The following is a 288,358-nucleotide window of genomic DNA, read 5'->3' on the forward strand; positions in this document are numbered from 1 at the left end:
ATGTTGTTTTTTCCTTGCCTGTTAATTATACTGCAAGATTACCGGCACGTTTATTTAGCATAAATAAGAGACTTTCTTTTTTTTTTTTTTCCTTTTTTTTTACACAATGGTCACCACTTATCAAGGCCCGGAAGCCACTCAGGGATAAGGGTTATTGCAAGTACATTACGTTAGTGTGGAGATTTGATGAAGTGTTTACTTAAGGGGGCGGTTCATTAGGAATTTGTTAACGTTGGACTTGAACACATCCAAGTTATAGTCAGGTGGGAAGCAGGCAGACGGAACAGAGTTCCACAGGCGTGCAGTTTTAAGAAAGAAGCTTTGTTCATGGAATCCACGTTTTGATTTAGGCACAGATAAAGAGTGGGGGAAATTTTTCACAGTGGATTCAGCTAGACGGGTGTTTTTCGTGAAAGATTGGCGAGGGGGGACCAGAGATTGGAGTTCAGACGAGCACCTGCCATGGAAATAACGATAAAACAAGGATAGGCTTGCAACATCTCTTCTGTGGGAGAGAGGTTGCAGGGTAGAGAAAAGGGCATCCCCCACTAAGACACAAAGTCTATTTTGTACTCTGTCAAGGCAGGATAGGCTGTTTTTAGCAGCTCCTGCCCAGATATGGCAACAGTATTCCATCCTTGGACGTACTTGGCTTTTATATAGATAGAGAATTGCATCAGTAGTGAGATATCTTCTGGAGCGGTAGAAGGATCCCAACATCTTTCCAGCGACCTTGGCAACAGACTTGATGTACGTGTTCCATTTCAGATCAGGAGTAAAGGTCAAATCCAGAAGCTTGTCAAAAGCCTCTCCCAGACGAGAGCCATCCATCCCAATTGATGCCAGATGGGGATCAGAGCGTTGATGATGTAAGGATAGGAGTTTGGTTTTAGATGCATTAAAGGTAACCAGCCATGTCTTCCCCCACTGAACCACGCGCTCGAGATCAGAGGAGAGAGAATCAGAGAGAACTTTGTCATTTACAGCCTTTGATGTGTTGCCATAGATGGTCGTGTCATCAGCAGAGATGTCACCGAATGATTTAAGTATGTGTTTAGGGAGGTCATTGATGTAGATCAGGAAGAGAGTTGGGCCCAGGATTGACCCCTGAGGGACTCCAGCATTAATACTGCAGGCCTCTGATTTTTGTCCATCGACCACTACTCTTATAAGCCTATCGGAGAGAAATGATTTAATGATTGAGAAAACATTTCCAGTTATACCGTAGCTGGAAATCTTGTAAAGTAGACCCTTATGCCATACCTTGTCGAAGGCCTTTGATACGTCAAGCGCAATTGCCCTAGAAAGGAAGCTTTTGTCAAGAGATTCACTAATCCTGTGAGATATAACCGTCAGCACATCTGCGGTAGATCTTGCAGAGCGGAAACCATATTGTGTGTCACTAAGAAGGTTGTTTCTGCTGAGGTGGTTGACTATTTCTCTATTTAATATGGATTCCAGCAACTTACTCATAACACACAGGAGACTTATTGGTCTGTACTGAGAGGGGGATGAGCGATCACCTGAATTCTTAAATACAGGGCAAACTGATGAGATCTTCCAGGGAGTCGGAAAACACTTCTCCTTAAGGCAGCGCTTAAACAGTTTCGTAAGTATGGGAGCAAGTTCTGGTTGAAGCTTTTTAAACACTATAATTGGGATGCCATCAGGGCCAGTTGCTTTACTGGAATCAAGGTTCTTGATTAGCTTGGCGACCTCATGCACGGATATTTGTATGTTACCTAGCATGTTCTGTGTTATAGGAGGAAATATGGGAGTTGATGACATAGGGTAGAATTAGCTGCAAAGTTCTTGGCAAATAGTTTGGCCTTGTCTGACGTTGACGAGATGACCTCTGGTCCATTGATAATGGTTGGGATAGAACGCACACTTCTGTTCAGGTTCCTATTTGTTATTTGCCAAAACTGGTGGGAACCAAGTGATTTCTGTGCGCGATAGCAGCAGCACATTCTGGGGAGAACCATGGCTGGCTGTTAGGTTTTTGTTGGAATTTTTTGGATGGTATGAATTGGTCTATGCCTACAATTAACCATTCGGTCAGATCTGATACTATAGAGGACTATTTTCATTTTGTGGTTTTCAATACTGTTGTTAGAAGACTTTGGTTTACAAACAACGAAACAAAATTAAATAACTAAATGGTCATATATATGTTAAAATGCAAAAAATTATACATTTTGTAAAAAAAAAAAAAGAAGAAGAAATAAATAAATTAATAATATCTTGAGCACGTGGTACAATGGGGAAAAAGTGGCTGGTTACTTTTAATGCATCTAAAACCAAGTTTCTATATTTGCATCATCAATGCTCTGATCCCCATCTGGCATCAATTGAAATGAATGGCTCTCGTCTTGGAGAGGCTCCATGTTTTGACAAGCTTCTGGGCTTGACCTTTACTTCTGATCTTAAATGGAACATGTACATCAAATCTGTTGCCAAAGTCGCTGGAAAAATGGTGAGATCCTTCTACCACTCCACCACTGTTGATGCAATTCTCTGCCTATATAAGAGCCAGGTACGTCCAGGAATTGAGTACTGTTGCCACATCTGGCTAGGGACTGCTAGAAAAATTTATCCTGCCTTGACAGAGTTCAAAATAGATTGTTCAAATAGATGCCCTTTTCTCTTCCCTGCAACTTCTTTCCCACAGAAGAGACTTGCGAGCCTGCTCTGCTTTATCGTTATTTTCATGGCGGGTGCTCGTTTTGGGCTTTAATCTGTGGTTCCCCCTCGCCAAACTTTCACAAAAGCCACACGTCTAGCTGAAACCACTACCAATAATTTTCCCCACTCTTTATCTGTGTCTAAACCTAAATGTAGATTCCATGAACAAAGCTTCTTTTTTAGAACTGCACGCCTGTGTAAATCTTTTCCGTTTTCCTGCTTTCCAACTGACTACAATTTGGTAGTCTTCAAGTCCAACGTAAACAAATTCTTGATGAACCCTCCCCTTAAGTAATCCAATTTACCAAATTTTCACTACTAACGATTACTACGATGTTGTCCCATTGACTACTGTGCATTCATTAACCCCTATCCTCGAGTGGCTTCCGGGCCTTAATAAGTGACTCTTATGTAAAAAATAAAATAAAATATATCAAACTTAGTGCTATTAAACTACTATTAACACAAATAATCTGTGCATGACTTGTACAAGAAACGTAACTCCGAAATTTTCTTTAAATTCTTTGAGAGTTATTTCCCTTGCAGTATTTTTACAGCTACCTATAACACAATTCACATGGCGGGAAAAATAGTCTCTAACCCTAATTGTTTTATTGAAATATATCTATTTTAAGCAATCGAACAGTTTAAAAATTATTAAATACAAATCATATCGTTTCCTATAAGCAAAATACACAAAATGAAACGGAAAAATTTATTCAATTAAAAAGGCAAATAAAAATAAATATTTTGATAATAGATGTAATAAAATTAAAACATTAACGTAATCAGTTTTAATGCTGAAAAAAGAGTAATAATAATTAATTCAATATATATGTTCCGGGAATTTAAAAATTACGGATTTTAATATGAAAAAAACGAAAGATTAAAAATAGTAAATAAATGAAAGTGTCCCTTCTTCGAGAGTAGGAGAGCTCTCTCACAATCTAAGAGTAGATAATTATTTACCTAAACTTACGACTCTCCTCTTCTCCAAAATGGTCACCGATCAAGATGAAACTTCTTCCGTCGCTAGACGTAAGAAAGTTAAACCAGTGACTGTGATAAGTGATGTTAAAACAATCGCTGATGAGGATGATGCTGGCTTAGTTGTTGATGGTGCCGATGCAACTGCAAAAAAAAAGAAAAAGAAAAAAAAGAAGAAGAAGGCCGGTATGTTAGCGAGACTATTAAAATCACTTTTTTTTTTAATATAAATCAATGTATTTATTATTATTATTATTATTATTATTATTATTATGGTATCGCCCTATAAAAATATTTTCTTAATTTTATTTCTAAATTGATATTTACTTGTTGGCTCTTATAAAATGTTATTTTCGTTTTGCGCATTCTTTAGTGTCCGCTTTAATTAGGCGGTGCTAAACTATATTGTAGTCTTTTTTTTTTTTTTTTTTTTTTCCATCTAGAAATTAAAAATAAAACAAACTTTTATTTAATTGTTTTGTTTTTTCTTAGAAATTAAAAGTGAGTTGGTCTGTTTTGAAGAGAAAGTTTCGCATGGTGTTTTCGTACGTATATCTCTCCCCTCCATGTGGTGACCCTCGTGAATGCTAACACGAGTAAAGTAAACGAAATTGATCGTTTAAATTTTGGTAGCGTTAATCTTAATTAATCTTAATCTTAACTCGGCATTTTCTAAACAGTTATCCGTTATTAAAACTGTTGGTGCTTCTACTGAATTTTGCAGAACTAAACCTAAAACTTGGTTTAGGATCTAAAAAAAAAAAAAAAAAAAAAAAAAAAAAAAAGTACTTGTCTATTTTAACTTTTTTTTTCATTTTAAACAAGGGAAATGTTAACAAAGTCGCGCCGCCTCTCTGTTATTTCTAAAATTTCACTGGATGTTAAAATGCACAAGTGCCAAAAAAATACACTTCAGTTTAAAACGCGGTACTAGTGCACTGACTTATTGATCTGTGCTGAAATAACATTATTACTTAGAAGGCTATTCTTAACATGGGGAGTGTTTTGTACCTATTTTGTACTTTAACCTTACAATTTAATAAAAACGGATTTAAAACTTTATTTAAAATTGAAAATACTAAAAAAAAAAATAGCATGGATCAATAAGTGGCACTTAAGTGAGCACTTAAAACGCTTGAAGCTAAATATTATTTAATTCAAAATCGTTTTAATTTAGTCAAGTCCCTATTTACTTGCCTCTCCACGAGAGCGAAATGATACTCAAGGTCGATTTTTAATGTAAATAAAAATCAAAATCCCCAAAAATGACACTCTGGGTTGAAATAAGTAAAATTGCCTTAAAAGTCTCTCACCGATCCAGGACAGAACATATAGTACAGTTAGTACACTTTGATTTATATATCTTCTTCCGCCAAACAAGTTTAACAAACTTAGGCACAAGGCCAATTAGGGTCGATGGTATTTGGTATGGTCATCCTTGTCAATGTACTTTGGATTTGAATCCTAGCTAGAGTTCTCAACCACAAATACAGGTAGATTCCCAGATTAAATCGTTTGTTTGTTTTGGGGGTTTTTTTTTCTTTTTTTTTTTTTTTTTTTTTTTTTTTTTTTTTTTTTTTTTTTTTTTTTTTTTTCGTTAATATTTTTACATTTCTAATTTTCGGAAGTAGCGCCAATTTAAATTCTGACCATGTGGTACGAAATCTTCGTACTCATGCGGAGAAGGTGCCGTACTATTATCATTTTCAAGTTTTATGGTATCTTTTGTTGACTAAATTGTTAGGTGAAAGTACATAAGTTTCAAATCGCCCTCCACATGTTAATGAGTTTCTAAATGTTATTTCAATACGGTACCTTCTGGTGGGATAGGGCTGTCTTTTCCTATATCACCTAACTTATTAAAATAACTAAAAGGTCTGTGATCACTTCTCATGTGTCTGTTGATTTTCTGTACGTTTCTTGCATATTTTTTATTTACTATTGATTAGGTAATCCTATTTAAAAAATAATTTTAAAAATGCATCGCATAAATATACTAAAACGTCATTTTGATCTTTTGTTAATCAAAAAAGACCATGAATTAATTTTTTGGGGACCCTCCGAAACTCGTTTTGGTGCACATATGGAAGGCGTACTCCCCCTCCCCCCCCCCCCAATTTTTTAGCGGATTATTATCGAATAAACACTTCCATCATATTATCAACAAAAATTATATAAATATCTAAATATTTGTCGGCGTGCTCATTTTCTAATGTAACGATCTAGTAAATTGATCACCCATTTTAGAACCACTTGATTTTTTAGGCCAAATTTCGCGAATTTAGCATTTTTTTAAAAGCAATTTGACCTTAAAAAATTCATTTTGGCCTTTTTTTTTTTTTTTTTTTTTTTTTTAGAATTTGGTTTCCAATTTGCCTAATGGATAAAGCTTTACAATATACTCAATCCGAAAGATTAATTGCACAGACAAGTTGTTTATGTGGCCATGATGCCACCATGTCCATTCAAAAATATTCAAAAGTAAAAATTGATAAACTTTGCTGGAAATGTAAAAAGACTTACCTTTTAAGAAATTAATTATTAGAGGTATTCGGGTCTGTATTCCTTATTGTTTTCACTGGTCGCCTTTTATTTTAACGCGCGAAAACAAACATGGCGACCCCTATAAAAAATACAGAATACAAACACGAAAATCTCTAAAAATCAACTTTTTAAATGTAAGTCTTTAGTTGATACTCTAACGCACATTCATTGCCCTTAGATAGCAGTGTCAGAAGTCGCCATTAAAAATGCGTGATAAAAAAAACTTGAATAATTAGACTTACTATCTTTCGAAGCTTATAACTACTTGAAAAATGTAATTTAAACCCTCTTTTTTTTTTCAATAAAAGGAAACAAGACCAAATTTTAAAATAGTAACAGGTTTAATAGCAAATTATGCAATATTTGTTTTTTTTTAATCGGTTTTCTTTAAAAAAGATTTCAAGAAAATCAACAAATTTTAACTTTGAATATAATAAATATATATAAATTCCGAAAAATCACTTACCTATAAAAAATACTAATCGGTGGGTACTTCCATTCTTCATTGTTAAGAATTTATCCATATTTATATTTTATATTCCATGTACTTTTTAAATAAAAGAATTTTTTAAGCAAATATTAAAAAATACTGCGACTTTAAATTGTCATATCAGATGGTAACAGAGCGGGTATGTCTCCCTTTCTTCCAGTTGAGAACTACGGTGGCGTAAAAGTGCCATAATTAATCTCCCCTTTCTATTTCTGACATGTGTTTGCTGTCAACAGTTAGTCAAGATGGGTCACCGTACTTCAAAAATGATCATCTTCACTCATAAGTAAGTTTACTTTTATAAACAAACCCCTCAACATATTTTCCTAAAGAAATGCATGAGTTTTTGATTTAAAATATTTTATTTCTTCTTTATGGAATAAATATTTTTTTAAATATCTAAAATAAAACAACAGAATGAAATAGAAAAAATTATAGTAAGTGCTTAATATTTACTGGACAATATTTTCAAAATATGAGGTTCCACTTAAAAAAAAAAAAATCAACATGTTTTTTTTTTGTTTTTTTTTTAAGAAAGGTTTTCAACTTTTGACTTTACAGGTAAATTTGCATATAACTATTCCTTTGTTTTTATTTTAAATTAGATTATTTTATTTATTGATTATTTTTATCTTCAATTTGTGATTATAAACCTTAGGTGAGAAAATTATTTTAATAGACATTTCAAAATGGGAAGAGGTGAATTTAAAAAAAAAAAAAAAAAATTGTGTAGAATATTATATTCGGTTTATTAGAAAGGGCATAAAATTTCACATTAAACCTGCAAATATCGTAAAAATGGAACCAATAGAATAATTTTGATAGATTTTTAAAATGAAAAAAATGAAAAAAAAATTAACTCGTAAAATTCAATTCATTTCATTACGTGGAAAAAATGGCTGCATGAGCGTGCGCATGCACTTTGTAAACACTTTTTTTTTTCTTTTCTTTTTTTTTCTTTTCTTTTTTTTTTCTTTTTTTTTCTTTTTTTTTTCTTTTTTTTTTCTTTTTTTTTTTTTATAAAAAATCATATTTCTATTTTTTAAAAAACTTTAATAGTTTATTTTGGAAGTATAAAGAAATTAAACAAACCACTTTAAAAGGGGAAATTACGAGTTTTGTATATTTTATTCACAGTTTTGTGTTAGGGGTGTAAAAAATTCCCAAATTTCTGACACACCTAGCCCTTAGATTGTAAAAAAAAAAGTTTTTGATAATTTGGTAGAATAGTGTCCATTCGATAATTATCTGCTGAAAAAAAAGACGAAAATACAAATACAGACTGGGATACTGCTTCCATACATACGCGTTATGTAGGCAACGTGTGTATGTATATATATATATATATATATATATATATATATATATATAATATAAACTTATGAAAAAAGAATTAACCATTCTTCACTTAATTGTCAAAACAAACGCTAAAAATACAAGGAAATTTACAGGACTAAACAAGTTTGTTTATCAAGGCTATCATAGTTTCTTCCAAACTATCATTAAATTTTAGATTTTTTTTTTAATTTCGCCACACAAAATTTATATAATAAAATAAATAAGATAGAATTATTTGAAATTCAGGTACTTAGTCATCCTAAATCTTATTTAGACAAAAAAAAAATTGATTCAAAAATCTTTTTAAAAAAAATATTTAAATGTTTTATCCATCGAGACAAAAATAGCAGTGACTTTTTTTTTTCTTTTTCTTTTTCTTTTTATAGGAAAATTTACAATTCTATTAAAAAATAGAAAAGGTTTTATATTATTCTGCTTTTCATATGATAACATTCAGGCTTTTATCTTTCTGGAAAAAAGTTACTCAAGAATAATAGATTTTAATTTGTTTTAAAAACGACAACTTGGTTTTTCTTTTTTTTTTTTTTTTTTTTTTTTTTTTGTCTATGCCTATTCTATTAGTATTGTCAAATTCCACCTCAACAAGCAATACTTGTCAAGCAGTTAAATATGTTAACTTCTACAGAATTTGAACTGAAGTGATTTTTGATGGGTGGTCGGCCTATTACGAAAAAAATATTGATTTTAGTAGGAAAGGTAACAAAATAGTAATTCGTTCTTACTAAAATAATAACCATGTAAAATAGGTACATATGGAAAAAAAATAAAAGAATTAACAATTTTATTTCCTTTTAGTAAAAAAGAGTAACAAAACATTTTAGTAAGAAAGATAACGAAATAGTAATTTGTTCTTATTAAATTAATAACGGGAAATATGTCTTTTCTGGTAATAATAAAATAAATTTCATTTCATTTTTGAGTTCCAGTTCGGTGGTTAAGTTTGATGGACGTGGACGATTTTTTTAGTGGTGATTTGGCCAGAGTATTCCGACTTTTCTGTATTTTCTTTATGTAAGTGCCAATTTGAATAAGCACTGATTTTTTGGAATATGACGTCTTCCTCCCGTGACTAGTACATAAAGTATTTTTCCATATTGTCTTTTTTTCTAAATAAGCGTCACATTTTATATTTCTTTAGTAGAAAACTAAACAATAAAATAATTTCTTCTCCTCTTCCCCCTCCTTGGGCCTGAATATGCATCTCCCTTCCCCCCCCCTCCCCCCGGACCTGAACATCCTTTCCTTCTTGCTATAAAATTAATTCCTTTTCACGTTTTGTTATATTTTTGGCTGATTATTATTGATAACAGACTTAGGGAAAAAAATTTTAAGTTTATTCAATGACTTTTAATGTGGGGGATCACTTTTCAATTATAATGTTTGAATTTAACCTGAAAAATAACTATTTAAAAGTAGCGCGATACCAAAAATGAATAAGCACTATTTTTTTTTTTTTTTTTTTTTACAAAAATATTTGATTTATTTCATTTTATACCACATCGAACATGTGAAACCTTAATAAGGAGGGGTGTGCTGGACATAAAGTGGGGTATCAATTTATTAGAACGTTATAATTGAAAAGTGATCCCCCATGTTAAAAGTCATTAAATAAACTGAAAAAATAAATTTTTTTTTTTTTTTTTTCTGCTGTGAAAGTTAAGTTTGTTATCAACAATAATTCGATAATCCGCAGAAAAAAATAAAACGTGAAAAGGAATTAATTTTATGACAGGGAGAAAGCTTGTTCAGGTCCAAGCAGGGAAAGCTTGTTCAGGTCCAAGCAGGGAAAGCTTGTTCAGGTCCAAGCAGGGAAAGCTTGTTCAGGTCCACTATAGACTTAAAGTTTTCGGCATATTGTGATATCAGTTTGAATGTTTGGGTTTACTTTGCTGCTGTAAAGCAAATCAGAACGTTATTGAAGTTGTAATCTTTACAACCTTGAATAATAAAATAAAGATCATAACTGACCCAGATTTTTTATTGTCGAAGATTAGTTTAATAAGTTTTAAGCTGTATGTTTTATTTTTAGTTATAATAAATTTGAATTTTATTCTTGAAGCGATGATTTAGGAAGTTTTATATTGATTTTCTTTTTTAAATGAGATGCGTCCTCTTTTGTCTTTTTAAGGCCTTTGCTAAAACTTGGCAAAAACAGCGCTTTTAGCATAATTTGCCAAATGGAATTTTAGCTACACTTTTTAATTGATGTTTTTCCTTGAAATGAATGGCTAAATTTATAAGAAAGTAATAATTTTTGCTAATTAGTTCGATTCTTACTAGGCACAGCTAAAACGCAAGTAGGGACTAAGTATTTTTTTAAGGATTCTCTTTTTAAAAATCAACCAAAAATCAAGTAATTATCCAATCAATACAAAATTTTCGTCGATTGTTAAGTGAAGAATGAACTTTATAACGGTGTACTTTTTTTTTTTTTTATAATCTATATTTATATATATATATATATATGTTTTGGTTTACAAAAACTCCCTCCTTCCTTATCAAATATGCTTAAAATAATCATCCGAAACAAAAACGTACCATGTTATATAATAGTTTTGTATATTCTCATAGCAAATCGTCCTAAATCTTGTTTAGACAAACAAAAAAAAAAACTAATTGGTTCAAGAACCCTTTTTAAAAAATATTCAAATGGTATATCTATCGAGATAAAAATCGGTGAATAATTTTTGGGGAAAACTGAAAATTTTAAATTCTATGAAAAATAGAAAAAGGTTTATATTATTCTACTTTTCATATGATAAAATTCAGGCTTTTATCTTTCTGGACAAAAACAAGTTGCCTAAAAATAATGAATTTTAATAGATTTTAATTTGTTTTAAAAAAAAATTATTTTTTTCTTCCACTTTTTTGACCATGCTTAATTCTAACTTTTAAGTACCTATAATGGAGGAACTTTATCAGATTAATAAGAAAATTATAAATAATAAATTTTAAGGGTGATTCAGAGGAATAGGCGACTCGAAGTTAGCAGCAAACAGTACCAGCTAAAAATTTCGCATTATACTTAAAACTTTTGGCAGACCTGTATGAGTGTACTCATCCTTTAAAAATGCGTGTTTTACAATTTTTTTTTTTTTTTTTTTTTTTTTTTTTTCTTAAAAGAAAAACGTGCTTGCACGGTGAAATAATCACACTTGTTTAAAAAGTTTGATTACCAATAAAATAATCGTATTTAAAACGGAACCATTTCAGTTTTTTTATCATAAACGTTTCCCAACACCTGTAATTTGGCAGATACAATGGCGGCGAGCCCAGTCTTGCATAAGTGGCAAAAATTCAATTGCATTTGTTTTTTTTTGTTTTGTTTTTTTTTTTTTAATCAATTTAAGAAAATTTTCAATTTTATTTGCTTTGGTTTTTAATTTTATTTTCTTTATTCATTTTCTTTTTTTTTTTTTTTTTTTTTTTTTTTTTAATTTTATTCATTTTCAGATTAAGAAATACATTCTTTTCAAAATTTATAACTTTAATGTTTATTAAAATAGGTTGGGAGTAAAATATATTCTTTGCTTTGCTACAATAAGTTGAAAAAAAGAAAATGGAACTAATGACTCGATCATTTACATTTTCTTAAGTGACATCACAACAGTGTAATGTAAAAAAAAAAACAAAAAAAACTCCCTTTTTTTTTTGTCATGCAAGTGTTATCTTTACAATCTAAACTGCACATCTGCCCGTAATTTTATCGAAAAGACAATATGCAGTAGTTAAAATAAAGAATGCTTAAATTCAAGATAGATCCTCCATTTACAAACGATTGTAAAAGGATTTTTGCTGGCCTGTCGGCTACCTAGTGAAATAACCCCTTCTGTTTTTATTAGTTTTTTTTTGGGGGGGGGGGGGCAATGAAATGAAATAACTAAAAAATAATGTAATCTTCCAGAATAGCAAACAAAACAATTTCAGTGTCCTTTTTTTTCTTTAGTTAAGAATAAAAGTAGTGTGAAAAAACATTTCTTAGTTATTAGTCGTTGTTATTAGCAGTTGAGTTTTTTTTTGTTTTTTTCTTGCTAGGCTGTACAGTTAACTGCTAATTTTGTTTCGCTAAAATTTGTATTCCTATCCACTTTTTCCATCCATTTAATAAATAAAGTCAACATTGCCGATAAAAATTCAAATGTTACCAAAGGCAAGATAATCTTCTACCTACCTGGATAAGTTAATGTATGACTGATCATATTTTAAAGTGTCTATTTAATTAGAATGATGACAGGATGACTGACAACAGGGAACTCGCGATAATCGCTTAAAAAGTCATGAAAATAAAACAAAATTTGCCCAGTAAATGTCACATTGACACTTATTGGGTGGGTTTCTATCAGTCTTTTGTTTATTTTTCGAGTTTTGAGCTGTTAATGATATCCCAAAAATGTCATGTTCTTGTCAGCTTAATTTACCAACTCGACACTGCTTGTTTTTTAAATAGAACAAAAGCTTTAAAATATGTTAAAACAAAACTTATCCTAGTAGTTAGAAGAGTACCTTATCTTATATTTATTTGTTACATATTTATTTTCTTTTTAACCTTTTTTTTTTTTTTCGTTTGTTGCCTTCTATGCTGAATACCCGATTTTTGTTGTTTTTTTTTTTTTTCTTTTCTTTCCCCCACCCCCCAATACGTTGGTCAGGACACTTTAAGACAGAGGTTGTTGGCGATTAAGCCACGCCCTGCCAACCATTTGATTATACTTAACGTCTCTGATATTTCTTTGAGTCGCTGGTGCCTTTTTGTTAAAGTAAAAATCGAAATATTAAATTTCGAGTAAAACCAATCATATCTCCTTAATTGACATGTTGCAATAATGAACATGTCCAAAAATTTCAAAAAACAATGAGATAGAAAAGTAATTATTAATGAAAACAGTTTTCAAAGAAAACTAGCGAAAATTGAGTTAAGCTAATATATATATATATATATATATATATATATATATATATATATAGTTCAAATCATAATGGGGAGGGGGTGTAGTTATTTCTTGAAAATCCTAAGCCAATTTAGCAAAATTTGTGAAAATAGAGTTTTGCTAAATTGGCTTAGGATTAGAATTGTCTTGGAAATTTTTTCTACCTTATCGTTTTTTGTAATTTTTTGGATGTATTTATTACTGCGGCATGGTAATTAAGTAGAGATCATTGGTTTTACTCAAAATTCTATATTTGGAATTCCGCTCTAATAACGAAGCACCAAGTCTTTTAGTTCTATGTTTGTGAAGCACAGTTCTGTTGCTAGCATTACCTCATTCACTAATTTGTTAATGAAGTCGGGGTATGTTAAAAGGGAACAGGAAATTGCATGAAAAAATCTTTCATTTTTTTTTTTTTTTTTTTTTTTTTTTTTTTTTCCCCCCAACATTAAAATGTAACAAGTTATTTATTTTTTTCAACTTACATTTTTTGAATAAATAAAAAAGAATTATACATAAAAGAATCTGTTTTTTTTTTTTTGTTTAGTTTTTTAATTTAAAAAAAAAAAATGTTAAAGTTCACCTCGTTTTCATAACACCTAGTTTCATTTTAATATTTGAACACAAAAAAAATCTCTGATAAAAACAAGACTTTTTCAGTCTTTACTAGGCAGCTTACAGACCCGCAGAAATCCTTTTACAATCGTTTGTCATCAATGGGGGACTAATTTTGAACTTAACCCAAAAAATTGGTTATACCCAAGGTAGTATGCTCTTCCAGTGTTTGTTCTGCAAATGGGATGGCGATGATAAACAAGATATCGCCCCTTCTTAATCGCATGTTGTTTTGACTTCTGGTTTTTGCTGACCATTCTGCTACGTGATGAATGCCCAAGAAAAATCTCTTTTGGTTACTGTTTATCCATTTTTAAATGTTATTCTGAAAAAAAAAACAGCAAAGTTCATTTGCTTATTTTAAAACTGGTATACATTAATTAAAAGGGACTTTTCTAGGGCATTCATCACATAGCAGAATCGTTAGCAGGAACCAGAAGTCAAAAACCATTTGAGGATAATCACTTTTAGCTTCTTTATTAATTTTCTTCCTCTTAGAGAATGTAATCCTCACCCCATGTTAAGAATGGTTTTCTTATCCGCTTGACCAGGTCTAATTCTCCAACTAAATGAATAGTAGAAACTGGAAGTCAAAAAGAAGACAATCTTGATTATATATATGTGTGTATATGTATATATATATATATATATATATATATATATATATACACACACACACACACCCTAAAAATTATTATTAAACATATTGATGTTATAATAAATTTAGCTTTGCATATTAAATAGTAAAAAAAAAAAAAAAATGGTTTTTAAAATTTGTAAATTAGCTCGCAACTTTTTTTTTTTTTTTTTCGAATGAATTAGTTTATAAGTGAATCCTGTGTGAACAAAAATATTAACATATAGCTAATTTTTTTATTTATATAAAAAAAAAAGTAGCTATATGTTAATATTTGTATGTGTGTGTGTATATATATATATATATATATATATATATATATATATATATATATAAAGCTGTGTGTGTGTGGTCACGAATAGGCTCCTATATGGTTGACTATTTTAAAAAACTTACATATAATAATAGAAGATGTATTGAGACACAGGAATGGGTATGTTTGATCTGGCAGAACAGTGGTTCATTAAAATTGTGGAGTCTGCGTTCGCGCCTGGTCCACAAAGTATGGAAATAAAAAATTTAAAAAAAAAAAAACGTTTACAAGTGTTTTTGATATAGATGTACATAAGAATACTTTGATAAGTATGTTTTAACTTAAATAGGGATGGTATAATAAAATTGTGGGGTCTGCGTTCGCGCCTGGCCTCCATAGAATGGAAATAAGCACAAACATTAATAAAGACTTTTCATATCTATCTGCGTAAGTATACTTTGATAATTATGTTTCAGTTTGAAGAAATATGGTATAATAAAATTATGGGATGTTCGTTCGCGCCTGACCTCCATATAATGGAAAATGTCACAAAGTTTAACAAGGTTTTTTAATATAGATCCACAGAATATTGTGATAAGTGTTTCAGTGTGAACAGGTGTGGTATAATAAATTATGGGGTTTATCTATTTTATTTTTACTTTCATCATATTTTGCTTTGGTTTTGATACCCCCAAATTCAACCCAAATTTACAACCCTTCCTTTTCATAACCTATCATACTTTCATAAATCAGAGTCCATTTTCTGTAGGCTGTTTTTGAACCCAGTCAACGACGGGTACTTTTGCTAATATATATATATATATATATATATATATATATATATGAGAGAGAGAAAGAGGTTAGTTAAGGATGAATTAACCATACCATTACAATTTGTAATCCTTTCAATGATTTGAAGAGGTAAAAGGAATTAAATACTTTTGTGTGTTCTGGCCTTCTCCTCCCTTCTCATCTGCAGCAGAAACAGTACATTCTTTCTACTTCACTGTTCATCACATTGAATTTTTTAGCCAGCTTATATTATGTTTAATATAATCTCATTATTTTTCACAATCTGTATTTAGTTTTTCTCTTAAAGCCAGACCTTTTGACAATGCTCAAGGAAATGTTGCTTTGTTTTTTTTTTTGTTTTTTTTTTTATGCTATATTTATTTCAAACTGTATAACTTGGACAGAAATGTAAATTTAGCATAAATCTTATTTCAATCGCATAAACTCATTCCTGGATTTTACAGAACTTTGAGATATATATTGTTCTCAAATTAATGATATAAAATTTGTGCATGAGAAATGGAAGATGATAAAGATGGATGAGAACTTGGATGCAGAGAAACAATATCTGTACAGTAAAACTATTGAAATTGTTGAAATTTTATTACCATGGTGATACTATTGGGGCACAAGGTAGTGCAGGTGTTAGTGTGATTGCAAACTTTAGGATTAGGATGGAAGAAGTTCAGGAACTCCCTATCACTCAAGGGAAATAGTCTATCGGCATGTGTATGTATTGTGATGAATGGAAGTGAAACCCAGCCAGTGAGAGTTGAGGACATGTATTGCATGGAGAGAAATTGAACAAGAATGATACAATAAGTTAACAATGCAAGTCTTGAAGGATCTACTCCTAAAAATCTCTTTACCAAACACCTTCGTTGGTTCGGTCACGTCCTTCAACGACACCCAGGTAACTTCATCCATGAAGTCATCGATCTAGCTGGACCTTCACCTTTGCAAGGTCTGTCACTGGAATTGCAAATGACTTGCACTCATAACAGAAGCAATCTTGAATCAGTGTCCCTGATCAGCCAGTGTTCAGGGCATTGTGAACTTGTTAAAGAGTCAGCCCAACCAACCAAAAAGACAGGCTTAGATCTGATGACCTCAGAGGAAGATTAAATCTCTACAGTGTAGGGAGATGTGTGCAGAAAAGCAGGCTTTGATGGTTTGGTCACGTTGAAAGAATTGATACGAGTTCTTGAGTTAATCGATATAGAACAGTTGAAGTGACAAGTCCAGTTTACAGGAGAGAAAAAAAATAATAATAATGAAGTGATGACTGGATTTCCAAGAAAGAGTAATAAAAACCTAGCCAGAGATGTTAGTTTGGAAGTCCATTTCTAAAAGTTGTCAAATGCAAAATGAACATTTAACTAAATATGATGACAAAAACAATCTGTAATGAGATGCTATTAAATGTTGACAAAGTTATTCAAATATTTATAAATTCTGAATTTCTAATGGTTAAACATTTTTCACTATTCACCACTTGGCCTTCGGGTCAAGATCAAAGTGTAGTATCTGTTCTTCAGATGCTGCACTTCAATTTCTTGTTCTGTCAGTGGAGGAAAAATCCTTCACGACTGAGACAATTTTTATTTTTGTTCCTTTTCTCTACATTAAAAAACGACCCTGGTGTCTAATTCTGTCTCGTGGGGAGGCATTGTAAATAGGAACATCCAGTGTGAATACACCTGAAAATGGGCAGAGGTTACATCGGACGAAACGTGAAAAAAAAAACAACCAAGATGAGAATAATAGTCCAAATAATAAAAAAATAATTTATAAATTTTGTTGGGAAAAGTGATAAATCGAAATTATATACAATTTAACGTGCATGACAAATTTTAAGTTTTCACGTCGGTTAATTTTGCCGAAAAAGATTAAGACAAATACTTGAAGATTAACAAACGATGCAAAATAATTTTACTCACAACTTTTTTTTACACCAGAAATTTAACAATCTTTGTATAACATTTATTTTTTTATTTAAAATTATATTTTTAAATGATTTGCTCTTTTATTTTTATGTGCCTTTTGTGAAAATATATTGAGGAAAAAAAAATCTGATTGTTTTTTTATATATATATATATATATATATATATATATATATATATATATATACTAGCAAAAGTACCCATCGTTGACTGGGTTCAAAAACAGCCTACAGAAAATGGACTCTGATTTATGAAAGTATGATAGGTTATGAAAAGGAAGGGTTGTAAAGAGATAGCTTCGAATGGGGGGGGGGGGTATCAAAACCAAAGCAAAATATGATGAAAGTAGAAATAAAATAGATAAGCCCCATAATTTATTATACCATACCTGTTCACACTGAAAAACTTGTCACAATATTCTGTGGATCTATATTAAAAAACCTTGTTAAACTTTGTGACATATTTCCATTCTATGGCGGTCAGGTGCGAACAAACATCCCATAATTTTATTATACCATATTTCTTCAAACTGAAACATAATTATCAAAGTATACTTACGCAGATAGATATGAAAAATCTTTATTAATGTTTGTGCTTATTTCCATTCTATGGAGGCCAGGCGCGAACGCAGACCCCACAATTTTATTATACCATCCCTATTTAAGTTAAAACATACTTATCAAAGTATTCTTATGTACATCTATATCAAAAACACTTGTAAACGTTTTTTTTTTTTTTAATTTTTTATTTCCATACTTTGTGGACCAGACTCCACAATTTTAATGAACCACTGTTCTGCCAGATCAAACATACCCATTCCTGTGTCTCAATACATCTTCTATCATTATATGTAATCAGTTTTTTAAAATAGTCAACCATATAGGTCCCTATTAGTGACTAGACACACACACACACACACACACAGCTTATATATATATATATATATATATATATATATATATAATGGTAAAACTGGTAATTAGTAAAAACCTGCAGAGAGTGCTCAGTACTATTGCAGAGCACATATGTGTTTTATTTTTTATTACCGTTTTATCTGTTTGGTTTCAGATGTTGGACCATGTTTACGATCTAACAGCCTCGTCAGACCTTACAGAAGTGGTTGTTACGTAAACATGATCCAACACCTGAAACATATGTAACCAAACAGATAAAACGGAAATAAAAAAATTTTATATATATATATAAATTATTCTAGGTTAATATTTTCTAGAGGTGAAGCAACCAATGAATTTTTTTAGCAAAGTAACAAGGTTTATACAAGAGTGTTCAATACCGAAGTGAAAATGAAAACAGTGAATATCCTCAAAACAAAGTAATTTTCACTCTTTGTTATACCAATTGAAGACAAATTGCTCTTTAACTCGTTTTTTGTGCCACAGTGATGGTCGCCTCACATTCCTTTTCTCTCCGTCCAACTGACTGTATATTAGGATTTTTTGGTATCCTGTCATCAGACATTCTCAGGACATGACCAGTCCACTGCAGTTGATATTGAATGAGGAATGACTCAATTCCAGAATATTGCACTTTGTGAAAAAGTCAGCGTTGGATACTTTGTCCCAAAGGGTAATGCCACAGATTGAGCGCAGACAGCTCTCATAAAATACATCCAATTGGTGAATATGATGCCTGTGTGGAGTCCAAGACTCAGAACCGTACATGAGGATGGAAATAACAGCTCGATATACTATGATTTCTGTGTCCGGTTGAATACCTTGTTCATTCTACAAGCGTGTATATATATATATATATATATATATATATATATATCACACACACACACACGCTTGTGGAATGAACAAGGTATTTGACCAGACACAGAAATCATAGTATAGACAAGGTAACATACATGTTACCTTGCCTGTTGTGGGCAGAACAGTCTCTACCAAACTACTCTGTCAATTTTCAGTCTACAGACTTGAAACTTGATGTACAGGGGATTTGGACCTATGTAACAAATTCAAGTTATTTCTGTTATTTTTATACATATGGACTTAAATCGGATAGCAGCGAATAATGCTAGAAAACTATATGTTTAGGTTTCGATTCTAGCTGATGGCAGCCAATTCATATACTCTTTAACTTTTGAAAACATTACTATTATATATTGGGTACAATCTAATAATAAATACGAAATTTGCATGCATTAAAATATATTTAAGTGTATTTTATGACCAGGCAGCATGTTAGTATTTTAAAAAGTGTTTTAACAATATGTATTTAATATACATTAGTATATTAAATGTTAGTATTTTAAAAAGTTTTTTAATGATATATATATATATATATATATATATATATATATATATATATATATATATATATAATTTAAAGGAGATTAGAATAATAGTCTAAAGAGCTAAGTGTATTTTAATGTAATAGTGAAATTACTAGTTTAATTAAAATACAGGAAATGCTCGTTGTAATTTAGATATATAATAAGCTCGATAGTTAAATGTCCTAGAGCTAATTCAATATTAAGTAATGTGATTTATAATTTAAAAATTAAAAAAAAAATTTTTTAATTTAAAAATCAAATTTTAATTAAATTAAAAATCAGTTTCATAAGAAGGAACAACAACAAAGTCAATTATCTGTACGATCGTTTCGGAAATCCGTGCTTTTTATTTGTGGTATACATGAAGTCACGTAGAACAATTATACATAGTTTTTTTGGTAAGCACGGTCTCCTCATCAGCAAATTTAGGAGGATTTCTATTGAATTGAAAAGACACCAAAAATAAACCTAGCATTAAAAGTAAGGCAGATGAATCTTTTAGTTTTTCTTTTTTTGAAATCAAGAACTGTATTTAAAGTAGTCATTTAGATGTTTGCTATAGCTTTTTATTTTATTGAATTCAAATAAATAAAAAGCTATAGCAAAACATCTAAATGACTACTTTAAATACTTGGCCAGGCGGTTGCGTTTCAATCGGTTTCGCTTTGACAAATACTGGGAATGACTGCACGGCGGGAATTTTCTTTAATTCGGTCAAAAAAAGATAGAGACAATGTCCGTTTGCAAATGCGTGATATTACGATCTGGAAGAGGTTTTTTTTTTTTTTTACATAAGTATCCCCCTTATCAAGGCCAAGAGGCCACTCGAGGATAAGGGTTAAGAGTTTACAGTAGAAATTGGACAATATAGTAATCGTTAGTAATGGAAATTCAGTAAATTTGTTAACTTATATGGAACAGCTCATCAAAAACTTGTTTACGTTAGACTTGAAGACAACTATATTGTAGTCAGCTGGAAAGCAGGAAAATGGAAGACAATTCCACAAGCGTGCAGTTCTAAGAAAGAAGCTTTGTTCATGGAATCTACGTTTAGGTTTAGGCACAGACAAAGAGTGGGAGGAATTATTAATAGTGTTTTCAGCTAAACAGTTGTTTTTTGTAAAAGTTTGGCGAGGGAGGACCACAGACTGAAGCTCAGTCGAACACTTTCCATGAAAATAACAATACAGCAGAGACAAATTCGCAACATCTCTTCTGTGAGATAGAGGTTGCAGGGAAGAAAAAAGGACATTTCCCACGAGGCTACAAAGTCTATTTTGAACTCTATCAAGGCAGGACAAGTTCTTTCTAGCAGCTCCTGCCCAGATGTGGCAACAGTATTCTATCCTTGGACGTACCTGGCTCTTATATAGATAGAGAATTGCATCAGCAGTGAGATATCTACTGGATCGATAGAAGGATCTCACCATTTTTCCAGTGGCTTTGGCAACGGATTTAATGTATGCGTTCCATTTAAGATCAGGAGTAAAGGTCGAGGCCTCCCCAAGACGAGAGCCATTCATTTCAATTGATGCCAGATGGAAGTACTTCTCATGGAATCTAACCGACGCGAGAAGCCCGATGTGAAAAGCCTTTCATGGACAAACACAAACGCTCACACCCATTTTGCCTCTTATATATTAGATTGCAAAGAATTATTTGCCCATTGGACTAATTTGCAAAAAAATTTTAAAAATATCATTCATCAAATTCTGTCTGTGTTTGTTTACAATATTAAGTCAGCTGATATTTTGCTTTGATGATGAATGCCCTGGAAAGTCATTCTGATTAATGTTTAGTTTTAAAATATGCAAAAAATGATTTGTTTAAAAAAAATGCAAGCAAATGATTTGTGGCGATTTTTAAATGGTACCTCTTCTTTTATTGTAAATTGAATTCATTAATAAGAAAAAAATTAAAATAAAATGGTAAGTTACACTCAGGCTTGAACAGGGAGGAGATCATTCAATCTGTAGTCAAATGCTCCACCACCGAGCTGTGTGTCTGGGATTGTTCTTACATAGGCTTCGTCTTGGAATGCATTTGATAAGTATCGATAATTCAAAAAATCCAGATAAAGAATGAAGTCCAATTTGAACTAAAGTTAACACTTTTATACAACCTAATATCACAAGTGCAATTGAGAAATTTTATCACTGCACAAGCAGAAAGGCCGAGCCTATAAAATCAACTGTAGATTCTTTTAGAAAACTGGTGCGTTTGGATTTCTTCTTTTTTCTTTTTTTTTTTTTTTTTTTCAGAACACAATTTAGCCATGATATTTGACCTTTATATGTTTAGCTTTAATTAAAGTAATTATGTGAAAATAATTTCATGAAATCAGCAGTTGATCTTTTGTTAAGACGGGCATGTTCAACATAAATGTTTCAGTTTAGAGCACAACTGAACCCTATTTCTTGGCTTTTGGATTTTAAACTTTAAGTAAAGCCATTATTTACACATAATTTTATATATTGGCAAAACACAATGCAGTCTCGGCATGAGAATATAGGATCATAAAAGTAAACATTTTTCCCCCCCACATTATAGAGCATGACCACCATTTTGATTTTGAAAATGCAAAGGGTTTTTTTTATATTTCTCTGCACTTATGTAAAATAATTATCCATAAAAATAATTTAGACACTGGTTAATTTTTTAACACATATTTTATATACACATGTAAATATATGGCATATACACATGTAAATATATGGCATATACACATGTAAATATATGGTATATACACGTGTAAATATATGGTATATACACGTGTAAATATATGGCATATACACATGAAAATATATGGCATATACACATGTAAATATATGGCATATACACATGTAAATATATGGCATATACACATGTAAATATATGGCATATACACATGTAAATATATGGCATATACACATGTAAATATGTATAATGTACTGTCACCCCCCCCTGTCCTTGTTGCAATTTTTTTATGTAGAAAGTGATTAAAATGTAAGGCTTAAGCTTAAGGGGTCTTAAGAGACTGAAATTCAAGGAATCTTGCTTAATTGGTGTCTAATAACTAAGGATCAAATTTAATTAACATCTGAAATATTTAGAAATTATAGTTTCCCCATCCCCACCATCTGGATATTACCAAACAGGAATTTTAATCTACAGATTTCCATTGACTTTCCCTACTTATTTGATATTCTAGAACTCTTTGTTGCTATAGTAATTCCTATTTGCTATGCAATGTCAAAAACTTATGCAAATATGTTAGTATTTATATTTTGCAGTTTTATTTTATGCTTGAAACAGTATTTTATCATTATATTGTGCTATTTGTTTTTTCTTTGAGAAGTAGGCATACTTTGAAACGCCGCGGTTTAAAGATTTTTTAATTTAGTATTACTTGTCAGATAATAAAATTTCTGTTTTTTTTCCTTGTATGCAGATCTTTTAAATTTTATTTTCTTATATTTAAGCTCTTCTCCATTTTTGGATAATTGAGCTTTTTCATCTGGTTTGGATTGTTTATATAAATATTAAAAATATATCTTGTTTTAAAGTTTTTCATACTAAACTTATTATAATTCTTTATATATACGAGCAAACAGTTAATAAAACATGTTAAAAAACATTTTGAAAAAGTTAAAAACATATTTAATCTGAAAAGGAAACACTTGATAAGTGGATAGTCCTTAATCCGCAGTTTCGAAGAAATACTTTCCTTCTCATCAGAGGGTAGGCATTAGCAAAATGCAGGATCGGATTTTGCATGCAAAAGTATTTGATGAAACAACAAATGAGTCAAAGATCTTACTTTATAACAAAAAAGTGAAGCAGAGGGAATATGGCGAAGAAAAAGGTGATTACACGTGAATGGATAGTCTGATGGAAGATAAATAAGCTCTATCTCCTATTTGGTTTTATCGAGCTTTTACATCTGGCTGAGATAACTTTATAAATATTAATTCTTTAATTTTTATATTATACTTTAATTTTACCATCTTGGATCATTTTGTTAAATTTAATTGTAATTTTATATATATATATATATCTCTCTTTTCTACCTACAGACACTAGTGTTTCATGCTTACGCAAGCAATCAATTCCTGCCGGTTGGCAGATTCGAAGCCACCTTTGTTTCTATTAGCTAAGCCTTTACTTCCAGGTCACCAAACAATTGCTATGGGAATAAAGGAAATGCTAACATTAGACAATCCAGAGTGTTTGAACAAACAGGAGTCATGAATGCTGTATACATGCTAGTTGACCGCCTTTTAGTTTATTTCCCAAACTGCCCATTTATAAAGCGGATTGATAATTATAATTAGATAATTATTTTATATCTACAGATATATGCAATATCTTAAAATCTTGTATCCTAGAATTCAACGAGCGTAAATTGTTTTGATGTTGATATGGATAGAATAGTTGGAAAAAAAAACTTGTTTCTTTTAGATGTACTCAAGAAAATTTTGTGTTTTTCTACAGAAGACGGCGCGACTGGTACTGAAAATGAAAACGATGTTGAAAAACTTGCTGAAACGTTGGCAGATACTTTGAATGCTAAAGATGGTAAGTAATTGATTTCGCATTTATCATCAGTCACTTTGGATTTCTTTTTTATTCTAAAGGAAACTTCATTCTTTAGTATGTAAAGGAATTTTATCTAGCAGCGAATTCTCTCTACAAAGCTGCATGAAGGCATTTCTTGTTCCTACATATGTCATTACCTTCCACCCTCATTTATTTTAATGAGATCATCCAATTGCCTTAAGATGAAATACATTGCACGAAAAAATTGAAAATGCTTAAAATATCTCAACAGAAAGAGTTTGATAATCTAAGAATCTTTTTAAATTTTTTTAAACCTGACAAAAAACAAGGTAGTTATGACTATTTTTGTGCTTCACACGTTTGGATATTTTTCTTTTTATAACCATATGCATTTTGTCATGTTTTACACTGCTTTTTCAGTAAAAATGTTATTTATTTGATAAAAAACAAGATTAAAAAAATTTGCCATATAAATATAATTTTGTACACAGAATCTGAATATGCCACTGAAAAACAAAACACATTAAGCAATGAAATTTGCCATATAAGTGTAATTTTGTTCAAGGAATAAGAAAATTTCTAGAAATTAATGGCTTCAAAGTAATCTATATAAATAAAACTGTATATGTACGTCTGTGTAAATATCTAACTGATACACTCTTAAATTACAAGTCACACAACACTGAAATTAACAGGAAATAGTATTCATGCACTAAGGATGGTTTATAATGAATAAAATCTTTGTTTGGATGGATGAATAACGCGTACAGAAATGTCAGCAAGTTGAAATGCAAAAATATGCTGCATATTTCTATTACTTTTGCACATGAATAAATTCATTTATAGCTTGAATTGGCTTAATTTTAAATCTTTCTTATCTATTGATAGCTCAATTGGTAAGCAACGCAGCTGGAGTGCTAAATGTTTTGGTTTCAATTCTAGCTGATGGCACACAAGTCAATTTTTTTTTTTTTTTGTTATTAAATTTTGGAAATAACTATATATTAGGTATAATATTCAATAGAGAACTGGCTCTAATAATAAATGCAAAATCTGCATGAATTAAAATATATTTAAGCGCCCCCTGCTAATCTGCAATAAATGTACATACGCTGCAATACTATAAAAATATCATGTATCTATTAAAAGAAAATGAGTTAAAGAACTCAAAGTTGAATTGTAATGCATTTTACCGTATATACTTGTGCATAAGTCGATCTTTTTTTTTCACTTTTTATTTGTTTTTCCAGTATTTGTACAGTTTAACCAAGACATTAAAAAAATGAAAATATCGAGAGAGGAAAAAAAGGGGGTTTATATTGTATGTATCCATTTTGGACTGAAGATCTCCCCCAAAAAAAAAAAAAAAAAAAACCACTTAATTTGATAGTAGTGCTTGGGGGGGGGGGGGTTACAGCAGAAAAACACGTTTTTATGAGAGCCTGTTGAAGTTCGCTATCTTGGAATTTTTTTTAACACACCATGGGGAGATGACTCAATGTAAATCACCGACACTCCCTCCCCATCTTTAATACTAGCTTTTCTTCCTAAAAATCGAACCTTTTGCTCAGTATCATAAATTGTTTTTTTGCTGTTAAAAAAAAACAAAACTTTTTGATGAAATTAAGTGAAAAAATTTTCCAGAGGACTTCGTTCCATAACGGATATGTACAATATAACATTTTTTTCGATATTTTCGTTTTTTAATGTCTTGATTAAACTGTACAAGTACCGTTTTTTCTTTTGGTTTTTGGTTTTTTTGTTTGTTTTTTCTTTTCTTTTTTACTCACTCTGAAGAAGAGAAATGAACAGTAGAAGATAAGAAAAATAAAAAAAATAAAAGGAAAACAAATAAAAAGATCAACTTATACATAAGTATATACGGTATGTACAATAAACTAAAATCTAATACTATGACTGTTTAAAAATGAATGTATTGTAAGATTTTTGTAGTATTATTGTACATTAACACCTTCCACTAACACCCCCCTCCTCAAAATATAAGATTCTACCTTTTTAGGTAGTTACATGTGAACACCTTGAAAAACTTGGTAGAAAGAAAGATAAACAATTTATTTATTTATATATATATATATATATATATATATATATATATATATATATATGATGAATCATGGACTTTTTTAAAGAGTCTTGGGGTTTGTTACTCGGATTTCGGGTTAGTGGTAAGCTTAAGGGCAACTATGTATGACATCCTGAAAATTTGATGGTGAACAAAAAATAATTTTCAAATTAATTTCACATAAATTTAATATAAAATAATCTACCATTTTTGGTCCATTCTAGCGATTTAGTGTAGCTAACGTTTTTTTTTTTTATTATTTTTATTTTTTTTCTATGGGAGATAACTCATGTGTTTTATGATTCTATGGTTTTAAGAGGGTTTTTGAGTGTGACTACTCGAACTTAGGGTTAGTGGTAGCATTAAGGAAGGGTGTGGGAGGTTTTGTCGCTCATATCTAGGGTTAGAGGTAGGAATGTTTTTAAGGGGGCGTTTGTTACTCAGATGTAGAGTTAGATCATACGGTATCACTGGTAGAATACTTAACGTAATTAAATCCTTCTTAGAATAGATCCAGGTTGTCCTCGACGGTCGTACATCTAAACAATATGATATAAATGCGGGGGTGCCCCAGGGTTCTATCCTTGGACCTCTATTGTTCCTGATATTCATAAATGACTTCCCCGACAAAATTGCCTCTGAGATGGGTATATATGCTGATGACACTACACTCTATGGCAGGCACAGGAAGACGAATGAACACATTTCTAAAGAAATGGCAGAAACACTAGAGGAAGACCTCCAATCTGTGGTGGAATGGGGACAAAAGTGGTTGGTCGCGTTCAATGCTGCTAAGACTAAACTAGTTTCATTCAATAATTACAAGAAACCTTCTCTACTACCTATAGCAATGGCCAACGACTCTTTATCTGAGAGTACATCTTTCAAATTCCTTGGCCTAACGTTCACAGGAAACATGAGTTGGAACAATTACATTGAAGGCATTGCCAGGGCCGCAGCAAGAAAGGTGGGCTCTCTCTACCGTGCTAGAAAACTACTAACACCCGAAAGTATCCTGTACCTCTATAAGGCCAACATTCGCCCATGTATGGAGTATTGCTGTCACATCTGGGCTGGTGCATCTGCTACTAGTCTCTCGCTCCTTGACAAGGTTCAAAAGAGAGTCGCAAACCTGATAGGCCCTGAACTGGCATCTAAGCTTCAGCTTCTGTCCCATCGACGAAATGTTGCATCCCTCTGCCTTTTCTACAAGTATTTTAGTGGTGAATGCTCTGACGAACTGCAATCACTTGTGCCCCCACGACGTGAGCACCCTCGACAAACCCGACAGGCTGCTAAATCCCACCCCCACACTGTAGAGATCCCTAGATGTAAAAGGTCTTTTTACTCCAATAGTTTCTTCCCCAGAACCACTAGACTCTGGAATTCCATTCCAGGTCCCTGCTTCCCCAACAGTACTGATGTGCAGAAGTTCAAGTGTAACGTGAACCGACAACTTGCTGCCCAAATCCCTACATAGTACTCCAGTAATTGTTGCCCCTGATAGTAGCCCCCTACACCAAAGTGGCAATGTGCCTTGTTTGGGGTGAAAATGTAATAAAAAAAAAAATAGTGAGGAAGGTACTTTTAGGAGGTGGGCATGTTAATTTTTGTACTAACTTTTCAGCTTGACAAAATATCAAAATTATTTGGAGGACTAACTTCCCAAAAATGGCTGAAAAAATGAGGGATCATTTTATATTAACTTTATATGCAAAACTGATCCCCTATTTTAAATTTTTTTTTTTTTTTCTCTATTTTTATTTTTTTATCCCAAGATTTTTATAGTGTGTGCATGTAATTGCCTAAAAAAGTAGAATCTTTATTTTTTATTTGGCTGCTTCTGACTACAATTAAAGTTTAAGAGTAGAGTATATTTGAAAAACAGTATTTCTTAAAGGATCAACTATTTTATAAAAGTACCACAAACCATATTAACTTAAATTTTAAACAAAAAAAAATGTATTCTTTCTTAAGTGTGTAAACAAAATATTTTCTTTCTATTTTTTAAGCATGGATATTTCTTCATTAGAGCGAAATCGGTATATTGAACTTCACATAAAACCTATGGTTAAAAATAAAAAAAGAAACTGGAGAGTTTGACTCACAATAAGAGATAATTATTTTCTGAAATCTTACACAAACTCTATTTTCGCTAATTGTCTTCAAAAACTGTTTCGATTAATAATTAATTTTCTACCTTATTGTTTTTCATAACTTTTGGATATGTTCATTACTGTGACATGACGATTAAGTAGATATCATTGGTTTTGCTTAAAATTTAATATTTCGAATTTTGCTCTAATGACGAAGATTCTTTTTAAGTGTAAACAATGTAGTTGCTGCTGATGAATTATCAGCGTTAAGTTTTAGTAAACAGTGAAATGAATAAAAAAAAAAAAAAATGCTTCAGATAGTGTAAAAAAAAATGTTACTACAAAGGGAAAACAACATATAATTAATGGGTAAAAAAGATTGATTTACTTGATAGGTAAAAAAAAGATATTTTTTAATATTCAATACTTGTCATGTCATCTTATCTTTTTAAGACAACAAAAAATGGAATAGGCCGGTTTATTTTGTACCTCGACAAAGATAGTAATGTTTCTTCTGATAAGTTTCCAAATTTCATAATGAAATTTTTACTAGTGGAGTGGTAACAAGCTTTTTAGCAACATGGAAAGTGAAAATAAATCTTACGCAAATAGTCGTTTCATAGCATTAACAGTTTCATCATTAATTTGTTAAAAATTCTTCAAATATATAATGTAGATTATTATTTATTAATGTATGTGAAAAGATATTCATTTCTAAACAAAGTAGTGGTATTTTGAGAATTTAAATGCTTTCATTTTTAAAATATGGATATTTAGATAGAACTACCTTGAAATCTGATTATCCAAAGCGTTTGATGGTTAGTAATTGAAAATTTATTAAGTGATGGCCTCCTATGTAAAAAAAAAAAAAAAAAAAAAAAAAAAAAATTACAATGAAATTTCTGACTTTACCCATTTTTTTAAAATGAATAGTTTCCAAATCAAATTCTGTTGTCCTATTTTAACTTAAAAAAAAAAAATGCTATTTTCATTCTTTTTTACTTTAATGCCATTTTTGATACATGTCAAAGTGCTAAAATTTTAAATAATAGACATTTGTTTATTTAACTTTTATGTACAACAGCAATTATTTTTACAGAGGGAGAAATATAAAAGTTTTTCTGTATATTACTAAACCTTAATTACATGTACTATTTAAAGAGGTGTATTCAGAATAAACAGTAATTTATGCCGATAAATTGGGTGTGGAAGCAAAATAATTAACAATGTGAACTGATAACACAGATGTGCAATGTTCAAATCCAGTCGATTCCATAGCCTCACTTCCACTAATGTTGGCAACATTCACCACAGGTCTTTGTAACTTTGTAAGTGCTCCATTCTTTTTAAAAAAAAAAAAAAAAAAAAGCAATGACAACAACAAAATCAAACTGGTAAAAAATAAAACGTCATACTATATTGATCCATACAAATTTATTTTCATAAAAGTAGGTGAAGAAACTGAAACTTTAAGAGTAAAATAATCTTATTTTATTAATTTGTTTTGAGTTTGCGCATTAGTCCATCATGCAAATTATCCGTCGCAATAAGTGTTCCATGTTTTTAGCATCATGAGTGATATAAACCAAGGCTTCAAATTGAAAAAGAAAAAAGTTTAAGTAAAGCAGAAGACATGGAAATCAAACAGATCTCTACAAAATATAATAAAACTAAAATAACAATTCATCAACTAGCACAAAATATGAAAACAAAAAATGAAGCAGTAAAAATGAAAACTGTCGGAAGTATAAGAGCTGAAGTGTTTTAAAAAGTCAAATGTGTCTTGTGTCGGCTAAAATTGAATCTTTGTCAAAAAACGTCAATTAGTAAAAGTTCATTTTTATATCTTATTTGAGTCTTTTTAAGCTATTTCATAGGTTTAATATAAATCTTTTTTTGGCTTATATATTTACTGATTTAAAAAAAATATATATGTATAGTTTTTTTTTTTTTGTTTGTTAATAGCTGAAATTTGGATGGGATAGAGGCATCCCCTTCCTCAGACCCTTCAGTAAAGTTCCACATAATCACCACTTTAATATCTATACAAAATATTTTGGGGGCCTTTTTAAACTTATCACTTTCATTTATGGTTGTTCTTAAAATAAAAAAAAGCTAATCTGTCATTATTCAGGATATGTGCGAAAAGAACCAGTGTAACAAATATTTTGATGCGTCACTGCTTACAAAGTTAAACAAAATTAATCTCTAAAACTTGACAGGCTTCAATATAAACTTTCTGTTACTTACAGTTCTAATGTTTTCATTTGCAGATATTGAAACAACTGGAGATGCCAGTTCAAGCAGCAAGAAAAAGAAAAAAAAGAAAAAACGTTAGTATTTTAATTTCAAGCATCTTTGTTTTTATATATAAGTATTTTAAGTAAAATTATGTAAACATCAGAAAAACACGGATTAATCAATGTTTTGATGAAGTTACTCCTCTCATCAGTGATTCAATAAAAAGATTCATGAACCCCTGACGAGGCTAGTAACTACCTTGAAATGTTGATCAGTCCTCAGAGGGTTTTTTTTCTGGTGTTTTATATAATTTTACTTATAATAGCTCTACATATGTGTCGAGCACTTTTGAAAATATTGTTTTATTATTATTATTTGAATACATTTGAACTTGTTTAATATATATATATTGGTAAAGAAAGAAGAGGAAAAAGAAAGAACACGTCTTATGGAAAAGAAGTGAAGAATTTATTTCCAAATTCATTTCAAGTAGGATCATCTGATTTGCAATTTGCTTTCTCCCTACCACTAAATCATTCTGTTTGGCAAGTTTTTTATTCAGTGACAAAATGGAATAAAGAGAGAAGTATATTTACTTAAATGACTGGAAGGAAGTATCTGATTTGTATTATACATAAATTTAAATATACACTACTATCAAGGTGGAGGATTATTATTTTTATTATAAAAAGAGAACATTGCGTGTGTATGTGAATTCATTCCATATGTGCCTTTTTTTCACTCAAATGTAAAATATTCTGCAGTTTCCAAACAATTTATGTTAACTATCCTTCTTCTTCACAATTCTCAGTATCAAAATTCAATACACGGTTGATTCTCCTTCTTCACAATTCTCGGTATCAAAATTCAATCTACATCTGACAAAAGGAATACTCTTCTGATCAACAGGCTGTTTATTGAAACTGTCTGCCTTTCATATGCATGTTAGATGGCCTGAAGTCTCTTTTCCTCATGAGATCACCAGCCTATAAGTAAATGCGGCAGCCATTTTTTTTTTTTTTTTCTTTATTCTTCTTGCATGACACAAACACTGGATGCTGTACAAAAATTAGGTTTGTAATAATTTTTAATAATAGCGCCTGCCAATGAACCTATCTAACAAAGATATTTTTTTTTTTATCAGAATGTCTTTTGATAATCAAAAAAAAATGAGAAGGGCAGGCCATTTTAACTAAAGTTAGTGCTTTATACAGCCTAACATTACCAGTGCATTTGGGAAGGTTTATCATTATAGAAGCAGAAAGACCTGGCATATGAATTCAACAGTAGGTTCTTTAATATGACAGGGGTGCGTTTGAAATGAATTTTTCTGTTTAGAGCACAATTGAACCACAAGACTTGACTTTTGCATTTTAAACTTTAATTCAAGTCATCATATAAAATAATTTTATGAAATCAACATTAAGTTCTCCTACAGTGCAATGTAAACTACAATGTATTATGGACTGTCACTGTAGGGAGGTAATCAATTGATTCGATTGAAAAATGGGTGATTTTACCAATTTTGATGACAATATAAACTATGGGAGGGTGAAACATTCATTGATCCTTGTTCAATCTCGGGCAACATCAGATCTCCTTGCTAGTTCTTACATAGATTTATTTTGCCATTTAATTTATAAACGTGTACAGACACATATGTAAATTAGATGACTGTTGAAAAAAGTCATCCTTTCTCTAAATATCATCAAAGACCTTAAGGAAATATTTGAGTGGTTGAATCAATAGAATGATAGGAATGGGAGAAACACACAGAAAGCTTAGAGAGAAATTAATAGTTTGTTCAGTTAATTATAAATTACGGCTATATTCTGTTTTAATAGATGACATCTTTGTTACTTCAGCATCTATTGCATCATACAGGTTCGTTTCCTGATATCTTCAACCTGTTTTACTGGATTATATCATACTTTTGTGACGTTATAAAAAATTTGCCTGGTTTTCGTTTCCATTTCATGAAAGTCACAGAAATATCTGTACCTCTTATTCTCTTAAATAATTTGTTACCGTATAAAGAGAAGTACAATTTGAGTGCAGAATCAGAAAGAATATCAAGTTCTATCAAAGAGAAGTGTACAAAGTCATAGCACTCCTTCTAAAGGCAAGCTTGGGTCTCTTTGAACTTGTGGGCCAGCGCAGAGCCTGCTGACACACCCAGCGTCTGCCAGCGGCCATCTGATTGCACCAGGGGATCGTCACGCTCTTCAGCACATCCAGATATACTTTGGTGTTGACTTGCAAGCCGACTTTAAAGATGTGAAGTGGCATGATGTGGCCCTCACTTGAAACCATACCAAAATCCATAACCGTGTCTGGGAGAAACCTTGTTGAGCTGTGCCTTCATGCATTGAACCGTCCAGATTTGCATGTTGAAGGTGCTGGCAATGGTCCTGTTGTCATAACTTGGATCAGTAAAGAGCATGAGTTGTACAGCGGCGCATCTAACTTCACTTGTTGAACATTGCGTCATTTTCAGACATGATGAAAAACTCCTCGTTCTTGGGTTTTGTACACAACTGGCCAACTAGTAAATGCTTTTCAACAAAAAAAGAAAACTGATTTTCATCAAACAGAAATGGGATTATATCGTCTTTTTCTATGGCGACAATTTTATCGTTCCACCCTTTAAGTAAAAAAAAAAAAACTACTTGATTACTTTACATGAATTTTGGAATGTGACATCATTCCATGACGGGTATATACATCATAAATTTTTTATTTTTTTTGCTAATTCAAGTTCTACATTAGAAGCATAAAATAAACTGGAAATGCCACAACTAGTATATGTGTGGAGAAACTTCTAAACTAATGAACCGATCATTATGAATCGTGCTGATCTCAACTAGTGTGTGTGTGTAAATCAAGCAGAGACATTTGGACAATGTCGAAACTAAAACATCGTTAAATTCATTAACCACACAGCAGCAACAGTATAGTGTAATGGTGAGAAGCCTTGACTGTCATTTGGGCGGTCAGGTTTCGATCCTAGCTTGAGGCAGTTGCCTGTCTAGCCGCACTGATGAGCTGTGAAACAGCGAAACCGTACCGTATGTAGATGATATATAACCATCAACGGTTTAAGACCAAGACTCTTCTTCGCACCGAAATTATTCGCGACTTGCTCTTCGCTGACGATGCCGCACTGGTAGCCACGTCCTTTGAGGAATCCCAGGTTCTTCTTGATCGATTTTCAGCCGCGTACGAGGCCTTTGGCCTGACAATAAGCATAAGGAAGACTGAGGTAGTGCATCAGCCACACCCTACCCCAAAACAAGTTGAAGGCGTAAAGCAAAATCCACCAGAGTATAGATTTCCTGCGCACAAGCTGAAAGTCGACGGTCATGATATCAATTATGTCAAGTCCTTTCCTTACCTTGGTAGCAAGGTGAACCAGGGTGGTTCTCTTGATGATGAAATTGTCAACAGGATTGCTAAGGCCACTTTTGCCTTTGGAAATCTCCGCCATCGCTTGTGGAACGAAAGGGGTATTCGACTAGACACAAAAATCCTTGTCTACCGTGCTGTTGTTCTTTCCATTCTTCTTTATGGATCTGAGCCATGGACTCCATACAGACATCACATTAGTCAGCTAGACGTTTTCCACAAAAGCTGTCTACGCTCCATATGTGGTCTTAGCCTCCGCGACAAGGTATCAAATGCCGAATTATTCACAAAATGCAAAATATCTGGCATTGAATTATTCCTTATTCAATCGCAATTGCGGTGGGCTGGTCATGTATTGAGGATGCCCGATGACAGAATTCCAAAAATTGCGATGTACAGTCAATTTGAGGGTGGTAAAAGAATTGTCGGACGTCCTTGGCTTAGGTACAAGGACAAGTTGAAGAGTAACTTGTCTGCAGTGAACATACCATACAGGAGTCTTGAAGATGAGGTGAATGACCGAAAAGGATGGAGATCAAGGTGTTTTGAAGGTCTCCAGAGGTTTCAATCTGAAAGCTTAAGGCAACTGAAAGAAAACGGAGTAAGAGCAAAACGACTACCAGTCGAACCAATATCTGCAGCATTAAATCCACATTCATGTTCTATTTGTGGCCTTGTCTGCAAGTCCCTTGCTGGACTAAAAAGTCATCAGAGGCAAAAGCATAAATGAGTTTTAGAAATATGGGTTGTTCTGAACCTCATACGTCGAAATCGACGGGAGAGTCCATCATATATATATATATATATATATATAATTTCTTAAACATAACCTTTGAATTTCAGAGAATAGGGATTCAGACCTAACATATGAGAGGACTTAATATCTAATATATTAGTTTATCTGGAGGTCAAAAAACTGAATGCATTCCTAGATATAATATTAAAACAAGTGTTATGTTAATGGAAACGTATAAAAATACTTTTTTGTTGTTTCGTTTAAAATAGCCACGGCAGCCGCAGAAGGAGAGAAAGCATCTACTTCAGCTCCACCTGGGGTTAAAAAACAAACTGTGCCTCCTTCTATTCCGATAGTGGAGCTCTTCCCTGATGGCAATTTTCCCGCCGGAGAAGAAGTTGAATATCCAACACCAAAGCATCCTCTTGATTCGTAAGTTGATTTTTGTTTTGCTTTTTTTCTAACACTTCGACAAATGATGACTACAAATTAGGTTGTAATTTTTAGTATCCAATCAGAACTTAAACCTTTGTTTAAGATTTTCAAATCATCAAAAAGTTTTTGTATCCAGTTACGGAAAAACGTTTCTGTACTGTATTAAAAATGGTTTATGCTATAATTTATTTACAAACGTTTAAGTTCTTAATTAGAATTTAGTTTGTTTTTTTGTTTGTTTTTGTTTTTGCTTTTTTTAAGGAAATAAAAATTTACAATTTTTAGCAATTGAAGTTTTAATTATTTTGAATACAAAATCTTGGCAGTTGAATTGTTGTTGCCATTTCAATTTACTACTTAATCAATTTACATAATTTTTGGAATATGATCTCTTTATTTAGTGACGTGTACATACATCCTAAAAGATTTTGTCTGTATTTTTGTTTAAGATGAATTCTAAATAAGAATCTATTTGTCAAACACTGTCCAACCTGTCAATAATCTGTAAGCTTTTGGATTTGATTCTAATCCCCAACTTTAAAAAATTCTTAACAAGCTTCTTCAATTTTACCAAAGATGAAACAATTTATGGACTGTATATTGATGCAGAAGAACTTCTACCTTGTCCAATTATTTTAATGCAACACATCATTATTTTTACTCAACCTAGTATCAGTGTATCACCAATTTTTCAGCAACTTATTGTCCGTCATCTCTTGTAAATTGGACAAAAATCATAAGAGAGGAACTTTATGATTTCATTATTGCCAGACTAGTTTACTGTACAGCCATAGCTGACTCTGTGTGTAAAGTATCATCAATTTGATTGTTTATCCTGCACCTGCTGGTGATAGTCTCTTATTTTGCTTACATTTAACCTTAGTTGTGGTTTCGTAGACAAATTCAAGTTGCAGCTGTAGTGTTAAACAATTCTATTTTCATCAAACTCTAGCAACTTATACAGACTTTTGAACTGAATCTCTTGTTTAATCAACAGGGGAAGAATGTTTTTGTTCTATCAGTCATGACTGAGTAGAGGATACTTGGCATAATGGATATCAGCATGGATTACCCATTAATTCTAAACGACTGTCTTTTAGAGGTTGAAGATTGTTTTTACTTCAAGAAATAAAAAGAACTAGGAATAATAAATTAACACTTCACCATGATCATAGATGAAACAAAAGCAATCTACCCTAGTGGATTAAAGGGATCAGGTTGGAAATTTTGTTCAAGTTGGGAATGGGACATCCTACCAGATACTAAGCACTCACCCACTATCTTATATATTCCAATCGAGAGATCTTTTTAAGCTTCTGACTGTCCCTTTGAGTGCAATTATTTGAATCTCTAGTTGAAAAAAATCCTGGTTGAAAACTTTAAATAATTAAATTTTTGCTCTATTTTGTACATATTTTTTCTATCGATATCGGTTTGATATAATAATTACTGTTAACATAATTTTCATCTGCCACAAGATGAGATTATATTTGTAAGAACTGTTCGTTTGTTTAAAGCCTGCATTTTGAGTCGTACACTGAAAATTGACATTTGGACTAATAGCACACAAGATAGCACTCCTCCTCCAACAAACTTGAATGGTCATAATTCCATTGCTAATTTTGATATCATTGTTTTGCAAAGATCTATTGTGGCGACATAAAAATTAGATGCAATAAAAATCAAAATTTGGCCTGGGATGCCTACTTAGGATAAAGAAGACAATTCAACGACCTTATGACTAGAGAACAAATGCTTGAGTCATACACTACTAATCGTGTTAGCTAATTATATCAATCAATTTACATATTATGATTCTCATAGGCACAGCGAGAGATTTAAGTGCATTCTCTTTTAGATAAAAAGTTCGTTCATTTTAACACTTTGTCTTTTGAATGCTTCTACCAAAACTAAGCAAGATTCTCTGTTTCTCATAGCTGACATTATTTCCGTTAATTTGTCTTGGCTTCCATTCTCCCGAACCAATAGGCCATAATCCTATTAAACTTTTTCTTGGTCTCTTGTTTACACCGTTTCTTTCTTGTTCTCAACTAATCACTAAGTTATGAACAAGCATAGTAAAGTTATCAATTTCCAAAAGTCATTTTTCACTTTTATCTGAATATATTACTAAAATATTCGTGTTAGAATTATGTTAGTAATTACATTTTTTTTATATATAATTTATCATTTCTGGTGAGTTAAAGAATATAAAAAATCCCTTGGCTGTTTACTAAAGAGTAGAATATTTCTTTAAAAATTCATTTAAGGTTGCTGGATACATCTGAGGTGACTACCTGACTTGCTATTTGCTTTCATGCTCCCACTTACCAACTGAAATATTTTTTTCTGATTCTAGGAAAGGGGGGGGGTATGCATTTTTTATGATTATATTAACTTAATTTTAAAAAAAATTTTTCTTCAGTCGGACAGCCAAAGATAGATTTACAAGTTTAGAGAAAAGAACGCTAGACAGAGCTCATGAGAATATTTACCAAGAGATTCGTACTGCAGCTGAAGCTCATCGGCAGGTAAGACAGAACATCTCATTTCTTTTCTGCACATTAATTTAACTTTTTTTTTTTTTTTTTTTTTTTTTTTTTTTTTTTTTTTTTTTTTTTTTTTTTTTTTTTTTTAGTTGCCAGGTCATAAAATATGCTTAAATATATTAATTCATGCAAATTTCATATTTATCATTAAAGCTAATTTTCTATTGAATATTATATAGCTGATTTCAAAAGTTGTTTAAAAAATGACTTTCGTGCCATCAGCTAAAATCAAAACCCAAAGCCACCATAAATAAAATTGATCCTTGCCTCCTCTCTAAAAAAAAAAAAAAAAATACTTTTGTTGCATGGTCGGAACTCTCCACTGGTGAATTCGCCACCCACCCCCCAAAAAATGTAATAATTGAAAATGAGGACAGCTGACTCAAAAAAAAAAAAAAAAAAAAAAAAACAGATGACAGCCATCTTGGTTGGAAATTTAAAAACTGTAAAGAGTTAATATTTGAGATGAAATAAAAAGCATTTAAAACTACTTCAATACACCTAAAAATGATGCAGGTTGCAAAGTAACTGTTATTAGCTATGATAACATTTGTTGCATATTTGATTTTAACCACTTTTTCAAATTACTGCAGATTGTAAAACAAACCCCAAATTTTGTTTCATAAACCTGAATTTTGTCTGGAGAAGCCTTGAAGATGGACATTGAAAATCTGTACTAACCCTGTTCAATTTATGTTATTACCAAATGATAGTCAATTTCCTCTATCGTTACCAATCCTCACGGTGTTGTATCATTAATAGGGCTGTGACAACAGCATATTCTTTTCGTTGTTTTTACTCTCGAGTATATATCCGACACAGACACAAGTAATCAACCGAGGATCACATCACTCTACATAAAAACATAAGATATCAATGGATATATACCTGAGAATTAAAACAAGGAAAAGAATATGCTGTTGTCATAGCCCTAATCATTATCCACCTGACAAACTCGTTAACCCTTCACCTCAAGTTACCTTTCAGCCTTGAAAAGGGATGGCGTGTTAGTATATATAAAAAATAATTAATTTTTACAAAGTATCTTATTTAAAGCATGTTGCTAGCACGCAACATTTTTTTATAACATGTCTATTTCGTTGTTAAAAGAAGAAAAGGTCGTCAGCATCATTCAGTTTTGTGATGAAAGTGTCTCAGACTTTGGTGAGGGGGGGGGGGGTCAACACCAGGCAACGTATCCATGCAGTCTGATCCATTGAGCTGATACCAGTCATATTTTAAGCAGTGTAGTCACTTTGTATGCATAGAAAGCCAAGAAAAAAAGGTTTTTCTTGGCTTTCTATGCATCTTCATCCCTCAGGCATCCATGCATGTTAAGTTGATGAAGGGGATGGCATGATGTACATAGCCAAACCATCTAAGTTTTTAAGGGCTTCCAAATCCCACCAATACTAAGTGGCAGAGGGGATTTTTTATTCTAGATTGTTGCTGTATATCTGCGTGATCATTGCATAGTTATTGCGTTAAAGCCTTTGTTAAAAACATTTAGAGCTCATGTCTTGCTGCCATGCAAGATGGTGAAGCGAATAAAGACTGAAAAGACCTTGCCCAGAGCACTAAAGAAAATTTAGTTGAAACCACTATTAATAATTTCCCCCGCTCTTTATCTGTACCTATACCTAAATGTAGATTCCATGAACAAAGCTTCTTTCTTAGAACTGCACGCCTGTGGAACTCTGTCGGAAAGCAGGAAAATGGAATAGACTACAGTATGGTTGTCTTCAAGTCTAATGTGAACAAATTCTTAATGAGCCATCCCCTTAAGTAATCCAATTTACCAAATTTCCATCTACTAACAATTACTATAACATGTTCTCTTTGATCACTGTTACACTCTTAACCCTTATCCTCGAGTGGCCTCCGGACCTTGATAAGTGGTGAAAAAATGTAAGGATTGGGATTTAAATTTTTGTAATATTTCTTATTAATTTAATTGCAAAGCTTCTTTAAAACAAAATAAAAGTAAAAAAAAAAAAAAAAAAAAACTCTTATGCAATGCTGGGTGGATAACTAACCAATGATTATAAATAAATGCTGCTGCTAAGTATAAGAGGTCATGATGTTGGCTATATTTAGTTTAATTAATTTTTATGCAAAGCAGACAGAAGCCCTTCATGAAAATACAGGTATCTCAGATTTTCATAACATTTAAACAATAACTATAAAGCATCAATTCATAAATATTCCTCAAATTTTAGTTGCTTTGGAATATTTTAAGGAGTTTTTAGAAAACACAGTATGGGTACAATCTCCATTTGAAAATTGAAATATTTCAGATTTGCATTGAATTTGATCTATAGTTGTAAATTGAGCCTTAAATTTAAGACATTTTTCTTGGTCTCTTTCCCCCTCCATCTCTCTCTCTCTCACCTACCGTTCCTCTCTCTCTCTCTCACCTACCGTTCCTCCCTCTCTCTCTCTCTCTCACCTACCGTTCCTCTCTCTCTCTCTCTCTCTCTCTTCCATGTCAAATCATCCAGGGTTTGACACCCATATCCATAGATCTGGCTATAGTTTGCACTGCAGATAGACAAGATAGGAGCTAAGAAATCCTGAAAATTTGAGCACATAACTCCAAGCGGTGCCCAATTTAGAGTTTTTTTAGTCACATGATGTGGCATCCAGGTGACAATTTTGTGATGTCATTTCTTTGAATATTTTCTGATTGAAAGTTCGTAAGGCCCTGAAAATTCACCCATGTGCGCATCACTGAACTTGTTGCCATAATAATGTAACTGACCTACTTTAGATTTTGCGTATCACAAACCAGTCAGTTCAGTGTGCAAAAATATAGTGAAATTCCTTTTAATTTCAACTTAAGCTAAGTTACTATTTTCAATGAAGGACGATTTTTTAATGTTGATGTATTTCAACTTCATGTGCATAATATTGTATGTCGCTATGCATATAAAAACAATCCTATCTCAAAGAAAAATGACCACTTGTCAATAATGGCTGACAATATCGTAGCCTTCAAGTCCAATGTAAACAAGTTCTTGTTGAACCGTCCCTTTAAATGAATTCTACCCAACTTACACTATTAACGATTACTAAATTACCACTTTACATTCATTAACCCTTATCCTCGAGTGGCTTTTGAGCTTTGATTAGTAATGACTTTCAAGTAGAAAACAAAATCAATATAGAGTTTTAAGTTGTCTTTAAAAAAAAATCCTAGTTGAAAACTTCAAATAATTAAATTTTTGCTCTATTTTGTACATATTTTTTCTATCGGCTTGATATAATAATTACTGTTAACATATTTTTCATTTGTCACAGAAAATGCGAGTGAACGAAACAAGAACTTTTAACCATTTTTGGTCCAGAAACAACTTATTGCGTCTAAAATATGCAAAAAGTAATACATTACCATGCCAGCTACACCCATTTTTATTTGATTTGGAGGCACATGTAGAAAAATCCGAAATATCTCTATAAGGTTTCATTTTTGAGAAAATCTGATGCCATTTTTGGATTAATCTAGTCAAAAAAAACTTACCTGTGTGAATTTTCAGGCCCATACAATCTTTCAATCAGAAAATATTCAAAGAAATGACATAAAATTGTCGCTCAATCGTCACATTATGCGATTAACACCAAAATGAAATGATGCACTAAATCAGAAACCGCTTGGAGTTATGTGTTCAAATTTTAAGGATTTCTTAGCTCCTATCTATTCTATCTTCAGTGCAAACTACAGCCAGATCTGTGAATATGAGTTTCAAAATCCCATACTTCTAGATGAGTTGACACGGAATGGCCCTCTTCTCTCTTTCTCTCTCTCTCTCTCTCTCTCTCCCCCTCTCTCTCTCTCCCCCTCCCACCATCCATCTCTTTCTCTCCCCCTCCCACCATCCATCTCTTTCTCTCCCCCTCCCACCATCCATCTCTTTCTCTCCCCCTCCCACCATCCATCTCTTTCTCTCCCCCTCCCACCATCCATCTCTTTCTCCCCCCCCCCTTCCCCTCGTCCATCTCAGAAACGCAATAATGTTGAAATTTATGATGAAGCAATAGTTGCGAACTCATTAACCAACATATATGTATTTATGTATTAATTTGGAAATCCTAATGATCCATGGGAAGAGAAATTATTTCATGTATGTTGTACAATACCTGTTGAGAGTATGTTAAATTGTTTCATATATGTATATAAATTACCCATCTGAAGGTAGGTAAACATATTTTAAATATGTGTTGTAAATTACCCATCCTCAAAAGGTAAAATTATTTCATATATATTCTGTAAATTACCTGTCCTAGGGAAGGTACAATTAGTTCATAGGTAGGTAAAATATTCTTTTGCTCGAAATATCAAATGATAAATAGACATTAAAAATTCATTTCTCCAAAGAATAACAATTATATGCAAAATCAACTTCAATTTTCTCATTATGGTCCCGAGCAACATCAAGTAGCCCAGCTAGTTTTAAAATAAATAAAACAAATATTCTGATCCAGAATATTATTAAAATGGGAGCTTTTTTCAATGATGTAAACGTTTTGTATTTGTGTGTTCAGTGTAAGGAAAAAAACAATATAAAATCAAAAATAAAACCAGAAACAGATATGATGTTTCTAGCAGATATGAGATACGAATCCACCCGTGTGCCCGACAATGACGGCCACTATGCAAGTCTACTAGACCTTTTTCTCACAACTTGCCCTGAACTATGTTCAGTTTCTGTTCTGTCTCCTCTTGGATCTTCCGACCACTCTATTGTATCGATTAAGATAAAAATGAAATGTAATAAGTCCCCAAACGTATCTCTCCATCATACAGTATATTGATACACTAAGGCTGACTGAGATAGCTTCCGTACATTTATATCGGATCTACCTCTGCGTTCCATGTTTAAAAAGTATGTGTCATCTATAGTATCAGACCTGACGGAATGGTTAATTGTAGGTATAGACCGTTCATACCCTCAAAAATGTTCCAGCAAAAACCTAACAGCCCCCCCACCCCCCCATCGTTCTCTCCAAAATGTGCTGCTGCCATTGCGCACAGAAATCACTTTTTCCACTGCTTCCAACATAATAGATGTATGGTAACTTAAAGCCGCTTTCAGGACTGCCAGCAACCATTGTAAGAAAGTAATAAAGAATGCAAGAGAGTTGTATGCTCAGTCCAACAAGTCAAAAGTAGCTGAGCAACGGCTTGGTTCCCACCAGTTTTAGCAAAAAGCAAACAGAATCCTGAACAGAAGCGTGTGCTCTATCCCAACTATCATCAATGGACCTTAGATAATCTCGTCAGCATCAGACAAAGCCAAACTCCTTGCCAAGAACTTTGCAGCTAATTCTACCCTTTGTGACCAATACCGCCAACCCCCAATATTTTCTCCTGTATCAGAAAACACGCTATGTGATATACATATATCTGTATGTGATGTTGCCAAGCTAATCAAAAACCTTGATTCCAGTAAAGCAACTGGCAACTGGCTCTGACAGTATTCCGATTATAATACTTAAAAAAAACTTCAACCAGAACTAGCGCCCATACTTACAAAACTGTTTAAACATTGTTTTAAGGAGAATTGCTTCCCATCACCCTGGAAAATTTCATCAGTATGCCTTGTATTTAAGAATTCAGGTGATCGCTTATCCTCCTCTTGACATATCTAAGGCCTAAAGGTTTACTTCAAAAGATCTCAAGCTATGGTATAGCTGGAAATGTCTTCTCAATTATTAAATCATTTCTTTCTGATAGGTTCATAAGAGTAGTAGTTGTTTGGCAAAAATCAGAAGCTCACAGTATTAATGCTGGAATCCCTAAGGGGTCCATCCTGGGCCCAACTCTTTTCCTGATCTACATTAATGATCTTCCAAATCACATCCTTACATCATTTTTAGACATTTATGCTGACGACACTACCATTTATGGTACCACATCTAAGACAGTAAACGACCAAGTTCTCTCCAATTCTCTCTCCTCTGATCTTGAGCATGTGATACAATGGGGAAAGGAGTGGCTGGTTACTTTTAATGCATCTAAAACCAAGCTTCTCTCTTTACATCATCAACATTCTGATCCACATCTGGCATCAATTAAAATGAATGGCTCTCATCTTCAGGAGGCCTCAAGTTTTAACAAGCTTCTGGGCTTGACCATTACTCCTGATCTTAAATGGAACTCGTACATCAAATCTGTTGCCAAGGCCGCTGGAAAAATGGTGAGATCCTTCTATCGATCCAGTAGATATCTCACTGCTGATGCAATTCTCTATCTATATAAGAGCCAGGTACATCCAAGGATAGAATACTGTTGCCACATCTGGGCAGGAGCTGCTAGAAAGAACTTGTCCTGCCTTGATAGAGTTCAAAATAGACTTTGTAGCCTCGTGGGAAATGTCCTTTTCTCTTCCCTGCAACCTCTATCTCACAGAAGAGATGTTGCGAATTTGTCTCTGCTGTATTGTTATTTTCATGGAAAGTGTTCGACTGAGCTTCAATCTGTGGTCCTCCCTCGCCAAACTTTTACAAAAAACAACCGTTTAGCTGAAAACACTATTAATAATTCCTCCCACTCTTTGTCTGTACCTAAACCTAAACGTAGATTCCATGAACAAAGCTTCTTTCTTAGAACTGCACGCTTGTGGAATTGTCTTCCATTTTCCTGATTTCCAGCAGACTACAATATGGTTGTCTTCAAGTCTAACGTAAACAAGTTCTTGATGAGCCGTTCCACTTGTTAACAAATTTACCAAATTTCCATTTACTAACAATTACTATATTGTCCCATTTCTACTGTACCCTTTTTAACCCTTATCCTCGAGTGGCTTCTTGGCCTTGTTAAGTGGTGATGCCTATGTAAAAAAAAAAAAAAAAAATTCTTTTTGTGCATTAGTCGAAAATGCCCACATTTTACCAATATTCCGGGTTAGAATAAGCTTATTTTTTGTTGGTTTTTAAGAAACCAATAAATAGTAACATTTTTTTATTGCAAAGAACATAGTGCAACAATAAATAAAAATTGGCTAGGCACAATCAAATATTGATTTGGCAACTACATTGATATATGGGTCTAAGTTTAATCATCCAGCCAACTTGGCATGCAATATAATACTTTTGATGGAGGCGGGGGTAGCATCAGGTTGTGCTCTTTATGGGTACTTACGGAGGATGTACCAGCGGAAGTTATAAGGATGTCTAACATCAGATTTTATATAGATGAAAATATTAGATTTTTAGGGTTTTTTTTCTTTTTACTTACTTTAAAAGGTTAATTCAGTTCAAAAATAAGTTGTCTAGTGTTACATGAGAACAAGAAAAAATGGTCATGATTTTACATCCACATCGTTGAAGTGTGGATGATGCATGAAAAATCAATATTATTTTATTTGATTTTTAACTCATTATCCAGACTTGAAGAAAGTTAGAAATCTATTCAATAAATGTCACGATAACATTTATTGGGTTTGTGTCTAACAGTATCGTGCTTTATTCTTGATTTTTAACTCATCTCCAGACTTCAATGATGTAAGTGCAAAATCGCGACCATTTTTTTCTTGTTTTCACGTAACACTAGACAACTTGTTTTCTGAACCGGATAAACTTTTTAAAGTAAGTAAAAACACACAAAACTTATCCAGATAGGTAGAAGAATAACTCATCTTGCCTTTGGTAAGATTTAATTTTTATATATTTGAATTTTTTACCCCCCCCCCCCCCTCATTGGTTTCTCTGCTAAATACTCAAAATATCTTCTGTCTTTTTACATGATTTTTTTTTAACCTAGCTATTTTTTGTGCCAATAAATTTGAAATACTCTGTTGCACTTGTAACACTAGCTGGCTTAACTGATGATTTTTATCGTGGGATACTTTGGAGAATTTTCCATGTTTCATATAACATAGTACTACTAACCAATATAAAAGATTGATAAATTTAATCTGACTTATCTAACGTACCTACTACCAAATTTCTTGTCTTAGTGATTCGTTAACATACATTATATAACACTAGCTGTATTTATAGAAGTTCTAATCACACTGACACACAGAAGTTAAGCAACATTGAGCCTAGTCTGTATCAGATGGGTGACCATTTGGATGTACCAGGCGCTATATGTAGGAGGACGTTGACACCTCTCAACAAACTTAACGTCATTTCCCCGGACCGGGATATACCTGCAACTGGGAGCCACTTTTGAATTTAATATTCCCTTGACACTTCCTCCTTTCGAGGAAGCTAGTTCAACCTGCAATGAGAATGACATCTACTGCAGAGAGCTGGGATACACATATTCAACATTGACCTGGAGTAAAAATAAAAAGATTTACTTGTTTATGAAGAAACAAAAATAAATTTTGTTATCAAATTATTTTGTAAAATTAAAAATAAAAAAAAACTATTCGCTAATCGATTAAAGAAAAAAAAAAATGTAATTAATGTGGAGGCAAGAAACATACAGACGCACACTTGAAGTCACATAAGTAATAGTGTGTGTCTGTGTGGATCAATCATGACCAAACCTGACATGATGGTCCCCCACCTAGGAATGGTGCATACCATTTTTTTCAAGGTTATATAGCCTATGTATATATGAGGGATGCAAATTGGCTGATTACTGATTAATAGGCCTTTCATAATTAGCTGATTAAAAGGTTTTCTAATGCTGATTTATCAAGTTTTGTTATAAATGATACTAATATTAAATTAGATTGTAAACAAAGATGAGTTAACTCCCTTTTTTGCTTGCCAGTGAAAATTTATCGAAGAAACATGCATCGTCTACACCATATTACCAAATAACAGACATGATGTGCTGTTAACATAGATTTATTTTGTGAAATAAAAATTTAAAAAAAAAACTATTGACTGATTAAAGAACAAAAAATATGTAAATTATGTGGAGGTAAGACACATACACTTGATATCATATATATATAATGTATGTCTATTTAAAAACTAAAGAGGAACAAATTCTGTATAATTGCACATAACTTTCTTCTAATCTGTTTTAGTAGGTAAGAGAAAGTGTCTCCATTCTAATAAATTTCTTAACTGAAAGTTTTTGTTTTTATTTTAAAACTGAAGCAAGATAAAATATTCATACCAATAACATAGTGAAACCAAAAATAAACTAGTCTGCATCAAATATCAATATATCAGGTACATTGTAATTTCAGTTTAACTTGAAACATTAGACAAAATAATGTAAAGGTTTAAAGATTGTAAAGGGGGGGGGCAGCGTTTTCTGTTTTTATGGATTTGTTACTTTCATTTCAGTCCTAGCAACCAATTTTGATTCTTGTCTAATGAGTCTAATTCTTTTGCAGACACGGTTATACATGCGAGATTATATCAAGCCTGGAATGAAGATGATTGATATTTGGTAAGTCAACATTGTCTAGCTTTTTTGTACAGAGGTATTTTTTCATGTTTTCAAAATCTGCTTAAGTAAATGTTAATTTGTATAAATTTGTCATTTTTATACATCAAAAAAATATTTTTTACCAAAGTATTTCACTTCTTAGTTTGAATCAAGACAACTTTTTAATCAAGCAGTTAATGCAAATAGAATCTTTTTTATTCTAATAGGTAAAGAATTGTCTCCTCCTTCCATTAAGAAACTGTAAAATGAAAATATCCACAAGGGTTCTGTGTAGCCATAAATGAGAACATTTAACTTTTATTCAAGTGATTATATAAAAATAATTTCATAAAATGAGCAGTTTGTTTAATAAGAGTGACTGTTTAGAACGCAATTTATGGAGAGTAGAAAGCGCATTGTGGAGGCGTTATCGGCAGCTCCTGTTACTCTCGCTTCTTTTTTGTCCCTCAGTCCTCATTTTTTAATGAGTGATTTTTCTGACAAAGGGAGAAGAAAAAGCTGTTTTCTAGGTTGGCAGTATTTTGCGCGAACAGTTGGCAGAGATGGCGGGAATTTTCTGTTTCTATGTCTATCCTTGTAGCCATGTCACTAGTAAGGGTGCTATACCATGAATCTCAAACTTGAGGAAATAAAAGGAGAATATTACAAAATGGGGGACAGGGGTTAGAAGCAGAAAACCTCACCAAAATGAGAATGCAGCTTTCCAGACGGATGTTAAAATTTTTTTTCTTTAAGTAATCAACCATCTCAGCAAAAATAACCTTCTTAGTAACACACAATATGGTTTCCGTTCTGCTAGATCTACAGCAGATGTGCTTACAGTTATATCTCATAGGATTAGCGAATCTCTCGACAGAGGCAACCTTTCCAGGGCAATTGCTCTTGACATATTAAAGGCCTTTGATAGGGTATGGCCTAAAGGTTTACTTCACAAGATCTCAAGCTATGGTATAGCTGGAAATGTCTTCTCAATTATTAAATCATTTCTCTCTGATAGGTTCATAAGAGTAGTAGTTGATGGGCAAAAATCAGAGGCCTGCAGTATTAATGCTGGGGTCCATCTTGGGCCCAACTCTTTTCCTGATCTACATTAATGATCTTCCAAATCACATCCTTACATCATTCGTAGACATTTTTGCTGACGACACTACCATCTATGGTAGCACATCTAAGACAGTAAACGACCAAGTTCTCTCCGATTCTCTCTCCTCTGATCTTGATCACGTTGTACAATGGGGAAATGAGTGGCTGGTTACTTTTAATGCATCTAAAACCAAACTTCTATCTTTACATCATCAACGTTCTGATCCCCATCTGGCATCAATTAAAATGAATGGCTCGCGTCTTGAGGAGGCCTCAAGTTTTGACAGGCTTCTGGGCTTGACCTTTACTCCTGATCTTAAATGGAACTCATACATCAAATCTGTTGCCAAGGCCGCTGGAAAAATGGTCGGATCCTTCTATCGATCCAGTAGATATCTCACTGCTGATGCAATTCTCTATCTATATAAGAGCCAGATACGTCCAAGGATGGAATACTGTTGCCACATATGGGCAGGAGCTGCTAGAAAAGACTTGTCCTGCCTTGATAGGGTTCAAAATAGACTTCGTGGCCTGGTGGGAGATGTCCTTTTCTCTTCGCTGCAACCTCTATCTCACAGAAGAGATGTTGCGAGTTTGTCTCTGCTTTATCGTTATTTTCATGGAAAGTGTTCAACTGAGCTTCAATCTATGGTCCCTCCTCGCCAAACTTTCACAAGAAACACTAGACTAGCTGAAAACATTATCAATAATTTTCCCCACTCTTTATCTGTACCTTTTGACTACTCTACACTCTTTAACCCTTATCCTTGAGTGGCCTGTCGGCCTTGATAAGTAGTGACGCCTATGTAAAAAATAAAAAAAAAATTTTAACTCATTAAATATGTAATTGTTAATACCAATTTTGAAAAAAAGAAAAAAAAATTTGTAACTCTTATTGATGATGTAATGCCAACTTTGAATCTTATTTTTTAGTGAGACCTTAGAAGGAATAGCCCGTAAACTTATCAATGAAAATGGTTTAAAGGCTGGTTTAGCCTTCCCAACCGGTTGTTCTTTGAACCATTGTGCTGCTCACTATACGCCAAATGCGGGAGACAATACGGTGCTGCAGTATGATGACGTGTGCAAGATCGACTTTGGAACACATGTTAATGGTAAGTTTGTATTTCACAACATTTAGCCATTCACCTGTCTATGGACAGTGCATTTTATATATATATATATATATATATATATATATATGAAAACTGAAAATTATGGAATATTCCGACATGATGAAAATGGAAAACGAACAAACCAAATTATATGCTCAACGGTTTGTTTTTATTTCAAGACTTCTTCGGGATGATTAATTTAAAGAAAATAAAATACCAGTACAATATTTGAAAATGTACTTGTGTTTATAATGTGAAAAGATGTCTTTGTTCTATTTCAAAACGAAAAATGTCATTAGCATTCAAAGTGTGTATAGCATTGTGGCATGGAGCATGTGAGATTTTTTTTTTTTTTTTTTTTAACGTCATATAGCCGTTAGATATTTAAAATATCATGCAATTTGTTTGTTTTTTTTTTGTTTTTGTTTTTTTTTTGTTTTTTTAATATAGTCATAATTAAAATGTTGGATGTGTAATTGTAATATGATCATTGATTTTTTTCCTTTTTATTTATTGAATATATACGTTAATTATTATAGGTATTATTTTCTCTGGTGTAAATAAGTTAATCTGTGTCTAAAATTAAGTTCTATTTAATATAAGTTTACTGATTGAAAGAGATAAACTATAAAAACCTTCATATTATTTAATTGTGTGAGTTTGCAATAAGTACTGATTCAAGAATGCTTGGAGATTTATCTAAAACTAGCCTAGGTGCCCGGGTGTTTGTGAGTGTAAAAAAAAAAGAAAAAGTGGTACTAGGCAGGCAAGCTCGAACCCATGACACGAAGGCGGAAAAAAAAATGAAAGAAAACCTGGCATCTTACCGCCACGCTATGACACGACAGGAAGTGAAAAGCGTTCAAATTTAGCGATGTCAATCAAAAAGTTGACTTGCAAAAATGGCCAGTTAAGTGAATGAGTTCAAGCAGGCGCAGAAATGAACGTCTGACATAAGTTAAGAATCATAAACTTAACTCTGGCTATAGGCCAGTTTCTGTCATATCTGTTTATCCACGATGTTGGGGAAAACCAGTCTCCTCCCCCCCCCAAAAAAAAGGGGGGGCTCTGACAACATCCAAATGAATAGCAGTTGTCTGATATGAAGGGTTTCGCCCACATTGATCAAAGCTAATTGCCTTTTTGGATGTCCCTGGCAGGAGAGCCAGGCATTGCTGTTTGCTACAATCAGTTTCGCTTTTATACAAAAGACAAACATTGGAAAGAATGGGACAGAGGGAATTTTTCTTTTTAAGTCGATCAAAATAAAGATGGACATCTGTTCGCAAATCAAAGATATTATCATCTAGAAAGTATAAGGAAAGTTTTCTATAATAGTAACGTCAAGAAGCCCGGCGATAAAAGCCTTTCGTGGACATACAAATTCGCACACACCCATTTTGACTTTTATATAATAGACTAGCAGAGGTATCCTGCATCACATAGGCGTTGAATTGTCTTCCATAAGAATGAATGTCTCCCTTGAGGATACTCAACGGGATTGGATTAAATTAATTTCTCCCTATGATATCGCAACAAAAACATACTCTTTCATTTCTCTGGAAATATGAGTTTTTTTGTTTTGTTTTTTGTTTTTTTGTCAAGTGTCAACACCCCTGATCACACCTATTCTTCATGGTTACCAGCAAGACAATCTGCTGCTGTCTGGGTTTGAAAATAGTATTATATTAAGTCCTACAAGAAAAAAAAATGAAAGTGTTAATCAGACCATTTCACCCAATCCAATGCCCAAGAAAAGTTAGACAGCAATCACTCGTTTTATTTTATGTTCATTTCTAGGAGGGACCAGCTTATAGTTCCTTTACTTTTCAATCTTAAATTGTTTAGATTTCCAACAGTTTATCTTTCAATGATCTCTTTGTAAATCTTCAAAATGGACATTGTTATTTTCTTGTTTGTCAGTATTTGTTAGTTCCTTTCCATTACTTTTGGTTTAATAGATAAGTAATTATATTTTCTTTTGTAACTTTTATTATTTAGGCATTTCTTCCATTTCGAATTTGAAAGTTTAAATCCTATGTTTCTATTTGACATTTTTAAATTTATATTATTATCCATACATTACATATACATGTGATATCCATTTATGATGTTGAAATAGAATTACATAGTTATTTAAGGCAGACCCTGTGTGAATATTCTGGAAACATATTCTAATCTGAATAATTGCAGGCAGTCTATTTTTGTAAATTTCTCAAATAATAGTTGTTAAAAGTATAATAAGAATTTTAATGAAATTGACTAATTAAAATTTAACTTGATTCTGAACCAATCCTTGTTATCTTCAAAAGGGATTTTATGTGTTCATAATTAGAGTTCTGAATTTTATTAGATGAGGTATGATGCATTATTTGGATTAATTGGACAATTGTTCTCATCTTGAGTGTTATCTGCACAATGTTTTGGTTGATATAACCTTCAACCTTCCTCGCATGTAAAAGTCACCATCGTATTTTTTAGCGGGAAAAGTGGGGAGGTTAACTCTGCACTCAAATTTTTTCAAATTTTTTTATCTTATTAAAAGTAAGTTAATTTAATTATCTTTATAATTTATATAATCAGAGAATCCTATTATGTATTATTTCATTTTTTGTTTGTTTTTGTTTTCTTTCTCTCTCTCTCTCTCTCTCTCTCTCTCTCTCTCTCTCTCTCTCTCTCTCTCCCCCCCCAGATATTTCTCTTGCTTAAAAAATTTGTAATTTAAATTTTATTCCAACTGAAACTATTCTTTCATAGTTATATTTGAAAACTTTTCTTATTAAAGTTTTTTTTTTATCTTTGTAAAATTTCTAGAATTTAATTGTCTCAATCATGAAAATTGAAATTTGTTTTTGTGTATTTTTCATAATTTGAATTAATTTTTGTCTTGTAGGTCACATAATTGACTGTGCCTTTACGTTAACTTTTAATCCCAAATATGATGACCTGATAAAGGCTGTTCATGATGCCACAGAGACTGGTATAAAGGTAAATCAGTCTTTCCTTTGTTTAGATGTATTTATGTAGAGTTCAAAGGTTTTTAATTTGTATCTTGAATGTGTATCATGTATATTAAGTTGAATCTCAAATAGGGATTGTCAATTATTCTTGAACATCTATCAAAATGTCTGTCTTTTAGTAAATAATTTTTGTGATTATTTCACTTTTTTTAAAAACAAATACAGAATAATCTTTAAGGTGTACATAATCATCACGGAATAAAGATGTTATATTCTAAAAATCATGTAAAGTGATCAAGTAGGTTTTTTTTTTTTTTTTTTTTTTTATCAAATTTTATGATTTTAGCACTTAAGTATTTTTAGCAACCGTTGATTTCTTATGAAGAAATAGATAAGTATTGATTGTCAAAATGCCACCCTTGAATTAAAATGCGTTTTAAACAAATATGACTGGCTGCTCTTCCATACAACGCATAAAAAAATTTTATTTTCTTAAATAATTTAAAACAAATACTACTTGATCAGTTTACGTACCTTTTGGATTACGATGTCCTCATTCCATGATGGATAACATCGTAAAGAATTTTCGATATATTGATTTTTCAAAATAATTGTAATTTAAATAAACACCATAATTTAAAATTGCAAATTTTATAAAAAAAAAATTTTTTTAATTTATCATTTTATAGGCATTTTTAGCCCCCTTAAGACACAAATCAGTGGGTTTTTTTTTTTTTAAAAACATTATCAACATCATCTTATTTCTCTCTTGATGATATTGCAGATTGGTTCTGTTTAAATTCCATTGTTAAAAATATATTGTTCAATATAAGTGCTATTACTACGAAATGGCAGTGGTGGCGCACATATGCTTTACATTAATCATTAGTTTTCTGTTTTAAATTAAAACCAAAATAATAAAAACTATGATGAACTTGTGTACCAAAATCAAAAAAGTATACTTATTTTTCTCTTCAGGAAGCCGGCATAGATGTAAGGCTGTGTGACATAGGAGAAGCTATACAAGAAGTCATGGAATCTTATGAAGTCGAGTTAGATGGAAAAACTTATCAAGGTATTACTTAAAAAAGAGAAAATATATGATTTATAAAAAAAATTTTTTTTTTTTTTTTTAATCTAATTTTCATTTTTTCTTTTTCGTTAGTCTTTAATTCTTTCACCTTTCTCCTTTTCCGTTTTTCTCTTTTTTCTTTCTATTGTATGTATAATAAGATAAAAGGGCTAAAATAGATTGAGCAAAATTCTTCTTCCCCTGAAACTCATAAGGAAAGAATCTTACAAGGAACGTTTCAAAATTAATGCCTCCTATTTTTATTCCACTCGAATGGATCAAAAGGGACTGCAAATTGCATTGTTATGATGACTGAACTTATGCATTCATGACTTGAAAGGTTCATCTCTCTGTTGCAGATATTGACAGTGTGAAACTCTACAAAAACACCTTCATCATGGAGTGCGTCAGAAGAGATACGTCATTGAATTTCTGGCAAAAAATGCATTGAGAATGGTGATGACTATGTAGAAAAATAAATTCTAAAGTGCAAAAGCTTGTTTGTGTTAATGCACCACAATTTTTAGCTCTTCAACTTTTTCAGTTTAAAAAAATAATAGGAGGCTTTACTTTTTGAATATCTATTGAATGGTTCACTCTTACTCTGATATCAATAGATATCACTTTTTAAACTGTTTTCCTGCTTTCCAGCTGACTTCAATAAGCTTGTCTAAAAGTCCAATGTAAACAAGTTCTTGATAAACCATTCTGCTTAACAAATTTACTGAATTTCCATTATTGACAATTACTATATTGTCCAATTGACTACTGTATACTCTTTAACCCTTATCCTCGAGTGGCCCCTTGCCTTGATAAGTGGTGATGCCTATGTTAAAAAAAAAAAATATGAAAGCTACTACAAACTTTTATTCAGCTACCTTCAACAATTGCGCTCCCAAAACAAAGATGGCGAGAATGAGCATAGTTGATGTAAATACAAAACTGAATTCACTAAGCATTAAACAAAATACGAAACCATGTAGAAATATTTTATTTCAAAAAATTACTTTAGTTTTTACATTTCTTATGTTATTTTTTTTTTTTTTTTAAATATATTTATATGGAAATATTTTATTTCAAAAAATTAATTTAGTTTTAACGCTTATTTCTTTTAAATCTTTATTTAAAGAAATGTAAAAAAAATAAAAAAATTTCTCTTTTTCACGATAACACGAGTGTTAAAACTAAAATAATTAAAAAAAATATATATATATTTTTGTATGGTTTTGTATTTTGTTTTATGCTTTCATTTCATATTTACATCAACTGTATCCATTTCCACCATCTTTGTTTTGGGAACGCAATTGTTGGGGATAGCCATTTATTCTTTGAAATTGTTATTTTTTGTAGGCAGCTTGACATAAATAAATTTATTTCTGATAATTTATAATTGTTGATAACGAGAAGTACACTTTTTTTTTTTTTTTTGTTGAACTGAAATATGTATATCTAACCTTATGCTCAAGGTATTTTTCCTCTGCCTCTTTCCCTCAGTGAAATCCATTCGTAATTTGAATGGTCACATGATTGGCCCATACAGGATCCATGCTGGCAAGACTGTACCTATTGTAAAGGGTGGAGAAGCGACCAGAATGGAGGTAAGTTGAATTTTCATCATCGGTTTACCATCGATTTTTACATGCTGACATGTGTTGGCCTGTTTTTAGAAATTGACTTCCAATTTATCCTATTTCTGGCCAGGTCTGTATTTATTCTTCTTTCTTTCAAATCCATCTTTATTACTTTTCCGCCCATGTTTTCCTCTCTTTGTGACGGGACACCGGACGATGCCGGGTGTCCCGTTCAGCTAGGTGAAGATAAGCATGCTTATGGCCGGGGGGGGGGGGGGGGGGGACAATTTTTGTTAGTTGCTGTTAATTGACCTAGACTGTAGAATTACTAATTTCGGAGCCGGCTTCTGATGCAGGTCGCGTATATGCCAATTATGGCTAATTGACAGGTGTAAGGGGAGGGCGGATGTGACGGGACACCGGACGATGCCGGGTGTCCCGTTCAGCTAGGTGAAGATAAGAATGCTTATGGCCGGAGGGGGGGGGGGGCGTGCTGATACTGTGTCAAAGATTAAGACAAGCGTTTATGAGATCCTCGGGAGACATATCTGTTTTAATGGCGAAAAAAAAAAGGAGATTATTTTTATAGTTGGATCTGGTGAGAATGAGTTTTTAATTGATTCGGACAGTCTCGAGAATTGGGCTCCAAAATGTCTGCTCGGAAATCGGGGACCCGTGGTGTTTTAACTCAAGAGACCACCAAGCTAGTTTGACAGATATGTTCACAAAACAATAGAGAAAGGGAAAAGTATAAGAAAATAGAGGGATAGAAAAAGAAATTCACAAGAGAAGAAAGAGGGGGGAATAGAAGATAATGGAGAAAAGGAAGGAAGATGCTTTTGATATAAACAACGATCGCCTACTCGAAAAAGGAGATATAGAAGGGTTTTGGCAGTCTTTGGTCAGCGAGCGAAGCGTACACATCGGCTCTCGCCCCGCCTGGGGTGAGAGGCAGGGGCAGAAGTCTCAGTAAGGACTAACTTAAAAAGTTCTTGTTCTTAGCTAGAGAATTAACCTGAAATCTCACATATACAACCTGCATCACGAAGCGCGGATAACGAAAACACGACGTTAAACAAATGTAGAATGATTGCAAATAATTATTTTATTTGGTTTAACCGAAAATGACCTCAGAGTTTTTTCTTTGTTTTTCGATTGCCGGCATAAGTGAAGATGCAGTTTATTTCAGGTATGCCCTGACGCCAGACGACGAAAACGCAGACATAAAACCAGAGTGACGGCCGAAGAGGACAATGTTGCCACACGGACTTGGGGTCATGCACGTTTAACGTGCCTTGAGCAGCGGAGGTATGTTTTCCAGGGACCAGTACGAGTCTGGTCACGCTGGAGGGGTCCACCACTGGACGACGCAGGCCCGGGACATCGTTCTCGTTACAACGTGATGCACGTGAGATGTCCCGTTACAACGTGATGCGCGTGACGCGTGCGTTACAACGTGGTGCCGATGACTTAGGATCATCACATCTGGAATGTGCACGAACGAGTTGCCACGAAAACAGTTTGAAGCGTTTGGAACTCAGTTCCCTTGAAAAAAAATATATAAAGGAAATGGAAAATAGCACAGAAAAATGTTTAGAGAAAGAAAAAAAAAAGGAAAAAAAAATAGGAGAAAAAGAACGATTGAAAAGAAAACTTATCGAAGAGAAAAGAAAGACTGACATTGAACGTACCGAAGGGAAAAGAAAGAGTGAAATTGAACTTTGAGGGCATAAATAGCCGTCAGAATGCAGAAAAAAAATGCAGCGAGACAGGGAAGTGGAGATATGGAAAGGAAGGAAGCAGACGAGAAAGGTAGGGGCAGATTTTTTTGGTTCCTATATGCTTCGCCCAGATTTTTTTTTTTAGGCGCTGTTGTCAGGGTGCTTTTCGTTGGTTACGTATTCTGTAAAGATTTTTTTTTTTCTTAATATTGCAAAGTATTGTTGATTTTATTTTGTCACCCCCAAAGAAAAAAAGTGAAAATGAAATATGTATTTGTTTAAACGGGTTGATACGTTGTTGTATTGGGGCATTAAGAACAGTCGCGCATATGTTATCACTGATATGAGAGAGAGAGAGAGAGAGAGAGAGAGAGAGAAACCGGCAATCGGGCACTCTGGCAGTACCGATGCCATTCTAAGACCGTTAAATAGACGGTGGGTGGGAGAATTTTATTAAACTAGAGAAAAGAAAGAGAAAGGAAATTTTTTTTAATTTGTTGACAATTAATTCCATTATTGAAATTTAGTTTTAAGTGTTTAAACTGCCGTATAGGAGTAGATTTGATCCAAGTATGTAGGTATGTGCAGGCGTGTGCGTGTGTATGCGCGTGTACGGGTGTATAGGTGTGGTTACCTAGATAGTTAAATAAATAAAGAAATAAAAGGGAGGAAGAAAGAAAGAAAAAAAAAAGAAGAGACGCCATTTAGAGGCATATCAAACGGGTAGCAATAAAAACCAGACAACCCCTGATAGCGGAGGGGGGAGATGATGAAGATGAGAATACCAACGGCCAGCCACGCGTAGCGCCCGGCCAGAAAAAAAAAAAAAGAAAGGGAAGGAGAGTCGCTAGTTAGAAGCATATCAAACTGATAGCAATAAAGAAAAAAAAAAAGGATAGACAAGCAAACAGAGGAAGTCATAAATTATGAGACACGCGCCAGATGAAGGGAGAGAGGCGAACAGAATAAAACAGAATTGTAGCACCCTATTTTTATTGATTGATGTATATCCTGAATCGTTTATTTTTGAAAATCTATTCTTGCCCTAGTCAGGTATTCAAATCTTAAATTAGTCATTAAAAAAAAAATAAATAAATAAAATAATAATAATTATTATTAATTATTGTAGTTAAGAAGAAAAAAAAAACAACTTAATGATTGAGGGATGTCCTGTGTTTAAGGGTCTCTATTGGTCGCTCGGCGGCGAACTCCATTGCTCCTACGAAATAAAAAAAATGGGCTTTAAGACATCTTAGTACCGAAGGGAACGGGTGGTTGGAAGACGTAAACCCAGTGCACGGTTTGCAAAATTATCAAAGGGAACCTGTGATTGTCAGGTATGGTAACACGAGAAAACATATTGTGAGATTATTGGAAAATATACTGGTCGCATAAGACGGCGTAAGTCCAGTGATGGGACACGAAAAAGGACCTGTGATTTTCAGGTGTGTTATACTAGGAGAAGGTAATTACTCCGTCAATTTTATTTTTTTTTTCTGCCTCGTTGGAGGGCGAGGCTGAGTACCCTCCCTGGTATTCGAAGCAGTATACCAGCCGACCAGGAGCCTGGCGGAAAAGAAAATGCTTCACAAGGGGGCATGGCATGGAGTTATTGTTCGCTGACGGCTGGGTGAGTACAGGATGCCTAGAAACGTTTGTTGTTACCAGTGAGAGTGAGAGAAGTAATAATCTAACTGATGGTAGTGTTAAATCATTTAATCTGTCGAGTAGAATATCTTAAAGAAACTACCGGTGCTGATATTGTTCTGTTTTGGAAAAGAGAAATTTAGAAACGCTCAGTCGAGAAGGATTTCTCCTTCACGGGACGGGGATTGAATATTGTTAGTGTAGCGTTGAAACAGTTGTTGCACTTGGTCTCTGACCAAAATGGCGCTGCGGGGACAAATTATGGGACTGAAGGGCAGGATCTCTCCTTCACTGGATGAGAATAGTGCATGTTGGGTGTGGCGTTAGGGCAGATGCTGTACCTTGTTCCGAGTGAGAGAATGCCTATGGGACAAGTGAAGGTAATAAAAAAAAAAAAAGCTTGGGTATCGTAGAGCTTAATGAAAGCTGTACAGGAAAGTGCAACGTTGTGTAAGTATGGTTTGGAAAACGTATTAGCTGTGGAGGAAACTTAGTCTCCTTGCACCGGGGTACTTAGGAGAAACGATATGCACCCTCCCCAGCTGGCACGCCTATGTTGTTTTATATTTGGGACCATGGGGAAGAAATTGAGATGAAAGATTTTGTTGCCGTCGGTTGGATCGATGCACTAAAAATGTACGTGTGTGTGTGTGTGTGTGTATCTGATTGGTGTGCCGGGAAACTTTTGTTGATCTCGTAGGAGAAAGAATTAATTGTATTGGGAATTCTGTATTATATTGTATTTGGGAAATTCTGGAAAAAAGAAAAAAAAAGAAACAGTTTAGTTGAGGACGGACTAGATTGGGAAAGGAAGGGGAGTGTCAGAAAAAAAAGAAAAAAAAGAAGACGAAAAAAGAAAAAATGGATATGTGGATAGGATTTGTTCAATGAGGTGTGAGAAAAGAAAAATCTGGAGAGTGTTTTTTAATTTGCAGATAGCTGGATAAGGATGTGAGTGGGGGTCAATGATGAAGAGACCTCCCCAATGTTAAGTGTAGGGAGAAATCAGGTGACCGTAAACCACTGACGGCAGCGCGCCTGGGCGGGGCAGGGATACCAATGAGTGCCCTCCACCAAAACCTGGATAGGGTGCATGGGCTGCAACTATCGACAAAACCCAAGGTTGCAGCACAGTCAATCCTTAAGCCATTATTAACAAAAAAAAAAAAGAATGGAAGAAAAAAAACAAATATAAAAAGTGCAAATATTTTTCTGATTGTTTTATGAATTATGAGGAAGAGAAAATGAACAAGTAGTTAAATGGTGTATGAGCCCTCCTTTGATAGTGGACTGAGCATGGTTAGCTTTCCTCAGTTGCATGCACATAGATTAAGGCATAGAGAAGGACCGAATATTGAAAAAAAAAATGAAAAGAAAAGAGAAACTGTTTTGCATGTACATGGGTTAGTCACCTTAAAAGGACTAGTAGAGAAAAAAAAATGAGAGTTTAACAATCGAAAAAAAAATATATGCATGTATACAATCTCATACACCGGGATAAGCAGAACCATTAGAGCAGAACATTTTTGCATACCAACCGGACCATTGATACAGGAACATTTTTGCATGCCGAATGGACAATTTTTGTTAGTTGCTGTTAATTGACCTAGACTGTAGAATTACTAATTTCGGAGCCGGCTTCTGATGCAGGTCGCGTATATGCCAATTATGGCTAATTGACAGGTGTAAGGGGAGGGCGGATGTGACGGGACACCGGACGATGCCGGGTGTCCCGTTCAGCTAGGTGAAGATAAGAATGCTTATGGCCGGAGGGGGAGGGGGGCGTGCTGATACTGTGTCAAAGATTAAGACAAGCGTTTATGAGATCCTCGGGAGACATATCTGTTTTAATGGCGAAAAAAAAAAAGGAGATTATTTTTATAGTTGGATCTGGTGAGAATGAGTTTTTAATTGATTCGGACAGTCTCGAGAATTGGGCTCCAAAATGTCTGCTCGGAAATCGGAGACCCGTGGTGTTTTAACTCAAGAGACCACCAAGCTAGTTTGACAGATATGTTCACAAAACAATAGAGAAAGGGAAAAGTATAAGAAAATAGAGGGATGGAAAAAGAAATTCACAAGAGAAGAAAGAGGGGGGAATAGAAGATAATGGAGAAAAGGAAGGAAGATGCTTTTGATATAAACAGCGATCGCCTACTCGAAAAAGGAGATATAGAAGGGTTTTGGCAGTCTTTGGTCAGCGAGCGAAGCGTACACATCGGCTCTTGCCCCGCCTGGGGTGAGAGGCAGGGGCAGAAGTCTCAGTAAGGACTAACTTAAAAAGTTCTTGTTCTTAGCTAGAGAATTAACCTGAAATCTCACATATACAACCTGCATCACGAAGCGCGGATAACGAAAACACGACGTTAAACAAATGTAGAATGATTGCAAATAATTATTTTATTTGGTTTAACCGAAAATGACCTCAGAGTTTTTTCTTTGTTTTTCGATTGCCGGCATAAGTGAAGATGCAGTTTATTTCAGGTATGCCCTGACGCCAGACGACGAAAACGCAGACATAAAACCAGAGTGACGGCCGAAGAGGACAATGTTGCCACACGGACTTGGGGTCATGCACGTTTAACGTGCCTTGAGCAGCGGAGGTATGTTTTCCAGGGACCAGTACGAGTCTGGTCACGCTGGAGGGGTCCACCACTGGACGACGCAGGCCCGGGACATCGTTCTCGTTACAACGTGATGCACGTGAGATGTCCCGTTACAACGTGATGCGCGTGACGCGTGCGTTACATCTTATCCTCCTCCTCCTCCCCCCCCACACTTATCAGTGCATAATTACGGTGTTTTGAACACCAAAAACTAATTGATCAATGTATAAGATTTTTTGAATATGATATATAAGCACTAAACAATTACTGGACAGGGAATGTTGTATAGGGACATTTTCAGAAGAGTAGACTTCAATGGTATGGTCATGCTGAAAGAATGGTTGATAGTTCTTGTGTTAGTAGATGTTGAGGTAGCAGGTTCGATTCACATAGGAAGGGCAAGGGAAAAAAAATGCGAATAAGTGATAAGGATGGACTTCAGAAAAATGGGTAAATAAAGACTTCACTAGCAGTTAGGAGGTCAATTTCTGAGTCATCCCAATGCATGCCAACATGTAAAATGAATGTTAAACTAATGATCATATAATAATATAATTATATATATATATATATATATATATATAATGATATTAATATAAATTTCTCGTGGAATGTTGGAGAATGCAAATTTTTACACCCTATGACTCACTAAACTTTTAAAATAAATTTCTTTTTTCATTCACCTAGGAACTTGAATTCTATGCCATTGAAACTTTTGGCAGCACTGGAAGAGGCGCCGTTCATGATGATATGGAATGTTCTCATTACATGAAGAACTATGAAGTTGGACATGTTCCACTTAGGTAAGCAGGAAGGTTTACATATTTTTCTATTATATTCATGTATATGTTGCTTGAATGGGATTGTGAGATAAATTTAATTACATTATTTGATCATTACATTATATATATATAAAAGCGAAAATGTATGTATGTATGCTTTTCCTCGATGTCCACAAAAGGCTTCTTTCAGAGAAGCGCTTGCTCGGTTCACAACTTCTTAAAACTTTTTATATCATCTATAAATTGTAATATCTCAGAGTTACCCACGGAGCTCGCCTGTCTATTTAATTTTATTGACTTTCAAACGTTAATTATTCGACATTTCCCACATCGGCACGCGTTACATTCGGTTTTCGGTATAAAAAAAAAGCGAAACTCGACTCTAATCACAGGCCGAAAGTCAGTTGTCTCAAGAGAGCTAAGTAACGTTTGTTCAATATCGACTTCGTCATATCAGACTAGCTTTTATTTCGCTCCTAATAAACGGAGTGGGTTTTTAAAAACAAACAAACCGATTTATTCACCTCATTCAAAACTGTTTTCTTTTTTTTTGGGGTTTTTTTTTTTTTTTTTTTTTTTTTTTTTTCACATACCCCGAAAAACACCCGGGTAACTCCGGGTACCCCTCGCTATTTAATTATAAAATCATTACATTATCTATATAAAGGGCAAAGTGTGTGTGTTTGTATGTTTCGTAAAAACTTTCGACAGAGGTGACAGATCCTCACGAGATCGGTATCATTTTAAAGCTCAACCTTTCGGACAACAACTTTTGAAAAATTGGCCAAAAACATTAATTCTTTCACTCTAAACTGCAGTTTTCTACAAGGAGGGGTTAGTTTTTTTTTTTTTTTTTTTTTTTTTTTTTCTTTTGCATCGCCATTTTCAAGCTATCGTATCAGTTGGATTGACTTTGCTTCATTCACTTTCGACTTCCAGAACATTGGTAGGACGTCAGATTTTCTTTCACTTTCTTTTCCGCCTTTGTGTCACGGGTTCAAGTCTGCCTTCCTGCTACCACTTTTTTAACACCTCTCTCCACCCTGGCTACCTACTGTTGTTTTCATTCCTCCTCTTCTCCCCCCCCCCCTATTACTACTTTATTTTAACGTATCTCTCCATTTGGACTTCATACTGTTATTTAAAAAAACACACACACCTCCCCACACCCGGGCACAGGTACCCCTGCTAGTTAATTATAGAATTTAATGATTACATTATTAATTATTTAAATTATCAAATGTGAATAGTATCCAAAACTTTCAATCTTCATAATAAGTGTGGATTTTAAGATTTTTTTTTAAGTCAAAAATAACTTTCAAATTTTGAAACGGGCACAAATATTTTTCTTTTTCTCCATACAACTATTATCTAGACTAAATTGATTAACTTTGTGAAATAACCAAAATGAATTCTAGTAGCTTTTGTTTTAGTACAATTGTTTATTCTTTCAAAAGATTGATCAACAACAGTAAATTGAAACAATTCAAGTTTGTCACGTAGAGACGAAAAATACAGACACAAGAAATGGTAACAATTTTATTAATACTGAGCTATTTCTTTATTACCATCAAGTGTTGCAAACAAATTATAGAAAAAAAGAAAACCAGTTTTAAAAATGACATCACGGTATTCAGTTACTAATTTTATTCTTCATAATTAAATTCTCTTTTGCTAAAAACAAAAGTGGCTTTTTAACTTTTTCTTTGTTATTGCTGTAGTGTAGAGTTTTAATCTGTTGAAAGTATGGTGTTCCAGTACAGTTCAGTCTGTTGCTTTATGGAAAATAGAGATAAAAAATACATGCTTTGATTAATTTTTTTAAGATTTTAAGAAAAAATAAGTTCATAATGTCCAAACAAATTGATTTAAACACTAGTACAGAATTGTATTATAAATTGTGCGTGTATCTCACCTTGAGAAAATTCAACAATCAAATTTCAAACTTGAAAATCAAATTGATTGTATATCAATGTATCTAACTTCATTTGCTACCAGCTTCCATTTGATACAATAATCTAAATCAAAAGCTATGAAAAATGATTCTTTAATAGATTAAATTCTTTCAAATCCTCCATGATTGAAAATGATGAATCCTAAAATATTGTCATGCAAGTAGGAAAAAAAAAAAAAAATGAAGATCATTTATGCTAAGCTCTAATAAATTTAAAAAAAAAAAAAAAAAACACTGTCACTAGTACAAATTGTTTTACCATTTTCTTTTCTTGACGATCTTATTTAAAATAAATTTGTATCAAAATTACAAAAATGTTTACCTATTTATAGCAATAAATGAAAAAGGGTGATTTTTCTTTGTTTTTTTATATATATATATATATATATATATATATATATATATATATATATATATATATATATATATATATATAATTTTTTTTTTTTTTTTTTTTTTTTTTTACTTTCAAATATTAAACATTGGTTAACATAGCCATTTTTTTGTTGTTGTTGTTCTTATAATGTCTTCTCTCTCTTTATAGGGTAGCCAAATCAAAACAACTGCTGAATGTCATAAACCAAAACTTCGGCACCTTGGCATTCTGTCGCCGCTGGCTAGATCGTCTTGGACAGACCAAGTATCTAATGGCCCTAAAGAACCTTTGCGATTCTGGCATTGTCGTACCCTACCCCCCACTCTGTGATGTTAAGGGCTGCTATACGGCACAGTTTGAACACACCATACTCCTCCGGCCCACCTGCAAAGAAATCATCACTCGTGGACCTGATTATTGAGTAACTGTACGGACCAGCAGACGAAGGTGCCAGCAATTTTGATGTGGAAGAATTTGTGGTGCCTTTTTTTTTTTTTTCCCCAGTCGATATTATTGTCATAGGGTCTCGGTGTGACCATTCCAGTTGAGGAAAGGAAGGACAATGCAGAATTATTTAGGTTTTCTTATTTTTAATTTTATTTGATTAAGATTTTTTTAAACAAGTCTTTAAGTGATCTCTTTTAACTTACCCTTTTTGTTGTTTTTTTTTGTTTTGTTTTTTCCCCCCCATCTTTATGCACTTTCTAGAAAAAATATAAAATACTCTTCCAATTTTCATTTCCACCCCACCCCAATATAGATAACTATTATAAAAAAATTTCTGTTCAATTTGTTTCATATTGTTTTTTGTTTTTTTTTTCACTAAAAATTTTAATTAAAAAAATATTTTTTTATAATTATTTAATGAATTGACTTTTTTTACCCACTTCTTTCCAAAATGTCCTCTTCAACTGGTAACTTGTTTTTTATCTAATGAACAATAAATTTGCTTGTAAAACATTGCATATTGACAAATAAATACTTTGAAAAATAAAAATAAAAATTGTTATCATTACAATGATGCTTGTGCATCTGCTGGCATATGTAATAAAGCAAAATAAACAATTTTCCATGATTTTTATTAATACTAACGAAAATCGTGGAAATTCAAATGTTTTTTTACATTAATCTGTATTATTTATGGTCAATAATTTTTATTTTTTTCAAATAATAAATGCTGTTGGGGTCAATATTAAAAAGAAATTAGTTTTTCTTCTTCTATAAAATGATTGACATTATCAGCCAAATATTCTCCAAAAAAATAAAACATGATTCTTTATTTAAAATAGTAGCATTTTTTTGTGTGTGTGTTTTTTTTTTTTTTTGTTTTTTTTTTCTTTAATATTTTGTGCCTTCTTGCAGCAAAAATACTTGTATGCCAAATATTCTTCAATTCAATGAAACGAATGACACTTTTTGAAATGTATTGATTTAAAATTGTATTGTTTTAGTTGACAGAATAACATAATTTTGGAACAGTTAATTTTGAAATATGTAAAATGGGATTTTTTTTTTTTTTAACAAGATCAGATTGATCATCATCTTTGCTAATTGGACAATCATGCTTTTAATGTGGGTGAAAAGTGATAATGTACATGCAAACATAAAATGGCTTAGCATATTATTCCAAAGATTTTATTTTTTTTTTTACTCTTATTCACCTCAAATAATACATATTGCCACTTGGATATAAAGGGCTACTATTTGGGATCATGTCTGCAAGAGACTGTAGGTAGTTGAGCAGCAAGATGTGTGTTTGCATAACATTTAAACTTTTGCATATTAGTACAATTAGAGAAGCAGGAAACAGTAAGAGAATTCCAAAGTTTAGCCATCCAATGAAAGAAACTATTAGAGTAGAAGGCTCTCAAGCATTTAGTGGCCTCAACAGTGAAAGGGTTGCATTTTACTGCTTGACACTTTAGTCAAGGGGGCACAAGTGCTATAAGTTCATTGGAGCACATGCCGTTAAAGTATTTATAATACAGGCACAAGGATGCAACATTTTGGCGATGGGTCAGGGGTTGGTTTGGTTAATATTGCTTCACCTTTTACATTGGAAACTCTTAAGAAAAATAGGCTAGTGGTAGATACACCAGATGTGGCAACAATACTCCATACGTAGGTGAATGGTGACTTTGTAGAGATATAGAATACTTCCAGGTGTAAGTAATTTTCTTGTATGGTAGAGGGAGCCCACCTTCTTTGCAGCAGCTTTGGAAGTGTATTTGTTCTAATTGTGTGCAACATGGGTATATGATAATACAAGCTCTATAACATGCATAAGGGAAGAACGGATGTACACAAATCCAAGACAATGGCTGACTCCTTAGAAAATGACCTCCATACCATAGTGGAATGAGGGCTGTAAATGGATAACATTTAATGCTAGTATGACTAAGCTGCCATCCTTTAACAATTACAAGAAGCCTCTCCAATCACCGATATCTATGACTAATAACTCCCTACCTCAGAATTCTTCCTTCAAACTCCTCGGCTTAACATTCACAGGAAATATGAATTGGAGCAAATACATTGAGAACATTGCAAAGGCTGCTGCAAGAAAGGTAGGATCTCTCTATTGTGCTAGAAAACTACTCTCACCTGACAGTATCTTGCACCATTCACCCATGCGTGGAGTATTGCTGCCACATGTGGGCTGGTGCATCTACCACTGGCCTTTCACTCTTGGATAGAGTTCAAAAAAGGGGTCTGCAATCTAATAGGTCCCACTCTGTCAGCTAGGCTCCAACCTCTGTCCCATTGCCACAATGTTGCATCCCTGTGTCTGCTTTACAAGTGTTTTAATGGCATGTGCTCTGATAAATTTATTGCACTTGTGCCCGCTTGACATAATATCCCTGACAAACCTGCTTACCAGCAAAATCACACCCCTTCACTGTTGAGGTCTCTAAATGTTAAAAAGCTTTCTACTCTAATGGCTTCTGCCTTAGAACAGCTAGACTTTCGAATTCCTTTCCTGCTACCTGCTTCCCTGACTGTACTGATATGCAGAAGTTCAAATGTAACATAAACCAACATCTTGTTAATATTTCTTAGACATGGTCCCAATTACATCTAAGTGGTGATATGCCTTGTTTGGGATGAAGGTAGGTAAAGAAAAAATTTGTGTTGCACGTTAATGTTAAGCTGAGGAGTTTGAACAACACGGGTTGTTACAGATTAGGAACTTACAAATTTTTTTTTTTTTTTTTTTTTTTTTTTACATTTTCACCTTGAACAAGGCAAATTGCCACTTTGGTGTAGGGGGCTACTATCAGGGGAAACAACTACTGGGGTACTATGTAGGGATTTGGGCAGCAAGGTGTCGGTTCACGTTACACTTGAACTTCTGCACGTCAGTACTGTTGGGGAAGCAGAGACCTGGAATGGAATTCCAGAGTCTTGCGGTTCTGGGGAAGAAACTATTGGAGTAAAAAGATCTTTTACATCTAGGGATCTCTACAGTGTGGGGGTGGGATCTAGTAGCCTGTCGGGTTTGTCGAGGGTGCTCGCGTCGTGGGGGCACAAGTGATTGCAGTTCGTCAGAGCATTCACCACTAAAATACTTGTAGAAAAGGCAGAGGGATGCAACATTTCGTCGATGGGACAGAGGCTGAAGCTTAGATGCCAGTTCAGGACCTATCAGGTTTGCGACTCTCTTTTGAACCTTGTCAAGGAGCGAGAGACTAGTAGCAGATGCACCAGCCCAGATGTGGCAGCAATACTCCATACATGGGCGAATGGTGGACTTATAGAGGTACAGGATACTTTCGGGTGTTAGTAGTTTTCTAGCACGGTAGAGAGAGCCTACCTTTCTTGCAGCGGCCCTGGCAATGCCTTCAATGTAATTGTTCCAACTCATGTTTCCTGTGAACGTTAGGCCAAGGAGTTTGAAAGATGGACTCTCAGATAAAGAGTTGTTGGCCATTGCTATGGGTGGTAGAGAGGGTTTCTTGTAATTATTGAATGAAACTAGTTTAGTCTTGGCAGCATTGAACGCGACCAACCACTTTTGTCCCCATTCCACTACAGATTGGAGGTCTTCCTCTAGTGTTTCTGCCATTTCTTTAGAAATGTGTTCATTCGTCTTCCTGTCGTGTCTGCCATAGAGTGTAGTGTCATCAGCATATATACCCATCTCAGAGGCAATGTTGTCGGAGAGGTCATTTATGAATATCAGGAACAATAGAGGTCCAAGGATAGAACCCTGAGGCACTCCCGCATTTATATCATATTGTTTAGATGTGCGACCGTCGAGGACTACCTGGATTTTTCTCTTATCTAAGAAGGATTTAATTATGTTAAGTATTCTACCAGTGATACCGTATGATCTGATTTTACTGAGGAGACCCTCATGCCATACCCTGTCAAAAGCCTTAGATATATCTAGAGCTACCGCTCTGCCTTCCCCCGCTTTGTCCAGTGAATGGTATATACGTTCAGAGATCACAGTGAGGATGTCTGCTGTGGAACGGGCTTGTCTAAATCCATATTGTTTGTCAGTCAGTAGTTTAGCATCTGTAAGATGATGGACTAGAGCATGGTTAATTATGGTCTCAAATATTTTGGCAAAAAGTGGGAGGAGGCTAATGGGGCGATAATTTGATGGGTCTGTCCTTTCGCCAGAATTCTTGAATACTGGTACAACAGAAGCAGTTTTCCAACAGCCCGGAAAGCAAGCTTCATTAAGACATTTGTTGTAGAGTTTGGAGAGAACTGGAGCTACTTCGGCTGAGCACTTTTTTAATAGCACAGCTGGGATAAGATCGGGTCCACATGCTTTTGAAGTGTCAAGGTTTTTTATGATAGCATGCACCTGAGCAGGGGTGGTTTTCAGATCGTCTAGTGTGGCGTCTGTCCGCATAGGAAAGTCAGGTAGGGGGTGGTTGGAAGGGTCCAGTGTGGAGTTTGAGGCAAACCGACTGGCAAGCATGTTAGCCTTGTCGGTTGCTGAGGAGACAACCTCGTGATTGTTGGTTAGTGGGGGAATTGTTGATTGCCCATTATTTACTACACTGTTGTAGATTTTCCAGAAGTCTCGAGTTCCTAGTTTTTGTGCTTCGATGCGCTTTTTAGTGGTTTCTGTAAATTCTCTCTTAGCTGTCGCTATTTCTTTCTTAACGTTATTTCTAGCTTCTATATACTTCAGTCTGTTTGAATTGGACTTATGTCGGTTAAACCTACGGTATGCATGCTGCTTTTGAGTAATGGCAGTTGCACAAGTCGACGTAAACCATTGGGGAGAGTGGGGCTTACTATAAAATTTCCGCATGGGAACATGCGCTTCGATTGCAGTTTTGAACCAGTCAGTGGTCTCGTTTGCACATTGTTCAGCAGGGAGAGAGAAAATATTTTTCCATGGAGCATCTCTAATTAGTTCCCTGATGGCTTCCCAGTCAGCCTTATTATAATATCTCGTTGTTTTGAGCACTGGCTCTTCAGTTTTGGGTCTAGAGTTTAGGGCGATTTCAACCATTATCACTGCATGATCAGCGTTCCCGAGTGGGCTGTGGGCCTTCGTTATGCAGTCATCGGGAACTGTGGTCAAAAACAGATCTAGAAGTGATGCGTGTTGTTCTTCCTGGTCAGGGAAACGGGTTGGAAACGTAACAATTTGTGATAGGGAGTGAGATATAGCGAAGCTATGGGTTGTGCTGCCCGCTGCATCTGTGTGAGTAGAGAATCCAAGCCAGTTTTTGTGGTGGACATTAAAGTCACCAAACACATGTATTTGTGCGCTAGTGTCGAGGGACAGTGCCGTGTCTATGCTGTCAGATACTTTGTTTATTATGGAGCAGTCCTGAGTCGAGGGAGAGCGGTAGAGAAAATAATAGTAGCTAATACTGTGTTGCACGTTTAGTCTAAAGCACATAAAGGCTTGATCATCTGTTTCTAGGTTTGTTTCTCTAGTCAAGGGAAGGGTATTACGAATGTAAACTCCAAGTCCGTGCATATGTCTGTCAGAGTCCTTACGGCAGAGTGGGAGATATCCAGGCATGTTAAAGTAGTTAGAGGGAATGGAGGAGTGTAGGTTAGTCTCACTTAGTGCTAAGATATCCGGGGTATTTGTTAAGAGAAATGCTTCAACATCAGCTAAGTTAGTTCTAAGCCCACGGATATTTGTGAATGAGAGCCTCAAGGGAGGAGGCAAGTTGAATTTGTTTGTCCCTAATCCTGGTTTAAGCTTATTTTTAGATTGTACTGTCGTCATATTTTTTTTTTTTAGAGTTTCGGTAAGGGGGAGCTAAACAAGAGGTTATGCGGAGCTTCAGACATGCATCACAAGTAGACCATCAGCTGACCTTTCTCCAATTAGGATTGTGGCCTCTGGAAAGCCCACTGGGGATGAGTGCAGGGTCCCTTTCCATGCGCGTCATGGCACTGCAAACAACCCGATATTATTCAACTGTTGATGGAGCAGCCGCTCTAAGCGCTACCAAAGAGTTATGGCACCTGTACTACCAGTCGGGAACAGCAGCCAGGAACTGTCAATCCGGTACCCTCAACCCTTTAGAAGAAGGTCAACCCAATCTAATCGCTCAGGCATATCTTATACTCAAGCACTCCCAAATGTTCAGTTTTAGGGGTGGGGCATGCTGGGAATGGGGAAGAACGGCGTTCATTGCCCTAGCCAGGAAACAAGATCTACCGCTGGGTGTTTCTGTCGAATCACTGAGATAGTGTCTCTGCGCTTGACTAATAGGCAAAGAAGGAGTATGGAAGCCGGGCGATAGACAGAGCCTATCTACTCCTTAAGCAATTTAGGTTTGCAAACCGGTGAATTTGTTTGAGTCACCAGCTCTAGGAAGGTTGTCATCCAAGACTGAAGAGGCCTCTCTCCCCTTTGGTTTAGTTTCAGAGTTTTCCTTCTCCTAGACGGATGATCTGGGAAGACCTACTGGGTCCGTCAGCCCTGAGAGGGTTTTCTCCGCGCCTAGGTTCTAATCCAGGTATTTCTGCGACCCCGCGTTGTTAGTGTTACTGGGTTAGTTTGTGGGGGATTATATCTCTACTGATTAGTTACACTCCTCAAAGTGATTTAGGGACATGCTATTTACTTTTGAAAAGAGTCAGATACATTAATTAGTAGAAAAAAACAAGTGAAGCATGCATGGTCCCCCGTGAGTGCACAGTGAACGAGGCATAAAAAAAAAAATAGTTCAGCGTCCCCACCACCATTTAGCCCCAAAAGTTCCCAAGGGACGTCAAATCCTGGTGAAAATGAACAAACGGTGCAATTTTAGGCCTTAACATATATAAATTTGAGTTCTGCACCACACAAAAAAAAAAAAAAAAATGACTAAGTCCATCATTTCCCCCCCCCCCCATTTAGCTCCAAAAGTCCCTAAGTCCTTAAATTTGAGTTCAGCACCATGCAAAACTGCTAAGTAGACATACACAGAAAATTTTGGACAAATATGGTGAAATAGTTCCAAAAATGCCCTAAAAGAACCCCTGGGGCACACCCAAGAATTATCGCGAAATATAGACAAACAAAATTATCTAGAAATCAGTTAGTTACAACTGTTTAGAAAGTTTTATAAAAATCCATAGCATTAATTTTTTTTATTTTTTTTTAATAAGCACAAAAGTGTCAATTTTAGCCATTTTAACCCGAAAGGCATCCCTGTTTTTCCTGGAAAATCCATTCTGTTACTTTTTTAGTCCTATCATGTTAAATGTTTGTGCAAAAATGCCAAGGCATAGTTATTGAGAAAAGTGCGGACAGACGAACGGACAAGGGTGAATTTACAGGTCCACCCTCCTTTGGTCAGGGAACCAATAAATTTTGTAACAATGAAATAATATCAAATATTTAGTAAGCAAAAAGAATGTTTGAAAACATCTTATGGAATAAACAATAACAGATCAGAACTTACTTTGACCAAAAAATATGAGAATATTTAAATTTAACAAAGTGTACGAAATAGGTTAATGATAACAAAGGATCACCCGTTTTACGTAAGGGTGACATATACCAAAAAACTTGTTTCTGTTTATCAAGAGTTCCCAGATTGGAAGAGAAGTCAGTTAATGAGGATGTGTAATCGTTTGTCATTGTTATCTCTTGGGAACTGATGGTCGATCTAATGATATAATCAACAAGTATGCAAACTGAGTCCTCTAGAAAAAACTAGCGGACAGAGCAACTCTGAAGAACACAACCGAAGAAATAAAGGTATATAAAATATAACCAGTTGTTATCGTGTTCCTTCAGTTTCAAGTCAAGTACCAACCACCAGAGAAAAGGAAGAATAAAATAAGGTATGTGTCTTTGTAAAGCAAATATAAAATGGAGAAAAATGCACTCATTGGTATCTTCACTCGGGTGCTCTACTCTCCATGTTTTAGATGGCCCAACCTTTTTCTGCATCTTTTCATCCCAATCTTACTACCATTGCCAGTACCATTATGATTAAAAGGACCCATCCCACAGGCCAAGCTATTGTACTAACCCTGTTCCCGCTCCTGTTTAAGTTCTCCCTGCCTACAAAACAGTTGAAATATTAATTGTTCAAAAGCTGATTTTCTCCACCAGCTCAACAATTCCGGTAAGGTAATATTAAGAAACTCCCTCACTATAGGTTTCCATAGCCCTGTCCATTTGCTCATATTAGTCTTGATTAATTTTAGAAATGTATCTTTAGTTTAAAATTTTTCCTCTCCCTGGTAATATGGTGACAAGGAAATCGATGCCCCAAAGGCTGAACATCCCATGGGTATTTCTATAATGGACAACGGAGGTGTAACTGTTAGTGTTTTTGTGGCCTTACTCTCACAGACTTGGGTGGCTACTGCCCAAAGCACATCGGACACTGCCATGTTGATTAACACTTCTGCACAACAATTTTCCATTATTCCTTTGCCTTTTTTTAAATAATTCCAATACTCACAGATCATAAGTGCTTGTCACGTAAATTGGACTCCTTAATCCACATGTCCCCAAGGAATCGGCTTGGCATCTACTTGCTTCTTCAGTTGTTAACAGTATAAATTTTGTTCTAGCCATATTTAGGGCCACAAATTCCATCTCTATATCTAGCCATTGCCCCCAGTTTTTGGTCAATTTGAGGGTATGGTATGGGTAAATTGATTACCTTATATATTTCAAACGCACTATCATGGTCCAATAACTGAATGGATACTAGCACCACAAGTCTTATCCCCTCCAACAGTGTGATGCATCCCAACACACTGTAGTACTTCTGCAACTGTTTAGTGGAAGCTTGGCGAATACTCTGCAGATGGCAGCGATCAGGCTGGCTTTGATGTTGTAGGAGGTCATGTTGGTAATGTTCTCAATGTATGACCAAATGAAGTAGTCCAGTGGGTTCCGGTCGGAGGAGCAGGTGGAGAACAAAATCATAGCACTCTTTCTGAAGTCAAGCCTGGGTCTCTTTGAACTTGTGGACGAGGGCCGAGTCCTGCTGCCACACCCAGGGTCTGCCAGCAGCCACCTGGTTGCACCAAGGAATCACCGCACTCTTCAGCACATCCAGGTACACTTTGGTGTGGACTTTCAAGCCGACTTCAAAGATGTGAGGTGGTCATCACTTGAATTCACGCCAAAGATCATAACATGGCCGGCAACGTGCTTGAGCTGTGCCCTCAAGCGTTGAACCATCCAGATTTGCATTTTGAGGGTGCTGGCAATGGTCCTGTTATCATAACTTGAATCCGTAGAGAGCATGAGTTGTACATCTCCAATTTAGTAGATGGTCTATAACAAAAAAGAAAACCAATTTTCCTCAAACGGAAATGGAATCATGTCTTCTTTAAATATCTGGGGAAAATAATTCCCTTAATCTAACTCTGTGGCTAATTTCACCCTGCTTTAGTATTGACACACTCTCTTACCACGTGTGGCAGCACTTTTTGATCCTTCTCTATAGCTTCCAATTTTCTCCTAATTACCTTAACATCACTCTCGGACACTGTCCCAAAGAATACACTAAGAACTTTTCCTACTATTGATCTCTTTTGCCTTATCTGCAATGACTCTATCCCTCTTAAATATTAGGTTGAGAAAAAAGTTCTTGCGGAATTTATAATTTTGATTTCAAATAATATATTTTCAAATAAGTTTTCATTATAATACCTTTACTTTATATATTATAATACCTTTACTTTATATATTATAATACCTTTACTTTATATATTCTAAAGATGTTTTTTGTTCTATTTGTTAAAATTATGCTCATTTTAAAACAATTGTCTTCTTGAATACAAGATGCAAAAAAAAAAAAAACAACAATATGCACAATTTTTTCATTTCAATTCAAGCTAGGCTGAAAAGCTGCTGAAATAGCTTGCGATATCAACAAAGTGTTTGTTCCTAGAACCACTACTGAAACACAGCATAATGGTGGTTTAAGAAATTTTTTGGCACAACGAAAGTCTTGAAGATGATAAGCATAGTGGTTGGCCATCAAATGTTGACACTGATCAATTAAGAGCCTTAGTCGAAGCCAATCCACGCACAACTGTTCAAGAACTTGCTTCTGGATTAGACGTAATGTGTACAATGATTTCCAACCACTTGAGAGAGATTGGAAAGGCAAAAAAAAAATTGATAAATGGGTGCCTCACAAATTGAGTGATAACCAAAAGAAATATTGTTATGAAGTGTCATCTTCCCTTTTTACGCAACAAGAACGACCCGTTTCTTGACCAGGTTCTGACTTGCGATGAAAAGTGGATTCTTTACGACAACCTCAGCTCTGTGGTTAGATGCCAACGAAACTCCACAACATTTCCTGAAGCCAGAGTTGCATCAAAAGAAGGTCATATATTTAAAAAAGAACATTTCATAAATATTTTTTATAATAATTCTATTTTAATGTTTGATTAAAAAAAAAAAGCGCATAAATATATTTTTATTATAAAGATTATAATTTTGTTATAAAAGTTCAAATAAAGACAGTTTGAATAAAACTTCTATTTTTATATTTGCTTTAAAACAAAGAAAGCTACATAATATAATACAGCGTTGGTCATCCTGTAAGATGTGAGTCAGTGATCACGAATTTTGAATCAGGATTTATCAATTTATAGGACTGAGTTTGTATGTGTCACAATTTTATTGAAATCGAAAGTAGGGGGTGTATCCGCGTGACTATCGAAGGTAAATTTAATGGGATCGCTGATTAATAGAAAGGTTTCACCAATCCACATCCTTATATAAAAGAAATAAAAATGAAATCTGGAAAATAACAACACTTGACAAAGAACACATAATCATTGTATTAGCATGAAATAAACAGCATTTATTTACGTGTTAGGAATATTAGTTTTAATCGTTGCAACATAAGTGTTTTCTTGTGCGGAATGTTCATAATGAAGGATTACTGAAGTGAGGATTTTGTGAGAATAGCACAAGGCTTGAAATTACTGATTTTTTTATAAGCGTGCAACATATGGACTAACGGTCCATGTGGCTACTTTTGAGAAGAACAGTCCATAAATCTGGAGGAAGGATTTGTATCATAAATACGGTAGTTCGAATTGAATTGTTAAAAGGAAAAGTCCTCGCTCTATGTAGTAAGTTTCCACAAGAGTGTTGAAGAGAAAACTGGTTGTTCTGTGGCATTCTTGGCCATGTTGTTTTCACATCTAAATAGGTGGAGTCTCCTCAAGCTGTTGTTGAGAATTTGGAGAGAAAACTGACTTGATTTTTGGAAAGCAAATCTTTGTATACAGGCCTTCTCGAACGTTCCAGCCTGTTTACTGTATTTATACGCAAGGGAGTGTAACATAGTTCCTTTTGTTTTATGTATGCGGTTATGGAGACAAGTGGTAATGGCATCTCCGCCGTGCTTAAGAAGCTCAGCTGGTATGCCATCAGGGCCAGTGGCTTTATTATTCTTGAGGTTGTTAACTGCACGGCTAACTTCATGGATAGTTGGTATTACATCCAGTTCTTGAATTACAGGAAGGTCAGGAAGATGGTCAAGAAAAGTAGGGTCGATAGGGTTCTGCCTGTTCAGTAAGTCTTGGTAGTGTTCAGCCCACCGATTGAGTATGGCAGTCTTCTCAGTATAGAGTATGGAGCCATCAGCACTACGGACTGGGCAGAGGCTATTGTTCTTTGGCCCATAGGCTGTCTTAAGGGCATTATAAAATTGATGTTGGTCCCCCATATCAGCTAAACCTTGGATCTCAGTTGCAAGATTGGTCCACCATTCATTTTGCATTCTTCGGGTTTCCTGTTGGACTTTTGACCGAAGCTCGGCTAGCTTGGCACGTGATGCTGGAGTTGGATTTGCAGTCACTGCTTGCTGTTGCCGATTTTTTTCTTCAATTAGTTGATGAATTCCATCAGACTGCTCGTCAAACCAGTCTCTATGTTTTCTTCTTGAGAATCCCAAAATGTCCTTGGCAGTATTGAGGAGGACTTCACAGATGCTTTCCCATTTTTCAGTTAAGAAAGCTGTTGTTATGGGATCTGCTGCAGGAATTGGTAAGGTAAGACATTCAGCCAGTTCGTTTTGTAGAGCAGCTCGTGTTGTAATGTTGTTGAGAGCTTTGAGGTCAAGATGTTTTCTGGGAGCTTGACGGCGAGCTGGAGGCCGGATCTTAAGAAGGAAAATAGAGTGGACAAGGCGATGAGCTGTCCACCCATCTGCTCCCCTCATGGCTCTGGTGATTCTCACATCTTTCATGTCATTACGTCTTACAATAACATAGTCAAGTAGGTGCCAAATTTTGGACCTAGGATGCATCCAGGTGGTCTTGAATTTGTTTTGGAGCTGGAACATGGTATTTGTGATGGAGAGATTATGTTGGGAGCAGAATATTAAAAGACGCAACCCATTATCGTTACATTTTCCAACTCCATGATGCCCTAGGACTCTCTCCCAAAGATGGTGACTGCTGCCCACTCTTGCATTGAAATCCCCAAGGAGAATGATCTTATCTTCTTTGGGGATTGTCAGCATGATCTCATGGAGTTGGGCATAAAATTGGTCTTTCAATTCATCAGCTGAATCTAGGGTTGGTGCATACACATTGACTAGGGTAGCGTGACGTTTATTTGATAAGGGGATACGCCAAGTTATTAGCCTCTCATTGTGACCCGTTGGGCTCTGGGGAATGCTGTTGAGTAGCCTGGTCTTGATGGCAAAGGCAACTCCATGGATGCGAGGAGCACCCCTATCCAGGCCCTTCCAGAAGAAGGTGTATCCCTCTCCTGACTCGGTGAGGGAGCCCTCATCCGAGAATCGGGTTTCATTAAGAGCATCGATGTCGATGTTGTACTTCTTTAACTCATATGCAATTAGAGCTGTTCTCCGTTTAGGTCTTGAGTTGTTGTCAAGGTCGAGAAGAGTACGCACATTCCAAGTGCCAATTATTAGCTTCTTAGTATTATTAGGACCGAGGTATGGGTTGCCACGACGAGGCTCGGCTACCTGTCCGTGGAGAGTGGAACAGACACTTGTTTGGGTCACCTTTTCTAGACCCCTCCCAATTCAGGGTGGGCGGTGTGGATCCTGAAAAGGGCCGCCCAGTCACCCTGGGAGCTGCCGAAGGAGGCTGCAGTTCCAGTCCCAGCCATCCAGTGACCATCACCCCGGGGCCGCCTCGCGTGCAGGGTTGGAGCTAAGGGCTGCCAGCAACAACCTTGCCTGCCCCCACCACTCCTTCCCCATCGCCGGAGGACTTGTATTTGTAGATGAAAAAAAAAAAAAATAAATAAATAAAAATAAAAAAATATTGTGTGGGAAATAAAGAGTCGGCATGGGCAAAACTAGTGCAGTGATGATTTGAGTGAAGATGTCTGGGAGTCAGGCTGCTGCCCACAACAATGGAAGGATGCAGATATCATCAGCATATATAAAAAGAAAGGTGACAGAAATATTTGTGGCAATAGTCGAGACATTTCCCTCCTGTCAACCTCAGGGAAAGTTGTCACTAGAATTTTACTGTCTCGTATTATCCAACACATTGTCAATCAAGTCTTACCTGAATCGCAGTGTGGCTTCAGACAGGAGCGCAGCACGATTGACATGGTTTTTGTTGCAAGACAGCTCCAGGAGAAAAGCGTCGAGCAACACCAAAATCTATATATGGTTTTTGTAGATCTCGCCAAGGCCTTTGACACTGTGAACCGTCCTTTGCTCTGGGAGGTACTCGTCAAATTTGGCTGCCCACCAATATTCCTGGGTGTCCTGAAGGCTTTCCATAATGGATCTATGGCTCGCGTCTCCAGTTCAGGACTAAAATCTGAGCCCTTCCTGGTAGAATCGGGTGTGAAGCAGGGATGCATCATTGCGCCCATCTTGTTTAATCTTTTTCTTGCTGCGGTTTCCAATGTTGCCAAACAGCAAATCATCCTGCTGATGGGATCCGCCTCTCATACCGGCTGGATGGCAACCTCTTCAATCTGCGTCGCCTCCATGCCAGATCACGTGTGACAGAAGAAGCAATCCATGAATTGCAATACGCTGACGACACAGCTCTGGTGAGCTCATCTGAAGAGGGTCTTCAGCGCACCATCAACACTATCTCCAACATTTACTCCCGAGCTGGTCTAGCCATCAACATCAACAAAACAGAGGCACTTAACATATGTGAACACCGTCAGGAACCACCAATGTTCACAATCAACCAACAGCCACTGAAAAACACTCAAGAGTTTACTTATCTTGGCTCAGTGCTCACTGACTCCTGTGACCTAACAAGTGAGGTCCAACGGCGCATTGGTCTGGCTGCTGCAGCCTTTGGTAGACTCTCGCACAGAGTTTTTATGAACCGTAACCTCACCACCAAGGTTTCTGTCTATAGAGCAATCTGTCTCTCCATCCTCTTGTATGGCAGCGAGTCATGGGTGCCTTATAGACGCCACCTGAAAAAGCTAGAAGCATTTCATACCAACTGCTTACAGCGTATACTAGGTTTAAAATGGTGGCACAGGGTGCCACATAATGAGATACCCAGGCGCACTCAAATGGACCCACTTGAAATAATTCTAACTAATAGACAACTTAGGTGGCTTGGTCACACCATCCGGATGCCAGCAGAAAGGCTCCCACGCAAGGTCCTCTACGGGGAACTTGCAGAGGGCAGACGCAAACCTGAGGGTCCACGTAAACGTTTCAAGGACCAACTAAAAACATCATTGAAAAAGTGTGGCATAGAATCCAACACCATCGAACATGCTGCTGCTGATCGGAGAAAATGGCGAAACATCTGCCAAGAGGGCTTGGAAACTTTCACCTCCATCTATAACGACCGAGCAGAGCGAAGAAGACACCAAAGGCATGCGGCGCAGCGGGCAGACGGCATCTTCCCTTGTGCTGCCTGCGGCCGTGTATGCAATTCACGAATTGGACTCCACAGTCACCAGCGAGTCCATCAGGCGTAATCTATCTGGGACTGTTAGGCATGGTGCAACGTCATCGTCATCAGCGACGGACTACTGAAGAAGAAGAAGATGTATGCGGTGGTTGCATCACGATGTCATGTACCTACATGTTATTCATACGCGTGGGTGTATCAAAGTAGTGATCGCTGTAAAATGTTCCTGCCGGGCATTTGTTTTGACCAGGTATAGCGATTGCTACAATCTGTACCTTAAAATGTGTCTGATGTAACTTCCGCCAAATGTCTTTGTAAACAAAGAAGTGTGACTCTTAACGAAAGCCTATTGTGCAAAATAAAAAAAAAAACAAATAACACATATAAGTCAAACAGGCAGTAATGAGAGACCTTTTCCCATACGTATAGTTAGTACTTAGATTAAGGAAGTGTGTGTGTGTGTTATGGCTAACGTTTGATTTTGAAATCGATTTAAACAAGAATAGTATTTAAATTTTAACTTAAAAGTCATAAACTTTAACTCTTTATTTATTTATCTATTTATTTTTATTATTATTACATTTTCACTCCAAAAAAGGCACAGTGCTACTTTGATGTAGGGGGCTACTATCTGGGACATAGTTTTCAAGGATACTATGTAGGGAGTTGAGCAGCAAGATGTCTGTTTACATTACACTTGAACTTTTGCATTGTGAGAAATTCCACATTCAACTGCCATGTTTCTTTTAGGCCACCTACACGATTTGATTGGCGGTTTGTGATTGGTTCAAATTTGAATGTGTCAGGTGATTTGACTTGGCGCCTTTTTTGTATTCATGCATTTATTTTCAGTCTGAGAAAAAACACGGAATGATACAGACTCAAACCAGCGGTTCCCTCACTAGGGAGCTAAGACAATTCCTTCATGGACACCAAGAGACAACTTATTTTGCTGAACCTATTCAGACCCAGGATGACATTCAAGAAACTCTTTGTCATGTTATTATCCAATTATAGGATCTTATCTTATTTCTTCTTGAGTCCCAAGGGGCTCACATTATGCCTGATTATAGGCGCCATCATTCCCGCTGTGTTCTCCATGATTTTCGTAGATCTTTCCAAAGGAACAATGAACTAACATTCCAACAATAGGAATTCATACTAAAGGCTCCATGCATATGGGGGCAAATCGGGCCACCGTTTTGCAAAAGGACAATACCAGAACCAAAGAATTTTCATTGCTGTTATTTGTGAATAAATTTTGAGTTTAAAGGTATGGCTTTTGTTTGTGGAACTCATTTGCTTCTGCAGGGAGAAATTTGAGTGTGTAAGAAAGAAATTTTCTTACAGCATGTTAGTACAGTCCGTAAAGTAGGAACCTGGAAGGGAATTCCAAAATCTAGCATTTCTAGGGAAGAAACTATTAGAGTAGAAGGCTTTCTTACATCCATAAGTTCGGGTGGCAATACGAAACAAAAAAAAAAAAAAGGGTTTTCCTTACTCTTTTGTCTCCCAATTTTTTCGTCTGCTAAAATTTTAATCACGTGATTAAGGTGTAGCGTAGCGTCAATAAAATAAGCCATTCGTACAAGTGCCGTTTGTTATGGGTTTAGCTGAATACAATATTAAAAATCACTTTGTTAGTACTTATGCACTTATGTTACCAGACTAGCGAATGTTTTGTAACTATTCTGTCCTTTCACATAACAAATTCATAAACAAAAAAGATATCGTAAACTTTAATTTATGTATATATAATCAAACGCCACTTGTACGAATGGTTTATTTTATTGACGCGTCGCTACACCGTAATCACGTGATTAAAATTTTAGCAGACGAAAAATTGGGAGACAAAAGAATAAGGAAATCCAAAGAAAGAAATGAAACAGTTTGCATCACGTCAATGTGATAGGATTGTTAAAATTAATTTATATGCTACAGACATGACATTCGTAATATGTCATCATCATCATCATTATTATTATTATTATTACTACTACTATTACTACTACTACTATTACTACTACTACTACTACTACTACTACTACTACATAGGGCCGTGTTACAGGATCCTTAAATCTTACTTTCATTTAGAATGTAATGACGAACGAAACTAAGTAAATTTATAGATTAACACCTGTCGTTAAATCACCCCGTTCAAAAAATGAGATTCTACTTTTTTCTTTTTTTTTTTTTTTTAGATGATTATATGTGAGTAAAACTTTGGGGGGAAATTGAAAAAGAAACAAAGGTGCTCGAAGATATAGTCGACAAATCGATTTTTAAATATGACATTTTAAACAAAAACAATGTTACGTACTTAATTGTCATGTCGAAAATAGTAACATATCCAAAAATTACGAAAATTTATCGAGTAGAAACACTGCTATTATGTTTTATTGCAACCATCAACAAGTAATCTAAAATATTCGTTCTGGATTATGTCCCCTGTGTATAGACTCTTACTCTCCTTTATAACGTCTAAGAAAAATGCAATTTTACCCAATTTTCCGTAAAAATTACTTTTAAATATAAATAAGTTTCTAACCAATGAATTTTCGTAAGTTTTTGGTATATTACTATTTTCAGCATGACAATTAAGTACGTGGTATTGTTTTTCCTTAAAACGACATGTTTAAAAAAAGAATGTGCTGATCTCATCATCTCATGTAGGGTGTTCAGATTTTAGCTGCATTTTCGCATCGCGAAAGACTAGCTCTGCTAGAAACTAGCGGCCGGTGTCGTACAAAAATAATCTCCTTTTATGAGCCGACAAATTTGTGTTCGTGTTGAAATATAATTACTTTTTTACAATTTATACAAGTTTTTATTCACATTTTTTGAGAACTTGAAAATCACTCCGTTTTGTTTTTGGAAAAAATAAAAAATAAAACTTATCTTTGTTCATTCGTAAAATTAAAGACGTGATAAGTTTTTTTCTTAAGTCGCAACTTATCAAGGATAATAAAATACACTCAAGGATAAGGTTTTTTGGCATAGGTCGATGTCGAAATGCCTTAGCCAAGTCACCGTTAAAATTTCCCTTAATGCTACCACTGTTCGAGTGACGTGACTTCATTTTATGTTAAATTTATGTAAAACACTGATATCCTGTTCAACTTTCTAAAATAAGTTGTTTTTTTTTCTTGTTTTGTTTTGCCTTAGTTTCTTTTTCCCCGTCAAGTTTTTCAAAGTGTTCCCACGTGATCGCATAAAAAATGTAAAACCTCATTAGAGGGAGGGATTTTATCTACAATAATACAAAAAAACTGAATTTTAAAAATTAATAAGGACAAAACTTTAAGACTGGATTAAAAAAAAAAAAAAAAAAGAATAGAATACGAATATCTAGTAGTGTTCACACGTGGTCTTGTATTTAGCCGGTGTAAGCAAATAGTCATTAGGAATTATCTCCCTTTAGTCTCTTTTACTACGACTTATTGTAAATGCAAGATTCGTGTTATACCAGTGATAGTCGTCTACATGTAAACTTTAAAGTTGAGCGAGCAATTTCAGCCACAAATGACGCTTTCCCAACAATTTGTAGGAAAATTAGTGAAACATCATCTTCTGCCCACGCGGCCATTCCTCTCAATTTTTTACTACCATAATTCATCTAGCAATAAACATCGGCGGAAACTTGAAAAGATTTTTCTCACCAACATGCCCAAGTCACAAGGACCAACGACAAACAAGGATAAACTCCGACATGTGCGCTACAGGGAACAAATCGGAGGGAAATTACCTGTGCCCGGGAAGATCGAACTTCAGGTGATCGGAAGCGGTGGTAGGGGAACACCTCGATCAATTATTCTTCAAACAGAACATCTCCGGTAAGTTACGAGACTGGCAAGCAAAAGTAACGCAATCTTAGATTGGCCAGGAAGGTTAGAGGAAGTCTGAAGTTTCTCTTGTAGATTGCCGATCTACAAGAGAAATTTCAGGCTTCCTCTGACCTTTCTACAGAAAACAAATCGTCGGCAAATTGCTTTACCAAAGTAAAAATAAATTGCTTTGGTGCTAATGTACTTACTGAACCGGCACGACTGCACGAGTATCATTGTTTTTAACTGATTTCCCAAATTAAACTAATTAATGTTTCTATGAGTAATAATTACCGATTTCTTTAATTAAGACATTAAAAAAAAATGAAAATATAAAAAAAAGAAGTCATATTGTATGTATCCGTTATGGAATGAAGTTCCCCTAAAAGAATTTGACTTAATTTGATCAAATTTAGTTTTTTGTTTGTTGTTTGTTTTTTTTAACCGCGAAAAAAGCAATTGGTCAGTTTTTACGACGTGCCCCGGCTGCTTCGCCCCAGAACGGCTTTCGAGGTTGGGGGGTATTCAGAAAGCCGTTCTTAACATGGGGAAGATTTGGCGTTTAGTTGTACAAATATCCTCAAACCAGGTAATCACTAAAAGGGACTCTTAAAGATCGACACCGGTATCGGCAGAAGTTTGTTTACATGTTTTACAAACTTTAAATAAGTAAAATATAATCACATAATTATTGAAAATGTGATCATCAATGTTATTAAAATTTGATTTAAGTTAACCACGTTGTTTTACAAATAATGCAAGATAAAGTTTTAAAACGATTAAATATATTTTATTTTATAATTTAATATTAAAAATATTGAACAATAAAAATAAAATCTTGAGTACTTATGCATTTTGTACTATTGTGCTGAAATAATATTTTGAAGGCCATTCTTAACACGAGGAGGGTGTTTTGTAACTATTCTGTGCTTCCAACGTACCATTTAAAAAGACATCGTGAATCTTTAATTTAACCTGGAAAAAAAAACTATTTAAAAATAGTGTGGTACCAAAAATGCATAAGCACCAAAATTTGGTTTAATGTTATAGTAGATATTGTTGTTCTCAGATGCATACGAGGGAAGATGGTATCACCCTATTTTTATAGTTTTTTTGTTTTTTTTTTCAGTTTAAATTCAAGTTTCACGATATCTTTTTAATTATTATTAAATTGTAAAGTGGAAGCACAGAATAGTTACAAAACACTCTCACCTCCTCATTAAGAATTGCTTTCAAAATAATGACATTATTATTTCAGCATGGCACAAAAAATACATAAGTACCCAAAATTTTATTTTTATTGGTCAATGTTTTTAATTTTAAATTATAAAATAAAAAACATTTAATCATTTTAAAACTTCATCATGCATTATATTTTTTAATTCGGTAAACATAGTTACTTTAAATTAAATTTTAATCACATATATGATCACAGTTTCAATAATTAAGTGATTATATTTTTACCCATTTAAAGTTTGTAAAACATGTAAACAAACTTCGGTACTTGTACAGTTTAGTCAAGACATTAAAAAATGAAAATATCGAAAAAAGTTTAAATTGTATGTATCCGTTATGGGACGAAGTACTGTTCTCTGAAAAAAAATTTCGGGTTTGTAGTGTCAGAAATTTCGTGAAAATAGTGAATAATTCCACCCCATCTTTCCAAGCTTATAACTCCTCGAAAAATGTAATTCAAGCCCTAATTTTTTTTTTCAATTAAAGGAGTAAGGACCAAGGTTTTATTTAAAAAAAAAAACAAAACAAAACAATGTGTTTTTTTTTTTTTAAAAAAGGTTTTAAACTTCGGACTTTACAGGTAAATTTCTAAAAAACTGATTTTTTTTTTGTTTTAAATTTGAATATATTATTTATTGACCTTTTCTCTTCAATTTGTGATATATAAAACTATTAAACATAAATTAATTATTTACTTTTTAATAGACATTTCAAAATTAGAGGCGTAAATTATTCGACCCCCTATCTTTCTAAGCTTATAACTCCTCGAAAAATGTAATTCAAGCCCTAATTTTTTTTTCAATTAAAGGAGCAAGGACCAAGGTTTCATTAAAAAAAAAAAAAAAAGACAAAAAGAAAAAATGTGTTCTTATAAAATAAGGTTTTAAACTTCGGACTTTACAGGTAAATTTCTAAAAAACTGATTTTTTTTTTTGTTTTAAATTTGAATATATTATTTATTGACCTTTTCTCTTCAATTTGTGATATATAAAACTATTAAACATAAATTAATTATTTACTTTTTAAGAGAAAGTTGAAAATGGGGGGGGGGGCGTGAAAATGGGGGGGCGTGAATTTAAAAAAAACGTTTGTCTAAAATATTATATTCGGTTTATTGGAAAGAACATAAAATTTCACATTGACCCTGAAAATATCGTAAAAATAGAATCAATAGAAAAATTTTGATAGATTTTTAAAATTTAAAAATATTGAGTTTAAAAATTGAAAAATATTGAGTTCGGAAAATTCATTACTGTTTTAAAAAAAAATAAAAATATTTTTATTACTTTTAAAACAACTGTAATAGTTTATTTTGGAAGTATAATCCATAAAGAAAATAAATAACCCACTTTTAACAGAGAAATTACGAGATTTTTATATTGTATTCGCAGTTTCGTGTTAGGGGTGTCAAAAATTCCTACAAAAATTCTGATACTGCTACAGATTCGAAAAAGTTGTCAAAAAAACAAATATAGAACAAATAAATGTTATCAAAGGCAAGATAAGTTACTTTTCTGCCAGACTGGATATATTTTTTGTGTTTTTATTCAATGTAACATATTTATTCAGCTCGAAAAACATACAGTGTTTACCGATGTATTCGAAAATTCAAGATGGCGTCTCACACCCTCTTTAACACCGTAAGTATGGAAAAAGGTGTTATAAATAAAAAAAAACTATACAAAATACTATTAAAAACCCGCCGAATATATGTCAAGCTATGTCACGGTAACATATATTGAGCGAGTTTTTAACAGTATTTTATCCGGTTTTTTATTTATAACATCTTTTCCCACACTTACCGTGGTAAAGAGAGAATAAGACGCCATCTTGAATGTTCGAATACATCGCTAAACACTGTATGGTTTTCGAGCTGAATAAACATGTTACATTGAGTAAAAAAATATATCCAGTTAGGTAGAAAAGTAACTTATCCTTTGATAACATTTATTTGTTATATAGTTGTTTTTTGACAACTTTTTCGAATCTATGTGTACAGTAATACAAACCGCCGAGCAAAATGTTCGATTTTTAGGAAGAAAAGTTAGTATTTAGAGATGGGGAGGGGGTGTAAGCGCTTTAACTAGAGTTATCTCCCTTTGTCATTTCTAAAATTCAAACAATTTTTTTTTTTAATCCAAGATGGTCGCCTTCAACACGCTCTCATAAAAACGTGTTTTTCTGCTGTAAAAAAAACAAAAAAAAACTACTTGATGAAATTAAGTGAAATTTTTTTTCGGAGAACTTCGTTCTATAATGGATACATACAATTTAAACTTTTTTTTCGATATTTTCATTTTTTTAATGCCTTGACTAAACTGTACAAGTACCCAAACTTCTGCCGATACCGGTGTCGACTTTTAGCATCCCTTTTAGTGATTACCTGGTTTGAGGATATTTGTACAACTAAACGGCAAATCTTCCCAGATCACAAGGTAGCCATGTTTCGGTTAACATGAGGGAGGGAAGCTTTGTTAACTATTCTTTGTTTTCACCTAAGTTTTTTAGGTGCTAATGCACTTATTGATCCCCACTATTTTTTAAATAGTATTTTAAAGTTTTATGATGTCTGTTTTTATTAAATTGTGAAGTTAAAGTACAGAATAGCTACAAAACACCCTCCTCTCTCCATGTTAAGAATGGCTTTCGAAGTAATAACGTTATTATTTCAGCACGGATCAATAAGTGCACTAGTACCGTTTTTTAAAAACAATATCACTTATTTGCTTATGTTGAAAATAATAATATATCCAAACAATTATAAAAGTTCACCGAGTAGAACAACTGCTGTTTTAAGTAAAAAAAAAAAAAAAAAAAAAGTTTTTGTCTACACATGTTGGACGCCAGAAAGATTATCGGTAATGTTGCTAAATAGGGTTTGCAGGTAATATAAGAAAGAAAAAGACATTCAAAATGTTTCTTATCGTAAACATTATTATGTGAGGAGTCATTTCGGTACTAGTGCACTTATTGATCCGTGCTGAAATAATAACGTTATTAAAGCCATTCTTAACATGAGGAGGGTGTTTTGTACCTATTCTGTAGTTAGCTTATAATTTAAAAAACAGATATCATAAAACTTTAATTTTAAAATACTATTAAAAAAATAGCACGGATCAATAAGTGCACTAGCACAATCATTTTGAGTAAAAATTTAATTTATTTTACCAATATAAACTCGAAAAATGCACGATTTGTGTAAACATTTTAATCTTGTAAGAATCAATATGGATGTCATCATCAATTTTGTAAGCATGAAACAACCTTGCGATCATCGAAAACTAAAATCGAGTGAAACGGAACGAAATGCAAGAAAACAAAAGGATATGGCAAATAATTTAAACAACTTTTAAACAATTTTTGTTTTAAATTAATATTTTTATATAATTTCGACTGATAAATAACTTAAACAACTTTTAAAAGATGACAGGAATAACCAAAAAACGGCTGGGCAAGCCTTATTACAAAAACGCAAATCATTACAACCCTCCTCTCTCCATGTTAAGAATGGCGACGACCACGGAAATTCATAAAGTAATTCATTTGAAAATAATGTCCTAATATTTAGAAAAATACTTGTCGGCTGTTTCTGGTTCTTCCTGTCATCCACCAGGCACACCAGAGAAACTTTGTGGAAATCGCAGGTTCATAAATGCAGAAGTACAAATTTCTATAAATAATTTTCTAAATATTAAAAATATATATTCATCTCCATATATAATATTTTGATTGCAGAAATTCCTCTTTGGAGCAAAGTACTATAGGTTTGCACCAACAGATGCCGTATAGAAATTTATTATGTCTAGACTATTAGCCACTATCTTATATAACTTTAGAACGCCATTTTAGACACATTTGGTTGCTATAATAAAATCCTACATTCCATCTTAGGAGCAACGTTATCACCATCGCAACCATCTTTAGATGAAGTAGTTCCTATTTTTCCCTCTAAATAACAAGTCCTCTTACCACTCCCAGTAATCACCAGGAAGTATTTTGCACTTTGGACAGGTATAGGGTTGCACCCTTCGTAACTAGATCATAAACTCACAGACATAGCATAATATTTCCCTTTATTTCAAAATAACGATGTTAGCATGCTAAACAAATGCTAATGTACCATTCAAACATGGCATCGCAATTGTTTGCTCGCTCGCTTCGTACATTTGTTTCAGTAATTAATTATATTTTTTCAAACATAGTTATGTTTATTTTTTAGGTAATTCATTATATATACTTTATTTAAACCTGCACAATCTACTGGATTCTCTCGCTGTATATATTCTTCATAACAATCTCTCTCTCACTTTGGAGACAAAACAGCAAACATTTATTTATTTCCTCTCTCTCTTGCTCGGTTTGTATCTTGCTGAATATATTCTTCCCATTTTAAAACTGTTAAACTATTTTATACTTAACTATGTTTTTTTTTTTACCATCATTATATAGAAACACATAACCCTTCTTTAGCAATTTATTTTTTATTTTTTATCACATATCTTTTCAAATAACTATGTTAATAGACAGACCTGCATGCGTATTTGAAAATTAGGATCTGGTTTTAGTCACAATTACGATTTTTTTTTTTTTTTTAACACGATTACTTACGATTTAAGATAAATTTCATTACATAGAGAATTTAATTCGGAGTATTTTGCTTAAATTTCTTTTCCAGACTGATTTTCGACATTGCGCCCATGTTTTTTGTGGGGATAAATTTGAACATTGACTCCACAATTTTCTTTGGAATGACTACTTTTACCGGTTTTCTACAAGTACAATGGTGATTAAGAAAACCCTCATTCCAATTTTGCAGAGACAAATACTTATAGAGATGTAAAGACCTGTATGATGCACTGTAATCCACTGGCTGCCAGGTTTTTACACACGTGCGATAAAAAAAATCTACTTCATTCCTACAGACACTACCACCCCATAATGTTTGTTTTTTTTGTTTTTTTAACATTAGCATTTGTGGGTGGGTATGCTGACACTGATTATCATGGTTAAATTTGGGGGAATTTTTTTTTCCACATACTCCTCCTCCAATAAAAGGGGGGGGGGTCTACTCTGAAAGTCATTCTTTACATGGGGATGTTGGGGGTGTCTATTCCGAAAGCCATTCTTAACATGGGGAGGTTGGTGATGTCTAGTCCAAAAACCATTCTTAACATGGCAATACTCAAAGAAGTGAAGTGAAAAAAGTCATAATTGTTTTGTTTTACACATTAAAAAAAGACAACATAAATCTGGAATTTACTTTAATACTATTGGTGGAGGATTTGAAGAACAAACGGAAACAGCTAGGAGTAATACCACTGATTTAGATCCCTCTAAACGGTTCATACAGTGAGAATCCCTAACCTCTAAAACTCTTGATTTTACTTTCCATTATTATTCTAATGGACCATTTTTCGTAATTTTATTAATTCATGCTGATTTATGCATTTTTTAAATTACTTTTTTTAAATTCAAACAGTACCTGCATGTTATTGCCCAAAACTATCACTAAGCACCAGAGAAAGCCAGCTTATTTCATTTTGGCCATGGTCGCCAGTGTCAGTGTTCAGGGAAGGCAGTGACCACCAACAACAACCGTAGTTTACTTTTTTGTGAGGAGGTGGGTAACGCCAATTAACAGTCCCTGCTAGTATGGAACTAATTTAAATTTTTCACAAATTTCATCTCACAATTTTATCATAAATAATGTATGATAAAACAAAGTAGCTATCATCGATTGAATTTTGAAACCGAAACTTTTTTTTTTGTTTTTTTTTTTTTTGCTATCAGAAGAGATTTTAATAAAAAAAAACCTTGAGTTGGTATTCCAATCCACAGAGGTTCGAAAAAGTTGTCAAAAAACAAATATATAACAAATAAATGTTATCAAAGGCAAGATAAGTTACTTTTCTACCTAACTGGATTAAAAAAACAAGTAATATTAAGCGCTACCGAAGAGCAAGAAAAAATGGTAGTGATGTCTTTGAAGACTTGACAAAGTCTTCAAAATAAGAAATAAAAAAAATGGTGTTAAAAACCCATCCAATAAATATTACCATGACGTGCAGTTCTAAGAAAGAAGCTTTGTTCATGGAATCTACATTTTGATTTAGGCACAGATAAAGAGTGGGGAAAATTTTTGACAGTGGATTCAGCTAGACGGGTGTTTTTCATAAAAGATTGGTGAGGGGGGACCAGAGATTGGAGTTCAGACGAGCACCTGCCATGGAAATAACGATAAAACAAAGATAGGCTCACAATGTCTCTTCTGTGGGAGAGAGGTTGCAGGGAAGAGAAAAGGGCATCCCCCGCTAAGCCACAAAGTCTATTTTGTACTCTCTCAAGGCAGGATAGGCTGTTTTTAGCAGCTCCTGCCCAGATATGGCAGCAGTATTCCATCCTTGGACGTACTTGGCTTTTATATAGATAGAGAATTACATCAGTAGTGAGATATCTTCTGAAGCGGTAGAAGGATCCCACCATCTTTCCTGCGACCTTGGCAACAAACTTGATGTACGTGTTCCATTTCAGATCAGGAGTAAAGGTCAAGCCCAGAAGCTTGTCAAAACATGGGGCTTTTCCTAGACGAGAGCCATCCATTTCAATTGATGCCAGATGGGGATCAGAGCGTTGATGATGTAAAGATAGGAGTTTGGTTTTAGATGCATTAAAGGTAACCAGCCACATCTTCCCCCACTGAACCACGCACTCAAGATTAGAGGAGAGAGAATCAGAGAGAACTTTGTCATTTACAGCCTTTGATGTGTTCCCGTAGATGGTCGTGTCATCAGCATAGATGTCAACGAATGATTTAAGTATGTGTTTAGGGAGATCATTGATGTAGCTCAGGAAGAGAGTTGGGCCCAGGATTGACTCTTGAGGGACTCCAGCATTAATACTGCAAGCCTCTGATTTTTGTCCATCGACAATTACTTTTATGAGCCTATCAGAGAGAAATGATTTAATGATAAAGAAAACATTTCCAGTTATACCGTAGCTGGAAATCTTGTGAAGTAGGCCCTTATGCCATACCTTGTCGAAGGCCTTTGATATGTCAAGAGCAATTGCCCTAGAAAGGAAGCCTTTGTCAAGAGATTCACTAATCCTATGAGATACAAATGTTAGCACATCTGCGGTAGATCTTGCAGATCGGAGCTGAGGTGGTTGACTATTTCTCTATTTAATATGGATTCCAGCAACTTACTCATAACACACAGGAGACTTATTGGTCTGTACTGAGAGGGAGATGACTTATCACCTGAATTCTTAAATACAAGGCATACTGATGAGGTTTTCCAGGGTGTTGGAAAACACTTCTCCTTAAGGCAACGCTTAAACAGTTTGGTAAGTATGGGAGCAAGTTCTGGTTGAAGCTTTTTTAACACTATAATTGGGATGCCGTCAGGGCCAGTTGCTTTAATGAAATCAAGGTTCTTGATTAGCTTGGTGACCTCATGCACAGATATTTGTATGTTACCTAGCATGTTCCGTGTTATAGGAGGAAATATGGGGAGTTGATGGCCTTCGTCGCATAATGTAGAATTAGCTGCAAAGTTCTTTGCAAATAGTTTGGCCTTGTCTGATGCTGACAAGATGACCTCTGGTCCATTGATAATGGTTGGGATAGAACGCACACTTCTGTTCAGGATCCTATTTGTTATTTGCAAATGTGTATTTTTTTGTGTATGTCCGGCAAAGGCTTTTTTCGGGGTGGGTTAGGATTGGTTGCTCATTCTTATAACTTTTTATATGCTACCAAGATGATAATATCTAAGGTTTATGAAATGACTCAGCGAGTATCTTTAATTTGGGCAACTTTTACATGTGATTTTTTAGCCATATTTATTGGCCCACGCATGTGTCTTTGGCTGTTCAGTATAAAAAAGCAAAACTGAAACAAACCTCGGCACTCATGCGGTACGTCCAGAAAAGCAATGAGCGCTTTGATCAATGTCAGTGAAAACCGTCATATCGGACAATTGCTATTCATTTGGGCTCCCCACCCCCAACAAGTTGGGGTGTAGGATGGCGTGATGTTTGACCTCAATAAAATCAAGCACCTGTTTGAACTCATTCACTTTTTAATTGCTAAATTTAACGTCTTACATTGCTTCCATCGCTGTAGCGCAGTTGTATGTTGTCAGCCTATTGGCTTCAAGGCTCTGGGTTTGAGCCTACTTGCCACCAACCCCCTCCTCCCTTTCTGTTCTTTTACACCTACAAAAGATTTTTTTTTCTATTTTTAAAGTTTTAATATCGCTGTTTTTTTGTTTTATTTTTTAAAGAAGTTTAACATCGTTTTTTTAATATTGAAATAGAGTTAAGTTTCCATTTTGTTCTGCTTTAACCCCCCCCTAACACACACACCTCCAAACATCCAGGCAACGCCCCCCCCCCCGCTAGTACACCATAAAAGCACTTTTCTCTCTAACTTGTCTTGGCAGCATCAAGCCACTACCAACAATTTTCCCTATTCTTTATCTGTGTTTAAATCTAAATGCAAATTCCATGAACAAAGCTTCTTTCTTAGAAATGCTTGCCGGTGGAACTCCATTCCACTGGCCTGCTTCTCAGCTTACTGCAACATTTTTGTCTTTAAGTCCAATGTAAACAATTTCCACCACTAACAATCTCTACGCTGTTGTCTGGTAGATGACCACTTTACACTCATTAACCCTTATCCTTGAGTGGCTTGATAAGTGGTGACTCCCTTGTAAAGTAAAAAAAAAAAACCAGTAAAATAATAATCCCAAATTGTAAATTATGGCTCTCTCTCTATTGAACTTAAAAATCAACTTCAAATAAATAAATTTTCTGACAAAAATATTTGTATATCACTGATCGTACAAATGTCTTTCCTTTGAATTAGACATTAGGAGTCATCATCACTTTGACCAGTGTTTGTCTCTGGTATCACTAGGTTAGTATTCGAATCCTGTTTTCCTTTCATAGTGCTATTCACTCCTATGTTTAGTAGGTTATGGACAAAATTATACAGTGATAATTCTATCTGTAATATTTATACTGGCAGTTTCAAAAGGTATGAGAAAGCCTATCCATTGTACTAGGAAAAATCAGTAAAGCTTCATATTCAATCGACAGACTAATGGCAAAAAATAGGAAATATGCAAATATTTATAAAAATGGGTGTGTGCTGACAAAGTTTTGAAAAAGATATCCGCACCCAACCAGCTCACTTGCCAAAGAGAAAAACTTCTTTTTTCAGCACTACATGTCGCTGCAGACTTTGTGTTCATTACATCATATCCTGACTTACACCTTTAATTCTAATTTTTAACTTGTAATAAAATTTTCCACTTTATCTATTTAATCTAATCTTATGTAGAAAATACTGGTTTTAATGCTACTTTTCACACTCCCACGTCCAGTATCACTGCGTAAGAAAGGCTGTTTAACATTTGCTATGAGTTAAATTTACACATAAACTGAATCTCTGGCTTTACAATACTTCTGAACAGTGTTTTGTAGGACAAGAGAGGAAATTATCTTCCATTGAAATAAAATCTGTTTTTTTATTTTTTATTTATGCAGGTATCTTTTTAACTGTGGAGAAGGAACTCAGAGAATTGCTACAGAACATAAGTAAGTAAACTATTACAGTTTTGCTATTATTAATCAAATTTTTTTCTTTTTCTCTTTCATTATGTATTTTTTTTTTTTTTTTTTTTTTAATGAAATTTCCTTCAGATTTGCTTCAATTCATTCAATGTCTTTTTTGATTGTTTGATAAAAGTATTTTATTAATCATCATTTAAAATTGTTGAATGTAAAGAGTTAGATCAAAGGGAGATAATTTTGTTTTCCTTACAGATGACTAATTCTCTCCCACTGCAAGAACTATGACACCAGGGGTTGAAAGTGAGATTGAGAAGTCAGTGCACTTAAAGAGGAGCACTGACCTGCAAAACGTTCCTGGGCAGCTCCATCTGCATTCCCCCGATAGGGGCACCTCAAGAAATTAGCAATAAACTAAAAGAGCATAAAACATAAAGAAATATTATCTTTATTTATTTTTTTAAATCAATCCATTAGAACTGTAGTTATGACCATTTCGAACTATCGTGATCAAAGTTAGCCTTATAATGGATGTATTTAGTATTAAAACTGCTAAAAATTGTAAATTTGTATTTTCTTGATTAAACCAAGGGTTGTTTCCGTAATTTAGCAATTCTGGGTGCAAAAAAAATGTTTCTGAAAGTTGTGGAAGTTGTCTTCTGTTTAGGCATGTCCACATGTGTTAGACCTTTGGAAATCAAAACAGTTCAGGGTTAGGGCTAATGAGATGGTTAATAATTTTACGGATGTTTATATCAGTTGTTAGAAGTCAGAGCGTAAATAAATTCAAAGTGTTTAAAGAATAGCAGCAGCTGTCAGATGGTAAGTATTTGCTTGGTTGCACATCTTTGATCATTTCCAGTCAATGTTCTGAGAAAGATGGGGATTGCAGACAGCTGATACAAATTTTGTGTTTTTACATACGAATCATCACTTATCAAAAACTTGAGGGTAAGGGTTAATGAGTGTACAGTAGTCACTGACACAAAAGTATTTTGATAGTTATTGGTGGAAATGGGGTAGAAATGGATTATTGGTGGGGGGGGCAGCTCATTAATAACTTGTTTCCATTGGACTTGAAGACGACCATATTGTAGTCAACTGGAAATCAGGCAAGTGGAACAGAGTTCCACAGGTGGGTAGTTCTCGGAAAAAAGCTTTGTTCATGGAATTTGCATTTAGATTTAGGCACAGATAGAGTAGTAATACCAAACGACGTACCAATTAGTGCTGGACAAGGTACATTTTGCTACTTAATCTGACATAGTTTTCAAATCAATGATTAATAGATTTCTTCTACATGTAATATATAAAAGGCAAAATGGGCAGAAGCATTTATGTTTGTCCACCAAAGGCTTTTTGGCCTCGGGGTTCTCGCATCGGTTAGATTCCACAAGAAGTTTTTGTATACTTCCCAGATTGTAATATCTCAGATTTGCAAATGGACATTGTCTCTCTCTTATTTTTTTTTTTTTTGATTGAGTTAAACAAAATTCCCACCATGTCGTCGTCTCAAGTGTTTGTCTTTTATGTTCTTTTCAATAATGTTTGATTTGAGTTCATTTGCTGTAAAGAAAAAATAGTGTGATATTGCTAGTTAGAGAGTAAGGGGAAACTGTTGATGATCGTTGTCACTAGACAAGCGTATTTTGTGAAAGTTTGGCAAGGGGAGACTATAGATTGAATCTTAGACAACCACTTGCCATGAAAATGACAATAGAGCAAAGCCAGGCTTGCAGTGTCTCTTCTATGTGAAAGAAGTTGCAGGGAGGAGAAAACGGCATCATCTACTAGGTCTCAAAACCGGTTTTGGACTTTGTCAAGGCAAGCTTGGGTGCTCTGAGCAGCTGCTGGCCAGATATGGCAACAGTACTCTATTTTAGAACGTATTTGGCTCTTATACAACTAGAGGATTTTATAAATGTATGTAAATTTATTTTATAGCGATTGAGCTTCATCTGAAAAATAATTTGCAGTCTTGATTTCTAATTTTTTTTTTTTTTTTTTTTTTTTTTTTAAAGAATCAAGCTCTCACGATTAGAAAACATCTTTATCACACACAACAGTTGGGATAACATTGGTGGACTATTGGGTAAGCCTTTATTTTTCTACTTTTTAAATAATGTTGTCCATATTTTTATAATATAAATAATATAGATATTACTAATAGATTTTTTAATGTAAAGACTGTTAGAAATAAATATATTCCTTCAATATAATTTGAAAAATAAAATAAAATATAAATAAATAAATAAAATAACATTACAATTTGTCGCTTATGTTAATTTTTATGAATTAACTAGACTACCTGTGACCCGTTGGGTCATTATGTTAGCTATGGAATTAATATATGAGCGTGACACTTCAGATGTAAAGAAAATAGTTTTTTGTGACATAACAGAAACATTTCTATGAAAGTATATCAAAACGAAAAAAGAATATAGATAGATTTCTATGAGGCGTTCTGTTTATAATTGTTTATTTAAATAAAAAAAACAAAAAAACTTACAGCCATTGAATTATAAGTGGTTTGCTATACTTATAGGTAAATGTGCACTGAACAGATACCATAATACTTAAAGTTAAATTCAAATTTTGATATATCTTTTAATTTAAATGCAAAAAAAATACAATTGGGATACTGAAAACGTATATAGTAAAACAATGTTTTATAACCGCGTTGATTATTTATTTGTAACGCAAATTAAGAAAAACACATTTTCGAGATTATTTATTTATGTTGGTAGTGTAGAAGAAAATATATGAATGTTTTTTAAGAAAGTTGTATAAAAAAATGGAGAATAAATTAAAAAAAAAAAGGAAGGTGGTGGGTAAATCGCCATTGTAAAATGCTCTTATGGTTGTCAATGGGTTAAAGTAGATTTATTTGTAAGAAAATTGCATTAAAATATCTTAAACCTAATATGGAAATGAATGATGGGAATAAAATGCAGAAAGTATTAACAATTGTTTATTTGGATAATTTAAACGCGAAAAAAAACAATTGGGACGCTGAAAATGTACACAGTAAAACAATACGTTTTATTGTCGCGTTAATTATTTGTTTATGTATGCATGCGCAACTGGAAGTCGTAAACTGGATGTTGGGTTGCAACACCCTTTACAAGATCATTTGAGTTTTATATAAATTAAAAGGACATTTTTTATTGGTTAAAATGAACAGCTGTCTTTTGCGCTTGTATTAATTAAACAGAATTTTTTTTAAGTGAATATATATATATATATATATATATATATAAAAATTCTTTCAACAAGAAAAGACAACAAAAATCTTTCTAAAGACAGACAGTACTTTAAAAAGCATCGTTATTACCAAGGTTTTTGAAAATGTAAAACTTTCTTTGAAAGAAAAGATAAGACCAAAGCTAAGTGTTGATTTAATTGTACTTTGTGTATGTGTGTGTGTATATATATATATATATATACACACACACACAGTAGCGTCCAAAACTAAGGGATAAAGCGTTAAAACCTAATATTTGTTAGAAATAAATAACAACTGTGAAAAGCTGAAATTTTGACAACTGGTAGTCCTTATCATCCATAATAGCATACTAAAATTTGAATCATTTGCAAAGGATAGAAAAAGAATTATAACAATTATTTATTTTCAAAATGGGAACGTCCAAAAGTAAGGGACATGTAAACAGTATGCTATATTCAAATTTTTTGATTTCCTCTAAAGAATAAGTCTTACTTAGTCATTTGTAAACGTTGTATCAGCCGGCACCATGGCGAAACACCCAAAACTTGATTACTCCATGAGAAGCTATTGTGAAGCTACACAAGGAAAAGCACACAATTAGAGAGATTTCCGAGAGTGTTGTAAGCAGGGTTGTTAAATCCTACAATGATACTGGCAAAATAGTGCTTTTAAAACTGGCAGACCCCGAAAAACTTCGGCAAGAAAAGATCGAATAATGCAGCGTATGTCATTAAAGGACCGTTTTAAGTCTTGCACAGAAATTAAAAAGATTATAAATAGTACCTCATGTATTAATGTGTCAAGACAGACTGTTTCTAGATGACTGCAAGAAATAGGGCTGTTTAATCGAACCCCAGGGAAGAAACCACTTGCTAGTTCGAAGAATAAGAAGAGATTAGAGTTTGCAAACAGGAATGTAATTTGGACATATGAAAATTGGGCAAAAGTATTTTTCAGTGATGAAAGCAAGTTTAATTTGTTTGGAAATGATGGAAAAACAATGCAAAGATATGTACTTGTGAAAGATTAAGTGCAAAGTGTACTAAGAAAACTGTCAAGTTTGGGGGCGGAAGCGTCATGGTATTTGGAATGTTTTCTAACCAAGATACAACACCTCTTGTCCGGTTACAAACTCGTGTAAACGCGTAGATCTATAAAACATTGTTCAAGATCATGTTGTGCCAATCATACAGAATCAGGTTTCGATAGGGCTACATTTATGTAAGATAATGCCCCATGTCACAAGACAAAGGTGGTAATGAGTTACCTTAGCAAGCAAAATTTCGAAATTATGGATTGGCCACCGCAAAGTCCTGACTTAAATCCAATAGAAAATCTTTGGAAGACCTTAGGAGTGAAAGTTATGGAAAGAAATCCCACTAACACGGAGGATTTGTGGGTGAAGCTTCAAGAAGAATGGTCTAAAATTAGTATCGAGGATTGTCAAGAACTGATTCGTTCTTGTAGTCAAAGATGTGCAGCTGTCATTGAGAGCAAGGGCTCATTTACTAAATATTGATTGTACATGTATTTTTATTTTTTTTTTGCTGTTTATAGTGTTTTTCTTATTTTTGGACGTTCCTATTTTGAAAGTAAATAATTTTTATAATTCTTTTTCTATCCTTTGCAAATGATTCAAATTTTAGTATTATATTATGGATGGTAACGACAACCAGTTGTCAAAATTTCAGCTTTTCGCAGTTATTTCTAACAAAATGTCACATAGCCCACTACACAATTCAGGTCATTACTTTTCCAATGAGCTGTCATTTGTTAAATTTATTCTATTGTTAAAATTTTATGACAATTGGTAAAAAAGAATATATTTTGTATATGGATTTTTACTGTTTACATTGTTTTTCTCAATGTTTTCTCTTATTTTGTTCCTATTTTGAAAATAAATAATTGCTATAATTTTTTTCTATCCTTATTATGGATGATAACGACTACCAGTTGTCAAAATTTCAGCTTTTCACAGTTATTTCTAACAAATATTAGGTTTAAAAATTTTGTCCCTTAGTTTTGGACGCTACTGTATATATGGCTGCTTTAAATATGTGCAATGATCTGCCTTGGCTAAGAGTTTCCTAAACTTACTCAGTGGACTTAACAAGATGCCATATTTTGCGGCTTCAAAAATTTCTACTTGTTTCTTGTACAGGTTCAGCAGGAATTGAAATATACCTTACTAAAACCTGATTGTCACAGTTGTTGAATTTCAAAATTCTTATTTAAACTAATTTTCCCAACAAAATAGGGTTGCTATATTAGCCTTTAAAAGGCTAAATTTGGCTAATTTTTTTTCTTATGAAGGTTTAATTTTTTAAAAATGGTATTGATTATGAGCACTTACTATGAAACTATTTTTCAGTCATCCTATGAATATTATTTCCTTTATTCTCATCATATGTTAGTATGCCAGAACGCTACAGTAAAACTAATAAAGATAAAACAACTACGAAGGCAAGAGACCTCAGCTTTTTCCTTCTTTTCGATTCGGCTGCCAAGCTGAGCGGTCAACGGACCAACCGCTCCCTTTCGAGGCGCGCGCCCGTGCGCTTCACATCCCCTGCTACTATGTGTGGGGCAAGAGCCTACTGACAGTACATACACCTTACACACTTTCTCTCTCCATGGCCTGGATTGACTTTCTCATTCTCTACAACAATAGACTTTCCTTCTCACCAGTTAACAGCGAGAGACACACACCAAACTAAACACGTGCTGTACCCTTTTCTTTCATTTGTTTCTTCATGAAATAAATTCTAGTTTATTTATTTCAATAAACACATTGTTTGTTCTTTCTCAATTCAATTCATTTTTCCTATTTTGTACGACTGGGGGATATATATAATATATCCACCAGTCCGCTACAAACTGGTGACGCACGAACATGAGATGAACACGCATTTCCTTCTATACCACAAGTTCACAACAAACCGGCGACCAACCAATATGAAACGAACAAGCATTGTGGCCCTAACTTTTTTTAAATGAATTGTTTTATGCGAGACGCGTATTTTATTTGATAAACAAAAAAACGAACTTTTCAACAAAGAAAAACAAGTGAGCTACTACCGACAAGAATCTCAACAAGCAACAATGGCATTGAACCCCCTTTTCCTCTTCGCGCTTATGGACCTCGTTTTTTCAGAACACTTTCCCTTTCAGACAACTAGCACATCACCCCATTATTTGACTAAACACAAGCAATGTTGGGTATACAGACGGTGAGGAAAAAGAATTTCTCCAGCAGCGGTCGAACAACAATGACGGAACCCCTTGTCGGACTCGGCAAAGAAAAATAAACCCGGAGCTGTCGACTTCATACCGAATTTAAAAAAATTGGAGCTTGACAAACATTTTTTCACGGTTTCCTGACATTACTCTGCAACAAACGCGAGGAGCAAAATCACATGGGCCTATACACATTCTCTCCCGCACAGCAGATGCAATAACAAAGAAACTATTACAGGACATCCCGATCAACACATAGGAAGAAGTTGAAAAAAGGCAACAACAAAGTAACAATAACAGGACATCCCTATTAACACATAGGAAAAAGTTGAATCAACAATACGAGTTGAGATGCACCATGCACAGGGATAAACTCACAACTGGAAGTTTCGTTGACAGCTGGCAACTGGACACTCACCGTTCAACACGAACGAATGCGCAACAAGCGCCCGTACAGGCAATTTACACACACTACCGCAGACTCACTTACGAAGACACCGGCAACTTTACCCACCACGTCAACACAAACAAAAATTTTTCTTCCAAACGAACAATTCAATTCACTCTCCAAGCAACTTGTTGCATATGTCACCACAAAATAAAACAAAAAAAACAAACAAACAAATGTCAGCCCTAAAAAAAGAGTAAACACCTTTTCCACGTGTAAGTAAATACTTTTTTTTATGAACACACTCCATTTTTGAAACAACCACACCAACAGCAAAAAAAACAGGATGAAAAGTCAATTGCCCAAAACATTACTTATCTAAAAAAAAAAAAAAAAAAAAAAAAAAAAAAAATATATATATACACTGCATATTTTTTTTCCTGGGAAGGGGAGTATTGTGCAAGCCTGTTCTAGTCTCACACAAAACACGCATTCACATCTCAAGCCACTTTTCTTGTCATACATATACGCGCACACTTACACACACATGCATATATTCACGTACACTCACATTCATGTGCATACACACACACACGCTAACGTACACACATGTACGCATACATACGCGCACATGTACGCACACATGGGTAACGTCACTTCCCCTTAAAGGAAATCCACACATGCGCAAAAGACCACCAGAAACAACTACAAAAGCTGAGCTGTTTCCTTCTTTTCGATTCGGCTCCGGAGCTCAGCGGTTGACGGACCAATCGCTCCCTTTCGGGGTGTGCGCCCGCATGCTTCATGTCCCCTGCTACTATGTGTGGAGCAAGAGCCTACTGACAGTACATACACCTTATACACTTTCTCTCTCCATGGGCAGGATTGACTTTCTCACTCTCTCTCTCTCTCTACAACAATAGACTTTCCTTCTCACCAGTTAACAGCGAGAGACACACGTCAATTCATTTTTCCTATTTTGTACGACTGGGAGATATATATAATATATCCACCAGTCCGCTACAAGTGTTCATTAATTAATCATTTTTTATGGTTTCTTATTAGATGATAGGTTTTATTTAACTATTACACTTCATTATTTTTATGCTTTGTTTCTACATCATGCATAATTGTGTAAAATTTAGGATGAAAACGTTCTGGCATACTAACATATGTTGAGAATAAAGGAAATAATATTCTGACAAGATTGAGGGATTAAAAAGGAACAAATCAGGTTATATGTGCATCAACATATCATCTTTATTTCAAAACTTTTTCAGGATGATTAAATTGGGGCATATTAGATCACTGTGGTCAAGTTGTGGCTAAAGGAAGATTTATTTAAAAAAAAAAAAAAAAAGGAAAAATATCGTTTTTGCATTCCTTCTCAATACCAGCATATTTCCACAGCTTGCATAACCCCTCTCTATATAAAAATGTGTTACGTCTTAACGTAGAAAGTGAGCTTTTAGTTTACTTCTGGCTGCTCATAACTCTTGCTTCCCTTATTTTATTCATTTAGTCCTCAAATTTCATGGATGATATTTCTGACAAAGGAGAAAGAATTACTGTTTTCTGGATTGGAATCTATCCATCTAACACATTGTTTACTAGTTTATCACCTTGAAGTATTTTTTTATTTTTATTTATTTTTTTTTTCTTAGCTCCTCACATAAAATAGCTTTGTCTGGTCTGGAGCGATTTCCATAGAAAAAAAAAATCTTTCAATTTTATCAATTTACATATTCAAACAGCATCAAATTGCTTCAAATAAAACTTAATTATATGTTTAACATAAGAATACTTGATTTTTTTTTTTCTTTTTACAAAGAAGTCACCACTAATCAAGGCCCAAAGGCCACGCAAGGATAAAGGTTAATGAGTGTAAGGTGGTCAGTGAGACAACAGTGTAATGATCAGAAGTGGTGGAAGTCAGGTGGAATTTGATTATTTGAGAGGCCAGCTCAAAAAGAATTTGTTTAAATTGTACTTGAAAACATCAATGTTGTAGTCAGTTCGAAAGCAGGCCTGTGGAGTTTGTTTTAATAATTTTTAAATAGAAAGTTTCACAGGCAGGCAGTTCTAGGAAAGAAACTTTGTTCATGGAATTTGGGTTTAGATTTAGGCACAAACAGAACGTAGTAGAAATTGTTGATAGTGGTTGTAGCTAGACAAGTGGTTGTTGTGAATATTTTCCAGGGAGGGATTTGTGTTGAAGGTATATTTTTTGAAAACATTTTTAAATAAACTTTTTTTGTTGTTTGTTTTTTTTTTTAATTTAATTTATTTTATTTAATTGATACCTCTTTTGTTTCAGGTTTGGCACTTACAGTTGAAGGAATCAGTGTTCCAAAGATCACCATCCACGGACCAGCCCTGGTGGTTAGTTTCTAATTTTCTTGATTTTTGCAAGAGTTTCATCATTTGGGTGCTTGTGTAGATTAGTGATCTTTTAAACTGACGCATTTCAGGTGAAAACATTACATGTTGTTGAAATTAGTATAAATTCCAAAACTAATGATCTGGTAGAAAAATAATTACAAGTAAAAATAAAATTTATTGAGTTTTATTGTACGTTTTAATGTGGAAGAGTTGTGCAACCAATTCATTATGACAAACAAGGGATATAATCTTTGACTTTAATTAAGAGTCCACCATATACTTAAACACGTAATCTCAGAATGAAATGGTTAATGATTTCTTGTTAAACATACATCTAGCACATTTTCGATTTGATAATTTTCCATGATTTTTAGAATTTATATTAATTTCAGCATTACATGTAAGTAGGTAATAATGTTTTCACCTGAAATGCATCGGTTGAAAAAAATCACTAATCTACGCAAGCATCATGATTAGAGTAAATAACTGTGACCATTTGCTGGAAGAATAATGTATATATAACAATAAATAATAAAAAAAAATTTTGGAAATCAACATAAAAAATAATTAAAAATACAAATAGTGTTTATTTAGAATTACAACTGGTTAAAAGACAAAAATGCATAAAAAATCTTTATGATGTACGAACTTGTCACGGAATGAAGTGATATCCTCATTCCGTGACAAGTTCAGAAAATCACATAAATTGATACTTTTTTATTTTTAATTAAGAAAATCAAATTGTACGCTTTTTAGCAGTTAAAGTTTTAATTATTTTGATTACAAACAAAATCTGTAGTTGAATTGAATTGTCACTCTTGAATTTTGACAAAAGTTAAAACAATATGACCACTTCTGACCTCCTCGCTTTTTCATAAAATTTGATTATTTTTTTAATTTAAAAAACTCTACTTGATCAATTTACATGATTTTTGGAATATGACATCTTTGTTTCATGACGAGTATGCACATCACAAAGATTTTTTTGTATTTTTTTTTTTTTAACTAAGCATAATTCTAAATAAGCACCAAATAATTAAATTGATAACATACATAGCAGAAAATAATCCTCCTCTCCCCATGACATGCACCATACACACACACAGTCAGTCAAAAATCCAAGGGTTTTATCATTTTTGTTTTCTGCTTTTTAAGTCATAATCAATCCGAAGATTCTATTGTTGGCATTGGTTTCCCTGATATTTTTCTAGACCAAATTCTTTCTAGAAAGATATTGGGTACTTACGAAAAGGACCACGAGAAGGTTGCCAACATCCTAAGTTAAAGTGATTGTTGTAGAATGAACTAGATTCAAACTTAGAAAACCCAGGTTGTTAGTCCGTGTTGTTAACTGCTAGACCATTGGTACCTGCTATTTAACTGGTTTTATATAATACTGATCTTTTTTTTTCTTTCAGGAACAAACCATCCGAATGGCAAAAGCATTTGCTGAATCATCAAATATTCAAATAGGTAAAAACGATTTCTTATAGAAATGAACCTGTGATTGCTTTAATGGTTACATTTACAGACTGTCATGTTTTTATTTTTTTATTTTTTTCTAACGAGTCACTACTTATCAAAACTAAAAGCCCCTCGAGGATAAGAGTTAGTAAAATCGAGAGATTCTCATTTAAATGATGAAGAATATTGTGAGAAGATTGAAAAAAAAATGATTGGAATGGATAAAATTTAAGTTTTAATTACTTTGAATATAAACAAAATCTATGTAGTCGAATTGAATTGTCACCTTTGAATTTTGACAAAATTTAAAACAATATCACCATTCCTGGTCTCCTCCTCATTAATGACTCATGCGAATGGTTTATGACAAGTGTTGTCATTAGATTTTTTGAAGTAATTTTCTTTTCTATCTTTCACATTATGCATTTCAATGGGTTTATTGAAAATAGTTTAAAAAGCGAATTTTCCACATAAACAGAAAAACAGAACATTTCATAAGAAGTTAAAGATTGGAATTCAGGTACAGGAAGTTAGATCATAACAGGAAGTCAGCATAACAAAGAAGCAAGATTGATCCTGCCTCTTGAGTGTTCAACATTGAAGTGAATGGATGTCTTTTTCAGGCTCTTTCAACACCTCTGTAACGGATGGCTAACATATCTTGACATTTTGTAAAAAGCTTTCTCCAAATTAAAAAAAAAAGAAGCTAAATACAGGGTCTTCATTTTTCTTACCAAGATACTTCTCTTGCATTCAACTTAACAAGTAGACCTAGTATATCTTGTAAAAAAAAAAATAAATAAATAAATGCACAAAATTTTTACAATTGAATTAAACATTTTGTCTTTGAAGTTTACTCAATGGAATACAATCCATATGGTTTCCACGTAATTGTGTTTAAAGTTTTAAAGTAAAAAAAAATTGGCACTTCTATATTATACAAACAAAATATATTATTGAATTTCAAGTAAAACAAATGGTTACTATGTAATTGTCATTTCGCAAATAGTAACATATCCAAAAATTACAGAAAACGCTTAGGTAGAAAAATAATTATTAATGAAAAACTGCTTTCAATAAAGTTTACCTGGGGAATACATTTTGTCTGACATTTTGAATTACATTCGTCATGTGACATAAGCAACAGAACTTAATTATCTTCCCTGTCAAGTTATCTTTTTTTAGTAAGCAGAATATAGTGATTTCACTTTTTTTTTCACAAGTTTCTTTTTTCATTAATAATTATTTTTTTACCTTATCATTTTTCGTAATTTTTGAATATGTTACTATTCTAAACCTGAAAATTTTCTAGGTAATATTTATTTCACTTGAAATTCAATATTTTTTTTGTTTGTATAATATAGAAATGGCAAAAAATCAATTTAAAATTTTACAATCTTTCCTTAAATGCACATGTTTTCTTTGTTTTTTTTTTTAATCCAGATAAACGAGAAGTCGAGTTGGGTACATATGTAGATGCTGCTTTTCAGATTGAATATGTTCCGATTCATCGTGCAAATTTCACTTCGACTGTGAATTCAACAGCTCGCAAGCCTGCCAAATCTATGAAGTCTTTCACTCACAACAATAATACAAAAAATGCAGCAGACAATGACAAAGGTAAAAAATGTTTTCGGATTGAGATCTTTTTATCATTAACTGAAATAATACCCGTCCCAGAAGGGGTAAAATTAATTTCTGCCAGATCAGGCACTCTGAAGATATAGTTAGTGTTTTTTATTTCTTTCTCTTTGTAAAACTCAATCATGTTCTGCAATGTCAAAAACAAAAAAACAATTTTCCTCTTCAAAACAACCAAATCAAACACCATGAATGAATATATGAAAATATAAAGAACTTGAAGCATAAAAACTTTTTTTTTTTTCAAAATTGCTGGATTCAGCATTAAATGACCCGAAAAGAATTGCTTTGCTGTAAAACAAAACGGTTCTTATTTAGAATTTGATTTAATTAAAAAAACTAAAATAAAGACAAATCTTTATGATGTACATATCCGTCACAGAATGAAAATGTCATATTCCAAAAAGCACGTAAATTTTTTTTTTTTTTCTTAAAGAAATCAAATTTTATGTCTAGCGAGATGGGAGCCGCCATGTTGTTTTAGAATGTGTTAAAATGTTTGGAATATGACATCTTCGTTCTATGACGTGTATGTACATCAGAAAAAAATTTTCTGCATTTTTGCTTGTTTAATTAAGTTGAATTCTAAATAAGCACCAGTTTCTTTTCTAAAATTATATCATGAATGTTTTCGGTTTTGTTGAATCATCATCAAAGCATATTAACAAAAAAGCTGGAGAAAAGAAGAGAATTTCAAAAGGTAGTTGTGAAACACGCATGAAGTCAGATGTTTTCAGGAAAGAGACGTTAACAAATTAAATACTGTAATGCCAGAATTATATATATATATGTATATTATATATATATATGTATATATATAATTATTTTTATACTTTCAGTCATGGGCTTTTGTTAAGAGTCGCAAAAATATTTATAAACTGCTTTTTTTTTTTTTGTCCAACGAGATTTTGTTTAAAAATGATTTCTGAACTGTTTTTTGTTTGATTAAAAAAAAAAACAGTTTATAAATATTATTTTATGATAGTTTTTGTTTGATGTAAAAGAAAAAAGAAAAATAAATTATCAACACCTGATATTTGATTAGAAACAACTGTTCATAAACATATATTTATTATAAAGTTTGTAATTTTATAAAAGTTCAAATAAGACTGTCTGAATAAAATTTCCATTTTTATATTCGCTTAAAAAAAAAAAAAACTAACTTATATACAGTATTGGTCATCTGTACCTTAAAATTGATCTGATGTTGCTTTCACCGAATGGCATTGTAAACAAAAAGTGTAACTCTTAAAAGAAGCTGTTACATGTTTTTGCAATCATCAGCGCAGGAAGTGATAATTACTGCTGGTCGAAGGATTCAAGCTCTGCTACAAAGTCATCTTTGACTCGATTTGCTAGGATGCTACCCCTGGGCCAGCATTAGTTAACACAAAAATTAAGGAAAATTTAACATCTATAAATGCCAAATGCAAGCATAACATGAAAGCAGTCAGAAAGTTTTCGAACAACCGGATGTCGTGAACATTGCATAATGCTAGTTGACTGCCTTTTTGTTTTACTTCCAGACAGGGCTCCACTTTAATCTTTAAATGGCTTATAATTAGTGGTGGGACGATTAATCGGAATCGTTAATCGTAAGAATCGTGTATTTTGGGAGGTATCGGAATCGCATCGTTAAAAAATACCTTAATTTTCCGATTCCTTCATTACGATTCTTTTAGTCTGATGTTGAAAAAAAGAAAAAAATTTCCTGATATTTCTAACTGCAAGAGAGAAATAAAAAGACACCAAAGAAATTTATTATTAACAGGGCAATGCTTAGTGCCGCTTCCTTACAAGGTTCATACATTCAGATCTATTGTAATCAAAACTACAAAAGAGTTAACTTGAAAAGAAGTATGCAGGGCTCTACATTGCGAGTAAAAATTAAAAAAAACGCTTATCTTTTTGGAGATTGTTTTTTTTTTACTGACAAATCTTCTAATAGTGAATGAAAATGCTTTTTCAACTTATATTTTCTTAAAATAAAACGAGCAAAGTCAAATTATTTAAACAGTAAAAGGTTTAATAGAACAATATACTTTTTTTTTCTTTTTTTAAAAGAAGGCTTTTGAAAGAAATATCTCTAAAATGAAATTGATCACGTATTATTTCGCAAAGTTTTGACAGTAGTCGGTTTCTTTTGAAGTTTCAAAAAAATCGACCCCATACCTATCTCTTCCAAACCTAAAGTTATTAAATAACCCCTTCGTTAATGTAAGGGTAATTAATTCAATTCAGTCAACTTTTTTTTTTAATTTCATTGAAATAAAATCCATTATTTTTTTTTCTCCAGAAAGATAAAACCCTGAATTTGATTATATTAAAAGCAGAATAATATAATCTTTTTTCTAGAATTTTAAATTGAAAATTAAAAGTGTTTTGCGCAGTTTTTTGCCGAACGAAAAAGAAATTAATATATATATATTTAAAAGGTTTTGTAATCAATTAATTTTTATGTCTAAATAATATTTACGATTAATTAAATAATTTCATTTTAAAAAGTATTTATAAATAGAATTTTACTAAGGACTTATAGTTTAGCAATATTGAACCGCATCAACCATGTGTGAATTGAACACAGTCAACCAAAAAAAAAATTCAAAAGAAAATGCGGGTTTGTATTACTGTACACATAGATTCGAAAAACTTGTCAAAAAACAAATATATAACAAATAAATGTTATCAAAGGCAAGATAAGTTATTTTTCTACCTAACTGGATATATTTTTCGGGTTTTTATTCAATGTAACATGTTTATTCAGCTCGAAAAGCATACAGTGTTTACCGATGTATTGGAAAATTCAAAATGGCGCCCGACACTCTCTTTAACACGGCATTTCATTATGTAAACTTTTATACATTGGTTTCAAAAATTAAATTCTATAAGTTTTTTTTGTTAACTACCGGTTGGTACAATTTACCGCCCCATCCCTTTATATTTTTTTCTTTTTGTCTTTTTTAGTGGATTATTTCCAATTAATTATCCAAATAAGTGACTAGCTTTAAAACAAAATTTAATAGTAAATTATTTGTTTACAGATAAACTGAATTTTCTAATATGGCCCAAAGTCCAAAAAAAAGTCTTTTTGAAGATGATGAGTTGAAAGCCATTTGCAAAGTCTGTCAAATTAAAATATCGCGAGGAATAAAACCATCTAACATGACCACAACCAACATGTTAAAACATTTAACTATGAAGCATCCAAATAAATTGGAGGAGCAAAATAAAAAAGAAAAGGAACAAAAATTACCAACTAGTCACTCAGAGCAGTTTTATTAGTGAGGGTCGAAATCGCAGTGTCTTTTTTTTTTTTTTTTTTTTTTTTTTGCCTACGTCACCATCTAGGTGTCACCATTTTTTTTAACCCTCCTTAACTTCAAAGAGTAAATACAATATATACAACTAAAAAAATAATTTTTAAAAATGCTGATTCCATTCATGAAAAATTCTTTTAACTAGAAATTAAAACTTAGGTAAAGATAGCTGACTGACAGCAACAGGAGCACTGGTTAACTACTGAACCACGTGGAAAGGTGTAGGGGGGGAGGAAAAAAAGGAAATTAAATGATGATAATAAATTATGATAACCGTCTTTGAAAGGCACTAAACTCCTAAAATTTACTTCTTTAAAATTTTAGACGGCACTCCCCGGCGATTTTAAAGCACTCACTCTCTCTCTCTCTCTCTCTCTCTCTCTAAAAAAAAAAAAAAAGAGATTTAATTTTTAAGTTTGGGAAAGATATATTTATTATAACCAAATTCCTGTATGAAGACTGGATCTACTTTATTGGACGTTAATTTGTGAGATAAGTAATTTTTCAATGTTTAATATGTTTTTAAAGTTTCGATTATCAATTAAATTTTTTTAATTGCATTTATTTTTCAATTTATTTAAAAAAAAAAACAGGGTTTTAAATGTATTTTTCAAGGTAACAAGCTTCGAAAGAAGTCTAATAAAAAAAAATATCATTTAATTTTTAATTTCGACAACTCTGAGAATTTAATTAAAAAAATATTGAAATGTGACATTTTTTTATTTAACATTTCTATTAGTTCAATTAATTTTCTTTCAATAATTCATTTCACTCAACAAACTTCACCATTTTTTGTTTGTTTTTTTTTTATCTTTTCCTGTAATTTTGGTAATTATGTTTGCTCAATTTTATCTAGTATTTCATTTGTTTTTTATAGTGGTATCATTTTTATATGTGTTCCTTTGATATACCCTATTTCAAAATTAGTTTGGCTAAACTTATTCTTCACGTTAGAAACAACGTGTAAAAGCAATGAAAAAGTAAGAAAAAATAATAGGTGTTAACTACTCCTTGTGAATTATGGAGGTCTGAAGAACTGCCGTCACAAATACAACTATCAATAGCTAAACAAAAAATCGTTTTTGAAATTCCTTTAATTGTAACTTTTCGCTATACCTACCTTTTGGTATAAAACACAAAAACTTTTGATTAATGGTATTTCTCATATATGGTCGTTAACTTTGGAAAGGTTATTTTGTATCTACGGCGCCATGTCACGTGTTATATTGGTTTTTTTTTTCATCACGCACGTTCATTTATAAATTATTAAATCAAATATTTATCTTTTTTATATTTAATTAGTATATATTTTCTTTCTCTTCCGCTATATTTTTTTTATTTAATTCATTAAATCTGTTAATTATGAGGACCAAAATAATGAATCGTGTGTATTTATTCTCTAATTTTCTTGTTTTTGTTCTGTTATATAAATTCTATTTTATTTGTTTTTTCTCTGAAGGATAAATTCTATTTTCTTTGAGTTTTTTTTCTGTATTCCAATTAAGTAAAATAAATTTTCTCTAAAATAAATTTTGCTAATTTTTCCGTTTAGTTTACTATATAATAATTTTATTTAAACCAAAACACGACGGTGTAGACATAAAATATTTCTTCCAAAGTTAGGGAACATATTTGGGAACTACCGACCATAAGTATAAAACTACCTGGTATATTTCAAAACAATAAATTCCCTAGGAATCGGAATCGTACTTGGTATCGGAATCGTTAATCAATATTTTCCTGGAATCGGAATCGTATAAAAATTAGGAATCGTCCCAACACTACTTATAATTATAAATATTAATAATTATTTTTATACCTACAGACACCGGTGTTTCAAGCTTTTGCAATCATCAGTATAGGAAGTGATTTATATATTTTTATTTCTTTATTTCTTATTTATTTTTTGTAACGTTACAATAAACAAGTAATTGTTTTTTTTTTTTTTTTGAATTGGCAGGAAAATGACTCTTTGCATGCTTTTTACTGTTTCATTATTTTTATTTATTTGGATGTTTTTCAGTTCCAGCTAAAAAACGTCGGCTCTCACAAGAAGAATTGTGTTCAGCAGTTGCATATATATGCAAGGTATGCATTTTAAATGTTAGAATTTATTTTTATCAAAAAGAAATGTTTTCATAGGAAGCCTTTAGAAAGTAGAAGAAATAGTACATTTTATATATATATATATGTATATATATATAATATAAAGCTGAACGTGTGTGTGTGTGTGTGTCTGGTCACAAATAGGCTCCTATATGGTTGACTATTATAGAAAACTGATCACATATAATGATAGATGTATTGAGCCACAGGAATAGGTATGTTTGATCTGGCATAATGATTCATTAAAATTGTGGGGTCTGCATACGAGCCTGGTCCACAAAGTATGGAAATAAAAAAATTTAAAAAGTTTACAAGTGTTTCTGATATAGATGTACATAATAATACTTTGATAAGTATGTTTTAACTTAAATAGGGATGGTATAATAAAATTGTGGGGTCTGCGTTCGCGCCTGGCCTCCATAGAATGGAAATAGGCACAAACTTTAATAGTTTTCATATCTATCTGCGTAAGTATACTTTGATAATTATGTTTCAGTTTGAAGAAATATGGTATGATAAAATTATGGGATGTTCGTTCGCGCCTGACCTCCATAGAATGGAAATATGTCATAAAGTTTAACAAGGTTTTTTAATATAGATCCACAAAATATTGTGATAAGTGTTTCAGTGTGAACAGGTATGGTATAATAAATTATGGGATTTATCTATTTTATTTTTACTTTCATCATATTTTGCTTTGGTTTTGATACCCCCAAATTTACAACCCTTCCTTTTCATAACCTATCATACTTTCATAAATCAGAGTCCATTTTCTGTAGGCTGTTTTTGAACCCAGTCAACGACGGGTACTTTTGCTAGTATATATATATATATATATATATATATATATTTTTTTTTTTTTTTTTTTAAATGTTTATAAAGAAAAACAACCTTGATTACTTATCGCAATAAATATTGGGCTTTCTTTACTAAGAGAAATAATTAATGAAATGGCAGATGTAAACTGTGGGCTCAAGTTCAGTCGAGTTTACTGTCTCGCTTTAATTTATACCCTTCTATATATCACTTAAACTATGGTTTAATTAGTAAGATAGACTAGACTTAGTTATGCAAGTAGTTTAGTAGAAAGTAGACTTTGCCATCTAGTGGGTGGTGATCTCACAGAAGTGATATTGCTTGTTTTTCTCTATTTTACGCTAGCTCCATAAAAGATACCTGACTGAGCTGCAATTATTATTTCCTCCTTTTAAGACATTCAACAACTTGCTTTGTTACATCTGTAAAAAAACTTTCTTTTTTAACATTAAATGGAATTTCCATGAGCAGGATTTCTTTCCAAGGAAATTTTGATGCTAGCAAATAAATAGGAATTGTTATTTCTTAATAAAGACAACAAAATGGTTCATTTCTTTTTTGCAAATAATTTGAATATTTTTGAAAAAATTTTGTTCATCTTTTCTGCAGCCACATTCAGCAAAGCGTCGACTCCTTCTTGAAAAATGTGTGGATCTTGGTGTGCCAGTGTAAGTATTATGTTTTTTCAGTTGTACAAATTTAGTACATGTGCATCACTGATCTTTTTGACTAATGTAATGCATATAAGTACATCCGGATCTTTCCTCCTGCAATATTGTGATTGACTGATTAAGCCATAAATACCGGCTGGTAGAGAAATTTGGGAGAGACGTTGAAAGGTACCCGAGCCTCACTCTAAGCTCTCCTGCTTCAACTACGATACTCGTCCATACTGCGACACACCAGAATTATTACTCAACTGAAACAAGACCACTTAACTATTTCAAACGAGATATATATATATATATATATGATGATTGCAACGTCTTGTCAGACGAGTGCCACTCCCTCAGACATTTAAAATCCATGAGCCCAAATGCCTGCGGGAGTATCTATACAAAGATGATGTTACAGAGTCTTAGCTTTGTACGACAGCTAAGTCTCTCTCTCGGTTGAAAATGTTGAGATCCAGCAACAAGCAAGAGCAAGATAGCCAGCAACAAAATAAACTGCAGACCAGCTTAATGCGGGTACTGGTCTCCCGCTTTGTTTTTTAAATCAGAGATTTGCTTCTCCTAGAAAGGTTGCCTTCACCACGGCTTATATATATATATATACACACACCTTTCCCGGGATTATATCAGTGGCAACAAACTCACAAGTTATATCACTGTCAGTAATATATATGCTAACTAAAGTACCTGTCTTTACTGAGTTTTTTCAAGTTTTTGTTTCTATGTACTAACAAATCATCGTTTATCAATTTCCCAAAGGCCACTCAAGGATAAGGGTTGATTTTCTTTAGTTTTATAGCCTAAGTGTTCGATAATAGGCCAGGAGACCAAGGTTTAATCCTCAATCAGACACCCCCTTGCGTAACACTTAGCATTTTAAAAGGTGCTTGTCTGAAATAAGAACAAAAATGGAAATATTCCATTCCAATTAAAACCATCATTGTCACGTCGAAATCAATAAAATATCCAAAAATTATGAAAAATAATGAGATGAAAATTAATAATAGAATAGTTTTTGAAAAGCTTTTAAATTATAAGATAAAAAACTATTCCAAACTGGATTACTTCCCTTGTTTATGTTATTAATACAGGGTGTCCCAAAAAAAAAAAACTGGCCCCAGCTCTAATTAGCCTCCGTTTCTTAGTGTTTTGTCTGAATGAAATTAAACTTAGGTCATAACTAGCTTATTATATTCAAAATATCACATCAAACCACTAGGGTCTTTGGCCTTTTTTTTCTCCGTTGACTGCAGAATGCTCGGAAAAACAATTGAATGCCCTCTGTTTTTTTTTTGGTCACCCTGTAATGGTGGATCCATGGATCATGAAATTATATGTTTTATGTAATAATGCAATTATTTATTATTTAACTTAAATATTAATATTTGATTATTATTTAACTAATTGCGACTTGACAACTAAGTAGATTGCTTTTAGTTGAAATTGGCACAAAAATTCGTTTTTAATGGAAATTCAATTTTATGACTTTTCATTTTTTATCTTATTACGAACATGCACCTTATAAGAGTAAGTGGGGTTAATATTTTTCATCCATGTTTTTTTTATTTTATTATCATGATTGATTATTATATATTTACTATTTTATTATTATTATCATGATTGATCGATATTGGATAAGAAATGATTGGAATGCTGTACCAAAAAGCTGTGTCTTAAAGTATTGAAACTAAAGATGGACATTTTATCCACAAGGTCATTGATGTAACAAAACTGTGTCTTTTAACCTATTTAAATGAGTTTTGGGTAGGAGTATTTTACTTCTTCACATAGATTTAAAATAGTTCAATTGTGTAAAATAAACATAAAAAAATAAAAGTATATTTCTAAACATCAAATATTTTTATCCATTTTTAATAAAGAAAAAAAAATTATTTTTCAAAGTAAACAGTATATTAAATATCTACGGTGATTTGATGTGGTCATTCAGCTAAAAACGTGGTTATAGAAATTTATGTGCGTAAATTACGTCTCCTTAAGTGTACTTCAATTTTGCTGAAATATATGCATACATCACAGTTTACCATGTTTTGGATTTGGTCCTCGCTGTGTGCCACCAAGACTGTGTCATCTGCAAAATAGCAGTTCTGTTATCAGCTCGTTTTGAGTCTTTGTTCTCAGTCGTGCCAAGTTGAACAGTTTGCCATCAAATCTTGAACAAATAAAGACACCTTCATTCGTGTGTTGATGGAGCTTTATTAGTACTGTGGTTAAGAAAAGGATAAAAAAGCATTGGTGCAAATAGTCATCCTTTGCTTTGTTCCGTGATTCACCTCTGTCTGATCACTCTCTTGCTTACCCACTGATACTCTGTCTCTTGTGCCTTCAGGAAACTGTTTAACAATTTTAATAAAGTAATCTGGGCATCCAAATGTTTTAATGATGATATAAGAATATTCACTCCTCAACTAATTATCCAGTTATTATGAATTTTGGAATACAGATGATAGGCATAAGGGGTTCAAATGTGAGCTGTTTTTAGTTTTATGCGAAAATGAGTAAACAAGGGGTTGACAGCTTTGTGAATGTTCAGATGCCTTTGATTTTTGTGAAATTTTTATAACTAGTATAAGACATTGATTAATAAATATTCCCCAAATTTCAGTATTTTAAGCTTTTTTTTTTTTTTTTTTTTTTAAGTTTAATTTAGGCACAGCCTCTCATTTAAAAATTCAAATATTTCAGATTTGCATTGAATTAGACATTAGGCACTAATTAAGCATGATACTCTGAATTTCAATTTCTTATGATTCCTTAAGCTTAAGCCTTAAATTTTAGGCTTTTTCTAGAATCAAAATCATGTAATGGATTTTGATCAAAATTGGAAAAAGGATTCTAGACATAAGGTTTAGTAGCATTATATGTTGATATCGATCTTCGTAAGGTGGCATAAAAGTGGTGCAAAACTAGAATAAATTTTACCCATCCTGGGACGAGCATGTATATAAAGAAAAAAAAATGTCTTTTTTACATTTTCTTTTAACAAAAATTCTCTCTGGTGCTTCTGTTGAACAAACAAAATTCAAAAATCAAAATATTGAGTTTTTCAAGTAAAACAAAAAGTATCTACATAATTGTCATCACGCAAATAGTAACATATCCAAAAGTTACAAAAAATAAGGCAGAAAAATAATTATTAATGAAAAACAATTTTCGATAAAGTTTATATGAGGAACAAATTTTCTCCAACATTTTGAATTATGTTCATCACATGACGTAAGCAACAGAACTTAATTATCTCCCCTGCCAACTTATCTCTCTTTGTTTTTAGTAAGCGAGCGTATTATAGTGATTTTGCTTCATTCACAAATTTCTTTTTTCATCAATAATTATTTTTCTACCTTATTGTTTTTCGCAATTTTTGGATATGCTACTATTTGCCGCATGACAATTACATAGGTACCATTTGTCTTGCTTAAAATTCAATATTTTGATTTGTTCATTCAATATAGCAGCACAACTTCTCTTTAATGTAAGAAAAATTTCATGTAATTGAACTATCTTCCTTAATTTTTTCTTCTCTAATTCCAATCTATTCATTATGCCATTTTTCTTTTCAAACAGTGGACCACTTTTAGGAGCGTTGAAAAATGAAGAATCTGTTACCTTAGATGACGGCACTGTGGTACGTATGACTACTTATTTTAGTCATGATTTTCACAGAAATAACTAAAACTACTTATACCTATCCGGTGTTACCCAGAAATTTTTTTGCTTTTCTGTTTGTTTTTTTGTTTTTGTTTTTTTATTTCTTGTTTTTTTTTTTTAAACTACACTTGTATTGTCATCGGATGTCTATACATTTCATGAAAACATAACTGATTTGACTTTGGCAGCATTTACACAGGATGGGTAGAACATTCTCCTCTAATAGAACACACAGTGTCTTAGATGAACACAGACCATGTACAACAGTCTGCAGCAACCAAGATAGTTATGAGTAGCTAGTCCCGAGACCAGCTTCAAGCATTGTAGGCCTGTGGATAGTGTGTAACTATGTCTTCACCTGGTCCACCGGGCATCTCCACCAATCTTGGAGTGGTATTGGTGCTATTGCTTTATGAATGGAATCTTCTGTGTTGCGACAAACAGCGTGGCCAAATTAACAAATTCTCCTCTTTATAAACCCTTTTAAAAACGTGTACAAACTTCGATAGTCAGCTAAACTCCTTTTAACATTCAAAATTCTTAGTTATGTTCGTTTTATAAACAGGTTTATTGCACATAAAAAAAAGTTAAATCTAAAAATGAACCAAAAATGTTTCATATGCATGTAAATAAAAAAAATACACCAAAAAACTTTTGTCTAAATGCAAAAAACTTTCGTCTAAATACAAAAAAAAAAATAGCAGAGATAAGGAATCTGACAAAAACTTAATAACAAGCCTACAGAAGAGCTAGCAATGTCTGCAAGAGAGCAATTTCTGAGGCTAAGTTTAGCTATTCTAAAAGGATTCTTGACTCTATCTCATCTCAAAAGGTTGATTCTCGTGATTTTTGGAGAATCTATAATAGTGTCATTAGTAGAGGCAAGTTTGCTATTCCTCTTTTTAATGGTCTCCAGGTCATTTCATCTTCTAAGGATAAGGCTGATCTTTTTGCTAATCTTTTTGCTGACAATTATTCTATCGATGATTCTGGTGCTGTTCTTCTGGATTTTCTTTTGAAAACTGATCAGACTCTTGATTATATAATTATCACTTCAAAGATTGTTGCTAGAATTCTTACTAGTCTTGACCAATCTAAGGCTTCTGATCCTGATTTGATTCCTGTTGTTCTCAAATGTTGTGCTCCTAAACTTTCTTCTATCTTCTTGAAATTATTCAATCTCTGTTTGTCTCAGTCCTGTTTCCCTTCTTGTTGGAAGAAGTCCTCTATCTTTCAAAATGCTGGTGATCAGTCTTCTCTCTGTTATTAGCAAAGGTTTTGAGAGTTTGATCAACAGCAGACTTGTTCATTTTCTGGAAAGTCTGTCTTTAGTTATGTTCAGTATGGTTTTCGTTCAACAGCTGATCTGTTAACTGTTGTAATAGAACGGATTTGTCTGTTTATAGATAATTCAGACGAGAGTAGCGTCATTGCGCTTGACATTTCAAAGGCACTTGAAGTGTAGCATTCTGCTCTTCTACGTAAACTATATTATTTGTGAGGTTCTTGACATTGTTAGGTCTTTTCTGATCACAGCTTGAAAGTAACTCTTGATGAAGTATCTTCATTTTCTTTTCCTATCAATGCCGGTATTCCTTAGGGTTCTATTCTAGGTTCAAAACTGTTTCTTTGCTATATAAATGATCTTCCAGAGAATATCATTCAGAAAATCAACATTTATGCTAATGACACCACGCTATATTCTGCTATTGTTTTCTCTGATCAGTTGAAATATGCAGTTGATCTATAAATTAATTTGGATTCTATTATGGATTGAGGTAAGAAATGACTTGTTTCATTTAATCCTGTTAAGATCCAGCTATTGTCTTTCAATTGCAGGTGTGTCCCTTTTCTTGAGATTTTTATGGATTACTCTGCCTTCGATGAGAAATTGACTCTAAAAATTCTTCTCCTCAGAACTATTTTTGAGTCCATATATTAAATCCGTTGCTTTTTCTGCTTCTTGTAAAATCAATTCTCTTTATCGCTCTAAACACTTTCTCACACCAGAGGCTATTCTCTATCTCTAAAAATTTACTATCAGACCATGTATGGAGTACTGTTGTCATATTTGGGTTGGTGAATCTGTGTCCCAGTTGAAGGTTCTTGATAAATTGCAGAAACTTCTCTCTCACAGATGTGATGTTGCTAGTCTCAGTCTTTTCTACAAATACTATTATGGCATGTGTTCTTCAGAAGTGTCTAAACTACTCCCTGCTTCCTTTGTTCTAGCTCGTTTAACTCATTGGTTTAGTGGTCTTCATCAATTTGCTGTTTTAATATCTCATTGTAATATAACTTCTCATTCCAGTAGCTTCTGTCCAAGAACTGCAAAGTTGTGGAACTCTCTTCCTGCTCCCTGTTTTCCTTCTACCTATAACTTTGATCTTTTCAAGACTAAGGTCAATAGGCATCTCTTGTCTTTGCGATAATCAGCTTTTATTCTTGTTAGCTTCTTACATAAAGTGGTATCACGTCTTTTTTGGAGTGATTTCCATTAAAAGTTAAATTAAATTAAAAATTAAATTTTTATAAAACTATAAAGTATTTCGTAATGTCTCATTCTAACTTCTATTAAACGTAAATAGCTTTCAAAACAATCCATGAAGATTTGCTAAAATGTTTTAAAAAGTTAAAATGTCTTTTGATTCAACAGTTTAAAATGCTTTACAATTCCAATTCATTCTTTTTTCAACTATTAACAAAAGATAACATGGCTGAATTGTTTATGAAGCAACTGCAATGCATTGTGGTATATTTAATTTTGTAATGCTATGGTATACTATTACATTTTTAATTTCTATAATCTATATATATATAAATCCGTATTCCTGTCTGTTTGTTTACTATTTGATTAATATATACAAAAAGTTCCTTACTTTACTCTTTCATTTATTTCTATATATAGTCTGATTTTTGCAAAATATACAATTAAGAGATCACATCCTTTGCATATTACATTAAGAAAAATCGAGTTTACTAAATAACGGTATCTTAGTTAATGTTTCTAGCAAGAGAATTGTTTTAAGTGTTCTATTTAAAATTGTTATTTAATAAACTTTAAACAACAATTATGTTGATAATATATTTAATTTATTTGGAATTATTATTTCAAACTTCAACCTTTTTTAAAAATTTGTCTAGAGTTATTTGCCTTCAGAAACTTTTAAACATAAAAAACAAATTCCCGCCAAATAAAATAATTTGGTAATCCTAATAAGTTTCTAGCCTAAAAAAATAATTCCGTGTAAATAGAAAAATGTTTGGCTTTTATTGTTTTTTATAAATATTCAAACAAAAAAAAAAAAAAACCACTTACGAATAAACTCCAAAGATTTCATTTGTTTGTTTTTATTATTCTTTAAACGGCTACACAGAATCAGTAAATTTTTATGACGTGACCCAGCGTCATTTAACACCTACAAAAAATTAAGATCTACTGCCCCCGCCTCTAAATTTTATAATTTACCCATTTTTTTCATGTTAATCTCATCGATTACAAACTTTCTGATTTAAAAAAACTGGTAAATTATTACGATGTGACCCAGCATCATTTAACCCTTAAAAAAAGATGATCTACTTTTCTAGGGGGACCTAATACGTTTAAACAGCCTTTATAAATAATATGGATAAAGAAATTTTGAAGAGATCACTTTTCTATATAAATTTAACGTAAAATGAGCGCCCACTTTTTGGCCACTAAGCATTCAATGAGGCATGTCACCTTAAGCATTTTTTCAAGTTTGACAATTGAGGGGGTGGGCCAAAACATGACAAATACAATTTGTTTTTTTGTTTTTTTGGTGGAGGGTGGGAATTACATTTGAAACATAAAAGAACAATAAATTTAATTAATTTTTATGAGACCATTTTGTACTTTCACCTAACAATTTTATAAATAAAACAAACCCCAAAATATGACAAATTAAATATTGGGGGGGGGGATTACCTTAGAAACATAAAATAACAAAAAATTTTATTCAATTGCTTTTGGAATTAACTTTTGGTAGTCCCTTTTTTTTTTTTTTTTTTTTTCTCCATAGGGCTTAAGCAACGCTGGGTCACGTCGTAAAAATTTACTACAGAAACTTAAGTTTGAATTCGAAGCACACACTTTCAGAAGCAAAAAGGCTCCCCCTCCTCAAAAAAAAAAAAAAAAAAAAAACAAATCCAAAAATCCCTGCCTCAAAAAAAAAAAAAAAGCAAATCGAAAATTTCTTTCATTCACAAACAAAAAAGGCAGTAAAAAAAGTGCCTTTACAAAAAAAAAAAAAGCTAAAGGCAATTCATGCATGCGTTAATGTTTATAAACGTTATTTTTTGGAGGGTCATTAAATCCAGGTCGTCTTAGAACAGTGCGCAAAATAGATTCCAAATTATCATTTCCCTTCATTCGCATTTCAGGTTCGAGCCTGCCCTTTTTTTTTTTTTTTTTTTTGCTCGGGTACTCGCTGCTATTTTTTATTGAAACAAAAGTTGTTTTGATTTATGGTGGGGGGGGGGGGGGTCTTTCCAGCACACGGGCAACAAAAAGTGCTCAATGTCCGGAGAATAGTTTCTTCTCTTTGTATCACCTGACAAAATATCTGGTGAAGTTGGTATCACGTAGTTCTTTTTGGGGGCGATTACATTTGCATGTTTTTATCCGCTCTTTTATTTTTGAAATTGTTGTGAGGGTATCGACGTCGCCCATGATGAAAATGATTAGTATAAAAGGTATGTTTCAAACATGTCAACCCAGGCAACGCCGGGTACCCATGCTAGTTATAATTCAATGTGAAATCGTCAGAGTTATGTTACACAAGAAATACGCACACACTCCTGAATTTGTTTAATAATTTTGTTAATAGAAATCTAGCTTTTTTTTTTCTTTAATAAACATTAATGAAATCTGTTAAGCAGTAACTATTTCATAATATTAAATATTTTAAGTTCATATTTTAAGATATTTAAATGGAATTGAGGTTGTTTTAAATCATCAAAATTAATAAATTAAATTAAAAACTTGTATATTTTAACCAGGTTTTAACTAATTTCTAAATTTAATTTGGTTACTAGTTTTATCTAGCTAAAAAAAAAAAAAGAGAGAGAGAATGACTGACTGCTTTACAAAGAAACAGAAATTAATTTTGCTGACTTTAATTCTGTAATCAAATTATTTTGCGGAAAAGAAATTTTTAAAAAGTTTTAGTACTTGACATTAATTGCTTAATATAAAAGAATGTGTAATTACTATATATGGTAACCTTAATGTTTAAAAATATACTTATTTTTGCAGAAGTTAAGTGAAATAACTAATTATATAACTACTTCCCTTTTAATATTTAAGAATATTCGCTGAGTAAGGGAACATATATCCATTTTGAGAATTATGTGAGTATGACAAAGTAGTTTTAGAAAAAGAATCTACCACAAAATATGACAATAATACGCAGTGAAAGAAAAAAATTTTTTTAATTAGGCCAGTTCAAAACAAATATGTCAGACAAATAGCAAGATATTATTATTAATATCATTATTGAGTTGTGATAAGTAAACTGATTACAAATACAGCGTGACTGTGTGTCACTCTCATAATATAAAAACACACACACACACACACCCTAAAGGCATCATCTGAGAATAAACATGAACAATGATGTATAATTTGGAAACTTCCTTTTATTAATGTTTGAAAAAAAAAAACGTTTTTAGATATTTATTTTTGCTGAAATAAAAGGAAATAACTCATTGCGTATAATATATAACAATATTCACTTAGTAAAGGAAAATATATACAACATAATCACGTTGACAGACCAGTTCACATTAGATCACCAAAGTTAAGCAACATTGAGCCTGGTCAATACCAAATGGATAACCATTTGGGAATACCAAGTGCTGTATGTAGGAGGACGTCATCTCCTCTGACAGGGGATATGCATGCGACTAAAGATTGCTTGTTCCTGCTTTGAAGCAAGCTGATTCATCCACCTAAAGTTCGTGTTGATACGGTAAGGAAAACTATATCTATTTTGAGAATTGTTTGAGCCCAAACAATTACTTTTAGAGAAAAACTGAGTTAAAATATATTCATGCCATTAACATAGCGGAAGAATTTTTTAAAAATAGACTTGTTCGAATCAAGTATCACTATGTCAGACAGATTGCTATTTGAGCCTGACTTTGAAAATCTGACGCGATAATTTTATATGTTGTTAAATATATTTTGTATACTTCTTATTTTCATTGTGTAGGTTACACCTGACCAGGTTCTCAGCACAGCCGAAACACCATATCCTATAATTAGTAAGTTGTTTACCTTTCAGTTTCTTATTTATTTATTACACTTATTTTTTTTTTATAAAATAGTTTATGGGTAATTTCTATTTCACTGAAACAAGATTGAAAACAGATAAAGTATGATTACATAAAAAGTAAAATTTTCACTTTGACGAGGTTAGAGAGAGGTGGGTTAGAAAACAGGAAGTGAGGATAATGAGATGAGGTGGGGAGCAAGTTAGGAAATAGATGTGTTTTGGCTTTCAATCTCCTCCTGTGAGAAACAGTCAAGGAGAGGATTGATACTATACAATGCTCTACAACAACTTGCTGTATATTAATACTGTAAAGTATAAAACAAAAAAGAGATGCAAGCAGATGGTAAAAATTGTAAGAAAATAAATACCCTCAACCTCCTCATGTTAAGAACGGCTCTCAGAATAAACACTCCAACCCTGAAAGCTGTTCTTAACATGGGGAGGTTTAGGGTGTTTATACTACGCTGAGGCAGGGTCGTGAAAAAATTCCAAAATAACTTTCCATATGCTGTTGAATTTTTTTTTTTTTTTTTTTTTTTTTTTGTGTGGGGGACTTGGACTTTCACATAGATCTCACAAAGATCATGGCTAAAGATTGTCTGGTCTGCACAAAATTCTCCACTTTATTTGCAGGTATTTATCCTCAATAGAAAGGCAAAGTTGGGGAAAGGAATGGCACAAAAGCAACATTGTCACTTCAACTCTTTGTTTGTCACACACACAGAGGACAATAAATTTTAATGCCAACTGCAACACCATTGTTGACCAAGTATCTCTAATACACTGTCACTACCCCTACCATGGCAAGAAAGGGTTGAACTTTAGGAGGGTGCAGTTTCTGCTATGTAGAATGAAACATAAATAACTCTATACTTGCAGTTACTGCAATCAACACGAGACAGTTACGACTATTACTACTACTAATACTATTATTACTGAGAAATATAGAGACAATGGATGCCAAGAATGGTCATCTGTTTACAGTCTGCAGACATAACTACACAATTTTATTTATATTTATTTTTAGTTTGATTTATTTTTTTTATTATTTAACAGAACATTTTTAACATTTTATTTTATTTTTAACATTTTATTATTTAACAGAAGATGTATCCAGTGTTGCTCGGTATTAAATGTAACGTTAAGTTCCTTAAAAAAAATGAAAAAAAAAAAAAATTGAGATATGGTTATGCGAATATTATGTTTTTTCTTGTAAGTAAAAAAAATAGTACTCAAATTGAGATTGAAAGCAAAACCTAGACAATGAGTTAAATGCTATAACCATTAGGCCAGCTTGACACGATCATTATAAAACAGTTTTAAAACCTACATATTCTTAACATAATGTATACGATTCGCATGTACAGTCATGAAACAGCAAACTCATAAAAATCCTATGACTCCCACGTAACAATTTTTCAATTTTGACCCCTTAGTAGCCCTTTTTTCTGGATGAAAACTGATTAAAACGTTTTCCACATGGCTGAATAAAGTAGTAGCGTTTGTGTGTGTACAACTCTCCTACAGCCCAAACCACTGGACCGATCATCATCAAACCTGGCATAGTAATGGGCCCCATCTAGGGATGATGCACGCTATTTTCAAAGTCAAGATAAAATAACAATATCCACACTTCAAATGACTTGGAATAGATGCAAGGATACTTTAGTGGTTATCTCATTAGTAGGAGGTGTGAACCTGAATGGGCTTTACACTCAGATTTTTTTCTGTGAGGTTATATTAAAATAATCCACCAAGTATTCCTGACCTGGACAGGATCATCAAAAGTCAAAATCAGGTCAGTGCCAAAAGAGAAACGTGTCAGTTATTGAAAATTCCGGTTCTTTAGAATTATGCTCATTTAAAAATATCTTTATGATGGATGTACTCATCACAGAAAGATGTCATATTCTAAAAAGTATGTGATTATTGGAATATGACATCTTCGGTGCATGACAAGTACATACATCATAAATATTCTTCTGTATTTTTTTTTTTTTTAATAAGTGTAATTCTTAATAAGCACCAAAATTTTCCATGTTGTATCCAAGTGTGCTCAAACAAAACTTTTGAACAGTCACGATTAAAACTTGGTGGATAAGTCAGACATAGACTGAAGTTTTATTTGTACTGTTATTATTAACACTAACGCAAATACGGTTGAATATAAAAATATTGTAATTTGTCCAGATTTCGTATATATTATTCTAGTCATGATTTCAAAAGTAAAAAAAAAAAAGTATTTGGGTACCATCAGCTAGAATCGAAACCGAAACTAGCATTCAGAGCTGGTAACGTTACCACTGTACCAACACAACATGCATATAAACCAATTAAAAATAAACTAAAATGAATGTACAAAATGTTTAACGATTTTTTTTCGATTTTGACCAACTTTTGACCCCTTAAAAACAATTTTAACCAACTAAAGACCCATAAAAGAATGGCCTGTAAAAAATCCAATCATCTAACGCTGCTCTGCGACTTCTAGTTTCGGAGGAGATAGTTTGAAAATATGGAAACAAACACTTTATATATAAGATTATTTGCATTTCAAAAAGGATTTTGGCCCTGTCGGTGGGGCATTAGAATACGCCGACTGCCCCCCTGCAGAGAGTAAAAGTCCCTCAATGGGGGTCCTGGATATGACCTTAAACTATATCCAGTGGTGAGGCCCCAGTTTGTGGGCTTTGGGGAGTGTGGAGCCACTCTTTAATTGCCATTGCTCCCAGGCCCACTCTGACCCGGAGTGGTAGTACCTGTTAGAGTCCCAACTATGGGTTAAATAGAAACCGACGTGAAAACAACTATTATATTCTATTAAAAATATTTTTCTTCAAAATATTTGGATTCAGCATTAAATAACCCGAAAAGGGTTGATATGCAGTAAAAAAAAAAACAACCAACCAATCAAAAAGGATTTTGAATTTTATTATTTATTTCATGAATGACAGTTTTTTATTATTATTATTAGATATGACCTTAAACTATATCCATTGGTGAGGCCCCAGCTTGCGGGCTTTGGGGAGTGTAGAGCCACCCTTTAATTGCCATTGCTCCCAGGTCCTGTCTGACCTGGAGTGGTAGTACCTGTCAGGGTCCCAACTATGGGTTAAATAGAAACCAACTTGAAAACAACAAATATATTCTATTAAAAATTTTTTCTTCAAAATCTTTGGATTCAGCATTAAATAACCTAGAAAGGGTTGATATGCCGTAAAACAAAAACAACCAACCAACCATTATTAGAATCACATTCTATTTTATTGATTGTTCCAGTGCTGGAAATGACAATTTAAATAGATGTTGAGACACATATGCAAAAAATAATGAAAATAGTTTTATTTTATCATTGTTTTATTTTATTATTTTTTTTCTGTTCACAGTTTTAGAATGCCCTAGTGTTGATTATCTCGACTCTTTAGTAAACAGTAAGCAATTAAATTCCCTGCAAAAAAGTGGAGAAAAAGATTTTCCTGCTGAACTTGTCGTCCACATGACTCCAGTTGAGGTTATGGACCATCCCAAATATCAACAGTGGATTCAAAGGTAAAATAGTTTGAATACATTCTTGTTTACTTAAACAAACCTAATTGCTTTTAAGCAACTCTATATTATTTCATGTGTAGTATACAAATATTTATTTAATACTAGCGGAGGGGGCACCAAGCTTCACGTGAGCATAAAATACATTTAAATATATTTTAATTTGTCCAGATTTCATATATATATTATTATAGTCATGGTTTCAAAAGTAAAAAAAAAAAAAAAAAAAAAAAAAAAATGGGGGGGGGGGTCAACTAGAATAGAAACCAAAACTGCAGCATTCAAAGCTGATGACGTTACTACTGTACCAATATGACTTCAAAAGTAAAAAAAAAATGTATTTGGGTGCTATCAGCTAGAATTGAAACCGAAACCGAAAGTGTAGCATTCAAAGCTGGTGATGTTACCAATGTACCAACGTGATATGCATATGAATTAATTAAAAATAAACTAAGATGTATGCGCAAAATGTATAATGATTTTTTTCATTTTTGACCCCTTAAAAACCATTTTAACTAGCTAAAGACCCATAAAAGAAATGTCTGTAAAAAATCCAATCATTTGAGGCCCCTAGTGCCGCTCTGCGGCTTTTAGTTTCGGAGGAGATAGAGTTTGAGAATATGGAGACAGACAGACCGACATATAGCCTTTTATATATTAGATGTGGATGTGAGATCTGTTTTTCTAATATTTAGAAAAAGTTAAATGCTTTTTTTTTTTTTTTTTTTTTTTTTTTAACTGATTCCTGCTGGATTTTTAGAGCATAGCCCTTTGAAAATAAACAAATCTTTTAGTAAAATGAAGTTGTCTACCCCAAACCAATAATGATACTCATGTCAATTTCGACGTATGAGGTCTATCACAATAATTTATTTATAGTGGTAAAGGCTTTGTGCAGAACCAACTACACTTTTTGGTATAACTGCTAATCTCAGTCGGTGCAATGATTGCCACAAGACTAAGCAAACAGTAGACCTCAGCTTTCACATTAGTTTTCCCTTCTAGATGCATGTCTTAACAAAGACTGAGGATGCATCTCTCCCAGTAGATTAAATGTGTCTCCAGATACTAACCATGTTACATACAGAACCTAGTATTCACCCATCTGGTACTGACCAGGCTCATCATTGCTTAACTTTGATGATCTGGCAAGAACCAGTGTGTCAATCTGATTATGCCATATCCAGACCAATGACAAATGTACAAAAGAGATTTACGTATTTATTGTTTTCTCATTCAACTTAATTATGTTTCTGTTCTCTTACTTCCTCTCTTTCTCTTTATCTTTCTTTTTTTCCTGTTTCTTTCTCTCTCCTTCCTCTCTCCGTCTTGTTGCTTTGCCTCATGCCATACTTCAAATGATTCACAATCTAGGTCAGGGAAGATAGAAAACTTGGTTTCATCAAAGAATGCTTTCTTGTTCCTACTTCCTCGCATACACAATTGGGATCTTTCTCTTATAGCCATTTTTTTTTTCTTTATTTCTTATACCAAGCATATTTTTACTGTTTTAAACTTTTAGGAAAAAAAAAAATTCTGCCAAAAATCTTATTTTAACAAATTTAACAGCAAATATTAAGTAAAACATATCCATCACTAACGCCCGCATACCCTCCCAATGAGAAATGCATCTCAATTTTAGATATTTTTGCCATTGACCAGTCACATCCCTGTTAGTAAAATACTTATGGGGTAATGTTATACCAATGGTTTCCTGCCTTACCGCTTCAATGATATTCCAACTTTGCTTTCAAATTGTATATTTTCACCATCTAGTTTTTCTTTTTTTTTTTTTACACAGTGATCACCACTTATCAAGGCCCGGAAGCCACTCAGGGATAAGGGTTATTACAAGTACATTACGTTAGTGTGGAGATTTGATGAAGTGTTTAATTAAGGGGGCGGTTCATTAGGAATTTGTTAAAATTGGACTTGAAGACATCCAAGTTGTAGTCCGGAGGGAAGCAGGCAGACGGAAGACAATTCCACAGGCATGCAGTTCTAAGAAAGAAGCTTTGTTCATGGAATCCACGTTTTGATTTTGGCACAGAAATTTTTCACAGTGGATTCAGCTAGACGGGTGTTTTTCATGAAAGATTGGCGAGGGGGGACCAGAGATTGGAGTTCAGACGAGCACCTGCCATGGAAATAACAATAAAACAAGGATATGCTCACAAGTTCTCTTCTGTGGGAGAGAGGTTGCAGGGTAGAGAAAAGGGCATCCCCCACTAAGCCACGAAGTCTATTTTGTACTGTATTAAAGAACTGGTGTGTTCTTTCATTGGTCTTTAATTTGAATTAAAGACCAATAGCTAGCTATAGATCATAGTGAGAAGAGCTGTCATATTGGAAGGTATATTTATAAAGACCCGATTAAAATCTATAGTTAAAAATTTTTAACCAAAACCCAAAGAAACAAACATACGGGGTGTCCCAATAAAATGTATACACTCTTTAAATGACCATAAAACCAACATTTATTATAAGAAAAGTTTCATATATCAAAATATTGTGAACAAATATAGAAACCAGTTAATTATCGAAAATGTTCAAATTATTGGCCATGAACAGTTGACAACGCTCACTGATTGAATTGAAAACGTTCCTAATCAGTTCAATTGGTATGTTGACACATCTTCTTTCAATGATTGCTTTCAACTCATTCATTGTAGCTCATTTTGTGGTGTGAATCCTGTGTTTAACATGCCCCCCACATTGTCCCCCAAAAAAGAGAAAAATCCATAGAAAAGGGCTCAAATCTTATGAGTGTGGGCAGTACTTGATACTTCTTCTTCATCATACTTATCTGTTTCGCAGGTGACGTATTAAGATATGCTCTTACGTCATGATGATAGTGGGGAAGTGCTCCATCCTGCTGGAAGTGCCATTCTTTATTCCTAAACATCTCTTGGGAACGTGGCATAGCATATTCATGTAGCAAATTGAGATAATTTAAAGAATGTATACATCCTTTTATTAGGACACCCTATATATATATATATATATATATATATATATATATATGACTACTTCATTTAATCACATTAATATACGAAGATATAATTTTATGCATAAATTTTTAGTATTTACTTCAACAGTGCTCAGTACCTAGGTAGAGCTAGGTAGTAATTTATGAAAATGTATATGGCAATTAAGCTACACAAAATATTCTGCGTTTCATTCTTGTAAAAATTCGTTAGGCAAGCGGAATATTCTGTGTAGCTTAATTGCCATATATATTTTCATAACTTCCTATATATATATATATATATATATATATATATATACTTCCGAGGTTATAAAATACACTTAAATATATTTAGTTCATGCAGATTTCATATTTCTTATTACAGAGCAAATTCTCTATTGAATATTATATTGTACCTAATATATAGTACAGATTTCAAAAGTTAAAAAAAAACCTACTTGAATACCATCATCTAGAATTGAAACTGAAACATTTTGCGCTCCATCCACGTTCCCTACTGATGTAGATATCAAGAAAAATTTAATTTTAAATGACTTGAAGAAATGGATTGGATTCAGGCATGCGCATAAAATAAAATAAATATTTCAGCAAATTGAAATGAACATTTTGCATTCCAACTTACCGATATGTCTCCGTGCATTATTCATCCAAACAAAGATTTTACTCGTTATAAACCATCCTTCGTGTATGATTACTATTCCCTGTTCATTTCAGTTACATGACCAATATTTTAAGAGTGTATCGGTTAAATATTTTCATACAGATACACACATGCATCTACTGTCTTATATTGTTATCCTATATGTTATATGTTGTTATATGTATATTTACTGATGAGTTACTATTTATCGAGAGGAAAGGCCACCCAAGGATAAGGGCTAATGGGATGAAATGATTGTCAGTTGAAAGGTGAAGAATCTCCTAAGAGGAAGATTAAAAGAATGAACTTTGATTACTTGTGGGGATAGTTTATAACAATGATCTGTTGACATTATATTGAAGACGATCATGTTGCAATCTGTAGGAAAGCAGTCCCATTGTAATGTGTTTAAAAAAAAAAGCCTTTGCAAAGAAATTTTGCTCATGGAAATTTCACCTGAGATTAGGTACACAGAAAAAGAAAAAAAAGGTCTTTGTGTATGACGTTTTACAAAGGGAACTAGAGATTGGAGATGAGTCCAGCATTATCCATGGAAGTAACGATAAAATAGAGAGACTAGTGACGTCTCTTCTGTGAGAAAGAAGCTGTAAAAAAAAATGACAGATCATTCTCCACTAGATTGTGAAGTCTATTTTGGACTCTGTCTGAGCAACAAAGATTGTTCTGAGCTGTGTCTCTCCAGATGCAGCAACAGTACTCCATCTTAGGGCATATTTAATTCTTATGTAGAGGATTGTATGCTGAAAGAAAAAATAGAAATTCGTTGGTACACAGGTCGATGACGGAGTTAGATTAAAAAATAAATGGAATAGATACTTAAGTAGACTTTTCTGCATTTACTTGGGCTGAAATCTGCTCTGTCCTTGATTAAAGGACATCCTTCTTGACTGGTGCAATGTTCCCATCGGTGGAAAATATTTAAAATACTATCTATAAAGCTATGTTACTAACTAGCACTAAAAATTCCAAAACTTTGTAGCAAATAAATGGCAAACTCTGTGGATACTTGTACAAGCATTTTTAGTCATTCTTTTATTTCTATATAATAAAATAGACATGATTATTCCATCTAGAAAAAGCATTGCCGCTTTGCAAATGCAAACGCCACATATAAATTCGATATGGGTAGATTGCTAGCCAATATCTGATGTACATTTTGCACATAGTATGTTGCTTTCATTCATTATCATAAATTCTTATAATAATTTCTTGGAGAGTCACATTTAAAACAAGTCATACTTACCGGTGGTAGCATGGTTGAATATTTACTTACTAATTATTTTCTCACTCTCCCCAGTTACACTAGGAACTTTTTTAGAATTATCACAGTTTTTTACACCACACTCTCTGTGTTTACTTTTTATTCCAATATATTTAACATTAGTCCTTTAGTCCACAATGCTTATAATAAGGACCCTTCCCTTTACAAGTTCTGGTCAGTTCAGATACATTTATCAGATTAAGGGAATATCAGAATAAGGGAATTTTAAATGCTTAAAATCACCTATCATGAACTAAACAAAATGGCATCATCTAATTTGGATAATTTAAACCTAACAAGATCGACTTTTTTCAAAATAAATTTAAACTTCACTTAAGATTAGTTTACATTTACAGTTAAAAAGAAGATTCCAGATTAAATTTTGAAACAGATTAAAAAGGAAGGAGGTGCTTCTACAAAACTTCAACCCAACCAGATCTACTTTTATAAAACTGACCCCACGAAATAAACAAAAAAAAACTTTGCAGTGTCGTTTCCAAATAGTTTCATCAAACAAAAAGTTCTTCTAACCTTTCCTACTTTTAATTTGATTTTTTTTTCACATATAAATCTATAAGTTAAAATAACGTAGATACAAATTTAGTCATGTAACGTCTTTTATTTACACACTGCGTGATTTAAATAGTAATGCCCATCAACCATAAAATATTTTAGATATTTCAAGATTTCAAGGTAGTTCTATTAAAATAGTCATATTTCAGAAAGCAAAGCACTTTAAGTCCTCAAAATACCACCATTTTGTTTGGAAATGATATCCTTTCTCATGCTTTAATAAATAGTGTCCTGAATTGATAACTTAGCACCGGACTTACTACCTAGATATAAAGAAGTACCCGTTCCCCCCTCCTTTTTTTTTTTTTTTTTTTTAATGGAGAGTAGGTAATACAGTGGATGTGTTATCGGCAGCTCCAGTAACTCTTGCTTCTCCTTTTTTGTCCCTCAGTCCTACTTCAATGAGTGATTTTTCTGACAAAGGGTGAAGAAAAAGCTGCTTAAAGGTCGGTAGTACTTGGTGAACAGTAGTCTGAGATGTCGGAAATTTTTCTGTCTCTATGTCTGTCCTTGTGGCCATGTCACTAGTAAGGGTGCTGGAAGTAAACGTTTTGTCTGGGCTGACGTTATCCGCCTGATAGTCAGGGACCCGAACCTTGGATTAACCACTAAGGATGCTGTCCTATCAGCAGGCGCAAAGTACTGGGACTGCTGTATTGCCATTTGGTGAGTGGATCTGGACCATGCAGTAGTCTCTGGTGGGCCTCTCGATGCCATACTAGTGGGTAATTGTTACGGTTTTACCTTTTCGTGTGCTACAAAAAAACAAAAAAAAAATTTTCCTGTCTTTTTCTCTCTTACTTCCCTCTCTGTACTGCTCTAACCAAATATGCCGACCTGTTCCATAAATCCCTAAACCTCAACATGAAACATCTCCAGAAAAAAAAATCGAATAAACCTAGAACCCCATCTTCCAACGTAGACCAGGTCTCCTTCTCCAACATCAGGGGGTCTACGTTCCAACCTTCCAGAGGTTGAAACCCAATTACAGGAGCCGAAACCGAACATATTATTTCTAAGCGAAACTGGAATAGGGCCGACCACTTCCCTAGATGAGTTCATAATTAACGGATACTCTAATTTAACAGCTAAATCTGACCCCCAAGATCGCCATGGACATGGAATATGTGCCTACATTAAAGATGGCTTCCCGTGTGACAGGGATATTTCTAGAGAAGATCCTAACTTACCCTAAATGTGCTTCCGGGTTGCACTTGCTAACACCACTGCATTTATATTTGCCCTCTATCGGCCCCACAACAGCGGAGTTACTATCCTTAAGAGCATATCTGAGAAAATAGACCACATCTTGTCTGGACATCCCTCGGCTAACATCCACATCTGTGGTGACTTCAACGTCCATAACATGGAATGGCTGACCCATTCAAATAAGACAGACGATGAGGGGAGGTTTTGTCATGATTTTGCCATTGCTTATGACCTCACTCAGATTGTTCGTGAACCCACCTGTGTGCCCGATACACCCGGTCAATATGCAAGCCTCCTTGACCTTTTTCTCTCAACTTCCCTGAGCTATGTTCATGTTCCGTTCATTCTCCTCTAGGATCCTCCGACCACTCCGTTGTATCAGTTAAGATAAAAATGAAATGTAATAAGTCCCCAGACGTACCCCTCCACCGTACTGTATACCGATACTCTATGGCTGACTGGGATAACTTCCGTACATTCATATCTGATTTACCTCTGCACTCCATGTTTAAAAAGGAAGTGTCCTCTATAGTATCAGATCTGATCGAATGGTTAATTGTAGGCATAGACCAATTCATACCATCTAAAAAATTCCAACAAAAACCTAACAGCCAGCCTTGGTTCTCCCCAGAATGTGATGCTGCTATCGCGCACAGAAATCACTTTTTCCATAGCTACCAACGTAATAGATGCACTGAGACTAAAGCTGCTTTTAGGACTGCCAACAACCACTGTAAAAGAGTAATAAAAAATGCAAGAGAGCTGTTAAATCCAAGGTAGCTGATCAGCGGCTTGGTTCGCACCAATTTTGGCAAATAACAAATAGGATCCTGAACAGAAGTGTGCGTTCTTCCCAACCATTATCAATGGACCAGAGTCAGACAAGGCCAAACTATTTGCAAAGAACTTTACAGCTAATTCTACCCTATGTGACGAAGGCCATCAACTCCCCATATTTCCTCCTATAACACAGAACACGCTAGGTAACATACAAATAACCGTGCATGAGGTCGCCAAGCTAATCAAGAACCTTGATTCCAGTAAAGCAACTGGCCCTGACGGCATCCCAATTATAGTGTTAAAAAAGCTTCAACCAGAACTTGCTCCCATACTTACGAAACTATTTAAGCGCTGCCTTAAGGAGAAGTGCTTTCCGACTCCCTGGAAGACCTCATCAGTTTGTCCTGTATTTAAGAATTCAGGTGATAAGTCATCTCCCTCTCAGTACAGACCAATAAGTCTCCTGTGTGTTATGAGTAAGTTGCTGGAATCCATATTAAATAGAGAAATAGTCAACCACCTCAGCAAAAATAACCTTCTTAGTGACACACAATATGGTTTCCGCTCTGCAAGATCTACCACAGATGTGCTAACGGTTATATCTCACAGGATTAGTGAATCTCTTGACAAAGGCTTCCTTTCTAGGGCAATTGCTCTTGACATATCAAAAGCCTTCGACAAGGTATGGCATAAGGGCCTACTTCACAAGATTTCCAGCTACGGTATAACTGGAAATATGTTCTCAATCATTAAATCATTTCTCTCCGATAGGCTCATAAGAGTAGTGGTCGATGGGCAAAAATCAGAGGCCTGCAGTATTAATGCTGGAGTCCCTCAGGGGTCAATCCTGAGCCCAACTCTCTTCCTGATCTACATCAATGACCTCCCTAAACACATACTTAAATCATTCGGTGACATCTATGCTGATGACACGACCATCTACGGCAACACATCAAAGACTGTAAATGAGAAAGTTCTCTCTGATTCTCTCTCCTCTGATCTCGAGCACGTGGTTCAGTGTTGGAAGACGTGGCTGGTTACCTTTAATGCATCTAAAACCAAACTCCTATCCTTACACCATCAACGCTCTGATCCCCATCTGGCATCAATTGGGATGGATGGCTCTCGTCTGGGAGAGGCCCAGTGTTTTGACAAGCTTCTGGGTTTGACCTTTACTCCTAATCTGAAATGGAACACGTACATCAAGTCTGTTGCCAAGGAAAAGATGGTGGGATCCTTCTACTGCTCCAGAAGATATCTCACTACTGAGGCAATTCTCTATCTATATAAAAGCCAAGTACGTCCAAGGATGGAATACTGCTGCCATATCTGGGCAGGAGCTGCTAAAAACAGCCTATCCTGCCTTGACAGAGTACAAAATAGACTTCGTGTCTTAGTAGGGGATGCCCTTTTCTCTACCCTGCAACCTCTTTCCCACAGAAGAGACGTTGCGAGCCTATCTTTGTTTTATCGTTATTTCCATAGCAGGTGCTCGTCTGAACTCCAATCTCTGGTCCCCACTCGCCAATCTTTCACAAAAAACACCCGTCTAGCTGAATCCACTGTGAAAAATTTCCCCCACTCTTTATCTGTGCCTAAATCAAAACGTGGATTCCATGAACAAAGCTTCTTTCTTAAACTGCACGCCTGTGGAACTCTGTTCCGTCTGCCTGCTTCCCACCTGACTACAACTTGAATGTCTTCAAGTCCAACGTTAACAAATTCCTAATGAACCACCCCCTTAAGTAAACACTTCATCAAATCTCCACACTAACGTAATGTAATTGCAATAACCCTTATCCCCGAGTGGCTTCCGGGCCTTGATAAGTGGTGACCACTGTGTAAAAAAAAACAAAAAAACATCTATTATATAAATGGCAAATGCATGTATGTATGTATGTATGTCCAGCTAAAACTAGAAAAATAAACAACAAACACCCACAAAGTTGGTATTTTTTTAAAAGCGACTAAGCCTTGGATAGATTATATCTAAGATTTACAAAAAGATTCATTATTTGGAGTTCAAATGGTTACAACATTTAATGTTATTGAGACGTACACATATCTTTTAATATTATTACATAGTTTGTTTTCAAGCCACCAAGTAAAGCGAAGTAACTCTGTTTTTCTTTTTTATAGTTATTTTATCCTCACGCCGGCTCAAGTTGTATATGTGTTTATATCCAGGGAGTTTTGCTCCAGACAATGCCGAGTAGCTCTACTGGTCCTAACCTATAATTGCTTAAAATTTTAATTTATCTGATTACAATTGTGTACTTAAAAAAAAAAAAAAAAAAAAAAAAAACCTTAATCAAATACAAATTTTATTGAATCGTTTAATCTTTATATTGAAACAATCAATGTTGCTGAAGAGTTGTCTCTCTTTGACCTTTATTTTCAAGTATATAGACAGTTTGGAGTTGCCTCCCTTTATCTGACTGTTAAGCGATAACGTGTATCTTAAATTGGGTAACCGAGTTATCTCCTTTTTATTGACTGTTCTTATGCAAAAGGCAACGTGTCTTTCTCTTTGTGTATAGATGTAAAAAATAAACAGACACATCTCTGTGTGCTGAGAAAATGTTAAGTGTTAATTAATTTGTTTCTTTGTCATCATTGATACCTTCCACGGTGAAGTTATTTAATGAACAAAGGTACGTTTTTCTTTTATTTACTTTGTAAGTAACAAAGGTTGTTAATTAAAGCAACACTTTATTTCTTTTTTGACGCTTGTGCATTATTCTCATGGAACAACTTTTTTGGTTTCATTTGGAAGATCGCAGAACAAGGAGAGAAAATGCAATTTCAGAACTGGGAAAAACAACTCAAGTACTGATAATGTCAACAACAGAAAATAAAGCATCAATTATTTGAACATTTATTGAATTAAAATAATATTAAGAAAAGTCTTTTTGCACAAAAATTCTGAAATAAATGAAAGTTGCTAAAATGACTTAAAATTTATAGTTTTGTACAGTCATTATTGGAATGTGTGTGACTTTTTTTGTTTTTGAGAAAACTTTTTTATAAAAGTGAATGAAGTGTCAATATTTTTTTTTTTTTTTACAAAATTTAAATTTTCGTAATAAAATAAAAAAATCTGAAATTCTCATTGCGAATAAAATATAAATAATTGTTGAAATTTATACTTTGAGCAGTCATTACTGGAAATTGCATTGTCTACACCTGTTCTGTGATCTTCAACATGAAAATAAAAAAGTTTATTCCATGTTTTTTTTGTTTGTTTTTTAATTTTTTTTTTTATTTAGTTTTCCTTCTGAAACTGAACATCTCATCTTGAACGAGTCGACCAGTGGGATTGCCAACATTGGCTTGTTCAAAATTCAAACTATGCTCAATCTTCTGAGTCCATCCATTTTTCCACTGCTGCATCATCAAAAATTGGAGTTACAAAAGGATAATGTGAATTCAACAGAAAATGGTGTAAAAACGAAAGAGGAAAGAACTAATCACATGCAATTGGCCTGCACAAATCTTAAATACCACATACGGCCACGAAAAGGATACAACAGGTTAGTTGATAAATGAATCCATTAAAAGTTGAAGTGTAACCATATCATCTTTGTGATCGTCCTATGGTAAAATAGCAAAAGACAATTACTTAATATAAATCAGTTAAGCTCTGTGTGTGTATGACACGTTTGTAATACTATGTTCGACTGAGGTTGTTGAGTGCTGGAGAAGTAGGAAAAGAACAAAAGATAAATAACAAAAAAAAAAGGAAGTAGATTTAGCAAGTAATGAAAGGACTTCTCAATAGACAATGGATATGAATTGTTTCTTAATGCAGACACCAACTCTAATAAAGCTAAAGAGTGCTTCACCTGCCCTTTAAACTGAGTTTCAAATCTTTAACTATGTAACATCCTACTACTGCTGCAGAGTTTGACGCCTTCTGTTCCCAGTTGCTAGGATTGGATGCCTTCTTGTCATGTTACTGTTTGTATTGATGGCTGCTCTCCAGGCATTACAATCATTTACCAGATGCTCTGTGATGTTTATAGCCTAGAGGTTAGCCTTGATGTTGTCCAGCCATCACTTCTTTGGCTGATAGCTGTATCTACCTCTGACATCAAAAGACAGCATTTTGTGTTGCCAAAGGTTGTCATCTATTCTCTTCATATGCCCAAACCATCTCGATTTTCCAGGATAACTTCCAAAAAGGAAATGCCAGGATGTTTTCTCAGATTGGCCATGTGCCTGTTGTCCGTATATTAGACAGAAAATGTATAATTTTGTATAAATTACTGGTAAAGACCTGAAACAATAAAACTAAAAGGCAGAGAATTATTAAAATGCAGTTTGATTAAAAATACAATTTGATGTTAGGAATCAATAAACGTGTGTATAGTGAAAATTTGATAAACAAATAAGATTTTCAAAATAGGTTGTGTAAGCTCTTAGCAATTTGATAAACGATAAAAATATACCAATCGGAATAACACAAACAATGTGAATGATGCCACAAAAGTAGGGAAACGGGACAGAAATTGTGGAATGATAAAATTGACAAACTAATTTATGCTAAATCAACTAAACATAAACAGATACAACACTCATTAAACTTGACATAATGATATGGGACGAAAAGGAGAAAGAAGCAACCTTAGTAGAAGTTAGTGTCTCCAATGATGCTGGGTTAAACAAGGCTGAGAGTGAAAAGATATCGAAATACTAAGGTTTCATGTCATGAAAAGAAACTGGAATCTTAGAAAGATCTTCATCATTCCAGTAGTTATAGGAGCAACTCGACTCCTGAAAAAGAATTTCAAAATCTACCTGGCAAATATACCCGGTGAACCAAGTGCATAAAAGATACAAACTTAAAGGGACGGTTAGAATCTTAAAAAGATCCCTTTGTTGGAATGTATGAGATAATGAATCTTTGGCATCTGGCAGGATGCTCCATCCCCAGCTAGAACAAAATAAGAAAAATGAAAAAAAAATGATGTATATCCATATATGTGTGCGAGTTCACTAATTCCAGCAGACAGTCTTACAACTTAAGCAAGAGAAAATTATGTTGTGTTTCTTTAACGGTAAATAAAACTTTTTACAACCAAAAGCAAATTGTGTTTTCTTTGCTGTATATTCAGTTTACTAATGGCTAATGAGGAATTACCAGTCAACAAGCAATTAATGAATACGGCATGTGAAACACAGACTAAACAATAACAATATGGCATTTTTATGGATATTAAAACACTTAAATTAGCACAGACTACACTACAGGATAGAATGATAAAGTTGTCACCCTAAAACAAACAACGCTACAGCTTTATTTTAAAACTTGTATTGAAAAAAATCAATTCAGGTAACTTGATTATGTAGTAGAGCTAACATCTATTCAATGTAATTTGATGTTATATTTTTTGTTTTATATTGTTTAAATTTTATCGGCACTTGACATATGCTGGCAGTTTACGTCAGCTGCCGAACCAAAATTCACTGAAATCTGGTTTGCAAAATACAAAAGTACCTAATAATAAAACATATCAATGGATGTGTTTGCATTAACATTCTATTAAGCATGGCCAAAAGTCATGCTCCAAGCTTACAAAGATTCGTCATGGTGTTCAATCAAAATATTTTAGATATATTCTTTACTTGAAGAAAACTTATCTGTTTTTCTCTTTGCCAGAGACCACTGTATCCATCTAGACAATGAAGAGTACGTCAAAGAAGCATATATAATTCCTGAGTTTAAGGAACAGCTCCAGAATTTTCATACAAAAGTCTGTGAACATATAAAAGAACAAGGTTTGTATCTGATATGTGTTCCAAATGTAATACCTCCTATTTTTATTCTGCTCAAAGGTATTAGAAGGGACTCCAAATTGCATTGTTATTATTACTGAACTTATGCATTCATCTCCTGAAAGTTTCATTGCTCTGTTGCTGATATTGACAGTGTGAAACTTTAAGAAAGCAACCCTTGTTGTGGACTTGTCTGAAGCAGAGATGCGTCATTGAATTCCTTCATGCAGAAAAAATTGAACCAATCAACATTCACCAGCGCCTGTTGAATGTTCACAAAGTCAATACACTTCATATCAGTACAGTTAGGAGATGGGTTTGTTGATCTCAGAGCGACAACAGAAATGTGAATGATAAAGTGCGCTCCAGACTTTTCCGACTGAAACATCAAAAGAGACTGGCAAAAGTGCAATGGTTACTGTGTGGAAAAATAAATTCTGAAGCACAAAAGGTAACTCATTCTAATAGCCCTTCAACATTTTAGTTTTTCAGTTAAAAAAATAGGAGGCCTTACTTTTGGAATGACTCTTGTATTTCTGAAATAGGCAGTTTTTCATAATTCCATTAATCATCAAATGTTTTTTTTATTTATTCAGTACAATCTTACTGAAACAATGGAAATCATTTTGAAAGAACTTAACACTCTTTAACCTTCATTTTGCTGATTTTCGCTTTAATTTTTTTATATAAGTCTATCATAGCTTGGAGACTACATAAATAATTTTTTTAATGATGCAAAAACTATACAGTGCTTTGAAAGTAATATATGAACAAACCCTAGAAGCCCTTTTCGCCAACAAACTCATCAGGAGTTAATTGTTGGATATCAAAGGATGCCAAAAAAAAAACGAATTGTCATGCAAGACCAAATACTTGGTTGGAGACATGCAAGTAAAAAAAAAAGAAAAAAGGCGAATGGGAATTTGTGTGAAATATATATGTAATAATATAAAATATATATGTAATAATATAAAATATATATGTAATAATATAAAATATATATGTAATAATATAAAATATATATGTAATAATATAAAATATATATGTAATAATATAAAATATATATGTAATAATATAAAATATATATGTAATAATATAAAATATGTGTAATAATATAAAATATATATGTAATAATATAAAATATATATGTAATAATATAAAATATATATGTAATAATATGAAATATATATGTAATAATATGAAATATATATGTAATAATATAAAATATATGTAATAATATAAAATATATATGTAATAATATAAAATATATATGTGATAATATAAAATATATATGTAATAATATAAAATATATATGTGATAATATAAAATATATATGTAATAATATAAAATATATATGTAATAATATAAAATATATGTGTAATAATATAAAATATATGTGTAATAATATAAAATATATGTGTAATAATATAAAATATATGTGTAATAATATAAAATATATGTGTAATAATATAAAATATATGTGTAATAATATAAAATATATATGTAATAATATAAAATATATATGTAATAATATAAAATATATATGTAATAATATAAAATATATATGTAATATAAAATATATATGTAATATAAAATATATATGTAATATAAAATATATATGTAATAATATAAAATATATATGTAATAATATGAAATATATATGTAATAATATGAAATATATATGTAATAATATGAAATATATATGTAATAATATGAAATATATATGTAATAATATGAAATATATATGTAATAATATGAAATATATATGTAATAATATGAAATATATATGTAATAATATGAAATATATATGTAATAATATGAAATATATATGTAATAATATGAAATATATATGTAATAATATGAAATATATATGTAATAATATGAAATATATATGTAATAATATGAAATATATATGTAATAATATAAAATATATATGTAATAATATAAAATATATATGTAATAATATGAAATATATATGTAATAATATGAAATATATATGTAATATGAAATATATATGTAATATAAAATATATATGTAATAATATAAAATATATATGTAATAATATAAAATATATATGTAATAATATAAAATATATATGTAATAATATAAAATATATATGTAATAATATGAAATATATATGTAATATAAAATATATATGTAATAATATAAAATATATATGTGATAATATAAAATATATATGTAATAATATAAAATATATATGTAATAATATAAAATATATGTGTAATAATATAAAATATATGTGTAATAATATAAAATATATATGTAATAATATGAAATATATATGTAATAATATGAAATATATGTGTAATAATATAAAATATATATGTAATAATATGAAATATATATGTAATAATATGAAATATATATGTAATAATATGAAATATATATGTAATAATATGAAATATATATGTAATAATATGAAATATATATGTAATAATATGAAATATATATGTAATAATATGAAATATATATGTAATAATATAAAATATATATGTAATAATATAAAATATATATGTAATATAAAATATATGTGTAATAATATAAAATATATGTGTAATAATATAAAATATATGTGTAATAATATAAAATATATGTGCAATATAGATGGAAGGGCATGAGAATGATTTAGATATATCTCCAAGCAAGTCTAATGATTTAACAAATTCTTTCTGTCGACAAAGCAACGGCTTGCGAGAAAAAAATTGAGACTGACTCCAAAATCTTTAAATGATTTTGAGTCAGCCCGGTGCAATATTCTGAAGCAATCCATTTTATAGGTATTGACACAAGCTGGATTTTCAATTAGATGTTGGCCAATGGCAAGTTCCAAAGCAGAAGAGGGGCAAAAAGAAAGTGGCTTACTTAATAATTTTTTTAAGTTTCTCTAGACTCTGGAAAGAAATCAAATTAGTTTATGTGATAGAAATTGAACTTGGAATAAAATTATGACTTCAACACTATTTCCAAATTATGTTGCATTTAAGGAGAAAAATCTTACCGACATTACCTGCAGGCATTTATCAGTTAACAGGCCTTCTTCTTACTCTTGTTGGCCGTGCTTCAACACTTTCCAAATTATGTCGCATTTAAGGAGAAAAAAGTTAATGTAAATGCATGATAGGATTATGGCCTGGTAGAGTCACTCAATGTTGTATTTGTGCTTATTGAACATTAAATATTTTCTGATGCCACAAGGATCACGTGTATTCGAACCAATTCCTCTATCAATTGTTCTGTGCCTACACTGTGTCTTAAAGTAGTGATGGGATCATTCCAAATTTTTTTCCCCGATCTCAATACAATTAAAGATTCTATTCCAAATTTCTATTTTTGATTCTTTTTTTTTAAATTTCTAAATATACTGTGACAAATGAACTTGACTGAAAACATAACATCCACTTTGACTGAAAACATAACAGGCGTAATTTCTGTCTTGATAAGTTTAAATAATATTTAGATATTATGATCTATAAATTTTAGTTTTACTTATTGTTTTAAATGAATAACTATTTATCATTTCAGATTGAAACCAGCAATGAAGAAACAAGTTTTAAACAAAAATTAAAAATTCAAGGAATCATTTTTAAAATTGGAAATTAAGCTAAACATTTTTCTGCTCTGATTCTGATAGCCTAAAAGGTTCTGATATTTCTGATTTCTGATTCGGATTAAGCACCCCATCACTGATCTAAAGATCCGCAAAACTTTGATATTAATGCAGTTGTCCAAGAAAATGTTGCCTTAATCCAAGAATTGGCCCCTTCATTGTGCTATGTCTAAAAGTCAGTGAATACAGAAGCTTAACATGAATGGTCGTATACAGAAATCAGATAAAAAATATTTAACACGGTGGTAACACTAAGTTACAAAAGTGGGTTGAAAACCTCACATCTGATTTTTTATTTAATCATAACGACTATTTCATGCAGAAACAATGTCTGTACACAACTTTTACCAACTTCAAATCTCTTTTTGTCACCATGCATTGAAAGAATTCTTTTTTATCCGAGACAAATTTTTATGATTTGCTTTTTTTTTCGTAGGTGGAACAGATTTCATTTAGAAAATAATAATGAAACATTTTACATCTATTTAAGACTAGCAGCAGGATCCCTGCTTTGCCCGGTCATAAAATATGCTTAAATATATTTTAATTCATGCAGATTTTGTATTTTTTATTATTATAAAGCTATTGAATATTATATATGTATAGTACTTATTTTAAAAGTTTAAAAAAAATGACTTCGATTCCATCAGCTAGAATCGAAACAAAAACATTTACTGGTTCATCCACATTCTGTACTGTTTGAGCTATCGACAGATAAAGATTTAAAATTAAATCACTTCAAGCTATGAATGAATTTGCGCATACGCAAAAGTAATATAAATATGTTGGCAAGTTGAAATGAACATTTTGTATTTAAACTTTCGGGTTTGTATTACTGTACACATAGATTGGAAAAAGTTGTCAAAAAACAAATATATAACAAATAAATGTTATCAAAGGCAAGATAAGTTACTTTTCTACCTAACTGGATATATCTTTTGTGTTTTTATTCAGTGTAACATGTTTATTCAGCTCGAAAAACATACAGTGTTTACCGATGTATTGGAAAATTCAAAATGGCGGCCGACTCTCTCTCGGAGAGGGTAAGTTCGGGCAAAGGTATTATAAATAATAAACTAGACAAAATACTGTTAGAAATTCGCTCAATATATGTTACCTTGACATATATTCGGTTGTTTTTTAATAGTATTTTGTCTAGTTTATTATTTATAACATCTTTTCCCAAACTTACCGCGTTAAAGAGACAGTCGGGTGCCATTTTGAATTTTCCAATACATCGGTAAACACTGCATGTTTTTCGAGCTGAATAAACATGTTACATTGAATAAAAACACAAAAAATATATCCAGTTAGGTAGAAAAGTAACTTATCTTGCCTTGATAACATTTATTTGTTATATATTTGTTTTTTGACAACTTTTTCCAATCTATGTGTACAGTAATACAAACCCAAACTTTCTGTACCTGTTACTCGTTATAAACCATCCTTGGTATATGATTACTATTTCCTGAATTTCAATGCTATGTGACCAGTAATCTAAGAGTTTATCAGATAAATATTTTTACACAGATATACACACATACATACATCTACTGTTTTATTTATATAGAAGTAACTCTTTGCCTTTTGTTATCTCTTGAAATAACTGTATTTTGGAAGGCAGAGTTATAACCCTTGGATTCAAGTTAACTAACATTTGGTATCACATACAATGGATGTCTACAAATAATTATGTCCTCATAAAGTAATTCTTCTTCGATTGTAAATATATAATAAATTATTAGATTTTTTGATCTATACAAAAGAGTTTTTATTCAATTTATTCTTTATATTCCTCATCTGTTACTACTCCCAAATGTTCCTTTAGTTTATAAAATCAAACTGTATTCGGTGGTTTTCCTTTTTTTGTGTTTTCCCTGACAATAGAAGTGCAGGATACTAATCCTTTTTCTAGTAAGGAAGGGAGGGGTAATTATTTCTTTTAATTTTACTTGTTTTAAAAAATAAATAAATTCACTTTCATTTTATATTTCTTCTTTTTTTTTTTTTTTTTCCAGATCCAGATGCTGTTAAATATCCACGTATTGTATTCCTTGGGACTGGCTCTTCAGTACCTAGTAAAAGGAGAAATGTCAGTGGAATTTTATTGCAAACCGAGTAAGTCCAGGAGCAGAATGAAATCTACATAGAAGCCGTTTTGAAAACGTTTGCAGAATTTTGGAATTTGAAAAGATAAATTTTCACCATCTTTAAATTAGTTTAAATAATCCTTTTAAATGAGTTTATTTGGTGTAGTATTAAGAATGTTTGCTAATGAACTGGGAGACTGAGGTTCCATCATCATTTGAGTCCTACCAAAGTTTAAAAATATAGTTCTTGATGTCTCTTTGCTAAACACTCAATATAATAAGGCAAGGGTTAAGGTTAAATGGAGTAATCCTGGGAAAGGAATGATGCTCTCATCTACATTTTGATATAGTAGCCAACGATTAGGGAACCACTGGGTTACTCTTGACTATGGTCAATCTATATTATATTTCTCTTAATCTGTCTCTCCATTTCATTTTTTTGATTGGAAACTACTGAGCCGATCTGCCTGAAATTTTGTATGGTTCATTATTATAAAGGTGCATCAAACTAAGTAATATGGTATCCATTCAGTGCACAATTATGGATTAATAATTTTAAAATCTGTTCTGTGATTTATGTTAAATATTCATGTTCTTGAAAACAAAAATTTGATTCTCAGTTAATATTTTACCCTGATCAATATTTTATTCATCATCATTACATAACACACTAGTTAAATCACGAAAGTTAAGCAACCTCGTAGCAGATGGGTGCTGTTTCTAAGGACAACAACACCTAACTACAAAAACCAATATTGTTGTCTCCCCTAACCAAAATATACATCTGACTGGGGACTACTTCTGAATTTAACATTCCCTAGAAACTTTCTCCTTTGAAGAAAGCTGGCTCAACCTGACCAGGGTAAATGATGCATCAGGTATATTCAGATTAGGGTGTTTTTTACTTTCTAATTCATATCTACTCTCACTTTTCTCATGATAACCAGGAAAATTTATTATAAAACTAGTGGAACTCTATGGAAATGCTTTCTACCTTTTGAAATAATAAAATATCTGCCAGGGTAAATATTATTTGGATAAATAAATTTAATATGTGTTTTCTTTATTTAAAATTGTAGCAATTAAATTATTTTTTAAGCAAATATTCTCTGAAGTATTAATGTCAAAATAATTGTCAGCTAAATATTCTTAAAATCAATTAAAATAAATGTCACTTTTTTAAATGTATTTATTTAACATTGTACTGTTTTAGTCGACGGATGACACAATTCAATTTTGGAACAATTAATTTTAAAAATTGGTAAAGTCAGAATTGTTTACCTTAGCAACATCAGATTAATTACCAGTTACTATATTTGCTGATCAGACGATCTCAGTTTTTTTTGGTTTTTTTTTAATGTTTATGAAAGGTGATAATGTGCAGACAAACCTGACATGCCTTGTAGTATTATTATATAAAGGAATTTGTTTTAAAATAATTAAAACTTGTGCCATCAGTAATGTTTCATTCACTTGAATTTTTTCAAACGATTCATGAAAATAAGGTTGAAATTTATATTACAGGATGGGGCATAAATACTGTTACAAAATAAAAATCCGATTTCTCCAGACAAAAAAAAATTATTTCAAAATCCAATTCCAGAAAATGATTCGTAAATACTAAAGGAACAATGTGGCACAACTATTATTCGAAATGTTTCCTTTCAAGTCTTCTCTACATTAACAAAGTCTTTTTGAAAGATCATCTATAGCAGCACATACAACATCTGAGCACATTTGTCCAATTTTATCTGAAGTTTTAATTTTTTGGCAACTAGTGACCAGGCTTCACTTTCCAAGATTGACCACAAAGAATAATCAAGGACATTAAGATCTTTGCTGATCCAGGACAGACAGTTGTTTTTACATCACTGCTGTGCTACTTGAGCAATGTGACTTGTCACGCCATCTTATTGGAGAATCCAAACTTCATCACTGTACACCGAATTACACCATGGAATCGGTGCACCATCAAGAATGTTAATGTAATGTTATTTGTTAATCTTTGGAGGAAGAAAAATAAGTGGAGTTTTTTTTTTTTTTACATGGGGGTCACCACTTATCAAGGCCCGAAGGCCACTCAGGGATAAAGGTTATTGCGTGTACAGTAATCAATGAGATAGTATTGTAGTAATCATTAGTATTGGGGGTTTTGATAGAGTGTCTTACTTAAGGGGGCAGTTTGTCAGTTTGTTTATGTTAGATTTGAAGACGTCCAAGTTGTAGTCAGGTGGGAAACAGGCAAACGGCAGAGAGTTCCACTGGCGTGCAGTTCTAAGAAAGAAAATGGTTGCTCAAACCATCACTGATGCTGGTTTCTGCATTCTGAAAACCTTTTCTTGCATTACCAGGTATTGCCTCGCTACTTCTTGCAACAATTCTATCATTTTGATGATTGTGGGACTATTGAAGTAAGAGTAACGTTTTATCCATGAAGAGTGTGCCCTCTCTGATACGGTTTAATAAGAGTCAACTTCTGGTAAGGGTCTTTTCAATTGTGGTTGCAGAGAGAAGCTGTCTCTTTTGGAGCTTATAGGATGATATCTGTAGGCCACGTTGACATATTCTTCTCATAGACCTTGCTGATGTTTGTGCCTACTTTGCAACAGAGATGAGACTTTCAGGTCATGAATATATAAGTTCAGTTATCATAACAATGCAATTTGCTATTCTTCTGATCCATTCGAGTAGAATATAAAATAGGAGGCATTACTTTGGGAACATCCCTTGTATTTCCTATATGACTAGTCTGAAAGACTAGTTTCACGGATTGGCTATATTGGAAATATGCCAGTATGTCTGCTAATTTACTAATTTAATTTAAATAGTTTTGATTTTTTTTCCTATTTTATACATAAGACCCAATTAATCTTAACACCAATATATTCAGCATGTAATAACCTTTTAAAAAATACAATTTTTTAATTACTGCATATTGTCTTTCCCATAAAATTATGTCAAAATTCTTAATGTTTATCACTTTTTTAAATGAAATTTATGTATTTTATTTGTTTTGCACGAACTTTATTTTATGTGGTTCTTTCCAGAATTCCAGAATTATATTAAAAATCAAGAATTAAAAAAAATCTGTACCTATGACGAAACTAAAATATATTATTTAAATTGATCTGGTAGTTTTATTTTTTGTAAAGAAAATCATTTTCAAGCAATTAATAAGAATTTGTAGGCATGACAACGTAATTTAATTCAAACTTGTAAGATTTATCTCTTTGTTTTTGTTTTGTTTTTTTAGATTGTTTTCAAAATGGCAAACAAGACAGCCATTCTTAAGTTAAGTTATGATTTATTTACAAAATAAAACTAATTGATCAATTGATGTGATTTTTAAAAAATATATTTTTGTTTCATCACGGGTATGTACATCGTACAGATTTTTCTTTATTTTCTTTATTATTCTAATATAGGAGGAATTCTGGACAAAAAAATCTTTTTAATTTAACTTTCAAAGTTACAAAATCTTTTAATGAAATTAATCTAATGATTGTGAATTATTTGTTGTAATTTTTGCTTTGTTTTCAGACCAAACTCATATATTTTGCTTGATTGTGGAGAAGGTACAGCTGGTCAGCTATACCGTCACTATGGTGATGAGGCAACTGCTAATATTTTACGCAACCTGAAAGCCATCTTCATCTCTCATATGCATGCTGACCATCACATGGTTAGTGCGGCTTTTATTATTTAACTAGCTCTTTCTACCCGGTGTTGCTCGGGAGTCTTTTTATACTTGTATCACTCCGTTGTTAAAATCAAATTTGTACTTTCAGGGTGAGTTTGTTGTCACTAAATTGAAAATAGGATATAATTAGACATAGTTGCTCTTTGAAATGAATGGGGGAGTTGTACAGCAATTTCCGTAACTTTATAAAAATCTAAGTTTTTTTTTGTTTGTTTTTTTTGGGGGGATTTTTTTTTAATAAAATAAATACTTCATTCTAGCAGTGTGCACCTGGCATTGCTCACTTATAAAATATGTTTTAATATGATATTTTAATTTATGCAGATTTTGTATTAGAATAATACCTGTCTCAGGACAGGTAAAATTAATTACCCAAACAAAATAGATTTGCATCATTTTTGCATTTCCTTATGAAGATTAAAATTAAGATATAATGATAATCTTAATCATTATTCCAATTTTGATTAAAATTCATTACATGATTTTGATTTTATGAAGTTTTTAAAATTCAAGGCTTAAGCTTAAAAGGTCGTGAGAAGATATTGAAATTTAGAGAATATTGCTTGATTATTTTCTAATTACTATAGCATCATTGACTTTAAACTGTGAGTGTCCTTCCTGGAAGAGTGTGAAAACGTTCTCTTAGTATCTGACTTCATGCCCCTGTTTCACAGCTACTTTTTGAAATTCTATTTTATTTTTCTTTAGCTTTTTTTGTTCATTTGCTTCCCACCTTTTAACAAGGAATCAAAAACGTTTGTGATACAAATGGAACTTATATTATTGTTTTTATTATTTTAGCGCAAAAAAGATCGTAAAAAATTTGGAGAAAATTTTTTAAAGATATATGAACATATATAGGTATGCATATATTGGGACAATTAATCGGGAAAATGTTAGCCTAATTTCCAATTCCAAAAACGATTCTGGTAATATCTTTTGAACTTAATTTTCCATTGCTAGTACTAATGATGAATTTGTTTTTAAACTATCAGTAAAACTAAAATCTATTGATCATAACCTCAAACTATGATGTAAATTTATTTTATTTGCATAAAACCAAAAATTGAAAATTTGCATAAATTAGATAGGTGACCATTAAAAGAATGCACTGGATTTACAAGGTTTCAGCAAAAAAAATTTTGTCAAGAAAAATACTGTCGAATATTAGTAATTAAATTAAAAGTAAAATATAAAAAATACTTTTAATCTTTTTAATTGATTTATTTTATGCTGTTGAGCTTTTGTCTGATTTCTTTTTATATGGTGGGCTTTTTCCTGGTAGCCAGCTCTGGCAAATCTTATCAGAGGTGGCCAAAAGTTTGAAAGAAAAAAAGAATTGAGACATTTTCAAAAACTGAATTAGGATATAAATGATTTGTGAATTTTCACGCCTCTGTATCAGAAAAACACCTTTGGCATCAATTCTTTGATCTTGATTTTTCATGTCTGTATTACTTACCAGGAATTCCTTTGGAGACACACAGTCAAAAATGATCTGTTGTTTTGGTTCTGAAACTAGATTACCTTCCTTTCCCCATGTCTACATACAGATTGTAAAATAATTTTTTATAAACATATAAAATGTTGTTTGGGATGAAAATAAAAGGTAATAAAATCACGAGCTAATAAAAAATGATTCTTTGATATTTATATATAGATAAATATATCTTTTATATTATTGAAATCATTTGGTGATCTCTTTTGCACTAACGAGACACGGAAAAGATGGTAAAAATTTGCCAACAATAACAATATGTAAGTGTATTTTCCAAACTATTTTAAAGACATTTATTTGAAATGTGTTTTATGAATTAAATTTAGTCACTAACATGTTCTTTTATTGAATTTTGATTCATATTTGAACTTATATTTTCTTTTACCATATAAAAACTTCCTCTCCTAAATTATTCCTCCAAATGAAAATGAGATTCTACTGTTTCGGGAAATTATGTGTGAACACTTTGAAAACCTGTCGGGAAGAAAAATAATGAGAAAATAAATTTTAAAAAAATTTAGAATTGGAGACGTATTTCATGCATTAATTTAATGTAAAATGCACTTGCATTTCTGAGACATTCTTGCATTTTAGAGCAGTTAACCAAAAAATTTTATTTTTCTCTGAGAGATAAATTTTATGCGTTTATATGTTTGTGTGTTGATGGATTATACATTTTGGGGCGCTTACGTATACTTTCACAACCTTGCTAGTCGGACAGAAAATTAGTGGTAAAATAATTCATGGACAATATGGAAATTATTATTTTACATTAAATGTATCTAATGAATTATCTCCCACCTTAAATTTTAAAATATTTTTTCTTTTCCCTAAGTTTTTCAATATGTCCACATGTACTTGCCTAAAAAAGTAGGATTCTCTTTTTGTAGGTGCTTTAGCTGAAGGTGTTAATCTGCAAATTTGCCATTATTATTAGCAGTAGTATTACTATTATCATTATCTGTATCTTGTATTTTCTTTTTACAGTAAAACAGATCCATCCACTATATATGTTTTATCTTGACAGTAACATAATTAATAAAATCTTTATCATTAGAGCAATTAGAGGACATTCTTTTATAGAAGAAATGTCGAGAATAGTTGACACTGCTTGCTTGTCTCACTCTTCTCACATTAAGAATGGTTTTCTAAATAGTAACTCTATAATTCTATTATTTAGAAACTTATTATTAAAATTGGAAGAAAACTTTGTAAACTCTTCTGTTACTACTTATTTTGTCATATCAATCGTGAATTATTTTTAAGCTGCATTTTGTGAAATAACAATGAACTGCTGCAAATTAAATATTTCAATCAATTACAAAGAAAACATCTGAGAAAAATATTTAAAAAGATCTGCTTATGTAGTGTACATTCCCCTAAGTGTTATGGTTAAGAAAATATATGCAAATATTACACAAAGATTTTACAGTAATCCGAAATTTAAAAAAAGAAAAAAGCAACAAATCTCTAGTTAGAAATTTAAAAAGAATCGGAATCATTAATTTAGAAGAGAATCTGTAATTGTATCGGAATTGGGAGAAAAAGTTTTGGAATTGTCCCATCTCTAATATGTATATATTTATTTTGCTATAACAATTGAGAATTGTAAAATTTTTGTTAACAGTTACAAAAAATTCCTTCCTAAAAATGCATCTTTGCATCTGTTTTACATTTTGTTTTTTATTTGTTTTTGCTAGGGCCTGTTTGGAATATTATTGGACCGAGCAAAAGTAATGTCAAAAAATGGAGAAATACCAAGCCCGGTTTTACTGCTGTCACCGATTCAAATCAACCGCTGGCTTAATTTTTATGCTAACAATATTGAGGATATTCAGGACTTCATTCAGTAAGTTTCAGTAAAGTCACTACATACCATATTGAGTTGATAGCGAGAAAATAATTCTGTTTAGGCATTAAAAATGTTTCTTTGTAAAATTACGAAGAGTCATTTCAAGTTTAAATTTATTTTATGCAACTGAACTCAAGAAATACACACTTTAAATATGTAATCATTATGTAAAGAATAACAAACATGGCAGGGGAATACTTATCTCCCTTTTCACAACTGTAATGGCCAACGTTTTGTTTTAGTCGATAGCGATAGACTTTTTTTTACTAAAAACAATAGCAGTTGTTCTACTCGGATATATTTTGGATATATTACTATTTTCGACATGACAGTTAAGTAAGTATTGTTGTTTTTGCTTGGAACCACATATATAAAAAGAAATTAATCTGTCAACTCTATCTTTACAAGCACTGGCTCATTGATCAACGATCAATTTAACAAATATTAATAAGTATTAAAAAATCTTTGAATTGCAAATTCTAAACTGATTTACTATCAGAGCTGCCCTGCCCTGCCCTGCATTGCCTAAGGGCATAGAAAACAAAGCAATCATTAAAATATATTAAAATCTAGATTCAAACATTTACAGTAAATGTGCTGATTACAAATGTGCCATTGAGTTTGCCAGATCAACCACTGAAACCTGATGCATGAAAAGACATACACAGCCATCACTGAGATATATATATATTAGTTTGTCTGTCTCTTCCACTTTTCCTCGGAAACTACTGGGCTAATCTCGATGAAATTTTGTATGGACTTTTATGATAAGGTAAAGTCAATTGAGTATTATGGTATCAGTTTGATGCACAGTTTAGGATTAATAGGATTAGTATATGTAAAAACGAGCACAAAAAACCAAATTGGCATAAAACACTCATACTAAGTCAACAAGCTACAACTTTTGCTTATTTTTAACAAGCTAAAACGTCTAGTGTATATATATATATATATATATATATATATACTAGACGTTTTAGCTATATATATATATATATACTAGACGTTTTAGCTATATATATATATATACTAGACGTTTTAGCTATATATATATATATATACTAGACGTTTTAGCTATATATATATATATACTAGACGTTTTAGCTATATATATATATATACTAGACGTTTTAGCTATATATATATATATATACTAGACGTTTTAGCTATATATATATATATACTAGACGTTTTAGCTATATATATATATATATACTAGACGTTTTAGCTATATATATATATATATACTAGACGTTTTAGCTATATATATATATATATATATATATATATATATATATACTAGACGTTTTAGCTATATATATATATATATACTAGATGTTTTAGCTATATATATATATATATATATATATATATACTAGATGTTTTAGCTATATATATATACTAGATGTTTTAGCTATATATATATATACTAGATGTTTTAGCTATATATATATACTAGATGTTTTAGCTATATATATATATATATACTAGATGTTTTAGCTATATATATATATATATACTAGATGTTTTAGCTATATATATATATACTAGATGTTTTAGCTATATATATATATATACTAGATGTTTTAGCTATATATATATATACTAGATGTTTTAGCTATATATATATATACTAGATGTTTTAGCTATATATATATATACTAGATGTTTTAGCTATATATATATATACTAGATGTTTTAGCTATATATATATATACTAGATGTTTTAGCTATATATATATATACTAGATGTTTTAGCTATATATATATATATATATACTAGATGTTTTAGCTATATATATATATACTAGATGTTTTAGCTATATATATATATATATACTAGATGTTTTAGCTATATATATATATACTAGATGTTTTAGCTATATATATATATACTAGATGTTTTAGCTATATATATATATATACTAGATGTTTTAGCTATATATATATATATATATATATACTAGATGTTTTAGCTATATATATATATATATATACTAGATGTTTTAGCTATATACATATATATATACTAGATGTTTTAGCTATATATATATATATATATATATACTAGATGTTTTAGCTATATATATATATATACTAGATGTTTTAGCTATATATATATATATATACTAGATGTTTTAGCTATATATATATATATATACTAGATGTTTTAGCTATATATATATATATATATATACTAGATGTTTTAGCTATATATATATATAGATGTTTTAGCTATATATATATATATATATATATATATATATATACTAGATGTTTTAGCTATATATATATATATATATACTAGATGTTTTAGCTATATATATATATAGATGTTTTAGCTATATATATATATATATATATATACTAGATGTTTTAGCTATATATATATATACTAGATGTTTTAGCTATATATATATATATATATATACTAGATGTTTTAGCTATATATATATATATATATACTAGATGTTTTAGCTATATATATATATATATATATATACTAGATGTTTTAGCTATATATATATATATATATATATATATACTAGATGTTTTAGCTATATATATATATATATATATATATATACTAGATGTTTTAGCTATATATATATATATACTAGACGTTTTAGCTATATATATATATATATATATATATATATATATATAATGTTAGCAAGGAGACGTGGTGTTCAAGATTGAATGAGAATCAACAATTTTCCACCCTTTCATACTTTTATTATCAAAATCGGTGAAATTCCCCATTTTTTTTTTTTTTTTAATCAAATGGATTGATGGCCTACTCTAATTAAGTATTCCCTCTATATTGTACAAGGAGGAAGCTTCACATGCCTCCCTGCAGTGACAGTCCACAATACATTGTAGTGTACATTGCACTGTAGAGAATCTACTATTGTTCTTATAAAAAATATCTGTAAATAATGGCTTCACTTGAAGTTTAAAATGCAAAAGTCAAGTATCAATGTTCACTTGTGCTCTAAACAGAAACATTCATTTCGAACATGCCCCTGTCTTATCAAAGAAGCAACTGTTTATGATATTGTTTTTGCATAATTACTTAAACTTACAAAAGTCAAGTATCACGGTTCAGTTGTTTTCTAAAACAAAACATTTATTTTGAACATGTCCCCATCTTATGAAAGAATCTATAGTTGATTTTACAGGCTGGGCCTTTCTGCTTGTGCAGTGATAAAACTTCTCAAATGCATTTGTGATGTTAGGTTGTATAAAAGTGTTAACTTTGATCACAAATCGAACTTCCTTCTTTAATTGGACTTTTTGATTTTCGATAGTTATCAGATGCATTCCGATACAAAACCTAGTTAGAACACTTCCAGGCACATCAAGTCTCTTTGTGTGTAATAAAAAAATCGGTTCAGCCTTTTCCAAATCCATAGGGGACAAACTCATACATGCACACACAAAGTTCCTTTTATATAATAATATATCTTTTATATAATAATAGATATACATAAAAGAGAACTTGAAAATATAAGAATTATAAAATAAATTTTATTATATTCCCTGCCTCTGAACATTTAATAGTTCAATAAATGTGATTTTTGTTTTTTATCTGTCATCAGTTAATTTTCTTAGCGTGTGTGTGTGTCTGTGTGTATATATATATATATATATATATATATATATATATATATATATATATATATATATATATATATATATATATGCTTGCATGGATACCCAGCGTTGCCAGGGTCGACATGAAGTTCAGTTTGACCACCTGCTATACCAAGAATATTAAGCAGTTTTTCATTATTATATGTCAACTCCATTATTAACCAACAAAAATTTCAAAAATAAAAGAACGAATAAATAAACAAACAGATAGGAATACGAATTTATATATATATATATATATATATATATATATATATATATATATATATGATAGGATTTGAAGTGGGTGGAGGGAATCATGACTAGATAATGAGTTATATTAAAAGGCATTTAAAAATTTTAGAAATTAAAATGTCCTAAATACAAAAATAATGGTCAATTACAAAATTAAATATTAAAAAGAGTTAATGGAATGAATTTATGGCTGACGTTTTTATTAATGAAATAATTATATGCCTTGCTCAGATGCATGCATAATACAGAGGATACTGCACGATTGTCAAGATGTATGAGTCATGATATGCAAATATGTAGGGGGGGGGCGACATCAGGTGTAGTTTTGGCAAATTTCTGGAACGATGAGGGTTTTAAAAGTTGCAGTGTTTCATGAATCAGCAATTCTAAACATGAAAATCTTCTGATAATTTTGGGAGCTTTACTGTTTCCTGTCTTTGTAAGGCATGCGCACATGTATTAATGCTTCAAAAGTAACTCTCGCTTCCACTTTATTTTGTCTTCTAGTCCTCACATTCCATGAGCAGTGTTTCTGACAAAGGTCGGAAAAATTGCTGTTTTCTGGCTTAGTTTTGTGTTTTGAGCAGGTGATATGTGGTGATTTTCAATCCTCTCATAATGTTCATCATTCAACTGCCAATTTATTCATCTCGCATTTATTCTCTTGCATTGATAAGCGCTAACTCATTACTAAAAAAAAAAATTCTTTGAAACTATCACATTAGGCAAGGTTAACTCAAATTTCAACAATTTTATGTCATCAGCTTTTTTTCGTAAAGTTTTGTTTTCATTCCTGCTCTGCATTATTTTCAACAGTCTGGTTCCACTTCAAAAGATTATGCAGCAGCAACTGGATAAAAATGCAGCGCTTTATTCTGATGTTCTCAAAAAACTCAACTTAGTTGAGGTAAGTCAATTCTTAGTAAAGAATATCTTATGCTAACATTCATCATCATCATCTATTCAGCATGTACTGATTTTATTTAGAAAAATCCTCACCCCCAAGACAGGTAATATCAATTCCTGAAACAGCACTATGTTAAGCTCCCTTACAAAGATTGAAATCAAAATATAATGGCACTATATAATAACACTAACCCTTATGCTGAAAATCCTTATTCCAATATGATTAAAATTCATTATATGATTTTAATTTCAGAAAATGTCTAAAATTTAAGGGGTCTGAAAATAAAATCCAAATTCCAGAAAATGTACTCCTATGAAGCATTTAAAATACTCCAAAGAAATTTAAATTTGTTGAAATTTCACAAAAATCATCTGATTTGTAAACAGTTTCCACCCATTTTTACTCACTTTGCATAAAACTAAATATAGCCCACATTACCTACCATTTTGCCTAGCAGCAGTGTTCTTAAATTCATAATAATCAATTATTTTGGTTGGTTGATTGTTTTTGTTTTACAGCATATCAACCCTTTTGGGTTATTTAATGCCGAATCCAGTGATTTTGAAGAACAATTTTTTAATAGAGTATGTTTGTTTTTTAAGTCCGTTTCTATTTAACCCATAATTGGGACCCTAAGTGGGTCAGAGTAGACCTGGGAGCAATGGCAATTAAAGGGTGGTTCCACACTCCCCAAAGCCCACAAGCTGGGGCCTCACTATCGGATATAATTTAAGGTCATATCCAGGACCAATCAATTATTTAATTTAGGAGTGAATTCTGTACATTCAAATATATAAACATACTAGCGAGGGGTACTTGGCGTTGCCCGGGTGTTTGGAGGTGTGGGGGGGGTAAAAAAAGAAAAGTAAGTATGAGGATCGAACCCGAACTGTTGAGGCAAAGTTGTAAATGAAAGTGTGAAAAAAAAAACATGCGACGTTAACCATTGCCCCACCGCAAGATGCTAACGGAAACACGTTTGAATTTATTTAATTACTTGGATTTAGCAGTTGCCTGTTTTAATGAGGTTAATGAGGTCAAGTTTGACTGTGGGATAGTAATCATTTACTGCTGAACGCTTTTTCTTTTCCCCCAAGATGTTATAGGAAAAAGACTAACCCACTACGGCGAGCGACAAATATTGAATATTTATCTTCCCGAAATCGAGCAAATTAAATAGGCAGGCGAGCTTCGTTGTTAACTGTGAGATATTACGATTTATATGTGATATAAAAAGTTTTAAAAAGTTGTGAAGCGAGCGACCGCTTCTCTGAAAAAAGCCTTTTGTTGACACACAGAAAAAGCGAACACACACACACACACATACATACATACATACATACATTTTCGCTTTTATATATATAGATTAGCAGGCTGCCCGACATTGCTCAGTTGTAAAATACGCTTAAATATGATATTTTGATTAATGCAGATTTCATATTTATTATTATACTAGCGTAGGTGCCTGATGTTGCCCGGCTGTTTAGGTGATGTAGTAAGACCCCCCCCCCCAAAAAAAAAGTGGTAGTAGAGGGGCCAGGGGAATCAAAACAACAATAGGCAGAGGTGTTTTTAAAAAAAAAAAAAAAAAAAAGTGGTAGTAGGCAGGCAGGCTTGAACCCGTAACACAAAGGCGAAAAAACAGGTAAAAAAGAACGTGATGTCTTAGCTGATGTCTCCATGGCCTGACCAGAACTGAAGAGTGTTGAAATTAAGTGTAGTCAATTGAAAAGAAGACGATGACTTGCTAAAATATCGACTCCTCCTGGTACAAAACAGCCGAGTTTAGGGTGACGGAATTAATGTTTTGAGCAATTTTTTTTATATTTGTCACTCGAAGGACGGGTTTAAAATGATACTGGTTTTGTCAGGTTCCGTCGCCTCTGTCAAAAGTTTTTGTGAGACATACAAACATACACACACACATTTTGCTGTTTATATATTAGACCGGGGGGTACCCGGCGTTGCTCAGGTGTGTAGAGGTGGTATAGTAAGGATATTGAGAGTGAGGGGAAGAGAAAGAAGTGAACAGAAAAAATCACATTTTAAAAAAAAAATTTTTGTAAGTGGTAGAAGGCAGGCAGGCTCAAACCCTTAACACAAAGGAGGAAAAAAAAAAGACCTGACATCTTAGTCTATGTCTCCATCGCCTGACTGGAAGTTGAGAACGTTGGAATTAAGGCTAGTCAATCAAAAAAAAGAGGATAACTTGAAAAAAATGGCGATGCAAAAACCGACCCCCTCCTTGTATAAAACTGCCCAGTTGAGGGTGAAGGAATTAATGTTTTAAGTCAGTTTTTCAATATTTGTCATTTGAAGGATCGAGGTTGAAAACGATTCCGGTTTGGTCAAGTTCTGACGCATCTGTCGGAAGTTTTTGGCAGACATACAAATAAACAAACACACACACACACACACACATTTTGCCTTTTGTATAATAGTATATTAGACTGAAAATATAGTAATGATTTAAAAAGTTATAAAAAATGACTCCTGCGCCGCCACCAAAAATCAAAACCAAAATGTTTAGCTTACAATTTACTTTTTCCTTTGATGTTAGTGCCTGAGCTATGAAGATATGTCTGATGCAAGGCTAAAAATTAAAGCATGAATTAATAACTATTCTGTTACGCATGCATTATCGTAATGCTGTCATTCAACCTTCACCTGGCAAATTCCATTTTTCTAATTTTCACACTTTTGCACCGATTTTCCCAGGCTAAAACCGAAATATAAAGTTTCACATGGGTTTGAATATCCTATATATTAAGTTTCATACCTGTAGACCAAAAACTGACAGACAAAATTTTTTAAACAAATATACATATGCATACATAATATATATAGAAAGAGGTTTGTGTTTACTGTAACGTTTTTACGCAAATATAAAGCATTAATGTAATTGCACATGATAGTTAACTACAGGTGATCATCCCATAAGAAAACTGAAAAAACTAATAGGGAATTAATTAAAATGAATGTTTAGAAAAATATGCAAATTAGCTAAATTTTTTGCGGATGAATGCAATTCCACGACCCATATATATAACAAAGTTGTATTTTTAACATGAATATGAATACACAAAAAAATAAAAAAAATTTATAGGGGTATAGATACACGTACCTAACTTTGGAGAGATGAAAAAGAAACAAACCAAATAATATGTTCATCAACATTTTGTCTTTATTTCAAGATTTTGTTGGGATGATTAATCTTGTTCTATTTTTCATCTCTTTCTCATGTTGGAATATTATTTCTATAATTTGCATACCTGTTGTGTTTTTCACCATATTTGCGTGCGATTATTGATTGTGCACCTTGCTGGTTAGAGTTGTAAAATATGTTAACTGAATTTTACATTATCAAACCAAAGGAAGGGTATGGTATTCCTTATGATATTTTATCTAGACCCATGACCCAAAAATAAACCATCTAAACCCCTAGGGTTTTAGTAAACAAGTAAAACTTCTGCTGTCATCTCATAAATCATTCTTAGACAAAAGATTGCACATAGGGTTTCTGATTTTGAGTCAATAAATTTAGGAGTCAGGGTTAGTTTTAGGACAATTTTCAGTTTGTGGCTCTGAGCAGATAAGGAAAGCTTTTTCAGATCCAAGATGAGCTGACTTCCACCAAACGACAGTGATAGTCTCAACAGACAGATTCTCAGTTTGGTCTTATAAGGGTCGTTCCAAAAGTAAAGCCTCTTTTATTTTTAACTGAAAAAGTTGAAGAGCTACAAAGACAGGACTGGTACCATGAAAAAAAGTGACTGTTTGTGTTCCACAATTTATTTTTCTACATAGTCACCACCATTCTCAATGTACTTTTGCTAGGAATTAAATGACACATCTATGCTTCTGATGTACGTCCATCTTAGAATCTCACATTGTCAATATCAGCAACAAAAAACAGAGATGAAACTTTCAGGCAATGAATGCATAAGTTCAATAATTATAACAATGCAATTTACAATCCCTTTTGATCCATTTGGATGGAATAAAAAAAATAGGAGGCATTACTTTTGGAACACTCCTCGTAGTTGATAGACTGAAACTTAACTAAAATTTAGATGTTAGTATTTTGACGGGTGTTTTCTACGATGGTATCGCGCGCGCGCACACACACACACACACTCTGAGTACAACTGATCTCTTACAGAATATGGCTTAGATTGTGTTTTCTCTTCTGAGTTTGCAGTTTTATTTTTTTATAATTGTAAGCCAGTGCTTGCACCCTTGGCAATTGCCAATGAGAGAGATGACAGCATGGACAGAATGAAAAGAGATGAATAGAAAACCATGGCAAATAGTGTTGGGGTCGGCAATCATCGAGAGGGGCGCACATGACCACAGTATCACATGTACATGACTGTTTTGCATGGCAGGGGAAGCACACATACTGTATGTAAAAGGTGAATAATAAAAGAGGTGGTGAAAGAAATGAAATGATGTAACTAATTAAAATAAGAAGCAAGAAAGGGGGAAGAGGTTCTATTATGACATCATAATGTATTTTGAAGTCCTTTGACTGAAAATTGAACTTGCGGAAAAGTAGGTCTTTTATCTATTGACTTCTGTAAAAATCTTAAAGAAAAACTCCTTAACCCTGCCACTAACTGTAAGTTTGAGTGGCAACATAAACAAAATACTACTTCTTTAAAATCACTTTTTTTTTTTTCTAGTTGTGGAGGGAGCTCTTTAGCTATCTAAACTTAGGATTAGTAGTAAGGTTAGGAAAGAGTTGTTTTTTTTTTTTTTTGTTTTTTTTTGGTCCCCAAAGAAAACTACTTGGTTAGTGATGGGAGTAATTCTAAAGAATAGTTAATCATTAAGGTAGACGATGTTAGGAGCCATTTCTATTAGAAATCTTCCAGCTTGGGGATAGATGAGGTGGAGGTTGTGTTGTAAAGAATTTTGGTGCTTATTTAGAACTAGCGGGGGGGGGGGCACAGGTGTTTGTAGGTGTGTGTATGGGGGGGGGGGGGATAAGTAATAACCCTGAAACGATATTAAAAAAATTGGAAAAATCAAAACCCCAAAAAAAAAAACCGCTGTGTGTATGCTTCCCACCGGACTACAACTTGGATGTTTTCAAATCCAACGTTAACAAATTCCTAATGAACTGCCCCCTTAAGTAAACACTTCATAAAATCTCCACACTAACGTAATGTACTTGCAATAACCCTTATCCCTGAGTGGCTTCCAGGCCTTGATAAATGGTGATCACTGTGTAAAAAAAAAAAAAACAAAAAAAAACTAAAGAATAAGCGAAGTAAAAAAAAATAAAGAAACGTTGCCCGCGTGTCTAAAGATGTAAAAGAAAAAAAAAATAGTTTTGGTCGTGAGGTTGGATTGAACCCGGGAGCCTTGACGCGGAGGTTAAACAAACTTCAACCACTTAACTGTCTAGGCCAAGAGTAAGAGGAATTGATTATAGTGTTAAAATAAGGCTTATAAAGCGAGTGAAAGAGGTTTGATTGACAGATAGCCACTAAATGAGGTCATCACGGGAGCGTTACGAGATGATGTAGCAGTATTTTATTTTTTTTATTTTACTTCACATTAGCATTTATTAAATTACGTATTTCGTTTCCTGTCTAGACATCTCTCTCTCTTTCTCTCTGTTTGCGTTTGTGTATGTCTCTCTCTCTCTCTCACTTCGTCTTCCTTACTCTAAAGACTGTTACTAAAAAAGAAAATGGCGTCTGGCTGTTTTTTTTTGTAAAAACTTTGATCATTAATATTTTTTGTAAGCATATTTTTTTTTTACTTCACATTTTTGGCTTGTTATTTTTCATTTAACTATCGTATCTAAGTATTTTTAATGTGCTAATAACTTTGGTAACGTTGTCATAGCGTAGAAGTTCATAGTTTAGCTTATGTGAGGGTTAAATTTTTTTTTACCGATAACATTTTTAAATTTTAAATTCAGACTGCCATTAGAGCTTGCTGACGTCAAGATCACGTGACATGACTCAGCGGTTTTTAAATACAAGTTGACCCAAAATAAACGGCCCCGTGTATACTTTATGTAGAAGAGTTGGCGCCCGTATTTTTTGGGGCAGTTATAAATCGATTTAAAAATATGTAATGTTTAACATTAAAATGTCACTTTTTTTTTGCCCCCCCCCCCCCCTGCAGAAAATCGATCAGTTGACGCACTTCTGATGGTCCTTTTGGGCTAATTTTTCGATATTTGTCGTCCGGAGGGTGGGGCTTTAATATGATACCAAGTTTGTGAATTTTTGTTCCGTCGGTCAAAAGTTTTTAGCAGACACACAAACATACATACATTTTCGCTTTTATATATATAGACTAGCGAGGGGTACCCGGCGTTGCCCGGATGTTTTTCGGGATATGTGAAAAAAACCCGAAAATGTGAAAAAAAAACAGGTGCCCGTGGAAAAAAAACGGAGCCTTCACGACGCGTAGTTGGAAAATAGTAAAGTGTTAAAAAAAAAACAGGTGCGCGTTTTTGATTGACGTGACGGCGATAGGTATTCAGCAGTAAGCATTTTTGACAGTTTTGAATGAGGTGAATAAATCGGTTTATTTGTTTTTAAAAACCCGCTCCCTGTTTATTAGGAGGAGTGAAATGAAAGCTACAGTCTGATATGACGAAGTCGACATTGAACAAACGTTACTTAGCTCTCTTGAGACAACTGGCTTTCGGCCTGTGATTAGAGTCGAGTTTCGCTTTTTTTTATACCGAAAACCGAATGTAACGCGTGCCAATGTGGGAAATGTCGAATAATTAACGTTTGAAAGTCAATAAAATAGACAGGCGAGCTCCGTGGATAACTCTGAGATATTACAATTTATAGATGATATAAAAAGTTTTAAGAAGTTGTGAACCGAGCAAGCGCTTCTCTGAAAGAAGCCTTTTGTGGACATCGAGGAAAAGTGTACATACATACATACATACATGATGATGATGATGATGATGATGATTGCAACGTCTTGTCAGACGAGTGCCACTCCCTCAGACATTTAAAATCCATGAGCCCAAATGCCTGAGGGAGTATCTATACAAAGATGATGTTACAGAGTCTTAGCTTTGTATGACAGCTAAGTCTCTCTCTCAGTTCAGAATGTTGAGATCCAGCAACAAGCAAGAGCAAGATAGCCAGCAACAAATTAAACTGCAGACCAGCTTAATGCGGGTACTGGTCTCCCGCTTTATGGTTTTTTAAATCAGAGATTTGCTTCTCCTAGAAAGGTTGCCTTCACCACGGCTTACGGGAGCCCTCTCCACCCCAATACACGTATACACACACACACACAAATATACACATACATACATACATACATTTTCGCTTTTAAATAAATAATATGGAAAAAATCTCTATGATGTAAGTACTTGTCACAGAATGAAGATGATATATTCTAAAAGATCACAAATTGATCAAATAGTTCGTTTTTTTTTTTTGTTTTTTTTTTTCAATTAACAAAATCAAATTTTATAAAGAAGCAAGGAAGAGATTGGAAGTGGCCATATTGTTTTACATTTTCTCAAAATTCAATTTGACTACAGAGATTTTGTTTTGATACAAAATAGTTAAAACTATTTTAATCACTAAAAATTGTAAAATTTGATTTTCTTAATTAAAAAAAATATATTTGATCAATTTACATAATTTTTGGAATATGACATCTTCGTTCCATGACGAGTACATACATCACAGACATTTTTCTGTATTTTCATTTTCTAATCGAATGTAATTCTAAATAAGCACCAGAATTTTGATTGAGTTGTGCCTCTATTGATTACTGCATACAAATTAATCTATTTTTTTTACTTTCCCCATGAAATTTCTTATGATAGTCCTTATTATTGAAAAAATATTACTGTATTAAACCTTTTTAATTGAAAATGTTACATGGTTTTCAAGTCCTATAAAAAATAATTTTCATTCAACCATTGAAAAAAAAAACTTGTTTTATAATTTCAGTTTGAAAGAAAAAACTTGTTTTATAATTGAAAAAAAAAAAACTTGTTTTATAATTTCAGTTTGAAAAAAAAAACTTGTTTTATAATTGAAAAAAAAAAAACTTGTTTTATAATTTCAGTTTGAAAAAAAAAAAAACTTGTTTTATAATTTCAGTTTGAAAAAAAAAACTTGTTTTATAATTTCAGTTTGTTCCAGTGGAAGTAAATCATTGCAAAAATGCTTTCGGTGTTTGTCTTGCTCACTCTTCAAATTGGAAAATAGTTTACTCTGGAGACACGATGCCTTGTCATCGATTGGTCACTGCTGGTATGTAGAAAAACTAAACTTTCTTTTTTTTCAGCAAGGCATTTATTATAGAGTTAGGAGAGGACATGGGCCAGCTCAGCAGAGCATTTAATTTATTACTGTAGCAAAGATAAAATATAATGCACATGCTTTGGAGATCTCAAGTTTTGTTTTATAACATTCTGGAAATATGGGTGATAATTAGATCCTCTAGTATGGCTTTGATTCATGGTGGGAAATTTAGAACCTAGTGTTTTGTGGAGTTTAAGCAGCTTTAAATAGTTTCTGAGATGCGTATATTTGCTGACGACACAACGCTCTATAACAGGCACGAGTGGAAAATGAATGGACATATATCTAAGGAAATAGCAGGAACCCCAGAGGAAGACCTCCAGTCTGTAGTGGAATTGGGACAAATCGATGGTAACGTTCAATGTTGCCAAGACTAAGCTTGTTTCCTTTAATAATTACAAGAAACCTTTTCAGCCGCCAATAACTATGTCTAAAGATACATTACCTGAAAGTACTTCATTCAAACTCCTTGGTTTAACATTCACAGGGAACATAAGTTGGAACAGATGCCTCAAGAGCATTGCCAAGGCTGCTGCAAAGAAGGTGGGCTTTTTCTACCATACTAAAAAGTTACTTACACCTGTACTTCTACAAGGCCATGTATGGAATATTGTTGTCACGTTTAGGATGGTGCATCTACTACTAGTCTCTCACTTCTGGGCAGGGTTCAAAAGAGTCACCAACTTGATAGGTCCTGCACTGTCATCTAAGCTTCAACCTCTGTCTTATCGACAAAATGTTGCATCCCTCTGTCTGTTTTACAAGTATTTTAACAGTAGATGCTCCGACGAACTACATGACCTTGTAACCCCTCGACGTAAATACCCTTGACAAACCAGATAAGCAGCAAAGTAGAAATCCCTAGATGTAAGAAAGCCTTCTATTCTATTAGTTTCTTCCCCAGAACTACTAGACTTTGGAATTCCCTTCCGGGTTCCTGTTTTTCTAACTGTACTGACTTACAGAAGTTCAAGTGTAATGTGAAGACATCTTGCTGCTCAACTCCCTACATAATATCCTTGCAACTTATGTCCCTGATAGTAACCCCTACATCAAAGTGGCACTGTGTCTTATTTGAGGTGAAAATGTAAAAAAAAAAAAAAAGAAAGTTTTTCTTTATTCGTTATCATGCAAGCAACATTGTGGTGTTTGAATTGTTTATTGTTCAGTACACTACTATAGATTTTCCATAAATCACAAGTCCTTAACTTCTATCACTTGATGCATTTTCTAGTCATCTCAGTATACCTACTCTTAGCTGTGGCAATTATACTTTTACAAGGATTTCTTGATGCTATAATTTTTTGTTTATTTGTAGCAGACATGGCAGTTAAAACAGCAAAAATATGTACACAATAGAAGCTACATAAATTGAAGTGAACTATTGGAGGGAGTGGGGCTCGCTATAAAATTTGTGTCAGGATAAATGCTTCTATGCTTGCTTTGACCAATTGAATTACCTCTGTTGCAGAACAGTTTCTGCAGGGAGAGACAGATTTACGCCAAGGTCCATCTTTGATGAGATTTCTGAAGGATTCTCAACAAATTGGTAATATTTTGTTCTGAATAATGGTACTTTGATTTTGGGGATTGGAAATTTATGATGACATCAACAATTGTTATATGATCAGCATTCCTCAGCGGGCTAAGGGCATCTATTACACAAGTCTCAGGTAATGTTGTCAAAAGGTTGGACAGTGAAACTAGCTGGTCCTCACAATCTGGAAGACGGATCAGGAAAGTGACGGTTTGTGAAAGAGAATATGTAATCATAAAATTATGCTGTGACCAGCTGGATCTTTATAGCTGGAGAATCCAAGCCAGTCTCTGTAATGGACATTAAAATCCCCAATTACATGGATTGAAATTCTTGGATCCAGTGAAAGTGCTTCATTTGTTATCGAAAATGTAGTCTACAGTCCTGAGTCAAGGGAGAATATTAGAGGAAATATAAGTTAATTAACATTGAAATGTTAATCTAATTCACATAAAGGCTTGATCTTCAGATTCTAGACGTAGTTCTCTAGTCAAGAGAAGGGTGTGACAGATATACATTCTGGATCCATGCAGAGTGGGAGGTATCTTGGCTTCAAGGTTAAGCAGGTTAGTAAGTTTAATGTAATGTAATTTAATGTAGTAAGTAAAATTAATCCATAAATTCAATCATCCAATAGAGAATGCAATATTTTATCTCTGGTTTATTTAAATTAAGATGTTTGTTGAATCTTAAATGTTTGACTTCGTCTTATCATAAAATACTTAAATGTTTGAAATTAAGACCTGCTTTTTTTATAGGAGTTTAACACATTTTAGATCATTTTGTTTATTTAAGAAATCTAGAAAAAAAAACATGTAATTGAGTGTTTTTTATTATTTTTTTTTTGTTTTTATTTCTTCAAGGTAAAAATTGTGACCTTTTGATCCATGAAGCTACAATGGAGGATGACCTTGAAGAAGAAGCCAAAATTAAGACTCACAGGTTTGTTTTCTCTCACAATAATGCAAATTTGTAATCTAAAGCAAAAACTTGTTTTTTGTTAATGTGTTACATTGGTATTAGCTTTCTTTTAATAAGCATTATGGCAGTTCTTATTTAGAATTCAACCTAATTAAAAAAACAAGATACAGAATAATCTTTGATATATGCACCCATCATGGAACAAAGATATTATATTCCCAAAATCGGTACTTTTACAGTTTAATCAAGACATTAAAAAATGAAAATATTGAAAAAAAGTTATATTGTATGTAACTGTTATGGAATGAAGTTCTCCGGAAAAAAAATTTCGCTTAATTTGATCAAGTACTTTTTTTTTTTTACAGTGGAAAAACAGTTTTTTTATGACAGCGAACTGAAGGTAGCCATGTTTTAAATTTTTTTTACTAGAAGGAAGAGAGGGAAGTGGGTCACAGGGGGAGATAACTCGGTCTAAAGCGCTGACACCCCACTCCCCGCATAAAATAATAGCTTCTCTTCCTTCCCCATAGTCAATAAATTCAAACCTGGCATCCTTCAGCTCACTGTCATAAAAAACTGGGTTTTTTTTTTTTGCTGTAAAAAAAACCCAAAATACTTGATCAAATTTTTCAGGGAACTTCATTTCATAACGGATACATACAAGGCACTTGTACAGTTTAATCAAGACATTAAAAAATGAAAATATCGAAAAAACGTTATATTGTACATATCCGTTTTGAACTGAAGATCGCCGAAAAAAAATTTCACTTAATTTGATCGAGTATTTTTTTTTTTTTTTTTTGTTACAGCGGAAAAACACGTTTTTATGAGAGCGCGTTGAAGGCAGACAGACATCTTGGAATTTTTCTTAATTTTTGTTTGGAGTTTAGAAACGCCATGGGGAGATAACTCCAGTTAAAGCGCTGACATTCCCTCCCCATCTTTAATACTAGCTTTTCTTCCTAAAAATCAAACCTTTTGCTCGGTATCATAACAAATTGTTTTTTTTTTTTTTTTTCTGTAAAACAAAAACTACTTGATGAAATTAAGTGAAATTTTTTTTTCGGAGCACTTCATTCCATAATGGATACATACAATTTAAACTTCTTTCGATATTTTAATTTTTTTAATGTCTTGACTAAACTATACAAGTACCAAAAATCACCTAAATTGATCAAGTGGTTTTATTTTTTAACTAAAAAAAAAAAAAATCAAATTTTATGAGTATCCAAGAAATAACTGCTTAGCCCGCCAAGTTCAAAACAAAGGGAGATAACTCATCAATAATTAATTAATAGTAACTAGATTTATGTTATGCCGACAAATTCCCATTAATCATTTAACAATGATTTTGTTTGTAAAAATAAAACTATTTGATCAATTTATGTGATTTTAGAAATATGACATTTTCATTCTGTGATGAATACATACATCATAAAGCTTTTTCTGTAGCTTTTTTTTTTATTATTATTAGGTTGAATTCTGAATAAGAACCATTATGTCTTACCTGATCTTTAATATGAAAGCAAGTATTTATTAATGCGTTTACATTTAGCTATAGATTTTTCTTTTCTGAATTAAATTAGTTTTTAAAACTTATGATTTGTTATTATTTGTCCTCTAAACATAATTTATAGCTTCAACTATTTATGTTGTAAGGCGGAGCTAATTTTAAGATTTCCCGATTGGTATTAAAGATATTTTTTTTTTTCATATTGAGATAATGTAGTTTGATTTTGCTTCTTTTTTTTTTTTTTTCTTTTAAACATCAATGGATGCTGATTATGCGTGCATTCGAAATTATTGCTATTTATTTAATTCCCCATGAGAGCAAAATGTGACACAGTTGTTTTTAATGTGAGGGAAAATCAGCTCCTCAAAAAAAAGTGCACTCTGAAAGTAGGCAAAAATAAAAATTGCATTAGTATAGAAGGTTTTCCCCATATTGATTAAGAACAAATTAATTTACGCGTAATCAAACCAGATCCTATACTATGATCTTCGAAATTATTTTCCATATTACCTATGTACATTTTTGTTATTAATTTGCTACGTATGTATTACCTCCCTTTTCAATAAGCATTAATATGAATGTAACATTGGCTGCTAAATTTATTATTCATTAGTGGACAACACATTATTTTAATGCATTGCTCAATAAGTCCTGGATCTGACATAATGAAGTAAAAAAACAAAAAAAACAAAAAAAAAATCCATATAATTTCTATAAAGTACTAACCTTCATATAGCATGCATCAAAATTTGAGCTCAATCAGTTTATTAGTTGACAAATTAAATAAAATGTTGCAAATTTTCAAAATCCTGGAAAAATCTGAATTTTGTGTGTTGCTAAAGTATTACTATACAGGAAAAATATCAATCAAGCAAAGCAATTGTTTGATAAGTGTTATCGGGCTAATTCTGTTCCATTAGTAATGGTAGTTAGATAATAAATTAAATGCTCAGGTCAGCCACATTTGCAGTTGTCCTGAAAAAACATTAAAAAATTCACAAACTTGTTTAGCTGATCTTAAATTGAAGTTGTTTGAGATTGCAGAGAAGTTGAAGATATCAGAAGGCACAGTGTATTCACCATTTTGTATGAACATTTATTGATGATAAAGTTGTGTTCAAAGTGGGTGCTGCATTTGCTTGCAGTTGATCAAAAACATGTTGATTATTCAGAGCATTTTTTGCAACTATTAGGTTGACAAGAAAGTTTTAAATTAAATTGAAACCACTATCTTCAGATAATTCTCACCTGGAACCATAGAGATTCATTGTCTGAAGATAGCGGTTTCAATCCTACCCAGAGTCGGCCAGAGGCTTACTTGGCCAAAACACGTGGTGAGTTCCTATCCCGTCGCAGTTACCACCTGATGAAGGTCAGAGGAATAGTTGGCCGAAATGTCATGAAACAACTAAGAAAAGATGGGGATAATAGTCCGCAATAAATAAAATGAATAAATAATACTCATCTCAATAATGAATTCCAAAATATATACAAGATGAACGTGTTTTATTCTTCTCTAAATCAAACATGTATGTACGGCAGAATCATGTTGACAAACCGGTTCTCGTCAGATCACCAAAGTTAAGCAACGTTGAGCCTGGCCAGTACCAGATGGATGACCATTTGGGAAGGCTAGGTGCTGTATGTACCTTCTGGGAAGGTTGGGCGTGGGGCAAGCACCCTCACCCTGTAAAAAGAACTCCTCGCTACAAAAGCATCTACAAAAAGTTGTAGATGGCCCCTGTCCCTCCAGGGGCTCAAGGGATGGATGGAAATTCAACATGTGGTCACTTTTCGTAACAAGTTAGGATATTTGGTGTATCTTCAATAGTATGTGACTTATCCCTTCACCCAGCAATGTGTTTCGACCGTGCAAGGCCGAGTATATATAGCTAGTAATTAATAATTGCTGAAAATTTAATTAAAATCAGGTAATGCGCTGATTTTTAGCAGACATTTTTCTTTCAATTAAGGGTAGTCATTGTTTAGTTAAAAAAAATTTATATTCTTTGCCTGTTTCATCAACATTTTTTTTTTTTTTTTAGATGTCCTCCCCCTCTTTAGACTTCTGCCGAAAATGTTCGATACTATTGAATATGGGCATCTTACAGTCTATCTCTCAAAGTTAATAGCTTAATCTGTTTGAAATTTATGTTGAACCTGTTACATAATTTCTGCAACAGCTTGTGTGAATTTCTAGAAAGCAATTTGCTTAATTATATACGTCTGATTCTAATTAAAGATGTCTGCTATTGACTTTGACATATAATAATGATGAATGTACATAACTAATGACATAACAATTTAATTTACATAGCTATTAAATACATAACTATTTACATAACTTCTGCAACAACCAAGTTACTTAAGTCTATGCAATGTTTTAAAAATTGATGATATAACTTTCGGATTATGTTCTATATATATATAAAATTAAATAAATATGATTTGGAAATGCTTGGTTTCTAAGATTTTTTTTTTTTTTTTTTTTGCCTTTATCGAGCCATAGTCACAAAACTGTTAGCAATAGACAAAGGCTACTAAGCTAATTAGGGAATGCATAAAACGTAGGAACATCACGATAGTTAGCCAATACAGAACTCTGAAAATGTGACAGTGATACATGTTCATTTACACAATTCTGAGGCAACACATTCAGGACTGCACAACACAATGTAAAAGATTGCTAGTACATCTCTGAGTAAACACGGGTGTGATTATGCAGAGCGTCAAATGTGAATATATATCATTGCAGGTTTAGTCTGTTCAGCCACAACACAGGGTGGTATTTAAACATTGAAGTGGGGCAAGCACCATGAAATAATCTGTAGGCAACAGAAGCAACTGTTATAGGCTATTGAAATAAATATTGATCAACATTCTTTATTCTAAACATTTATTATGTGTGTGTCATAGTGCAGTTATTTCTACATATGGAATAAATGAATACTATCCTTTGATAGGATCATAGATAATATAAACCTGGGTCTGGTGTTGCTAAATAAACTAACACAACAAAAAAAATGACATCAAATAAATATAAAAGCTGTGAGGCTTGGCAGAATGATCTAAGCATTACGATTGATACAGGTTCCTTTGAGAGCAAACATTGGTCCTTATTTTAAGTAACAAACCAAATACATCATCATTGTTGTATTCGATTTAATATCTCTTTTACATGCTGGCATGTGTTGGACAGCTTCTAGAAATTGACTTTCAAACTAATCTATCTCTGACCAGGTTTTTATATATTTCTCCTTCTTTGAAGGCCCTGTCGGTGGGGCATTAGAATACGCCGACTGCCCCCCCCCCTGCAGAGGGTAAAAGTCCCTACAATGGGAATGGGAGTCCTGGATATGACCTTAAACTATATCCAGTGGTGAGGCCCCAGCTTGCGGGCTTTGGGGAGTGTGGAGCCACCCTTTAATTACCATTGCTCCCAGGTCCACTCTGACCCGGAGTGGTAGTACCTGTTAGGGTCCCAACTATGGGTTGAATAGAAACCGACGTGAAAACAACAAATATATTCTATTAAAAAAATTTTTTCTTCAAAATCTTTGGATTCGGCATTAAATAACCTGAAAAGGGTTGATATGCCATAAAACAAAAACAACCAACCAACCAACCTTCTTTGAAATCCTTCTTTATCACTTCCTCGGATGTTTTTCTTGTCCTTCCCTTGCCAACTGATCCTGCTACCTCAACTATTCTACATCTACTAACCCAAGAACTCTTATCCAATCTTTCAATATGACCAAATTAACAAAATCTCCTGTTCTGTCCAGGTTTAATATTCTTCTAAGGTTATCAGATCTAAGCCTGTCTTTAAGGCTCACGTTACATATCTGTTGTATCAGTCTCATATAATTCCTCTCGAAATATAAATACATTATAGTCAGCACAAATTAAAGACAATGCAGAGGAAGAGATGGAGCAGAAAAAAATTAGCTTAGTAACGGAGTGCTATTACAAAAACAATCCCAACACAAAATGTCATCTTTACACATATTGAACATAATCTCAAAATTATTTCAGAATAATTTTTCCAACTATTCTGTATACTTTAGTATTTAAAAAAAAAAAATTTTTTCAAAGGATTAAAAAATTTTTTTTTAATCCTTTGAGACAAGCTCTTCATGATTTATGTATACATTTTTTGCGGACTATTATCCTCATCTTTATAGTTGTTGCTGCTTCATCACATTTCGGCCAACTTATTCCAGGTGAGCATTGTCTGAGAATAGCAGTTTCAATCCTACCCAAAGCAGGCCAGAGGATTAGTTGGCCAAAATGTGGTGAGACAACAACTATGCAAGGCAGTAAGTACTGGGGATACAGTTATAAGACTCAGCATTCCTATCCCGTTGCAGGTGAATCACCTGAAGAAGGCCAGAGGATAAGTTGGCCGAAAAGTGATGAAACAACAAGTATAAAAATGAGGATAGCAGTCTGCAAAAACAAAACAAAAAAAAAAAAATGAATGCATAAAATATTCTGTATACTTCCTTTACAAAAGCTTAATCTTAATAATAGCAAAGTTGTTTTGTCTTTATCAGTTTTCATTTGCACAACTTGTTTTTTTAATGTATAAAATTAAAACGAAAATTTTATTACAATTTTTATTTTTTATTTTTAGCACAACTTCACAGGCTATCAACATTGGAATGCAAATGGAGGCCAAGTTTATTCTTTTGAACCATTTTAGTCAACGTTATTCCAAGATTCCAATTATCAGTGACACATTTTCAGAAAATGTTGGCATTTCCTTTGATAACATGTCTGTAAGTTTAACGTTTGCTTTTATACTTTTCTATTATATTATTGGACAAACGAAAAACCTATCCACCATCTGGCAGCTATTGATTTAGCTGGGTTTTTTTTTTTAATATATAACTTACGTTATATATCTCCTATATAAAGGGCACTTTGTGAGTTCATTTCCTATAGACTCCAAAATGACTGGGCCAATTTTTTTTTTAATTTAATACAAATGTACTTTATGTATCTGACAGTGTTTATAGATAGGTTTATATTGGAATTCCTCTAAGTATCAAAAATCAATAATGGAAAAAAATCTGGTTAAAGAAACAGTCCAATTTTAACCAAAGTTAACATCCTTATACATCCTAACATTGCAAATGCATTTGAGGAATTTTATCACTCCACAAGCAGACGGGCGCTAATAAGATGGATGCGTTTGAAATGGCTGTTTCTGTTTACAGCACAATTGAACCATGATACTTGACATTTGCATTTTAAACTTTAATCAAGCCATTATATAAAAATAATTTTATAAAATCAACCATAGCTTCTCTATAGTGCAATGTAGACTACAATGTATTGTGGACCAAATCACTGTGGGAATATGTGAAGCTTCATCCTGGTGCACCGTGGTGGATCCAAAACTCGAACAGGCAATCAATTGATTGAAAAATGAACAATTTCACCAATTTCGATGACAATAAAAGTATTGGAAGTGTGGAATATTCATTGATCATCATTCAATTCTGAGTAAGGCCGAGGTCTCTCTGCTAGTCTCTTATTTCTATTTTAAAAACTAATAGTTGAAATTACCCCTTTGGAAATAAATGAAGACAATATTTTAAGAAATGTTTTAGTAACTTATCTATTTTTTTTTTTAATTAAATCACTTTAATTAATAACTGTTAATACTGAAAAAAAAAACTATTGTGTATATATATATATATATATATATATATAGGAAAATAGGATAATAAAATTCCATAACGAATAACCTTAAACATTAATTCATTATAAAATATTTTTTAAAATATTTATGCAAATTAGGCATACAAATAGCTGTGTTTGAGTCTTTGCTCTCTCTTATATGCACAATATTTTAAAAGACTATTGAGTTTCATAATAGAAAACTGTAAAAGTGGTTAGAGTTATCCTGACAGAGACCTTAAATATCAAAAGTAGGATTGCTGGAACGATTTTCATTGGCTGAGGCTGAGCATCTATGTTACATATCGTTTTTTTTGTTTTGTTTTGTTTTTTTAGCTTGCAGTGTTTAAAATTTTTTTTTTTCCAATTCATTATTCAATTTTCTCACTACGGCATCGAGATAAATGATATGAGAATGATGTGATGGATGTGTAATGAGTTTTGAAAATCGAATTAGATTGAATGATCTTAGATAAAAATTACATTTGGACAGTATAGGGAAATTTGTGCAGAACAGAAAGCTTTGTTGGTATAGTCATGGTGAAAGAATGAACGAGAGTTCTTAGGTTGATCGATGTAGGGTAGTTGAGGTAACATGTTCAGTTCACAGGGGAAGGCCAATGAAAACGTGATAATAATAGACTTGAGAGAAAGCAGGATAAATAAAAACCTATCCAGAGATAGATAGATATCTCCCGCTCTGCCGTAAGGACTCTGACAGACATATGCACGGACTTGGAGTTTACATTCGTAATACCCTTCCCTTGACTAGAGAAACAAACCTAGAAACAGATGATCAAGCCTTTATGTGCTTTAGACTAAACATGCAACACAATATTAGCTACTATTATTTTCTCTACCGCTCTTCCTCGACTCAGGACTGCTCCATAATAAACAAAGTATCTGACAGCATAGACACGGCACTGTCCCTCGACACTAGCGCACAAGTACATGTATTTGGTGACTTTAATGTCCACCACAAAAACTGGCTTGGATTCTCTACTCACACAGATGCAGCGGGCAGCACAACCCATAGCTTCACTATATCTCACTCCCTATCACAAATTCTTACGTTTCCAACCCGTTTCCCTGACCAGGAAGAACAACACGCATCACTTCTAGATCTGTTTTTGACCACAGTTCCCGATGTCTGCATAACGAAGGCCCACAGCTCACTCGGGAACGCTGATCATGCAGTGATAATGGTTGAAATCGCCCTAAACTCTAGACCCAAAACTGAAGAGCCAGTGCTCAAAACAACGAGATATTATAATAAGGCTGACTGGGAAGCCATCAGGGAACTAATTAGAGATGCTCCATGGAAAAATATTTTCTCTCTCCCTGCTGAACAATGTGCAAACGAGACCACTGACTGGTTCAAAACTGCAATCGAAGCGCATGTTCCCATGCGGAAATTTTATAGTAAGCCCCACTCTCCCCAATGGTTTACGTCGACTTGTGCAACTGCCATTGCTCAAAAGCAGCATGCATACCGTAGGTTTAACCGACATAAGTCCAGTTCAAACAGACTGAAGTATATAGAAGGTAGAAATAACATTAAGAAAGAAATAGCGACAGCTAAGAGAGAATTTACGGAAACCACTAAAAAGCGCATCAAAGCACAAAAACTAGGAACTCGAGACTTCTGGAAAATCTACAACAGTGTAGTAAATAATGGGCAATCAACAATTCCCCCACTAACCAACAATCACGAGGTTGTCTCCTCAGCAACCGACAAGGCTAACATGCTTGCCAGTCGGTTTGCCTCAAACTCCACACTGGCCCCTTCCAACCACCCTCTACCTGACTTTCCTATGCGGACAGATGCCACACTAGACGATCTGAAAACCACCCCTGCTCAGGTGCATGCTATCATAAAAAACCTTGACACCTCAAAAGCATGTGGACCCGATCTTATCCCAGCTGTGCTATTAAAAAAGTGCTCAGCCGAAGTAGCTCCAGTTCTCTCCAAACTCTACAACAAATGCCTTAATGAAGCTTGCTTTCCGGGCTGTTGGAAAACTGCTTCTGTTGTACCAGTATTCAAGAATTCTGGCGAAAGGACTGACCCATCAAATTATCGCCCCATTAGCCTCCTCCCACTTTTTGCCAAAATATTTGAGACCATAATTAACCATGCTCTAGTCCATCATCTTACAGATGCTAAACTACTGACTGGCAAACAATATGGATTTAGACAAGCCTGTTCCACAGCAGACATCCTGTGATCTCTGAACGTATATAACATTCACTGGACAAAGCGGGGGAGGGCAGAGTGGTAGCTCTAGATATATCTAAGGCTTTTGACAGGGTATGGCATGAGGGTCTCCTCAGTAAAATTAGATCATACGGTATCACTGGTAGAATACTTAACATAATTAAATCCTTCTTAGATAAGAGAAAAATCCAGGTTGTCCTCAACGGTCGTACATCTAAACAATATGATATAAATGCGGGGGTGCCCCAGGGTTCTATCCTTGGACCTCTATTGTTCCTAATATTCATAAATGACCTCCCCGACAACATTGCCTCTGAGATGGGTATATATGCTGATGACACTACACTCTATGGCAGGCACGACAGGAAGACGAATGAACACATTTCTAAAGAAATGGCAGAAACACTAGAGGAAGACCTCCAATCTGTAGTGGAATGGGGACAAAAGTGGTTGGTCGCGTTCAATGCTACCAAGACTAAACTAGTTTCATTCAATAATTACAAGAAACCCTCTTTACCACCCATAGCGATGGCCAACGACTCTTTATCTGAGAGTCCATCTTTCAAACTCCTTGGCCTAACGTTCACAGGAAACATGAGTTGGAACAATTACATTGAAGGCATTGCCAGGGCCGCTGCAAGAAAGGTGGGCTCTCTCTACCGTGCTAGAAAACTACTAACACCCGAAAGTATCCTGTACCTCTATAAGGCCACCATTCGCCCATGTATGGAGTATTGCTGCCACATCTGGGCTGGTGCATCTGCTACTAGTCTCTCGCTCCTTGACAAGGTTCAAAAGAGAGTCGCAAACCTGATAGGCCCTGAACTGGCATCTAAGCTTCAGCCTCTGTTCCATCGACGAAATGTTGCATCCCTTTGCCTTTTCTACAAGTATTTTAGTGGTGAATGCTCTGACGAACTGAAATCACTTGTGCCCCCACGACGTGAGCACCCTCGACAAACCCGACAGGCTGCTAAATCCCACCCCCACACTGTAGAGATCCCTAGATGTAAAAGATCTTTTTACTCCAATAGTTTCTTCCCCAGAACCGCTAGACTCTGGAATTCCATTCCAGGTCCCTGCTTCCCCAACAGTACTGACGTGCAGAAGTTCAAGTGTAACGTGAACCGACACCTTGCTGCCCAAATCCCTTCATAGTACCCCAGTAGTTGTTGCCCCTGATAGTAGCCCCCTACACCAAAGTGGCAATTTGCCTTGTTTGGGGTGAAAATGTAATAAAAAAATAAAAAAATAAAAAATTAGAAGCTGTGCAACACATGCCAGTATGTAAAATGGATGTGAAACTGAATATGCCAAAATATAGTGATCAAATTTGAACATTCAGTAAACGTGTACTTTTTTTTACTGTAACTATAACCAGGGCTGGCCTCTGAAGTGTGGGTTCAATTAAAAATTTGTTAGCAGGGTCCTATATGCCAGCTCCAAATCCCTGAGGACTTAAGGCTCCAACATTAATGATCTACAAAAAACTGAAAGTCTATATGAAAGTTTTTATGTTTTATTACAAATTAAGATAGTTTGTATTATTTGAATTATTCGAATTGCTGTTCGCGTCTTGCTTTTGACTAATGTAACCTCCAGCCATCTTCAGGTGCATATTTTCAAACTCTGGAATCTGTATGGAATTTCAAACATAGACTTGTGGCACAACAGATAAAATGCTAAGTATTAATCAATTCTAAGTGGAGGTTGAAGGTTCAATCCTCAGTACAGACAATATTAAAAACATGATTAAAAGTAACTTACAACTTGAAAAGGTGATAAGTAATATGTATGATAGATAAATCCATAGTATTTCTTTTATTGTGTAGATGTATTTATTGTGTATTTGGGCAGCATTTTTGTTCCTTGATGCATAAACAACAGTGCCAATCTCATTTTTTCCTTTATATATTATGTAGTTATTGATCCTTCATTTTTGAGTTGGTGAATCAATAATCCAATGTTCTGCTCTAGTGTGAACAGGAAGTCACCAACTTTTTCAAATGTTATCAGTTCTCATCATCTGATAACAAAAACTAGTAATGCTGTATATGTTTTTAAATGCCCAATGGGAAAATATTTTCGCAAACAATACATAACACGGCATGAACTAATAATTCTCACCGGCTTACGTATCATCTGTCTTCTTCTAACAACTCCATTTACCAACATTTAGTAGTGCATGACAACCTCCAAAAAGGATTTCAGAAACATATTAATAAAAAACATTGCCATCCTTGATGTCTAAAGTTTTAACCTGTACTTCCCCATCATCGAAGCCCGACTCATTCGAGCAAACAAACCCACCATCAACCACGCTCGATCTGAAGGAGGAGAAAATATATTAAAATGCTTTTAGAATGGTTTTAACTGACCTTTTCAATAAATTTACTAATTTTAATTTTGTAACTCATCACATGTCTGATGAAGACCCACGAGAGTTGAAAACATTGGCAGCTATGATGAGTTCTGTTTCACACTCAAACAGAATATTAGATCATTGCCCCCCCCCCCCGAACTCAAAAGGATGGAACAACAGGAATTGTCATTGCTGTGTGATCAAACATGCATATATTTATTGTGTGGGCGTATTTATTGTGTGGGCGTATTTAATTTGAGTTCCTAACATTTTGAAATGTGTTTTTCCTGCAGTTATCGACCAGTGATTTGCCTTTGCTACCACATCTCAACGAACCATTGAAGACGTTGTTCGCCGAGGAATATGCTGAAATGGAGGAGAAGATCCTAAAACGAACTCTGCGCAAACAATTACAAGAGGCCGATAATTCATCGCAGCAGTCAAACATTTCAAAACAAACAGCTTTCTCTTCAACCTCTTGAAACCATTAAAAATTTTTATTTATTTTTAAACATTTAAAAAAAAAAAAACTATTTTCTTTGTTTTCTGTTTTAATAAATTTTTTCTATTTTATTTATTAGTCTTTGTTATCTCAATATAAAGTTAGTATGTTTTTATATATAAATTTTTTCTATTTTATTTATTAGTCTTTTTTATCTCAATATAAAGTTAGTATGTTTTTATATATAAATTTTTTCTATTTTATTTATTAGTCTTTTTTATCTCAATATAAAGTTAGTATGTTTTTATATATAAATTTTTTCTATTTTATTTATTAGTCTTTTTTATCTCAATATAAAGTTAGTATGTTTTTATATATAAATTTTTTCTATTTTATTTGTTAGTCTTTTTTATCTCAATATAAAGTTAGTATGTTTTTATATATAAATTTTTTCTATTTTATTTATTAGTCTTTTTTATCTCAATATAAAGTTAGTATGTTTTTATATATAAATTTTTTCTATTTTATTTATTAGTCTTTTTTATCTCAATATAAAGTTAGTATGTTTTTATATATAAATTTTTTCTATTTTATTTATTAGTCTTTTTTATCTCAATATAAAGTTAGTATGTTTTTATATATAAATTTTTTCTATTTTATTTATTAGTCTTTGTTATCTCAATATAAAGTTAGTATGTTTTTATATATAAATTTTTTCTATTTTATTTATTAGTCTTTGTTATCTCAATATAAAGTTAGTATGTTTTTATATATAAATTTTTTCTATTTTATTTATTAGTCTTTTTTATCTCAATATAAAGTTAGTATGTTTTTATATATAAATTTTTTCTATTTTATTTATTAGTCTTTGTTATCTCAATATAAAGTTAGTATGTTTTTATATATAAATTTTTTCTATTTTATTTATTAGTCTTTGTTATCTCAATATAAAGTTAGTATGTTTTTATATATAAATTTTTTCTATTTTATTTATTAGTCTTTTTTATCTCAATATAAAGTTAGTATGTTTTTATATATAAATTTTTTCTATTTTATTTATTAGTCTTTTTTATCTCAATATAAAGTTAGTATGTTTTTATATATAAATTTTTTCTATTTTATTTATTAGTCTTTTTTATCTCAATATAAAGTTAGTATGTTTTTATATATAAATTTTTTCTATTTTATTTATTAGTCTTTTTTATCTCAATATAAAGTTAGTATGTTTTTATATATAAATTTTTTCTATTTTATTTATTAGTCTTTGTTATCTCAATATAAAGTTAGTATGTTTTTATATATATTTGTACATACAGGATTCACTCCTACACTAATAAACATAAGGAATTTTGGAACACGTCTATTAGGTGTAAGTGGTCATAATATGGGCTATATTTAATTTAGTTTTATGAAAAGTGAGTAAAATTATATGGCATGATCATGCTGACACACCAGTTTTCTAGATTGCCAAAGATAAGCAACGTTGAGTTTGGTCAGTACCAGATGTAGGAGGATGTCAACTCCTCCCCGCTAGAATTGCAAAAACCTAATGTTGTTATCTCTCCTGAATGGGATATATATATACGACTGAGGATCACTTGCAAACTTGATATTCCCATGAAACTTCCAACAAGGTATCACACATCAATTAATAAAGATTACCCAAATTTCAGTTTATTTGAAGTATTTTAAAGAATTTTTAGTGGACATATGAGCACAACTAGCCATTGAAAATTCAAATATTTCAGATTTGTATTAAATTTTATCAATTTCGTCATTAGATATCAATTAAGTAAGATTCTCCAAATTTCAATTATTTCTTAAGACCCCTCAGCTTAATCCTTGAATTTTAGACATTTTTTAGACTCAAAATCATGTAATGGATTTTGATTAAAATTGGAATAAGGATTCTAAGCACAAGGTTTAGTAGCATTATATTTCGATTTTAATCTTTGTAAGGTGACATAAAATGTATGAGGAATTTTATATATTTGCCTTTGTTATCGCAACATAAAGTAAGATATGTGTTTATATATGAGAGGCGTTCCAAAAGTAATGCCTCCTGTCCCTTTATTCTGTCTGAATGGAGCAGAAGGAATTGCAAATTGCATTGTTCTGATGATTGAACTTATGCGTTACTGACCTGAAAATTTCATCTCTGTTATGGGTATTGACAGCGTGAGACTTTAAGCAACCTCTGTCATGGACATGCGTCAGAAACAGATGCATCATTGAATTGCTTGCAAAAGTGCATTGAGAATGGTGATGTCTTTGTAGAAAAATAAATTCTGGAACACAAAAGCTTGCTTATTTTATTGGTACCACTCCTGTCTTTGTAGCTCTTCAACTTTTTGCATTAAAAAAAAATAAGAGACTTTACTTTTGGAATGCACCTCGTATTTGTATTCACAACTAAATTAATAAACCTATCATGAATTTTGGAACACAGCTGCTAGATATAAGTAATGATAATATTGGCTATATTTAGTTTAATGTGTTTTTATACAAAGAGGTTAAAGAAGAGGGTGAAAGCTTACATATATGCAATTCCCTTGACTTCTTTGTATGGGGCACAGTGGCGGGAGATGAAGCACTAATAAATCCAATAGCAATACAAAGGACAAGCTAATGGCCAAGACCACTGGAGCTTTTGGGATAATAGCAACAAAGGCCTGTGGCTGGTCTGAAGTCCACCTCAAGACATGCTTGAGTAAAAATGACAAAAGTGAGTGTATGTGTATATATATATATATATATATATATATATATATATATATATACACACACATACATAAAAAGAACAAGTAGTTAATAAAACATGTTAAAAAAACACTTTGAAAAAGAGTTAAAAACATTTAATTTAAAAAAAAAGGAAGCACAAAATAAGTGGATAGTCCTTAATCCGCGGAGTTTCGAAGAAATACTTTCCTTCTCATCAGAGGATAGGATTTAGCAAAGTGCGGGATCGGATTTTTCTTGCAAAAGTATTTAATGAAACTACAAGTATGTCATAGATCTTATTTGGTAACAAATAGTGGAGCAGAGGGAATAGGGTGAAGAAAAAGGAGATTTCACGTGAATAGATAGTCTGAAGGGTAAAATATCCAATAACGGTAAAATCCAAAAAAGTTGATTAAATTTCCATTTCCGCAAGTAAAATCCAAGGGAATCGTGTAATTTTGTGTGTGTGTGTGTGTGTGTATATATATGTGTGTATATATATATATATATATATATATATATATATATATATAATGTGTGTGTGTGATGATACAATGTACTTAGCTATACCACTTTATTGTAGTTTCACAGCATCATTTTATATATGTAATGTATTTTTGATGATTTCAATTTTTTTCAAATCATATTCCAAATAAAAGAGCATACACAAATGTATTATAGTTGTTTACAAATTAGTTCAGAAGCACTGCTTGATTTTTCAATTTAAATGCTATTTGGGTCTGATTTGATATGAAAATATGACAAGTTGCACACTTCATGGCCTAATCTATCTATATAAAGTGAGTTTGGTTTTTAGTTGCTAAAGAGTCTAAATTTTTTTCAATTGGAACTTGGTTGACTAAACGTGTTATTTCTATGCATGTGCAAATATACATTTATATCTTTAACAGCATTATTTTTTTAAAGTTTTTGTATGCATATTAATTTTGGGTCGGATGGTATTAAATACGGCTGGAAAGCTATACGTTTTGGTTTGGATTCTAACTTATGGCACTCCAGTCATTTTTTTTTTTTTTTTAACTTTTGAAATCACAATTATATATTGGGTACAATATAATAATCAATAGAGTATTGCCTTATAATGATACAAAATCTGTATGAATTAAAATCATATTTAAGCATATTTTATGACTGACAATGCTGGTCAGCTTGCTAGTTGATATATAAAAGTACCTTTGTTTGTGTGTGTATAGAATGGTCTCTACCAAACTGCTGTCAGTATTTTGATCTACAGACTTGAAACTTGATATATAGGGGTTCGGGCATGTGGAACAAATCTGATTTAGTTTTTAGTTGGAAAAATAGCTGGTAAGGGGTCAAAATTGAAATATTGGAACTTAACAGATGTAATCGACTAAATGTGTATCTTCTACATATGTACAAATATACATTTATACGTTTAATTACGTTAATTTTTAAAGTTTTGATATGCATATGAACTTAGATGATAATGAATAATGCTGGAGAAGTACATGTTTTGGTTTTGAATGTAGTTAATGGAACCCAAGTCATTTATTTTGTTAAACTTTTGAAATGACTACTATATATTGGGTACAATATAATAATCAATAGAGAATTGGTTCTATAATAATAAATATGAAATCTGCATAAACTTAAATACTATAGTTAAGCATATTTTACAACCGGGCAATGCTGAGTTGTCTGCTAGTCAATAATAAACTTGAAAAATATTTTGAAAACAAAAAGAAAAAAAAAACAGATTTTCAAAGACGGACCATTCAATCAAAGTTGAGCTTATTTTTTTTATTAATTTATTTATAATACCTATTAAATTTAATTAAAATCAATAATTTGTTTCAATTTTCAAAAAATAATTAGGTTATACTAGAGACTTTGTTGATGATACTTGCTTATTTCTTTCATTACTATTGCGAAACTTTAATTTTTAATAAGAGCATTACTTTTGATATCAGGTTAAACAAATTACCCTGATTTTCTTTTTTTTTTTTTTAATGACACTCTGTTAGCTTCAATTTGCAAGCCATAAAAATTTGAAAATATATATATATACTAGCGGGGCCTGTGGAAATTGCACAGGGGACTCATTCATATGTAATATATTGATGTTGGCATTCTGTAGATGTTCAGTGTAAATCGAGATGCTCCGATATTATTGTAACTTTTTTGTTAAAACTGCAAAAGTATTTATCTAAGCTAGCATGAATGCCTGGCAAAACCCGGTCGTAAAGTACACTTAAATATGATATTTTAATTCATGCAGATTTCGTATATATTATTATCATTCAAACATGGTAGTGTTTGAATATATGGTAAAGTGGCAGTTTTAGTCATGTAGTATTGATTTAAAGCTTCACCGCTCACTCATTTTTCGACCAAATTTCAAACAATTATTACAGTTTATAGAACACCTTCTCAGCTATATTGTGAACAAAAAACAATTTCAATTTTCATTCATTAAAACAAAAATTATGATGAATTTTCTGGTGTTCAAAATCGTAAAAAATCTGTAAGGAGGTGAGTGACGTTTTTTATGACTGGTTTCCATAGCAACCATGTCGCTTCAGCGACTCCTGTTGCTACCAATTCACCGCTCTCACGAAAAGAGAAGTAACAAGTGAAACAGACAGAATGAAAGGGAGATAATTGGAGTATTTTATTGAAAGCAGACAAGTGCTGTACGTTGTTATTACATATGTTTATATTATGTTTATGGGGGCAAAAAAAATAAGACTGAAATTCAACAAAGAACAAGTGAATTTACTGGAGCGCTGGAAAAATCATGGATTACAATAGAAAAATGCGAGGATGAAAAGTAATATAGTTAAGCTTAAACATGAAAATAAAGGACTAGTTGTTAAAACTGAAAAAGAAAAGGACAAGATATTCTAGTAAAAAATATAAATTTATAACTTAAAATATTGCAGCATTAAGAATTTTTTTTAAAATTCAATTGATAACATTATATAATCAATTCCTAATGCTGCAATATTTTAAGTTATAAATTTATTATATTTTTTACTAGAATATCTTGTTCTTTTCCAGTTTTAACAACTTGTCCTTTACTTTTCTATGTCTAAGCTTAACCATATTACTTTTCATGCTCGTATTTTTCTATTGTAATAGAGTTAATGTTCTTTCGATTTTTATATATTATAAAATTGCGATTTCAAAAATAAAAAATATTATATGACTTAGGTTCATCAACTTGAATCGAAACCAAATCCAAAACTTATGAATATATATATATATATTGCATATACACTGAGGAAGATCGAAGGATCGGTCGAAAATTATGTGCTTTTGAAGGAAACATTCTTTTTTTTTTTTTTTCAAGACTTTTTGTATTCCTACATGTCAACACAGGAAATAAATACAGAAAAGATATAAACATTTATATATATTTTTTGTATTGATTTTTTATTCATACATATTTAAAAAATATATATATATATGACTTTAGTTCCTTTAGCTATAATCGAAACTGAAACCAAAACTCATGAGGAATTCTTGGTAAAATCATTTATTACAAGAAATGGAAGTACATAACAATTAAATGACCTAGCTGTAAGCGTGACACAGAAAATAACACACACGCTACTGTATTAATATATAGATAATATATACATATGTATATTTAAATAAATGGCAAAAATCTATATTCCAAATTTCAAGATGTCCATCTTACTGTTTATTTTTTTAAAGCATGTTAAAATGTTCAATTCTTGAATTGAACATTTTAACATGATTAAAAAAAAACATCTTAAAATTTAGAATATAAACTTTTGTTATTTATTTGTATATGCTCTGTAGTTACATTCAGCTTCATAAATTAAAGGATCGGTATCAATAAAGGATGAAATATAATTGAATAAGCACATTTTCTCATAAACATATTTGTACAGTGCTGTCAAAAAGGAAGTCCGCACTTGTTATCTTTTCAAAAACCGCAAATTTAAGCTAAATTGCATGTAACTGTTTAAACAACCTATACCTCATTTGATTCGCCTTTTATTCCTCTATAATTTTACTTGTTCATATTTGAATTTTAATTGCAGTATTCTAGTGCTCACATCAATTTAAAAAATTAAGTTCAAATCGAGAACACAGAAAGAAACTCCGCACAATGGAAAATTGTTATTTAAATATAACTGTAGAACATTAATGCAACACAAATACAACAGGAACACGATGAACTACTTATTATTTAGTAGCATAACCCTTCTGCAATTTGACAGCCTGCAATCTTTTGGGGCATTCTCTTGAATTAGTCTGTGGGAATACTCCGGGGAAAGGGCATCCCAATTCGCTTTAATTTTTGTCCAAAGTTCTTCCAGATTTGAAATTTTATCAATGTGTAGCTATTTCTTGATGTAATGCCATACATTTTTGATAGGATTGAGGCCTGGAGATTGTGCAAGCCAATCCAAACACTGAATATCATGCTCTTCAAGGAATCTTTTGATATTACCAACTGTGAATGGAAGTATTATCTTGCATGAAGATGGGATTATCATCCAAATTCCAGCCAAAGTAGGGTAGAAAATGCTGTCAACATATTAATGTACTTGGTCGAATTAAATCGACCTTGCAAGCAACCTATAGGCCCTGGACCATTGGCACTAATAATGCCTCACACCAAAACTGAACCTCCACCACCTTGCAGTGTTGAAACTATGCACCTAGGATTAAATTCTTCGTCCTTCCTTTGACAGACGTACTGCCTAGCCTATTAAATTTGCTTTCATCGCTAAAAGTCTCACTACTGATGCAATTCTCTATCTATATAAAAGCCAAGTACGTCCAAGGATGGAGTACTGCTGCTACATCTGGACAGGAGCTGCTAAAAACAGCCTATCCTGCCTTGACAGAGTACAAAATAGACTTTGTGGCATAGTGGAGGATGCCCTTTTCTCTTCCTTGCAACCTCTCCCACAGAAGAGACGTTGCGAGCCTGTCTTTGTTTTATCGTTATTTCCATGGCAAGTGCTCGTCTGAGCTCCAATCTCGTGTCCCCCCCTCGCCAATCTTTCACGATAAACACCCGTCTAGCTGAAACCACTGTCAATAATTTTCCCCACTCCTTATCTGTGCCTAAATCAAAACGTAGATTCCACGAACAAAGCTTCTTTCTTAGAAGTGCACGCCTGTGGAACTCTGTTCCGTTTGCCTGTTTCCCATCTGACTACAACTTGGATGTCTTCAAGTCCAATATAAATAAATTCCTGATGAACCACCCCCTTAAGTAAGACACTTTATCAAAACTCCAATACTAACGATTACTACAATACTATCCCATTGATTACTGTACATGCAATAACCCTTATCCCTGAGTGGCTTCCGGGCCTTGATAAGCGGTGACCTCCATGTAAAAAAAAATTTTTTTTTAAATCACTTTAGACTAATATGACACTACGGACAAATTTATCCTTAGTTGACCTTTGACAACTAAATATTTTCGTTTACTAGCCAAACCCACATGATTTTTAGAATATGACATCGTTCTGTGATGGGTATGTACATCATGAAGACTTTTTTGTGTTTTTATTTTTAATAAGTGTAATTCTAAATATACAACAAATTTTATATTGATACTTGAAGGTACAAACATTTTAATTTCTTCAGATATTTTTTTAAACAGCCTTCATTAAAAAAAAAAAGAGTATATTGTTCTATTAAACTTTTATTGTTTAAATAATTTAACTTTGTTCGTTTTATTTAAAAAAATGTTGAAAAGATATTTTTTAGTCAGTAGTGAGCTTCAAAAGATTGTCAGTGAAAGAGACACAATCACCAAAAGATAAGCGTTTCATTATTTTTAGTCACCACTTTGAAAAATCACTCACGAGTGCAATGTAGAGCCCTGTATGAAGAGTCATGATCTTCATTGCCTCTGACAAAGTCCAGACAGCACTCTTTGTTCTTTACAGAAATGACTGGCTTGTATCTTGCATCTCACAAATTAAATTCCTCCAATCTCTTAACTGTAGAAAGAGAGCACCTTTTAACAAGATTACGCTGTTATTAGATTTGGGGAGCCGTTTCAAATCCATTTTTGAGACTGCAGATCTGGATAGCATTGTCTTCCCTGTCAGAAATAACTCTAGGATGACCAGATTTAGGAGTATCACAAACAATGCCTGTGTTTTGGTGCTTTTGCAGTCATTCATACTGGCTTCTCATCACATTTCAATCTGCAGCTGATTTATTGATTGGATACACCAGAAAGGTAGAGATTAATGAGCTCCTGATGATCACTAAGAGAGATTCAGGGTTTATGGACTAAATGTTATGTTATATAACAACAATTACGATAAGAGATGCTAAAAGGTGGGTATTTTAAGCAGGTTTTAAGCTGATTTGTTGTTGCAGAGTTTTTTTGTTTTTTTTTACTTCACAATTTGAAGCTATTTTTTTAAATTGATGTGAAAACTAGAATACTTCAATTAAAAGTCAAATATGACCAGGTAAAATTATAGAGGAATAAAAAGCAAATCAAATGAGGTATAGGTTGTTTAAACAGTTACATTCAATTTAGCTTAAATTTGCGGCTTTTGAAAAAAATGGCAAGTGCAGACTTTCTTTTTGACAGCACTATATATATATATATATATATATATATAATTATTCTTTTACTATAATAATTGAATATATATACATATAACTCAATGTCTTTGTACATTTGCATGTAGAAAGAAAGATTAGGGAATCAACATTAAATCTAAAAGTGCATTAAATAAAATTTATAGAGGAAGACAATGGAAGTGGTCCCAAATCACTAGCAAAGGCTATAACTCTCTTAAAACGTTAATTACATCCTATTTTGAAGAAATTTATATTTATAGGTTTAATAGTGTTGTCACCTTCCTTACCAGGCCCGCGTTTTGCATGGGACTTTGATGTATGCTTGGATACCCGCTTCATGGTCTCCTTGTAGTAAGTGGATGTTGTATATTATACTATTGTAATAATTATATTATTGGACAATGTCAAATACATACAGTAATCATGGTGGTGAACACCATTCCTAGGTTATGGAGTTTATAAAGAGCCGCACCAAATATGACCATAACCTTGAAAAATGGTGTACACCATTCCTAGGTTGGAAACCATTATCATGTTAGGTTTGGTCATGATCGGTCCAGTAGGATGGGCTGTAGGAGAGTTGACCAATGAACATTACTACTTTATATATATGTTGGATCGAACATATTTGTGGAAGTCACAATTAGTACATCGTCTTGCACAGTTATAACGCTCTGCTGGTTGATAATGGCAAAAGTTTTCTGAACTGAATGCTTCAATCATAGAAAAAGTTTTTACAGGCAATTTGTTGGAATGCTTATAAATAAAATAAAAAAAAATAACAAAGAAAACATAAAAAATAAATCCTTTTATTTTGCGATTTCCATTTCTTTTTGTCTATCACAATATTCTTGGATGGAATTTAATAAATCGGGAAGAATATTGTCCAAAACATTGATTCCTTTTTTTGTGGCCTTTAACCGATCATCTGAAAAATATATCAAGTTTTGTTGGGTTAATTCTTCAAATCTCTGAGAGTTTGAGAGAATTTCCTTCAGATTCAAATTAGTTCTTTGCTTCCACAAGGAACTGTCGATTCCTCGTTTGGTCCGAAGGCCCATTACAAGAGCCTCTTCTAGCATTTCCTGTAAAGAAAGAGTTACACTTTTTCTCGTGCCATGTCCAAACGATTCAACCTCAGACATCCACCGCTGTGGCTCAAGAGTCTGAACTCTAGCCTCACAAAGTGCTAGTCCCTCATAAGTTGTTGAATGTTTGCCGTTTTTGCAAACAAATCTGCCATGGGCCCCGGGACCAATGCCAATGTATTGCCTGCCTTCCCAATAAGACATGTTGTGGACACTTTCAGCTCCATTGCGCGCAAAATTAGATACTTCGTAACGGGTAAATGATTTGTTTTCCAAGAGATAAACGCAAGCTTCGTACATATTAGCCAGAGTATCCACGTCTGGTAAAGTAACGAGATTAGATGAGACTTGTTTAAACAGCGGAGTTCCTTTTTTGACAGTCAGTTGATAAAGGGACAAATGATCATCACAAAATGTCAAGGCCTCGTTAAGTTCAGCCAACCAATCAGCATGCGTCTGTCCTGGCCGACCAAATATTAAGTCCATCGAGACTCTCCCTTGAAAGAGTTTTATTGCTTCTTTCACACATGAAATAGATTCTGCCGCGGAATGGTTTCGCCCTAAAAGCCGAAGATCTTCGTCTCTCAAAGACTGAACACCAATGGAGAGACGGTTTATACCAGCACTTTGAAAATCCTTCAATTTACTGGATTCTAAAGCAGTTGGATTTGCTTCAAGAGTGATTTCGGTTTGCTTTGGAAGGTCAACTGTCGACCGGATAGTCTTAATAATTTTATTCACAGTATCAGGTTCAGCTAAGCTTGGAGTTCCACCACCAAAATAAACAGATGTAATCCTCTGTACACCACTTAGGTTTAAGAGCGTTGTCGCTTCCCTTACAAGGCAATTAGTTATTCTCTTATGGTCAATGTCAGATCGAACGTATTTGTTGAAGTCACAATAAGTACATCGTTTAGCACAATAAGGCCAATGGACATAGAGTGAAGCTGATTGAGTTAAATCATTAATATCTTCAGCAAGATTAAAAGAATATTTTAACACATTTGAATAACATTTTTGTTGGGTGAAAAACACAGGATGAGATAATGACCTATTAACCTTTGACACAAATACTAAACTGCAATTAAATTTTCTTTGAAATATAATTCGAAAAGGAATCTTGTACTGCATCATTGATTCTCTTATTTTGGTTTTAAAAAATATAATATAAATGAATAAATAAATGATATTCTTTATTTTACTAGGTTAAGTATTTTTTTAGGATCCAATAATATCTGTATGATATGCATATCTTTTTATGGTTTGATTTAAGTCTTTGGGTTGAATGTGGCTTAAAAAAAAAAGATATGGTATTATATTAGTCTAATAATTAAAAAAAATATATCCGCCAATGTTCCATGCAATGCTGTTGTATATTAAGTTTAAGAAAAAAATAATAAAAATGAAACTTTTTAGTTTTATTTAAGTCTTTAGGTCTGATAATGTGTTTTACCAAAAATACAAATGCATATATTATAATAATAATAAAAATAATAATAATAATTTACGCACCTGAAATGTACATTTACCAATACCTCAGTCTAAAAGTTCTCCTTTATCGGCAGGAAAAATTTAAGTGTAGTATCAGAACAAATACTACACTTTGCTCTTAGTGAAAAGGCTAGGGAGTTACGTCTCTATTTATTTGCGTACAAACGAAGGCAAAGTTAGACACCAGTTTGTTTTTTGTTTTGTTTTTTTTTCATGGAAAATCCAACTCCCCCACTGTGGGCTGGGGCAAAAATGGAATATTGAAAACGAGATTTATTTCGGTGATTTCTACACTGGTTGATCCTAACAAAGTTATTTTCTTGTACAAAACTTCCAACGTGTCGAGAAAAAGAAAGGAAACTTAAAATCTACTTTTATTTAAATAAAATATTTATTTAATTAATTTAAATTTACAAAAGGTATTATTCACCGCTTCTTAGTCGACAGGCGCGCAGCAGAAAGTTTTTACAATCGTTTGCAAATATCGGGGGACGTAGGTTGAATTGAACCAAAATTAGTATCAAATATTAATTAAAATGTTTACTTACTGAAAATTATGAACTAAATATTACAAAATTTTAAGTTTTTTTTAGTTTTTTCGATGTGCTGTTAGTTGACCTTGTTAATGATTTTAGCAGAAACAAAACTTTAACTTTTTTGTGTTGAATTTTAATATAATTAAATCTAAATTTCTCTATAAATTTTTATTCTTTTCATTTTTTGACTAAGTCTTATTTTCCGCATTTCCATAATAAAAATATTTTTGTTCAAAAAAACAAAAAAAAAACAGTAGAAACGAAACCAACAAAACGAAATGTGATCTCGAAACGAAGAGTTTTACAAAATAATACCTGAGCCAATTTTTTTCTTAAAAAGCGTTGAATCGATTTAACACGTATCTATATTTTATGTATTCTACACAGAATGGCACCTTCTTTTGGATTTTAACTGAAGTAAATTTTCCAAATATCTTGTTTGTTTGATTTCTTGTGGTGCGTGCGTCGTCATGTGTTAATTTTTATTTTTTTATTTTGTAAATGTACAAAGGGGAAGTAACTCTAAATGAATTTATTTGAATCCCCACGAAGGCAAAATGTGTGTGTGTGTGTGTGTGTGTGTGTGTATAGGGGGGGCGCAGCTCTCTAAAAAGCGGCACTCTGGCAGTAGGCAAAAATACAAATTATCTTAGTATAGAAAGATCTCTCCTACATTGACTAAAAGTGTAGCAGCAGAACAAGGTAATGTCGCTAAAATAGGGTTTCCAGGTGATATGAAAAAGTGTAAGAATTTTCTTCTCACCTGTTTTTGCTCCAAGACAGCAAAAAATTAACAACAATTACAACAAAGCATAACTCTAAAATTTAACAAAATTTATTCATTCTTCGTGGCAAAAAAGAAAAAAAGAAAAAAAAAAAAAGGAAATGCCTATTTTGCCTTTGAATAAAACTGGTAACAACCTCGAAAGGTAATAGTTCTTTATCTTCAGCAGGAATTGGAATTTGGGTTCAGCACTGTTCGAAGATCGGATTAATTACAGCCGTTTGAAGGGGTTCGTATGATACCTTTTGATGAAAGCTTCAATTCTCGACTAGTCGACATCACAGAAGTTCACAAAGCATGTTCATTGGAAGAAAAAGTCATTAAAGACAGGTGAATAATTCCAACCTTAAAAAGTCTCTGGGAGACGCATGTAATAATAACTTAGCCTAATCAGTTAGGCTTTAAAAATAAAGTCTCAAGGAGACAAAGAGTAGAGGCACCCAAATACCTTATATCCAGAGAGAGTTGAGTTCCATGTTTCTTCTTCAGCTGCTAAAAAAAAAGAAAAAAAAAAAGGGATTTCAAAAACCCACCAAACCCATCACTTGACAGTTAAAATCTCGATCAATCTGATTGTCTTATTGTTTAACAAAGACAATAAGTAGCTGATTAGCCAATGAGAGACTTGCGTGAGCCTTTTCTAGTCTCACACAAAAACATGCGTTCACATTTCAAGCCATATTACTTGTCATATACATACGCCCACACAAACATATGCGCGCACGTCCACACACGTACATATATTCACGTTCGCGTACATACACTCACATTCACGTGTATACACACACACTCTAACATACACACATGTACTCACATATACGCACATATACGCGCACACATACGCACACATGGGCGACGTCACTTCCCCTTTCAAAGGAAATCCACACATGCGCAAAAGACCACTGGAAACAATTATAAAAGCAAGAGCAATAAGCAGCATCTTTCTTTTCGAACCCACCTTCCGAGGTGAGTGGTCAGCGCACCAGCCACCACTGTTTCAGCAGGCACGCGCATGCGCATGCCTCACACCACTTGCTACTATGTGGAACAAAAAGCTAACAAACAGTACGTACACTTTATACGCTTTCTCTCTCCATGAACTGGATTAACATTCTCACTCTTTCTCTCTCTATGTATACAACTTGCCCCAGAGAACACCACCGCGTAGCTGACTTCTAACATGGCGCACAGTTTAACTGATGTCAACCCTCTATCCTTTGTCTTTGTCTACATGCTGGACTATCATTCTCATTTCTACGGCATTACTCATTTCTCTTCTAACGTGCGAACAAACGATAGTGAGATGAACACGCATTTCCTTTTCTTTCTACACCACCAGTCCCGCAACAAACGATGGTTACACCCGCGCGGACATGAACACGTGTTATATCTAAAACATTCATTCTTTCAAATAAACGACACGTTTATCTTATCCATCAATTGAGTTTTTGTTTCCTTCAATTCCATTCGTTTCATTATTTTTCTTTTGTAACGGGATTAGGATTTATATATCCTAGTCCTCTTCAGGCTTATAATTGTAGAATTTCTTACAAAAAATAAGGCATTTAAAATGTTTCTTATCTTAAACATTACATGAGGAGTCATTTTGAGTAAAAATTTAATTTATTTTATTCATATAAACTAGAGAAGTGCACAATTAAAATGTGTAAATATTTTAATTGTGTAAGAAATATGTAAATATTTTAATTGTGTAAGAAATATGTAAATATTTTAATCGTGTAAGAAATATGTAAATATTTTAATCGTGTAAGAAATATGTAAATATTTTAATCGTGTAAGAAATATGTAAATATTTTAATCGTGTAAGAATCTTTTTCACGAGAGAGAAAGATTAAGTCATTAAATGATTTACGAGATCTTCATAGTTCTTGGGAATAAATGTTAGATTTTTAGAATCATGCATAGTCGTGAGAACTTAATATGTATTTCTTACAGAGAGTCAAATAGAACTTGAGTAAAAGGCCTGTAACAACAGATGAAAAGAGAAACCTCCTCCGACTGAGGAAATCATAGTTTTTAAATAAAATATTTCTTCTTTTTAACAAAAGGAATTAAAAATTTTGTTATATTAGTTAGTTACAGTAGTGTGGTTATTTTGCTCCATAAATGTGACCGAGTCAATTGTCCAAATAGTTATTCTGCTCTGCTCGAAAAACAAGTAATGTTGAGCGGCAAAAAAATATTTTTCCCTTTGTGTTTGTGCCGTATTGCTTAGCCTGGGGCCAAAACCCCCGGGCGGTTTGCTGCCAGCCAGCAAGGAGAAAAGAAGCCAAGAAGAAAAGATGCGTGAAGTCATGTTGGTGATTTTACGGAGTCGTGCAGTGAGTTGCTTTCTCATGGTACTGCATCCTGAACTGCAGTGTTTTTTTTATACCGTTTGGGGTAGCTCCCAGCGAAAGCTGTTAGAAAAAGATTTTAGAAAGTGTTTTGTTCGAGTGCTGATTGGACAGAAAATGGACCCCCTGTCACTTGATATTACCTTGTTCTACGTCCACGCGAAAAGGCACAGTTTTACTTTTTACTTCTGCAGAATTTGCATGGGTGGATACGACAAATGTATGCGCAACTGAAATCTTCCTTATCCATCCATTTTAATGTCTCTAGTGTACCACTACACCTAGTTGACAAAGTGGGACCTATTAGATTTGAGACCCTTTTTTGCACCCTATCAAAGAGGGAGAGACTAGTGGTTGATGCACCAGTCCAGATGTGGCAAAAATACTCCATACATGGGCGAATGGTGGCCTTATGGAGGTACAGGATACTCTCAGGTGTGAGTAGTTTTCTAGCTCAATAGAGAGAGGCCACCTTCCTTACAGAAGCCTTTGCAATGTCCTCAATGTGTTTATTCCAGTTCATATTTCCTGTGAATGTTAAGCCGAGTTTGAAAGAAAAATTCTCAGGTAGAGAGTTATTTGTCATAGATATCGATGGTTGGAGAGGCTTCTTGTAATTGTTAAAGGAAAGCAGCTTAGTTTTATTAGCATTAAATGCCACCATCTATTTACGTCCCCATTCAATTACAGATTGGAAGTCATTTTCAAAGGATTCATCCATTGTCTTAGATTTGTGTACATCTATTCTTCCTTCATGCATGTTATAGAGCATTGTATCATCAGCAAATATACCCATTTTGGACTCAATGTTATCGGGGAGGTCATTGATGAATATCAGGAATAATAATGGTCTAAGGATCGACCCATCAGGTACTCCCACATTAATATTATGCTGCTTGGATAAACGCCCATCAATGACAACCTGAATGGTCTTATTGTCTAAGAAGGATCTAATTATATTTAGTATACGTCCAGTTATACCATATGATTTAATTTTTATTAGCAGCCCTTCATGCCAGATTTTATCAAAAGCCTTGGATATATCGAGGGCTACAATTCTAGCTTCACCTGCCTTATCCAGTGCATGGTATATGCGTTCAGAGATGACTGTTAAAATATCTGTAATAGAACATTTCCTAAATCTATACTGTCTGTCAGAAAAAAGATTAGGTGGTGGAATAATGCTTGATTGATTAGCATCTCAGATTTAGTGAAGAGGGGGAGGAGACTCATAGGGCGATAATTGAGAGGGTCGGTCCTTTCGCCATAATTCTTGTACACTGGTACTACAGAGGCCATCTTCCAGCTATTAAGGAAGCAGAATTCAGCAAGGCATTTGTTGTAGAGTTTGGAAAGTACAAGGCGAGTTCAACTGAGCATTTCTTAATTAGTATAGCAGGGATGAGATGAGGCCAACATGCCTTGGAGGTGTCCAAGTTTTTTATGATGTCATGGACATGAGAAAAGGTGAGTTTTTATGACATCATGGACATGAGAAGGGGTGATTTTCAGATCATCAATTGTGGCTTCTGTTCGCATAAGGAAATTTAAGGGAGTTGTTTGTTGGCTCTAGGGTGGAGTTGGAGGTGAATCGCCAAGCAAGCAGTTCTGCCTTTTCAATTACCGTGCATGCAACTTTTTGGTTGTTGTCTAGTGGGGGAATTACTAATTGTCCTTTATTCACTACACTATTATAAATTTTCCAGAAATTGCGAGTTCCTATCTTCTACGATTCTATGCATCTAATGGTTATTTCAGCATGCCTTCTTTTGGCTGAGGTTATTACTTTCTTACAATGATTTATAGCATCTATAAATTTTGCCTATTTTATTTGACTTATGACGTACAAACTGGCAGAATGCATGCTGTCTTTGTGCAATGGCAGCTGCACAATCTGTAGTGAACCATAGGGATGAGTGGGGTTTACTACAATACTTCCGTGTAAGGACATGTGCTTCAATGCCTGCTGTACACCATTTATTTATCTCATTGGCACACTGCTCAGCAGGAAGATAGAAGAATCGGTTCATGGAGAATCTCTGATATGTTCTCTGATGGCTTCCCAGTCAGCCCTTTTGTAGTATCTTGTCGTTTTGAGAATTGACTCCTCACCTTGGGGTTGAGTTTTAAGTGCGATGTCTACTGATACCACTAAGTGGTCTGCGTTTCCAAGTGAACACACAATCCTCAGGTACTGTGGTAAGAAATAGGTCTAGAAGTGAAGCTTGCTGACGGTCAGGATCTGGGAGGTGGGTTGGAAATATGATTGTGTGAGAAAATGAGCTATTGAGAAGCTATAAGTAGAGCGTCCAGTTGCATCTGTGTAATCTGAGAAAGTAAACCAATTCTTTATAGTGAACATTAAAGTCACCAACATATGTATTTGGGTGTTACTATCACAGGAGAGTGCTGCATCTTTACTATCAGATACATGATCGATTAGTCCTGACTTGAGGAAGAACCGTAAAGAAAATATAAGTAACTAACGCAGTGATGAAGGGCTAGTCAAAAACACATAAAGGCCTGATCATCCGATTCCAGATGCTGCTCTCTAGTTAAAGAGAGGATGTTTCGAATATAGACTCCAACCCTGTGCATATATTTATCCAAGTCTTTATGGCAGAGAGAAAGATATCCTGTCATGTTAAAATAGTTAGAGGGGATTGAGGAGGGTAGGTTTGTTTCACTTAATGCTAAAATACCCGGGGGGTTTACTAAGAGGTAAAACTCTACTTCATCTAGATTACTTCTAAGCCCACGGATATTTGTGAATGCTAGCCTCAAGGGAGGAGGTGAATTAGTTTTGTTTGGGTGGTTGTCCGGTTTAATCGTTGTATTTGATGGGTGTAGTGATATGCGAATTAAGTATAATTTACATATAAGCAGCTCATATTTATAAACCAACACCAACTAGAACAGTTGGGTTGTTGAACGCTTGCTTAGCATTATACATGACATATCAATGGCGTCACTGATAAGACGTTCTCTGGTCTCTGAAACCCAGAATGCATAGCTACGTGGATTTGTTGCTTTGCTGCTAATGCGAGATGTAAAAAGCAGAAAGATAACAAAAAACAAGGAGGGGAGAATGAAATCACCAACTTGTTCATGGCTAACGCTGGTTGTGAAGCAGTTATGAAGGTTGATACCATGGTTTAGCCTCGAGAACTAGAAGAAATGACTTTTGAAGAAATAAGTCAAGTTATCAAGGGAAACATGAGGCCAAAGAAAAGACTGGTGATTGCAGAAAGGACCAAATTTATGGCAATGAAGCAGGAAGTGGATGAACCGATAGTAAAATATTTACACCGGTTTCATGCGAGTAAATACTGTGACTTTGAAAAACTAGGAACAGAAGAACTGACAACAGAAGAAGAGTTAATTCAACTAAGATTAATTGAAGGTGTGCATACTTCGACACATAGATATAAGCTAATGGAACAGTTACAACTTACAAACATGCTCTTGAATATGTGTCTGGAATGTATACAATACATACCTACAACCAAAATAACAGTAACTCCTACGAAGAATTAATGGTTGAAACACATACGATAAAAACGAAAAGAAAAAATTGTACATACTGTGACTGTGGACAAATTCATGAAATGAAAAATGCCCAGCATTTGGAAAAAGATGTTCAAAGTGTTTAAAAAAAGAATTACTTCAAAGAAGTATGCAAAACGAAAAATGTGGAAAGAATAGAGGATGAAAATAGACAATTTTTAATGTAAAGAAGGATAATATACAAAATACTGGATCAAGGAATGGAGATACAAAAATAAAAATGAAAATCAACAATTGTGTTGTTGAAATGCAAATAGACACTGGCAGTGAAGTGACTATAATACCCAGAAATTTGTGGGGAAAAATGGGAAAACCGTTTTAAAAAAAGCAACGTACAATTACGTCAGTTTGATGGCTCGGTTATAGCAATTATGGGTTACTTTGAAGGTTCAATAGAACTAAAAGAAAAATATGAAGTAGTACCCATTATAGTTACAAATTGCCGAAAAACACATGGACTATTGGAGAATGACGTATTAAAAATAAATTCAATGAAGTTGATTAATGAGATAGAAATGGAAAAAACAGGAAAATTAAAAAATTATGAAGCTAACCTGAAATTAAAAGAAAATGTCCCCCCCTCCTACTACAAAGCGAGAAAAGTCCCAGTGCATTTATTACCGTTAATAATAGCTAAGTTGCAAAAGTTAATAAAGGAAAACTTATTAGAACCTGCCCCTTCAGGAGGAAGTAAATGGGCATCACGCATTGTGGTATTAAAAAAAAAGACGGTGACTTGAGAATTTGTGAAGATTATAAAATAGGGTGAACCATAAAGTTTGCGCCAACTTGTACCCTATTCCAAATGTGGAAGTAGCTTTATACAAACTTGCCGGAATTAAATTATTTCGAAGATCAGCTTACTACCAAATACCCATAGATGGAAATTTTAAAGAGGTGATGACGATAAACACATCTATAGGCCTGTTAAGGTGGAAAAGGATACCGTATTGCATAAAAACGGCAAGAGCAATTTTTCAAAAAGCTATTGAAAAAGTAATAGGAAATGTTGAAAATACCATCTGTTATCAGGACGATATATGTGTTGGAGATTTAAATGAAGATGATTTAAATGAAAAAATAAACTGAAAATATACTAAGAGAACCGGCTAAGAGACGCTGGCATAACAGTAAATACAAAAAAGTGTGTAACCAACAGTAATGAAATATCATTTTTGGGTTACTCAATATCAAAGGAAGGGATCTCTCCAGATGAAGCGCTAATAGAGGAAATTCTAAAAGTGGCTACACCAAAAAATACAAAATAAAAAGGAGTTGAAGTCTTTCTTGGGTTTGGTAAAATTTTATAGAAAATATGTACCAAAATATAATGAGTTGACAAAACCATTTGCGAAGTAAAGAAAAAAAATGCGGAATTCATTTGGTTAGAACACCAACAGAAAGCCTTTGAAAACTTAAAACAGATTCTGGCGAAAAAGCCAATAAAATTTTTTACCCTAAAAAGGACATAACTTTAACTACTGATGCTAGTGAGCATTCCATATCTGGTATTTTGTCACAAGATGGTCATCCCGTAATGTACTTATTGAGGAGATTAACAACGACTGAACACAATTATTCTAATATAGAAAGGGAGGCACTAGCCTTAGTGTGGATAACGGACAGAGCAAGACAGTTCTTGATGGGAAAAAAATTCTTGTTGAAAAGTGAGCACAGACCACTGGAATTTATTTTCAATCCAAGAAAAGAACTACCGAAAGTTACAATGCCCAGAATATTATGTTGGGCGATCAGACTGATGGTATTTGACTTTGACATTGATTATGTTAAAGGGAATACGATACCACACGTTGATGCCTTATCTAGATTGAGGTTTTATAGAGATGATAAGGACAAAAACGATGAGGAATTTGAAGACACATTCCTGCACCTTGTAGAAACCGATGTAATATCTGTAGATAAAATGGCTACTGAAACTACAAATGACTCAGTGTTAAATAGAATAGTGTTGAGGATAAAAGAAAATCGCTGGGGAATTTGTTCAATGGCTGAAAGACCATTCAAAGAAATAAGACATAAACTGGTAAACTGTAATGGAGACTTGGTAGTTCCCCCAGAAACACAGAGGACAGAGGAGACAGGTTATAAAAAGTGTATACAATGACGTACATTGTGGTGTGATAGTTATGCAAGGAAGATTAAAATTGGAAGCATGGTGGCCGGGGTACTCAAGAGACGTAGAGGACTATGTAAAAAGATGCAAAAAATGCATAGAACTCAGGAATTTCAAGCAAAAAAAATACATGTGTGGCCTCGAGAAGCAGAATCGTGGAGCAGAATACACATGGATCATGCCTATGTCAATGAGATAGGACTATTATTAATATTATTAGACGTATATTCAGGTTGGCCTGAAGTGGTAAAAGTACCTGATAAAAAAAGTACCACCGTAAAACAAATATTAAGAGTAATATTTTCGAGAAACGAGATATCAAGAACACTGGTGATGGATAATGCGCCAGAATTTGTGGATGCTGATTTGCATGAATGACTAAGGAAAATAGGATGCAGACCTTACAAGACCCCTTCCTATCACTTTCAAAGTAATGGGATAGTGGAAAGGATGGTCCAGACGGTAAAGAAGGACATAAAAGCATGCATACAACAGAAGGAGAAAATCAATGCTTTCCTACCAAGATTATTACTAAGTTATAGAACAATTCTGCATGCAGGCAGGCCAGAAAATCCATCTGCATTAGTGGACAGACAATTCAGATCCCCTTTAACTATGTCATATGCCACAAATCAAAAGATGTAGTACAAAAGAAACAGGAATACGGAAACCGAGACAGCAGAATTTATTATGCAGAAAGGACATAATACTGCAATATTAAATAAAGAAAATAGGAACAGTGTTCTAGCTCTTGCTGACCAAATAAGATCCCAAGGAGAACAATCGGATGAGGAAATGCCTTCAGAGCTGGCCATTATTGACGTAACAGAAGAGTTACTGCAGAATGAGACTGCGGAGGAAGAAGTAGAGAGGGACGAGTTAGAAGAGGAAGAAGTAGAATGGGGCAAGGCAGAAGAGGAAGATCAGAATATGAAGGAGGAACACTGCGATTATAGGGAAATATGTGATAGATCCAGATCTCCCTCGACCCAGGACTGTGCCCTAATAAACAAAGTTTCTGACAGCATAAATACAGCACTTTCCCTCGACACTAGTGCACAAGTTCATGTATTTGGTGACTTCAATGTCCACCACAGCAACTGGCTTGGATTTTCTACTTACACAGACGCAGCTGGTACCACAACACGTAACTTCTCTATATCTCATTCCCTATCACGGATGGTTACGTTTCCAACCCGTTTCTCAGACCAGCAAGAACAACATGCATCACTTCTAGACCTGTTTCTGACCACAGTTCCCAATGGCTGTGTAACGAATGCCCACAGCCCTCTTGGAACGCTGATCATGCAGTGGTAATGGTTGAAATCGCCCTAAACTATAAAGCCAAAACTGAAGAGCCACTGCTCAAAACAACAAGATATTATAAAAAGGCTGACTGGGAAGCCATCAGGGACCTCATCAGGAACGCTCCATGGTCAAATATCTTTTCACTTCTTGCTGAACATTGTGCTAATGAGATCACTGAATAGTTCAAAGCGGCAATTGAAGCACATGTTCCCACACGCAAATTCTAGAGCAAACCCCACTCTCCCCAATGGTTCACTTCAACTTGTGCAGCTGCCATAGCACAAAGGCAGCATGCATACCGCAGATTTAACCGACATAAGTCCAGTTCAAACAGACAGAAGTACATAGAAGCCAGAAGTAACTGTAAGAAAGAAATAGTGACAACCCAAAAACGCATCAAAGCACAGAAATTAGGAACCTGAGACTTCTGGAAAATCTACAACAGTGTAGTAAATAATGGGCAATCAACAATTCCCCCACCATCCAATAATCATGAGGTTGTTTGCTCAGCAACTGAGAAGGCTAACTTGCTTGCCAGACTGTTTGCCTCCAACTCCACACTGAACTCTGCTAACCACTCACTCCCTAACTTTCCTTTGCAGACAGATGCCACACTAGATGATCTGAAAATCACCCCTGCTCAGGTGCATGCTATCATAAGAAATCTTGACACTGCAAAAGCATGTGGACCTGATCTCATCCCGGCTGTGCTATTAAAAAAGTGTGCCACCGAAGTAGCTCCAGTTCTCTCCAAACTTTACAACAAATGCCTTAATGAATCTTGCTTTCCTGCCTGCCAGTAGTGCCAGTTTTCAAGAATTCCGGCGAAAGAACTAACCCAGTAAATTATCGCCCCATTAGCCTCCTCCCACTTTTCGCCAAAATATTTGAGACCATAATTATATAAGCTCTAGTTAATCACCTTACAGATGCTAAACTACTGACTGACCAACAATATGGATTTAGGCAAGCCCGTTCCACAGCAGACATCCTAACTGTAATCTCAAAACGTATATACCAGTCACTGGATAAAGCGGGGGAGGGTAGCTCTAGATATATCTAAGGCTTTTGACAGGGTATGGCATGAGGGTCTTCTCAAGAAAATCAGATCATACGGCATCACTGGAAGAATACTTAACATAATTAGATCCTTCTTGGATAAGAGAAAAATCCAGATTGCCCTTGACGGTCGTACAACTAAACAATATGATATAAATGCGGGAGTGCCTCAGAGGTCTATCCTTGAACCTTTGCTATTCTTAATATTCATAAATGACCTCCCTGACAGAAACACTAGAAAGATGACCTCCGATGCATAGTGGAATGGGGGACAAAAATGGATGGTTACCTTCAATGCTGCCAAGACTAAACTTGTTTCCTTCAATAATTACAAGAACCCTTCCCTACCGCCAATAGCAATGGCCAATGACTCTTTATCTGAAAGTACATCTTTTAAACTCCTTGGCCTAACGTTAACAGGAAACATGAGTTGGAACAATTACATTGAGAACATTGCCAGGGCCGTTGCGAAGAAGGTAGGTTCTCTCTACCGTGCTAGAAAGCTACTAACGCCTGAAAGTATCCTTTATATCTTTTTAAAGGTGCGCATCAAAGAAAAATGGATATGTAAAGTCATGAACGAGAATGGGCCGGCATGCGATTGGAGGAAAATGAAAAGTGTATGCCGGGTGAAATGGACGGTGGCGAGAGACTTTTAAGCGGTGTCGAGATGGGAAAATAATAAAAACTTTTGTTAAAAAAAAAATGATTCTTATTCCTTTCTTTTGTTTGTTTGCAACGGCAATGTTATATCTGGAGATGGCTACAGTGATTATGTTGCTATTCGAGTTGGCTGGGGAGGAGCTATTTGTGCTGGGGGTACAAGCACAGTAAGCTCATCGGAACACATTCTGTGCAAGTATTTGTAAAACAAGAACAATGATACAATATTGCGGTGATGGGACTGGATTTGGAGCTTGGTAGACAGTACGGAAGATGTTAGATTAAGACTCGTTTTTGCACACTGACCAAGAGAGAGACTATTGGTTAGTGCACCAGTCTAGATGCGACAAAAATACTTTGTGCATGAACTAATGCTGGGGTTGTAGGTATATAGGATATTGGCAGATGCGACACTGTGGAATGTAGGGTAAAACCAATAGTGATACATAATTCAATCGATTGAGATCCAGCATAGATTTTCGATAATTTTTGTTGGTTGGGAAGAAAGTTGAATGAACATATGTTTATAAAAGTGAATTCTGTTGAGAACGGAAATGTTTGTGTGGTTCTCATCAACAGATGTTATTGCGTGACATCTGGAGTCGGACAGTTTGTTAGGTGAAATTGTCATCGCTGTCTGGAGAGGCTTATTAAATTGAATAGTTTCAAAACTGTAAGGATGCAGTGCTTGGTAGTTTAGCTTGGTTATATCCTATATCAGCTTTGTAAAGATGCTAGCAGGCTGCCTTGTCATAAAATACACTTAAATATTAAATTTTAATTCATGCACATGTCGTATTTATTGTTACCACATCTGGGCTGGAGCTACTAGAAGCAGCTTATCCTGCCTTGACATAGTTCAAAATAGACTTCATAGCTTAGTGGGGGGGGGCGCTTTTCTCTTCCCTGCAATCTCTTTCTCTCGTTGCGAGCCTGTCTCTGCTTTATCATTATATCCATGGCAGGTGCTCGTCTGAGCTTCAATCTATGGTCCTCTTTCTCTAAAAACACTTGTCTAGCCAAAATCACTATCAATAGTTTCCCATACTCTTTATCTGTGCCGTTCTTGATGAACCGTCCCCCTACCTAATCCAATCTAACTTACAAAAATTCCACTACCTATGTTTACTACGCTATAATCACATTGACTAATGTATACACATTAACCATTATCCTCGAGTGGCCTCTGGGCCTTGAATATATATATATATATATATATATATTAGAGTTTTAAAAAAGATGACTTATATGCCATCAGCTAGAATCAAAACCAAAACATTTAGCTCCCATTAGCATATAACCTAAATCCATATGTATACAAAAACTGCAAAATATAATGTTGTTTAACCTATAAGTTTTAATTAACGCATGCACAGAAAAAAACATGTATAGTCAACTTACGCCATGCCAAGGTCAATGGTTTTTTTTTCAATTTTGACCCCTTTAGCAGCTATTTTAGTGGCTAAGAACCAAATTGGAGATGTGTTAAACATATCATATATCGAATTTCAACTCAAATATATGATAAGTCTGGGAGAAAACCAGACTTATCAAGGATGCACATTTTTGGTTCACCTTGATATGCATACTCCAACATAAAAAGAAACCAAGATGCCAGAGGGGAATCTTCATCAGATATGATAGAAACAGCCCGAGATATCTTATCTACCACCCAGAAAACGGGAAAGTGTGTAAACACAGACTGATAAAATTCACCAACAACACCAACGACCAACACACTCAAACACAAACTCACTCATTAAGCGATGATGATGCACATTTTCTCCCAAGAAACTTAATAAAAAATTTAAAGTCACGGAAAAACCCTGAACGGTTCGATACCGACAAACAAATCGAGTCTACAGTAGAAACTAGTTGTACGCAAAGATACCCGATGCACGAGCACAAAATGCCCAGCTACCTAGAAGACTATGTGACAGCAGTCCAGGATGGGAGCGGCCACACATTAATCAACACTGACTATTGCTACAAGGCCGCACACGGCATACCCCGCCCTTACAGAGAAGCTGTGACTTCCCCAGCGACACACCACTGGATCCAAGCGATGCGGGAAGAAATTGGCTCCCTAAAGAAAAACAATGTATACCATCTAACACCCTTACCCAATGGCAGAACGACAGTAAGCAGTAGATGGGTGTATAAAATCAAAGAAAACGTTGACGGGTCCCCTAAATACAAGGCCAGGTTCATCGCAAATAAGTACAACCAAACTAAAGGAGTAGATCCACACCAAGAACACGTTCCTATCAAAATATTCAGAGACAGTCAAAGCGCTATAGTGCTTTCTAAGAACCCCACTCATCAGCAGAGATGCAAACACATCGACATTAAGTACCATTTTATCAGAGAAGCTCTGAATAATAACAAAATACAATTAATTTACTGTCCTACAGCAGACATGATCGCCGACATCATGACAAAGCCTCCAACCCGGACGAAGCTGGACAAGTTTAAAAAGTTTCTATTCGGACCCTAAACTGACACTAATCGGCTCTAACATATCTTTTTTTTTTTATAAAAAAAAAATAATGAATAAATAAATAATATGCTGAGACCAAGGGGGGGGTGTTGAAAGTAAGTACAATAACTTTTGTCATAGATCCTTTCATGATTACCTCCCTTTTACGTTTTAATCCCATAATCCCTTTTTTCACTCCCTGCTTCCTCCTCCTGTCTCAAAAAAAATATACTTCTCTTTATACCCATCACACGCGTGTTCGTGTCCTCTTTCAAATCTTCGTTCCAGTTCCTTTTCTCTTTTTACTGAAATGCAACTCGCAACACGTCTTAATATACTCAGACATGGATACAAGAACGATTTCATGAAGGTTAACTAATTTGCATATTCCTTTAAAAAACGCACGTTAATTAATTAATTAATTTCTTACGATTTCTCATTATTTCATTTAACTATTAGACATAATTCTATTTATTCATAGTCTCTACATTGTGTATAATTGCAGAGAATTTAGGATGAAAATGTTCTAGCATGCCAACATGTTTTTTTATCTCTCTCTCTCTTTCTCCCTCTCTCTATCCGATTACATAAAAAAAACTGCAGCTAACATCACGTGGACTTAATTCATTGAACATTCTTCCACTCGACATCATGGCAAAGAAAAAGAGAGAAAAAAAATATATATAGATTGACAAAGGAGTATATCTCCGAAATATATTTCTTAAAAAATAAACATTCGTTTATTTTATAAAAAATTTCGCAATGCAGTTATTTGGCTTCAAACGTGCTCAATACGTACCTTACTTTATACCCCTTTTTTTGTGCTTTTTCTGATATCATTTTTCCTAATCATGATAATTATTTCTGTAAAGTCTGATGAAATTATTGGATCATTGATATGATTCGGTAATCGAAACATGCATAACTAAGCAGATAAAACGGTAATTATATATATATATATATATATATATATATATATATATATATATATATATATAAATAAATAAATGTATATATATATATATATATATATATATATTTATATCTTTTTTTTTAACTTCCCTTACTCTATGACTTTTAATTCCTCAATCAATTTTTAATTGTGATTTTCCATGTCTCACTGACTTTAGCAAATAAGGTGTAAACCATTATAACTATTTACTAATATTTTCTTCTCTGAAGAGATGGTAGACATCAAAATCCTATAGGATAAGGCGTTAAAATATTTCTAATGTATTCTTTGTCTTACATAGAATAATAAAAATCTTTTGATCTGAAACTCCAACATTTCACGTCATAAATTTTTTAATTCATTGAATGACTAAAATTTTACATATATATATATATATATATATATATATATATATATATGTATGAATAAAAAATCAATACGAAAAATATATAAATGTTTATATCATTTCTGTATTTATTTCCTGTGTGTTGACGTGTAGGAATACAAAAAGTCTTTTGAAAAAACAAGAATGTTTCCTTAAAAAGCACATAATTTTCGACCGATCCTTCGATCTTCCTCAGTGTTAATGATAGAAAACATGAGTGAGCTGGGGGAGGGGCACGGGTATAGCCATTAAGGTAAAGATCTATTTGAATATGACCCTTCCAGCATTTTCGATTTGGAATGGTCAGCAACATGTGTGGCCTCTATTCAAAACTATATATATATAATATATACCTCCAAAATAATGAGATGAATTAGATCACAGATTAATGAATCTTACGGTTTCAAGCCTTACAAAATATTTTTTGGAGATAATATTTTATATAAGATCCCAACCAAATAAAATTGCTCAATATACTACATTTTTACATAAAGGATATTCAGAGATAGGGCAAGCATATTAATCGATTTGGGTCCAAAATCTTTAGTTATTAATAAATAAATGTATGTATGTGTGTATGTGTGTATGTTTGCATGTCTGCCTAAAACTTTTGACAGACGCGACGGATTTTACCAAGATCAGTATAGTTTTGAAATTCGACTTTTCAGATGATAAATATCGAAAAATTGACTAAAAACATTAATTTCTTCACCTTCAACTGGGCATTTTTCTACGGGGGCGGTCGCTTTTTTCGCCAATATTTTCGAAAGTCATCTTCTCCTTTTTTGTTTTTGTCTAGCCTTAATTAAAACCTACATCACTTCCGGTTTGGCGGTGGTCGTAACAGCAAAGACGTCACGTTTTTTCCCCGTTCTTTTCCTTCTTTGCAGTACGGGTTCGAGCCTGCTTTCCTACTGCCACTTTTTTTTTTTTTTTGCTCAACACACACCTCCAAACACCCGGGCAACGCCGGGCTGAAATGCTAGTATATATATAAGAGTGAACGTGCCTGTGTGTGTGTCTGTGTATATTTTCCTACACAATAACTCTGTCAATTTTAAGTCTACAGACTCGAAATTTGATATACAGGGTGCTGAGATTTAGGAAAATCTTTGTAATCAGTTTTTGGCCTGAAATCTGGCTGTAAAGATGTCAAAGTTCAACGATTTGACCTTTGAGAACTCTACCAAACTCCTTCGACAATTTTGGGTCTGAATACTTGAAATTTTAGATATATGTTCCTTGGACATGGATGTAACTTAATAACTTGATTTGAGTCCAAAACAATAAATGTTAATGTGTCATAATAGGGGTCAAATTAAAAAAAATTGACTGCTTTTATTTTTTTTTTGCTCAACATACACCTCCAAATATCCGGGCAACGCCGGGCTGAAATGCTAGTTTATATATATCTCCTATACTCCTTTAAATTCGTTTTTCAAGCGTGTGTATTGATATTCATATTAAAATCTCTTACTCTATTTAATTAAAAAGAAAATACAATTTTGCTATGTATGGGGCGTTGAATTGCATCTAATAGCAGAAGATCTAGCTAATTTGCATATTCCTTAAAACATTCATTTTAATTAATTCCCTATTAGTTTCTCCGGTTTTCTTATGGGGTGATCATCTTTAGTTAACTATTACGTGTAATTATATTCATGCAGATATTCTACATGATTTATACTTGCATAATATTTGCGTAAAAAGTTTATAGTAAACACAAAATTGTTTCCATATATATTTATGTATATGTATATATTTTTATTTAAAAATTTTTGCCTACCAAACTCCTCCTAGAGTTTTTGGTCTACAGACATGAAACTTCATATATAAAGTATTTGAATCCATGCGAAACTTTATATTTGGGTTTCAGCCCGGAAAAATCGGTGCAAAGGTGTGAAAATTAAAAAAAAATGAAATTTGCTTGGTGATGGTCGAACGCCGCCATTACGAATGCATAACGTAGTAGCTATTGGTTCATGTTTTAATTAACTGAAACCTTGCAGTAGATGTGTCTTCATGGCTCAGTCATTGGCGGCAGAGGCAAAAATAAGTCGTAAGCTGAAGGTTTTGGTTTCGATTCTCGGTGGTGGTGCACGAGTCTTTATTTATTTTTAACTTTTTAAATCATTACTATATATTGTGTCCAATATAATCTATTTTATATATAAAAGTGAACGTGTCTGTGTGTGTCTGTGTACACTTTCCAATGCAATAACTCTGTCAATTTTCAGTCTACAGACTCGAAATTTGATATGCAGAGTACTGAGATTTGGGAAAATCTTTGCAATCAGTTTTCGGCCAGAAATTTGGCCGTTAAGCCGTCAAAGTTCAACGATTTGACCTTTGAAAACTCTACCAAACTCCTCCGCCAATTTTGGGTCTAAACACTTGAAATTTTAGATATTGCTTCCGTGGACATGGAAATTTTAGATATTGCTTCCGTGGACATGGAAATCTTAGATATTGCTTCCGTGGACATGGATCTAACTTAATAACTTGAGTTGAGCCGAAAACAATAAATGTTAAGAGGTCATAATAGTGGTCAAAGTTTTAAAAAATTTACCTCTGCAGCCTCTACCAAATTATTCAGACAATTTCTGGTCTACACATTTGAAATTTGACATAAAGGGTATTCAGAGATAGGGCAAGCTTTTTAATCGGTTGGGGTAAAAAATTTGAGCTACAAATATATAAATCTATGTATGTATGTTTGCATGTCTGTCTAAAACTTTCGATAGAGGCGACAGATTTTCACAAGATCAGTATCGTTTTTAAGCTCGACCCTTCAGATGACAAATACCGAAAAATTGGGTAAAAACATTAATTTCTTCACCCTCAACTGGGCAGAAAAGTCGTCAGTGAAGGAGATGGCGTATTTGTTCCCATTTAAATCCGCTGGTTCTATGGGGCCGGCTAGGTCTGAATGTACTAAATGCAGAATATTTGTCGCTCTTTTGTCGGGAAATTTATTTCTTTTCTGGGGAAATTTTCCTTGGATGCAGACATTGCAGTTTTTGTTGTTTGTAGTCTTATTTTTTATTTTCATCCCTTCGACAACATCGGGTAGTTTTGTTATGTCGCCGTAATTGCAATGGCTGAATATTTTATGCCACGTGTGGATATCGTGGCATTGATGGCAACTGTCTTCTGCATTTCCTTCCTCCATAGTTTTTAGGTAATATAGTCTGTTACGCACGTGTATTTTGAATTTTGTTCCGTTTTTATGTTTTAGTATATTCCCGTCTGCTTCGAAAATAACTGTCGCTCCGTTTTGGGTCGCAGTTTTCACGGAAAATATATCCTGTGGATATAAAAGTATAAGTAGTGCCCCTTTTAAGGTAGTCATAATGGAGTTTCCATTAGTGTCTAAAAGGCAGACTTCAGCGTCTCCTCTTTTTAAGGCTAAGCCACTAGTTTTAGTTCCGTCTGCCAACTCCATGTAGTGGTTCTCAGAACGGAATGTTAGGTCGAAGTTCTTAAATTTCTTCGCGTCTGTTATAATGTGCAAAGTGGCCCCTGCGTCAACTAGTAGGTTCATATGCTGTATTAAGTTCCGGGTATAGTAGTAGTCCTCTGTTTTGAATGTGAAGGAGTTTTCTTTAGTGTTGGCTGCCTTTTTCATTGTATCTTCTCACTTATAACGGCAGAACTCCCCTTTTATGGGTGTTACTTTTACAGTAACTACACCACTGTTTTCACTGTTTGTGTTTGTTGTTGGGATATTCTTTCAATAAATGTCCTTTTTCACCGCATGTGAAGCATGATATTTCACGTTCGTCATGATGGTGACGGCTCTCCATTGTATCCTCTGAAAAAGACGATGTCAATTTCATCACTTCGTCACTGGTCGACTGGATTTTATGTTTCAATGTTTCGTCGAAACCATGGAGTTCTGTTTTAAATTCCAGGAATGTTATTTCTTTGTTGCTGTGTGTCACATAAATCGAAAAAGTGTCGTAGCAGCTTCCTAGTCCTTTTAATATCATGGCGATAATTATGGCATCGTCAACTGGCATTTTACAGAGCTGTTAAAATTGTCTCAGTTCTTATCATGTATTCTGTGACACTTTCGTCTCCTTTCTTTTTGAGAGACGTGAGTTGGGTGTATAAGGAGATTACCCTTGGTTTTCCTTTGCTTGCATAGTGTGCGCGTAATATTTTGAGAGCTTTTCTCCCATTATCTGTAGCTTCTCTCATTATTAAGGATGAACTTTTGTCGTCCAAAAACTCTACAAGGTCAGCGTAAGCATCTTCATTTCTCTTGTTGCTTCCGTCTCTATTAAGGTGTATATCTAAAATGGCGTCTTTTAGGCCGAGCGTGCGTAAATGACATAAAAATTTTGTCTCCCAAATTTCATATTTGGTTTCATCTCCGTCAAATAAAAGTCTGTTCCATCGGCTTCCATTATCTCTCCTGGGCACATATTGCATTTCAGTGAAAAGAGAAAAGGAACTGGAACGAAGATTTGAAAGAAGACACGAACACACGTGTGATGGGTATAAAGAGAAGTATATTTTTTGGGGGGGGACAGAAAGAGGAAGCAGGGAGTGAAAAAAGGGATTATGGGATTACAACGTAAAAGGGAAGTAATCATAAAAGGGTCTATGATAAAAGTTATTGTAATTACTTTCAACAAGAACATTTGAACAATTTTTAAATAGAAAAAGTATGATTTTAATATCAATGCCAAAGCGAGAAAAAAAACAAAAAAAAAAACAACTCAGCTTTATAGACATATAGAATATAACTTAATCTAAATCGTCAAGTCGATTTTTAACACCTGTTACTAGCAATGTTACAAGATATGTTAATTGTCCAGCACGATATTTTCTCGGCCACTGTTCAAAATTTGTTTCTTATTGTTCTTTTCAGCACCCTAACCCAACCACCCAACCCAACCCATTGTGAAAAGTAAGTAACAGCAAATTCAAGTCAGAAATTACTTTATCAATTAAAAAGATTTCATAATTACTTTCAAACTTCCAAGTGTTACAACAAAGATGTAAGTCATTTTAATTGATAAAAAGTATATAGTAAATGATTTACTATTCTGAATTTTGAAGCCTTTTGAATTGAAGAAACCAATAAAATAAAGTCCAGTTTGAATTAGAATAATAAAAGTTTTAAAGATAAAAAATTATTCAAGATCAGTTTGTGCTCCTAAATCAAATTTAAAACAGTACTTGTCCAGAATTCCCCCATTATGAAAAAACAAAAAATAAAGAAAAAGCTATATGTGACGAAAAGAAAATAGTGTACACCAAAAATCACGTAAATTAATAAAGTTGTTTTATTTTTAAATAAAAAAAGAAAAAAAAATCAAATTTTATGGGTTAACTATGAGCAACAACTTTGCAACACCATTTTGAAAACAGTCTAAAGAAACACGGGAGGTAATTCCCAATAATTCAAACATGCGAGATTTTAGAAAATCATTCTTAACATTGCGAGGATGGGGGGAGGCATTGGAAAATTCAACTTTGTTTGAAAATGAATTTTTTTTTATAAAAATAAAACAACTTGATCAATATCCATGATTTTTGGTGCAGTATTTCTTTCTGTAATAACTATGTACATCATGCACATATTTCTTTATTTTTGTCTTTTCATACATGGGATATTCTGGACAATCGCCCATTAATTTTACCTTTTGTTTCTTGTGTATAAAAGGAATCAATAGTAGATGTTACTCATTTCCACTACATTGTCAATGGAAAAAATAAAAATTAGATTCTACTTTCTTTTTTTTTTTTTTTCATATGAGTATATTTTACCCTGAAGAAATACTTTTTAAAAAAATAAGAAAACTTTACAGTGCAAAATGATAATCCATTTCCTGCCCATACATAACATAAGATAGGATAAGTAATTGTTTTATTTGTATTTCTAAGATGGTAGCTATTTTAAAATCTATTGATTTTTTTTTTTTTCAGAAATGCAGGCAGATTTTAACTTTTTTTTCCTCATATTGTTATGCTAGACTTTTAGGTTCATTTTTTTTAAGAATCCTACTTAAATAAGTTAAAACCAAACAATTAAAAAACGTATATTTTTTTTATTTTTTTATCTTTCAGAAAATAAAATTTTCAAATTATGAAAACATTTTTTTAGAAAGGTCATTTTATATAATTTAATAACAAAATTACAATAATATTAAAATGATGTCAGCCTTTACTTATTGGTAAAAAAACGGCAAATTTGTATTTTGAAGAAAAAAAAAATTACTACTTGATCATTTTTTGTGATTTTTGGAATATACCATCTTCTTTTTGTGACAGGTAGATACACGATAAAAGTTGTTTTTTTTTCATATTTGTTTATCGCCATAAGTGACAATCTGAATAAGCACCAAAAAAAAAAAAAAATCCTTACCCATGATGGAAAAAAAAAAAAAAACTCGTACAGCAAAAATCATGTAAAATCATCAAATAGTTTTATTTTTTAAATAAGAAATAAGGTATTTGTACAAAATTGTACCTAAACAAACAAAATGGTATCTTTGCATTTAATAAGCCAGACGTAACTCAGCGTTTGCTCGGCCTTGTCCGGTGCATGACGTCAACAGCTTGGGTTTTGCTGCTGCCTGACAAAACACAACAATCAGCCAATCAGCACTTAGTTTTGATTTGATCGCGTGTGCGTGCGAGCAGCAGAAGAGAATTTCAATATCAATTGGAAGAGTGAAAAAAAAAAGTGCATACAATTCAAGAAACGCAGACGATACCAGTAACACTGAAATGAATTTGCCCATCCTAGCAAACCAGCTCCAGACCCAGGGGCTGTAATCCTTCCACTAATAAGAAAATACATTCTGCCGGGGACCGCGGTCATATCAGATTGTTGGAGGACTTATAGTAAAGTGGAAGGAGAGGGATATCACCATTTAACAGTGAACTACAGCCATAACTTTGTAGATTCCATAATACAGGTAACAACAAATTATGTGGAATGGATGTGGAAGGAACCAAAGCAGCAAAGCAGCACAACAAGAATGCGGAACCAACCGGGAGCTTCTGAACACATATCCTATTGAGTTTATGTGGAGATAAAGTTTGGTATTTGACTCCATATTAACGCACATCGTCGAAAGTTACCCGGTTGGTAAGGAACTTCCTATCACATTCGCTATCTCATCTCCATCTACTTTGTTGTCTGATGCCCTCCAAAAGTCTGAGGAAAATACATCCTCCTGAGAAAAAAATGTTCCTGGCAAAAAAAAAAAAAAAAAAAAAAAAAAAACTCGCAGAGATTCTGGCAAAAAAACAAAACAAAACAATAAAAACAGTTACTACCTAATATTTATTAAAAAACATTGTTTTATATGCATTTTTTGGAAAAAAGAAAACAATTTCTTATTGTAATTAAAAATATATATATAAATAAACGGTAGGTTTTTGCTTTTTATTCATTTATTTATTTTCTGCTGATGTTTCTACATTTAAAATTTTATTTTGTTTACATAGTGTTGTTTTTATTTTATCGGCAATGCTCGGTTTTACCTGGCTGTTGATATCATGCGCAGGAGCATCGGCAACACTTGGCTGTTGATGTCATGCGCCAGATAAAGTCAAGCAAATGCTGAGTTATGCATGGTTCGTTAAATGCATAAGTACCAATAAAATCTTACAAATTGGGACAGAAACAAAAAGTTTTGTGGAAAAAACTAGAAATTACTGGTTGCTCAGGAGAGAGGGGGGTAGGTGCACTTACCTTGTTACTAACCAAAAGAGTTGTTGTTTCCTAGAAGCGTTATAAAGCTTTACCTTGGTCATGTGATGGTGATCACATGACCTTTTCAGACCTATAAAGGGAGGTAATCAACCTCCTTGTAGGGATTCAATTTCAGTTGTATTTAGAAATTGCTGCTGATGATTACCTGGATTACTTATTTTGTTAACTGACTGTCACGTCGCGGAAGGGCAATTCTTTCGCAACTCTAAAGGTGAGTGTATCTTGCTTCCTTCTCGACTGAGCAGTCTTATTACTTTTAGGAAATTAATTTTTCCACATATTGCGAAAGAAACCCTAATACTAACATGAACATGGATAGTAGCAAAGCAGATCTACGGAGAAGAATTTCTATCCTATGGATCAAAATCCGAACAATTCTGGAGACGGCTCATCAGGAGGATGAAATCTCCGTTAAATCATTCTCTGCATTGCAGAAATCCATTTATGAGTATTTGGTGGAGGTAAACGTATGCGTTAGCAAAATCCAACTTCAATCTTCTGAGGAGGAGGACTGGGTGAGAATTGAGAAGGAGGCTCTGGCAAACGCCTTGCGATTCCGAAAGGAACTGGAACATCTTGAGTTGAAATTCCTCCCTGCTGCCCCTGAGTCACTAAGCCTTGCTCAAGGTACCTCTGAACGTGAGAGAGGAGTGTCATCTTTTACCGTGAAGCCACCTCAAATACAAATTACGGGTCCTACCTTTGATGGGTTGGCTATGCAGTCCAATCCTATGAGCTTTAGGAATTTTTTGTCGCGTTTTGAAAACTGCGTAGCTGGTATGGCCAATGATGCCGAAAGGCTGAATTTCTTAAAATGCTCTCTGTCTGGTCAACCTCTCCTGTTGATTAACCATTTTAGTATATGCAACAGGAATTATGAGTTGGCTCTCTCGGTCCTGAAAAAGACCCTACTTCTACCACTAAAATTAGGCCCGTGTTCAACTGCAGTCTCAAGACTGGGGACTTTCCTTCCCTTAACGAAGTAACCTACCAGGGAGTGAATCTTACGAGTGATCTATTAAATTTATTGCTCACCTTCCGTGCTAATAACCATGTTGTGTTAGCGGATATAAGGAAGGCTTTCCTGATGATACGACTGAAACTGGAAGCAGATAGAAACCGATTCTGTTTTTTTCTGAAGGATGGGGGTCGACTGCGCTGCTTTAGATATAATACCATTATATTTGGGTTTGCTTCTAGTCCCTTCATACTAAATTATGTCCTCCGGTACCATGCTGCTCAGTTCCCAATGGACGATTGTAGGTTTTTGATGGAGAACAGATTTTACGTGGATAATCTGGTGATGTCAGATGATAATCCAGATGAACTGTGTAGATTATACGCTCTCTCTCGGGAACGGCTGCTTCAGGGAGGTTTTGAATTGCAGTCTTGTAATTCTGATTATGTGGGTATTCGAGGTGAAATGGAAAAACATGGGACATTGAGTGTTCATGGTAACAATTGGGAAAAGGTGCTGGGGTATCGATACTCTCCTCTCTCGGATGCCCTTCATGTGACACCTGTTAATTGCAACCCTTATGCTTGCACAAAGAGACAGATTCTCGGGGAGACAGCGAAGGTCTATGATCCCTTATCATTGTGCTTGCCGGTTACATTGCGGGGCCGTATTCTGTTGAGCAGGCTTTGGAAGGGGGGGTTTGCATGGGATGTCCTGTTGCCACCAGAATACTTGTCCTTATGGAAAAAGCTTTCATCTGATCTCTCTGAACTGGGGACCATTTCTTTTCCCCGAAGGGCGTTCAGTGAGAATGGAGTGGGCGAACTCTTTCTCTTCTGTGATGCCTCTTCAGAGGCATACGGATTCGCCGCTTACACGGTGCAAGATTGCCATTCGTGCCTGGTGTTTGCAAAGGCTAGGGTGGCTCCCTTGAAGAGGAAGACTCTTCCTACACTGGAGCTTATGGCAGTGTTCTTGGCTTTTAGATGCCTGCCCACTATTTTACGGAGCTTTGGCAGATTCTCTCCTTCTGAGATTCATGTGGCCACTGATTCTCAGGTTGTTCTTTCTTGGCTGGTCTCAGGGACTATTGTGAGTAAGAACCTGTTTGCCCGTAATAGACTAAAGGACATTCAGCAGATGAGTGGAGAGTTGGGATCTGCACTTGGCTTTGTTCCCTCCTTTCGATACATCCCAACCGCAGAAAATCCTGCCGACTTGATCACAAGGGGGTTGACGATGCAAAAATTCAGAACCTGCTTCCAACTGTGGTGTTATGGTCCCAGTTGGTTGAGTAGTGGTTCTGCACCATGGGCAATACAAGAGTTGCCATGTCTGAGTCGACGCAGCCAGGAGATAGTCCGTTCCTCTTGGAATGCTGCTATCCTCCATGGAGAGGAATCTCATACGGTGCTTCCCTTAGAAAGATTCTCTACCTTTTCAAAGCTTTTGAGGGTGACCACCCTGGTAGTTAAGTTTATTAATCGATTGCGTCGAGTAGAGGTTGACTGTGAAAAGCTGGCAGCCATTCTGATCATGAAGACTATGCAGCATCAAGTATATGCTGAAGAAATAGGATTCTTGTTAGATTCTTCAGGCAAGACTGTTCCTGGGTTGGTGCGGGCCCTTGACCTCTTCATCGATAGTGATGGACTAATCAGGTCGGGTGGTAGAATTAGCCGATCTCTCCACTTTAACGTGGAAATTAAACACCCGATTCTGTTGGCAAAACATCACCCAGTGATTAGGCTTATCATCATGGATGCACATGACAGATGCCAGCATTTGGGAGTCGCGTCCACTTTGGCAGAATTAAGACGCCATGGTTACTGGGTACCCAAGGGCAGACAGGCAGTGAAGACGGTCCTGGCTTCATGCGCCCTGTGCCGGAAGTACAATGCCAGACAAGTCATGCCTCCTAATGTTGCCAACCTTCCTGCTTCCCGTATCAAACTGGAGGTTCCTTTCAAACACACGGGGGGTAGATTTTACAGGCCACCTGTGGGTTAAAGAAGGTGATAAGGAGGTGAAAATGTACCTGCTCATCTTCACTTGTCTCAGTGTCAGAGCTGTACATGTCGAGGTGGTGCCGGACATGAGCGTGTTGTCCTTTCTGCAGGCTTTGGTGCGGTTCACCGACCTATATGGCATTCCCTCTGCCATTTATTGTGACAATGCTAAAACCTTTTTAGGTGGTGGTCAGCTGTTTAGGAGGCTGGTATCGACTCATGATTACCAACAGAAATTCGGCTCCTGTTTAATCAAGTTCTGCCCCATCCCCCTTTTCTCGCCCTGGGTTGGAGGTGTCTGGGAGAGAAGTATCCAGACAATCAAGAATTGTCTCTTTAAGGTGGTTGGTAGAGGTCAGATGAATTATTTCACCTTATTGACCATCATATCGGATATTCAAAGAGCCATGAACAACCGCCTTCTAATCTACCGAGAATCGGCAGAGACTGAGTTGGAGGCAGTAACCCCCAACATGTTTTTGCGGCCTAATGAGAGTCCCGGGCTGCTTTTGAGTCTCAATGATGCAGATTTTGCCACACACCTTCCTCCCAGTCGAGAGAGGCTTCTCAGAACTATGCGGGTACGAGACCAGTGTCTGGAGAAATTCTGAGCTCTGTGGTACAATGAGTACTTGTTGAGTCTCAGAGAGAGGCCCCAGGGTCGTTCCAGAGTGCCTATCCGGAATCGTTTAAAGGTTGGAGACGTGGTGTTGGTGAAGAGTCCTCTGAAGCCTAGGCCCTTTTGGGTCCTTGGAATCATCCTGGAGGTGTTTTGCGGAGAGGATAGCGTAGTCAGGTCAGCAAGGGTCAAACAGGGGGGTGGGAATGCAGTACATATCCACTCATTAAAGAACCTATTTCCCCTGGAATTATCCTTGAGTGAAGAGGATCATGCTCCAACTGTACCTGCATCAGTTGATGAGCCGGCAGACAATCTCGGTGATACTCCTCCCCAGTCTGCATGTTCCAATGAAGTTGTTTGGTATTGTCCCATATGTGGTTTCCCGCAGGGTGACCAAGACATGATTTGCTGTGATAGATGTGACGACTGGTGTCACTTCAGGTGTGTGGGGATTGAGTCTCCACCTCCTGAAAGACAAAAGTGGTACTGTCCCGATTGTGTCCCGCTACAACGGCGGCGAGGAAGGCCTAGCCTCCTCCCCGAATAGTTAGGGATCAACCACAAAAGAAAATAAACAAACAAATATACTAACATGTTACTGGTTCGAGTAAGAGCCTACCCTTATATTCTTTGCTTCCCTTCATTTTCTTTTTTCTCTTTCCTGGGGAATGTGTGGAAAAAACTAGAAATTACTGGTTGCTCAGGAGAGAGGGGGGTAGGTGCACTTACCTTGTTACTAACCAAAAGAGTTGTTGTTTCTTAGAAGCGTTATAAAGCTTTACGTTGGTCATGTGATGGTGATCACATGACCTTTTCAGACCTATAAAGGGAGGTAATCAACCTTCTTGTAGGGATTCAATTTCAGTTGTATTTAGAAATTGCTGCTGATGATTACCTGGATTACTTATTTTGTTAACTGACTGTCACGTCGCGGAAGGGCAATTCTTTCGCAACTCTAAAGGTGAGTGTATCTTGCTTCCTTCTCGACTGAGCAGTCTTATTACTTTTAGGAAATTAATTTTTCCACAGTTTGTACAAAAAAAAATCATGGAAAAACATCGAGTAGTTTTATTTTTTAATAAGAAACAAGGTACTTGTACAGAATTCTACTCATAGGAAAAAACAAAAAAAAACAAAAAAACAAAATCAAAACAACAGAAAATCAGATAAAATCATCGAGTATTTTATTTTAAATAAGGTACTTAAAAATAATTTTAGCAGTACTAGTAGAGGCCTCTTTAATTTTAATTACTGCTTTTAGTAGTCTCTGAAGGCCTTCTGAGTTTTTGTTTCCACTGATCACTTAAAAAAATAATTTCTCTTCTAGAGGGTGGGCGATACAAATAGTTTTATTAGTGCTCTGGAGGCCTCCTTAATTTTATTTAATGCTTCCACTAGTCCTCTGAAGGCCTCCTAAGTTTTAATTTTTTCTACAGCTCATTTAAAAAATAATTAATCTTCTAGAGAATAAAAACTTGGTTCCAATAGTGCTCTGGAGGCCTACTTACTTTTATCTAAAGCTTTTAGTAGCGCTCTGGAACCCTCTTGAGTTTTATTTTTTTCACTGATCAATCACAAATATGATTTCCCTTTTAATAAGGCGGGGTAAAAATTTGATTGTAGAAGTTCTCTGGAGGCTTCCTTTCTTTTATTTCAATCGTACTATAGAGTACTCTTGAACTTTTTTTTCAATGCTCACTGAAGTGAGTAGTATCAGTAAGTAAAGAATTGCCTTTTAGAAAGGTTTTATTAACTGTAAAATACACGTACGCTCTTGAAAGGATCGAGCGGGAAAATGAAACAGAGGGCGCTTTTATTATGAATGTCAATCCCAAGGGGGATAACTCTTAACAACAAATTAAATCATAACATTTTCCCCGTCCTAAAGTATTCAAGTAAGGGGTAATTAATTATAGACAAATTTTTTTTTTTTTTTTTTTTTTTTTTTTTTTTTACAATCACATAAGAATCATTTTATTTACAAATAACATATGAACCCAAACTGCAGTTTTTTCAGTATTTAGTCACAAAATCCTTATATTTACTAGGGAATTGTCGAACTCGGGACGACCTCCGCACAGATTGGCAGGAATGCTGATTTTCAGTATTATTTTTTAGTGAAATCTGATTTTCTTCAAGATCAGACGATTGATTTTTGTCTTCCTCATGACCAATGTTTTCATTAGTAGAAGGTTCAAATAAAGTCTCTGAAGTAGTAGGATTATTATTAGAGTTTTCTTCATTTGATGAGTTTGGAGCTAAGTCTCGAACGTTGACAGTGGTTTCAGTACCAGAAGGTAGTTGAACATAAGCGTAGTGGGGGTTGACATCTATTAGGGTGGCAGGCGTTACAGGAGGGTCATGTTTACTTGTTTTAGTGTGGTTTCTAATATATATTGGGCCTGGTTTAACCCAAGAAGGAATTGAAATTCCGGAAGCAGATTTACGACTATATTTAAATAGTCTATCATGGGGAGTCATATTAGTGGCAGTACAAAGTAATGATCTAATTGAATGAAGTGCGTCCGGTAGTATGTCTTCCCAATAAGGTAGTTTCATTTGATTAGAATGTAATGTTGTTTGAATGGCCTTCCATAAGGTACCGTTGAGTTTTTCAATCTGTCCATTACCTTCAGGATGATATCTACTTGTTTTAGAAGTAGCAATTCCTTTTTTGTGTAAAAAATCCTTTATTTCTCTTGCTAAGAAATCAGAAGCACGGTCAGTATGTATCATGTCAGGCAAACCAAAAATTGAAAAGAGTTTGTTTAGACAGTGGATAATGGTTTTGCTTGTCATATCTCTGCAAGGAAAAGCGAAAGGAAAACGGGAATACTCATCAATTAGAGTAAGTAGATATTTGTTGCCATGTATAGAAGTAGGTAGAGGGCCTTTAGATTTAATCGTTGAAAAGGTAATATGGCTTGAATGAGAGTCCCTCCATTGGTATTGGCGAATTTGGGTTTCAGTAATTGACAGGATGAGCAAGAGTCAGTAATATTCTTAATTTGATCCAAAGTAAAAGGGAGGTTCCTCGTTCTTATAAAATGGCTTAGTCTTGAAACACCAGGATGACATAATTGTTTATGTAAATCACGAAGATCTTGTAGATTGTAAGTAAGAGCAGAGATGCGAGAGAATGTGTCGGCAGCAATATTTTCAGGTCCAGGTCGATAAACTATAGTGAAATTGTATTGGGATAATTCTATACGCCAACGACATATTTTGTCATTCTTAATTTTTGATTTTCTTTTATTGTCGAATATGAAGCTGATGCTCTTCTGATCTGTGATGACTTTAAAGTGCCTGCCGAGTAGAAAATGTTGCCACTTACGGAGAGCTTCTACAATAGCGGCTGCCTCTTTTTCTACTGCATGGTGCTTAATTTCGTTAGTATTGAGAGTTCTTGAAAAAAAAGCAATAGGACGACCTTCTTGATTTAGTGTTGCAGCAATGCAATAGTTACTAGCGTCCGTTTCTACTTCAAATTCTTTATTTGGATCTACCGTTATTAAAGTGGCGTCTTTTAGATCATTTTTCAATGTTTGAAAAGATTTTAATACAGATGGAGGTAGTGGAAATTCTTTGTTTTGATTTAGTAATAAAATTTTATCAGAAAATTTTTTAATGAATTTGCAGTAATAGGAAAACATTCCAACTATTCTTTTTTGAGATTTAAGATTCAGCGGAGGTGGCATTTCGAGTAATGGTTTTAGTCTTTGATAATCGGGAGCTATTTGATTATTTTCTATGGTGTAGCCGAGTAGAGTAATAGAACTAGAAGAAATTATGCTTTTATTTTCATTTAAAGTGATGTTATATTGTTTAGCAATTTTGTAGAATTTTTGAAGATTGTAATCGTGTTCTTCTTGATTTTTTCCGCATATAGTTACGTTATCAACATACACAAAGGTATCGGTTAGATTTTCTTTTTCTATAATATAGTCTATGCTCCTCTGGAAAGCACTTACTTCATTGGTGACGCCAAAAGGAAGACGAGTAAATTGAAAAAGTTTGCCACTTACTTCAAACGCAGTGAATTTACGATCAGCATGATTTATAGGTATTTGGTGATAAGCAGATTTTAGGTCGAGAGTAGAGAAGATGTTATATTGAGCGATGTCGTCTACCATCTTATTGATATTAGGCATTGGGTAAGCGTCTAGTTCCGTGAATCTATTAATGGTATCGCTGTAGTCGACTACCATTCTTTTCTTATGATTCTCATTCGAAGTTACAAGAACTTGCGCTCGCCACGGAGATATCGAAGGTTCTTCTTTCAACATTCTAGCAGTCTCTTCTTTTATGAATTTGTTGGCGGCAAAAGTGTAACGTCGGGATTTTGTCGCAATAGGAGTAGTATGAGGAGAAAGATTAGAAAAGAGAGGAGGGAGTGGAACGTTCATGGTAGGAAAAAAATTATTCGTGTTTATAGCTCCAATTATAAGTTTGTCTCTAGGACCGTCGAATTTAAGTGTTACTTTTTTATATTTTTTTAAAATATCTTTTCCGATTATTAAATCAATGAAAAGGTTTTCAATGATTTCAATTGTTATTCCAGAATGGGTTTTATCTTTCAGTATTAAATCCACGACAGCTTCGCCAGTTATTTTAGCATGTTGATCGGAAGCAGCCAGAGCTATAGTTTTGTTTTTAGGTATTGTGAAGAGTTTAAGTTTTTTAGCAGTATTTTCATTAATGAATGTTTTTACACTGCCGGAGTCCACCATAGCGTTCACGAAGTGCCCGTTAATTTGGCATTGAGTGAATGTGACATCTTTGGAGTTAGTTCCTAGTCAGGATAGAGAAGGTGAGGGGTAGTCAGAGTCGTCATAAAGAACAGCAGTATGAGTGTTAGAAATAGAAGATTTACACACTTTAGCCCAATGACCATTTTTTTTGCATTTTTTACATTCGGCGTTTCGTGCAGGACATAAATATCGAGGATGACGTGATTTTCCACAGAAAAAACAAACCCCTTTTGGATGCATATTTTCTTTAGTCACAGCTATACGATTGTAGCCCGAAGGATTATTTGTAGCTGCTACAGTAAAGTTATTTGCGTAGCTTATCGAATGCTTTTCTGCTTGTTCAAGAGATCTGGCCGTGGCATATGTGTCTTGTAAAGTCAGGATGGGTTTTTCTAACAGTCGTTGTCGGATGGACGAAGAAGAAATTCCACCGATGAAAGCTTCCCGAATGTATTGATTTTTGTTTTCTTCAGCAGAAACCGCTTCGAAGTTACATGTTTTGGCAAGCATTTCCAATTGTAGTATGAAGGCATCTATATTTTGTGTTGTTTGTTGCTTCGTCGTCATCAATCGATATCTATTATAAACAATATTTTCAGGTTTTAAATAAGCGGCGTCCAATGTTCTTAATGCACTATCGTAGTCGGTTTTATCGCTTATTAAATCGAAAACAGAGGCTGAAATACAATTGATCAAGGCAAAGAAATTATCTGAAGTGTTTTCGATTAATCCGTTATTATGCGAGCGGATATAATTCTGGAGGGTTAATTTCCAATGCCTATAGGATTTTTCGGAATTAGGGCATGTAGGTTCCACCTCGAATCTGTCGGGACGTAAGATTCGATCCATTATTTTTTTTTTTTTTACAGTTAATAAAATTGAAGTGAGTAGTATCAGTAAGTAAAGAATTGCCTTTTAGAAAGGTTTTATTAACTGTAAAATACACGTACGCTCTTGAAAGGATCGAGCGGGAAAATGAAACAGAGGGCGCTTTTATTATGAATGTCAATCCCAAGGGGGATAACAAATTAAATCATAACACTCACTTAAAAATAATTTCTCTTCAGAGAGAAATAAAGCTTGATTTTATTAGTTCTTTGGAGGCTTCCTTACTTTTATTTAGTGCTTTCTATAGTGCTTATGAAGCCTCCTGAGTTTTATACTTTTTCACTGCTCACTAAAAAAATACTTTCTCTTGTAGGGATATATAGTAATAGTATGGAAATATATCTATGGCAAGTAAGCTACACAGACGCATCCATTTTTCATTCCCTCAGAGGTAATCATCAATCTAGGTATTTAGTCTGATCATTCTCTGGGGGATAAAACATGGATACCTACTACTACTACTACTACTACTACTACTACTACTACTACTACTACTAAGCTCTACTTACATATTGAGAACTATTGAAGTAAATACTGAAAATCTATATACAACATATCATATCACCTTATAATAATAATAATAATAATAATAATAATCGAAAATCACAAAATCATATGGGATATGCATGTATAAATAAATAAACCCATCCAAGAAAGAATACCGGATGTCATAATAGTTAACAAGAAGGAAAAGTTCTGCCAGATAAATAATGTTGATCTGTAAGAGTAATAATATATAATGAAAATAGACTCGTGAGTCAAGGTGATAGAATAATAATAATATAATGTATCAATATAATAATAATATAGTAATAATGTAAAATAGTGAAAATAAATAGTAAATAAATCAATGATAGATAAATAAGAATATGTTAATCAAGTAATGATCTATCTATCTATCTATCTATCTATATATATATATATATATATATATATATATATATATATATATATATATATATATACTAGCAGGGGTGCCCGGCGTTGCTCGGGTGTTTGGAGGTGTATGCCGTGCAAAAAAAGCAAAAAAACAAAAAAAATGGTTAATATTTTAAAACTTTGACCCCTATTATGACCCCTTAAAATTTATTGTTTCGGGCTCAAATCACTTTATTAAGTTAGATCCATGTTCAAGGAACCTATATCTAAAATTTCAAGTGTCTAGACCCAAAATTGTCGGAGGAGTTTGGTAGAGTTCTTAAAGGTCAAATCGTTGAAATTTGACCCCTTAACAGCCAAATTTCTGGCTGACACCTGTCACATCGATTTTCCCAAATCTCAGTACCCGGTATTTCAAATTTCGAGTCTATAGACTAAAAATTGACAGAGTTATTGCGTAGGGAAATGTACACAGACAGACACACACACAGACAGACAGACAGACAGACACGTTCACTTTTATAGATATATAGATTGTATATAATAAAAGAGGCACAGTTTTTCTCCTCTGGACCAAAATACCGTAGGTTTACAACAGCAGATTGCACGTGAAAATTTATTATATTTACGCTAATAGCCATTACCTTATTTAACTATAGAATGCCATTTCATACACATTATTTTGTAATAGTAAAACATTACATTAATTCCTAGATGCACCATCTTCGTCATCGTCCTAAAGTAGTAGCTCAAATTTTCCCCCTCTTTGAGAAGTCCTCTTTTGACCCCATTCTACATCGTGTGCATTTATACTTTTTCCCACTTTCCTGTGTCTTAGCTGTCATTAAGTGACTAGTAATTTCTTAGATATCGCATACTTTTAACGCTTTACCACTACTCGAATAATGATTTCTCCCTCCTACTATTCCTCAAAATCCCATTGGTTGACATTCCAGATTGACCGAATCATCATTAAAACAAGAACGCTACAGAGATTACCACAAACATGGTTTCCCCGAGTAGAATCATTACATATTAAATATCCCGATTACAAACTTTGTAATCTCAAAAAAAAAAAAAATGATTCACACTACATTATAATTAATACTATCATATCACTACAAAACATATTACTTGTTTTATTGCTTATTGTCGTGTTGTCAAACGGAAATTGGAGTTTTATATTTTCATTGCTGTTTGCATTTATTCCATTTACAGTGACCAATAATTATTAATTATATTTTATTTTAGTAATAAAGATGACGAGAAAGTAATTCATTTGTACTAAATGGTTATTAGAGACGCTTGAGGAAAATATTTCGTCTCATTTTGTTTTCGCATTGCCGATTCGATTTTTTAAGTTTTCACGTTTGTTTACATTATAACTGCTTCACAAACTATACCTGGCTAAAATTGAATCACGCTATTATTTCACATGTTAAGATGTGGTTAACAATTAATTATAATTAACCTTTTATTTTATTAATAAAGATACCGCAATAGTATTTCTAGGAACACATGGGAGAATATTCCATTTCATTTGGTTTTCGAGTTTTCGATTCGATTTATATGTTTGCATATTTGTTTATATACACAAACTATAAATGGATAAAATTACATCCCGCTATTATTACACATGTGAGGGTGTTATTATATTTTAATTTCACTTAATTACATTATTTAACAAATAAAAAAAGGGGTAAATATGAGGATTTTTTCCACCTTCGACATCGGCAAACAAGTAGTTTCACATATACAAAGAAGTGCTCCTTTCAAAAAAGGTTTTTGGGGTGCTGGAAATGAAAATAACATTTAAAATTCCAGAAAACAAGTATTTTCACAAATATTAAATATTGTTTAAAAAAAGTAGGGGATCACTTGTATATAATAATTTAACGTAAAATGAGTATCCACTTTATAGCCACCTTTTGTTGGGAGGGGTGGGGGTTCAGCGTACAATGAACACAATTTACCATAAACTGAGCACCTAACATTTTGGGGAGTCGGGTGGGGGCTACAAGGCATAAATAATCGATTTAAAACCAAAACGAAAAAAGTGGGTGCTCATTTTACATGAAATTGTGTTCATTGTATGTTGCGCCCCACCCCCCGAAAAAAAATGTGACCATAAAGTGAGTGCTCATTTCGCATTATATTATTATAGAAAAGTGATCACCCACTTTTTAGAAAATAACATCTATTCATATTTTGGAAACTACTCATATGCTGGATTTTCATACATTATTTTCATTTTCAGCACCCCCGAAAACCTTTAAAAGTGGTAATTTTAAAAGATTTTACAAGGGTGGAAAGATTCTTCATATTTACCAAAAACAGAAATTATGCCAGATTAAGTTTTACACTGAGTAAATGTGTTTCATTTTATGATTTATAATTAAAAGCATTGAATAATACAAAGTACAATTTTGGGTAATTATTTTTACATTGGGGAAGGAGGGTCTTTTGTAAATATTCTTCCACCTTACGATTGAATAAAAAAACATAGCGTGAAAGTTGAATCTAACCTGAAAATACTAATTACAAATAGCGCAGTACCAAAAATGCATAAGCAGTAAAATTTGAAGTAGATATTGATCTCGGGTTGATTTGATGGCAGAGCACGATACCATATGCGACCATATGCCAACATAACTTGGTGCTTATAAATTTTTTGGTACCGCGCAATTTTGAATTAGTTTTTTCAGGTTAAATTCATCTTTTACGATATTTTTTTCTTATATTGTAAGGTTGAATCTTCCCCGTGTAAAGAATGGCTTTCAGAATAATAACATTATTATTTGAGCTTTTCGCTTGATTACATTTTCAATAATAACGTGCTTAAATTTAACTCATTTTAAGTTTAAGAAATAGATTCACCATGGTTTGTTATTTAAATAAATCTGTTTATAATGTTTACTTTTACAGCTTAAAGCGGTCATTTTCTTAAATAGCGTTTTCATTTATATTTGGTAACGTACAGGTGACTACAGGAGTTTAGTTGCCTTTAACGGACATGGGGTTCGATAGTTTTTTGTCACCATAACTCCAGTCTTGCCAACTAAAATACCTTGCCCTGAAATTTACCCTGAAAAATCCCCTGAAAAATCCTCTAAAACTTCCAGCAAATTTTGTGACAACCCCACACCCCTGGCACAAAATGTAGTGTCTATTTCGAAAGCCATTTTTAACATGAGGAGGTAGGGTGTTGGCAAACAACAAAAACAACAACAGCTGTATTTTAAATTTTTATGTAGGAGGAGGAGGATGTATGTTACCACCGGGCAATGCCATTAAATGGGAAATGCTAGCATATATATATATATATATATATATATATATATATATATATATATATATATATATATATATATATATTTCATGATTTTCTTGGGGGTACAAAACTTTATTAAGGCGATCATGAAGGGAAGACATATTCCTTCAGAATTCATTTTATATTAAAAAAAAAAAAAAAAACGAAGAGAAAAGGAGAATGAATAGCGATTAAAAAATAAAAGTAGGGAAATAAAGGAAGAAAAAAAAAAAATCAAAACGAGTCAATTGACATGATTCGCCCTCACTCATCAAAATTGGAATCGAGGGATTTATTTTTTAGTAATTTGTTTTCCTTAATAATAAAATCTAAAAAAGAGACGGCAGCAAGAGCAATCGTATGGGGATGAATTTTTAGAGGCTGATCACGTTCAAACCCAACAAGCAGTCCTTTTGCTTACAAAGGGAAGGCTTCCTAAGGTGAACGTGAACAATCTCCAAGACTTTTAGATGATATATGGAGTGAGCTCGACTCAATACGGAGAAAGAGTCGATGCTGAAGTTCGTTGCACAATCCCGGTATTTAATAAAGTGCGGATCCATATGTGTTGTTTACAGCGTCGGTACGTAGGAATGTTCCATTCCTGATTTTGCTCGGTACATGTTGTTGTATGCGACTTTCCAATTTTAAAGACGTTCGACCTACATAGTCAGCACCGCAACCATATTTCAATGACTAAATAACATTACTAATATGATGAGGGGGTAGAACATCTTTTTTATTGAAAGCAATCAATGGTTTTGTATTTTACACAACATGAACATTTGAAGCAAAATAACATCCTTCAACAGTTGAACTAATTTGTTTGGTGAATTTTTCACTTACCTTCCAAACCATGGCAATCGAATATAAACTGGACATTTATCCACCATATTGGGTTTTGTTCGTAAAAAATCTGTTCTTTTCCGTTTAATGATGGTTTCAATTACATCTAAAGGATACCCATTATTGGACAAAGCATCTGTAATTGTATTTAATTCCTCATCCAATTTTTCTGGCGAGCAGATCATTGGGGCACAATGTGTTAATGTCCAAATTAAATTATATTTGTGCTTGTTCAGCAGAATGAATCCCACCGTGTGTACAGCCCAGTGAATGTTGGTTTGTGATAAATCGATGTAAGGTAACTAGATGGAGTTTTCGTTACCGAAGCATCGAGAAAGGCCAGGGCGAAATTATCTTCACTTTCATACCTATACTTTAATGCTGGATGCATACTGTTTAGTAACAAGAAAAATTTGTTTGCCTCCGAATTACTATCAAATAGGCAAAACGTGTCATTTACATATCTAAAATAGACCAATGTTTTCATGGGTCCGGACATTAATTTTTCCTCATGGAATCCTACAAAAATGTTGGCCAATGTAGGTCCCAACACGGAGCCCATAGGCACACCATCAATTTGCCTGTACATTACATCATTAAAGCTAAATTCGACGGATGTAACGGCAAATTTAATTAGTTCAACAAATACGTGTTCAGAAACGGAAGGTGTTGGACTTTGGCTGCGATATAAAAAAGTCAGCACAAATATTTATCGTTTCTAAAACTGGGGCGCAAGCAAATAAATTGCTGATATCATACGAACACATAAATTTATTTGTACTCGTTTATTTTTGCATGTAGTCAGCAAAATTAAATGAATCTATCTCTCTCTCTCTCTCTCTCTCTATATATATATATATATATATCTTTAGAGTAAAACAAAGAAATGTTACTATGATTTTTAATTTTTATTTTTTGTTCCTCTGGCAAAAGGAGGGTGGACTTGTAAATTCACCCTTTTCTGTTCGTCCATTCGTCTGTCCACACTTTTCTCAATAACTACGCCTCGGAATGTTTTGAAATTTTGCACAAACATTAAACATGATATGAAGAAAAAAGTAACAGAACGGATTTTCCGAGAAAACTCCTGTTACCCCCCCACCCCTGGGTGCCTTTCAGGTTAAAACGGCTAAAATTGACACTTGTGTGCTTAAAAAAAATTGATGCCTTTAATTTTTATAAAACTTTCTGTAAAGTTGTAACTAACTGATTTCTATATAATTTTGTTTGTCTATACTTTGCGATAACACTTGGGTGTGCCCCCAGGGCTCTTTTAGGGCTAATAAAAACACTCCATTTTTGGGATTATTTTACCATATTTGTCCAAAATTTTCTGTGTATGTCTATTTAGCAGTTTTGCATGGTGCTGAACTCAAATTTAAATATGTTAAGGCCTTGGGGATTTTTGTGGCTAAATGGGGCAAATGATGGACCTAGTCATTTCTTTTTTTTTTTTTTGCATGGTACAGAACTCAAATTTACATATGTTAAGGCCTAAAACTGCACCGTTTGTTCATTTTCACCAAGATTTGACATCCCCTGGGGACTTTTGGGGCTAAAGGGGGAGGAGCAAATGCTGGACTTAGTCGTCATTTTTTATGCCTCATTCACTGGGCATTCTTGGGGGACCATACATGCTTCACTTGTTTATTCCATTTTCACCTCAAACAAGGCACAGCGCCACTTTAATGTAGGGGGCTACTATCGGGGGCATAAGTTGCAGAGATACTATGTAGGGAGATGTGCAGCAAGATGTCTGTTCACATTACACTTGAACTTCTGCATATCAGTACAGTTGAGAAAGCAGAATCCCAGAAGGGAGTTTCAAATTCTAGCAGTTCTGGGGAAGAAATTATTGGAGTAGAAGGCTTTCTTACATCTAGGGATCTCTACTGTGTAGGGGTAGGATTTTGCTGCTTGTCAGATTTGTCGGGGTATTTAGGTTGAAGGGGTACAGGTGCTTGCAGTTCGTGGGAGCATTCACCATTAAAATACTTGTAGAACAGGCAGAGGGATGCAACATTTCGTTGACGGGACAGAGGCTGAAGCTTAGATGACAGTTCAGAGCCTATCAGGTTGGCGACTCTCTTTTGAACCTTGTCCAGGAGTGAGAGACTAGTAGCAGATGCACCAGCCCAAATGTGACAACAATACTCCATACATGGACGAATGGTGGCTTTATAGAGGCACAGGATACTTTCAGATGTTAGTAGCTTTCTAGCATGGTAGAGAGCATCCGCCTTCTTCGCAGTGGCCCTGGCAATGCTCTCAATGTATCTGTTCCAACTCATATTCCCTGTTGACGTTAGGCCAAAGAGTTTAAAAGAAGTGCTTTCAGGTAATGTATCTTTAGCCATAGCTATTGGTGGTTGAGAAGGTTTCCTGTAATTATTGAAGGAAAGAAGCTTAGTCTTGTGACCATCCATTTATTTCCCCATTCCACTACGGATTGGAAGTCTTCCTCTAGATTTTCTGCCATTTCCTTAGATATGTGTTCATTTGTTTTCCCCTTGTGCCTGTTATAGAGCATGGTGTTATTAGCAAATATACCCGTCTCAGAGACAATTTTATCAGGGATGTCATTTATGAATATTAGGAATAATAAAGGTGTTGAATAGACTCCTGATTTTTAAAATATTTGATAAAAACACTATTATGTCTCTTAGTTTTGTCCCTTAAACGGTTATCTCCCTTGGCCGGACATTTTTCTTATAGAGTTTCCCCTGACTCGACACCGGCAGGTTGACCAGTGTTTTTTCCCCTAATTCTAGCTGCCTTTCTAGCCACATGGTTCGTTTTTTTTATCTCCCATTATCCTACGCCGTTTTAAGCCATCTACGATAAAAAACATTATTTATCCCCTTCTTAAAGACACTTTTTAATACCTTAATGTTATTTTTTATATTATCTCATTTTAACTACAAACTTTGTTTATTTTCTCCTTATTTCTAGCTGTCGTTGATTTCCTTATGCATACGATTCCCCGATTCAGCCCTTTTATAACTTCTCGTTCTGGACTTTTTCTCTTTGTATTCTGAACAATGTTTTTTTTGTTTCTTTCAGTTTTTTACCGTATCTATCTTCAATAAACCTGTTTATGGGATTTCCTGTCTTCAGAGTTTTGATTGCTAGTACGCGTTTAATGCTAACTGTTCAAAGATCGTATGTTTCTAATCAAACGCATCCTGGAGACAGTATAAGCACTATCAAACTAATTAAAAAACATAACAAAATCTTAATAACACTGACCCCAATCAAAGTAAATCAAAAACACACTAAACCATATAACTGTATAAATAAATTAGAATGCTTTCTTCGACATATGTGTTTAACAACATCTATAGTGTACGAATCGACAATAACAAATAATGGAAATCTTTCTATGAATTAATTTTATATTGATATTGCAGGAAATACTTTCATAGAAAGATATACAGGCCATAAATGCTTCTTCAATAATCCAAGCTACATAATTAAAATATTACTATCCATATACTATTGAGAGCTAACTAATCAAACCAAACACAATTGCTAAATGTGATGTTTTAAAAACTAGAACTTATCAATGCTTAAATTCCTCCAGTTACTTATGCCTTAACAAAAAACTCTTAATATTTATTTTACGGTGGTACTTTTTTATCAGGTACACTCACCACTTCAGGCGAACCTGAATATGCGTCTACTAATGTTAATAATAGTCCTATCTCATTGACATAGGTATGATTCATGTGTACTTTGCTCCCCCGTATTTCCTTTTGCTTGAAATTCCTGAGTTCTATCTTTTTATGGCCACCATGCTTCCAATTTTAATCTTCCTTGCATAGCTGCCACACCACAATGTACATCATTATATACACTTTTTATAACCTGTCTCCTCGGTTTCTGGGGGAACTAGCAAGTCTCCATTACATATTACCCCATTTTTTATAGTCAGTTTATGTCTTACTTCTTTGAATGGTCTTTCAGCCATTAAACAATTTCCCCAGTGATTCTCTTTTATCCTCAACACTATTCTGTTTAACACTGAGTCATTTGTAGTTTCAGTAGCCATTTTATCTACAGATATTACATCAGTTTCTACAAGGTGCAGGAATGTGTCTTCAAATTTCTTGTTGTTTTTGTCCTTATCTTCTCTATAAAACCATAATCTAGATAAGGCATCAACGTGTGGTATCGTATTCCTTTTAACATACTCAACGTCAAAGTCGAATGCCATCAGTCTGATCGCCCAACGTAATATTCTGGACGTTGTAACTTTTGGTAGTTCTTTTCTTGGGTTGAAAATAAATCCCAGTGGTCTGTGATCACTTTTCAACAAGAATTTTTTCCCCATCAAGAACTGTCTTGCTCTATCCGTTGTCCACTCTATGGCTAGTGCCTCCCTTTCTATATTAGAATAATTGTGTTCAGTCATTGTTAATATCTGTGGGAACATGATGAGAATTAGCAGCGAACCGGACGTTAACGCATCCACCATGAGAGACAAAATGAAAAATCGTCTTTTGCACATGGCTCCACGCATCGCTTCCGCTTGGGGTAAAAAAAAAATAAGATAACCACAAAATAATTATCGACCAATGGCAGAGCTCCGTGCCTAAAATAAACACCTCAAATATCACAGTCACTGGGAGCCAATTTGCCACTATTAAACAAGGGATTTGAGGGAACAAAAAAGAGGGAAGAGAAGATTCGCCCTGCTGCGTTAGTGAATGCACGGACAGATTCTCCCACCCGACCTAAAGAGATGAAGAGAAGAGAACTCGCTCCGCTGCGTCAGTGAACGTATGGACGGATTCTGTCACCAAACCTGAAGAGACATAATGAAGAAGTAAAAGAAATAAGGCACCAGTGAACTGAAGCCGATTAGGCTCTCATGTTTTGGGCCAAACGCCTTCAATTTTAATCACTGCCTAATACATACAAACCACAGAAGAGACGAGGAAAAAGAATTAAATTGATCTTTTATTTATTATTAAAATCCAGAGGTGTTTATTTTTTTGTGTGCAAGAATATCCACTTAATATTCACTTAAACATTGATTTTCTTGAAAAAAAAAAGAGAAAAAATAATACCTATAAAATTTATTTTATCTATAAATAATATTAACTTCATAAAATAGTACATTCTAAATAGTATAGCCATTCAAAACAAATCTTCATCTCTATGTAAGTACGTTTCTGTGAGAATGCTTTCTCTTAGCTCTGAAAAAATACAACCGTTTAGATGTCCATTATTGTTAATAAATGTAATAATTAAATAAGACTATAATTAATGCTTAAAGATAGTTTTTTTTTTAATCGAATAAAAATATTTATATGGGGTTAACAACTGGGAGCGGGAGTTTCTTGTTTTTTACTTTCCCGGGCAACGCCCATACACGGGTCACTCTAATTTATTTATTTATTCATTAATTCTATTTCATCAAATTTTTATTATAAGACACCTGTCACTCATATAAGCTCCTCCCGTTCGTTATTTTGTTTTAGGATTAATTGTATAATCCACCCATTTGACATTTGCATATTAGACTCCGCCTTATTTTTTAAACTGGACAATTCCGCTTCTTCATATATTTCCTCACTTCTACGGAGAAAATCGCAACACTAAGGGGAGATAAGTCTGCCTTACTGTGCAGTCCACCTCCGTATCACACGTTGTTTTTTCTCTGAGGTGAGTTGAGTATGTTTGTTTATATTATATTTCCATCTCTTACTTCTCTTTTCGAAGATAAAAATAAAGAAATAAGTTGAAGATCTAAACATTTAAATGTTAAAATTCTAAGCACGATTGACATCTAACGTGTATTGTTTTAATAACGCTTAGAAAATTCATCTGAATAAGTTCGTTCAATTGTTTGTTTAGATATGTCACAATTATAGTTCTTTCTTGTTCACTTCTAGCTTTTTATTTTATAAATTATTGCCGTGGCTTACAATTTTCTTTCTTTTCAATCTTCGTAGTAACACAAATACTTCCCGTTCATGTCTATTTCTCACCTAATCGTAACTTTGATAAATACATATTGAAGTTGTTTATTTTTACTTGTTAATCAAATATTGATTGAAATTAAAACAAAAACAAAACTAAAATGAATTTTAAAAAATATAAAAAGTAAAGGTACTTCTACACTTTATCGCCGAAACTGGAGACGCCATTTTATTCGCGCACCTGCCGTTGAAATCCAAAGGAGAAATCAGTATTTTAAACTATGTCCGAAGTCTGAAATAAATAACAGAAAAAAAAAAAAAAAAATTAAACTGGAGAACGATTGCTTCCGGAAAGAATAAATTAACATAAAATTAAATGAAAAACTTTCCCATTTTTATTAATTAAATCGAAAATCGAAACATTATGGATATATGTTGTCTTTCACTTTCTTTATTTACTTTTTTTTCATAATTCTTTTCGGAAGTTTATCTAGTTTAATTTTTTTGTTATTTCTTAACTTCGGCCATAGTTTAAAATACTGATTTCTCCCTCTGATTTTAATCGACAGGTGCTCGAAATAAAATGGTGTCTCCAATTTCGGCGACAAAATGTAGAAGCACTAAAATAAATAAATATGATATTCAGCAATATTTTTCTCCAAGCACTCCAAACAGGACAACAACACCGGTTAAAATGTTTTATTTTTTTTAAGCAATATTACACTACAGCAATGTGCGAGATAAAGTTAATTTAACACACGTGTGTGTCAAAGATATCCGGCTCTTTTAAATTAAGGAGGCACTCTGCTCTGCACGTACTGATTAAAAAAAATTGCTGTGTGGATACGTCAGAATTCCCCGGTGGAGGTGCCTTAGGCGATCGACATTAAACAAATCCCTTCCTCCCAAATGATGAAGTGATGTTTGGGAGGATGTCATCGAAAAGAACAATCGTTTCTATCCCCTCTGGCCATGCCCTTAACAAGTGAAATTCTTATGGCAGTAGTTTTTTTTTTTTTTTTTTTAACTTACAAATCAAGGAAGCTGTTAAAAAAAAATAATGGTACTTCACGAGGAACGTGGACCTTATGTAAACGGTGTTTTTATTTAATGATTGCTCCCTCAAAGCGCATGCACAAAAGTTTTTCTTTGGTTTATTTAATCACGAAAACTTTTTGAAGGTATTATTTGAGGCAAAAAAAAAAGGGGGAAGGCAAAAGCATTATTTTAATATGTATGAAAAAATAATTTAACAAAAAAAAATATATATCGTGGAGAAAATAATAAAAATAAAATGAAATAAAAATAAAATAAAAACAAGCACGAAATAAAAGTATGAATTAAATTTACCCAAAGAAAAAAAAATAAATTAAAATAAAATACATGCGCGATTAAAAAAAAAAGTCTATGAGATATATACGAAGAAAGTGAAAGCAAAGGGCGCAATCATTAAATAAAAACACCGTTTATGCAGGGTCCACGTTCCCCGTGAAGTAAGAACCAAAATAATTACATATATATATATATATATATATATATATATATATATATATATATATAAAGGTACTTATGCAACCGCGCAGAAATAATGACTTTATTATTTAAAATGCCATTCTTAACGTGGGAGGGTAGGATGTTTTGTAACACTTTCTAACAATTTAATAAACAAAAAATATCTTAAAAACTGAATTCAACTGGAAAATGCTATTAAAAAATAGCACGGTAAACATATGCATAAGCACTTGAAATAAAAAATTATATATATATATATATATATATATATATATATATATAAACTTTATAGTTACTAGAAGCAAAACACCAACCACTATTTTCTTTTTTTTTTTATTGCTGTATTCTTTTTGGTAAAACAAAACCAGGAACCAAAATAGAAAATTAAGATTGGAGGAAGGAGAGGGTATTATTAGTTTTACGTCAGCTTGTAAAATGTTACAAATTTCTACAAAGTTGCTAAAAGTAAACTTAAAAATATTGGCAAGATAATAATAGCAGGGAACGTCGTCCCTTGGACAGATAACAAAACAAAACTATTTTAGTGTTTGTGAAAACCCTGTTGTGTAATATGACAGTTAAAAATAAAATGACAAGTATACTTGAAATACTTACTCGTTATTCAAAATGTTAGCGTACACCAAAAATTACGGAAAACGATTGCGTAGAATTTTAATCTTTATAAATAAAATAGTAGAATGTATAGTACTTGTACAGTTTAATCAAGACATTAAAAAATGAAAATATCGAAAAAAAGTTATGGAATGAAGTTCTCCGAAAAAAAATTTCACTTAATTTCATCAAGCAGCGAAAAACAATTTGTTATGATACCGAGCAAAATGTTCGATTTTTAGGAAGAAAAGCTAGTTATTAAAGATGGGTGTTCGGCGCTTTACATGGAGTAATCTTCCCGTGGCGTTTATAAACTCCGAACAAAAATTAAAAAAAAAAAAAAAATGTCTGCCTTCAACGCGCTCTCATAAAAACGTGCTTTTCTGCTATACCCCCCCCCCCCCAAAAAAAAACCCTACTCTATCAAATTAAGTGAACTTTTTTTCTGGAGATCTTCAGTTCAAAACGGATACGTACAATGTAACCTTTTTTTCGATATTTTCATTTTTTAAATGACTTGATTAAACTGTACAAGTACCGAGTGTGTGTGTGTGTGTATATATATATATATATATATATATATATATATATATATATATATATATGTATGTATAAATATTAAACTCTTAAAATATTGGGCACATAACACTGAAACTAATAGGCGAAATAATAATCATACACCAAGGATGGGTTATTACGAATAAAACTTTTGGTGAATGAATAACCGGTACAGAAATATGTCCGCAAGTTGAAATGCAAAATGTTAATTTCAACTTGCCGACATATTTTTATTAGTTTTACGCATGCTCAAATTCATTCATAGCTTGAAGTGGTTTAAGTTTAAAACTTTCTTATCTATCGATGGGGCTAGCTCAAACGGTACGGTATGGCTTGAGCGCTAAATGTTTTGGTTCTGATTCCAGCTGATGACACCCAAATCCTATTTAAAAAAGAATCTTTTGAAATCAGTACTATATGTTAGGTACAATATAATATTTAAGTGAGAATTGGCTCTTTAATAATAAATACAAAATCTTCATGAATTAAAATATATTCAAGTGTATCTTACGACCGAGCGACGCCGGCCGCCTCCCACCTCGCTATTAAAAATTAAAATAAATATGTGTATAAGATTAATGATTTTACGATGGAGTAACGCCATGTGTCGTATTTATCTTAAAAAAATTTACATGAAAATCTAAAGAAGTTTAATTTATCTCCCTTGAATGGCCAACAATGGTGGCGCTTTAGAATTATGCATGTTAGTTTAACCTATACTCCTATTAATTTTTTTTTTTTTTGTGTGTCTTGATTGATATTAAAAATCCTTTTATCTATTTATTTAAAAAGAAAATACAACTTTGTTATATATGGGTTGTGGAATTGCATTCATCTGCAAAAGATCTAGCTAATTTGCATATTCTTTTAAACATTCATTTTAATTAATTCCCTATTTTTTTCGGTTTTCTTATGGGATGATCAGCTTTAGTTTACTATTACGTATAATTATATTCATGCAGATATTATACATGATTTATACTTGCGTAATATTTGCGTACAAAGGTTATAGTAAACACAAACCGCTTTCTATATATACTAGCATTAAGCATGGGTACACGGCATTGCCCGGGTTTTTGGAGGTGTGTGTTGAGCAAAAAAAAAAAGTGGTGGTAGGAAGGCAGGCTCGAACCCGTACCACGAAGGAGGCAAAGAACGGGGAAAAAACATGACGTCTTTGCTGTTACGACCACTGCCAAACTGGAAGTGACATAGGTTTAAATTAAGGCTAGAAAATCGAAAAAAGGGGAAGACTGTCGAAAATATCGGCGAAAAAAGCAACCCCTTCCTGTAGAAAAGTGGCCAGTTGAGGGTGAAGAAATGAATGTTTTTACCCAATTTTTCGGTATTTGTCGTCTGAAGGGTCGAGCTTTAAAACGATACTGATCTTGTGAACATCCGTCGCCTCTGTCAAAAGTTTTAGGCAGACATGCAAACATACATATATTTATATATTGATAGCTTAAATTTTCGACCCAAACTGATTAAAAAGCTTGCCCTATCTCTGACTACCCTTTATGTAAAATTTCAAATGTTTAGATCAGAAATTGTCTGAGTAATTTGGTAGAGACTGCAAAAGTCAAATTTTTAAAAACTTTGACCCCTTAACATTTATTTTTTTTGTGCTCAAATCAAGTTATTAAGTTAGATCGATGTCTAAGGAACCTATATCTAAAATTTCCATTGTTTATACCCAAAATTGGCGGAGGAGTTTGGTAGAGTCCTCAAAGGTGAAATCGTTGAACTTTGACCCCCTTATCAGCCAAATTTCTGGTTGAAAATGGATTATAAAGATTTTCCAAAATCTCAATACCCTGTATATCAAATTTCAAGTGTGTAGACTGAAAATTCACAGAGTTATTGTGTAGGGAAATGTGGGCACACACACACACACACACTTTCACTTTTATAGATATACTAGCAGTTCCGCCCGGCTTTGCTCGGGCCTTATGTACTGTTCATAAGGTTATGTGCATATGTATATATTAAAAAGTGTGAATATGTAAAGTAATGCCTTTCTGTATAATAGTCTTCCTTAACTACCATAGAGAAAAGATAGACATTTTCACTTTTCTAGATATACTAGCAGTTCAGCCCGGCTGTACTGTTCATAACTTGCCTTATGTGTGAATACACTTTATGTAAGATTTCAAATGTTTAGACCAAAAATTGGCTGAGTAATTTCATAGAGACCGCAGAGGTCAATTTTTTTTTAACTTTGACCCCAATTTGGACCCTTAACATTTTTTATTTTGGTTTCATAACAAAATGCAAATTTTTATCCATGTCCAAGTTTCCTACATCTAAAATTTCAAGTCTTTAGATCCAAAATTGGCGGAGGAATTTGGTAGAACCTGCAAAGGTCAACTTTTTCAACTTTGACATTTTGGCAAAAAAATTTTTGTCCTAAAGCTGATTACAATGCTTGCCGCATGTCTGAATATCCGTTACGTATAAATTTCAAATATTTAGACCCAAAAGTAGTTTGTTAGACAGCAAAGGTCAATTTTTTTGTTTTTAATTTTGACCCCTTGGCAGCTCAAACTTTCAACACAAACCAATTAAAATGTTTTCCCTATCTCTCAATACACTTTATGTAAAATTTCAAATGTTTAGACCAAAATTGTCTGAGTAATTTGGTAGAGACGGCAGAGATCAATTTTTTTTAACTTAAACCAATTTTGGGCCCCTTGACATTTATTTTTGGGGGCTCAAACCAAACTATAAAGTTAGATCCATGTCCAAGTAACCTACATTTAAAATTTCAAGTGTTTAGACCTAAAATTGGCGGATGAGTTTAGTAGAGTTTGCAAAGGTCAAATTGTTGAACTTTGACCCCCCCCTCCTTGACAGCCAAATTTCTGTCCGAAAAAAGATTAAAAAGATTTTCCCAAATCTCAATACGCTTTATGTCAAATCTCGAGCCTGTAGATCGAAAATTGAGTTATTTGGTAGGGAAATGTATACACACACACACACACACACATTTATAGATATACTAGCATTTCAGCATTTATTGTTTGGGGCTCAATTCAATTTATTAAGTTAGATTCACGTCCAAGGAACCTATATCTAAAATTTCAAGTGTTTAGACCCAAAATTGTCGGAAGAGTTTGGTAGAGTTCTCAAAGGTGAAATCGTTGAACTTTGACCTCTTAACAGTCAAATTTCTGGCTGAAAACTGATCACATAGATTTTTCCAAATCTCAGTACCCTGTATGCCAAATTTCGAGTCTGTAGACTTAAAATTGACAGTTATTGCATAAGGAAATGTACACACACAGACCGACACACAGATACAGACACGTTCACTTTTATAGATATATAGATAGATTGAATGCAATATATATAGTAATGATTAAAAAAGTATAAAAAAAAAGACTCCTGCGCCACCACCGAGAATCGAAACCAAAACGTTCAGCTTACGATTTATTTTGCCTCTGCCGTCAATGACTGGGCTATGAAAATATGTTTACTGCAAGGATAAAAATAAACACATGAACCAATAGTTGCTACATTATGCATTCGTAATGCTGGTGTTCAACCTTCACCTGGAAAATTTTATTTTATTTTATTTATTTATTTTTTTTTTTTTAAATTTTCACGCTTTTGCACCGATTTTTTTTTTTTTTTTTTTTTTTTCCGGGCTAAAACCTAAATATAAAGTTTTGCGTGGATTCAAATACCTTATATATGAAGTTTCATGTCTATAGACCAAAAACTCTAGGAGTTTGGTTGGCAAAATTTCTTAAACAAAAATATATACGTATACATGAATATATATGGAAACAATTTTGTGTTTACTATAAACTTTTTATGCAAATATTATGCAAGTATAAATCATGTAGAATAACTGCATGACTATAATTACACATAATACTTAACTGAAGATGATTATCCCATTAGAAAACCGAAGCAACTAATAGGGAATTAATTAAAATGGATGTTTAAAAGAATATGCAAATTAGCTAAATCTTTTGTTACTGAATGCAATTTCACAACCCATATATAAAAAAATTGTATTTTCTTTTTAAATAAATAGAAAAGAGGGTTTTTAATATGAATATCAATACACATGAAAAAAAAAACGAATTTATAGGAGTATAGATAGATTTATGTAAGTGGATATATTTGTTTAAAAAATTTTACCTACCAGGCTCCTCTGTCAGTTTTTGGTTTACAGACATGAAACTTAGTATTCAAACCCATGTGAAACTTTATATTTGGGTTTTAGCCAGGGAAAATCTGTGCAAAAGTGTGAAGATTAAAAAAAATGGAATTTGCTAGGTGAAGGTCGAAGAATGGCATTACAAATGTGGATGTATAACGTAATAGCTATTAATTCATGTTTTAATTTTTAGCTTTGCAGCAAATATGTCTTAATAGTTCAGGCATTAATGTCGAAAGAAAAAGTAAATTGTAAGCTAAACGTTTTGGTTTCGGTTCTCGGATGTGGCACACAAATCTTTTTTGTTCCAATATAATATAATAATAAATACCAAATTTGCATTAATCAAAATATCATATTAAGTATATTTTATGACCGGGCAATACCGGGGAGGCCCGCTAGTTTCTTAAATAAAAATGTGTCATTACTTTCCATCATTTTTTTTTTTTTTTTTGTGTGTATGCTTGTATTTTTCAATAGCAAGTAAGTATTTCATAAAATTTTCCCGTCATTTTATTTTTAACTGCCATATTCCACAGCAGGGTTTACGTACACAAGCCCTGACGTTTTGGGTACTTATAGATTAGCCCTACCTCATGCCTGGCAATATGCTTGGTAAAATCCGGTTAAAAATATTTCTGGTAAAATCCGGTTAAAAATATTTCTGGTAAAATCACGTTAAAAATATTTCTGGTAAAATCCGGTTAAAAATATTTCTGGTAAAATCCGGTTAAAAATATTTCTGGTAAAATCACGTTAAAAATATTTCTGGTAAAATCACGTTAAAAATATTTCTGGTAAAATCACGTTAAAAATATTTCTGGTAAAATCACGTTAAAAATATTTCTGGTAAAATCACGTTAAAAATATTTCTGAATTTTTGAGATGAGGATTGATTATTCATATTATTTGGATACTTCCGAATACTGTTCTCATCTTGTATTTGCACAACATAAGGACCTGTGGCAAAATTTGGTTGGAAAGGTTAAACTTCTGGAGGTTGAAGGTTTAATCTTCATTGCCGGCAATACTCAAAATACAATTGCGAATTACTCAGGAACAGTCATAGCTGATGGAGCGAGAGCATGCTAGATGGAATCAATAAAGGGTTATGTTTGAAAATCCGTGCAGATTCCCTAGTTTGACAGTTCGACAGGATACAGTTGAAGAAGGTATGAGATTATATTGATGGGGAAGATCAGGAAAGATTGTTGAGTTCCTTGAGAAGTGATAAGGATGGATTGGCCAGAGAAAGAGAGAGGTTAGTTTAGAAGTCAATTTCTAAAAACTGTCCAATGCATAGCAGCATCTAAAATGGACAATAAAATGAATATAAGAGGATTATATATTTTTAAAATTTTATTTTTTTTGGAATCCTTTGAGATGAGGCTTCATAATTGGTGTATTCATTTTTTTTTTTTTTTTTTTTTTTTTTTTTAACTGTTATCCTCATCTTCATAGTTGTTATCTCACCACATTTTTGCCAACTCTTCTGACCTGCTTTTGGGTAGGATTGAAACCACTATCTTCAGACAATGCTCACCTTGAACAAGCTCAACGCCTCTATCCACTGCACCTTCGGGGCTCATGGTACTACAATAAGGCTGACTGGGATGCCATCAGAGATGCTTCATGGGGAAATATCTTTTCTCTTCCTGTGGAACTGCGTGCAAATGAGACCACTGAATGGTTCAAAGCAGCAATTGAAGCACAGGTTCCCACACAGAAGTTCTTTCGCAAACCCTATTCTTCTCAATGGTTTACTTCTACTTGCTCAGCTGGCATTGCTCAAAGGTAATATGCATACCGCAGATTTATCTGGCATAAGTCCAGTACAAGCAGACAAAAGTTTATAGAAGCTGGAAGTAATTGTAAGAAAGAAATAGCGACAGCTAAGAGAGAATATACCGAAACCACCAGAAAACACCTTGAAGCACAGAAATTAGAAACTTGTGATTTCTGGAAAATCTACAACAGTGTAGTAAATAATGGGCAATCAACAATTCTCCCACTATCAAACAATCATGAGGTTGTTTGCATGGCAACCGAGAAATCTAACATGCCTGCCAGTTTGCCTGAAACTCTACTTTGTACCCGGCAAACCACTCCTTCCCTGATTTTCCTTTGTGGACAGAACCACACTAGATGACCTGAATATCACCCCTTCTGAAGTACATGATATCATAAAAAAACCTAGACACCTCAAAAGCATCTGAACCTGATCTCATCTCAGCTGTACTATAAAAAATCCCTCTGCCTATTTTACAAGTAGATGCTCTAATGAACTACAAGCCCTTGTACCCCCTTGGCATAAAACTCCTGACAAAGCTGACAAGCAGCAAAGTCCCACCCCTACACAGTAAAGATCCTCAGATGTCAGAAAGCCTTCTATTCTAATGGTTTCTTCCCCAGAACTGCTTGATTTTGAATTCCCTTCTGGGTTCCTGCTTCCCCAACTGTACTGACATGCAGAAGATTAAGTGTAATATAAAGACTTCTTGCTGCTCAACTCCCTACATAGTATCCCTGAAGTTTATGTCCCGGATAGTAGCCCCTACATTAAAGTGGCACTGTGCATTGTTTGGAGTGAAAATGCAATAAACAGGTGAAAGTTACAATTTTATTGATAATTCTGTTTTGTTTATTGTAGAGGCTCACTACACTTAAACAAAAGTTATTTTGTAAAATATGAGGTCAAATACTCAAATACTGTTGCATTTTGATTTAATTAGTCATAATTGAGACATCTATAAATAGTGATTGGCTTGTTCAAACGGGTTTCCTTCTGATTTCTGTAACTACGAGAATCAGTAAATAAGGATATCTTTGTAATAAAATAACTCGTTTCACTTGGCCAACGTTTTTGATATATTTTTTAATATGATCTCCAGGTAAAAGTCCGAATTAGTAAATACTAGATAAAAAAAAAACAATAAAAAAACATAATTTATATCAGATATATATAGCATAGTTTTAACATTTATAACACTTCATTTAATACTTTTTCCTCTTTAAAATCTGTCTTGACAATTGAAAGTAGACAAAATGGCTGACCTGACGACAGTTGTTGACACCCATTAAATGATGATTGTCAAGAATACAAATTTTAAAGAAAGTATTAAAGTGTTATAAATTATGCGTGTTAGAAAATTCTATTCTAATGCATTTGATATAAGTTGTGTTTGTGCTTTTTTTTATTTTGGAAAGCCAACTACAATAGGATATATATTAGGATAAGGTCATTGTATACAATGTCATGTGCTGTTTCCAGAGAAGTTTCTAGTTTTCAGAAATCTCTTTTCTTTTCTGTCAGTTAAAATAAGACTAAAACTTGTTTCTGTATACACATCTGTAACTCTTTGCTGCCACCAACAATTTTATGATGCACATCTTGAATATCCTCAAAACAAATACTTTTTTGTGAGATTAATGTAATTTTTTATTATCATGAATCAATTTCAAACCATACAGAGTTTTATATTTATGGAAAAATATAGCCCCCCCCCCACCTTCGCAGGTAAAGTTAATTCCCTTGAACAAAACCATTTTGCACCAATTTTATTTCCCCTTGCATAGAAGAATTTAGGATATAATGATACTAAACTTTATATCTGGAATCCTTATTCCAATTTTGATCAAAATCTATTAGATGAATTTTTTGATTCTAGAAAATGTCTAAGATTTAAGCTTAAGAGCTCTAAAGAAATTCGGGGAGTCTAGCTTAATTAATGTCTAATTACTATCAATCAAATCCAGTGCAAATCTGAAATATTTAAATTTTCGAATGGGAAGTTGTGCTTGTATACTATTTCCTAAAAACACCCTTTAAAATATTCTCTACAAAACTTAAATATGGGGAATATTTATTAATTGATGTCTATGTCTGATTAAAATTTCAAAAAGATCAGTGATATCTAATTTTTTACAATGAGCCTCCACTTGCTTTTTGCCATCTTTTATGTAAAGCTAAATGAAAGTAAACATAGCCTAAAGTATTACTGCATATACTTAGCAGCTGTATTCCAAAATTCATAATTGTTAGTTAATTAGTTTAGGAGTGAATCCTGTCCATACACATCTATTAACATACTAGCAGAGGTGCCTGGCATTGCCCGGTCGTAAAATACGCTTAAATATATTTTAATTTACGCAGATTTTATAGATATTATTATTGTGTCAATTCTACCCAATATATAGTAATAATTTCAAAAGTAAATAAAAAAAAAAAAAAGTTAAAAAAGACTTGAGTGCTATCAGCTACAATTGAAACCGAAACCAAAACTTATGAAGAATTCTTGATAAAATTATAACGGTTTCAAGTAAGCAAGGACGCCCGGACGTTTCAGAGTTTTATAATTAAGATATATATCCACCCGCTCACACACATGCACCCTCATATACATATATGCACATGCATACACAGAGGCAAGATTCAAGCGAGCAAGCAAGCAAGCAAGCTGCAACGGTTTAGTTTATTATTGTTGATTCTAATTTCTCTTTCCTTTTTTGCAATCAATTATTAGTTCAACTCTATTCACTTTGTAATTGTATCTTATTTTGCATGTCCTTTTAAGGGAACAGCGAGGATACTAAAAAGAACTCTTGGTTAGTTTCAATAAAAAGCAGGGCAATGTTGGCAGGTGGTTTGGCTGCCCCATACCCAGCATTGCAATCTTCAAAGAAAATGAAAAAAAAAAAAAAAAAAATAGCCACCCCCCCCCCCCTTTGAGAAGGGAGGAGGAGAATGGTGGAGAGGCTCAAACCTCTTCCTCTAGATCAATAATCTTGTACAGGGAAATTCTCTCCTAATTGTTTAAGGGTCGGTGTAGCTAAGAAACGGAAGAGGTTAATCAGATAGTGCAAGATCAAGAGAATAAGATGTATTCTTAAATCAGAAGCCATGTTTAGTTTCAGAAGAGTTTTTGATGGGTAGTTAGTCTATACAAATCCTGGAGATGACGAATTCTCAGTAGGCAACTCTTCTGTACAGGTTCCAGACTTTATAATTTTGCAGCCAAAGAGTAAAAGATCCTTCTCGTGTTGACACGGAAAAATTATGTATTAGAATGCTAAAAGGTTTAATTTTTGTGGAGCAATTCTGATTTCTGATTGGTTGATAGCACAATGTGAATTAATTTGATTTATCAGTTCCTAGCAGCAGCATTTATAAATAAAATCTCCCAACTTTGAGGGATCATACCCTCCATCTCACTAGATATAAAACTTTCAAGGTCAAGTGAATAAGATGTATAATACAAAGTTTCCCATCTAAGTCTTTGTATGGTATCTCTGATCACTCGTGCGACGTGCAGCCTGACGTTGTCATGGAGAAGCGTTCACTACTATTGGCTCCTTCTGGCTCAATACATGTTGCATATGTTTTAATTGCTGCAAGTACAAGTCTCCAATGACTGTTTGGCCTGTTGGTAACAGTTTATAATGAACCACTTGACAACCTACCATATTTTCTACAGTGTCTATGATTCTTGCTATTCTCTTTTTTATTTTTGTTTTATTACCTTTAATTATTAATAAACAAATTATAAAATGGAAATAGTTCATTATAAACAAAACTAAAATGTCACAAGTAATATTATTTAAGATCCATGGTTGGATTTGCAAACTCGCTTTCTCTGATTCAAATATTTACCCCAAGCTCAATAGGTGACCCAATGGGCCCCTCTTTTTTTTTTTTTTTTTTTTCTAGTACATACATAAAAATGTATGCATAATGGTAGAAGGTTTTTTTTTTATGACAACAAACATGGCAATCTGACAGTGGCCTTCTGCCTGGCTGTTCCCAGAAAGTCCACTCTCTCGTGCTTCAGCTTTTCTCTGAGAAGGATTTAGTTCCTTACTAATCATTTGAGGCGCCTATTCTGAGGAATGCTAACAGTTTTTCAGACATATTGATCTCTATTGTCCATTTCTTTGTCTCGATCACTGCTACACCTTGATTAACAATCCTATTCCAGCTTCCTTTTGTGTATCTTTGAACAACTTTTTCTTTGTCTTTTCTACTCATCTTGCTCCTTATAACCTTTGTTCTGCCGATCAACTTCTTTCCTCTTTTTTGTTTTAAATTCCTAACACTTTTTTTGGAGGAAGATGTTGATAGTATCGCATATTGACTCTTCCATCTCATGTTTTCACACATTTACTGATAGAAAAAGGAATGACAGTTTGACTAATGCAGTTAAAGATGGACAATGGAAACTATATCGAGATTAATCAATAGAACTGCTACTAATCAGATAACACATTGTCAGATTACTTATATTGATAATAGTTTGTGTGCGTGTAGACGTCACAATAGTAGTGAATTAAATGCACAGATTCAAAGTAATGTCCGATTTTAAAATGAATTTTTTGGCAAACGTGCCTGAAAACTTAGGTAGATTTTCATTCTGATTTTGTTGATTTATGTCTGAAACGGTAAAATATCTATTTTATTATGTTAATCTACAGTTTTTGTGTTTTTGAAAGTCTTTTTTCTGTGCAAGGATTTTTTTGTGCATTTGATGTCTCTAGATAAACTGTTAGTCGTATGATGTTACCTATGAAAACAAAGATCTTTTTGAATAAAACATTTTATCGATAGATCCAAATCATTTTAAGCCGTCAGTTTGCTTTTACAAATGATATGCATCAGACTTCTAAGAATTGACTATGGTGCATCTACTACTAGTCTCTTGCTCTTGGACAAGATTCAGAAAAGAGTTACCAACCTAATAGGTCCTTTACTGTAGACCAAACTCCAACCTCTGTCCCATCGATGAAATATTACATCACTGTGGCTATTATACAAGTATTCTAATGCAAAGTGCTCCAAACTTCAAGCCCTTGTACTCACTCAAAGTAAAGACCCCCTCCCCCCGAGTTTTGATTTTTAAATTTAAAAGCAATCTTGTTTAATCAGTGTTGAATGACTATGGATTAAATTTAATGCAAATCTGAAATATTTGAATTTCAACAGATTGCTACTCCCTAAAAAACACTCTTTAAAATACCCCAAAGAAACTGGAATTTGGAGATTTATTAATTGATGTCGAATATTAAAATTTCACAAAAATCAAAGGCATCTGAATTTTCATGAGGTACTTCCACTCTCTTCTTTGTCCCCTGTGCATAAAACTAAATGTAGCTAAATATAGCCTACATTACACATCCTAATATGTAATAACTGTGTTCCAAAATTCATAATGATCGGTTAATTAATTTAGGTTGAATCCTGTCCATAGAAATATATAAACATAACTTTGCATTTTATGTTGCTTTCTTCATATGAACCGATCTTATGTCTACTTTTCTGAATTAAAATAAATTTAAATCTGTTCACTTAAAATTGTGTGTGTGTGTGTGTGTGTGTGTGTGTGTGTGTGTGTGTGTGTGTGTGTGTGTGTGTTTAGGCAGCATTTTTTCATTCAAGCAAATATTGTTAAAAATAACAGATAGCTTCTGCTTCATTATACCTTTTAGTTTTTCGATTTTTCTCATGCTTATTTATTTTTTTTAAGTAGTTGTGAAACAAACATCTGAAGATGGACATCAGGAGAACATGTGCCAGAGTTTGTGATGCCAAAGTTAGCATTATGTGATAAAATTGTATTATGCTAAACATTGTAAAATATTATTACTGATTTCATAAGCAGTTATAATTATAGGTTGAGTTTTGATGTGGATAACTTTGAGTATTTAAAAAAATTTATTGGTTTCCAAATGTATTATTTTAGTGTTATTAACTAGAATTTGTCTTAAATAGGAAGGGGGACAGTTATTCATTTTATTATTTTTTTTGTTTTGTTTTGTAGATGTCAATAAATTGAGCTAGAATTTACAAAAAGCATGATGAGGCAGCAGGATAGGGTAGTGATTGTAAAACCAATGTAGCTATTATTATTATGGGAGTTACATTCTCCCAAAGGGCATTTTCAACTCAGAGATAACATTAGTTCTTTTTAATGCTTTAAGGGTTAGGGAGGATTTATTTATTTATATATTTATTTTTTTTTAGTACAAGATTTTTGGCCTTTGATTTCTTATCAAAAATAAATCTCATTTTATTATTTTCCTTTGAGGATATGTATATGGTTTTAACGCAAAAAAGATAAGAAAACTCGAAAAAAAAACAAAAAAAACAAGATGGATACTCTTAAGATGTGGGAATTACCCCTGCGTTTCTGAATTTTTAAAATGAGGATTGGTTATTCATATTATTTGGATTCTTTGGACTACTGTTCTCATCTTGAGTGTGATTTTTACCTAACGTTTCGGTCGATGTAACCTCCGACCTTCAAGTGTATTTTGTGAAAATGACACTCAAGATGAGAATGGTAGCCTGAAGAAAAACTAATACAATTAAACCTGCATGTTTATCAATGAAAATGCTATTTCAAACAAACCAACGAAAATGCTTGAACGCATATAAAATATCCTGCATTCATTCAACCTACAACTTTCATGACAAACAGATAATAAAAAGCATCTATATTTATGTACTAGAGATTCTTGCGACCCAACGGATTACAACAGTTACCACTATTTATTCTACTGTGATTTTATTTGAAACTCTTATATATATACTCTTTGTAAGAAAAAAAAGGATGTATATAAACCTGCTGTAGTCATAATACGGGTACCATAATAATCCAAACTTTAGATGAAGCTACTTTTCAAACGACACTGAAATAAACACTGACAAATTTTCAACACCAATGCTTTCTCTTGGCTCTTCAAAATTCAACTCTTCATCTGCTTTTGATTTGTAATTAAAAAGTTTGTTTATCTTTACACATGCAAATTAGTTGCAAATTTAAAAATATGGCATTATAAACACCAGTTCTTTTTTTTCTTCTTCTTTCTCTGGAAAACGGTTGCTCTACATGTGAGCACCTAATTTGCTTTGAAGTGTTTGTTTTCATCTTTATTGCTACACTATATTTAAGACATTCTTCTTGCAAAACTAAAAATAAGTATTTCTACTTCGATATTATGATTATTTATTATTCTTTTATAGATAGAAGTGAAGAAACTTATTTTGCCATTTAATTTACATAAGTGTTTGTGGTGTGTATGGATACAAATGTAAATTAGATGGTCATGCTGAAAAGAATCCGCGTGAAAGGTGTGTGGTAAAATACATGCATAGCTGAAAGACAAATGGGTGATTTGTTCAGTTAATTATAAATTATGACTAATTAGAACAATTGCAAGGATTTTTTTTTTTTTTTTCAAAAATAACTCAATTCCGGAACTAAAGTATATTTTAGCATGCATTTTGTGTTATTTCAAAATGAATAAACTGAAAAACGATTTTTCCTATTTAGAAAAAAAAAAAATTATAGCAATAAACACAGATGCCACATATAAATTCAATATAGTCACAATAAAAATAATTAGGCTTTATTCATTTTAAATGTTATTTTTAGCAGAACATGGACCGATCCTTTCAAAGTTTATTCTGTACTTTCACCTAACAATTTAATACAAAAATATTGTCAACAGCCCACATTCCACCATGTTAAGAACGGCTTTCTAAATATTATTTCAGCATGGACAGTTAACGACATAAGTCATTGTTAACATGGCCAGTTTTACCTAACAATTGTCACGCAACAAGAGTTAAGTGACCCAAAACAGGAAGCATTTTTACTCTGAACCTAATCTAGCCTAGCACTATTTTAGGTTAACTCCCTATTATTAGTAATAGTACTGCTATTAAGGTTATTGCTGTTGGTGGTGATGATTTTAGTATTGTTATTATTACTAATTTTTACTAATTGTATTATTTGGATTTATCGGACTACTATTCCTATCTTGAGTGTGATTTTCACGTTTCGGTCGATGTAACCTTCAACCTTCTTCGGGTATATCTTGTCGAACTCGGAATGTTTCTGTCGAACTCAGGAATTTGGATGGAATTTCTAGCGGAACCCTTTATTTACTTCACAGGGGTAGCGTGCTCTTGTTCCATCAGCCATGACTGGATAGAGGTCCTAAGTAATTTGCAATTGTATTTTTCAGTCGCCCACACTGAGGATTGAACCTTCAAACAAATCATATCCAAATTCCCGAGTTTGAAAGAAACATTCCAGAGTTTGACAAGACACACCTGAAGAAGGTCGGAGGTTACATCGACTGAAACGTTGTGAAAACTCACGTTCATGCTGAGAACAGTAGTCCGATGAATACGAATACCAATCCTCATCTAAAAAATTCAGAAACGTCATTTTTTACTAATATTACAATTTTTTTTTTTTTTTTTTACCATTCTTCATATTTTTTATATTATTTTGATTTATTATTAGTCTTTTTTGTTTTTATTATTTTTATTATTTAATATTATTAGTATTACTGTAACAATTATGTTTATTTTCTTTGTTATGAGTATTATTATTAGTATTTTTCTCAGTATTACTATTAACATTATTACATTTTTAATCTTACTATTATCAATATTATTACTTGTAGTCGTATTAAATTTTCTTATTATTGATCTGTTTCAATATTGTTAACATCATTTTCATGTATTATTTATTAAATCTAGGTTGGCCTTCGGTAGGAGAATTTCGTTTTTCAATCTGATTTCCCGGGCAACACCGGGACATGGGTAAGCTAGTTAAAGTATATAAGGGGAAATAAATGTTGAGTAATTCACATTTAATATAAAAATAGATTTCCTTAATACTAAAACGTTGATAATTTGGCTTGGTTTCTTGTTTGTTTGCACATTGAGTGTTTGAGATGGTTGGAAGAAAGAGCAAATGAGATAAGTAGTGGGAGGGGAGCTACAGTTGGAGTAGCAGTACAGAGGAAGGATGGTATTTTATTCATCTCCTCTCTAGGAGTTCAGTCACAAGGCCAAGTTTGGTTTTGAAAGGTCAGCACACTCTGACCCACAAAAATGTTTGAGCAGTCCCGTCGGAATTCTCTAGTAGGGGTCGTTTCAAGCATCTTCCAATAAACTAACCACCTTCTCCTAAAGAAGGTAAAGCCTGTGGCAGTAGAGATCCTAGGACTGAAAAGAACCATACCTCAGTCCCATAGCAACAAAGTCGCTGTTGGACTGATTGTCGAGGCGTATCCATGACTGGTGCATACACCTACTCAAGCTACGCCAGGTAAATATAAGGGGAAGAATGGTATGAATGGTGTAAATGTAGTAGTAGTAGTATCATAAAAGGAAAGTAAGGTGATCGAAATAATAAACGCTATTGGAAAATATTCTTCAGGTGCATGGAGAATTTTTATGTCTAACTATGGACTCCATACAGAATTCTGAATTGAACCCTTTATTCCATCAAGAGGTTAAGTTTTTTCCTCTTTCTGTTAGCCATGACTGAGTAGAGTTGAAATGTGAAGTAATTCTTAGTTTGTATCACCTGTAGTGAGGATTGAACCGTTAGCTTCCAGAGAACTAACTTAGAATTGATTGTTACAAAGTTTTTCATTTATATATACTAGCGGGGAGTATCCGGCATTGCCCGGGTGTTTAGAGGTGAGTGTGCTTGGGCGGGGAGGGGGGGATAATCAAAACATAAGAATAAGCGAAGTAAATATTTAAAAAAAAAAAAATGTTAAAACTTTAAAAAATCGAAGAAAAAAAAACACACAAAAAACTAACGCAAATGAATGATGTTAAATATAAAAGTGGGAAAAACGAAAAACGCGAAAAAACGAACGTTAAAATTGAAAAATAAAAACAAAAAAAACGTGAAAAATTGCTTAAATAACCCAGTTTCAGTATTAAAATTTTAAAAATCGAGAAAAAAAAAAAAAAAAAAAAAAGAAGACATCTCACTCCACGATCGAACCCAAAACCTTTAAATAATGAGGCCGCCCTCTAAGCAACTGAGCTAAGACGACGTTGATGAAATTGGATGGTTTTTTTTTTTTAATATTTAAACTAAATCATGTTCCGATGTCATTTGCGCATGCGTAGAAGCAAACTTGTCACGAGAAGACGGTTTTTGCTGACCCCTCCCTGTAGAAAACTGATGATTTTAGGGTGAAGAAATTTAATGTTTTTGGCCAATTTTTCAATATTTGTCGGGTGAAGGTTGGAACTTAAAAATGATATCAATCTCGTGAAAATCCATGACCCGTGTCGAAAGTGTTTGCGAGACATACAAACACACAAATACACATTTTCGCTTATATATATATACTAGCGATGGGTACCCGGCGTTGCCCGGGTGTTTGTAGGTGTGTGTGAAAAAAAAACAGGTGCCCGTGAAAAAAAAAACGAAGCTTTTACGACGCGTAGTTGGAAAATAGTAAAGTTTGAAAAAATAAAACGGGTGCGCGTTTTTGATTGACGTGACGGCGATAGGTATTCAGCAGTTAGAATTCTGTGCGGGATTGTTTATAATGAGGTCAATAAATCGGTTTGTTTGTTTTTAAAAACCCGCTCCCCCGTCTGATATGACGAAGTCGACATTGACCAAACGTTCACTGGCTCTGGGCCTGTTGTATTTATTTGCTTCCCCACTGAGCAAATTAGGCACAAGGCCGTTTTTTAATGTGGAGAGAGAGGGAAGGGGGAGGGAAAGGGGGATCCTGCTCCCGAGAGGTGGGAAATGGGAGCTGGATAGTAACTGTGGTCGTAGGGTGATCCCTACCTTGACCAAGTTCAGATATGTGGGGTTACCCCCACATATGGTCTTTGCTAGTCATAGCTAGTCTTTGCTTGCAGCATCTGTCGGAACAGATACTACACTTTGATCTTATCGCCCGGGGCCGCCGAAGCTGGTGCCTGGGCCTGTTGTATTTATTTGCTTCCCCACTGAGCAAATTAGGCACAAGGCCGTTTTTTAATGTGGAGAGAGAGGGAGGGAGGAGGGAAAGGGGAATCCTGCTCCCGAGAGGTGGGAAATGGGAGCTGGATAGTAACTGTGGTCGTAGGGTGATCCCTACCTTGACCAAGTTCAGATATGTGGGGTTACCCCCACATATGGTCTTTGCTAGTCATAGCTGGTCTTTGCTAGTCTTAGCTTTGCAGTATCTGTCGGAACAGATGGTGTTTATTTGCTCCCCCACCGAGCAAATTAGGCACAAGGCCGATTTTTAATGTGAGGAGTGAAGGGAGGGGGAAGGGAAAAAGGGGACCAGCTCCCGAGAGGTGGGAAATGGGAGCTGGTTAATGGTCAGGCATGTGGGGTTGCCCCCACATCTGATCTTTGCTAGTCATAGCATGCAGTATCTGTCGGAACAGATGGTATTTATTTGCTCCCCCACCGAGCAAATTAGGCACAAGGCCAATTTTTAATGTGAGGAGTCAAGGGAGGGGGAAGGGAAAAAGGGGACCAGCTCCCGAGAGGAGGGAAATGGGAGCTGGTTAAAGGTCAAGCATGTGGGGCTGCCCCCACATCTGGTCTTTGCTAGTCCTAGCTAGTCATAGCTTGCAGTATCTGCCAGAACAGATACTACACTTTGATCATGTCACCCGGGCCCCGGAGGGTGCGCGGGCAAGCGGCCTGTCGGCCTGTGATTAGAGTTGAGTTTCGCTTTTTTTTATACCGAAAAGCGAATGTAACGCATGCCGATGCGAGAAATGTGCAATAATTAACGTTTGAAAGTCAATAAAATTAAATAGAGAGGCGAGCTCCGTGGATAATTCGTAGATATTACAATTTATAGATGATATAAAAAGTTTTAAAAAGTTGTGAAGCGAGCAAGCGCTTGTTTGAAAGAAGCCTTTTGTGGACATCGACGAAAAGCGAACATACAATTCGCTTTTATATTTATAGATAGATATAGTTGTTAAAGGGAAAATTATTCCCAACGCGCATTTAGGTAAAAGTGCACTTTCGTAAATAATTGAATTTATTCAAAATGTATCACAAAACAAAAACAAAGAACCTCTACATAAATCGTGATATATCCAAACAGTCAGCGAGTTGGACGAGTGATAAGAGGTTAGGCTTCTTACTATAGGGGTCTCGATTTCGAATCTCGCTGGATTCAGCCACTCTGATGAGTCCTAGACGACGAAACACTTGTCAGTGGATAATTATATTTAAAAAAAAATATATATGTCGCTCCCCATATGGTTAAAAGGAAAATTATTTCCAACGCACATTTAGGTAAAAATGCACTTTTGTAAATAATTGAATTCATTCAAAACATATCACAAAAACAAATAACGTGTGTGTGTGTGTGTGTTTGTTTGTTTCAATTTTCTTATCCTTTTCTTTTTGCTGGGGATAGGGCAGACATCTTACTGGATACCAGACATTTACATAATGTTTTAGATACATTAACCAAAAATATTTTTAAGATCCTAACCGTCCTTTTAAGAGCAATTGTTTGTATCTCTCTTGCACTTTGTTCACTGAGTATATTTGCCAGGTAATTTTTTAAATTCTTAATCCTGATCCTGGTTGCTAATTGCTGAAATGATAGAGATCTTCCTAAGCTTCCAGTTTCTTTTCACTGACTAGAACTAGGGTTGCTCTCTTGTTTACTAAGTTATGTAATTGCAATTATCAGTGTTGTAGCATGGTTTTCGATTTAAAAAAAAAATCTGTATTTATTCCCCCACTCATTTCTACAGATCAATACTTTTTTCTTTCGTCTGTTTTTTTATGTGAATCAATAATTTTGATTATTGATTGAACTAGACCATATTGATCGTGTCAGTTGAACATTCCTTCGACTGTTGTCCCTCTACAAACACTGTCTGGAATGTTTAAGTATCAATATTATAGTTTTGCAAATTTAAGAGAGAGAAAAAATTATTTTACTACAATACTAGCAGGGCGGAGGGGTACTCGGCCTTGCCCTGTTGTAAAAATATGCTTCACCACTTTTCAAATGACTCCTTCTCTGAAGAAAGCCGGAGGATGAGTTGGCTGAAACATGGTGAAACACCAACTAATGAAGATGAGGATAACAGTTAGCAAAAAAATAAATAAATTTAACAGTTAGCAAAAAAATACACAAATCATTTTAGTTAAATTAAAAAATTTTTTTTATTTTTTTAAATTTTTTTTCATTTACACATATTTTATAACATCTGCAGAAAAATAAATTTTTGTTGTGAAGGAGACAATTCTTTTTTATATTCTTTAATGAGTTATTTCCCTTCTGATATTGGTTTATTTATTTATTTACTATACCATTTTCGCTAATATCCTTTGTAAAAGGTATCAATCTATTTATCTTCCCTAGAGATGTAACATTCTCATAAACAGAATATAGAAACACACTTGTGCATTACAACAAATGCGTACTCACTGCATTTGTGTTATCGCTATAGAGTGATCAAGGAAGAATTCAATTACATCAAAGTCTTTAATAGCTACATGCGGTCTGGTCTTCATTCTTTCCATCATCGTTTTCCCCAGTGTGTGGCCGTTGATTTGTATTGTTGGGTCGTCTAGTGGCTTTGATCTGTTAATTCAACCAAATAAAATTAATGCATGGAACCATAAGGAGATTGTTGGCAATTTAAAGGTTTTATTGGTGAAAAAGATTCTTTGCAAAAGGAGAAAGACCAAAACTTTCATCCTTATAAATTATAAGTTAAAATTAATTTCTTCTTGCTTATTTTTCTTCATTAAAAATTGGTCAACAAATGGACAGGTCTTGAGGAAATTTCTCTCAAGTTTCTACATTGTTGGCATATGTTATCATTTGGCTTCCCTGATCAAAACTGCTTTGAATCTCTGTGTTGAATATGTGATGCAATTTCTATCTAACAAACCAACACCTGCTTTCTAGCGTGTTTTGTCTAAGAAGCTGACCCTTGACTTTATCGCCTCACTCGCACAGTCTATTTCTGCTTGCTACCAAGTTGTCCTAATATGCACTTAGTGAAACACTCTTGAAATTCATACTGGCTGACAATCTCTACCTACTAGCATAGGACCTCAATATATAATAGAGATGTAATGTTATTTTGCTTTCTTAGTGATAATATTTATGCTAATATCTTTTAATCAAAAATCCAATCTATATAATATTGTTTGTTCCTTCCTTAGTTAGTCATGCGTTACACTTTGAAAAGAAATGCCAAATACAATCTTTGAAGGTCAAATTCCTTCAAAAAGGTCAAATTTGTAAAATTTGGCTTTTAAAAAGGCTAAGCTGGCAACCTTAGACAAGAATGAGAATGATCTCCCTTTGATATAGTTTCGCTTTTGAAGATCATTATTAGTGTTAGGACAACAGAATATTCTTATTGTTTTGACTCTCGAGTATATATCCATTGATATCTGATATTTTTATATAGTGATGTGGTTCTCAGTTCATTAACTGTCTGATATATGCTTGAGTTAAAACAATAAAAAGAATATTCTGTTGTCCTAGCCCTAATTATTATAATAATAATAATATATAATGGATCAGCCGGTATCAACAAACATTATCAATAGATTAAAAATAATTTTCACAAGAGTTGCCAACCTAATAGATCCCAAACTGTCAGCTAGGCTTCAGCCTCTGTCCCACTGACAAAATGTTGCATCCCTCTGCCCGTTTTACAAGTGGTAGATGCTCTGACAAACTACAAGCCCTTGTAACCCTTTGACGTAAATACCCCCCACAAACCCAGCAAGCAACAAAATCCCACCCCTACCAAGATGCCAGAAAGCTTTCTAATTTTCTTTCCCAGAACTGCTAGACTTTGGAATTCACTTCCAGGTTCCTGCTTCCCCGACTGTACTGACATGCAGAAGTTCAAGTGTAAACAGACCTCTTGCTGCTAAACTCCCTACATAGTGTCCCTGCAATTATGTCCCAGATAGTAGCCCCCTACATCAAAGTGGCCTCATTTAAAACCTCAACATAGTATTCCTTGTTGATTGTCTGTCCAGTGCTGTAAAAAGGGGTCATAAGTTTCTTGGTGGATTTGCTCTAGCTGGCCTTTTTGGGTCTGGGAGAGCCAGCATGCTTCCACTTAGAACTCTCTCTGGGTCATAGCAGTAGATCTAGCTTTCATTCCAGAGCATCAAGAACTGCAGAATCTGAATTGATCAGCTTGACCATCTCCCTACTGTCACGATAACGTCTTTCTTTTGGATCTTTTGAACACCCTTGGGTCAAACTTCGTACAAATCTTCCATATCTTCAGTTCCTTGCAGATAATTGTGTATGCAGTTCCCACACTGACATCAAGCTGTGCACTTATTGTCTCTATAGACATACAAGTCTTTATAGGCAATCAACTCTGGGGTTCTGACTTCCTTACTCCTTCCACACCTCTCATCATCCCTCATAAACTCCCTGCCTTCCTTGAATCTCTTATGCCACTCAAAAACTGATGCTCGATTCATGCAAGATGGTCCAAAAACAGTCTGAAACCTTTCATACGTTTCTGTGATATTTTTTCCAAGTTTAAAACAGAATTTCATTGCATATCCTTCTTAAGTGTCCTCATGTTCAGATTTCATTTTTGAAATTCACCACCTGTGACAATCGGGCTTTAGTAGGGCATATTCTAATTCCTGCTGTAGCTGTTCATTCGAACCTTAAACCATGAAAATTGGTCAGTCATCTCATAAAATGTATAGCAATAACATACTGAATTTTCAAGAGTCTATAACAATTTTAAATGCTTGTACAGCACTGTCTGGGGGGGGGGGTTTGGTCAGCTGACCTTTTTTTTTTTTTTTTTTTTTTTTTTTTTTTATTATATTTTCACCCCAAACAAGGCACATTGCCACTTTGGTGTAGGGGGCTACTATCAGGGGAAACATCTACTGGGGCACTATGTAGGGATTAGGGCAGCGAGATGTTGGTTCACGTTGCACTTGAACTTATGCATGTCAGTACAGTTGGGGAAGCAGTGACCTGGAATGGAATTCCAAAGTCTAGCAGTTCTGGGGAAGAAACTACTGGAGTAGAACGATCTTTTACATCTAGGGATCTCTACAGTGTGGGGGTGGGATTTTGCAGCTTGTCGGGTCTGTCGAGGGTGTTCACGTCGTGGGGGCACAAGTGCTTGCAGTTCTTCAGAGCATTCACCATTATAATACTTGTAGAACAGGCAGAGGGATGCAACGTTTCGACGATGGGACAGAGGCTGAAGTTTTGATGCCAGTTTAGGGCCTATCAGATTTGCGACTCTCTTTTGAACCCTGTCAAGGAGAGAGAGACTAGTAGCCGATGCACCAGCCCAAATATGACAGCAATACTCCATACATGGGCGAATAGTGGCCTTATAGAGGTACAGGATACAGATTGCTACTTCCTGTTGCTCAACAGATCATCTGAATTAGCGTTAAGCTTTATTATTATGTTAAAATTTCTCTTCATTCTGTCGCAGTTAATGGTGGTTTAGGAGTTTAGCTCCTCACTAGTGAAGCCAAAGATGGCTTCATTGTGATTGTGTCTCTAAGCAAAAAAAAAAAAAAATTATATAGATGTCTCTCGCTGTATATGTGTGTGTATATATATATATATATATGTGTATATATATATATATATATATATATATATATACATACACACACACATATATAGAGACATAATTATAAATTATAATTTTTTAATATATATAAGTGATCTTGTTTGTGTGCGGAACGGTCTCTACCAAAGTACTAAGTCAATTTTTGGTCTACAAACTTAAAACTTATTATATAGGGGATTTGACCCTATGATACAAATTCAATTTGGTTTTTAGCCAGTAAAAATAGCTGTTAAGGGGTCAAATTGAAAAACATTGAAATTTAGCAGGCATAAATCGACTTAAAATGCTTTTGTACACATTTATAGGTTAAATTCAGTTAAATTCACATTTTCCAATCCATCTGCTCTTAGCTTGGATGATAACGAATAAGACTGGTGAGCTAAATGTTTTGGTTTCGATTCTAGCTGATGGCACCCAAGTCATTTTTCTTTAACGTTTGCAGTAATTACTATATATTGGGTACAATATAATAATCAATAAAGAATTGGTTCTATAATAATAAATACAAAATCTGCATGAATTAAAATATCATATTTAAGCATATTTTACAACCGAACAGCGCTGGGTAACCTGCTAGTATCTAATATTAGTTGATCTCTATAGAAACGTTTATTATTGAATTCATTCCTTTTATTTGTCCTATATCTCATAAGTACCACCACACATCACTTCAGTAGACATTTACAATTTTGTGCATGTATCGATCTGTGTGTTATTGAAGGAAATCCAAACTGGATATACTAATCAATCAAATTGACTAAAATTTCAATTTTCAATGACAGACTGATAAATGACATAATTGATTGGCTAGTCAGAAGCAAATATCGATATGTCAAATGCGTTGCTATTTAAGTTCAACATGTAAAATCCTATTGACTTATCTTTATATATTAGAGACATGGAAATGATTGGTTGATACAGCAACAGAAATGTTCTGATAATGTGCCTGCTCAAGAGCAAAATGTAATACAAAATTATTCTTTAGTTGGTGGACAGGTGGGGAGGAAGGTCCAGTTTTAAAAAAACATATTCACCGTATGCTCCGGCAATCTTTCATAAGTAAGAGCACCTTAAGTGCCAGGCAATAAACCTAATCTCTCCTATTCAGTTTTAAAACTATAAAAAAAAATTTAAAGATAAACAAAAAAAGAAAATGGAATTGCTGTATTTGTTTCAGATATATATTTATTAATGAAATGGAGACGGCTTTGTGTGTATTTATTTTATAAATATTATGTTGATAATCACCCATTGATTTTTTTTTCTTCTTTTAATTACTGTTGTATTAATCAAATGTTTATGAAAAGAGAAAAATAATTTGATCCTATTTAAAAATAACGATTTAATTACAAAATTAATTTCATGAGAATGCATTATTTCATAATTAAAAAGGATTTGTAAGAATTTAAACCGTTTAATAAAGTCGTTTTTGGCTTTCAAAAATTCTTAAATTTGTTAAAAAATGGAAAGTTTTGGAAGCTATTTACATCCAATTAAAACGACATTAAATAAAATTACTTACCGTTTCATCTTATAAAACAGAAACTTAAAACTGAACACAAATCAAAATTTTGAAGGCGTACATATGGTCAATTCTCTACAGTTGCGAATGTTGGGCAGTAACGAAAGCAGCTGAAAGTTATTTGGAAGCAGATATGGTTTTTAAGAATTCTACAAGTCTCATAGACAAAAAGGAAGACAAACGAAGAAGTCATGTGTAAGGTAGAGTACAGCAGATCACTACGCAATACTGTTCAAGTCAGACAAAGTTCTTCAGCCATTTCATGCAGGCAGACTGTGGGGGGGGGGAGTTTGATGTTAGGAAAAATCACTGGAAAAAAGAGCAGAGGAAGACAACAAAGTTCACTGACAGTCTCAACAGAGTCACTGGAACACGGTAAGTTTGGGAAAAGATGTTATAAATAATAAACTAGACAAAATACTATTAAAAAACAACCGAATATATGTCAACTTATGTCACGGTAACATATATTGAGCGAATTTCTAACAGTATTTTGTCTAGTTTATTATTTATAATACCTTTTCCCAAACTTACCCTCTCCGAGAGACAGTCGGCCGCCATTTTGAGTTTTCCAATACATCGCTAAACACTGCATGTTTTTCAAGCTGAATAAACATGTTACACTGAATAAAAACACAAAAAATATATCCAGTTTGGTAGAAAAGTAACTTATCTTGCCTTTGATAACATTTATTTGTTATATATTTGTTTTTTGACAACTTTTTCGAATCAATGTGTACAGTAATACAAACCCCAATTTTCTTACATCTTGGTTGTGGAATCACATTCACTAGCAAACGATCTAGCTAATTTGCATATTCTTTTAAACATTTATTTTAATTAATTCCCTATTAGCTGCTTCGGTTTTCAAATGGGATAATCATCTTTAGTTAACTATTACGTGTAATTATATTCATGCAGATATTCTACATGATTTATACTTGCATAATATTTGTGAAAAAAGTTTATAGTAAACACAAAATTGTTTCCATATATATTTATGTATACGTATATATTTTTGTTAAACAAATCTATCTATCTATATATCTATAAAAGTGAACATGTCTGTGTCTGTCTGTCTGTGTACATTTCCCTAACTCTGTCAATTTTAAGTCTACAGACTCAAAATTTGATATACAGGGTACTGAGATTTTCCCAAATCTATGTGATCGGGTTTCGGCCAGAAATTTGGCTGTTAAGAGGTCAAAGTTCAACGATTTGACCTTTTGAGAACTCTACCAAACTCCTCCGACAATTTTGGGTCTAAACAATTGAAATTTTAGATATAGGTGCCTTGGACATGGATCTAACTTAATAACTTGATTTGAGCCCAAAACAATAAATGTTAAGGGGTCATAATAGGTGTCAAATTAAAAAAATTGACCGTTTTTTTTTTTTTTTTTTTTTTTTTTTTGCTTGGCATACACCTCCAAACACCCGGGCAATGCCGGGCCCCATGCTAGTCGCTACTAAAACTTTTAAAATATATTACGGTCTTTTTGTTCTTGCCATCTGCTATGTCTTGGTTACAATCCTACCTCATTATGAAAAACAACTTTAAAATTTAAAAAAATAAATTTTATAATTTTTAGAAAGCCCAATGTTGCCCATATACCATTAAATGGAGAAGGCTTTGAAAATTCTGTACCAAAAAAGAAGAAAAAAAACCCCCAAAACATACAACTGTGAAAGTTTAAAAAATACAACAATGGTTTCTACAATTTGTAATTTACATGAGGTCTCCTGAAGTATAGTAGCAGATAGGTGCTACAAAAAAGTTTTTATCTTCCTTTTACAAAATTACTTTGAACTATCCCCACTGTAAATAATGTTTTAAATTATACTTTCATTCAATTGATTTTAAAAAATGGCATTTGCCTGTTTGGTGACATTTAAAAATTCATAGAAATGCTTAAATAAATATTTAGACACGTCTGTTCTTCCATACTTTTAAAAAGTTTATAATTCAAGATGGCGCCAGTTGAATGAATACATTATCTATTCATTATAAAAATGAAATTATCTGAAATTGAGGTATTAATATTCTAATATTTTTACATATTCTTTTAGCAAATCATTCTAAATCTTATTTAGACATAAAAAATTAGTTTAATTGATTCAAAAATATTTTTTTTAATATTTTAAATTTTATTTAATGTTTGTTTTTCAGCAAAAAAATTGGAACTTGACTGCTTTTGGAAAAAATTTAAAAATTATAGAAAAAAATATTATATTCTGGTTTTAATATGATAAAATTCAGGCTTTTATCTTTCTGGAAAAAAATCCAAATTTGTTCAGAAATATTGGAATTATTAGATTTTAATAATAAAAAAAAGACATCAACTTGATTTTTCTATGTTTCGGCCATATCTAATTGTAACCTTTCATTTCTTTTTTTTTTGTCCTACAGACTGGAGAGTATTTTTTTTTTCTTTTCTAAAGATTCAACGATTGCCTTGAATATGTGTGCATGGGTTTTTGTAGTCTACTTCAAAGTGACAGAACCAACTGGTTTTTTTTTGGGGGGGGGCGCCAACAATTTTTTTGCTCAGTGACTCTTGGTCTTTGGTTTTATTCTCTTATAGCACTGTAATGTTACGTGTGAACTCGCTTTCAGAAAAGAACCCAAACACAATCTGCTTACTTGCCAAAGAGGAAGATTTGTCTCTCTTCCTTTCTATGCGCCAGACTTTCTTCTATGATACAATTTCTATACATTACAGCCTTATTGAAAAAAAAAACAAAAAAAAACGAACGAACAAAATCCTCCCTTCCTTTTTTTAATAAAAAAAGGCCAGATTGCTATAGCTTTATGTCATTACTTTTTTTCTATTTGGTTCGATTTTATTCCACTTTATCTTTCTTCCTCTTTGCCTGTTTTTTTTTCTTACCCTCTTAGTCATGTTTTGTTTTGCCTTTCTTTGCCTCCCTTTCTGCCCCCCCTCTCTCTTTCAATGTTAAATTTGCCATACTTCAAACGATTCATGGTATAGGAGGTACTGAATTTTGTTTCATCAATGAATGTCTTCCTGTCACCTTCAAAATGTATCAGTCAATACTTAAGGGGGTATTGTAGATTAGCACTCTTCACTAAATGACCACCTCTCTAAAAGAAAAATGAGATTCTACTTATGTTAGAGGTCCACGATGTTTACTCATGATCACCTATGTTGGAAAATTGGTGGGTATCCATGATCTCCAGGTTCAGAAATTCATTTCGGTTTCAGATTTTCTTGCCATTGGCCATCCACATCACTGTACAAGACATCTTGCCCCTTACTCAATATGACCGTGCATATATAAAAAAAATATTAATTTTTAAATAAAATGAGACAACAATAACTAATGAAAATTGGCTAGTCAAAATCAGCTTTATTTGTCAGCTTAAATGTTATTTATGTCTAACTTTTAGAATCTGGCTATCATAACTTTATATATCAGAAACCTGTCAAGTTTTTTCTCATTCTGACATATTAAAAACCTACTTTTTCTATTTAAAAATTATTAAAACGAACAATATACTCGGTCATGAATAAGTAAGCAACTACATGGAGGTTAACTAATTTGCATATTCCTTTGAAAACTCAGCATTAATTATTAATCAGATTTGTATTAAATTTGGTCCATATTCATTAGACACCAATTAAGATTCTCTGGGTTTCAATTTCTTACTAAGCTCACTTAAATTTTATCCATTTTACTCATGCAATGGATTTTGATTAAAATTGGAATAAGGATCCTAAACATAAGGTTTAATAGTATTATGTTGATTTTAATTTTCCTTGGGAGACATAAAAATAGTACATAACTGTTCTGCTTAGGGAATTAATTTTCTCTGTCTTTGGATGAGTACTCTAGTTTATTGTGAAATGCATTGCTGAATTCTCTGAATGATTGAGGATTCTTTGTACTCCTGCTTTTATTCTGAACACCATATTACCATTTTTTAAGGTCTTTTTTTTTTCTTTTTTTTAAAGTGCAGAAATTTGGTTTGTAAGACAAATGTTAGAGGTTGTTTGGGAAGATCACATTTCTAATGAGGAAATATGGACTAGATGTGGATGCACTAAAGGAATGATGATGGAAACTGATGAAAAGACAAATGATGTTCTTAGAACATATTTACCATCAAAGAGGCATAAAACATCTGGTATTGACTGGTAAAATGTCAATCGAAAAAGCAAGTTGACTAAGATACATTTTGATGGACAACTTGTTTGATTGGACAGGATTATTGTCAAAAGTTGAGCTGTTTCAGGCTATAGATAACCACCCGCATTGGGGAACCAATGGTTGTCAATGCTGTTAAATGGCAGGACCAATTATGTTTTTGATTGGGTATTCTAGTTTATTGTTAAATACATTGTTGGTGTTTCTCTGAATTAATGAGTACTCCTGTGTACTCCTGATTTTATCCTTAACTCCATTTTTTAACATTTCTATTTCTGTCCATTTGTAAAACTGTACTTTACTGTACTGGAATTTACCACGAAGAACACACAAGCATTTTATTAAAAAAAAATTTGAATTTGATCTACTTTCTAATTTTCTTTTTTTTTTTTTTTTCCAGACATAGAATAAGACTTGGGTGGAGCCATTTTAGTCAAAGACGATGATTGTTTGTTTAACTTTCAGGGTATCAATTCATTGGAGACTGAAGCAGACTTTTGTTGCCCCTTTCTGTCGCATGTGTTTTTGGAATGTGAATGGAACTAATTTCACTATTCTATTTTAATTACAATTGGGCGGGGTGGGGTACACACGTTTTTCTTCTTCTCCAGCAAGATATACTAAAAATAAATACCAACAATCAGAATTATATATTGTATTATCGATGAGCATCACATCAAAGATTTACTTTGATCTACTGACCCATTTTATATAGAATCCCTAAGGCTCGATTCCTAATTACAGTAGGGAGATGTTGGTGGCTTAGTGGTTGACAACACCAACTGACAATCTGGGTGTACCAAATTCAAATCCAGTTCATTCCACAGAAACGCTTTCACTTAGAGATGTTGGCAACCTTCACCTTGTCTCTCCCAAAAATGCCCGATATTGCTCTAAAAAGAATTCTAACTAGAAAGATATGTGAGAAACGAATGCCAATAAAAATGATGATACTCAACAATATCAGCAGCAAAACTTTAATATGACAAGTTGCCTCATCCCTCCTATAAATCTGGCCTCTATCACATGAGTTCCTTGTACTTCCTGTGACAAGATGCCTTGGTTAGAGTGATTAGAAGCAATAATAAAAAAACGTATAACATATCTTTTAACTTTGTGTATAAACTACAAATGTAGTAGTTGGACTATTTGCACATTTACATAATTTGTGAACCTATTTTTAAAGTTCATGAAAAGAGAGTGAACTTACTTTTTTATCTACACACTGTTAAGAGTTATAGTGTTTTTTTTTTTGTTTTTTATATATAGTTTGTTTATTTGTACGCAAATAGAAACATGATTGACTAAAAAGAAATAGGTAGAATACACGTTACTTAAGCAGTAATTTTTGCGGTATCAATACCTGAGAAACAGTTCAAATCTAATGTAAGTTTAAACATTTTTTAAAACTCCATGTTTTATAAATTTTAATAAAATAAAATAACAAAAAATATCACAGAAATATAATTTTTTTTTTTCACTAAGTGACCTTTTTTTCTTTAACAATCAACAACAAAAAAAATGACATGAAAGATATTTGGCATTTGTTCAAAGCAAATTATTTTTGCTTAAAAACAACATTTATAATGTTTTTGCCAATAACAATAATACATTCATCATAGTTACTTACTCTCACATGTAAATATTTTCTTTGTATTAGTTATAAAGTAGTAGATATGAAAGATGGCAATTAACATATCCACATAATGTACCAGCATCACTTAAGGACCGGATACAAAAATGACGATTCTCCATGGGGATGAAACGTGGAAGATTCTGTGTAGCTTAATTGCCATATATTTTCATAATTTACTACCTAGCTCTACTCAGATATTAAGTCTGGTGCTACCAGATCAGGCTGTCTACTGACTTCCTGAGATGAAACGCACCTACATAGATGTCTTTGTTTTTTTATTCCCTTTTGCAAAACTTAGTCATGTTCTGCGAAAACAAAAACAAAAACAACATTCTCCTCCCCCTCCCCTCCCTCGTTTTCTTTTTCCTTCACCTCCTCACCTTTTTTTTTTTTTTTTTTTTTTTTTTTTTTTTTTTTTTGCCTAGTTGGTAGGGCGATAGAACATACCAACTGCCCCCCTGCAGAGGGTAAAAATCCTTCAATGGGACCACCAGTTGACCGTTGGTGGCAACCCGTAATGCATTAAGAACGGGATCCTGGTGGTTGAGTGGAACATGCCTAGGAAATAATAACATGATACTACAACACACCACTTTGGCCCTTACTAGGCTAGACGGGAGGTTGGATAGGCCCGATCCAATCAATCGGTTGGTCATGACAAGCACTAATTCAGACAATCCAAACAAAAACACACTAACACTCAACATAAACAATAAACTGAGTTAATAAGCGATGGCTGAAGGGTCAATCAAGCTGGGAAAAAGGTAACCATCAGGAATAATAAAAATACAGGGAAATCCCATACTTGGGTGGGCATAACCATATATTGTGAATGCTTGGAAACCTCCCCATGTTTGAGTATACCAGCTATGTAGCCCTGGAGAACCGAGGCGAATGGGATTTACCCCCTCATAGTTCTTCCCCATAAGGGGCTCCGAGGAGGGTGGGGAGCATGGCTGATGAATTTTTCAAAAATTATTATGAATACCAAAAAATCCAAGAGACCACACACAGAAATTGACTCTGACAGCGACAATGAAGATACAAACTTTCCAAGATTCATCGTGCTAGAAGCAACGTCTAATATACCGTTAACTAAAATGTCACCCTTCACTATCCAAAAGGTAATATCAAGCAAAATAACACCCAAAAATGTCAAAAAATTAAGGAATGGTACCATATTGGTAGAAGTACAAAATAAAAAACAGGCCAAAACTCTACTTCAACTACAAAAATTGCATGAAACGAACATCAAAGCTTATCCACACCAAACACTAAACTACTCCAAAGGAGTCATAAAAAACCAGGAAATCTCCGTCTGCACAACAGAAGAAATCAAAACAGAACTAAAAAACCAAGGGGTCACAGATGTAAAAAGAATCACATTTAAAAAAAAAGGAGAGGTAATATGTACAAACACTTATATACTAACATTCAATTATCCTCAAATACCAGAGACCATCAATATAGGTTATGAAAGAATGAAAATAGAACAATACATTCCAAAACCTTTACAATGCTACAACTGCCAAAAGTTTGGACATAATAAAGACCAATGTCTAAGATTCTTCACATGTGGAAACTGCAGTGAAAAAAACCCAGACCACGATGAAGAAGACTGTCCAAATAAAACCAAATGCACAAACTGTCAAGAAGAGCACCACTCTCACTCAAAACAGTGCAAAATATATAAGCAAGAGAAGGAAATAATAACAATCAAATATCAAAAAAACATAACCTTCCAAGAAGCCCGCAAAGAAGTCACAAATCGCACCAAAAACTCATATGCCACAATAACCCAACAAGCAAACAAAATGTACAACTACAATGAACTAAACCTTGCTCCAGAAATTGCAAACCTAGCAAAAGAACTAAAGAACATACTTGAAGAATTAAAATCCTTTTTATCAGAACTGAAAATAAATTTTAACAGCCAAATAAAAGTCAGAAACGAACAACCCAGTATAAAAGAAAACGAAACAAAGGAAATCAGAAAAACTTCCATCAATATTGAGGAATCAATCTCTAAAGAAATGAAACCTCCTCAATTATCAAAACGTGAAAGATCCAAGTCACTAACAAGGACAAAAACAGATGTTAAAAATAAACACACAACAACAGGAAAAATGGAAATAGAACAGAACAACAAAAAAACTACCCCCCAAAAACAAAATGACAAACAAAAAACAGAATTAGTATTAATTGAAAATGAAAATAAATTTGAACTAGTTGAAACTGATAGCCAAGAAAGACAGTCAAGACAAAGTAAATCTAAAAGTCCCAGACCAAAACCCAAAAAAAGCCTCTCACTAGAAACAAGAAACCGACCATCCACTTCCAAAGCGATGGAAATTGATGTAGGATAAAAACCACTACAGAAATCAGACAGATTTAAAAAGAAAAGCAAAATTGAAAACCTATCTATGGAAAACCTCACAAAACACAACAAAACAACATTTCTACAATGGAATTGTAGAGGACTAAGATCTAACCATGAAGAAATGCTAGAGATCATCAAGAAACAAAACCCCTCGGCAATCTGTCTACAAGAAACGCTGCTCAAAGAAAACCACGGCTATAAATACAAAGAATATAATATGTATGACAAAACAAGCACATCAACAACAAATAGACCAATTGGAGGAGTATCTATACTAATTAAAAAAACTATACCTCACACAATCCTCCAATTAAATACCGAACTTCAAGCAATAGCAGTAACAGCTAATCTATACCGGAAAATAACAATATGCTCAATATACATTCCACCAAATCGGCAAATAAACAAAAAAGAAATAGATATACTGATCAAACAACTGCCACCCCCTTACATAATAATGGGAGATTTTAATGCACACAGCAATCATTGGGGAAATAAGCGAAATAATAATAAAGGTAATATAATAAACGAAATATTATCATTAACAAACTTATGCATATTAAATAATGGCAAGAATACCTACATGCACCCAGCCAATGGATCCATGTCTGCAATAGACCTATCAATTTGTACCCCATCCATCTATATGGACTTTCAATGGGATGTATTGGAAGATCAACATGGAAGTGATCACTACCCCATTCTACTAGAAAGTAATCAAAAAATACCAGAAGAAAAAACTCAAAAATGGAAATTACACAAAGCTGACTGGGAAACATTTGCCAACCTATGCAAAACAGAAATAAATGAAAACATTTTAAAAAAAAGAAAAACCACTAAAACATTTTACACAAACATTAAACAATATTGCCATCAAAACAATACCTAAAACTTCAACACACTCCACCAAAAAAACAAATCCCTGGTTTAATGAAACATGCAAAAAAGCTGTCAAAGAAAGGAAAAACACACTTAAAAAGTTCAAACAAAACCCTACAGCAACTAACTTACAAAAATACAGAGAGATGCGCGCCAAAGCAAGATATACCATAAAACAGAGTAAAAAAACTTCCTGGAGAAACTACATTTCACAACTAAATAACCAAACACCAACTAAAAAAACATGGAATATAATAAGAAGAATTGCAGGAAAAGAAACACAGAACACCATAAACTACTTGACTAAAACTGATGGAACAAAATGCATAAACCAAAAAGAAATAACTAATTTATTAGCTGAAGAATTCTACAAAAATTCATCAAATAAACAGTATTCAGCATCATTTCAAATTTACAAAGAAACGTCAGAAAAAGAAAAACTTAATTTTACAACTAGTAACAACGAAATATATAACATACCATTCAGCATAAAAGAATTGAAAAGAGCAATAAACAAAAGCAGAAATACGACTCCAGGCCCAGATGACATACATTACCAATTCTTAAAGAAATTACCAAAAACATCTCTCAAAATACTACTTAACATATATAATAAAATATGGGAAACTGGAGACATACCAGAATCCTGGTTTGAATCCACCATTATACCAATTGTCAAACCGAATAAAAACCCAGCTAACCCTACTAGTTACAGGCAGCCCTTACCAGCTGTCTTTCCAAAACTATGGAAAGAATGATCAACTACCGCTTAATGTGGTACCTGGAAAAAAATAACCTTCTATCGAAATACCAGAGTGGATATCGACAAAAACAAAGTACGAATGATCAAATAGTACGACTGGAATCCTTCATTCGAGACGGTTTTGTGCGTGGACACCATGTGGTGGCTGTCTTTTTTGACATCCAAAAGGCATACGACACAGCATGGAGATATGGAATTTCAAAAGATATCCATAATATGGGGATAAGAGGAAATATGGCAAAGTTCATACATAACTTCTTATCTCACAGATATTATAAAGTGCGACAAGGAAATACACTATCAGACCAATATGAACAAGAAACAGGAGTACCACAGGGAAGTGTATTATCCATCACATTATTCCTAATAAAAATGAATGAAATAGTACAAGCGGTCGACACAGGATTTGAAAAGTCACTATTTGTAGATGACTTTTCAATTGCCTATTCTGCTCAAAATATGTCTACAATAGAAAAAAAAATACAACATAGTTTGAACAAAATAGAAAAATGGACTGACAAAAATGGATTCAAGCTAGCCAAAGATAAAACTGTTTGTGTCCATTTCTGTAGAAAGAAAAAATATCATCCAGACCCACAACTCCAAATACAGGGAAATCCAATCCCAGTAGTACAACACACAAAATTTTTAGGTGTCATACTAGACAAGAAACTAAACTTTAATGCACATATCAACGATCTAAAGCAAAGATGCCTAAAAGCATTAAAAATCTTAAAAATAATATCTAAAACAAACTGGGGAGCAGATCAAGACACAATGCTAAAAATATATCATGCACATATTCGATCCAAATTAGATTATGGATGCATCATATACAGCTCTACCTGTAAATCTTATCTCCAAAAATTAAAAACTATACAAAACCAAGGATTAAGACTTAGTCTGGGAGCATACCGAACATCACCCATGGAAAGCCTATACATAGAAGCCAAAGAACCTCCTCTACATTTAAGATGGCAGAAATTAACACTACAATATGCAATAAAACTACAAAGTAATCCAAACAATCCAACATATGAAAAAACTTTCAACCTGCAATATACAAACTTCTATACCAGCAAACCAAAAAACATACCCTCCTTTGGACATCGTATCAAAAACACAATAACTCAAATTAATAAAGAACCTAATATCATAATCGCACACACAGTAAGTAACAGACCACCATGGACCTTAAAAAATCCAAAAACTGATCTAACCCTCACTAAATACAAGAAAAATAATACAAACAACTTAATAAATAGAAGCCACTTTGGTGAGCTTAGAGAAAAATATTTAGAATACAAAGAAATATACACAGATGGATCCAAAACAACAAAAGGAACAAGTGCAGCATGTACCGATGGACAGATCCATCTCCAAACAAGACTTCCCATTGATGCATCAATATATACAGCGGAACTACAAGCAATCAAAATGGCACTTGAACTTATAAAAAACAATAATGGGAAAAAGTTTATTATATACATTGACTCTTTGTCATGCATCTTAGCTCTAAAAGGAGAAGAACTCGAACACCCTTACATAATCGACATAATGAATGAATACAATGAAATTAGCGAAAAAGGGAAAAAGATTATCCTAGCCTGGATACCAAGCCATGTTGGTATACCAGGCAATGAAAAAGTTGATAAACTAGCCAAAGAAGCTATATATCAAAATATAAGAAACATCAAAATACCATACACAGATTTCAAAAAAAAAATAATAGAATACAACAAAATTAAGTGGCAAGCAGAATGGGATACATGCACCCAAAATAAATTGCATGAACACCAACCTACAATCAAAAAACAAAATAAAATAGTAATGAGAGGACGAAAAGAAAACATCGTTCTAAACAGAATTAGAATTGGACACACCAAACTAACACATTCACACTTAATTGAAGCAACAGAAAAACCGAAATGCACATTCTGTAACCAACAAATGACAATAAAACATATATTAACAGAATGCCGGAAATACAAATCTACTAGAGACAAATATTATATAGCAAATGAAATCAAAGAACTGTTTCATAAGGTAACACCACACCAGATCATCAAATATTTAAAAAAAATACAACTTTTCAAATTATTATAAATAATGCTGATAAAACTCTGAAAGCAACCAAAAGTTTAAAAACACAAAACAATATAATAATTAAAAATTTGTATAAACCAAAATTAAAAAAAAAAAAAAAAACTGTCTAAAATCAATCAATGGTTTGGCATTAAATGACCCACAGTGGTTGATATGCCGTAAAACACCAATAAACCAACCAACCAACCAGATATTAAGTACACTTGAAGTAAATACTTCAAATTGATATGCAAGATATTAACATCTTATGAAATTTTATAGATACATGAAATAATGGAAATTAATATATTCACATAATGTACAATTACTGTTAAAAAAAAAAAAAAAAAAAAAAAAAAAACGAGTATAAACTAATTTTTCAAATTGTAAATTTTCTTACTTCTGTTTTTTCAAAATTAAGTAACATTGGCCATGGTTTTATTCATTTATTGTTTGCACAGACACGAAGATGGCTGACCACTGTAACATTATTAGTCAAATAAAAACAATTAAAAAAGATCTCTTATAGAAATAGATTTGCACCTTTCCTTCCTTATTTGTTGAGCAGACTTTTGTGTTGTGGGATAGATATATATTTTACAAATAAGGGCACATTGCTCTTTATTATGGCGTGGGGGATAAATTTTTTTTGTAAATTATTTTATTTGTGATTTTGAAACTAAGTACTGTTTGTTAATCACCTATTGACCGAGGTTTTATTAATGTGTAGTTTACAGACACAAAGATGGCTGATCACTCTAACATTAATAATTAGCAGGACCTGTCAACCGGCGTTGCCCGATGGAAGCCTAACTCCCTCCCCCCTCATAAAAAGATTAAACTAAGGTTGTTGTTGGTTACTGCTGTCCCTGGACAATTGCAGACACTCCCAACCTCTGCATGTTAAGAACGGCTTTTTTTTGGGAGGGAGGGTGTAAAAATATTTCTCCAAAATGTAACCGTGATATTTGTTAACATATCCACCTGCAAATATTAAAAAAAAAAAATTGGGGGGGGGGGCAGTGTCGGTAGTAGATTTGTTTATCGCGTATGCATACTACCCAGCAGCCAGTGAATCCGTGCATAATCCAGGTTTTTATATCTCGAAAACTAATTGTCTCTGCAAAATATTAATGAGATTTTCTTAATAAGCATAGTCGGAAACCTTTAAAAGTCGTCATTTAAAAAAAAAATGTGGAGGTGGAGCTAATGTAAAAATTTACCCCCCACCCCCCAAAAGAAAAAGTTAATGTGACGTGTGTGTAGTGTTGCTAATCATTCTAGACAGAAAGCAAAATTGGTAAACACAAGTCCAGGATGGAGCAGAGCAACGTGCTTATTTAAATAATTTAGATATTCCAAATAAGCAAGTTGCTCTGCCCCACCCTATACATAACAAATAAGTGTTTCCGCAATTACATACAAATTGAAGCATAAGTATTTTGTGCATCTTTACATTCCCAAACCATTGCTGTGTTTACATTATCTGCGATTGTTCCGGATGTACAAGCAAAGATGAAAAAGATGTTATGTATATATATATATATATATATATATAATTTTTTTTTTTTTTTTTTTTTTTATATGTACTTGTTCACGTTTGTTCCAATAATTAAGGGTAACAGTATTTAAGTGTCTCTGTCTGAGCGATTAATATGATAGCATTATTGTCTCCTGTAGAAAGCAATGCCATTTTGGAGACATTTTGGGTTGTTTATGTAGGAAAAATATATTCATTTTGTAATAAAAGAATGTCAGATGTCAATCAGATTGGGCGGAATATAGCCAGGGAGATGTTATTATTTATGAGTCGAAAAAGTGAAAGCTAATGGTATGTATGTGTTTATGATCCAGTTACGAAGGGTGAAGCCCCATATCTGTCGAGAGTATGGAATTCCTCCTGCTGATGACTGGATGTGGTAGGAAAAGTAAATAGAGGGAAAAATAGGAACTTCTTCCTCTAAAGATGTTGCGATTCTGATGTTCTAACTAAGATACAATGTAGTATTTTATTATAACGACTAAATGTGTCTAAAATGGTGTTCTAACATTACAAAAGATAAAGTAAAAATATTAAATTTTTATGTGGTAACTGTTGTTGCAAACCTACGGTACTTTGGTCCTATTATATAGGAGATTAAAAAATGAAAACTGTTTGTTACGGAAATGGACCAAAACTTTTAGAATTTATGGGCTGTTATTAGACTATTTAAAAAAAAAAAAAAAATAAAAATAAAGCATTTTTTTTATGTTGCAGGGATTGTGTTGTTGGAATAAAACCAGCCCCCCCCCTCCATCTCTTCTTATTCCAGCTATGGGTAAAATAGTAAGACATACTTGCACCACTGAGGCTATAGGCTAGTTTAGCAGAAGGAAGTACTCAAGATGAATAAATAAAACCAATCCTTTAGACTGATGTTTGTTTTGGATGGTTATGCTTCTATGCCAATTAATTTGAGGAAGTTGTAAAAGTCTGACTGGAATGATTAACAGCCAACCAACAGAACTAAACTTAGATTGAAAATCCAAGGACTGTCTTTTACTTAAACTTTTTTAGGATAAAAATGTTTGAATTATTATGAATACAAAAACAAAATCTCTGTAATCAAATTGAATTGTTACCCTTGAAATTTGGTAAAGTATAATGACCGCTTCCTATCTCTTTTTGGCTTCCTAGTATAATTTGATTTTCTTAATTAGAAATAACACTACTTGCGGAATTTATGTGATTTTTGGAATATGACATCTTTGTTCTATGACAAGTACATACATCACAAAAATTTTTCTGTATTCTTTTTTTTTTTTAATCAAGTGTAATTCTAAATAAGCACCAAACTTTTTATTACTCAGAACATAAAATATAGTGCAACTGAATTATCTAGATATGACCAGTGTTGGAAAGAGGAACAGAAAAAGTTTTGCATCAGCATATTTTTTTATTTTTTTCACTCAAGAACCCTGTGACCACACCAGAAGGACTCGTATCTTGCTGAAAACATGAACCGACATTTTGGTAGCTTTCAATTTTTATAATTTTAAAACGCCTATTAATTAATGCAAAATTCACAAGATGTTTCTATTATTTTATCCACACACACACACACACACACACACACACACACACACACACACACACACACACACACACACTCTCTCTCTTGATTTGAATGGAAATTATCTACCCTTTCTTGCTAACATTCGACGCTAGGCTATTTGAAAAGTATACTTAAAAATAGACTAGCATTGGCTTTTTTTTTTTCAAAAGGAATGTTGAAAGACGTTAAATTAAAAATATATGTAAGAGTCATTCCAAAAGTAAAGCCTCCTATTTTTCAATTCAAAAAGTTGAAGAGCTATGAAGATGTAGGTGGTACTATTTAAAATTAGCAACCATTTGTGCTACAGAATTTATTTTTCTACTTTTCATCTCCATTTTCAATGCACTTTTACCAGGGATATATATATATATATATATATATATATATATATAATTTTGAATAAACAGACAAACTGTTTTGAAACTACATTAAGATGACATTTGATTTAAAAAAAAAAAAAAAAAAAAAAAAAAAATCACTTTTTTAACTTGAAATATTCCTTAATGTGGTTTCAAAGCAGTTTATTCAAAATTTTTAATTTTATTAACGAGGCTTCCAAGAGCCTTTTGGCAAATTTTTATATCTTTTATTTTTTTTCTTCTAAGTGCGACATTGAAAGGCTGATAATCAAGACATCATTATGTACAAGAATGCATTTACAGAAATAGTATGTTGCGGAAAAGTCTGTGTCCGATACTCTGACTATGTCTGCCACAACATTTGTAACTGTATTTAGTTGTAACTGTATTCATAGTGTCTGGAAGAGTCTGTTTATTCCCGAAATAGGGTAGATATATATCACTCCATAACAATAGCAGTGTGATGATATTCCTTTTTGTTTGTAATAGTCTATTATAATCTGTTTATTCATTTATTTCTTTTGTGTATTTTTAGTGATTACGAACAGTGACAGAAGTGAGTCATAAACAGCATATAGAATAAGAGCAGGTGGTGTTGATTAAACATTAAGAGAGGGTGAAAGTGATCGATAGAAAGTTAGTAAAAAATGGGTCACTTGATGAGTTATTTATAAATCATGGCTGATTAGACTAATTAAAACTTTTTTATTTTTTTAAGCATAACTCAATTTCAAAACCGAGGAGTATTTTAATATGTATTTTATGTTGAAATACATAGGAAAAACTCCTTCAAAAAGCCAACGATGATCAACTCTGCTTTGGTATAATAGGTAAACATGGAATATGCAATGAGTTTATCATATTAGACATATGGTTCATAAATCTAACCCACTTTTCCTAAATTATATTAGGGCACACATAACCTTGTAGAATCAATGAACTCCAAAAACTTTAACTGATATTAAATGTGTATATTTTTGTTTTTTAAAGACTAAAATATATATTTGATCGAAAATAACATAAGCAAAAAAAAACAAAAACATATTCCAATAAATTTTATTTTCTTTCCACTTTAACACTCACCCTTTAAAATGATGACTTTTATAGGTTTTCAAGTATGCTGAAAATGAATATCACCTTTAAATTTTGCACAGAAAAATAATTTCTGGATATCAAAACTTTTTTTTCAATGTATTGCATAATGTCAGTGGTGTTCGCCATTCATAACATGGAGAGGAGCGGGTGTTGTGTAATATGCATGCGCATTAGTGCTTGTTCACTTAGGAAAAAACATGGTCTCCAGTAAAAACATAATGGATTACATTGGATAATAAAGGTTTTGATATCTACTTGTCTGCACAAAATTTAAATGTGATATTTGTTTAAAAACATAAGTCATCGTTTTAAAGGTGAGTGTTGAGGTGGAAAGTAAAAAAAAAACAACAAAAAAACATACCCATACTCCTTAGCTTTTTGGCTAGGAAGCGTAGTATCTGTTTTGATGTTGCTTAGCCTATTCTGTGTCCTCAATAATTGAAGACGTCCTAAATTGAAGCAGTTTTTATTTTTATTTCAATCCAGAGGGTACCTTTCTTTGGGGGGAAACTAGATTTCCCCCACATTAAAAACCGACCTTGTACCTAACTTTGCAGCTGATGGGAGACAAGTATAAAAATATTTTTTAATTTTTTAATGGAAATCGCTCCAGACGTGGCATAAAGCCACGTGATATTAGGAGCTTTTAAAAAACAAAAAAAGAATATTATTTCAATGTAAAAATCTTGCAAATGATAAGTGTTAGATGGAGTAGATTCTGACTCGGAAAACAGCAATTCTTCCCTCTTTCTCATAAACCTTGCTTCTGGAATGCGAGGACTAAGACAAAATAAAGGAACCGAGAGTAATGCAGCTGCCGGAAGTAAACTGAAGATCCAATTTCTACTTTTTTTTTTTTTTTTTTTTTTTTAAATTGATGCGAAATTGCCAGAACACATAAGCGTTAGTTTTAAAGTATTTGTCCACAAATGCCAGATGTCCCGAAATGTTTATAAATGTTTTGATAAAGTTATTTACAAACATTGGTTCATCATTTTAATGTTTTCTAATTTACTAGTTGGTTTTATCATCTCGCTACGTTATTGCGAAGTTCACTACTTGAACTGCTTGAAGCATTCATTTGAAATAAGAAACATCTCATTTATAACTTTGATGTAAACAGGAAATAAATTTATTCGTACAGATAAACAAATGTTTTAAATGTGCAATTTAGACATAGATTGCTATTTGTTAACAATCCAGTTGGTCTCTCTTGTTGCGAACCAGGATATAAATACCCTAACTCGCTACAAGAAAAAAATAATGAAATGAATTGAATGAAGGAAACAAAAACTCAAATGCTGGAATAAAATAAACATGTCGTTTATTTTCTATTGAAAAATGAAAGTCTTGGGTGTACACGTGTTCATTCGGCTGTTGATGACTACGCGCGTGGAAGGAAAGGGGAATGCAATAGAGAAACGCGAAGTGGCAAGCCAGCCTGTAGAAAGAGAGGGTTAAGCTCAGTAGAGAGGTGCGCACATGTCTGTGTTGATGGACCAAAACCGAAGGGGAGATAGTGAGAAAGTCAATCCCGTTCATGGAGAGAGAAAGTGTATAAAGTGTATGTGCGCTTATCCCACATCACAGTAGCAGGGAAAATGACGTTAGGGCGCGCGGTCGGTTCGTTGACTCAACAGGTCGAACGCTGGTCCGGACGAAAAAAAGGGTAGTTGACAGGTTTTGTTGACTTTTATACTGGGGTTAGTGTTCTGGCTGCGCATGTCTGGCTTTCGCTTAAAAGGAAGTGACGTCACAGCTCGGGTGTGTGTGTATGCGCATGAATGTGAGTGTGTGTATGAGGCTGTGTATATGTGAAGAAAAACATGTTCGAACACTAAAAAAAAATTTTGAACACAAATGCGAACTAAAACAACATTGCGAAACAATTATTTGTCATATTAAAATCCAAACAATAACTGAATTTAAAAAAAATAATAAATAATAGCTAATTGATAAAATATCCTTTCTCAAAACCAATATGCAAATTAGTTAACCTTGTGTCTTATATTACACTAGCCTGGGTGCCTGGCATTGCCCGGGTGTTTGGAGGTGAGTGTTGAGCAAAAAAAAAAAAGTGATAGTAGGCAGGCAGGTTCAAACCCGTACCGTGAAGAAATCGAAAAGGGGATGACTTTCAAAAATATCGGCGAAAAAAGTGACCTCCCTACCTCCTTGTGGAAAAGCCCTCAGTTGAGGGTGAAGGAATTAATGCATTTAACCTATTTTTTTATATTTGTTGTCTGAAGGGTTGAGCTTCAAAATGATATCGATCTTGTGATAATCCGTCACCTCTGTCAAAAGTTTTAGGCAGACACACATACAAACATACATACATACATACATTTAAATAGATGAGATTTATGTTATAGATGTATTCATTCTTTAATTCGGTATGAATAGGATGATTCTATTGTTGGTATTGGATTCTCCGATATCGTTCTAGTTAGAAGCATTGGATACTTAGAGGAGGAACCTAAATGCAAATGTTTCTTAGGAACAACTTGGATTCAAAACTTGGCATACCCAGGTTGTGGGTCTGTGTTATTAATCAATTAACCACCATCACTTCCCACATCCTACACACACACATTTGGGGAATTGGAATCTGAAAATTTTGTGCCTATTTTCCAATGACAGAACCGATTCCTTTATCCTTTTTTTAATTTGATTTTGTTTGAGTTTAAAACAAAATCTTCCACTTGTGGTAGTAATAATAAACCGATAAATATCTATTGATTTTAAACTATAGGTAAAATCTATAGACCCCCCCTCCTACAAGTGTGTTTTTACGTTTAAGTAAAACTAAGCACCTTTAACGCATGTTTTTATGATAATCAGAAAAAATAACAACTTTATAGTTAAATATTTAGAGATTCAAAAAGAATCGGAATCGGGGGGGGGCGGAGATATTGGAATCATACTATCACTACTATTTATATTATATATGTTTTTAATTGTATATTTATTCTTTTTGTCTTTTAGCATTTTAAAATGGATGACAAAAAGAATAACTTTCTAAACTCACAAGGCAAAATGAAGTGATAGCTTTGTCACTCCTTAATTATGATTGCACTAATGTATTTTGTGACAAAAGCAAACGTGGGAAAATCATAGAAATGACATGGTTAAATTCCTCATAGAAAAAAATGGTGAATATGTCCAGCTGAGATACTTATATACATATATGCAAAATGAATTTCCTGAGCAGTAGCTGTTTTGCACCACATTTTATGTCTCTTATAAAGATAAAAATCAACATACAAAACTTTGTCTAGAGTCCTTATTTCAATTTTGATCGAAATTCATTAGATGATTTTGATTTAAATTTTAGAAAAATGTCTAAAATTTCAGGCTTAAAGAATTAGAAATCAGAATCTTGCTTAATTGATGTTCCATAATTATGGATCAAATTTAATGCAAATCTGAAAGACAATTTACATAGGGAGGTGAAGGGGGGAGTTCAGTAAACAAATTCTTGCTATCTATAAATGGACTTTATTAATGCTCCCGTCTCCTTTTTAGTCACGTGCAAGTGACTCTATAAGTCACTCCGTCGGTCGGTCTGTCCGTAACACTTTTGTGCTTGGCCTTTTTGGTTAAGTTGTTAATAGATGCTGTTCTTAGCTTTTTAAGCTTTTCTTGGCCTTTTGGCCAAAATCAAAGTGTAGAGACATTACTAACAATGCAATTTTATTTTTTGCATATTTTTCTAGATTCCCCACTCCCCAACACAAACTGTTTTTCTTCCAAATTCAAGAACTTTTTATTTTTCCAATGAATTGAACTTTTTTCACACGCATACACACACACTTTAATTAAAAAAAAAATGTTACACACACAAAGTAATTGTAAATATATTCTTTTTTGCAAAAATGCTGGGGTTTTCATTAGTTAGTTTAGAGTCCACAGAGTGAATGAAGTATTGTGGTAAATGTTGCCAGTCAAGAGTAAAGTCGTCTAAGACTCCATTTTCACTGTAGTAACAAAGACCCTGCAACACTCCCCCACCCAGATCTTTAAGGGCCTTGTGCCTAAATTTGTTTTGTAAATTTGAATTTTGCTTTTAATTTATTTTAATTTTACATTGAATTATTTTTATTGTAATTTTCATTTTCACAAAATAAATTATATATCAAGATCAAAGGGTAGTATCTGTTCCGACAGATACTGCAAGCAAAGACCATATGTGGGAGCAACTCCACATATAAGACCTTGGTCAATGTAGGGGCAACCCTTCATATCAATTGTCACTATCCAGCTCCCCTACTCCCCGGGGAGTTGGTCCCCATTTCCCCTTCACTCCTCACATTAAAAATCGGCCTTGTGCCTAATTTGCTCGGTGGGGGAGCAAATAAATACAGCTTTTCTTGGCCTTTTAGCCAAGATCAAAGTGTAGTATCTGTTCTTACTACATGCTGTACTTATGTTTGTAACTTTGTGATATAAAGTGAGGGATCACTTTTCTGTATTAATTTAATATAAAATAATCACCCACTTTACAACCAGTCAGTCTCGAAGCCATTCAAGTCATTCTCCAGATCATTCAGGTTGTTTTTGAAGGATTCCAGTTATTTTTTTAAGCATTCAAGTCATTCTTAAGTTCATTAAAGTCATTTACTTTTTATTTAAGTCCTTTCAGCCCATTTTTCGGACATTTTAGTTTATCTTTAAGAATTTCATGTCAATCCTACATTCACGCATTCATTCATTACACGAGAACACATGACTAATGGCTATCGGCCTTGTTCAAAAGTAACAGAGGGGTGTGCCTGAGGAGCAACGGTAACATTTTATTTCCTTAAGTACATAATTAAAAAAAAAAATCATATTTATTATCTTTTTTTTTTTTTTTTTTTTTTCTTTTTAAATCTTATTTTCTTTGTATTAGTTAGACATCTTTGATGCTATTCTCTCAACGTTTCTGTCAATGTAATCTCTGATCTTCGGGTATATTATGTCAAACTCAGAGGGTGGGGAATCTGTAGAATTTTACACAAAACCTTTAATTTAGTCTGGAGGCGTAGACTGCTCTTGTTCCGTGACCAGTTAAAGTCTCAAAGAATTCTAACACATGGTGTCTGGCCATGGAACGAGGATGGCATCTTGAGTATAGCCAAGAACCATACTAACAATTAAGATGAATTGGGTTTAACAGTTACGTTTTAGCAAAAAAATAATATTAAGAATATATCTGGAACCTGCACACATAATAAATGGAAATAAATGAAACATTAACAGAATAGAAGGATCACCAGATGGCGAGTGTTACTTAAAACATAAACTGCTTTACTCTCTCTATAAATATAAACGAAAAGATCCCTCCCACCATAACACATTCTCCATCACTTCCGCCATAGCAGCGAAACTCGAATGACAAGTATCAGTGAGTGAAAAACTTTCCAACGTAATAGAGATGCCTTTTTGGCAAAGAAGAAATCAGTTCAATGAATATCTGAACATGTGGAAACTCCGGACCGGTATCTTTAAAATTATTTCAGTGCTAAATTGTCATAATATCTTTGTTTGAAGTGTCTCTTGGGAAGAAGGAAAAATGAACGCTCTTAAATGAAAATTACAGTAACCTATATCTATTCCATTTTTTTATTCGTAATTATGGGAGAGGAATTTATCTTCAAATATCTTAAATTTCAAATTAAAGCGATGGACTTGTACTAAGTAAATATTAATAAGTCCTTACACTCCCTGTTTTTTTTTTTTTTTTTTTTTTTTTTAAGAGAGTAGACAATGCATTGTGGATGTGTTATTGGCAGTTCTCGTTACTCTTGCTTCCTCTTATTTATCCCTCAGTCCTCATTTCCAATGAGTGATGTTTCTGACAAAGGGTGAAGGAAAAGCTGCTCTCCAGGACAACAGTACTTCGTGAACAGTAGCCTGAGATGTCGGAAATTTTCTGTTCCTATGTCTATTCTTGTGGCCATGTCACTAGTAAGGGTGCTGGAGGTAAACGTTTCATCTGGGCTGATGTTATCCGCCTGATAGTCAGGGACCCGAACCTTGGATTAACCACTAAGGAGGCCGTCCTATCAGCAGGTGCAAAATACTGGGGCTGCTGTATTGCCATTTGGTGAATGGACTCTGGACCATGCAGTAGTTTCGAGTGGGGCCTCTCGATGCCATACTAGTGGGTAATTGTTATGGTTTTACCTTATCATGGCTACAAAAAAAAATCTTCCTCTCCTTTTCTCTTTTACCTTCCCTCTCTGTCCTGCTCTAACCAAGTCTGTCGACCTGTTCCACAAATCCCAATCTTCAACATGAAATACCTCCAGAAAAATAACACGTGTAAACCTAGAACCCCATCCTCCAATGTAGACCCTTACTACCATGTCTCCTTCTCCAACATCAGGAGTCTCCGTTCCAACCTTCCAGAGGTTGAAACCTAATTACAGGAGACGAAACCAGACATATTCTTCCTAAGTGAAACTGGTATTAGGCCGACCGCTTCCCTTGCCGAATTCATAATTAAAGGATACTCCAACTTAACATCTAAATCTGACCCCCCAAGATCGCCATGGACATGGAATATGTGCCTATATTAAAGATGGCTTTCCGTGTGGTAGGGATATCTCCAGAGAAGACCCTAATTTACCTTATATGTGCTTCCGGGTTGCACTTGCTTACACCGCTGCATTTATATTCGCTCTCTATCACACCCACAACAGCGGAGTTACTATCCTTGAGAGCATATCTGAAAAAATTGACCACATCCTGTCTGCTCACCCTTCAGCTAACATCCACATTTGTGGTGACTTCATTGTCCACAATGTGGAATGGCTGACCCACTCTAACAAGACAGATGAGGGGAGGTTCTGTCATGATTTTGCCATTGCCGATACTTCCGGTCAGTATGCTAGCTTTCTAGACCTTTTTCTCACAACTTCCCTGAGGTATGTTCAAGTTCCATTCTGTCTCCTCTGGGATCTTCCGACCACGTTAAGATAAAAATGAAATGCAATAAGTCTGTATATAGATACTCAACCGCTGACTGATTATATCCGATCTACCACTGCATTCCATGTTTAAAAAAGATATGTCCTCCATAGTATCAGACCTGACCGAATGGCTAATTGTAGGCATAGACCAATTCATACCATCCAAAATATTCCAACAAAAACCTAACAGCCAGCCATGGTTCTTCCCCAGAATGTGCTGCTGCCATTGCGCACAGAAATCACCTTTTTCATAGCTACCAACGTAATAGATGCACTGAGACTAAAGCCGCTTTCAGGACTGCCTGCAACCACTGTAAAAGAGTAATAAAAAATGCAAGAGAGCTATATGCTCAGTCCGTTAAATCCAAAGTAGCTGAGCAGCGGCTTGGTTCCCACCTGTTTTGGCAAATAGCAAACAGGATCTTGAACAGAAGCATGCGTTCTATCCCAACCATCATCAATGGACCTGAGGTCATCTCGTCAGCATCCGACAAGGCCAAACTATTTGCCAAGAACTTTGCAGCTAATTCTACCCTATGCTACGAAGGCCATCAATTCCCCGTATTTCCTCCTATAACAGACAACACACTATGCAACATACAAATATCTGTGCGTGATGTCGCCAAGCTAATCAAGAACCTTGATTCCAGTAAAGCAACTGGCACTGACGGCATTCCAATCATTGTACTGAAAAAGCTTCAACTAGAACTTGCCCCCATACTTACAAAACAGTTTAAGCATTGTCTTAAAGAGAAGTGCTTCCCAACACCCTGGAAAACCTCATCAGTATGCTCTGTATTTAAGAACTTGGGTGATAAGTCCTCTCCCTCTCAGTACAGACCAGTAAGTCTCCTGTGTGTCATGAGTAAGCTGCTGGAATCCATATTAAATAGAGAAGTAGTCAACCACCTCTGCAAAAATAACCTACATGCAATAGATCTACAGCAGATGTGCTAACTGTTATATCTCATAGGATTAGCGAATCTCCTGACAAAGGCTTCCTCTCTAGGGCAATTGCTCTTGACATATCAAAGGCCTTTGATAAGGTATGGCATAAGGGTCTACTTCACAAGATTTCCAGCTATGGTATAACTGGAAATGTTTTCTCGATCATAAAATCATTTCTCTCTAATAGGCTCATAAGAGTAGTAGTTGATGGGCAGAAATCAGAGGCCATCAATATTAATGCTGGAGTCCCTCAGGGGTCCATCCTAGGACCAACTCTCTTCCTGATATACATCAATGATCTCCCAAAACACATACTTAAATCATTCGTTGACATCTCTGCTAATGACACGACCATCTATGGCAACACATCAAAGGCCGTAAATGACAAAGTTCTCTCTAATTCTCTCTCCTCTGATCTTGAGCGCGTGGTACTATGGAGGAGGAGGTGGCTGGTTACCTTTAATGCGTCTAAAACCAAACTCCTATCCTTACATCATCAACGCTCTGATGCCCATCTGACATCAATTGATATGGGTGGCTCTCGTCTAGGGGAAGCTCCATGTTTTGATAAGCTTCTGGGCTTGACCTTTACTCCTGACCTGAAATGGAATACGTACATCAAGTCAGTTGCCAAGATCGCTGGAAAAATGGTAGGATCCTTCTAGCGCTCCATAAGATATCTCACCCCTGATGCAATTCTCTATCTGTATAAAAGCCAAGTACGTCCAAGGATGGAGTACTGCTGCCACATCTGGGCAGGAGCTGCTAAAAACAGCCTATCCTGCCTTAACAGAG

General features: G+C 33.5%; 5 protein-coding genes and 1 pseudogene across 6 annotated transcripts in view; 5 read left to right on the top strand and 1 right to left on the bottom strand.

Moving 5' to 3' along the window:
- Positions 1-3,608: 3,608 nt before the first annotated feature.
- Positions 3,609-64,868, top strand: LOC145303508 (uncharacterized). The gene is made up of 12 exons (XM_080144941.1): positions 3,609-3,858; positions 24,007-24,090; positions 30,525-30,584; positions 34,903-35,065; positions 37,494-37,599; positions 46,923-46,978; positions 48,995-49,176; positions 52,070-52,164; positions 53,115-53,211; positions 54,703-54,806; positions 61,441-61,556; positions 64,034-64,868. The coding sequence occupies exons 1-12, from the start codon at positions 3,684-3,686 to the stop codon at positions 64,284-64,286; spliced, it is 1,491 nt and encodes a 496-aa protein (XP_080001067.1). The 5' UTR covers positions 3,609-3,683; the 3' UTR covers positions 64,287-64,868.
- Positions 64,869-82,525: 17,657 nt separating this feature from the next.
- Positions 82,526-180,504, top strand: LOC145303509 (zinc phosphodiesterase ELAC protein 2-like). The gene is made up of 21 exons (XM_080144942.1): positions 82,526-82,998; positions 93,778-93,828; positions 95,823-95,893; positions 102,970-103,034; positions 104,453-104,507; positions 105,942-106,118; positions 111,480-111,544; positions 112,988-113,046; positions 116,635-116,695; positions 122,955-123,006; positions 126,404-126,566; positions 137,306-137,569; positions 139,699-139,817; positions 145,461-145,560; positions 149,073-149,214; positions 152,431-152,579; positions 157,290-157,380; positions 165,521-165,641; positions 168,093-168,171; positions 174,300-174,444; positions 180,225-180,504. Exons 1-21 carry the CDS (start codon positions 82,688-82,690, stop codon positions 180,411-180,413), a joined length of 2,529 nt encoding a protein of 842 aa, XP_080001068.1. The 5' UTR covers positions 82,526-82,687; the 3' UTR covers positions 180,414-180,504.
- Positions 180,505-190,472: 9,968 nt separating this feature from the next.
- On the bottom strand, positions 190,473-193,286 carry LOC145303510 (radical S-adenosyl methionine domain-containing protein 1, mitochondrial-like). The gene has a single exon (XM_080144943.1). It carries the CDS (start codon positions 191,899-191,901, stop codon positions 190,489-190,491), a length of 1,413 nt encoding a protein of 470 aa, XP_080001069.1. The 5' UTR covers positions 191,902-193,286; the 3' UTR covers positions 190,473-190,488.
- A 24,021-nt stretch (positions 193,287-217,307) lies between these two features.
- On the top strand, positions 217,308-219,188 carry LOC145240195 (uncharacterized). The gene has a single exon (XM_080103780.1). It carries the CDS (start codon positions 217,308-217,310, stop codon positions 219,186-219,188), a length of 1,881 nt encoding a protein of 626 aa, XP_079959906.1.
- Positions 219,189-236,020: 16,832 nt separating this feature from the next.
- LOC145303511 (beta-secretase 1-like) overlaps positions 236,021-288,358 on the top strand; it is a 163,658-nt gene continuing 111,320 nt past the window's right edge. For both annotated transcript variants that reach the window (XM_080144945.1, XM_080144944.1), the window contains exon 1: positions 236,021-236,153. The gene's annotated coding sequence lies outside the window, so the exon portion shown is untranslated. The remainder of the gene's footprint in view (positions 236,154-288,358) is intronic.
- LOC145240506 (U2 spliceosomal RNA) lies at positions 284,022-284,158 on the top strand (annotated as a pseudogene).

Source organism: Euprymna scolopes, chromosome 19 (genome assembly GCF_053919585.1).
Source record: "Euprymna scolopes isolate OS-2025 chromosome 19, ASM5391958v1, whole genome shotgun sequence".
NCBI classification, from domain to species: domain Eukaryota; kingdom Metazoa; phylum Mollusca; class Cephalopoda; order Sepiida; family Sepiolidae; genus Euprymna; species Euprymna scolopes.

What these genes read in the sequence shown, in the direction of transcription:
- LOC145303508 (XM_080144941.1), top strand. Translation starts at nt 3,684, where the DNA reads ATGGTCACCGATCAAGATGAAACTTCTTCCGTCGCTAGACGTAAGAAA. An exon ending in AAAAAAGAAGAAGAAGGCCG is followed by an intron (nt 3,859 to 24,006) that starts GTATGTTAGCGA and finishes GTTTTTCTACAG; the next exon opens with AAGACGGCGCGACTGGTACT. An exon ending in CAGCTGAAGCTCATCGGCAG is followed by an intron (nt 37,600 to 46,922) that starts GTAAGACAGAAC and finishes ATTCTTTTGCAG; the next exon opens with ACACGGTTATACATGCGAGA.
- LOC145303509 (XM_080144942.1), top strand. Translation starts at nt 82,688, where the DNA reads ATGACGCTTTCCCAACAATTTGTAGGAAAATTAGTGAAACATCATCTT. An exon ending in TGCAGCAGACAATGACAAAG is followed by an intron (nt 106,119 to 111,479) that starts GTAAAAAATGTT and finishes GATGTTTTTCAG; the next exon opens with TTCCAGCTAAAAAACGTCGG. An exon ending in GTGGATCTTGGTGTGCCAGT is followed by an intron (nt 113,047 to 116,634) that starts GTAAGTATTATG and finishes CTTTTCAAACAG; the next exon opens with TGGACCACTTTTAGGAGCGT.
- LOC145303510 (XM_080144943.1), bottom strand. Translation starts at nt 191,901, where the DNA reads ATGATGCAGTACAAGATTCCTTTTCGAATTATATTTCAAAGAAAATTT.
- LOC145240195 (XM_080103780.1), top strand. Translation starts at nt 217,308, where the DNA reads ATGATACGACTGAAACTGGAAGCAGATAGAAACCGATTCTGTTTTTTT.